Source organism: Neopsephotus bourkii, unplaced genomic scaffold, assembly GCF_033783945.1.
Source record: "Neopsephotus bourkii isolate Nb327-2 ecotype Australia unplaced genomic scaffold, CSIRO-AGI_Nbou_v1 NB_1292, whole genome shotgun sequence".
Classification (NCBI taxonomy): Eukaryota; Metazoa; Chordata; class Aves; order Psittaciformes; family Psittacidae; genus Neopsephotus; species Neopsephotus bourkii.
The window spans coordinates 4,090,272-4,378,629 of NW_026901776.1; the positions used below are offsets into that span (position 1 = coordinate 4,090,272).

General features: G+C 40.3%; 2 protein-coding genes and 1 long non-coding RNA gene across 16 annotated transcripts; 2 read left to right on the forward strand and 1 right to left on the reverse strand.

Annotated features, from left to right (window-relative positions):
- Positions 1–422: 422 nt before the first annotated feature.
- AKT3 (AKT serine/threonine kinase 3) lies at positions 423–148,611 on the reverse strand. 6 transcript variants are annotated; one of them, XM_061365774.1, is made up of 14 exons: positions 148,475–148,611; positions 136,149–136,303; positions 69,968–70,093; positions 58,320–58,431; positions 56,692–56,836; positions 49,625–49,756; positions 46,810–46,875; positions 45,126–45,194; positions 37,655–37,777; positions 35,669–35,797; positions 20,200–20,414; positions 17,473–17,560; positions 6,886–6,988; positions 423–4,101 (listed from the first exon to the last, which is right to left on the reverse strand). In XM_061365774.1, the coding sequence occupies exons 2-14, from the start codon at positions 136,192–136,194 to the stop codon at positions 4,016–4,018; spliced, it is 1,440 nt and encodes a 479-aa protein (XP_061221758.1). In that variant the 5' UTR covers positions 136,195–136,303; positions 148,475–148,611; the 3' UTR covers positions 423–4,015. The 6 variants fall into 6 exon arrangements, with proteins under 6 accessions (XP_061221758.1, XP_061221756.1, XP_061221759.1 ...); XM_061365772.1 differs by having other exon boundaries at positions 148,164–148,565; XM_061365775.1 differs by lacking the exon at positions 148,475–148,611 and adding an exon at positions 147,685–147,800.
- A 75,646-nt stretch (positions 148,612–224,257) lies between these two features.
- ZBTB18 (zinc finger and BTB domain containing 18) lies at positions 224,258–231,697 on the forward strand. 7 transcript variants are annotated; one of them, XM_061365780.1, is made up of 3 exons: positions 224,258–224,394; positions 225,763–225,846; positions 227,923–231,697. In XM_061365780.1, exons 2-3 carry the CDS (start codon positions 225,834–225,836, stop codon positions 229,503–229,505), a joined length of 1,596 nt encoding a protein of 531 aa, XP_061221764.1. In that variant the 5' UTR covers positions 224,258–224,394; positions 225,763–225,833; the 3' UTR covers positions 229,506–231,697. The 7 variants fall into 7 exon arrangements, with proteins under 7 accessions (XP_061221764.1, XP_061221765.1, XP_061221768.1 ...); XM_061365784.1 differs by lacking the exon at positions 225,763–225,846 and adding an exon at positions 227,294–227,424 and having other exon boundaries at positions 224,272–224,394; XM_061365782.1 differs by lacking the exon at positions 224,258–224,394 and adding an exon at positions 227,294–227,424 and having other exon boundaries at positions 224,785–225,846.
- A 41,636-nt stretch (positions 231,698–273,333) lies between these two features.
- On the forward strand, positions 273,334–277,227 carry LOC133219015 (uncharacterized). 3 transcript variants are annotated; one of them, XR_009727332.1, is made up of 2 exons: positions 273,334–273,993; positions 275,681–277,227. It is a non-coding gene; the product is annotated as an uncharacterized LOC133219015 (long non-coding RNA). The 3 variants fall into 3 exon arrangements; XR_009727331.1 differs by having other exon boundaries at positions 273,334–273,740; XR_009727330.1 differs by lacking the exon at positions 273,334–273,993 and adding an exon at positions 274,008–275,418.
- The last annotated feature ends 11,131 nt before the right edge of the window (positions 277,228–288,358 follow it).

The window sequence follows — 288,358 nt, forward strand, 5'->3', positions numbered from 1 at the left end:
TACGTCACAGCAAGTTACAGTTATCACTAGGACTTCACAGCAAATCAAACTTGTAACTAAACATGCACAGGTCATTATATACACAGTGATAAAAAAATAACGATGTACATTTTCTTGTAAGAAGAAATTAAGTAAATTCTTTGTGCATTTCAGGATTGAAATGTCTAACCTATATAAAATTACTTTAAAATATGAAGTAAATATTTAACCCAAAACTCGAGAAATCTTTTGTAATCTGCAATATAGCCTTCTCATTTCAGTTTTTCTTTCTCTGACACAGAACAACTTAGGAATTTTATCCTCTAAGATATTTAATAGTAATGTGCAGATATAAAAAAATACGTCCTTTGTGGCAAGCTTGAACATATATATATATATATTTACAAACCTCCGGAACAAATTAGCATTAAAAAACACAGAAGTAGCAGATTGACATAGTGCTTTATTTAAGCTGTCTGTACGAAGGAAAATAATGTGCATCCCTATCATATACGTGTAAAAATACTAAGGATGTACAGTGTACAAAAACAGTTTCTTGTAGTTATTTCACATCCTTGTGGGTCATATACTTAAGGAAATAAACAGTTTAAGTATGACCTACAGTAATACGGTTCCTTGGGTTCATAGTCGTGTCTGCTTAATATCCTTAACCATATGACTAGATCTTGCATGGATCTAATGAAAGAACTAGCAAGGTCAAGAAATGTCACAAACTCTAAAGCTACAGGGAGGTAATTCAATTACCAATTTAGAGGTTTTTATTTAAATAAATACTTTACATTTCATGCTTGCCTGTAATGCACTACCAGGAGCAAGATAAGGAAATTCTACTGTAGACAGTACAAACAGTAGCAGCAAAGTGTGTACATTGAGGTGTAATATATAGACCCTGCAGTTAGTAAGGAAAGACCTTACTTTTGTACTCTAGGAGAAGCACATGGCCCCTGCAAGAACAGTCAGCTTGAAGAAGCCGCAAGTAAAGATGGAAAAAGAAAACGGAAACCAACACTGGAATAAATGTTCTTTAAGCGACAGGAATGTACTGGAAGATGGATTAGTGTGGAAAGCGAAGCTGTGTGCAAAACTGCCAAAACCCAAACAGAAATTACCTACTTCCTCCGAGATGGCTGCAGTACAAGGAGGGCACACTCTAGGTCATGGAAGTCAGTACAAGCTGGAGTCAAAGTCTGAAACATACTGTGCTCCAAAGGCTCCCCAAGGTAACTGCCACCACCTCCACCCAAATCCAACACAACAGCAAACAGCAAAAGAAGAGCTTCAAGAGTTTCTTGCGGCACCGCCTTTCTTTCATCCCTTTCTAACACTGGTAAGAGAGAGAATTCCCTAACCCTGGGCAGCATGAAGTGGCCACTGAATCTCTCTCTGTAGCATAAACTTTCTCAATGATGTTCTGGAAGGCAGACAACCCAATGCAAAGTGAAGTCTCCAAAGGGTTTTGAAATAGCTCACTGACAGGTATTTACTGCAAACCGCACTCTACCTCACTATGCAATGGTGCACTAACCATAGGGCTGCTTCTGCACACGAGGAGCGGTTGGCCAGAGGCACGGCACTGGCTGGGCATTAGCTACAGGAGCCCTGTGTCAAGAAACTTATTGCTATTACAAGCTGACAACACAGGGGGAAAAACACAGGCATGTAACAGATTCTGAATCACCATAGTTTCAGTCTGTAAGCACGAGGCCTTTGCAGAAAACTGATTAATGCCCATCTGATTGATAAGTACTCAGTTACTTCAGTCAGTCACTCACTGCATCAGTGCAGACACCTCTATGCCACCAGTGCCAAACAGACCTGCAATGCATGTGCTGTGCTCCTCTCTCTGCAGAGGGATAATCTAATCCCTAGGCATGTTTAGTGTTACAAGGTGACAGGAGGAGATCTTATGTAGTTAGAATATACATCATGATATATTTCTGACTGATTATCCATCCATTACTAAAGAGAAAACACAAAACATGAATAACTCTAAATTAGTCTGTGTCTTTAGCTGCCTTGCTAAATGCCCGTCTACCCCTTGACCGTCCCAGCACATGCACTGCCAGCAGTGGGCTTCATGCTAGGGCACGCAACCTTCCGCATCAAGAGGCTAAGGCATCTGCACAGGAGTATCTCTCTTCACAGACTCGTCTACTCATTCACACAACACAACCAGCGATACTCTGCACTATCACAGTCTTCGTGGGACCTAACACAATCCGAACGCAGAGATACTTCGAATGATAATCCCACAGAGTCAGGGGGTTTGGGTGTCGTTAGCAAGGACACGTGCGCGCTATCACCGCACTGCCTAACGTCCCGACTCCTAGCACCAACGGGTTTATTATTAAGATTATCATTGCTGAAGATCAAAGCTGAAGTTTATGCACATGTTTTTTTAGAGACAGATCTTCAGAAACAAAAAGACCTTTTCCTATCAGTGGAGTGTTTCTCGTGATGCTTTAAATTCAGTCAATCAGGTACCACAGTTACACGTAACATGATGGGTTTCGGGACTCTTTCGGTTGAGGGCAAACCCTCCTTGAGAATGGCTGATCCCAGAAATTTACTATTTTAATCATTAAAATAAAGTGCTTTTCTTGTAATCACGGTGATCTTGTTCAAATGCAATTCCTTCATACAGAACAGAAATTTGCTATTGTGCCATCAGCCTCTTACATCACATTTATGGAGCACAAGATGTAGTTTTTTGTCTGCTTCCTTTTAACCCTTTGGCACATGAAGTTGGAATTCCTCACCTCCACTGCCAAATGATTAAACGACAGTATTTCTTTCATAAAAATCTGATTCTACGCAGTGTGTACAATTTCAGAGCCTTGTTAAAATTTCCACATGGGAGAAAAGTGCATTATTCCCTTCAGCTTGTACAGTCCTTCCATATAGTACAAGATTAACTGCTCTAAGCCTGTTCTATCGAAGACGTAGCAGCATTTGCAAACATGACACATACAATCCTTATCTCTAAAAATAAATACTACCGCAGTATAACCAAAAAAACAACCAAAATAAAAAGACTGTTCAGAGTTAAACACCTGGAGAAAAAGCTAATTCACAACCTCAAAAGAAAAACGAGTTAGGCAAACACCTGTTTACCTTGGTGCACACATTTTGGTGAAAAGCAATACCATTATGCCTGTCTACATTCTTCAGCAATCAGAGGTGATGTATATCATGAAAGAAAAAGAAAAGCATGAGAAAGATGTTATCTGGTGCAAATTATAAGACCCCTTAAACTGCTGCTTTTATGCCTTCATTTCTTGCATGTATAATGTTCGATTCTCCATGATTGCACGTGAACCTGGAAGTTCTAAGTGGCAGGCTGGGTGAGCCCAGCCCTTCTGCTTCTTCTGTAGTATCCAACAGTAATTAAAAAATAATATATGTATATATATTTATATATATCAACAGTTTAAGTCCTTCTCGCAAACATTCCCCAAACAAATTCCAGCCAGATGTTAATGACAGAGACCTGCTTCAAGTAATGATATGCCTAACAAAAACCTTGCATATGTACATCACCACCCCTATGTTGCCTTGTTCTAACCAGCACAAACAGATGCAAGGAAAGGTTATAGACTAGTCTCTTTAGACTATTACATTTTTGATACATCTTCTCGAAGAAGATAAGCTGGACCAACATGTTTTTTGTTTAGCTTCCACTGTGAGGAAAAATAGATGACTACTTGTGCACAAGGTGTACATTGCTGAAGCCAAGTCATCTACCATCAGAGAAACCGTTAGTAACTTCTTGACGTTGCTATTATACTGAGACTGTGGGCAGCAGCAACAGCGGGAGAGCGTAGTAGAGAAATTCTCCTATTTCATGCAAACCAAAATGAATTTTAGGTAGGTTTGGGAAAGCAACTTGTTCAATTTGGAATGGTCTCTGAAAGTGCCCCTGCTATCTTAAATAGTCTCTAGTACTGGTGGTGATGTTCAGGAATCATTTTCAGTGATAAACCTAAGATGACAGTGAAGCAGCAGAACAAAAAAGTTATTCTCGTCCACTTGCAGAGTAGGAAAACTGGGGGAAATGCGGCCGCCTCTCATTGTCCATGCAGTCCATACCATCCTCGTCATCTGTATTAAGGGAGAAGTTCAAAATGTCATTCTTTTTGCAACAAAGTTTTATTATTCACCTGATACTCAGCACATTCTTTCAGGGTTCAATGCCGAGGTTAAAGGCTCAAGTTGAAGCCAGACTTTAGTCATGTAAGCTTATGCTTACACGGTAGAGTGATGCTCACTGGAAGGACATCCTTTGAGTAAGTCACCATCTATTTCAGGCTTGGTGGGTTGGTTGGACTGGTTTATTATGGCTATCACCTGAGAACTTCAATTATTACTACCCCTTCTAGGCTATTCAGAACATGCCAGCACATCTAGTTTCTGGTAGCACAAAAGCTGATGGCTGATCAAAGCAGCCAGCTTCATTGTTTCGTAGGATGAGTTCAGGAAATTATAAATCTTATTTCAATATTCCTCCATTTTGAAGGGAGTTAAAAGGAAAAACAGCTACAGAATGAACAGTTCATGCAGGTTCTATGGGTTTCAATTCTTACATATTATTTCTTAGTAAACTGTTTTTACAGTATTTACTGGGATCAGAGGAAACATGGACTAAGCCAAATTCATAAATATTTTTATTTACATAATTCCTGCGGTGCCAATGGAAACCAGGCACCAGATGTTGTCTAACTCTGAGAATTTGGATCTACATTCTCACACGGATTTTTGTGCTTATCCTTAAAGACTCCTAATGAAACTGTTATTCTAACAATGTATTTATATGCAACCCTTCAGAATTATGTATCTTTCGTATCTTTATACATTCTACATATAAAAACCTAGAGTTAATGCAGGTTGGAGAAATTGCTCTGATTAGGCCACCTGACTTCAACAATGCCTCCCAGATCTGTAACTTCAAGTACAATCTCCCTTTCACACTGTCAATTTAAATGAGGTTAATGAACAGAGCCTGTTTTGTTACCAGTTTGATTGCTGTAGATATAGTTTCAATATTCACTGAGCATGATTTCTAAAGCTTTGCTATCTGAATAACTGTTCTGAATGTTATAAAAATTATTTCTGTAACTATAAAAGATCTTTAGTTCAGCAGTAACTTTAACTTTCTGATACACAGGAACCAACCCGACCTAGAACACATTTCAATCCCCTCTTGCATAATCACAGCAGGCAGATATAATGCCATATTGTACTTAATACATTTACTTGTAGATTTTAAAAGAAAATACTTTAAAACCATTTCCTGTTGCAGTACTCAGAAAATGGAAACCCCTGTGGTCCTTGAGACACTGCAGCTCACTGAAAGTGGCGGCAGTGTTCCAGATCTACCTGGCACAAGAGAACTTCCACCTCTGTGCTGCCACTGATGCTACTTACCACAGCCTTGGGCAGTGCAGTGCTGCCAGCTCTCTGGGAGGGCTTCCCCCAGCAGCAGCGCTGCAGCTGATCTCTGCACTGCTGCTGGGCATCACCCCGCATTGTATTACTCTCAGGACTTGGGTGAGGTTGCAGCCCATGCCATGGTTCCTTCTGCAGCAGTCAGACCACCACCAGAAGCCAGGGTTGGTACTTTAGGGAGGTCGGTCACTTCCCTGCATGGGTACCGATCACCTGCTCTGGATTCAGCAAATGTAAAGCTGAAGTCTTGGCAGCCTATCACATATTTCCTATTGCTTCAGCCTTCGAGGGATGAATAGCCATTCTCATTGCACATGGGACGTTTCAAGAGATCAGGACTTTATGATATGGAGTCAACAGACTCCAAGTTAATCCAAATTTTAAAAAAGTTTGTTCAAATTACAAATATGACCGAATTCTTATCAAGATGAATGGGAGAAGAAAGGTGTATTTTTGTCACAGCAGGGAGACTTAAAATCACTTCAATGACTCTGTTTAAACACTGAAATGCAAAACCCAGAAAATACTCCAGATCTGTACACCAACAGAAAACTGCAGCTAAACCTGGGGATCCTAAAACACCAAAAGATAAGCCAGCTCTATGAAAGGGTAAACAACTTTAACTACAGCCTTTATTGTCCACCTTTGTGATCCTCCTTCCCCAGCCTCCAATAAAAAAAATAATAATAATAAAAAAAATCACTTATAAAGGAAATTCATCCAAGAAGTCAGCAGCGAGATTTTAACTGCTCTGCCTTGGTAAGGAACGATGTTAAGCTCCGGCTTAGCCGACTGGATCATGATTCTTGTGTATGTAGCAGAAGATGACAAAAATATAAACTATGGTGACATTACACTCACTCCAACAAGGAAACCGCAAGGCCCAGCGGAGCAGTTACATCTCTATTGGGAACATCTTTAAAAGCTCTGCTGAAGCACACGACCTTGACAGGAAATTCCATTTTCAGGTAACTGACACCTCCACTTTTTTATTTTACCCCTTTTGTCTTCTAAGCATTTTAAAACATGTCCAACTCACTGAACCTAGAACCCCCTGAAGCCACCAGCAGTGGCCAATGTCCTTAAAGCAGGGCCCATGCTCCAAGTACTTTGCTGAACTGGGACCTTGATGCCACCCAGCAAACATTTGAAGCTGGTGTTTTCTTTCATTTAAAATGACAACAAAACAAAAGAAAAACAAAACCACACCAAAAAAATGCCCCCCAAACTCAACCCAGAGTGATCTAATATTCTAACCTTTGTAATTACTCCATCTTTAAAAGAGCACTGTCACTGAGAGTTACTCTTACACGCTTCCATACAAAGATTTTTATTAGTAACAGTGAGGAGCTTTTCCATTCAAACAGAAAAACCCTTATGCAGTGCTTTATTAGGAGTTTATTATTTTTAAATGATGCTTATGTGTAATTTCTGACTTACATTTTTCAGGCGGTGTTATTGTAATAGTCTGAGCTGTAAATTCTTCATCAAAATACCTGGTGTCTGTCTCCGATGTCACTTGAGGTTTAAAAGGAGGTACAAGCTGAAAGGGACCAAGAAACAAAATTCAATTACTATACCTGAAACTAGCCAAATTAGTACCAGAAAAACGAGTTTGTTCTTTTTCCCTACACCCAGATCAAACAAGTAGAGTGGCTGTCGATAGGCAGCTAGTCTGTAACTTCTAGTAAGAGAAAGAAGCCATTAGAGTCAATCCCAAAAATACTAGTTCAAAATCTAACTAATAGCACAATATGACTGAATTCCAAGTATCACTTTCATGTGACTTGCAGATAAATTCAGCTGCATAGAGATAATTACCTAGAAACTCTTCAGGCCATCCTATTTACCTGCATAAGTGTCAGAGACAGGCACTTCTAGGTACTTCATCACAACTGGGTAGTATAAACAGCTAAGGCAAAAAGGACTACATAGTATAGAAAGCATGATACCTTCTCTTGTTCTTATTTAAGAGTTAAGGTCTAGATCTGAACTTGCCTTTAGAAGAAATTATGAATGTGAAAATAAGCTGTATATTTGAAAAAAGGCCAGTTCATGCTTCAGTGGATCAAATCCTGCCCACTGCTTGCACCGTACAGCGTGGTATTTCCCAACACCACATCACTAGTATTTCCTCACAGTTTGACTTCCTTGCCTCTCTTCTGAATCAGACTGGTTATATCCACCTTCTCCTCCAGAACAACCACCTACAGGCCAAAGATTTTAATGGGAAGGCATATTCAGTAGGGAATATCACACTGCCTTGTGCCAGTCCACCCCAATGCAGCAGTTTAGTATGTATGGTATTGCAAGTGGGGCGGGAGGGAAGAGGGGTATAGGAGGGGACAATGTTTTGGTTTGTACCTTGAGCCCTTTGGTGTTACCTCCTCACACGCAATTTAAAATACAAATACACACCCTGAAGATGGTGTATCAACTTCCCTTTCTGTGTAACAGGTTACATTATGGCTCACTGATATTATCAGAGCTTGCCTGTGGTTTACACGGGTTTCATGTTATCTCTCTCTGCTCCAAAACACTAACACCAAACAATTCGTGCATTTTCCCACAGCAGAGGAAGCGAAACTGCTGTTCCACCCCCTTCTGTCCCTAGCTCAGTGCACCAGACACAACTTACAATACACAATGCACGCTGCAGAAACTCTTCTTTTTGATGATAATTTTTTACAACAGTAAGAATTTTCCTTATTTTACTATGCTTAATGCACAAGATTTGTTGGGGTTTTGGTTTGGGGGTTTCTGACAGGCTGGAGAGATCTGCATGAACTGGTGAGTGTTAGAAGCAGCTCTGGATCACAGTGATAATCAAAGGAGGCTACACAATACACAAGTAGAGCCATTCAAACAGAAAACCCTCTAGCCTGCCCTAGGAGGACTAGACTGTCTAAGTATGTAGTGCTGCACAACCAGCCAAAGAAAGAAGGTTTTAATCAAGATGCTCTTCACAGCATATCTCTATCCAGAAAATTATTCATATTAATTCCTAATGCTTCATGGATTGGATGAGACATAAAAGATTAAAATGCAGTAAACTGCATAAACAGGGTACTTAAACAGCAAGATAAAAGGAAAATAAACAAAAGCTTGTGTAGGTGCATACACTCATAAAATCTCCCCATTTCTTTTCACCATTACAAATGCACCCACAAACTCCCATCGTTCCCAAATCCAGGGTTGAAAACTGCCACCCAGTTCTTCTCGTATTTTCATCTCACCCAGGTTGTACTACACTGACAGCTGGTATTGTGAAAGCCTCCTTAGCTGGAGAAAGATGCCTTCACTGTACTCTGCAATATGAGAACCACACCAGAACACCAGTGGTTCTTTGGACATGGGACCAGATTCTGTCACCATTTCTCCCAGGATACACCTACAAGTCCTTCAGCATTACCCTTCATTCAACAGTTTGACTCTCTTCTCCCTTTCAGTACATACTAAGACATTGAGTACATACTCTATTTCATCTGATCCAAACTTTCAGTAACAGTCCAAGCAATTATTAAGCAAAGATAAATCTATCACTTGCGTATACTTAACAGCACAATAAATATGATTAATACTTTTACAAAACTAAATTCAGTTTTTCCTTACATACTCCTGAATGGGAAAGATACCACAGCGGAGGGTGTTTTGAGCACTGTAGGATAAATTGCTTAAGGAGCTAACATACATAAACTCAACATCAGAATAATCTTCCAGGCATAAATCCAGTTACATTTAGCATCCGGAAACAAGTTGTTCTGGTTTAATGTACAAATTCCTGCACTTCTATGAAAACGATTTCTGTAAGTATTCGGCCATCCCATCAGTTCTGCACTATTAAAACAGATTTTCAGTGTCGTGCATCCCCCCAGCAAAGTGGCCACACAGTTCCTGCACACAAAGTTACTCCTGGGGAACATCCCACGCTGCTGTTTTTGTCACTTTTCTCTCTCAGAAAACACTCAGAAAGCCACAAGAAAAAGTATTACATGAAGCCAGGCAACGTACTCTACTCAAGGCCACGTGCCCACCACTACACATCCTTTTAAGAGACACTTTCACAGTTCTCAGCAACGAAAGTAAATATTAGATAAACTCAGTATGAAAGAAACCCAAGCCACCAAGTAACAGGTTCATGACAATTTTAGTGCCTCCTTGACTGCGACTGTTTTTCCAGATCAGAAAGGGGAAATGCCATTTCACAAGAATTAAAACTTTCATGTGAAAATAAAAGCTTAAGAAAAATGTGCTTGTTTTTCAAGTCAAGAACAAGGAGCGATGCCTTTCCAATAGCGCGACACAGAAGAAAGTAGAACAAACCACTCTTGCTCTGAAGTAAACCCAGAGACCTTTCATGCTACAACTACTACGTGAAGAAAGGGAGAAAACACGCACTCTGCAGTCTTTAATAACTGTAATTTAGGTCAAAGAAGTTAATTAAAAACAAATGCAAAGGCAGGGTAAGACCATAATATACAGCAACTTATGAATCTGCAATTGGGGAGAAGAAAGGCAAGGCACTAGATGGCAAGTTTCTCCCTCAAAAACTTACTGGCTAATTACTGGTATTCTCAGTAATAAACCACGGAACCCTGTGGTTTGATTTTTGTTTTGTTGGTTTGCTTGTGGAGTTTCTTGTCCACTGAAACAATGGGTCTCACTATGGGTTTAGATCACCTCCCTTGTGATTATGAAAATACTTCAAAAACTTTATTTTAGAAAGAGAAACACAGCTCTAAATGACTCTTAATAATTACAGTAATAATTTCACATATGAAAAGCACTATTAAAAGAAAATTCACCAATCACAGGTGATGGGATGAAATTGGTGCTCCAATTCGATGCTCAGTAACTAGGCTTAATAGAAAACTGTTTATTGATAACATCCAGGAAGTAAGTCAGCTGATGAAACTTCCAGCTATGGCAGAAGTTTGGCTGTCTGGGGCACTTAAGCAGGTAAAACACAGAACTCCAGGCTATAACCCAAGAAGGAGCCAGATGCAAATTTATGTCACTGGTGTTTTAGGATTCATCCATCTTACAGCAGTAACTTTCATATCCCAGACACTGAAGGCAGTGGGAAACTTCAGTGACTGTGGTAACAAACCATGCAGCCCTGTGGCTCCCCACAACAACTTACACTGGTGTTTATACAAGCTATAACCTCACATACACCAACCATCCCCTGCAGCCTATGGGAAAGAGGAAATGGTAGCTGAGATCAAGACACACAGATACAACTCAACAGAGAGCTGCTGAAGAGTGAGCTTAATTCTTTCCATATACTTTGCCTCCTTCCCTCACAGTATCATTTCCAACAGCCCAGCCATCAGGATAGCCAGAACAGGGGATTGTCCCTTTCTATCTGCTCTACCCCAGCTACACCAAACCAACTGTGGCTGTAGTCTTGTGGACATGCCACTCCAGACTCCTCATCTGCCACCTCATCCCTCTCCTTCAAGGAAATTCATTCTCTGACCTTCATATAATTGTTGGGACACTTGCAAGGCACACTCCCAGTTCTAATGGGAGAATCTCCAAGATAATTCTTGTCAAGGAACTGGCACACAGAGCTTGGGCATCACCTCCAGAAGAAAATTAGATAAATGCACTAACCAACCCTTTTCTAACAACCTTTCAGGCAAAGCAGAGCACAGAGTATGCAAGTGTACACAGAGGGATATGGTACTTCAACACCACATTCAGAAGACTGGGGACAGAACCATTCAAGACAGATTTTGTAAACCATGTCACCAACACACAAGGCCATGATAAAGAAACTTGGCAATCATCTTGCTGGAGGAGTGGCACCTTTGTTCATTAATTGTCAGGTTATATTGAAAAACAGAAAGTAAAATCTCCACAAATTTCATTTGTAATAAAACAGAAAGACAAATAAGGTAAAACTGCTGCAAACAGCCACTTAGACTGATACAAAACCTGAGTTTCCCTATACATCCCCAGGGTCATTTGAACTTTAATTACAAAGAACAAAACACCCAACATTAACTATAGCTCTGATGATCACAACATGAAGATGCCAGTGCCATTTCATGTTTGGTGCCACAAGGAAATGGCATCCAGCCACTACAGCCACAGCTTTTCTCCACTTCTGTCCTGAGAAGTGAGAAAGTCCAAGAGGAATGTCAGCATTGCAAGGCACACCCAATAACCTGCTCCAGAAGGAGCAAGATGAGCTTTTGCTAAGCACAGACCTTGTCTGTCTGTGAGAGAAGCATTGCTGCTCAGTCCCAGCTGCCGAGCCTTAGTATGGGACGATTTCCCTCCTCTAGTGGTCTGTGCAAATTCAGCCGGACCACTCTAGAATCAGACAGGGGACTGCACCTCCAGCACACATGATTTACTCAAAAGCACCAGAAATACAGATTTTCTGCATTCATATATTACACACACACATATACATGGATATGTATGTGTGCATACAAATAAAGAAATAAAAGTCTAAATTCTGTGTGAGTTAAGAGTTGATGTTCAAGACAAAAAGCATTTCACACCCATCTGTCAAGCTGAATCTGCCCCAGCCATTTCCAAGGCTTGATGTTAGAAATGACAGCAGAAGCAATATCGAATTCTTAGTGTCTTTATTATTTCTAGTGAATGGCATTTCCATTTGGAATCCATCATGAGCAGCATGTGAGAAACACCGCTGGTTTTCTACAGCTTAGGATCTGGGAAACCTGCCACCCATCTCTCTGGAGAAGGAAAGGGGCAGGTACAATACCTGACTGTTACCATCATACAGAGATGAACAGACAGGCTCTGTCCTGCACCTTGAGCTTTCTCACATTTACTGAACAACTGCACAAATACTTCAGTATGAGAGAAAATATGTTACATTATTTGCTCAGAGATAATCTAACAGGAATCATTTGTCTTGGTGTTGTATAGGAAGTGGCTGAAGCTACTTCAAACTAACTGTGATGCACTTGATCTTTCAAATGAAAAATATGATGCTTAAGAACATCAATCTGATCTTCCTTTTCCTTTTAATGTAAAGAGAATTTTCCTTCCAACAAACTCAGAATTAACACTGCCATAAGAATCTCATCCACCAACAGACTGCAGCTGCATAGTATTCTGAGATAAAGTGTGAAAGGAAGAGGAGCAGCTATACACCACCCCCACTGAATGATGCATTTAAATAAACAAGATAACTAGATTATAATCTCAAAACTCCCAAACACACTAATTCTTTATGTGTCATATAAATATAAAAGAGTGAGCACTGTTGTTCAATTTCAGGCTTCATTCTGGAGGAGTACCTGTTTGAATCTTACTTATGGTTCAACTTCAGTATGACATTCCAAGTTGTCTGATTTAAAAAACAATCTCTGCTGCATCCCAACTGATATGCCTCTTCTTTACTAATAAATTACAATGTATTAGATGAATTCTGCTTTTCTTACATGTATTTTGAAAATCTGTTATAAAAATAACTACAACACAGGTATTTCAGTAAAGCCTTGTACTGTCATTGTATGCTATATTTAAACAATTTCCATCCAGTTTATTATTCAAGGCTGATGTATGTTAAAAACAGTGTCAAATCTTGCAGTTCTTTCTGGCTATGAAAGTTAATGATTTGATGTCCAGACATCAAACTTTCATCTACCTTAATCTTTTCTGAAGAACCAAACCTGCAAAGTTGTTATTTTCTAGAATTAAATAGAAGAGACAGATCAGCCAAATCAGAATGGTGGGAAAAATAAAGTATACTGTGAGAAGAGAATGGGGTTACATCAGTGAAATACACTTTCATATTTACACACATGCATGCTCAGCTGGAAGTGCTAAAAACACGTCACAGTTCACAGGTAGACTTCCAAACTCAAATAAAAAGAAAAGTATTTGTATCAACAAACCAGCTAACTTACTAAATGATGTTCCAAGTAAACAGTCTATTCGCACATAAGCTGAAATCCAGTAACTTACAAAGCATGCTGCTAGGACACTGCATGTGGTTGTCCTAGGCAGGGGAAGAGGAAAGGCTGGGATTTCAGTGGTGGAATGACTCATGGCACAAATGCACAGCAAGGCAGCCCTCAGCAGGGGGTTTTGCCCATGGACAAACTGTTTTCCAAGTGATAACATGCTAGTACCACGGACAGAAAGAAACCACATTCTCAGGACTATAGCAACAATTTAAGAATCAGACACCATTATGTATATTTTCCTCCCTGTAAATTTAAGCAGCTGGGGGAAAGGGTGGTAATCAACCACTAGGTCTGCCCCATATAGTTTGAAGTATCACTGGAAACACAATGAAAAGATCAGACTGGTTAGCAGTCCTCTGATCTTTTTACTACTTCGCATGGCAACAACACAAAAGCAAGTAATGAGGGTCATTTCTGCAGGCTTTGTTGCACTGCAGGTATTTGTACAAAAATAGTAAGACTCGAATAGTAACAGCCTAAAACCAGATGCTGGTATTTTCCTATTTCCCTCATTTTCTCTCCTTCCAATATGAAAGTACCTCAACATGCATTTCAGGTTATAGTTATATTGCAGATTTTGCCAGGCCTGAACCCAGGCTTCAACCAGGGGATTTCATCATCTGCTGTTGTTCTGTCTTAAGTAAAGCAAAGGCAAGGAAGGTAAGGAACAGCTTCTTGCAGCTGTCAGACTCCATGCTGAAAGTCGCAGCCTCCACACTGAGGAGTGTGCCTGCAGCTAAGTCAGACAACCCAGCTTTAACCATAACCAATGCTTGTCCCTACTCCCTTCCCAGTGCTAACTAATAAATATGTTAGCACTCCCTAATTTGCTTCAGAAACAATCAGAAATCAAAAGGAGATTATCTGTATCTCAGCCCAAATTCCCATACGGTTTCTTTCTTCTTTCATCCATATTACATGCAGAAGGAAACCCAGGCTTCACTACAAGGGCTGGATCTCCTTTGCCATGAGGCTACCTAAGTGCTTCAAGCTGCAATCCTGAAGGCATACCCAAATTGCTATCTTTACACTAATGCCCATGTGTTTTTTGCTCAGAGAAAGACCCTAGACAGAACATCCAACTACCTAAGAAAATTTCTGCAACCGAAATAAAAATAAGCTAAAACAATTCCTAAATGAGTAACAGAGAAATTATTAAAGCTCCTGATCCTAGCTAAAAATAAAGCAAATATTTTATTTAGCAGTATATGGGGTTTTGAAGTCTTCAGAGTTTGCCAAACTATTCAATTTCTCATACCCAGGCACAGAGCTAAAAACTCATCAGGGCTGAGATGATCACAGGAAGAACCTGGCACAGGCTGCTCTCTTTCATATGCCCTCATGGTTTTTCTGCCAAAAATAAATATATCTGATCACAAATGCTAAGTACTATACATTTTTCATTTAAAGGCAACGACCTTCTCTGCTCCACTGTGCCCATACAATGTTTTATTGTCATTGTGTAGTACCAGATTAGTTTAACTCGTTAGCAGTATCTGGGAGCTAATAATTCCATTTGACCATTTGGATCATTTACCCTACAGAGCTACTGTTTATTGCATGAAATACTCTTAAGTTTACACATCTATAATTGTGTCTCTAATCACACCAGTAAGGCGATAACCTAGTAAGTACAGAGATGTACTAACCCTAATCTCTAGCGAAAATGCTACAATTAGTGGCACAGGAGCAGAGTGTGCCCATGTACTAAACCATCTCCCAGCAACTACTTGGAACACACATGATTTTTTGGTTTCCATTACTCTGAATATGAACTTCAGTTCTTTCATTGCTAACAGCAACACACTCCTGAAATGCAGCCAGAAAATTAGGGTTTCATGGTGCATAAACCTCAGGCAAGAATGCTGTGAAATATTTTTACTATGCAAATAATTATACCGACTATCAATTTCATCAAGTGACCCTACTGCTGAAGACTATACTACTAATAATAAACAGCAACAGAAGCAAGCATAGAATAAATCTATTTGAAAATCAAATTTTTTGGATGCACATTCCTCACGAGTTATTTTAGAATACCAAAACCTCAAAAATATTCATATAAGCATTCTAATAAACATACTCAGTGAAAGTTCATTAACCTTATTATTATGTTTCAAGTTTGTGTTTCAGAGCAGTTTTACTCTTTGCATACTTCAGAACTGGTAAGACTGTGTGTGCAGAAAGAACAATTGGGTATTTTAACCAACCAGACAAATGGCTTTGTAATAGGAACAAAACTATTTCTTAATTAAACAGAAAAGCATACTGTCAGAAGACATCTTCATGAGCTGTTTTTCCATAAAGAATACATGGTATGCCAGTACTGCAGAAAAACAGTTCTATGATCCTTGAAGTTAACTGTTCAAATTCAACTGATTTTTTACTGGCAAATTCAGTTTCTCAAAGGAACAACAGACTGAGTAAACAACGAATGGTTACAATTTCTCCCGTTATAATACTCTAATAACCCCTATCCACCTGCATGAGTATAAAAGCAAAATACCTGCAATTACATATATTGATATAAATTTTAATATATATTTTAATGCCTGCAATATACCGCCTTTGATTTTAATAGCTCAGAATAAGTTCTTGACTGAAAGACATTTGCCATGGTTGTATGGAAAGACTCAAAATACATGTTTAAAAATTAAGAGTATCTGTATTTTCCTAATTAAACACAATGTTGAGTGTAGAGTTGAGAATTCTATTTCTAATGTAGAATAATTAAGAAATCTTTCTCAACAGAGCAAGAGTAATGTAACAGCTTTTTCTTTCTCACCCACTCCTAGCACACTGCAATCCGATTGATTTTAGTGGGGTTTTTTCAAACTCCAAAGGTCCTCAACTTGTATTTTTAGATTCTATCCTCAATGTGCTTTCCTCCAATGTCCTTAAATAACCAGCCAGTGGTTGAGCTCATAAAGAACCTGATTATTTTACTTGCTCTGATTATTTATTTTAGAGTTCCCTGAAACCTCATGATACTGCCAGGGAAAAATCACACTTGTACCAAGTAACTTCAGAGTACCATATTTTGTATCATCATATCCAGGCTCCTATTTCAATTCCGGTATTTGTCAGAGAAGTACCACACCAACAACCACACATTTTCAAATTTCCAGTTCAACAACAACTGAAAAAACAGTTTGTATCATTGACGTTGTAGCATAAACATATTCTGCTCATTCGTATGTCTTCCATTTTCCTTTCATTTGAACAAAGCAAAAAAAGGAGAAAAATCTATCTTTTAAAATTACACAAACTCAACTGACAGATTAACAATGTAAAACAGTTGGGGTATATAAAAAAAAGACTTTATCAAAATAGAAGGGGTTTATAGCAACAAGTAAATTCTTACACAAGTACTGAGATAAAATCGGCTTCTGTATATAAAACAACTTAAGTCAAATTGAGTTTCACTACTGAGTAAGATAAATTCATTTTCTAAAATCATCCCCAAAGTGTTGATCATTACAGGAACAGGACCAGGTTTAGAGAAAACTGTTCCAATTGAATCCCCAGTACTTGCTTTCTCCACAAGCTGTTTTGGCTCATTTTTTAATGCTATTTTAATTTTCTTAGATATCGCTTTAAAAATCAGTTTGAAAAAGATTTCTTCTTAAACACAAACAATCAGAAACCAGGGTTTTGCTATGAGTGCCTTCCAATCACTTAATTTTCCTATTTCCATAAAACAGCTTTTAAATAAAAAGACAATTCAGGACAAACTTCAATTCCATATTCTGCCATTATCTTGAGACACTTACTTTTCTCATGAAGGCCCAAGAAGAAAAAAGGAAAAAATTTGGACATTTACATAATAAAATAAAAAAATCTTTGCTGAGTTTAAGTAGGGTTTCAAAACTTATTTTTGTTCCACTGGAAAATTGTTACTAAAACCCAAAAGATTAAGTAAGCACACCCAGTTCAGAACAATTACTCATTTCTATTAACACAAAAAGTTGCAAAGAAAAACACTGACTTCAGAGAGCAGCAGTCCTATGACTATTCATGGAAACCACTTTGCAGAAGCCAGATTATTCAATGTCATGTAAAGACATACCTTTTTATCATACACATCTTGCCAGTTTACTCCAGCAAAGAAACTATGACGCATGATTTCTTTTGCATCATCTGGGCCTCCACCAAGTCTGAAGAGAGTGGAGAAGAGACCATATTAAACAAGCATTACTCCAAAGGAAGATTAGTTATAGTAATGGTTGGAAAAGTGACCATTTGTTTTTGACTACCTGGGAACAATTCTCACCCTCTTAATATGTAATTCTCACCTGTTTAAAACGAATTCAGGGGATCTAGAGATAAAATGTGATAGCAGAAGTATCTATGCCATGGTCTATTCCATTTGATTATTCCAACTACAGTGTTCATTACCATCCATGATAAGCTTTTTTAATAATTCATTCATTTTAAAAACATACTTAAGTTTAGTTTTCTTGAAAGACCAACTGATTTCCTGGCACTACTAAAAACCAAAACCAACCCAACAATGCTGACATAAAATTTTGCCAAGGAGGTGCCAGGCACTGAATCAGTAATGACTCACACATCATTTTTATACAGTGTTCACTGCTGTTGCATCTGGGTGCTGTAACAATTAACCAATTACCATAAAATAGTCTCAATCTGAGTCAATTAGTATAAATTAATAAATTGTAGGCCTGCTGAGAAGGTTATTTAAAGGCCATTGTAAATAACCACAATACTCACCGTGGCCCACAGCTTGCCGAAGCCAGACTGCCTGGTAAATCATCTTAGGAACTGAATTTCATCTACTTTGGGTGAACTTGCCCAAGGTGATCTGAGCTCGACAAAGTGGCCACTGCTGCCAAAAGAGGGTCCCACCTCTGCCTATACCTCTCCCTTCTCACTTGCATCCACAGCATCATTCCCACTGATGACTCTGAGCTGAATCAGCTCACTTACTTAGAAGAAAACTAACCCAGCAATGAGAAAACAAGACAGAAGTGTCAGGTTTTTGTTTCATTCGCAAGTTAAATTTGATTAAACAAGTTTAGTGAGCATTCCTGAGCTGCTGGTGGTGGCCAAGAAAGAAACACACATCCGGTAAAGGGAATCTCTGCCCCTTTTAACAGCACGTCGACTCTCAGCTCTCAATTTAACTTCTTCCTGAGACTGGCTATCCTACCGGACTAACAGAAAGAAACTGCAACAGGAAAAAAAGCTAATCTTAACTGAATAAGCAGCCCATGTAAGCAATCTGACCTTCATTAAAAGGCACTGCTAAAGACATAAAGAGAAATTTTTGAAGCAACCTTTTAAGTAAGACAGACTTCTCTCTAAAGCATTTATTGCAAGAAGCAGTAATTCCCACAACTAAGGAAAAAAATGAATTCGTGTTGGTACTACCCTGCTGCCAAATTACAAGTATTCTGGAATACTCAGTCCTGCAGAGACTGAGTGTAAAGTTATTTCCAAGCTGTATTCCTCTTTGTTTATCAATTACTTATTGTAAAATTCGCTGCATCTCCACAAAGTATTCCAGTTAGTCTGCAGTCTCCAGACTTGTCTCATTATCTTCCCATCCAGCTGCTCAGAGAAAAGCTCAGTTTCAGTTAACCTCTGGGCTCCCACCCTATTTAGCATCAGCTAGAATAAGAACTTGAATGTGGATAAGCTTGTAAATGTAAGTCTCTAATAAACATTACTGTCTGCAAAGATTAATTACAAATGACTATCTTTTAAATTCTAAAGGTTGATATATTTGATGGGTCAGATCGTTTAGAGGTTAAAAATGCATTAGGAGTTGCTACAGGAGCAAATTTTTACCTTACTCTCCATGTATTGGGCTGGTTGGTCACAGTTTGCTTTTAGTGCACATGGTAAATTCAGTTAAACTGTCATTGCTGGGCAGCAGCAGGAAGGCTGACCACTTGCATTGTCCTTCCTGCCTGCTGCACTTGGCTGCATTCAGGCAGATCCCTTGGGAGTGACACAGCAACATGCCCGCTACTAAAAACTTGTTGAGAACAAACTGAGGATACAAGAGGACTAAAGAAGAGACAGACAGACAGAAGAATACCTGCAGCCTTAAAACATGCCAAGAGACTTGAAAACACAACAGAAGGACTGGGGAATAAAGGGGACCTACACACAAATCCTACCAATTTACAAAGACAGAGATTTAGTTCAGAACCACAAGGGACTAGATGCTGCTGGTCCAGTGCAGGAGCCACTGGAAAATGGTTCTCCTAGGCAACAATCCCAGAGGGGAAAGCCCAACACAAAAGGGCACAGGCAGGAGCTGTGTGATACTTGCTTTCAAACCACTATATTTAAATTCCACTCAGATGTGGTTTTTTAATGTTACTAGTTTACGTGGTCTAATATACGATTTATGTGCCCTGATGAAATTTAAGTTTATACATCTCTTGTAGCATGATCACTTAAAAAAAAAGCACTGCAGTCCCCATGAGATGCTACAGAGAACTCAGGGTTAAATCACACTGCAAAATGTTTGAGAGCTCTCCCTTTGTTCCAGTACATAATCTAAACCTGAGAAGATCCCTGTGAATGACTAAGAAAGTGTTCTTTTCCACGTGATTTTTCCCCTTTTGCTCATTAAACTCACTTAGTATATTTTTGCTGTACTGAAAAAGTGGAAAGCTGAGACTGTATGGATGCATATGGCCTCTTCCTGTGACTGAGAGGTCCCTCAGTCAGGAGGGCCAGGATTCATGGGCCTACTTTTACATTACCCAGTATAACTAGAGTATTTATGGTGCCAGTATACCCAAATAATTTCACTTACCGCTTATTTGGATCCTTTATCAGTAGGCCTGATAGTAATGATTTTGCATCTGCAGACAGAGTTCGAGGAAATTTTATGTCCTCCATTAGTATCAGTTCAAATAGTTTCTCATGATCTTGGTTGTAGAACGGTAGTCTTCCACACATCATCTCATACATGACAACTCCTAATCCCCACCAGTCCACTGCACGACCATAGTCATTATCTTCCAACACCTAAGACAGAAACCGAAACCAGCTGTAAGACATGCACTATTTCAGACATGATCATTTCTGTCTATTTGATACATCTCATTATGAATGTGTTTCCAAGAGTTTATTTTCACAGTGTGCTACACGGACTCCCAGAACCAGGCTCAATACATGCAATTGCAGTACTGACACACCTGAGCTCTATGAAATTCCAGGCATATTACTAAAAGCAAAATAAAAAATTTAGGATGACCTGCTCAAAATGATCATGACTGCATTTTCCCCTTTCTTATGTCCTCTATCATCCCCTTTATAGTATGCACAACTTTAGGAAGAGACACTATCTATGTGTACTACTGCCTCAGTCAGAATTCTTCTGGGAGAAGAAGTGAATCATCTCCTTGTCAGTCGCTTCTTTTCTCTTTACCCCACCTGTAAGAAAATAAAGCCTCAAATTTAGAAATGCTTTAATCTTACTAAGACAAGCTTAGCTTCTTTATGATCTTTGTTTATATTAAAAGTCCTCAATGTGTTTCTCCTGACAGTTTCATTATATTCCATGAAATAGACCAAACAGCTGGCCTGCTTTAATGCAAAGAAATATGACAATGTTTCCTACAATATTATGTTTATACGATAGTATATGATTACAGAAATGTGGGAATGTTTATATCATTTGTTAACATAGTGCCTCCAATGCTGTGTATCTAAAAACAACATACTCCACAGACCTCCTTCCAGCAACCCCAGAGAATTGGAAGAAGGAATCTAGAGAGTGTGTCTTAACCTTAATACACCTCCATATTAAATTGTAGAAATGGAGACAACAGCAGCATACACCCATAATGAAACCATAAGCAATAAGGAAACTGGAGGCTACTGGATATATACATATATAATACCAATTTCTTGAATTTCTAGCAGATCATACCTTTTAATTTTGAAAAGAACCAAGTTAGAAGTTCATAAATGGTAACACAGAAGGCAAGACAATTGTACGTGCTAAATAGCCAGTATCTGCTGCAGAAATATCTACTAAAGAGGCAAAAATCTTAAACAAGAAATCAGACTTAAATAATAAACAGTAAGAAAGAGAAAAGAAACACGACTAATAGGGTTGGACTATCCTTATAAAGAATTAAACAATTCTGCATAAAGAATTATTTCTACATCACTAAAAGACAGCTTCTGAAAGGCAGCACATAACTGATTTAAAAATAAATCTAAGAAAGCAACAACAATCTAATCCTTAGAAAACAAAATCCTTTTTGCAACATACAGACACACGCCATCACCACCACAAAGAGCTCACCAGATACAAACTGTAAGCAGACACATACAAACAGTCATTTAGATATATAGTATTGAAAATCTGGCAATGTGTAGCAAAGTCTTCAGGATTTAATGAACAAGGCCACCTCTAACAGATCAGAAACCTTTTGCTACGAGCAAACCTTTTGCTACAATCTTGTGATTGTCTAAAAAGTGTAAGATGACCGCCAGTAATTTCCTTTGAAGCAAGGACAGACAAAGCCTTTGCCCATCTGGGGACATTAAGAGGCTGTGACCACACCATAGGACACACGCACTATTCTCACCAGTCCTAATGAGGGTATCGAGCCCATTTCTCTGCCTTCCCATTTTCTCCCCCAGTAAATCCAAGCCTCCTCTGAAGTATCTGGTACATGCTACTAGCAGAAACAAAATGCTATGTGGTCCAGTATGGCAATTTTGACAATCCCACAACAATTAATGCATTCATGTTCTTAGTCTTCCCTGTCCTTAAGGATCAGTAGTAGGAATACGATGAAAAGAAGTATTAAAAATCCCTCTTGTGTATATAAGTCTAAAAAATCATAAATATTAACATATTAACACATACTATTTACAACTGTGCCAAAACAGACTCGTTACATCATTCATATTTTCAAATAGAGGGTGAAATTTTGGAAAGTGTAAAATACAACAAATTATCTGAATAAGTACATATGACAAAACTAAATGCATTTTAAAATTAATTAAATGTTTTATGAGCTTGAACATATTGCAAGCTATTTGCTGAAAAACTGTATATGGAATCTGTGACACTTGTCTTTAAATCACCGTTTCTTCTGCCACAGAATAAAAGCATTCTATATTTTTCTCCTACACCTATTAGCACTGTTACTATTTCTCCTACCTATACACTTAGCTACTCTTTGCAGCTAGTAAAATAGATAAAATTGAAGGCAGTGGTAGATTCTTTTAACAAGTAAGTTGAGGTGTGGTTTCCATGTGCGATTTACAATGGGAAGATAAAACGTAACATTTTCTGAGCAAGGCAAATCACATGGCTAGTAGCTAAAGCAAACTGTATTTGCGGCTTTACCTAATTTATGCAGGACTTTACCTAATAATAATAAAAAGTATGAGCAACCTTTTGCTGCATTCCCATAACAGCAACAAAACAGTGGTACAAAGAAAGAGCCAAATGTGATTTTTAACCTCTTTTTACATAAAATCATAAAAAAGCATAAAAGCTGGATTAACTGCCTCCCGAACCCACATAGCACCAGCCGGGTTCTCATCCCCAGCTGGCAAAACTGGCAACTCTTTATTTTTGTTTAAATACCTGGTTTACAGCCAGCCAGACAAGCAAGAGCATCAAAAGGGTTTCATTTAGGCAAAAGGAAAACAGTCTGAAAATAGTGTAAATAAAGCAAAAGGCATCTCAACTTATTTTAATATAAATGTAATAAAATTGTACGTAATGCATTCACAATAAATACACACTGGTATTTTCTTTAAGTAATTTCTACATCTCATGGTGTTAAGAAACTACAGGATTTGTAGACCGTGACAAATCAATGGAACTGCTGGAGTCCAGCAGCTCCTATAACCAAATCCATACAGTTAGGGCAGGCATGAGAACATGACAATACACACTGCCCTAGCATTACAGAATCCTTTCCAAACAGATCTTGGATTTGAGGGATTTGTTTTTAATTACAAAGAACATAGGTCAAGAAAGCTCAAACTCAGTGCTAAAATGAACATGACACACAGTTTCAGGCTTTGTACCTATGAATAATTCAGGGTTTTGCTTACCATGAAGTGGATGCTTGCTTTTAGAAATACCCTTTTTGTCTGTGAGGACCAAAAGAAAACTGGATGTCCCTCCAGCATTTGTGCAGTATTCTTCTATATAAGGGGTAGCAACTTAAGCACCTGGCCAGGCACAGACATCAGTGGAAAGTCTCATGTCCTGTACTTTGTATGCTGCCCTTAAAACCTGCCTCCATCATTTCCAGCCAATTCTTGTCCCCCCCCGTAAGATTCCACAAATCTGTGTTTAAGCAAATACACTGTCCTAACAACTCAGTCCCTTCAAAATCACAGCAGGAAAGGCAGCAAGCCCACCAAAACCATCATAAAAGGCAGAAGTACAACCCCTCTGGAATCTACAGAAAGAGCAGCTACACCAAGTACATACTCCAGCCAGGTGAGTTTTCATGAAGTAAAGATGAAGTTACCTGCTTTCTTTCACAGAATTTGTTTAGTCACGTCATTCAGATATATGACTTCTTTTTCTTCATCTGCTTCACACACCTGGGGTGCCAAAATCCCAAGGCACCTCGTCAAGATCTAGGGGAGGTTTTAGGACCTGAGAGCTCCAGCACAATGTGACATCAGCGTGTGGATAACATCACTCATCCCTGTTTTACATCTCACATCATCACTGTACCCAAGTGACTTTCCAATGTTGAGTAAAGCAGGAGGTGCGCTGATTGCAGTTCAGTCTGGATGATACCATAGTATATGGGCAATAAAATTCAAAAGATTACCATAATTTTTATTACTTGAGGGAATCTTACTCCATTTGGGTTTAGGGCTCTAGTGCAAGAACTGGTTCTTTCAGAGGCAGTGTCAGCCTAACTCACATTCTTGTTTCCTTTCCCTTAAGATATCTTCCCTTACCTTAACAAAACTATGCAACAGGCATCTGCTTCCAGGCATATGCAGGTATTTCAGTGTTTTTGTGGATGTCTTAGAGGTGTTAGACATTAGTTTCAGCTGCGGGAAAACTATTTATTTACCTTAAAACTTTCATCTATATCTTGGTCAAAAGGCAACTCAACTTTATGCAGTTTACTGAGACAGCACAAATAGCCAGCTGTAACAAGGGATAACAAAGTATTCCCTAATGACTCCACTGCCTGCACACTTTGAGGTTTCTGAGAAGTATCACTGGCAATGACCATGTATATGATGGGATAGTGCTTCGCAGAGCAAAGACCCTCAGGCCCTACATATTCAGTTCACAGCCTGAACTTTGCCTTTCATACAACTAGATAAAACACACACACTGCAGAGCTGCTAAGATCACAGCAATTCAGCTGAATTTACCCCTCACATGTAACAATTCATTTTGCTAACAAGTAACTATAGATCAGAAAAATACCCTCGTATTTGCATTTATTGACAAAAAAAAAGCTATCTTCTAATGCTACTCCCCACTGCTGAAAATTGCAATGTCTTGGACTTAAAAATATTAACAAAAATCATCAGTACCACTGGAAATCTGCCCCTTCCTAGAAAACAAAAATCCATTCAACAGACTTTCTCCACTACTTCACCAGTGGTTGTAGATTTTAATCTTCAGGTTTACCAGTCAGTACATGTCCGGGTTTCCTTTGCTTTACATATGTCACTGCTCTAAGAGCCTAACATACAGTCCACAGAATTTGATGTAGATTTAATTTTTATGATGAAAACCAATGAAAAGATAACTTTCATCTCTTTATTTGGTACCTAGAGCTGAAGTTGTTTTGAGAGGCAGCAGCCTGAGACATACCTGCAAACTCTTACTTACAAGGGCTTGAGGCACTTACGAAGCATGCAAATAAATCAGCCAGCAAAAGAGAAGTTGATATAAGCACACAGAATCAGGTTGGAAGGGATCTCAAGGATCATCTGGGCCAACCTTTCTTGGCAAAGCATGACCTAGACTAGATGGCCCAGCACCCTGTCCATGCAAGCTTTTTACAAGATCCTGTGAAAGTAAGAGGTTAAGAGGTTAGCCAGCAGTGTAACAGGTGAAGCCTGTGACCAGCAGCCTCTGGAAGATGTTTGGTCACACAGCAGTAATTCACACAACCGAGAAAGGTACTTCCCACAGACCTCTAAATGGTGGTTAGTTGCTGTAACTTCTGGAGTCTGCACAGACAAATTCAGCAATACCCTTGAGCATGAAAGGCTTCATAAAATTCACTGTCAAACTTCCACAAAGGGTTGTCAGCACTTGGTTTTATCTTCAAAAGAACAATACCAAAACACTGGCTTCATACTTTGTTTTAGACAACTAGGCAACTTCTTGGGAAAACAGTTACATTTTTTACCTAATTACGGTTTCTCTTAATAGTGTTAGATACAGACTTTCTGATAGGACATTACAAGTAGCTTGTTGCTCAATCAATAATTTTGACAGAACAGATGGAAAAATACTGAAACATCTAAACAAACTGTCTGTACACCTATGTTGTGAAAGAAAACTGAGAACTTGGATACACCAATGTACTGTTAATTTAAGGGGAAAAAGCTGTTTTCAATTAACCTTACAGTTCAGGTGGAATCTATGTTCCTTAGGCATTCCTGGTAACCCTTCACGCATTTTTATTGCTACAGTTGTTGGTTTGCTAACAAATAGTCACCCATATATTATTCAACAAAAGTTGAAAAGCATACTTGCTAGAACTTTCTATCAATTGTGATAACGACTACAACAATGAGAACATTTATAATTAACACTAATGAACCAAAGAAATACATATTTCTTTATAGAAACAGATTTTTATCCAAATGTCTGAAAACACTTCCTGCAAAAAGGTATGTTTGCCAAGTCTTATACAAGTTTAGTTACTACAACTGTAACTGGAATGAACTGGTATAATTGGTACGACCGGTGAAAGTATTGCTGCAACAATGGTAAAAAAAAAAGACTTGAATAAATACTCATTGCTTTTATTATACAGAGCTGAAAATACAAAACATTAAGGTTATAGATACCCTGGGAAATGGATACCCAAGAAGTCAAGGAAGAAAGTTTTCTATTACTGCTCTAATTTGTGTGGTAGTTTTTCTCCATTTTCTATGTGGCTTATACCTCTGGTTTACTCCTGGTCCCAGTGCAGACCATCTTCCTAATATAATTTTGTACTAGAGATGTCCCCCATCTTACCCAGCTTTTTGTTATGTAACCTTAAAAAAAAAAAAAAAAGGCAAACTGATTTTTTTTTCATTAGCTGGCACATGTTGTGCTGCACCAGAGATGAAACATTCTGGTACAAAAAACCTCCTAGAGTAAAGAGTGTGCACTACTAGTTAAGGTGTCTAACCTCCTACATCGGACTCTGCCTTCAGCAGAATTTGAAATATTAAAAAGACAAAAAGACCCAAACAAAACAAACAAACAAAAAAAACCCAAACCAGAAATACAAGCTATTGCAAATGAAAAAGGTATTCTAACCAATGAGTGCAAATCAATGGCAACCCTGGTGATCAAAACAAAGAAAACAAAACAAACCAACAAACAAACAAACAACCCCAGCAACAGCAAAACCACCAAAACCAACAAGAAAAACCCACCAAACAGAACCAAAGCAAACCAAAAGACCAAGAAAATAAACTCATATTAAAAGGACACCTCAAAAACAAAACCTATTCAATGGATAAAACCAAACCAAAGCCCTGAAAGTGAAAATAACTCTGTTGTAGAATAAGCAGACACCTTTCATAGAAGGCAGCAAGTAAAAGAAAAGGATGATTTCCATCTACAGAAAGATGGCACTTACCTCTCATAACTCTACCACTCTACTACTGGAAAAAAACTGCAGAGCTGTTCATATCTGTATTAATTATCACTGCAGTAGTCTCTAGAACATACACTGCCATAAGATGTAAGATGTGTAAGAAGTAATAAATAATGATAATACTGTGATATTTCTTTCTGGTTGCTCATTCTTCCTGAAATGATTTTGAATTCTTACTGATGTTAAACAGCATTTGTTCAGCTTTTATTTATGCTTCATTACTTTTGGAAAAACTAAAGGCTTTTGCTGAGATGGAAATAATGTTTGCATTGATTAAATGAAAATTAATGAAAAAAAGCTGCAAGCATGTTATCAAGACAGTCTTTGTAAGAACTGTCACGCTTACCCTTGTTTTACCAAAAAAACCCAGTGGGGTTTATTAGAAAATTGCTCTCTGCTTTAAAGTTCTGGCATGCACAGCACAGTTTATTGACAGGCAGTGTGGAGCTAATCTGTTTTTTAGTCTTTTGTTTGTTTTATTATTTTTTCATATTTGTTACATCTCTCCCCTTGAGAAGTCTGATACTGCTTGTGGACAACTAGATGTTGTGTCTGGTAAGATTAACCAGATTGCATGAAAATTCAAATTCTTATTACCTTATTGGTTATGTGGCTTCAGGAGAAAGTCTAACTCTTGTGCCAATTTATCTATTGTTGCAGCAACTCTTCCACATGTGTAACTGAGCAATGTTTTCATCCCCTATGCAAGTGCTCCCATCTTTTGATCTTGATACTGGTTATTGCCAATAAATGATGTTCTGCTCTGGATACCCTGCCTTGTCCACATTCCATCACATTCATCTCAGGGGCCCACTGGCAATGTCAAGCTGACAAACATGCCCAAATTCAAATCACCAGCATTTTTGATGATTTAGGAGCATAAGATGACACAGCATGGTACACTAAAATATAGGAGGTGATAACAAAACGGAAAAAAGACCACATTTAAATTTTCATGAGGTGTTAGCATTTCAGGATAAAACAACTTTTGAATTTCCATTTCCTTTTAATGCTAATAAAATAATAAATTTTATACTTGCAAAGAGAAAATTCCATACTGTGAATCTCCCATAAATCAGATGGGAAAATATTTTCGGACACAGAAGCTACTCCTCTTCACACCCCCACTGGTCCTCACCCAGAAATAAAATGTAGCCAAATATACAACAGACAGCTGTTCAAGAGAACATGCCAACACTAAACCACACCTCCACAGGTAAAATACATTCTATTGTGCCTCTGTTAAGAATCAGATTATGTATGAAGCATCTAGGTAAACACAGAGTACATGAACTATCCTTTTGAAGCCAAAGGAAAATTAGTTAAGCAAAGCACAACATAACTACAGTGTCTGGGTACTGAGCACACTAACTATACTTTCAGGAAAATTAGTACAAGTTATCAGAGCCTGAAGCTCTTTGATTTTCAGCAAAAGCCAGCAACCAAAAGCAACGCATTCTGCCTCACCTCATACTGTAGGCACTGTCTCATACTATAGGTAAAGACACTCAAATATCAAAAGAAAAAATAATTATGGCATCAGTGTCGCTAGAGGACTTAGCAATTAAATATTCATCATATTAGATACTTTCGATTTTATGGAATAAAATAGATCTCACCACTGAAAATTTTTTTAAGGAATCCTTTTTTGTTTATATAAATAGATATGAACATTTAGACTCCATTAAACTAATGTAAAGGAATAAGCAAAAATTCAATCCACACAGTAGGTCCTTTGGTGTGATGGTTCACACATAAAAGATGATTTTTTTTTGTTGATTACACCTTCTCTCCTTACTCAGCTTTACATTTGCCCCTATGACAAAGAGGTAATGCTGCCTGTTACACATTACTTCTAGTCATAATGGTATACCCATCACACATATTTTATTTTTTTTTTACCATGAAAATTGGAAGGTTAAAATCTTTCTTGTGACATCAGAAGAAAAATATTATCACAACCTGCAACATTACCAATATGTGACATTAAAGAATTACCCTTTAGACAGCATTATTTGAGCATGGAACACAATGATTTGAATGCATCATTTTAAAAGGAAGAAAGAATACAATTACCACCTTTATCAGTCTCTGGCTGATAAAAACTAATGTTGTGTCCTTGGACAAAGCAACAATTCATAACGTACTTTCCTAAATGTACATTGAACACTCGTAGGTTCCATTTCTTTTTATCATAAAGTTTTTGGGAGTGGGGTAGGTTTGCTGAGGGTTTGGGGTTTTTTTGGGGGGGCACTCTATTTTGTTCATTCTAACTTGGCGATCAAAGAATTTTTATTTTTACACTATTACAGAAGTGCATTTTTCTAGGTTTCCAAAACCACCTTATTCAACCTTCCCCATCTGTCACCATCTGCTTCTTTTTAGCATGTACTTTTTGTGTGATCACATAAGCATGTGAAAAATAACTAACATTCAGATGATTGTCTGCTGGTACATTTGAGGACTGGGCATAATAAAAGTGAACTGCCAAAACGTACTTAACACTTCTAATTTTGTTGGGTCTTGCATGTAAGCTACATTTGATTTTCAAACTGTTTTACAGTTGGAAAGTTGATCAGGTACTCTAGCTCAACAGTAAAACTGAGACTACATAATTAGCTAAGCACTAAGATTATATTCAAAGAGAGGAACAAAACCCAGAAATACATCCACACGAATTCACACATCCATCTTGACTGAGTCTGTCTGCACAATGTTGCCTGAGGCACAGGATAAGATGCTACAAGCAGCCTACTTCTGGACAGTCACAGCCTGTGTCTTCCCCATTCCTTGTTCCACAGGACAAGCAATAAAGGACTCATAATTACAAGGGTGCATGAATCAACACAGACAATTTGGTGGCATGTCTCATTATCCTTTTTTCTAGAAAAAAAAAAAAATTCACAGAAGTGAAGAAAATAAAAAGAAGGAAAATAACAACACGAACCACCCATTCCCTGAAATAAAACCCAAAAGCCACTGACAATAAATTTCCATTGATGCTCACCAGAGGTAACCAAATATGAGTGAGAACTTGCTCTCCAGAGCATGATGGAAGACCTAGCCTAACAAAGTTTCTCTTCCACTGTCTTTTATAGTATTGTTCCAACTCCTAGAAGTTCATACCAGTCAAAGCCTTGTGAATGTACATTCCATCTGGCAATATCTTAACAGCTGCTTTTCCTTAATTTATGCCATTTTCCACAGATTCCCTTTTCCCCTATTTACCTTTTCTATCCAGTAGTTCTAGAGGTGGAAAATAATGACACACACCTACTATTTATATAAAAGTTGCATAGAATTTCAGAAAGCACATTACTTAGATGTCTCAATTATCTTTAAGTCCAAATGAAATTTAAACGAAAAGAAGACAAAAAGGAAACTGTATAAGCTATGACAAAAATTATTCTGGCCCTCAGTTCCTCTATATTCATAACCAAACAGCTCTCTAGCAAGCTCCTCTTCAGTTGCTCATCAATTCCTCCTGCCTTTTGTGTCTCTCTGCAAAACATTCTATTAGTTTCTACTAAAAGAAAATTAAGAAAAAAAAACCAACATATTTTTTTCTTAGTTCAAACTCTGTTTCCTGACTACAATCACATTTTTCCCTGTAAGAAAAACCTTCACATCTCTAAGCTGTGTTTTCTGCACTATCTCAATCTACCTTTGAGATACTTAGATTCACAAATTTCTTTTATTTCCTGTTCACCTCCCTTGCTATCTTCCTATTTTACTCAATTCTTTATGAAACTTCCTTTTCCCTGTAATATAACATGCTGCTCTTTTTACATTCAAATCTTGGCTAATCTCTCTCAATTGTCCTGCCTTAGTTTATCCATGATGTTGGCTGTTTTCAACAAGTTCTTTGCAAACAAGCACTTTCATGCTTTTCCCAACACCTGAATCAGCTCTTCTGCAAAATTCACATTGCAGCTTCTATCTGCATTAAAATCCCTGTTTGAAACAGTGCTTTGCTATGAGACATGTATATATGTGCCTGCAAAACCTGAAAACTTCCAATTTCCGTGCTAGCCTGTCTCAGCGTATGTCAGTGGTTCCCTCTCTCTCTGTGTATCACTTAGTTTCAACTTGTATCAGACCAGCTATGTGGCAGATCATCATATTCTCAGTCCAAAAATTTACCATGCTGCCCCTGTAAATATCCTGATCCAATATGTTAAAAGAATGAAATAAATTTATAGCTGCACCAGTGACAAAACATTTTTCTGCTTCTACTATAACTTTTTATAATCTGCATATGCCACATCATGCTTAGAAAATTCAACTTCAAATCCTGTAAACGGGAGAAAAGTGCTTTTTCTTGCTATAACCATGCCTACAGTACAGGGTACTATGCTTACCCTTGCTGAAATTTTGCCACTGAACTTCAGTGGCCAAGCCCTAGATTTTGGATCACCTCTATATCAAAGCCATACCCTTCCCAAAAAGAAAAGTTGTAAGGAAGAAATTAAGTGCAAAGTGAGGAAAGACAACAGTTGCCTCTTGACAAAAGAGTTTTTACCTTTCATTCCTCTGAGGTAAAACAGAGAAATAACTGATTACACGTGATATCTCTCACTGCCATTTCAGAAAGAAAGAGCACCAAAAAAACATACTGGACAAACAAGCTTGTGTAATGGATCTTAGTATTTCCTTCATCTCAGCTGGTCTCATTTTAAAATTATTTGTAAGACATGCAAGCCTTCCCATGCCTATGGACAAAGGCTACTGTGGTCTTACTTACTGTCACATTTTGTTAAGTGATAGTTTCTGCATAAACTAGCACAGCCAGTCTTAGGTCCTGTATGAAAAGTCAGGCCCCATCAATGTGAGATGGAAGAGCCTTTTAAACAGTGGGTGGGAAGGACTACACTGATATCAGCAACATAAGGTTTTGTGGGGAAAATGCAGCAACAGGAAAACTTATTTTTTGATTAAGAGTAATCCTGTAATCACCGTAGGAAATAATTCTGTATGGATCCACAAGGACACCTTCACCTTAAAGAATGTCATGCACAGAGGAAATCCATCTTACCCTCGGTTAGCTACTTCCCCGTTTTCTTGTTGGAAGCAACTGCAATCCAATTTTTGCAAAAAGATGTAATACCAAGCAGGACTTTTCTGTCTCAAACAACAGTCCAAAAAACATTTGAAGAACCAAGCTCAAGTTTGGAACTGAGTCTGTAACACTGAATTAACACCAAAAAAAGGCTAGGTATAGATTTCTGCCAGTGCAAGGCTCCTGGGTCAACTGCTTCCTGGCTAGGACTGCAGCCTCAGGCTACCCCTATATGTTACACAGTACACTGTCCTAGTGTCCTCTACCACCAGCCAGTAAGTACATGGGAAAGTGAACCAAAAGGCCTGCAGAAGGGATGCACTCATAACAACTGACCTCGATGAAAGAGAATGAGCAAGGGTATTATTGAAAGGACAGATGCTGAATGGAGTTCTCCACATAGATGGAGAATACTTTGTTTTTAAAGGAAGGCTAAAAGGTATCTGCCTTTACACTTACCATAACCAAACAAAGAATGAGTATATGCTGCCATTTGACTTGGGATAAACAAGCAGGAATTCAATGTGGTAACAGAATTAAAAGTCCAGCTGTAACATGAGGTTCTCATGACCTGCATTTGTCGAAAGGTAGTAAGTCTTTGGCCTCTGGTAATGATTTCTACGCCCTGAACTGCAACAAGAAATCATTTTTGTATATTCATTTTCTGACGCATGCACATGAATAGACTGGAGGACCCAGTTTCTTGATGGTCCCTTTATGAGTCAGCTGTCCCAGGTATAAGAATAGATATAATTGTCTTAGGTAAGCAACTATCTAGTCAATGCACTGATAAACACTATTGCAGTAGCAGAGTACGAAGGAAGTTTATTTTTTGCAATGGTGTCTGTGTACCGCTAACTTCACCCTTTTACATAAGAATGTGTGGATAAAGGTGTTGAGTCATCTTACACCATATCAGTAACCTGTCTAGGGTTGCCTTAAACCCTTCACATCTCAGGTAAAAGGGAGCGAGTTCTATGGTACGCAGGGTTAATGAAGAGTCATTTCCTTCAAGACAGACCTGTAGAGCCTGGGTGTCTGAAAATACTCATAATGGGAGGAGAAGGACTTCTAGAAAACAGGCAAACTGGATCAAGTAACCTGTGCTAAGTGTCTAAAATCCCAAATGACCCCTTGCCAAGTCCAACAGAAGAGAGCTTACATGTTTCCAAAAGTGAGAGATGGAGATGGAGACGAAAGCAACTGAATGGGATATTTGCACTCTTTGAGAATGTTTTCAAGACTGCTGACAAGAGACAATGAGCGGGTAAGAGCTGGCAATGACACCTGTAGTCTATGGCAGTGATGACAGTATCATCCCTTGTGTTCTTGTTGCTGGGATAGATTATGGGTGTGGAACACAAGAAAAGTGGACCCTCTACTAAGCCAAACAGGCACATCTGCAACTTCTAAATAGCCATTAAAAAAAATCAAAAGAGGCTAAGAATAGTTCTGAAATCCTTAAATGTAGATAGCTTCTGAGTGTCCCTAAACACAAAGGAGATGTCAGAAACTGACAAACAGAACAGCAATAATCTGTAACTAAATCTTCCTTGGAATCTATGGGATAGGATTCTGCAAAGGACAGAAGCTATCAAGTGAGTTTGTCTCATAACTAGAGCAGCTGGTCAATCACCAAACATGAAATGAACATACTCAATCAACCAAAATTATCTAGGTACTTCAAACCTGCAGTGTGAGAGCACGACCGCTCAGATTTCTATTCTCTGCTGAAAGAAAGATGGAAGATCGAACCAGATGGATGAAGAGAAAGTTAGTGGCTCCTAGGAATTCTGATATTTCCTTTATAGTTGGAGAAAAAGAATGCATCAAAAGGTCTTCCTATGATTCAAACTGGTTTTAACTCTACATACTGTATTAACTTATAACCCATTACTGGCAGTTTGAACTTCCTCCAAGTGCAAATTGGAGAAGACTTAATTTGCTTTAAGAGACTTTGAAAGACTCACAAACTCACAAACCTGACCATCCTAAAACCTTCATTTCCAGCCAGCAGTACGCAAAAGGTGATGTGTACCAGCTTCCATGACATCCCTCAATTGTAAGGTTCAGAATAAAAATGAAGCGCAATCTAAACTCGCTTGTTGAAATAGGTTCCAGGGCTTGTTGCCACTACTCACAATTCAATACTTTTGAAAATAAAGAGGGTAAAGGGCTATGCTGAAACAGTGCATCCTCACCTCTTCCCTCCAAACTAAGGCACATTCTTCTTCAAAGACAATATATAGTAGAGACTTTTTGGTGGTGCTGAGTTGCTGCAAGAGGTGGGGAATCCCTTAAAGAATCACTACTAAAAGAAATGGTGGGACTGCAGGGTCTCATAAAGCCCTTCAGGTTGACAAGAAAGTTATCTCAGTGTCAGGTGTGTATCATGTTAATTAGCAATCGAATGCTGACAAGAACAAAAATAAGGGCTAATCCAGCTTCCACAGAATCCTTGGCATTAAGTAAAAAAAATGATGCTGACTTTCATGTTAATACAGGAGTTGTGCTTGTCATCCCCAGGAGAGAGGCAGAACATCATTTCCCAACACCGCAATTAGTACTGTTGACTGAAGACAGACAGGACAAAAGCACAAGTTTGAGAGTGCTTCTCTTGTTTTTTCTCAGTAAGCATCAGTGGAAGAGCTGTCAGCACTTATCATTTGGGTGACTTGAGCTTCTACACAGACTCTGCAATAGCCAAACCAGAGCTGTTTTCAACATCCTACCCATTTCTTTTATCAGTCCTCGAGAAGTGTGACATTTGGCACTCCAAGTCCTAGCTAATGGTAAAGACGGGGAGGCATACTCGGGGATGCCACTTCTGCTTAATACTAGGAAATAGCTAAGTTTTGGTGCCCACCTCAACCAGTTCTGAGGTTGATACACTCAACTGTTTCAGCAGAAATATCTGAAATGCCAACTCCCTCTCTCTGCAACTGGGAAGTTCGAATAAAACCCAAAAAACTCAGTACTTTCCTATCCCCCTCGCCTCCACTGAGGCTATATAAATGCTAGTTATACAGCTCAGTCAAGCAGGATCATATGTTCCAAGTGACAGACAGATGGAAGATTATTTTTGAAGAAATCATTGGAAGATAAATCTTTAACAGACGAAGGCAAACATGAAAAGGAAAATGCATGTTAGAGGCCTTTTTAAACACTAAGAAGTGCAGCACTGATATGCAATCACCACAAAGAATAGTAGCACATACAATTCTGAGTAACAACTGCATAATATTAACCAGGCAGACTGTCAATTCTTTACTACAATGAACAGTTTTCAGTATACAAACATCATGGTCTAAAATTGATTGAAAAAAATAAACATTTTATACTGTATTACAAGAATATGTTCTAAATCATACCTCGGGTGCCAGGTATTCTGGAGTACCACAGAATGTTTTCATAGTTGCTGCGTCTGTGATTCCTTCTTTGCAAAGTCCAAAATCTGTAATTTTTATGTGTCCATCTTTATCCAACATTAGATTTTCTAACTGTGTGTTGGGGAAAAAAATGATCCCTTAGTACTTTTTAACAGGACAGGCTGACGCATTGTATCAGTTTTGTCAAAAAGATGCAGTATAATTGCTTGCAATAGAATTTGTTTGTGATTTGTTTAAAAAAAAATTCAGCATCTCTTATTTTACAGCACTCAACGGTGTTTACTGTTATACAATTTAAATATTTATTTAATGATTCAATACAGCTTACAATAGTAAATCCCAGGTCAATCAAAGTGCGACCCTTCATTCTGAAGTTCTACAAGTTTGGGGCATCTTCCATAGAACAAAAGCTAAATATCTTTTTTAATATTCTCAAGACAAAGTCAAGTAATTCAAGGTTGCAGTCATGGCGGTCATTTGGCAAGAATTCATAGGTTTCCTTTGCTGTAACATGACCTTCATTTATTAAGATGCATTTTACTTACTATGTCACAAAACAGTATATATCCAGAGATCCTTTAATCTTGCACAATCTTTTCAATAACAGACAAGCTACTGATAAAAACAAAACCCTGAGGTAAACTCCTTGTATACTTGCAAAGGACACTGTCCTTGAATTGTGTATGCGTACCTCTGCATGCTCTGCATGCTTTTGAAATACACCATTCTTGCTTTGAAATGTGAAAACAGAATACAGTCAATTATGAAGTATCTAAACAACAGGAATAAAAAATGCTGCAGTGTTTACTGTGGACCATCTCAAAAGCATGGCTAACATTGTTTTCCCAAAAGCTTTTTATTAGCAGTATTCTAAATACAGATAGAAGTAAAACCAAGTAAAACATACTTCTGAAAAACTTTTTGCAACAGAAAAAGCTTTTTCCCCCTAATTATAAGGTGTGTAGTGAAATTACTAACAAAGAACAATTATAGCCCTGTCCTCTTATTATCATTCCTTGACTAGACAATTCCGTATTTTTCCAAGATGTCACAGTATTTCATATTATTACAACAGATTCTGCTACAAACAGGAAACCCTCTGTTTTGTTTTCTGTCTGCCTCCCTGAGCAGAGCTTGCCTACCACTGCCTCCTTCTCCCTGGTTTCTGTACAAGGAGTCCATGAATGAACTCCACTAGGCATACATGTACAATGTGAAAGCACAATTTCTCATGCAAGAAATGAAAGGTTCAGCACAAAAATAAAATAGTCTTGTTGTGGAATTTAAAAATTCCTCCCACATAGGTCTGAAAATGTTCCTGCTGAAAGCAGAGGTTACTTTCCATAGAATTTGGTCATACTGTGCCACAGAATACTTAGAGCTTCAGGCAACAACAGAGGATACACAACTGTATACACAGGCAAATCTAAGACAAACTATATTCCACTATTACGAAACTTTGCCAAGATACAAAAGACAAAATAATTGTTTAATTGACTGAAATTCTTTTCCAATTGAAGTATTGTTAATTGTTTAAAATGTTTTCAAATCATACACGAACATAACCCTTTGGTGAGATAAACAGAATGTAGTCGCATTGCCCCAGTTCCCCATTTCCCTTCTTTGTGGACATTGAGAACTACATTTAAGATTTATGTTGAAATCCAATTTAAGTTATAAGTAATGGACTAAAAAATAAAAATAAAACTACCAGAAATTTAAACCTTCCTCAGTGCTATTACTAAGATACGGTGTTTCCGGTTTTTAATCAAGTTAAAGTCAAGTAATGTAGCCGTCTAGAGATTACTGTATCAAACGACTTCCTTCAGCACAAACAGAACTTTCAACTGAACACAGATTTTTTTCCCCATTAACTCTGAATAGTGCAACTTTATAATTACTTTGTGTTTGTCCCAATAGTCTCTGCAAAAACAAAAATTTGATTACTTTTTTTCTCCTTTTTTTTACCTTGAGATCACGGTACACAATCTTCCCAGAATGCAGATAGTCCAGGGCAGAGACAATTTCTGCACCATAGAAGCGTGTGCGGTCCTCTGAGAACACCCGCTCTCTCGACAAATGGAAAAACAGCTGCAGGGTAAACAGCAGGGACAGGATTGTAATAATTACTGATTTAGTGGGGGAAATTAACACAAACATAAAACACCTCTCATCACCATATTGTGATGATAGATAGTGTACTCTCAGTGGACACTCAGCACTCTTAGACAGCAGCTGGCTTATCTTTTCCAGGTTTCCAAAGGGAGAAAGCGAGCTGTTAAATCAGCGTTTTAATCAATATACCAATCTTGTTTAAGGCATTCTGCTTGCTACTCATTTAACCTTCAGTTACCAGAGGAAAAAAAAAAAGTAGGCAGAAGAAGCATCATTCTGTACTTCTCCCACCAGCACTTCTCAGATGTTTATTTTAAGCCACTGAGAAATATCACTAAAACAACCAGATTCGGGCTCTGCCTTAAGTTTTCCAGTAATTTATTAACTTTCCCTTGAACTGACAAAAGTCTAGCTCCTCTGTGGACTTCAACTGAACAGGAGAACAGACATTTTACAAAGCCAGCATATTCGTATTGGTAGGAATATTCATAGCCACTATAAAAAACAATACAACAACAGCTTATAAAAACATGTCTATGTATTTAGTGCATTCATTTATTAGGGGGAGTTGGAGGGGTGGGGGTTGTCTCTTCTTTAGTACTTTATAAGTAACAGACCTTTGCAGATACTTTTTCAACTAAAGTCTTTCAGTATAAAATACTAGTCATTAAATGTTGCCAGTATATTCAGCTGCAGCGAAAAGGCGTAAAGTCAAGCTCTGTAAGGCTGTCAGCATCTTATTGGATAAAACGGCACCCTCAGAACCTGGAACAACACCTAAAAAAGCAGATTTTTTCTATTTAAATGCTCTCTAAAATGCCTGGTTTTATTTACTATGTCAAGAAAACCTGGGAAAGTCCTCAAGCAAAGAAGAGTGGATACGTCTCTGTATTCTGCTTAAGACCAAATGGATTACCTGCCTTACCCCTTCAAGTTACAATGGTTTTGATTTTACCACAACAGCTAACAATCAATAAAAAAGAAATACACAAATGTGATCATCTATAAATTAAAGAGAGACAAGGAAATCCATATCAATAAAAATAACAATAATGTGCTTAATTTGTCATAATCACATCCTACTTTACACCAGTAGTAAACCTACACGGCTGACACGGCACAGAACAGTGTAAGAAATTCTGCAGCTCTTTTCAGAATGTGGATTTCTCAAAGTCTAATTAAAAAGTCAATCCTATGAGCAAACAGAAGTCAACTTTTTTCCTGAGATTTTTATTTCAAAAAATGTGTATTCCTTTCTTCTGGACTTAAAGTTCCCACTAAAGTGAACCTTTTGGCAGTATATACTTGTATAAGCAAAGACTTAACAGAAACTACAGTATGGTTCAAAGAGAATATTTCATTTCTGTTCTTTGTACCTGAATTCCCCTTTCAATTTCTTTTTGAATTCTCAAGATGCCCTGTACAAAAATGGAATACCTGCATGACAAGGAGGATCATTACTCTGTAGGTATTTCAATAGCTCCTGCTGCTCATTTCCCTGTTTAAGCACCCATCCCTGGTGGCAACATCAACCCTCCCTATAGTAACCTGCTGTCTGTACTGAGGACTTCCTAATTGACGGTGCAAACACAAGACCACTACAGACTAAGTCTGCCTTCATGAAGTGCCTCACATATAAATTTGAGAAAATAATAAATAATTTTCTCAATTTTGTGGGTCTTTTCCATACATTTCTGCAAGATTTCAGTAGAAAACAAACACCACTAAGTAGGTCTTCATCCAAGTAAAGCACATTACAAAATTTGTGTCATTTATGACCATTCAGTGATCTCTTTCATAAAAAATGAGCTAATATTAGTAATCTTTAAGAGTTTTGCTTATTTTGACGGACTCAAAGTAGTATAAAAAATCCAACTTTCAGATCACTTTTTAATGTCTAGAAATAGCAAACACTTTCCAAAAATTTATAATATAACCTCCAGTTAGCCCTATATTTATATCTATGCAAAAGGACTATTGCAATTTTCTGTATGAAAGAGACAAATCCAGTAGCTGAGCAGCAAAGTCTCAGAAATTTCTAAAACCTCAGGATACTTGCCAGTAACAGATGTATTAGTTTCCATTAAAAAAAAAAAGAGTTCCAATTTGAATCTGAGAGTTGACAAGCTGAAAAGCCAGCATAACAAAATTTTATTTTCTTTAGTGTTTATTTCTAACAAAATATTCTTGACATTTGTAACTTCAAAGTAAAATGACCAGCTAGAAACAGCTAGCAAAGTTCTCTGTTTGCAAGAGACCATGAGTTCCCAAGACAGGTTATTTTAACATTACATATGACATAACAGTCACTCTTCAGAAGTATTTTTCTTATTATTATAGTAACAGTACTATACATATATACCAGTTTCAAACAAAAAAAATATTTAGATGTAAAAATGCACATTAAAAGTGAATTCATACATTCATACACTATATGCTAAAGATATTAAGGCAAATTTTAAAATTATAATAAAAAATCTAATTCAGTGAGATCACAGCGTTATTTTCAGCTAGTTATTTATTTGGTTCACTATTTTGGAATAACTATGCCACCAGGATTTATTTACGATTGTCAGAATAAGGATTAGATTTATCAGGTCAGAGAAGGAAAAAATAAATCTGATGAAAGGATATGAAAAAAGCTACCAACATTTGCACTATTTATTGATTTACAGTTATTAAATATATGCTATAAAGTCACTGGAATTGCAATAGAAATAGCTTTGGCACAAAGAAAGCCATTTTGCACGTAACATTTTGATGGCATACATGAGGGTGCTATAGTTACAGTGAGGACTGGAGCTATAAATTTCCTGGTATGCCTTTATTTAAAAACTGAACAACAATGTTGCCATGGGTTTTTTTCCTAATAAAAAGTCTTAATGGAAAGATTTGAACACATAAAACCAAAGATCGAACATAAAGGTATAGCCAAGTGCAGAACCAAGCACGTCAAATAGATAAATACGTTGTATCAATTGATACCTTAAACTTCTACAACGCTAGTGACCTATTTAGCATGTTAGAAGTTGTATGACTAGCTCCTGCTGTTGTATATTGGGTTTGCTCAGCTCTGCAGTTAAACACATTTTATATTTGTCTGCTGCTTTGACTCTTTAGCAAAGCATTTTCCGTAGCAGCCTTGAAAGAAATAAATAGACTAGCATAACTTTATGCTAAGAAACAGCCATTTACTTAAGTGTTTAGGAAAACAAAACAGGATACAAGTAAGATAAAAATGATAAAGCTTACAACAAAACTCAGTTATTTTTCATTAGGTAGGTTGCAAATTCTCTTTTTTCTAGACAGCAATAGCACTTGTTCAATTACAACAAACCATTTAGTTCTCTCTTGCCTAATGAACTGAAGTAAGAACCACGGAAAATAAAAAATGCCAAGTGGAACAGAGATTCAGAATTCCAGTGTGCAAAAACTATCTGAACAAATTTTAGAGACTCATTTATTATACAGATAATTACCAACTCAGTTTCTTACAAAGTATGGAATTTGGAATTATCCTGAAAGAGCAAAGCACGGAAGTTAATCAACTTATTAGTCAGCTGAATCAGTGTACTCTGCAGAGAAATGTAAGTAACAGGTTACATTCCTAAAGCTTTTCAATCTCTAAAGCAAAATACTGGAAATAAAAAGTGGGAAAAAGACAGTCCAAAAGTATTCCAACAATGAAGATCCATTCTTAGAATATAATTTTTTATAGCACAGTTTATACTATTCTGTGGCCTAGAAGTTGGGGGAACACTATCATATACTACTAACATACTGCAGTCACATAGTACTGAAAATTATAGGGGTTACAAAAGGAAGAGGAAGCAAATCAGGAAAGCCATCATCAATACATCCTTACACTTTCTTTTTTCCCCAATAAATGTTGATAGGACAGAGACAGCAAAAAACGTATAAAACCTAATGGGGCTTCTTTTCTTTAAAGCAGGCCTGTGTTCATCTGTAAGTATTAATAAGTTTTACTTTTTAAAAATATGTACATGAATATTCTATATTTTGAACCAAAGTGAAGAACACAGTTTACCATGCAATACTGTATGCATTTTTCCACCACGCACTCATAAAATATGCCATTTCAAAGTCTTTATAATAGAACATGGTCACCTCAACTAAGCCAGATGAGAATTATTTTCCTAAAATCAAATTTCAATGTCTTAACATTACTTTAATGTAATTCCTTCACTATAACAATGCCACTGATAAGTAACCACAATGTTAGAAGTATCCTTCAGCTCCATACTGTAACATAGTTTACGATCAACAGACACTGCTAAGCATTTCATCAGGAGTCCAACAGCAACACCAGAAGAAGTAAAAGTTTTCAGTCCAAAACAAAGATTTCATGATTGGGCCCTTAAAGAGCATAAAATTAACTGTATGATTCTTGTTTATAACCATTTTAACACAATCTCTTCTCCTCCATAATGAAATTCAGTGACACCCTTTCATCAATTGTTTCCTTCCTAATCACAGGAACTGAAGACTCCTAGTACCAACCACACTTTTTATTAGTATACTAGGGCAGAAGCCTAAATTGTGTCATTTTCTTGCTTTCACCTGGGTGAGAGTCAAGAATGCAAATGTAAAGCTCAACAAGTCTTCCATTTGGAGGACTTTTCAATGGGCTCCTGAAAGACATGATACATGAAAATTCCCAAGGGAACTGACTCAGGCACAACTGTTTAAAAAACAAATTCTAAAGGATTTTTAAACAGAAACCCACTGAAGGTAGTACAGCTCTGGAGAGAGAAACATGGTACTACTACAGTCAATTTTCCGCTAGAAGGGTATAATTAAAAGATGAACTTTCAAAATCTTCAACAGTGAGAAACCATTGCAAGGAAATGAAACTTTCTTGGAACAGAGGGAATGGTAGAGGGAAGCAGCAAAAGAAAAAATCTGTGTACCATATAGAAGATATGCTCAGAAATGGCTAAAATGCTGGCTAGCGTTTATGTAACTTTTATTCAGTAGTTCCAAGTAAATAACCAGGCTGTTTTTACAAATATGAAGTCCTTCGTACTTTTTAGCAGTGAGTGACTAAAGTCTGCAATTCACAGAAAAAAAAATGGTAAGATTAAAGATTTTCCTATTAAGAAGAACAGTCTGTCCAACTTACTATTCCAAATCTTTAGCCAAAAAGAAGCACATAAGTGAATCAGAAGAGTTTCTTCAAAGAAAATTGCCTACTTAGTTAGGGAATGGTCATTATTTTCCACTGTGGCAAAAATTTATGGTTAGATTCACTGAATTAGGGAACCAGTAGCAAAGAAGGTGAGCAACTCTAACAAACAAGAGCATCACACCTGAAAGAAGTGACACACCGCTGGCAAAGTACATTGCAAACCAAGAGACCCATGACACAAGATGTCTGCAGCAGTTAACACAAAGGTGCCCTACCCAATGCAGAGGAATGCAAGATACACACCTGATCAAAACATAGTGTCAGAGTATTCAATCATAAGAAAGGAGCTGAAAACATCCTCTCTGGGCTCTGCTCTGCATTCAGATATGGCAGAAAAATACCTTGCAAAAAGGTAAGTGTCTGAACGATAGGCTGATATTCAAAATACTCTCAAAGTACATCCCCTGAGATTACAGAAATACAGTAAGATCTTACACAGACAAAACTTAAGAAGAACTAGCTAATTCATTAAGGTGCCACTTTTAAAACTCATTGTAAATAGCACTGACTTAATATTGCTGACACAAGTTCGATGTTAAATAAGCCAGCTGAGTGTCCAAGAGAAGGCAGTTATACCATTACTGCTGAGAAAGATTTTTGTGTCTAGTCCAACTAGCCAAAATGGTTAAAAGCCTGTGATGTCCAGAAATGGGTTTACACATTCTGAGTCAAAAAGTCATCCTCCCATTCAAGAACCCTATAGCACCACCTTTAGTCATGGCTGGGAGAAGGCCATGAACAAGTTAGGATGTAAATGGGCCTCAGACTGAGCACTGAAAACACCAAAGCAACAAACGCAAGTCAGGCACTCTGGGGGTGCTCAGGCATTAGGGTTATAGCTGAAGACAGTTTCATTGTAGGAGAACACAGCAGAAGGATAATGAAAAACATGGTACCATGCTGCAGCAATTCCTGAATGAAGGAAGTTTTCTAATAAAAAAAGCTAGTGGAAACACTTAGTACTTTAGTGTTATCATGCAGCACATAGTAGACAAAATACGAAAAACCCCCTAGTTAATGTTGTAATCTGACACATTCTGAATAGCAAACAGCACTTAAAAGGGAGACTGGAGCACCTCCCCATATGAAGATCGGCTGAGAAAGCTGGGACTGTTCAGCCTGGAGAAGAGAAGGCTGCATGGAAACCTCATAGCAGCCTTCCAGTATCTGAAGGGGGCCTATAGGGATGCTGGGGATGGACTCTTCATTAGGGACTGTAGTGGTAGGACAAGGAGTAATGGGTTAAAACTTAAACAGGGGAAGTTTAGATTGGACATAAGGAGGAAATTCTTTCCTGTTAGGGTGGTGAGGCACCGGAATGGGTTGCCCAGGGAGGTTGTGAATGCTCCATCCCTGGCAGTGTTCAAGGCCAGGCTGGACAAGGCCTTGGGTGATCTGGTTTAGAGCGAGGTGTCCCTGCCCATGGCAGGGGGGTTGGAACTTGATGATCTTACGGTCCTTTCCAACCCTAACTATTCTATTCTATTCTATTTTCTTTGGGAGATGAAAGCCCTCTTCTTAGATTGCAATTCTCTTTAAATCCACTTGACAGATATAGTTTTTGATATTACATTCTTCAGGAAATAGCTGGAGGACAGCAATGACTTAAAGGCTAACTACACTAATAAGTTTAACACTTAACTTCAAATTTCCAAAGTACACAGCAAGTGAAGAGGAAGAAGTAACGAAAAATATGAACACTTTTCTCATACATATTTGAAATGGCTACAACAAAGAAGAAAGCACATATTTCACATTAGGACAAAAATAAGACTAGTCAACAATATTTTTGCTTGTTTGCACTACATTATGACCATTTCATGCCAGAACATGCTACAATATGCTTGAAGAAAAAACAGTAAGATATTTGTGTCTTTCAAAAATCTAATTTTTCCAGAAGAACTGCTTTTGACCAAAAAAAAACTTTTTTTTTGACAGCACAGTTGTAAAACACATCCACATTTTTTTAAATAACAGTTTTAAAAAAAATACAAAGAAAAAAGACAACTTTCAAAGATACTAGAAAGCAAAAAAGGCAAGAAAATATTATCTTTTAAAGTGTAACCCAGTGACAGTATTACTATTAAAAGTGCAGAACATCTTTTTTCTACTTACCTCTCCTCCATTAACATACTCCATCACAAAACACAAACGATCCTTTGTCTGGAAGGAATATTTCAAGGACTTGCAAAGAAAACAGCAAAACCAAACAATTATCATCTTGTATTAACCCAATTTCTTGCACTTAAACTGGAACAAAATTTAATTTAATCCTCTTAAGCAAACAATTCTGATTTGGTGAGCATTTTCGGAGTAATTAAAAGTGTGAATTCCTATCTGGAGCTTGTGATGAATTAACAAAAACCTTCATGTCTTCCTTCATCTCTGCCACATACCCACTGATATGAAAACATTATGCTTGTTATAATAGAATTCTACATAGTTGATAAAATTGCACAATTCTATACAGGTTTCTTACTGCCATATATGGAACCAGCTATTCTCACTCATTTTATGATGTCCACTTCCATGATGCCCATGAAGAGAGATATTACAATATTCTTTCTCATTTCTCTCATATAAAAACTTACAAGTGATCTAAACCTCCAGCCTGCTTTCATATCCAAAAGGAGTCTCTAGTTTCACATACCATACAATGTTAAAAACACTGACAAATGAATATATTTATTTACATATCATTTAAAAACTGTAACCAATGTTAGTACCTTAATTAGAATTTTTGACTTTTCATGCTGATTTGATTTTGCTTGGAAAAATTATACCAAAGCAAATCTACAGATACAGTTCTAAAGAAACAAAACACAGTAGAACTACACATAACAAAATCATCAGGCAACTCATTTGAGTTAAAATACTGCATGTGTCCTTAAAATATTTGCTTAAGAATATCAGAGACATTTAAAGATACAACTGCAGTAATTTGCAAAATTTGGCTGCAATTAACGCCTACTCCTGCTTACCTTCACACTCTAAATTAAATAACTTTAGGGGATCTCATTTCTTTTCACTGAATTTCCAAGAATATTTTGGCCAAGCAATGTGAATGCAATCCTCTGCTTTCTAAAGGGTTTGGTTCATGATTTTCTAAATAGGAAAGCTTCCATGCTATACTCTGGTATTTTAATACAAAAAAGAAAATAATTTTTCCCTACCTTAAAATACATGTTAATCATCTTTTGGAATCAATGAAAAGCCTTTCTAATACATTCTCAAACCAGAGGAATCAGAATTACTTCTACATAAGTCAGCTGTAAAATTAAAGCTATTAATCATGACTTGTCATGAATCTCAAAATTTTCATCTTATTTTCAATAGCTTCAATACCTTCTATTAAATCTAAACCATATTAAGACAATGACACTGAGGTAGTGGGGTTTCAGCTTTGTTGCTCCACGGGCTACTTATGTTGAACAAATAGTATTTTTTATCGTTTTATTGAACTCAATTGAGTTTTCTTGATAAAAATTACTTGATATTATGTGATAGCAATAACTTTTATTAAGAAAATGTTCAACTTGTGATTTCTGTATATGAGCAACAGTTACATTCTACAGTTAAACTGAAGTGCAGTTGAGCTTCACAAAACCGTTAGAAACAGACTTTCTGAACTCTTAAATACATATTCTGATAAAGGATATGAGAAGCACTAGATAGCCACTACTTGTTTACAAATAAACACAAGAAAGACTTCAAAATTTGTAAATACTGTTCATAATGAAACTCCCATCACGTTGAAAACCACCTGCTAATGCACTTAAAACTAATTCTTGATACTTACTGTTAAAAAAGGGTGTCTCGTATTTTTCAACACTCTGCTTTCTGTAAGCGTATGAGCTACTTCATCCTGAGAAATAAAGAGTAGAAGAAGTAAGTCTGAATTAACATATAAAATTGTCATTGAATTAATTAGGAGGAAAAGGTCAACACTTTCAAAAAGAATAAGCTGCAGTACAGTTTTGGAAAATGATCGAACCTGAGAGAGACATGAAAAATAATTCATGTTTTCTGAGAAAAGATTTTAAAGTAAATTTAAGTTTGGCAAAATACAATTAATGAGTTTCACTTTAGTTTTTTATTTTCTTGCTTTAAATGAAATCTTTAATTTTATATCCAGTGTGGGGAAGTAATAGCTTATAATATTGGATTTGATAGTTTGAAAATACAGATATCACAACTTCACATTTCTGGTATGAATCATCTGAACAACATATCTACAGAGAGACTGAAGCAATTTACAAGAAATGTACACATAATAACTCAGAGGCATCTATAAAACCTAGTCTAATCTAGTCTAATGTTAAGTAAATAAAGTTTTGCTGGCTTTAAACATTCACTTGTTCAGGTATTTTTTTATTTTTCTTTAACTTTCTTTTATTTTTAACTTTTCTTTTATATGTAGCCATCCAAAACTCACTCCTTCCCTCCATCCCTCATCCACTTTGGCTGTCCTTAAGAGCCAAGTGAGCAGTGCTATCCTGACTGGGAGCAACGCCCTTCCTCAAGGGCAAACACCTTGCCCATGGGAGGTGGGAAGATGTTCCTACAACCTCACCCCCTTTCCAGAAAGATTTCGAGAAAGAGGCCCTCTCAGTAACCCCCCTGCCAGGCGGGATACCAGAAGAGGGACACATGGGAGGCGAGCAACAGCCTGGAGGGGTGACAGGGAGCCCCCAGTGGCAGGGCTAAGGCCCCTTCATGCCACTAGGTTTGCAACGAACGGGCGATGAAGGGGCAAGGGGGAGAGGGATGGCAGGAAGAGGGCTCACCCTGCACTACATTTTCTGCAGTGTTAAGCTACCACTATTATATTATGCAGAATTGAAGACTAACTTAGTGTGACTCAAATTTCAACAATAGCCCTGCAGAAGTAAATATATTTAGTCAGAGTATACTTTATTATCGCTACAACTAATACCAATATAACATCATTGTACTACATGCTTAGCAGACAGTGCTCTGCAGATAAGGTATTACTAAACTAGAAAGTAAACACAGATGTCAGGAGCTTTAAATTAGACTTAAAAATTGTCAAAATAGGAAGTTCAACAACAACAGAGTTACTGGTAAGAAATTATGATGCCATTTAGCTGAATAGCAGTGCAACACTGAGCCTATACACTATAACCTCATACTGGGGTTAAACCAAAAAACTCTTCAAGGAGATAAGCAAACCTAAAGTTAGCTTTATTTATTTATTTTTCAACCTCAGTGGTTCACCAGAAACGGGGCATAAAAAGCTGGCAATGGCCAGTTTTTCTGGAATTGCTTCAGAAGTCTGTGATACTGGTAGCAATTTCCTGGTAACTATAATATTAATCTGTCATGAAAATTTAGGATCAACAGATTTAGTCTGAACTGAGCAGATGCTATATAACCTTCTAGACAGAGCTGTCAATGCATCACTTTTCTGCTTTATGTTAACTGTTAGGGTATGACCTTCTGTAGTGCACATTATAGGTTGGGTGGGGACTGCAGATCTCTACCTACTGACCATACCCTTAGCACTGATCTCCAGGGTTAAACGCTATTGATAAATCCCCATGGCATACTTACACACCCACTAGATCAGGCAGCTAAATTCATGCCCAAGTCTGCTTATGTTTTCAGTTTGGGAAGAAGTGGGAAAAACTGGTATTTGGTGACTGTAGGTAAAAATACACGATCCCTTCACTTGTGAAGATCTAAGCATAGTCTATTTTTTATTTTTTCATCAGTTTCTTATCAATATACAGCCCTACTATGATAAACTTAGAGGGACTCCCTCCAAAACAAAATTCCAGTTTTGAGGAAGTCAAATTTAGAAGACTGAGGTGCTCCTATTTTCATCACAGGATGAAAGGTGTCTTTCCTTACACACTTAATCTTCTCACTGGTCAACAAAGAGGGAGAAAAATGACCCTGGGATTGGTTTTACTTGCGTCTCCTGGTGATAAGAGCATGTAGGTTTCTTGCTCTCAACTTGTTCTATGGAAGTGGGATTCAAAACTATAATTGCTACAAACAAAGCTTAGACTAGATGATCTTCAAGTTTAAACTTCTTAACATTACAACCAAGCAAAAGAGCTAGTAACACTGCACTGATCAAGCTTAATTGACTGGACAATGCAGTTTAAATTACTTCAACAGACATCAGTTTCAGACTTCTCTTGCTCCTCAAAAACTGAAAATAATAGAATTTTAGTCCCATGCACAGCAAACTTATCTAACTTAGCAGAACAGAGCACAGGTCCATTAAATTAGTTTTATTTATTAAAAAAAAAAAACCCAACGCAGTTCACTTAGAACTTTTTTCTTAATTCTTAAGTATGTAATATACCCTACAATGCATTTTTTTCTGGTTTTAAACTTGAATTGCACTTTCTTTCTACCCAGTGAACTCTCTCAAAATGTTGGCATATTCTACATTGCAAGATGCTGGAAAAAAGCATGCAAAATGGGTACACATTCTAGTTTTTGTATTCTTGTTTTCTGAAGATACATAAATATTTCTATCAATTTCAGTTACCATCAAAAATAAAATGCAACTTACATATTAGATATTGATCATAGTATTTGAAAATATTACACAACATTAAAACTATGATCTTCCTTACCTTTGCAATAATGACTTCTTTTTTCAAAATCTTCATAGCATAGTATTTCCCACTAGCTTTCTCTCGGACAAGGATAACTTTGCCAAACGTGCCTTTGCCCAGTAGTTTTAAATAGTCAAAATCATTCATTGTCTGTAAGAGGCAAAGAACAAGGATTAGCAAGACTTATGTTACCCATTTCCAACGTGTACGAGTGTGTTCACACGTAATCAAATGCTGCTACCAAAATAGTAACACTTCACAAAAACAGGTACATTTCTACGATCAAGTTCATAATCATAAAATCATAGAATACTTTATATTGGAAAAGACCTTTGAGATGATCAAGTCCAACCAGTAACCTAGCACTGTCAAGTTCACCACTAAACTATGTCCCTAAGTGTCACATCTACATGTCTGGGTCTTTTTTTTCAAATACCTCCAGAGATGGTGACTCAAACCACTTCCCTTGACAACCCTTTCAGGGAAGGATTTCTTCCTAATATCCAATCTAAACCTTCCCCAGTGCAACTTGAGTCCTTTTTCTCTTGTGCTTGATTGTTTGTTATCTGGAAGAAGTGACCAAAACCCACCTCACTACAATCTCCTTTCAGGTAGTTGTAGAGAGTGTTAAGGTCCCCCCCGAGCCTTCTCCAGACTAAACCTCAGCCATTTCTCATAAGACTTGTGCTCTAGAACCTTCATCAGCTTTGTTGCCCTTCTTTAGACATGCTCCAGCAACTCACTGGCCTTGGCTGCCTGGGCACAAGCTGGCTCATGTTCAGCTGGCTGTTGATCAACAGTCCCAGGTCCTTTGGAATTGTTGTGACCCAAATGCAGGATCGCCACTTTTGACTTGTTGAACTTCACACAATTAGCCTCAGCCCATAGATCCAGCCTGTCCAGATCCCTCTGTAGAAACTTCCAGCCTGTCCAGATCCCTCTGTAGAAACTTCCTACCCTCAAGCAGATCTTATTTTTACAAAGCACACATAGAACAAGGCATTTCATGAACGCTCTACATCTAAGAAAGCCTATCAACACTTGCACTACCAGGGACATAAGAATGTATCAGCAAGTTTTGCATAACACCAATCACTGTACTGACTGTTTTTCTAAAACATACATGAGCCTTACTGCAGTATTATACCAGTAAGACTACTGAAGTCATTGTATTAGAAGTGGACTTTTAAAAATTTGAGTACAGATTATGATTATACGGTTTTTACATTAATCAACCTGGCTCTGAAAGGAAAAGGTATCAAATTATTCCCTCTCATATGACTTCATTATAGTGACCATTCAAGCATCTAGTACTGCCCTAGTTTTGCAGGCTAAACACAGCACATCCAAGAGCTGGTTCCACTATACAATTTGAGCCTAGTAGGCTTATCAGCTCAACTGGAGTGGCACACACTGAAAGCGTATGACCAGATGATCTCAGATCCCCAAGCAGTTTAGTCACTTTCATAAGCACAAAGCCTGAGTCAATAATCATCTTAATTCTGCAAGTTCATTTCACGGCCAGTTCAGAAGCACCAATCATACAGTCTATGCATTAGATGCAAAGATGAGGATATTGGAAAAAACCAGCACAATACTGAGATGCAGTGACTGGAGAGGGTCACCTTGGAATGACAACTGGGTTATTTTGGCTAACTCAGGGCCAAATACTGGTTTCCACCATGTGCTTCCAAAGCCCATCTTTCAGCGCGCTGTGTTACTGGCTTCACTGCAGCACCACATCACACAGGCACCCAGGAACCTTGAGGAAATCAGTTAAAAGCTCTGAAAGACAACACGCTCACTTATTCTTGTTATAGTACTGTCCTGCAGTGTCAATAATCTTCCTTCTTTTGTGAATAATACACCATGAAACATTTATGAAGAGTAATTATGCTCCAAGTCTCAGTTTTGCTAAATTACATATAGTTAATCCTTTTATGTGTGAGGAAAAGATCGTGCCTTATCTTTCACCTTCCTAGAGTCCCTCTCTACCACTAGTTGCTGCCTCAGTCAGTTCTCTTGAATACTGGCATTCCAGATAAACTTCTACTTGTGCCTTCCACAATGCAATTAATAATTTCCTTATTTCTAGCAGGAACACTTTTACAGTGCCTACATGTCTCACACACATTCTAACTGTAGAGCTATTGGGCATATCCCCACTGTGCAATCACAAGCAATGGTAAGAAAATATATTCTCTTGTGTGAAAAAATTAAGGCAAAAATTTCCTTCTGAAATTTATTCCTTTAAAATTGAGTCCATAATACTATTATTGTGGATCTGAAGTTGCTATCGGCAAATGCAATGCTGTGAAAATAATGCATGCAATGGCTCACTCACAGTCAGTTTGAAATCTGCTCACATAAGGGGTACAACTGAAGTTTCACCAAACACATGAATGCTGTAATACCTTAGCTTTTACACATTCAACCTACAACTTAAAAGCTGCAAAAAATCTTCAACAGACTACTTAAGGTAACATCTGGATATTTCAAAGCTTTATTTAAGAGAAGATGCTTTCCATATATCAATTTTCTAGCTACATCAGCAGGAATTAAACCTTTTTCCAACGCAATGGTTGATGGGTAGCTCCTAAGCAATCTTGGTGAACTCCATTCTTTGCTCACACTTAAACATTCTGCAGTGACAGACCCCACTTTGCTGCCAAAACCACCTTAATCAAGAAGAACAAAACCATGTTTATCCCAGTAAGAAATAGGAGTAACAGATATCTCAAAGGCTTAGTATACTTTCTACTTAAAACAAACTCACTTTACAGTTTGTCAGTGTAAAATAAAAAAATTATGACCACAAATCCTTCAACGGTCACCTTTTCCAAAAACTAGCATAATGTGTTAAAACCAGTGATGCATGGTGCAGTATACAAAGTTGTGATCCAAACACTCTGTGACTGCTAGTACTCAATCAGCTAAAGCTAAGACTTCACAAATATCACAGTCAGTACTTTGGAAAGTTAGGTTATCTACTTCAATAGTTCTATAACAACCATAAAGCAAACACAACTGCCTTTGCGCTGAAGGAGTGAAAACTGACAAAACCACATGAAAAATCCACAATGCATTCAAAAAGTAATTTAGGCATTGGATGAGTAACTCAGAGCAGAATCCCCCGTATCTTCAGTCATAACTTAACACATTCCTTGATGAAGAATGACCAACAGTTTTATTGATAAAGAATACTGAGTTACTGACTGTAACAACTTATAATAGGCAAATATTCATTGTATCACAAGCAGTCTCAAAGGCCTTCTTCCCACACTTCTGATCTTTGAGAGGCTGAACTTAGAGATGGACCAGAATCTGAATAAAACCATCTCAAAAGCAGCCCTCTGCCCACACACAGAAGGAGGATCTTGGCTCAGCTGATCACAGACATGGGTTTGATGCTAAGGGCAGCAAGCCAGTCAAATTGAAAGACTCATTTGCCTAAAATTTGCTTACATAATGTTAATCAAAGCAGTCATAAATCTAGCTGTAAGCTCTGTAAAAACAAGTTAAAAATATATGTGTATTTATAAGAGGAAGGTAATAGGTTTGCAAGATTTTGATCCGTGGCTTAACAGCAGGCTATGGCGGTAGTCCTACTTCTAAGAATAAAGTCTCCTGATGTTCTCATTCTTAGGAAGCTCAGCAGAATGCTTAGAGATGATACACAGTGCAGGGTAACTCAAAAAGTCTGCCAAAGAACACAAGACCTTGGGAGATAAAAACACAGATGCCATAGCGAAGGGTGTATTGAAAACTGGTGGAAAAATGGAAATACTTCCTAAACCTGAGGGATGTTGGTAAACAACTTTGGAGGCTCCCATAAGACTAGATTCTTTCTCCTTGATGATTTTCCCACCTTTTTCACCCTTACCAAACTCTAAGAATTTAATCTTTTTCCTCATTACGTCACTTTTTTGTTTCCTCTGAAAAATCTATTATTTACTTATCCTGCACCCTGCAAAACGAATTTGAGAACAAAGGGAAAACAATAAAGCTACAGGAACCTGCACTAACCAAAGAACTGCATGGTGTTCAGCCTTCTCTAAAGCCTATTTACTTCCCTATGGATGACCTGTTCAAAAGAATACACCCTACTACTGGTGTTGAAAATTCCTACCAAGGAACTATTTTTAAAAAAATTCCTGATTTGCATAAAGATGATACCACTTGGAGTTTTCATCTGATTTCATGAGGAAGAAACGAAGAAACTCTACTTACAAGGAATAGTACAGCAAGAAACGAAACCAGTTTGCTAAGAATTTCTAGTGCTCTGAATTTTAGAGATGCTACTACTGTAAAACTTAAGTGGTACACCGACACCATTGAAAAAATGAGGGGGGAGAAAAAAGAAAAGAAAAGGAAAAAAAAAAAGGCTTTTGGCTCTTCAGCTAATCTGGTCAGGGACATTGCTGTCAGGTCAGTTCAAATCAAGTTCCACATCCTAAAGACCGTGTTCTTTGTAAACCTTTTGCTACCTTTTTAAAGAAGAACAGGCCCACTCCTCTCTGTCTTGTTTCTTATTTCTTAATCTGATTATGCTCTTCTACTCATATGTATACCATCTGGTGCACGCACAAGCAAAATTCACTGGGCTCAGATGTAAAAATCAGGTGACAAAACCAGCTTGTAGGACACATTGCACAAAAAATCCCTGAAATGAAAAGAAATCCAATACCCACCCCCCCAAAAAAAAGCAGTAAAATGCATTAAGTCATTATAACAGAAATGGTTCCGATTACATTAACAGCTACAAAGGTTAAACAGAAGCTTTTCAGAAACATTTTGACAAAACAGAAACAGTTCTAAAAAAATACATTTTTTCCCAATTTCAATTAACACAGAAGGAGTGACAACTCTGCATCATTACGTTATTTGTGATTCCAAGAACTTTTGAGAACCTTTCACTAAAGTCTTCCAATCGTCAGAAATCTGCAGTGGGATTTGGGCGTTCTGGAAGAAAGAAAATCCTTGTGGACACTAGCATGCTCTTCACCAGCTAAAGAAACTCCATTCTGCTCTATTACAAGGTGTTGAATATCACCATTTTTCATTTCACCTTTCTCTCACAGAGTTTGCTCTTGGCTTGTTGCCAAAGCTGTTAAATACTCTGCAGTACTGCACACACACTGTCCCAATCACTTATTTCAACATTTCTTAAAGCATCAGTGCCAAGGCAAAAACAAAACTGATCTTCCTCCTCCTTTTCCTGTTTCACTTCCACAGCCCCTTTTGTTTTAAGGGAAAATGCACTGCACTGTGAACAAGGAAGACATACACACAAAATAAACTTCTTATATTAGAAAGCATTCATTTTGACACCTTGAAAATGCTTGCTGTTATGCAGTGGTTTTGTACTCCACTAAGAGGATACACAGGCTTGGAACCATGCTCTGATATTTAATAGAGCAAACTCAAATCCCTTCCACATAATCACACTGCTTCTCAGAAGACTGACACATCTTGAACGCTGCCTCTGCCTTGCTGTCACTTATCATATTGTACCCTGCAGCACAAACATTAAATATCTATGTCACAAGGCTAAAAGTTCAATGTCAGCCTGACAATGTATGATAGTATTGTTACAGCTGTATATAAATACCTTTCACCTTTCTCTACAGCAGAAAAAGGTTAGAAAATTGCATACAATGAAACAACATGAAAGAACTGTTTACTCTGCAAACTTCTCAGAAGTTAGGACGTGACAGCATTAAACTAACACCTTTATTATATTTGTTATATTCATAAGAGTATAGTTTTCAGCCACTGACATTTCTATGATTCTTGCTTCATACATTGTAACAAACAAAACATGCTTTATAAGTAAAGGAACACATCCGCTATTTCTTTTCATTGTTCATCATTCAAAAGCATTCAGTTACATTAGCTATAAGACTATTTTGCCCTGTCAGCAGACTTCCTCTTCATTTTTTCCATGTTTCACACTTCTACCTAAAAAGAACAAAACCAGTCCTATACAGATTATTTTTCTCATGCAATTTCAATGCATTTCTTGAGTCAGGTCAACCCTGTATAGTAAATGAGAGACATCCATTTCAATGATCCATTCTTCAAGAGTAGTTCGTACTTACAGAACCACAGGACAAAATGGAAACACAAAATAATAATAAGCAAATTTCTCTGTGGCACTGAAGCTTTAAAACATGCTCTTAGTTGTATGCTTGTCATGGTGACTCTGAAGACGCAACTACTAGTATGTTATAGCTAACAAGACACATATTCCTACTTAATACCAAAAGCTGTGGAGGATTTAAAAAAAATAAAACATTGTTTTCCCTTACTTCATTGAAAACTAAAGCAGAGTCATTTTCCCAGTTAGCAAAAAACAAGGTCATTAAACCCCAAATCCTGCTAGCCTTTTTCATGTAAATTATCTAATTTGTACTGGGTATCATTTGCATGAGAAAGGGTGCAAATCTACTTGTCTAAAGAAAATATTTTATTACCATACTTCTAGAAGAGTAAACAAAAAAGAAAATATGAAAGTAATACTAAAACAATAAGCAGAACATTAACATGTGCCTGAACAGCTGAACTTTGTTTTTCAGAAGTGCTGTATCAGAGAGCATAACAAATAAATAAAACTAGAGCAGTTCACCTTTACTGAAAAGAGTAAAGATGAACTTTTTAACAAGGGTAGGCAGTAACAAGACAAAGGGGAATGGCTTTAAGCTGAAACAGAGTAGATGTAGGTTATACATTAGGAAGAAATTCTTCACTATGAGGGTGGTGAGACACTGGAACAGGTTGCCCAGAGAACTTGTGATGCCCATCCCTGGAAGTGTTCAAGGCCACGTTGGACAGGGCTTTGAGCAACCTGCTGGTTGAGCCAGTGGCAGGTGGACTGGATCTAGATAATCTTTAAGGTCCCATCCAATCAAACCATTCTGTGATTCTAGGATTCTATAAAATAAACACATATGTATTTTTCTGCTTATAATACATTGAAATGTATGTAGAAATACTAGTCCCTGTATATTGTTTTACCCAACTAGATCATTCTACAGATGTTATTTTATGTATCAGTCTTGTCAGTTCTTTTTTAATGTCATTACCTTTCTTTTATGATGGGTTGTTGAAGCATCCATCTCTTCTTCTCCTATGTTGTCTATCTGTGAAGTTGGACTACAGTTCATCCTCTCCTCTTCTTGCCTCTGAAGTCTGTCTGCTACAGCCTGGATTGCTTCTGTCCATTCTTCCCTACCATGAACAAGCCAAAATCCCTATTAGAACTCATAAATCCCAATAAATGATTTATAAGGTTTTTCACATGCTACATTGCTTTAATGTTCAATTCTTATGTTACACAGCAAGAGATTAATATAAAACCATCACTTCAATTTCTTTCCAAATTCTGCATTATGTTAAAGATGGTGAAGTTCAGCAGCATCAAAAAGGATTGCTGCATGGTTAATTTCAAAAATTACCAGTGTCTGATTTTATAAATACATTAACAGTGAAAACTTGAAAACACTTGCTCCAGGTATAACATAGCTCAGAGCATAGAATGTTACCTCCTATCCAATACTATGATAACAACTTGCTGTTTTAAAAGACTTTTTATGAAATTCTCCCTCTATGTGAGACATTTTCACAGAAAAAAAAAAAAAAAAAGGTTTATTAAACCATGTTGTGTGTTCAACTCTTTGTCTGCCTTCACTTAAAACTCAACTTGTTGGCTAATTTCAAATTCCCCCAAGAAAGAGGTCCTCAAAGATAACCGAATTCCTACAAGCATTATAAAAAACAGCTGCACAAAGAGGCAGGCCTAGGTGAGGGTTTCTGTGGAGGCACTAGCCAGGGCAGCTGAGTTCATGGCTATTCTGTGCACTGGCTAACCAGCACAGATACACCAGCCCTACACCAAGTGCAGCACCTGCTGTTACTGCTCAGCCAGCAAGGGATAGAGGAGGACTCTGGTGCTACTGCTGAAAGCTGTCAGATGTGCTACGTTGCATACACAGAAGAAAGATAGGGTGCAGAAAAGTCTAAGGTAGAATAAAAAAAATTCTAAGTGAATATACTAATGACAGGGAAACAACAGCAAAAGCAAAGTCACCGGGGTCTTTTATTGTTACGAACAACATGAATAAAACCAATTAATAATATTAATCTCAACAGGACAGATGCCCACAGTGGGAAGACTCAGTGCATCTAACCAGAGACACCATATAAAACATTTTAGCAAGATACACCATCCTGTATCTCCTACATTCTTTTGGTGCATTAAATAACCTCATTCTTATGAGTTTGTGTATGTTTAATGAAAGAAGAAAAACTAATAAGCAAACATAAAATAAATTATATCAAGCATGCTGCTTTCTGTGCCAAAAAAACCCCGAGCATATTAGGATGAGAAAAAGGAAAATTTAAGATAGCAAGCCTGGAAAATCCTCTAATGCAGGCTTTGACTGTTCAAAATTTAACACTTCAGAGACATATCATGACATAGTTTTGGCTTATTTGAACACACTCATCCCACCTACTCACAGGCAACTGAACACTAGCTATGAGCTCAGATAATATATTACAGAAGCTGACTTACAAATTCTTCAACTAACTGTTCAGATGTGCTCAGAATGTCACAGTTCCAAGTGCTGATCACTGTGCCATCCCAGTAGAGACTGTACTGAGGCTTTTGAGTGAAGAATATGGAAAGCAAAGCAAAAAATAAAACCCTCACCGTTCCTCTGGCGTGTCTACGTGGAACGTCCTCTCTATGACAGTGGTCCACTGAAGACATCTGATAATGAATGTGTTTGGCTTTGGTCGCTCTGTTTTCATTAGCTGACATTCTAGAGAAATACATGACATTGGCACTTTTAGACATTGCCAGTTAATGGGTGAAGAGCAAATGAAATTACTTAGATGAAATACAGACAGCTTATGTATACCAATCCAGCATGTATCCACTACACATAAGGAAATACAGTATGGTAATATAACCATAGGCTTCAATAAAAGGTAGAAGGTAACAACCGTAAGGTGAAGAAAGCAGTCAGAGGACTTGATGAAATGTGTATCATTGCCCGTATGAACAGTGCAATCTTCATTTGCAAACTAGGTCTGTGTTATAAGGGTAAGAAAAGTATTAGAGCCCGGATTGCTCCAGTATGCCAAGGTAACAGCAGTAGCCACAGGCATATTTTTCCATCTGTACCTGGCAGGAGGAATATGACATTTTCCCTTCAATGGTAACCATGCCACAATTACCCATGCTACTGTCACTTTAGGATTAGATTTATTGTAAAATACCCTATTTGAGAAAGTTCAGATGTTGAAACTAGCTTGATTATTAAATACAGAATAACCATACACACACAGGGGGACTGTCCCAGGAAACTGTTCAGTTCTGTTGGTGCCCCAGAGCAGAATCAGGTATTGAATCTATGCTATTTCTCCTAAGTATTTCCCTACACTCTTTCTACAGTCCCCAAAAAGTAGTAATTTCAAATCCTCTGTAAGCAAACTATTCCATCCAGCTATAAATAAATTAATTATTTTTATAGTTGGATTTTTTTCCTAGTATTTAATGTTCCTGTAATTTAAGCATATTGTTTCTTGCCCTATTGACTAATTTGTCTTTTCAGTAGCTATCCCTTTTAGATATTCAAACACTATCTCTCTTCAGTCTTCCCTGGCTTAAATCAATTCAACCAACTTAACCTCACAGATTGTGCTTTCAGATCCAAGATCTTCCATGCCACACAAATCTAGACATACAGCAGACTGCCTATTACTCCTCTCTCACAAGACCACAACACTGGTGATTCAGGCAACGGTTCAATTAAACTGTGTGTTAGATTTTACAGTGTATCACAATGCACTAAATATTACATCTGCAAAACACTGACCTACTTAACTCTTTATTCATGCAAATATATTTAAACATTTTTGTGACATTAAGGTTACTCTGTCAAAAGTGCAGTTTGTTTTCCTGCAGCTACCATGGAACAGACACAAACACTGCATCTCATGTTCTGGAATACTATCACTTCTTCAAAGCTGATCCAGACCAAACGTGCGATCTAAAATGATTCAACAGGTTCACAAATCAATCAATAATGAATATGTCAACAGACTTCTTGTTCATTTACAATGGGCTGTAACTTCCTTTTGGTAGAGCTATCACCTACCAGCTGACCCACACCCTTTTACTGATGTGGCTGACTACACTTTAGCATGAAACCTTACATTTACTCTTAGTGAATTACATTTTATTTATTCCAGCTAATGTCAGTGCTTTAAAAAGGCACGTGATATGACATGTACCACTTCACAAGGCATGCTATTCTCTCAGATATGAATTATATGTTTGATGTATTTTTTCTTCACAAATTCAGGGTCCTGAAACCTCAACCATCACCCACAATTTTACAGGAATGCATTTTAAATATTCTCCAAGGAGCTTTGTAAGACCCAGAAAACTTCCAGCCACCCAACATACCTAGGTACTGCCTCCCTCGGTTTTGCTTTCTTATGCCTTTGTTGTTGTTAATTGTACACAAGACACATACTCGTAGCTGACCTATACTGCATATGCAGCTGCATACTGAAAATACATTAAAGCAGTTCGCTTTTAATATTACTAGCTCATAATAAGCTTAAAGCCTTAGTTCAAGGCATTGATTTGTATATACAAAAATCTAAACAATTTGTGACGCCATTATGTAAGAAATGACCTCTGCCTCCATGATATAAAGCCACACTAAGTATCATCACACTTACTTGTACTGGACCATCCTTAATACAGGCACGAAAGAACTGATGTTAAGGTAGTCTTTGTAAGCACACCTTGATTTAAGAGCTTCCATGCATACTGCAATTTTTAAATTTGAAATTTGAAAAAGCAAAGAAGAGTGGAAGTGGATATGTCTGTCAATATGATGGGTTTTCTGCAGCTTAGCAGGACATCTCAGAAGCTTTACAGACATGTGAGAGAGAAACAAAGGAAATATTGCACTGCAAAGGTGTATTTTTTGAGGCGAAATCTGTTCATTTACCATATACTTATGTAAGTCAGACTTCTCACCGCTCAGGGGGGTGGCATTACATTTAACAAACCTGCATACACTGTGGAGACTCAAAAGAGGAACAGCAATCCAACCACACTGCTTTTATAAACTCAGGTAGGTCTTGGGTGGGATGAGAGGCATCCTCAAAATTTAGAAGAAAGAGCTACAGCAGGATGGACACAGGAAGAGGGAATTTAACACAGAAGCTGGAAGAGAAACAAGGAGGATAGAAGCAGATGACAGGAACTTGTGGCATGATGAGATAGAGCTGTTTAGGATACATAACCAGGCTTGCAGCTGAATGCAAATATTACTCATGAGATCAAAGAAACCCCATCTTCAGGAATATGACTGAAGTTCAAGTTATGAACGTGATGATGGTGAGGCTAGGGTTAACAGGCTATTTGTTTTCTTAACTCAACTGTAGCTCTACGGAATGTGTTGAGCTACCTTCGTAACAGAAGAGACTAGAAGCATTGTCTACTCTAAGATTATCTCATCTTACTCCTGACAAAACCATCCTCTCAGCTTTAATCCTATCACACTTCAATCATGCAGGCTGAAATTGTCTTTGCTGGGTGTCTGCCTAAAGCTGCACACTGCTGGAAAATACTACTTTTTGGAGACAAGACTTAAAACTTGGCAAACCAAGACCTTTGATATCCTTTTAGTATTCCAGTGAAAAGGCAAGGCATCTGGACACACTACATGTGGGAGGTATAAGAGTGGAGTGGGAGGAGGGTAAAAAATTATAATAACAATTGCTAAAGCGTAAAATCATTGAAAACCCATGCACTGAAGTATAATCCAGAGGTTACAAATATCTCCTGAGGTTACAGATATCTACACCTGCTAAATGGAAAGGTCTTTCTCCTATATTTATAATGCCTCATCCTATTCTATAGGCAATAGTAAAAAGAAACTGCCTTGCTGAGGCAAAATCCAATACAGAAAAATAAACTACAGTAACTTATTTACAGAAGAGAAGTTGGGAACAAAAGACTAGAGAATGTACTAAGGGAGAAGAATAGAAATGGGGCAGGAAAAAGACTGTAACCTGTGCAAGAAAAAAAATATTGGGGTTAGCTAGAATATAGCTAAACTGGAGTAGCTAGTTTAGGAGAAAGAAGGTAAGAGAAGTTGTCAGGGACAGAAAAGTGAGGTGACTATGTTAGGTACAGTCAAACCTGCAGAAAAGGCTATACCAGTTGAAAAGTATCCTTTCCAGTGCCTGTAATGGAACTTTAGATTTCACCATTTTTTGACTGCAAATACATACAAAAATACATACATTAAAATCGCATTAATGTAAGTTTGCCAACTCAAGCACACAAAATTGGAACTAACAGAATTAAGCCTGCCTGTGTCCAAATGCTATCTATAATATGGTCTTTATCTATACATTTAGTATAGTATATATAGTATAGTAATTAATATATATATTAGCATGTAATTATGTAAATTTGTATCTAATATATTATATATGTAGCTATATTACTGGTACTACCTATATTTTTTTTTTCAGGCAGTCCTCAAAGTGAAGATGCACATTATTAACAAGAACAAAACATATGGATGCATATACTAAGCTCTGTAACTACCAGGGTATTTACTCTCTGAGTTTTCATCACAGATGATTAACTAAATCAATTAAAGGTAATAAAAAATACCTTAGCAATTGAAAATGGCACTGAGAATATATATATAAAGCCATTCCACTGAAGAATGCTATTAAAAAAAAGAAATCTAACAAAACTCAAGAAGCGTTTTTAATATTCTGTTAAAAGCAGCTAAAGGTTAAATTTCTTTGTGGAAGGCTGAAATTAAATATGTATTAAATACGTTTGTATCCTTAGAGTCTGAAGCAAAAGAGTTTCAGAAAGAAGTGGAGGGCTACCTGTCTTTCTCAACTAGATGAAAGTGACTGAAGTCTGCTGATATTTAGTACACCCACATGCTTCATGTGCTGCTGTATACAAATGGTATACAAGATTCCTGTCAGGACTGCAACATGAATAAAAACTTGTTTGTGAATGTCTTTCACCTACAGCTAGAGGGAAGGAAAAAAAAAAAAAAGAAAAAAAAAAGAACTATTAAGATGAATAAGTGCTGTAATACACAGTTACTGCTAATTATCAAAATATTTTTCTATTAATTACTGGAAAAAAACATAGTAGTTTAAGACAGAGAGAATAGTTTGGAAACTACAAAAGAACAGAAGAATGAGTGAAACTGGCTACTGAGAGCTGGCTCTGAACACTCGAGTGATAGTTGGGTCATTACCAAGAGTAGAGAACACTCTAACATAATGTCTTCAAGTTTGCTACTATACATAAACATATGTAATTAAAGGGCTGAATCTCAACTCAAAACAGTTGGAAGTCTAAATTATCATTCAAAAAGATGAGTAAGCCAGTAAACAGACAGACTCAACTTCATATTCTTGTATGCTAGCCATCTCCAATTTGGAATTACACGTTTTAATCCTAAAGCTTTTTGTCTTGCTGAGATTAAACATCAGTCATGAGAATTTTGCCCTTTAACATTAGAGGGGATGAAAAAGCTTGGGGGAGAATACTTGCTCAAAGGAGCAAAATACAAAGTCAGTAACAGAAACTGACAACTTTGTTCCAACAAGTCTGTAGCATTTGTTTGGCCTTTTAGGATCTATACAGAAAATTACAAAACTGAAACAAAACCAGTATAAAGAAGTGGAATGGAGGTTTATCAAGTATTGAACTTCTCTTTTTAAAATAAATAAAGAATAAAAAAAAGTCAGGTACCTAGCAGCGGTTAATTCCATCTCTGTATCCATACAATATCTGACAATTCTAAAATGCTAGGCTACCTTTTTCCAATAACTGCTACTATCTAAATTAAGTAGTTATGATAGTTAAACTCTCCTAAGCAACTCTAACTACAAACTGTATTTCAAAACGTTCTGTTTACTTTACACCATTCTGAACCACAGATGACAAAGTTTGCTTGAAGCTGTAATTACTCTGCAAAGCTGGGAAGCCAATTAGAGGGCCTGAAACCTGCCAGTTCCAAAAAAAAAAAAAAAAGAAAAAAAAAAAAAGCACAGATCATCTGTTCAGATTTTATTAAAAAGTTTAAAGTTTGAATTCTATAACTTTAACCATATAATCACCAGTGCTCTTTTCCTAAATACATTCATCCAGCATAAAAAATACACTAATGCCATTTTATTATTTCATACATGGAAGCTTTCAACTTCAGCAGTTTGTTGATGTGGCTAGACAAGCATACTAAACATACAAGCAGCCATAAAAAACTGCACTAAAAAAATGAACAGAAGGCTGCATATCTGAGAAATTATTTCTAATACAAACTGCGGGTAAGCACAAAAGGTAACTTCCTCTGACTATCATATGATATAAATAGTATTAAACCACTGTTTGTATTGTTTAGAATATATGCACTTTTAAATACACAGAGTGCTACCTATATACAGATATGCGTATCTACCCATGTGTGTATCTGTTTGCGTTACAATTTAACCTTGATTTCTTATTCTTCTCTTAGTATTTCCTTTAAAATATAAAACACTTGTGTCCCAACCTTTACCTTCAGTTGCTACTGCCATTTTTTCTTTCTTATGTCAAAATTTAATGAACACACTGCTACAAACACCTTTTTCCATTACTGCTCCTCTGCACCTCAAATCCTCACTTTTCCCTGATGACCTTTTTTGTTAGACAAGTAGTAGAGCTACTACACCATTTTCATAACATTGAGACAGATACATGTGCTTTTGCTCATAGACATATAAAAAGCCATGGCTTTTATATATTTGTATGCACACCCACACACATCCCCTTTGCTTGGTCCTCTCTCTATTCTCCCACTTGTTTACCAACTCCCTAATGGAAAACTACTTTTTCGATGCTTCTCAAAATGCTTTCTCCTTTCCCACTACATTTTGTCTATGGGGAGTATGACCCTAAAAGGAAATTTCGTGACATGGAGACGACAGAAGAGAGAACAACTTAATAGCCCTTTCTTTGGTCCCAAGGAATGCAGGCTTCCCCTAAAAATGTCATCCCCAAAACTGTCTTCATTGTCCCTTTTATCATATCACTCTTCTCTTTGCATTCCATATGTCTTACCCAGCTCTATCACATCAAATATAGGTAGCTTTTCAGCATGGTCTGTCTCCACAGCCTCCCCTAATCCTTGGTACCACTCTTTATCCAGTACAAAATGCCACCCATCCTTCTACTGCTCCAATTTCAACACCACTTCTCAAAAGCATTTTTAATTTCTGTTTGCCATACTGGTTCTCTTTTAAATTCTACTTAAAGCCCACCTTCAGCATGTATTAAAAAACGGGAGGGAGTGAAGGAAGGACAGAGAAAAGAAGGGAGGGTAAAAACCTAACCTTGACAATGGATTAGTTGTTGATGTGCTGAGACCACTGCCTGTACTACAGGCTAATACTGTCTCATTGTTTTCTCATACTCCCCCCATCTGTTTACATCCATCTGCTGTCCCTTGTTTTATATTTGGAATTTTAGTGTTTTGGAGCAGGGACTGACTTTTTGTTCTGTGCGGGGAGAAATCCCGCTTCTGTGGGGCTTGGCTCAAGACAAATACTTATACATGCTACAATGATACAGCAACATATATAACTGATAACAATATAGATAAAAAACACAAAAAAAATAATTATATTCTGTGAAGCTGAAAAAGATGATCCTTAATGCTTCAGCATGATGGCAAGTCTTTTATTTACAATACTCTGAATTAAGTCTTTTTGCCATTACAACTAGTTTGCACTTTGTCCCCACATGCAAAGCAGGAGAACGAAAATAGATTTCTGCACTTCATTGTTGGGGCTTGTATGGGGTTTAGCTTGTTTTCACAGAAAAATCATACATCCTTCTCTGTCTTTCATGCAAACACCCCAAGTTTATTATGCAACTGAGTGTATCACATCAGCATAAAATCTCTCAGACCTGGCTATAAACTTCAACCTGCCTTGCTCATACCAGGCCCTATTGAAAGATAACTGGAAATTGCAGTATGCTATATTGGTGTCTAAGAAAGCACTGCCCATTAAAATGGAATGATGAAACCACGGAACTGATTTTCATTCATGACCCAAGCCGATAACTGCATCCAAACTTTGAAGTCGTGGCAAAATATCAACTATACCACCTAGAAATCCTTCATGAAGTAATATGAAAGTCTCCTAAAGAAAACTACTGGTCTAGTTTTCCAAAACTCCAAAACATTTCCCCATCCAACACAGACAGTAATATTGGTTATACACATTAGAGTTCAAATTTCCATAGATGCATTTGCATATGCAATGTGTTACACAGATTGCCATTTTTTCCCCATAAGTATTTTCAGTGTTTAATGAATATTATTCAATTGTACCGCAATTATTTTGGCATGAAATCTACGCTGTAATTGTAAGTATCTACAGTTACATGCTTATCTCTGGGTTCATGTCATCCAGTGTTGTGACAATTAAAAAAACCTGGGACCTTAAACTTAAATCTCATTGAAAAGTTAATTATGGAGTCACACACAAGGTCCTATCTAATGCCGAAGTATTCTGATGCCTAATTTAATCTCACTTAAAACATACATATCTATTTTCCCACCCATTTCTTTAGAAAGTGCCTTCAGAATTCCTTATAGCCCTAACATCACTCCCCTGAAACCTTTCAATATTCATGTTTTGAAGATTTTTAAATCCTCAAAATAATAAAACCTTGTCTGCTGCCCACTGAAATATTAAGACTGGAATCCTCAACTGAGAATAGCCAAGGTGCATTGATAAGCATTTCTGCAGAGAAGAAAAAAAAAGGGTGGGTTATAAGAGGTCACCTTTTCACAGTAACTAAAATTTGTTTTCTCTTTTCAAAGACAAGAAAAAGGGTATCTGTAGCACAGAGTGCTTAGAAAGCACTATCTTTCAAGACAGGAAAGAAATTCCAGGTGACATCATTTCTGGCCAAAGCTCAAAGGCTACTGTGAAGGGATACAGCTCTTCCCAATTATTCCCCACGTAAAGATCAAAATGAAGGCAAAGGGCCAATTCTTCTTCCTCATCCCAAATGTGCTATGTGATTACCTACATACTCACTGCATATGTGAGAAGTATTTTTTACCAGTAAAGCCACAAATGCTCCTTAAATAGAACTGAAGTAGAATTCTTCCCCACTCTGCTTCCCCTAATAATGATGATAATCAAAGACTGAAGTGGTTCACACAAAGCAACACTGGACAAGACAAAAACAGTGTTGTGAGACCATGTTGATGGGGGGGTGTGGGGGGGGTGTGGGTGTGTCACTGAGGGTATACCTCCTGTCACCCAGAGTACTAGTTTTGTTCCAAAGAAGTATAATGGAGTTTTAAAAGCCAGATATTTTTTTTTCCCCAGGCCTGTTCCTATACAGATAAGTTATACCAGCAGAATCCAGATTTTTAAACTGGTTCTGGCTGCATAAATGCCTAAGCAAAAGCAATTTACATTAACATATTTTCTTTTGCAGCTGAAGTGGGCTAGGAATGCACACCCACTCAGTTACCGTGACTCAATCAGGACATCTCTTTAAGCTACAATAGCTTGATTACTTGCAACTGCTTGTCTCTACCTGAAAAGAGCTGAACTGATTTTGAACCAGCCAGTTCAAGAAAGCTCACATTTCTAAATTTACCTCTGCAAACCAGTATCAATAAGTTTTAAGCTTCTGCAGTAAATTTCCCACCATTATATCACCTTCTTTTACCTTTAAAAGACATATTTATATCTTTAAAGATATATATAGCACTGGAAGCACTGTTAGATGCATTTAAAATAATTTCTTTCTCTCTGGCCTTCCTGTCATTCATGATGGAGTAAGCAAACAACACAAGACCAGGGAGAGAGTAATGCTCAGGTGTGGGACTTTAACTAGTTTGACAGAGCTGGATATAAAAGTTTTAAACTACAGAACAAATATCAAACAAAGCAGAGCTGTGCAAACTTTCCAGTGTTCAACTCCATCAGTACTACAAAAATAATGCCACAGCCTTGGCCTTTTCTGCTTAAATAACAAGCTGCAAGCAAGAGCCAAAGATGTCTATCATTTGGAGAACAGAAAGTAGACTGAGACCACACTCTCACTTTACAGATAGCTACAAAGATTACATGAAGATAGGACTGTAAAGACATATCTTTAAGTCCCTGCCAACCTAATCAAGATGGTATTAACAGTGATCTCACACTCCATCTGCCTGGCTAGTAATTTATGAAAAATGTACTTCACTATTACAGGAAAAATATGTTGCACTGCTTGTGGCCACAAACCTACTGCAGCAGCTCAGGAACTCTTGGATCAGAGGCCATGTGACCAGTTCTTGACATTTACCAGGTACTGCCCATGATATCCGATTCATTCACAGTGATTTTGTTTGCCCTACTCATGACCTCAACTTCAGACAGACAAAATATATGACAAAATACTTACAGTCCCTTGCAATTTACAGTGCAATATCATACTGTTTTTGTTTTACATCTTGTGCATTCTACATAGGTACCTCACTTATCTTCATGGGATTCTTTTTATGAGTGAAAAATCTCCTTATTCTTGCACTATTCAGCAATTATTTCTGTTTCAATTACTCCTTTTCTTGCCAGGAAACCTCATCTTGCTTACCAAAAGTGTATTTCTTCAATTAATATTACATGACTGTTCCTTTAGCTTGTATTGCCTAAGAATCAGACCTATGGCACTTGCTAGTTGCAGAAAGGATTTTTTCATTTGTTCAGCTGGGTGGAGGAATGGGTGGGTAATGGTGGTGATGGTGTCATTGTGGAAAACAATATGAATCCTCCAATTTCCATCAAGGCAAAGTTTAGGGGCAGCATTTTAATACCAGAATTACATAAAATGACCTTTGGGTATCAAAATAACAAGAGTGATAAAACAAACAAACACACACACCAGTATCAACACACTCTAATTGTTAATTACTCATTTCTTCACTTAGCAGAACTACCATTTGGATCAGCTTCCTAGCTGCTGCAGCAAAGAAATAAATGATATGCAACGAAGAACATGGTAAAACAGGACAAAAAAAAAAAAGCCTGCTGTAGTTCTACAGTAGTTCTTTCTGCTGCACACTGGAGAAAAAGTATCTAGGAAAACACTAACTGCAATAAATTAGTAGGTTAAGATATTCAGAGCAATAACTAAGGAGTTACAACCCATGATCTAGTCAATTCCTACTCATATGAGCAACCTAAAGATATCACTGCTTTTTATGCTGAATAGCAAAAAAGGCGAATGAGCATCTATTATTATTAGAAGACTTGCATGCTCAACATCATTTGCAAGACTTCTGTCACAATCAGAATATGCAGTTTTCCTCCTCTAGCTGTGGGAGAAGACATGGGCTTGGAGCATGAGATTATTTTCTTAACAAATAAAATACACTGATTACTTTGTATACCCCTCTACAAAACTAAACACCCTCATTTATTATACTGCAGTATACTAATGCAATTTTGAAAGAAACTGCGTAAATCTTCCAGTGTTCCTTTGAAAGTTTCTAGCTATAATATCCACAACTCATATACAGGAGGATTTTTTGCACTGTTTTATGCCCCCCCCCCCCAATCATTCCCTTCATTTCTGTGCAGAAACACTTATCTACTAATCTCACTTTGCCAGATCAAAAAAAGCCCTACAGATTTATCTTCCAGAAACATTCTTGGAAAACAAGAAATCAAAATGTCTTCACTTTATCCAACAGATACACACTTTGTAGCTTTGCTAATATATGCAAATTGTCTGATTGCTTGAAATTACTGATTAACCAGGCTGGAGAGCTGATTACCTGATTATCCAAGAGAAAAATAATTTAGCATGATTTTGTGTCATTTGACAGTCTAGATAATTTTCTAATTAATTTGAGTTTTCAAGTGAATTCAGAGATACTACTGAAAAGAGAAAAGAGGTCAATGATCAGGATAAAAGTAAGCTTTCCAGGAATTTTCTTCTTACAGTAATAGTTTGTCAAGTGTTATTGTTAGTTACAGACACTTCAGACACATACATGGACAAAAATGAGAACTCAGACTTAAAAAAATATTCAAAATCTAACCCTGAGCAAAATCTTCAGTGCTCTGGTAAAGATATCTTGTATAGCTGGACATAAGATTAGTGGTGCACTAGTCTGACACATGGCATCAAACTTGCAGTGTTACCAATAAATTCTGAGCTACACATGAAGCAATATGTAGCAGATATTTTGTCAATATGCTGAGAGAATAATAAATACTGGAAATACGTACTTGCCACTGAAAAGTTGTTGAGTGGATATGGCAGATCCACATCCTGGGGCTTCTCCTTATAGCCTATGAAAGAGCCATCTGTCTTTAGCAGGAAATATCTTGGCCGCCAGTTTTTTATATATTCTCCTAAAGGAGAAAAAAAATATTCATTAATATTGTAGAAAAAAACCCACTTTGATATTAAAAAACATAACATATTATCAGTGTCTAATATTAATTACACCAAAATCTCTTCAGACATTTTCAATTTACAGAAATTTTAACTCCCTACAAAATGGAACTGCAATGGTTAGCCTGGACTACACAATAATGCCTCTGGAATAAGAAGCTAGAAGTACTGTACTGTAATATTCTGTAATTCTAAATTTTATCACACTATCCTCTTCAAAATCCTACATCTTCACACGTATAAACACTTTGAAATTTGCTGCAGGCAAAAATAAGTACTACAGCTTGATTTTTAATGGCAAAATGAAATCAAAACTATGACAAGGCAGAACATTTATCCTGCTGAGCCACAGCAAAACCTATTAATTTCCTCAAATCATACACTAAACAAATACAAGAAAATTTTGGTTAGTAGGAGAACCTACACAAAATATACTTAACAAATATATCTGAAAGCAGAAATAAAAAAGAAAAGGCATATTGAATTACCTTCTAAGAGGTAAGTCCCCCAACAAACTCACCACCTCCGCCTTACCCCTACCCCAGTCTGAGCAGAAGATTCTGCAAGCCATGAAGTATTCAGGCAGAAAGAAACATACATAACAGACCAGCAAAGATGTAATAGCTTCATTATTGCCACTTATTTGCTATTTAAGGTGGAAAAAAATGATCTCTTTAATAGCATTATACTTTACAATGCCACACCAAATTCACAACAATTTCATTTATATAGCTCAATTACTCAGTTAAGTACAGGTGAGTTCATATCTGTTCGACTTTCTCTCTCTTTGATTTCCATCAACTATGCAGAGTAAATAACCTATGCACAAGTACTTACTAAGACTTTAAATAAGCCAGTTTCATCATTATACAATTGAACATACTAAGAAAAAAAGTGTATTAACAATGCAGAATTTGCAACCGTGCCAAGGACTTCTCACCGTTTGCAAAACACTTAGAACAGACCACTCCAGCACCCCGTTAGCTGTAGCTACTTAGCCTGTATACAGTTCAAAGGTCAGAAAGAAGTTTACATCCATCTGACACAAAGATTACTCCATTGAAGGCTAATCTAAAAATTCATTAATCCCATATTTACCTTTCTATGAGACGAATCAATTAATTGACACTGAAGTTCAACATGGGAATTGTTAATACGGCCTAGCTGAACTCGATCACAACCTGTAAAGATTTTAACGCTGCCCATGGGTTAAAAAATCTAACTAAAGCCATTTACACTTCTGATTTCCAACATGTATTTATGCAGAGAAGTGGGGTAGGGAGTAGCAGAAGAGGAAAAAGAAAAATTAATACCAGGTTATTCATGCTGAAATGTATCTCTTGCCCCTCAGAAGCCAAACTCTTCCTATTTAGTCCTGCTTCTAGATAGCAGGATATTTACTTCAGGGTTTTTTTGGTTGTTGTTTTTTTTTTTTAATCTATTCATGGAAGTAGAAAGAAAATTGAAAATGTTACTTAATTTGACCACAAAATTTATAGAGCAAATATAACACCTGTTACATTTGTATTGACTCAGAGTTGTCTATCTCAGTTCTCTGGGGCTAGTTCAGCTGGAAACATCCCTACCGACACTGTCAACCTGAACTGATTTCACAATGGGAAATCCCAGCTAACATAAATGCAAACAAAACAAACAAACAAACAAACAAAAAGCCACCACCAAAAAAAAACAAAATGAACAAACAAGCAGAAAAAACAGGCATGACAGTTTGTAAGTTGGAGAACAAATACAAGTGCAGTATGGGAGAACAAATACAAGTGCAGTATGGGAAAACAAATGTGTAACTTTAATACCAACAGGGAAAAACACATGATCATTACATGAAAAAGACATTTTTTGAATTAAGTTTGCCAAAAACTTGAAAATGAAATAATCATAGGCTTAAGCAAAGGTATGACTCATAGTAAAGAATATTTAAAAAATGCCCTATGACAAATTTGCTGAAATCTGCATGAACTCTAAAGTTGAAGCCAAAACAAAACCTTATGTATGAGATCACCCAATGTAAGTTTTAAAAATATTAACATCCTTGTTACTTTCTTGAACAGACCATAAAGAGACTCTTCTGTACAATTCTAATAAATTATATCTTACTTAGTTGGAACAGTAAGAGAAAGTGCCTGTTCCTAGGTTTAAAATCTACCAAGATCTCAGGATTCTCTCGAAGGTGAATTAAATGGTAGGCAGGCATCTAAGACTACTGAAGAGTTCAAGGACAGCATGGAGAGAATACCAACATGACTAAAACAGGTCAGCCATCCAACAGTTGAGGTGTCAAAAACAGTGCTCCTTTCTGTAAGGAATAAACTGTACAGGCTCTGTTCTAAAAATCAGGGCTGATAGGGTAAATACACTTCTTAGTCAGTTCAAGAAAGAACATAACACTTCATTTACTCACATACACACTCTTCAGAACTAAACCTGTAGAAAAGGAGACGCTTCTAGCAGGTGCTGTTAGAGACCCACACCAGTGGACATTTCCCTGATCACTCAATCCCTCTTCTCTTAGGACAACATTTAGATTGTATTTGGCTTCTACTAGGTACTCAAAGACTCTTAATCAGAAAAGGGAACAGATTTTTTATCATCTACTAAGTTATGTAGCTGATGATCTGCCTGGAGAAAAAACATTAGAAGAGTATGACTAGCACTTCCAAGCTTCTCTGAAGGGAGCTGGTGACTTTGGAAAAAAGCTAATCACAAGAAGATATAAATATTGAATGACATATGAGTACCAGTTTTCCCGTGCGCACAGCTGTACCTCTGTCTTCACCCTGCAAATCACAGCCAGGCAGAGGAGATGTAATTTAAAAGCAATTGCAAAATACTATGTCTTCATAAGGATCTAAATATTTCTTTCACAGATTTATTTCTTTGAAGAATGTTTCTCCTAAGCACTTCCCCAACACGAATCACAGTCAGACTTTTTCAAGACATCTGTACAAACACACACATACACCAAACCCCTAGTTTTGTCTTGAAATGACCGATATTCCAATATCTCCTGATGGCCTATATGCATGAATATTTATCATTTGCTCTTTATTTATTTTGTAATTTAATTAACAAATGGGAGAACACTTTCGAAGACTAAAGTAAACAGTTATATCAGTGAACAGTTCACTTAGCTGCTCAAGTGGTTTAATGGCTCTCAAGATGCACTCTAGGTGCTCTCATACAACTGCATTCCTTCTACAGATCTCCTTAAAGACAGAATAACATTTTAGCCCATACTTCTTAATAGACATCTGGTTATGGAACTGCTCTGAAAGAGAAATCCTCCATACAAAAAAAAATTTTAAAACACAGCAGAGTATTGGAAAAAGAAGAAACTTCCACGTCTTCTAACTTTCCAACCCCTCATTAAAGAAAGTGTATTTTACAGTTGCACAATATTAAATTACTTTAAAGATACTTGGAGTGGATGTTTATCAAGTACCTTAATTCATTAATTCAAGTGAAAAGAAATTCTATGCAAAAACAGAAGTCTAGGCAGGCTAACCAAACCACAAGATATCCTGACAATTTAATGAACAAGCTCCAGCGCTTAAAAAAGCAGTGGATCTGCCATAGACAATCCATCAGTTTGTACCCTGCTTCCTGCTGAGTTAATGTGAGCTAAATTAGTATTTTGCTTAAATTTACACTCTTCTAAGTTGAAAAACATGTTCTTTTAGGATGTGTTTACTAGACAGCAAGAAGAGGTCTCCAACCACTGCAGCAAAGAAAGCCAAGCAATTCCTACATGATTTTAATTCTTGTAAAAGCTTTTCAAGCTACTTGAGAAAAGGGACACTAGAATATATACCTCACAAATATATACAAATAATAAATACATACACACAGAAAACAGATTTGGAATCAGTTTTAGATTGTTAGTGGCTGCTTTTTTAATAATTACCAAGAGAATACCCCCAAAAGATGAAATAAGGCATGAAATACATGAAAATGCAATCTGATCTTCATGCAAAATGCACCCTTATAACATGCAACTCTTTAATTAATTTTGTATTTAATAATACACTGGCTAACAACACTAAGAAACAATGCTTAATGGAAGTTTATTTGGAACATGACCTTTGTGGCTGGCTCTGTATTAGCCTCTGTTCTGCAAGTTTAATGATTTTTCTTTTCTACATGTGACAGCTAGTAACAAGAATCCTGCCTTCAGGACATTTCACAAAATATGTTTGCTCTAGTGATGCAATGCTTGTAGTTTTGATACTGCTGAGGAGCTTCACAAAGAAGAGCTTTCTAAGAAACCATATGAGCAGTCAACAAATCTGTGTTAGTCAAATGTAACGCTCAGAGTTCATAATTTTTTTTTACTTCGTTTCAGAACTCAAACTCTCTCTTCAAACATACATTTCACCTCAGATTCAATGGTTGCTATTGTTAGTCTCACCACTTCTCATCCTAAGCATATGGAGATTTAGCAATTCTTGAAAAATTATTCAGTAATTTAAAATTAATCTCATTATTTAAAAAAAGTTGGGGTTTTTTTCAAAATCACTTCTGCAAAACATCTACATTTTTCAATATGTAAATGGCTCTAGAGGTGTGAAGGAAATGTCTTTAATATACAGTGCTGATAAGCAACAGAAACCTGAGTTCAAAAACTTGCTTCCTTAAAAGAAGCAACAGCTGCCACACAGACATAAGTGAGATTTAAGGGAAAGAGAAGGGGAAAAAAAAAAAAAAGAAAAAACAGGAAGAAAGAAAAAGGGGAAAATATTCCTCTTGTCTGTGTCATCAATTTACTAAAATGGATTAGTAGAAATAATATTGTTTGCTCTTTTTTTCTTTTTCTTTTTCTTTTTTTTATGGCACATTTTGTTAAATCAAAACTCCAGTTCCCCTACACTAATATTTAATACCAAGGAGAGGTGGGGAGGAATGAATTTATTTAAGCATGTTAAAAAAAAATTACATAAAAGTAAATAAAACAACTTAAAAACAAGCCGTTTTTCTTTAAAAGAAACAACTGTAATTCATGTCAGGTCAAGTAAAATATCAGAAGTAATGCCAGTGGTTTTGAGATTGAATTTACTCACCTTGGCCCTCTGAGGGCAGTGTTACCTAACACACGATTAGAAGCATCAGCAGACTATTTGATTAAGTCAGCAGACACCAGTAAATGTAAAGCACTTCTGTTAAATAATTACTTATGTCTGATTTAATGATAACAAACTTGCAAGACAGTTCAAAGCTACTGTAAAAACAAATGTTTTTAAAAAACTAAAAAAGTATACCTGTGCTCATGACCCAATCTAATATGAATGTGCAATTATAGAGCATACAAAAGAGTTGACAAAATCTTAATGCACACCAAAAAATTAATTTAAGCTGGTATTTTTCCTACTGCGCCTTAGCATTTCAAAAGCTATTTTTATTATACACCCCCTCCCAAATATTTGCCAGCTGTTCAAAGAGAAGCAGAATTTGGAACTAACATTTTCTGATTCTGTCTTTTCTACTGTGAGACAGTGATTATTTATTTATACTAACTGTTTTCCCACAGATCCCAGTAATGCTAAATGACATTTTCAGCACATCCGTACTTAACATTAGACAAATTAATTTTTCCACTCATAACTGGGAAATAGGAAACATTTCATGCGAGGTGTGTGCATCGGCTTATGCCACAGCTAAAATTCCATTAAGTTTCCTGAAAAATGGGGAATTAAGGTGAGAAAGTTCAAGCACCTTTCACTGCTCACCACATCACAACAATCCAGTGCAGATATAAAGACTGGTCAATTTATGTTCAGCAATTCACAGCTGTGTGGTCAGACATCAGTGAAAACTGCACAGATGTTAAGATTCTGCAGAAGGCAGCAAACAGCTTGGGGAAAAAGATCTAGAAGTTCCTCAGCTGATCAAGAGGAGGGGGAGGAAAGCAGGGACAGCATTCTCTTCTCCATGCCAGCCAAGATACACTGAAGCAGTAGTAAGTAATGAGCAGATATGTGGGCTCCTAGTACTAAAACAACGTACTTCCAAGTGGAGAGGGGGAGCCACCAGGCAGCGCAAAGCCAGAGTAGTTCTCCATGTTCTCAGCACGCTCCTCTGCAGGTAAAGTGATGGAAGGACCACTCTCTTCAATGGAAAGTTTTTCCCTACTCTTACTGTGAAGTTTCTTCCCCCTAGGTTCTATATGCAACCTATGTGTCCCAGCTCAGTAGGGTTCAAAGCACCAGTCCCCCAATTTTTCATCAGGACTACTTGTGTGAGTCACTGCACTGCCTTGTGCAAATGCATCAGTACTTCAGCTCCTGCTGTTTATTCAATGCTTTCCTGTTGCATTAATAATCTTTTCTCTAAAATATAAAAAAAAATCTAGAGGAAAATATTCAATAACAGAGAGACATGCCACTATTCAAACGTAAATGCAGTTTTCAAACTGGTCATCTACAATATCCACACAGAATTACTGATATTTTTTGCCATCTCATGGAAAATAAATGTTCACAGCACATACTTGATTTCCATATGCAGAGAATTTTGTTCTTTTAAAAAATCATACCAGAAATACTGAGTTACCTGACATCCTGCTAAATTGAGAATTGACCTTTACCATGCCCATTTCAAGCAAACAGGAAGAAAACCTTGCCAGTTTCAACATCACTCTCACTTCCCCTTCATTCTTTAAAGATAAGAATTAGAACAATAAATAAATTTAATAGAAGTTGGTATTAGCACACGCTGCCTGGAACAACAGAGTTCTGTATTGCATCAGCATCCCTGAACAACAAAGGAGATCAATATTTTCTAAATATGCCTGCTATTCAGGAATTGAAAACCAAGGTCTCTATCTCCTGGAAATACTTAGGGACACTGCTCACATTTTCTAAATTTCTCTCTTGCATAAGGCTTTATCGGATCAAAATTCAAAACACTATTTAGCAGCTTCTCAAAGCAGTTCTGTAGTGATATATATGTGCTGAATGCAAAAAAACCTGTAGAATATTGTCTCCTATCATTTTTTTATGGCTAAAAACCTCCACATTCTCAGTACCTTTAAATATTTGTAATTTTTTATACAGGACTATGAGCATCAAGTGGTACTTTGCGTAACAGAAAAAATATGACTTTCTTCTGTTTTTAATGAAGTGCTAGTAGACCAAAGATGTTTTTCAGATTTTGAAAATATCCTAAGAGTAGGACAAGAACACAAATATTCATTTGTAAATTGCACTAAGACAGCTACAGCAGCAATGACTTAAATTCATGTACTTGGTACAAATGTATACATTAAATCAGACAATTGAAATGTGAACGCTTTTTACATGCAGTTAAGTTTAATTAAACATCTTAATATTCTCTACTTACGACATTTTGTAAAACAGCCAACTCTAGTTTACACAAGAAATCTCGAACTTTCCATTGTTTGCAAAAGAGTATGATAAGTTTGACAACAGCATTATCATTCAGCTGAGTTTCTTTGACAGATTAATGTGATGTCAAAAATTATGTGACTTTTCCCTCTTAAAATTGGTATACTTGCTAGTATGTTTTCACAAAGCAAGCCGTCTCACTTTAAAACTCAGCACATTGCAATAATTTTAAGATAGCTCCTCTGAACTTTCTCCTTGTCACTAGGTGTGCTCCCAGCCTCATACCTTGGCAGCTACCAAAAAGCTAGCACCAACATTGTTCACCTATGTCTCTGACTCAAGCACATTGCTGCAGTCAACCTTTTTGCTTTATCATTTAGCCAGCATTATTTGCAAAGAATCAGTCTAAGATACACAGAAGCGTTCCTCAAACTGCTTGAGTTGAAACAACAGCTCCACTGCTGCTGTACACATCACGAGAACTCTTCGGTTGCATGAAATGCTTCACGATAAACAGCAATGCAGCACTACCCAAGTAACTGGGCTGCACACCAGCAATGACAGAACAGAGAAAATGGCGAAATTTGATGGAGAAGAACTGACAACCCAACTAACAGGCAAAAAGCAATTCTCCACTAGCAGCGCTGGTTGACCTCTGCCTAGGCTCAGATGTGGAAATCAGCTTTTGGGTAGGAGGCAGCCACACCTGAATTTTCAGTCAAAAATAAGTTGACATAACCCTAAACTGACTTCTGCCACCCTGTCACAGTGATAATAAAAGGGTACATCAAATGCTCCCATCAGTAGTTACTGTTATCAATAACTTACAGACTTGGTGCTTCTTGGACCTAAGACAGAAAAGGGGTTCTTCTTCTTTCAGTGGGAGCTTGGTGGAAAGAGGTGCTTAGGTTCATTCAGACAGTACTGAAGTCATGCTGTGATTGACCAAAAAACCCTGATATATACTGATAAGTGGAAGAAATGCCTGCAATCCACAGCAACAGTGCACCTCAACCACTATTTCATTTTCCATTTTTCAGTTCAATATAGGTATCAGAATGTTGAATTTCACATAATATTACAGAAGAAAATTCAGTATTTCAAAGTTTCTGGTTTTATCTTTGAAGTAAGACATCAGCTGGATAAGACAATTAGCCCTTCTGGGCTAATTTATTCTCCCTCCATGACTGTATCCTTTTTCACATTTCTTTCACATTATCCTAGAAACTCGGCAGCACCAGAAATTACCAAACAAGAAATTAAAAATGATTTTAGTGGAAGAAAGAAAACTGTATTCCTATAGAGTCATCCAAATTTATTTTATGTGCAACTGTCAAACAGGATAATGTAAGTTATGCCTGACCAGCTCCTTGCTTTGGAGAAAGAACTGAAAATAAGATCAAGTGAAAGAGAAAATTAGTTGCTAATCTCATTCTAACCTCTAGCATTTACTTGTCTGCTACATAATACTAGACAATCACCGATTGGCACTTTCTGCATAAGAAAAGCTCAGGATGCAGTAGCAGGGGTATGCAACACATCAGTCTTGAGGTAGACAGACAAAGATATGTGAAAACTTGTAATAGCACCTGTCCACCAAATATCTGAGACTGAAATAACTGCATCACTCTTTCTACTTCCACAATACCAAATTTATTAAGCTGTTAGGTTTTCTTTTCTTTTCTTTTTTTTTTTAATGCACCACATGGAGAAATCAGAAGTTTTCTTCCCTACAAGAAAAGGCTCTTTTTAGGAATAAACAACAGAGGGAGGGAAGATATTAAACTCCTGAACTAATTAACAGAAGTAAAGGAGGCGGTGGGGGACAATGATAATTAATATGTACCCTCCTCCTAACCAAATCTCCACATACATTCATTCTGTATATGCACACACAACAGCAGCATCATAAACCGTCTCAAGTTCTTGCCATTATTCAGTTCGACATCTGCACATGTTTATGCGTCTCTCCAAACAACCTCTTGAACACCCTGCTGGAGCTGTCATTTTTTTCTTCTCCCTATCTGGCAGATGGCAAGTCAACAATCGGCATCAACAGCAGCCGAATATCTCCCCCCTCTATCCGACCCCCCTAAACAGACACAATAATAACTTCTTTGTGCTTCCCCACAATGCAGCTGCTTAAACCATTTCGCTACAAGGCTGCTTTGCCTTAATAAAAAAAAAAAAAAAAAAAGAAAAAAAAATCCCTTCTGTCAAGTCTAAAAAGCAGCATAATGTTAAGCAAGCTAAAGCCACAGCACAGCTGCAAACGGGCAGACACATTGACAGCTCCTCCCTTAACAAAGCCCTGTGAATTGAAGGGGGTTCATCTGAGGCTCACACAGTAATTAGTATAAAAAAGTCCGACAGCCTCTATTATGCTAGGAAAAAAAAACTGGACAGAACTGGGCTGCTGTTTTGCGTCAAGAGTTCTGCTGCAGAGTAGATAAATCATGTTGGGTTTTTTTCCTCTCTTTTTAAAGACAGTAATAAGGAGGATGAGAGAAGCTAATTTGAAAACTTGGACACAGTAATTGTACCATATGGTGAGCATTTATCCCTTCTGAAATACACGCTAACAGTCACTTACATGCACAGTGCTTTGTTTTACAGTTGTTATTCTCTCTACCATATTCATAAAATGGATCTGAATATCCGATACTCCAGAGAAGTTGTGTGTAATTAGCAGCAAAACTGCCTGAGCTTAATATATTGGCCTACCATAGCAATCTAGTTAATTGCAGAAAATCCCATGCCCCCAAATTTAAATAGTGTCCACTTCAAGGATTTTTTTATTTCCCTCACACTGGCTAAATATCACATATAATAAAGTTCAGAGAAGTAATTTATTGACACTAATGCTCCTTGAATCTGTTGGCTTCAAAATGCATGAGCAGGAGGTATTTTCCTTTTCATCTATGCAGTACAGAGGAATTAATTCAAGAACTATATAACAGTCATCACAAAATATTTCAGCTAGACTGTACTTGGGTAAGCAATTGCTTCGGAAACTTTAAGGTGAAATTAAACTTCAGAATGGGGCACAGGAGGGAGACAAAGACTTCTAATCCACTCCCCTACTTCGACCTCCATTTTCTTCCTTGGTTTGGCCTTGTAGTATTTTTATTAGCAACCCAAGCAGTTCATTCATAAGGACCATCAAAATTTGGAAAATATACCATCCAGCTCTCAGGGTCTGCTTGCTCTTTACCACATAATTCCAGCTTTTCAGCCTGTTCATTCCACCAAATCATTCTGGAATCACAGAAGGTAAGGAACCAGTTGGGTGGAGCTGAGAAAATGTAGGCTTCTTTAAAGAAAGGAATCACTGTAGTTAAAACATCACAATTAATAAAACCTTAGAAGTACTGCTTACAGAAAATAAGATGTAGGGAACTTCCAAGCAAGGGAAATACAAAGCTTACACAAAATAAGAGATGAAAATTTGGTGAAAAATTAACAAGATATAAAATGAAGTCTGCAACTGAGGCAATGGTATTTGGAAAGAACCAGAATGGTTTCTTCTACTGGTTTTCACAACAACAGAAATCTGCTTCAGGGAAGAGACAAATACTTTCAACTCTCCAGATCAAAAAGGAAGTATTGGAGCAGAGTGCTAGGTACTAAGGAGTTCCAGAACTAGGCAGAATACATCCACAGTTACTAAGAAATTGTGAGGTGAAAACCACTGGCAAAAACCAGCTACCCTTCAATGATGACAGTTAAGATGAAGGACTATAAACAGAGAATTACACCCCACACCCCCAAGAAGAACAAAAAAAAAAGAAGGTTAAAAAAGAAAACTTGAAAATTTCAAGTAGATTACTTGGATGTCAATCAAAGAAAACTAATTCTATTTATAATCATACACTTAAATAATGCAAACTGACATAAAATAAATAGAGCAGCACTGTGTTTGAGTAGAAAAATCATGCTCAAGATACACATGGGATTTCCTTAAGAATATCAATTAAAAAAAAATTGGTAAGACTAACACAATTTATTTAAACTTTTTATAAGCTTTTAATAAGTTTAAGGGAGAGGTAGTTGTGTGGATGAAAAAAACTGTGTGATGGAACAAAACAGAAATAGGAAACTGAGTAAAAGAAAGAGAGCAAAATAGGATTACAGAGTCAAATTTCCACCCATGAGGCTCTACAGTTCTCTGTTAGGAACACTTTAGCGAAAATATATAATAATGATCTGGGATCAACACTGCATATACTGCAAGACAGTGAAACTATTCAAGTTTATTAAGAATGTGAAGGATTTCAGAGTGGCATTTCACCAGATGAAACACAGTGAAGAATTACTTAAACTAATAAACAGTTATAGGAATAACCTGAAATACTCATACACCATGTTTAGTTTTAAATTAACCACTAAAGAACAATTAATGTAACCTTTGCTCAACTATGTAGTACTGAGATGAAAGAAGAATATTATAATTTGTAAAGGTACACAATATTAGGAACAGTGCAAATGTTATTATTCCCTGATAAATAAATTACAGTTTTGCTAACTATATTTTTTAAAATGACAAAAGAACAGAAAGGCTTCAGAGACAAAACACACACACACAAAAACAGAGAGAAGCAGAGTGAAGAGAGAAAGACGGGATTAGTCTTCAGTTTCAAAGGATGGACTCCGACAAAAGGATTTAACAACACAAATGGCCAATAGTAGAATAATCAATCATCTCATAGCAGCACGTTTTCAGAAGAGTTCAAGAACAGATTTTCAAACATTCAGCATCTAAAGTTCTAGCTGGATCCTGTAACATTACCACGTAACTAGCTGTTTGCACCATGGCAATGCCAGCCACTCTCCCACCAATCCAGCACCCACCACCTACTAGCACCTTCAGAAAAAGCCAGCCTCTCCTTTAACGCTGTGAGGCATCTCCAAATGTGTGTGAGCACTTATTCTTAAAAAATTACAATTTGGCATTCAGGAAATTGGAGTACACATTCAATACAGGAAGGTTCTTCTTTTAACTGCTATGTGGTTTTGTCCTGTACTAGCCAAGGTGTACTGATGGTGAATGAAAGTTCCAGTCCTTGGCCATTGTAGTTCACCTTAAATACAATCTACTACCAGCACAGTGCATGTGGCAAGGTGAAGAACACTTGTGAAGGAAGTGTGCAGTGCATCCCATGTCCCACTCTATGATGTCAGCACTGGGATCCGTGCAGCTGAGGCAGATCTACAAAATGATCTAACCAAAAGTACACCCCAAGAAAATAGGATTTGACCACATCACGACAATTTCAGTTCACTCTACAGCTAGTACCAGCACCAGGGAGAAATGACTAGCTAGGGGGAAGAAAGAAGCAAGGGAGAAGGGGTATCACAGAATGAACCTAGGCAAGATTAACTAATGATTAACTAGACTGATGGTCTGCCTTGTGACTGCAATTCTTGTTTTCCAATTAAGTCATAAAATCAGATTCAAGTGATTCAAATTTCTAATATCAACTGCATCTCTAGGCAACGATGCCACGATTGTTCTGACACAATATTAAACCAAGAATTTCCTAACACAAATTTGCCTAATACAGATTCGCCTAATACAAATTCATATTCTGTGTAAGCAAAAAATACTCTGGCATATGTCTTTGTATAGAAATTGCAGACTAAAAAATATGTCACCTATAAGGAATAGGTACAAATCTAGGCACTGTGGCAAATAACTGAAAAATCACTTAGAATTTACAATTTGAAAAAAGCTAGAAATACAATACCTTGACATGCATTTCTGAAGTGGCTATTATGATTTAGTGATATTAACAAAATCTTAGCAACACAGAGATCTCAATATAAATTGACATTTTGAGTAAGCCATGTAATACTTCCCATAATAGAAGCAGTGCCAAGAGGATAAAAACTATTTGGTCAGTATTTTCTTAAATTTGCAGCCTACAATTAAAGTAACGAAGCTAAACAAACAAACAAACTAACAAAAAAAAAAAACCTCAGGTTTTTAATCTCAGTATTCTACATATTTCTAAAACATTTCACTGCCTTAAATTGAACAAAACTGTTCATAACACCCACACAAGAATCATAATAGAGTTCAATTTTAATTTACATATTTTCCAGTATTTCCTATTGTATTATTTCATTATATTACAATCGCAATAAATATTCAGCCAAGTGAAGTGTTCTTTTGCTTCAAGTTTTTCCAGTCCTCTGAATTAAAAGAAAGCTTGACTAATAAGTAGAAATGTAAAATTCCTATGTAAAATTCCTATGCACAAGTAAAATTTACTAGCACACAATTTGTGCCTCATTTTCAGTCACTTAAAAACTTCTAAAACAGAGCTATGAATTATGAACCCCAAAATTCCAAGTTACAAGACAGAATGGAAAGATGAGTGACCTAGATAAGACATGAATTTATCTAGCCAGTATCAGGATGAGGTTTGTTACCGGTTTTCTGCTAACAAACATGCATTTCATGGGTTTTGTGCTATGAGCACATATTTTTTTCCTAATCTGAATTAGTGAAAAGTTTTTAATGACAGCCTCCAAAATAGCTTTGATGCAAAAGTCACTCTAATAACTTATAGGATGACCTTAAATAGATCTCAGCAAACTCTACAATTACATTATTTAATGCAAAAGTCAAATTTCATAGAAGACGAAACACTGATTAACTCCTCCTACACCTGGCCTTTCTGAAATTCTGATTATACATACAATAATTAACTGGCACCAAATATTTAACATTTGTTACACCAAAATACTAGGGACCAATAGGAACTGTAATTTTCAAAAAGTGTATTTGCACTATTTTTTAATTAACTAAACAGATTGATATGGTTTTAGTGGATGCTTTTTCCTCTAGAAAGTAAACAGCACAATTTTCTAATTAACAAAAACAAAATGGAAACTGACTTACAACACTGACTTCAAAATCCTTGTGAAAGTCTGTACTGGTGATGTCACAAATGCTGTCACATCTGAGCGGGTATTGTCTGTAGAAGGTTCAGAAATGTCCATTTTAATCAAAACATTTATTAGAGGTAGTTGTGTCTTTTGTTTTTTCATTTAATGAACTACAGAATCCCTTAAGAATCATGGTTGCAACTCCCTTTAAAAATAATAAATTAGGTAAAATCTAAATAGCTGAAATATAAAGATCTCATCCATAATGGATATAGAAACTGATGTAAGAGCGAGGGGAAATCCACACTTTATGCTTCCATCAGCCTTTAATAATGATGTTTGCATAACACTGATGTAACACTCACATTTCCCAACTTGCTTAAAATGACCTACAGATTATTCCTTCAGAGTGCTAAAATGCCAGTGATGGACTACTAGAAGACAGTACACGCCATTTCTCCAAGCTTCCAGTCATTTTTAAATTTTCAGCTTCATGATACTTCAAAGACACATACTAACTTCTGTTTCTCTGCACTGCAAAACACTAACTATTAAACAACTACTTTTCTTATGGCAAGGAATCGTCACATTGCTGGTCTAAATCCCAGAGACAAAGCTGGGGACACTTGTTCAATTAGATGCAAGTTGTAAGTGTCTGAAAAAAGCCTCTTCCTTCTCTCCTTTTTCCCTGTGCAATTTGGGAGCATGGCACTGCCAAAAGGACCATGCTGCACTATGAGAAGGGATTTGAGCTGTGTAGGTGGCTGAAGAACTCTTAACATTCATCCTCCTATTTAAAGCATTTAAAGTATAACTATTTATATACCTAAGTTTCTTTTGATGCAAGTCATCTATGTTCTATAATCGTTTCTGTATGTCCTCAGTACAGACAAGCAAACAAAGAAAGAAGCTTTCCCAGTAATGACTTACTGTGAGAAAAATAAACTTGGGTACAGATATTCTTAAAACATCTTTTAAAATTTCATGTCTGTGTTATAAGAACTGTAACAAATGACAATGGAATAAAGCTATGCTTTTATTTTAAATTCCAAAGGGGGAGGGGGGGGAATCTCATGCCAGAATGAGGTAGAGGACATATGGGCAGTCTATCACCTGACTACCAAACAGCAGTACTAAAGCTGACACATGTTTGCTAATCCCGAGAGGTAAAATGCTGCTTTGTCTTCCGGGGGTCATGCTGCAGATGAGTGTCGGTTATGATGCTGATGCATTTTTCCATGCTGATGCTCCCCAGGGAATCTGAGCTCCCCATCACAAAGAAGCAACACAAATTTTTCATCTCCTCTAAAGAGACTTCCATATTTTTGTTTACCAAGTGTGCACATAAGAATAGCAAGCATCAGCAGCACAGCTGAAACACTTTTAACAAAAGCTCTTCTTCTGGATGACTACAGTTTAATTCAGTTCAATTTTATACCAAGACTATTTAGTTTTCAGTGACAGCTTGATCTTGTACTAACAGATCACACACAGTTTGATGGGAAATGACTGAAATTTAGTCACATGATTATTGGTTACAGACAGCAAACCCTCTTCAGACAATCTGAGATGATTAAGGGGAGGAGCACCTCCCAGAGATCTGGTCATTCTCTAATACACTTTTAATCTCCATATGGGGCAGAATAAGGTGAGGTCAAGGGATCAATGACCACTAAGATAAATGCTCTAGTTCTCTACAAGTTTCTAATTCTCCTGAAATAAATCTGTTTTCAGACTCCTCTAGTCCCAACAAAACTCCTCAGAGAATTCCAGGTGCAATTTTTCATTATACCTCAGCTAATGTGGCTGAGGAAAAACCGTCCTCTTTCTTCTCCCAGTCCTGCAGTCCAGTGGTCGTCTTTGTCTGATGTGCCACTTGTGCAGCTCACTAGTCCAACAGGAAGAAAAAAGGCAGTGGGAGGGAGTTGAGGAGGTGGCAAAGTGGTTATGTTCCTGCCAGAGTCTAGCTGAACCTCTTCCTTCATTAGCAGCATACCATTAGATCTGATATGGTATAAAAAGAAAACATCTTCTGCATATTGCCTTCAAAACTTCCCTCTCTCCCTGCCACACTGGGCATCTGTTGAAAGGATCTGGTTATGTGAGTAACACGTGGGAGGGCTGTATGTGTATCTATTGTTGATTGTACAAGCACCAGCACAGACAACATACACTTTTTGTCGCAGCCTCTTTTTGTGAAAGGATGGTTGTGCTGCCTGGCTGCATCCTTCATGTGTGTTTGCTCCTTAGGTCAAAGTGCAGAAAGAGTAACACTCCTGCCTCATTTCAGGAGGAAAATTAACGCTGACTTGCACAACACTTCTATACCATTCTCTACACCTGTATTTGTACCACCACAAGCAGAACATTTTTATTCGCAACCCAGCAACAAACCATGCGCTAGAGAAAGTGCCTTTGCAGTGTCTTTAAACAACTCCATTTACTTAACATATCAAAACAATAAGAAGAAATTACTTGATTGCCACGAATCAGTACCTTCACACATTAAAGTGTAAAGGACTAATAGGCTTTACGTGGTATAATGAGAAAACAAAAATACAGTAAGAGAGCTCTAACTGTCCATGATAATGAATATGAAAATGCCAAACTGATGGCACAGCAGTACCCAGCTAAGAAAGACTATGAAACACACAAGGAACTACAGTAATCTTATCTTTTTAAATTGATACAGTGTTTTCCAAACAGCATGTCAGCAGGGAGCTCAGCAAAGAGCAACTGTATTTTTGCTGTTTCATTTGAATAACACTCTGAGAAAGCCTTAGACAAATTCTCAACAAGTTTACATTTCATTGCTAATCTGAGTACCTCGTGCTAATCTGTATAGGATATTTTGTGATTTTTATTCATGGTATCATGTATTTTAAGACAAAAACAAAAACTCATCATTTCAGTATGACCTCTTCAAGAAACGAGTCCACATAATTCTCCCCTGTTATGCATATACTGGTAAAAAAACTACCTGATTTTTTATCACTTATTTTCCAAAATGTACTCTGTTTTGGTTTGAGGGTATCAAGGTGTAGTTTTCAATCTCAGTCACCCTCATTTTGGTTCTGAATAAATGTGGATTCAAGATTCAGTCAGAGAGCTCCATCACTCCTTTTGATGCTCTATTAAAGAGCTCTCTACATTTCCCCATTAAAGGTTCTTTCTCATGGCAAGACAATTCCATACTGCTCAATACTCACAGAGGTTCTCAGCACCTCATGTTCTAAAGTCATTCTCTCTAACCCAAAACCATTATAATTTTTCTTCTCTCCTATTTCTCCAGGATGATAATATTCATTTTAATATTCAATATTAAAAGAAAAACTGGACTGGAGCTCATAATTCCCCTCCCCCAGTACTAATTTACTTCTCTGTATTCTTACTGTGCATCTTGAGAAGCTGCAAGGAAACCATTTTCTACAGAACTTGACTATGAATTCTGAAGAATTACAAGCACTAAAGAACGCAAAGACTTTATTTAACACAATGGAACTTAAAATTTCTCAGTTCATGGAACCCTAACATTTTCCAGCATGTGTCCCACACCCTGGACATGCTGGCTGGGTGTTGCTTCGGTAACCTTTTGTAGACTCCTACAAAACACTCCAAAGATCTCCCTAGATCTGCAAATAGGATGGAAACTACTATTATTACTTTTAACTACCATTAACTTATATTTAAAACAATACTGCTTCTGTAGTGGAAGATTTTTCCATCTCCCAGGAATATATCTTACTATTTCATGAGTAGGTTTAAAACTGGTGTGGAAGAAAGATGAACAAGTAAATCAAATATCCAAATATTGTACATCAACAGAAAAATATAGGTAAAAGTAAGAAAGAAAGGAAAAAGAAGTGGAGCAAAGGACCACATGAAAAGATCTTACAAACAGGCAGCAGACTACTGAAAATACTGTAAGGGCAGAAAAAATGGCTGCCACAATTCAAAAAGAATAAAGTAGTTCTCTCTTTCTTCCCTCCCAACCCTCCAAAATCCACCTGGATGTCTTAATGGAAGTCAAAAGGTGATTACAGGGAAAAGGTCAGTATTAAGAATAAAAAGCTTGCCCAAATAAGAAGGAAACAGTAAAACAATAAAATATGCCAGGACAATGTAAATACACAACTGAGACAGATAGAAAAAGAATTTGATGAGCTTCTTGCAAAACATGCTCATCGTCAAAAACAGGAAGCCAGGCAAGAAATCAGTGGAACTGCTCAACAACAGAAGTATATAAAGGGAACTCAAGGATGATAAAGCCATAGCAGAGAAGCACTACAAATTACTTGCCTGGTTTTTACAGCTAAGCATGCTGGAAAGATACCCAAACACAGACCCTTTTCCTGTAGTAGACGAGTGAAAGCTAGATGATTTAATTTAAATATGTAGGAATTACCAGATGTCAGCAAGTCACCAAAAGTGGACTCCAGGAGTGCTGAAGGAACGGAAATGTGAAACCACAGAGATTGCTGGCCAAGAAGTGTAACTCATAACTACAAATGGCCACACGCCCGGAAGATGGATTGCAAACACAACCTCAATCAAAAAGAAACTCTAGAAAGGATCCCAGAAACTGCAAGTCTGACTCCTGCTTCTGGTAAGTAACTAGAGTCTATAATAAATAAGATCACACAGCACATGAGACAATGCAGATCTGTTGGGAAAGAGCCATCATGGCTGCTTTGAAAGGAAAGCCTGCATCACTAACCTGATGGAGTAATACAAGAGAGGCAATAAATATGAGGGAAAGGGCACCCAGGAGGCATGATGACTTTGTCAAGATTCCTCCCCAAATATCAGTACAGAAATTAAGTTGCCACAGGATTGGAGAAGAGGTTCTTATGCAGTCTGAATGTTGGATGAGTAAGAGGAAATAAAAGATCATAGAATCACAGAATCATAGAAGAGTTAGGGCTGGAAAGGACCTTAAGATCATCAAGTTCCAACCCCCCTGCCATGGGCAGGGACACCTCACACTAAACTGTGTCACCCAAGGCTCTGTTCAACCTGGCCTTGAACACCACCAAGGATAGAGCATTCACAGCTTCCCTGGGCAACCCATTCCAGTGCCTCACCACCCTAACAGGAAAGAACTTCTTCCTTATATCCAATCTAAACTTTCCCTGTTTAAGTTTTAAACCAATGCTCCTTGTCCTACCTCTACAGGCCTTAATGAAGAGTCCCACTCCAGCATCCTTATAGGCCCCCTTCAGATACTGGAAGGCTGCTATGAGGTCTCCATGCAGCCTTCTCTTCTCCAGGCTGAACAGCCCCAACTTTCTCAGCCTATCTTCATATGGGAGGTGCTCCAGTCCCCTGATCATCCTCGTGGCCCTCCGCTGGACTTTTTCCAACAGTTCTGTGTCCTTTTTATGTTGAGGACACCAGAACTGCACACAATACTCCAAGTGACGTCCCACAACAGCAGAATAAAGGGGCAGGATCACCTCCTTTGACCTGCTGGTCATGCTCCTTTTGATGCAGCCCAGGATACGGTTGGCTTTCTGGGCTGTGAGTGCACACTGAAGCTGGCTCATGTTCATTTTCTCATCGACCAGCACCCCCAAGTCCTTCTCCGCAGGGCTGCTCTGAATCTCTTCTCTGCCCAGCCTGTAGCTGTGCCTGGGATTGCTCCGACCCAGGTGTAGGACCTTGCACTTGGCATGGTTAAACTTCATGAGGTTGGCATCAGCCCACCTCACAAGCGTGTCAAGGTCCCTCTGGATGGCATTCCTTTCCTCCAGCGTATCAACCGAACCACACAGCTTGGTGTCATCGGCAGACTTGCTGAGGGCGCACTCAATCCCACTGTCCATGTCAGCGATGAAGATGTTGAACAATACTGGTCCCAACACCCATCCCTGAGGGACACCACTCATTACTGGTCTCCAGTTGGACATCCAGCCATTGACCACACCTCTTTGCATGCAGCCATTCAGCCAGTTCTTTATCCACCGAGTGGTCCGCCTATCAAATTGATGTCTCCCCAATTTAGAGACGAGGATGTTGTGTGGGACAATGTTGAACACTTTGCACAAGTCCAGGTAGTTGACATCAACTGCTCTACCCCTGTCTATCAGTTCCATAGCCCCATCATAGAAGGCCACCAAATGGGTCAGATAAGGGTTAATTAATAAGGTCAATAAGGTCATTGGTCAAGATAAGGGTTAATGGCCACTTTTAAGCATAAGAGAGTCAGGAAGTCTCCCAGTGGTTCCATGCTGGCATCATTTTTATATGACATCTTCATCAAAGACTTGGATAGTGCTGTGACCCATGAAATCTTACAGCTTAAGGATGATACTACACTGTAGTGGATAGTCAAAGATGACAAATGAATACAGAGTACATAAACGTTAGGTAATGTGGCTAGGAAAAAAAAATAATCTAAACTATGCCTCACAATGTTTACCTTAGAACCACAAATTATAGTTCAGTTGAGTACTAGATTCAACACTCACAGCTCTAAGAAATAGTAAGTTCATGTACAGCAGCAGCCAAAAAAAACTGTTGGGCACATCAGAAAGGATATGTAGACAAGATAAAGAAAACTGCTGTGCCCACATCTTCATTACCCTGCACAGTCTTGTCTCCACATCTCAGCAAGAAGGTAGTGGAATTATGAGGAAACACAGAGAAGGGCAACCAAAATGGTCCAGGGGATGGAGAAACTGCCTTTTCTAAGAGAGGATGAAAAGACCTCTCTCTTTAGTTCAGAGAGGAGAGAGGGCTGAGGTTTAGAAATCATGAAGGCAGCTGGTAAAGCAGAACTACTGTTCACCAGATACCACAATACAATAGTTAGGGCACTTGGTGAAACAGGTCCATAAACAGATACAAGATCATACAGAGACATACCATCTAACTTTACTAATGCAACGGTTCTGGGCTCTGGGAAAATGCAAGGAAAATGAAAAGCAAGAAAACAGCCAAGCTCACAAGCTCTCCCTAAACAGCATCTCCTCTGCCACTGCAGACAGAATACTGGGCTAGGTGGGTCACTGATAGGACCCAGTAGGCTATTTGTTACATTATGCATACTTAAAGAGAAGCTTCCCTGGTTTGTAAGGCAACTGTCTTACAACATAAACGCTTAATTTCTTCTCCTCTGTGCTGTACACATGAAGAACAGATTATATTATCACTTCTCTTATTCGGCCTCAGTAATTGCAACTCATGCAATTCAGGTCACACCCCCTAAATTGCTGATCACTATCATTGCTGGTCTTGAAATGCACCAGCCAGAAATGGATGCAATTGTTCAGCTAGGAACTTAAGTGCTCAATGGAGCAAAAAGATGCATCTTACAGGCTCTATTGCTGTTTATGCATGCCTGTGTTTGCCTTCTTCACAACCCTGAGATATAATTAATACCCGGTTTGTCATCCACAGTACGCACTGGACTTTTTCTTTAGGGCTACTTACCTAGCCATTTTCTCATTCATTTCTTTGCAAAGTAGGTGATTCTAGAGTGCATGTCAAACTTGCTCCCCCTGAACAGCTTCCAGCTACTCACACACCACATCTTCATATTACCAATACCATTCTGAATTCTAATCCCATCCTCCAGCACACCTGCAGTCCCTTTCATTTTGGAGAAACCTCAAAACATGAATAAACATTCTGTTTTCCATTACTTACCTCATCAATGAGAGTACTGCCTAGGCAGAAGTCAGGTAGCAGCCTAATAAAATTCTATTCCACTTTTACTTCCATTTGATAGTGAACCTTTAATAATTACTCATCAGGTTTCAAACAGTTTCTCTCTTACAAACAAACTCACAGTTATTTCACCTAATATATGAGTCCTTGTCAGTAAAAGGAAAATTTAAGAGTTTGATACAAGTTAACTTTGCAAAATTCAGTGACTCACCTCATTTTTTAGATGTTCATAAACAATTTACTTGTTCTAGTATTTTCCCTAAGTTAAACTGGTGATAAGCATTTGCCATATTAAACCACATTTTCTTTGAATATAAAAAGCTTCAAAAGTAATCCATGTAATTTTCTCATTGTTATCTATTACATTACAGTCTATATTACCTGTACATTGTATCATCGAAGATCTTGTGTTTTCTAAAGTACAGAACCTGACAAACAGATCCAGTCATAAAACTGATCACTGCAGAATACAAGGAGTGATTATGTATCATCACATGCATTCATATTCCAAATTCTTATATATACCTTCCAGTTTGACTTTGGGTTATATATAAATAGGAAAGAAGAAAAGATCCAGCTTAGTCTCAGAAAATTATGAAGGAAGAAAAAAAAAATCTAGCTTTCATCTCAGAAGAAGCAAATGATTTGCTAAAGGTCTTATTCCTTTGTGTACAACAGGCCACATGACCAATCTTTAACTCTGACATTAACACAACATAGTAAGAGTGTTCCAGAATAATGGTGCAATTAACTCAAAATGCCTACTGCAAATATAAAAGAAAAACACCTTCAAATATTCAACAAATAGCACCTTGCCACGACTATTGTTATCTGCTGCTGCCAATCAGTATTGTTATGGTTGTACAAAGACTCCAGTGCACCAGACTGTCGCTAATTATGTATATTCAAGTGATTAGCAAGCACTTGTTGCCTCGTTCACACCACCCTCCAAACAGCAGCCTTTGAGAGGAGAATAGACTGCAAATTTATTGAGAGAACACTGTTAATCCTTTGGGGAGAATGTAAATGTAAACAGGACTACTCTACATCAAGGTGCTTTGACAACAAAAATCATCTGCATAAACACATGCTCAACAACAAACAGGTGTTCTATTTCACAACTAGCGCCCATTTGATGCTTTCAAGTAAGCATTATGCACAAACTGTTAGAAGTACTTTGAAACCAGCTGCAATTACTATAATTAGCTGTTTTTCCTACACTTTGGTGTGGTTTTTTTCCCTGTACCTGTTCAGTATTGTGTTAGTTGCAATCTGTAAACTCAACTGAAGTGAAGGTTATAGCCACCTATTTAAAGTTTACCATCCTCTCAGTTCAGCATGCACTATGGAAAAGTCATATTTTATCGTTAAAGTGCCACCAGTTATAAGATGATGTTTGCATTAAATAACAGCCCTACAAATGTCAGGTCACTCATCTAACACTCATCATGAATAGGAAAACAAGGACAATTGCCAAAATAGCACCATAAAAACAGCAAGCCTTCAGTGTTCAGGATTTCCCTTTTTTTTTTACAGAAATGTCCCCAGGAACTAACAAGACTTATTTTTAATAACACGAACTTTATTTCTAGTTTTACCAGACAATGGGTGGTGAAAAGTCTTGCCTGTAGCTACTTGTTCTAGTATGCTTCAAGTAAATGTTTTTAAAATTATTTGATCAGAATGCAAATGCTTCCTTCCATTTAATGAATACAAAATACAGGCAAACCACCCCTATGTTATTTTTTATTCTTATTAAAATGATGTATTCAAGTGTCTTCCTGTTTTTACTCAGCCCTTCATGGCCTCTACACACCTCTTGGTTTTCAGCAGTTTCAAATCCTCCACCACAGTGATGCGTTCATGTAGGCGAGTTCAACATGAGCAATGAACAATTTTAGTGGCCTTTTCTCCAAAGTCAAACCTTAATATGCTAATTTTGTAAGCCTGGCAATGCCACCTACAGATAGCTAAAATACAATTCTCCTATCTTATGATTTGCCAGATTTTAACCACTGAACTGAATAATTCTGTATTCAGCACCTGCTGAGAGAAGTTTGTTTGGGGTTTGGTTTGGTTTTTTTTTTTTTCCCACAAATGAAAAGCTTAATAAGCAAAGACTGGCACTGCCCAGGGAGTAAGAAGACAGCTGGGAGGAAGGGCTAAAGATGACACTAGAAGGACAGGACACAGATGACAAAAGAAGGAGGCTCTTCTACCTCAGGCAAAACAGGCAGGAAAATCTATGATCAGCACAGGAAAATCTATGATACAGTACTTTTACCAAGACTAGGAGACAGCCTACTATTGGCAGCATAATTTGACATGCTCCACCAATATCAAAATGTACCTGAGGTCCCTCTAATGCTTTTTCCATCTGTAACTGAAAAGTCCTACTTTGATGGACATCTACTATGGATGATTTATAAACTGTGTATTTTTAACAACAGCCACTATCCCAACCAACTTCTGCTCAGCTGGAAATGACACAAAAGCCTTAGTTCTGCTGGACCAGCCAGGCAGTACACACTATATTCATAGCAGTTATTCCCTAAGAGACCAAAAGAATGACCAAAAATTTTAATAAACAATTGTAATATTACAAAACTTTCCACACAAATGCAGGGAGCGGCATATGTCTAGAAAAATCCAAGCAAAGCTGACTTCTGGGCTTCTTCCAGGAAGATACCATCCTTTGAGAAGCCCAAACGGGGGCTGATAAACCAATAGTTACTCTCATTTTCTCTACTAGCTCTTGTGGCAAAGTATGTAAAATGTAGTTAACTCAGCAGTTCCAATTGTACAAACAATCCCCACGATGACATGGACATTTCTTTTTCTCTTTTTTTTCTTCACAGACAGAAAAATCTGTCTTGTTAACAATAAAAAAAGTATCTACAGCTTGTATATTCAAATATGCAGAAACATCAGATTCAGAGTTACCTTAAGCTTTCAACGTACACTAACAGCTGCAAGTTAGAGAATGTCTTGCATCAGAGTCATCTTTCATTTGCATTCCTAGCTCTCACACTGTAATCCCAAATCAAATTTCCCAATACAGTAGCACACAGCCACTGTAAAAATGCAAACTCTGCCTAGCACCAACACTACCATTCATGTGACCTGCAGTAAGGCAATTCAAGGATCTAGACTCTTCTTTGGGGTACAGAGTATTCTTTTATGTTGGTCTAACTCCCTGAACCAACTCTGCTCACTTAGATGAACACTGCTGCTTAAACCAAAACGTGTACCATATGTAAAGGCTGAAGTTAGCAGCCCCTTCCTCCCCCTGATAGAAAGACACAGGCATTAGTTTCGCTAATCTGAGTATATCATAATCTCTCTGTTTGGCACATGAACAGATATGTAATGTCTTAAAGCGAACCTTTCTGATTCTGTAGTAAAATAGTCTAAGCGTTAGTAATTTGTTACAGAATTTCTGATGGGAACGGTTACTTCCGTTGTCACCACATGAAGGGGTTGGAAGGGGGGAACAAACAGCTGCGAAATGATTAAACAACTCCAGGTAGATATACAAATATGGCTTAGTTACTTTATTGTCAAATAAGTCAGCTATATGCTAAACAGAAAATAGGGCTATATGGATATTTTCTCCTCATTCACCTCATTACCATACATAAACTTACATGCAGACACTTCCACTCTCTGTTTATTTAGTTAAGACTCTTTGTGAGAATCAAAGGCAACTAATTAGGAGAAATACTATATTGCATTCCAACATAAGGAGGAGTTTAGAGCCTGGTATCCCATTTACACACACAACCATGTACTGTTCTTGTGTTTCAAGTAAAAGCTATGAGATAGAGTACATAATAAGGTCACTATAAGCACTTGCAAAAAAAAAACAAAACCAACACATTATTTGATAAAAGCATTAAAGCTTTATAAACTCACAGTATCCTGAAAAATCCACGCATATGTTTATATTCACTTTATTACAGGGCGCATATTTAAGCATGCATAAGAGATTGATCTAAATAAATGCTCTGACATTGCAAGTCTTAAGTGCATCAGTCAAAGAAAAAAAAAAAACACAACAACCCACTAGTCAGATATGGGTTCCAGAGAAGAAACATAATTTTAACATGAGACCGTTCTGAGCCTTATAATATTACAGTTACCTCTGATTTAACGCGTTTCACTATACTCTTCTCCTAAAAAAAACTTTTCCTTGTATGCTGCATCCAGATTTTTCATTTTTTTCATGTGTTCTGATGAAAGCTGAGCTTTTCCTAAAAACAGAGCTGGGCAAATGAATAATAAGCTTGCATCAAGCTAATGTTCTTAAGCTAATGCTCCCAGCGAGTCTCATACCATACTATTGTTTTAAGACTGCATTCTTCCTTCAAGGCTATATATAGCGGTTACACATGAATTACATCTGAGGTGTTCAGATCTGGCTGATGGATTTCCTCAAGAAGAATGAGGATCTTTAGGATGGACCACCTGGCTCCTTCCTCAGGTAAGCAAGCAGGGTTTAGCCTGAAGAAGACAAGTAGCACTTCTTTCAGGGATCAAAAGAGTAATTTGCTAGCTAGCATCCATCAGGAATGAAACAGTGACTAGATGAGCCAAAGCATCACACCTACACAGACCTTGCGTATATGTCTTGTGTTATTTTGGAAGTCTTCCTGGTTAAGGAGAACTAACTTCCAGTGCCAGAGAAATGATGGATTTTATTACTATGCTGAAGAACGCACAAGCAATCTAACTGTGTTCAGTATTCTCCAAATGAAGTAATGTAGCTCACAGTTGTAGCCTGTAAGCTTTGGTGACTAAACTTCAGCCAAAGGTTTCAATGAGGTGAAAGTTTGTTCAACTGTTGGTAAGGAAATGAAAATGTTTTTTCAGCAAGTCCTCCTTTTGTGACAAGGCCCCTGTAGAGGTTGTGTACAAGACTATCTACTGCAAAAATGAGACACTTAGGGCTGCTACAAGAGGAAATCCAAAGCAATATAAGAGTTGCAGCTAACAGACTTGGTGACAGAGGCATAGCTAATGGGAGCAGTTAGACAGCACCCCAGTTTCTGAAACAACCAGCAGTGAACAAAGATAGCAGGAGCAATTAAAAAGGCTGTCAGAAACAACTTGGTATGAATAATGCAGTCTTCAAATCAAACACTTCAGAGCACTAATGCCTACACAAGAGTGACCACCTAAAGCAGGAACTGTTCATACAGGCCTGGCAACTGGGGACCAATGAACTACCCTGCCCTAGAGGCAGGACTGCTCCTCCAACAAACCAAATGAAATGCAACTTCAAGGAATGGGATTAGTGGCAGGCTACTTTGGCAAGGCCTCAGAGCTGTAGGAGATCTGGACTACAGCCAACATGTTTTGGGCATGATTACTGATACTGTCACGATATTATCAATGGTTCAGACTTCCAAAACTGATCTTTCATTGTCTTTTACTACTTTTAATGATATGCTGCAATGGGGAAAATACTGCTTTCAGACCAGCTAAAAAATATAATTTAGTGTCTTGGTTTTCTAGGTAAGAAACAAAGTTGTCAAAGTTTAAATGTTTCTGTAAAGACCCCTAAGACACTTAACGACAGGATTTTGGCAGAACAGCATTCTTCCTCACAGACCAAACTTCTGGAAAGAGAGCACTCCCCTCACAAGAACGTATGCTGCAAATTGTGCTCTCTGGCTGCCTACTCCATTCCTCCTAATTTCCTGCAAAGAGAAAAACCCAAAACAAACAAGATCACATCCTTACAGCAAACATACATAGTCTGAAACCCTTCTTCAGCAGCTTGGGTGTAAGCACTCTTCTGGTTTGTTGTTTAACAAATAAGCAACGTCTAGTGGTTGGAACAGTATTTAAAAGGGGAGAGACAGCAGTATTTGTACAAATATTTAAAATAAGTACACTTTCAAAACAGGGCCATATTGTAACTAAAACACCATAATGCATTTACAACTAAGGCTGACTAAATGAAATTTGCTTACACCACACCATCCATGGCACAGCCAGCACATTGTGATGGAGATTAGAGCCACCACCACCACCACCACCACTCTAACCACAGTATACTCTTTCTAAGTAGCCTTTGTGGTGCTCACTTTCACAACCCCAGTGCAGTGCAAAGCAGTTGCTCCTCTTACATCCTGTTCCCAGAGCGGGCAGGGGCTGTAAGAGGATTTCTTTCGGAGCAGTGCCCGGGATGATGTCACTCTGGTTCTGCAAGGGGAGGAACAGTACCAGGAAGCGTCAAACCCTCGCATTGTTCGGGGGGATCAGCACATGGGGGCAGGTTGCAAGCCTGGCTGTGGACCAGCAAGACTTTAGATCAGGATTTCACTCAAGGAGGCAGCTGTAGCAATAAACACAACGTTCGCTTCTGTTCCACAGGATGCTTCAAATGTAAACATTCACTCTATAGCTGAATTCCCAGTTTACATTACACTAAGCACAAAGGAGAAGAAATGCAAATAGCTGACCTCTAGCAAAAGTAATAAATCTCTAAGTGTTGATTCCCAAATACTTTCAGATAATTCCCTTCTCCTCTTCCACAAAATACCTCTGGAGTGACATCACTACGGTTTTAAACAGCAAACTACATTTATGACCCTGAGAAGTTAAACAGAACGAGGAAACAATGAATGAGATCATCTGGGAAGGTGGGGGACGCTTCTTTTCACAAATTACTGCCACTTTCTTTTTCTCTTTTTTTAATTTTTACTTTAAAAAAATTTGCATCCTAAAGCTTTTCTCAGTCTCTCCATTATGTAACAGTTCTTTAGGAAACAGCCAGCTACCCTGACAACTGGGATGTTTTGCCAGAGTGGCTTTGTCTAAATCCTAAAGCAGTCCTTGGCTATGCGCTGAGCCCAGTGGCTGCCTGTGATCTGAATGCCAATGAAGAGTGCTGCCCCTCTTGTCTGACAAGTCAGAGACTTAAAGGTCTATCTCAGGTCAGCAAACTGTCTGGGCTACTTTTGTGAGCTTAAGAGACTGAGAAACACAGCCAGCAACACAGTCCTCTCCTTTTAAGTGTCACGCTGGGCAAAGAGCGTTTCATGTCCAATTGTCATTGCGTTTTATTTCATGTTTGTCTTCCATGTTTTGCTTCTGTTTGCTTCCAAGTCTTACTTTCATTCCCCACATCACTACTTAACGTTCAACCTCCTAGTAGACGGGTAGGGATAAAGATTACTTGCACTTCAAAATCAATTATATAAACATACATATCCAAAATCCAATTAAGATTACCAAAAATTAATAGTGAAATACATAATGTGTCCAGTTTGGCATATGGTCTCCCAGTCTGGTGTACTGGCTATATACTATTTTGACTCTTCAGCTTTTCTTTGAGTTTCATTCAAAGAAGCCCTATATCCTGTACCTATTCTTTTTTGCTGTTGTTGCAAATCATGAGAAATACTGCAGCAGGCCAAAAAGCGGTCAATGATGTTTGCCAAGATTTGTTATAAACACCTGGGAATTCTCTTTTTTTGACACTTACAAGAAATCTCTTAAGATGGCAATGGATATATAATCCATCACTATCAGTAGTTATAAGGAAACAGTAACTTCCTTTCTATTCTTTCATATCATTTCTACTTTTGGAGGCAGGGATATAATTATCTGCTAGCTACACAAAATGTTAACTTATTTTCTTTCTTACTATTGCTTTTTATATAAACTGTGGAATCTTACTTTGTTTTATGAGCTCTACAATGCATGCCAACTTTTTTTTTAATATTTAGCTGAACTCTGAGCTATTTTCTAATCTAAGAAATCATACTGTTTACATTCCCAGTTTTACCACCTTTCCATTGTAACTGGCAATTTAAGCTTCAGTTCTTTTCATGGGAAGCTTCAGTTTAAACACTGAATTCTTACACAGGAGCATCTTTAATTAACCCCAAAAAGGAAAGGATACCTTGCTTTCCAGAATGAAGACTGAAGACAACTAGATTTTTCATGAGCTATTACTCTACTCTTTTCATGAAGGCTTAGTGAAAACCTGCTTTACTCATATTTACCACACAGAATTCCAGGAAATGGGATGAAGAAAAATTGTAATGTATCTATTGATTTTTAGAAGGCATTTCAATATTAGACATTAAAGCTCAAAAATTAATGAAAAAACCCAAAGTTGGTCATTGACTTGTCAGATAAAATCAAGAAATAAAGACAGAGTTAAGAGAACAGCTTTGAAACCACAGCTAAATCTCCCACTAAGAAAGGCTGCTAATTATGTTTTTGAACTTGCAAACTACTCCTTGCACAGCTACGTGAAGAAAAGAACTTTCAGTGATATATTTTTGGCATATGATCTTGAGGAGGAGGTTGCTTTTTTACTTTATTTTACCTACAGTAACTCATTCATTCTGAATGTTACTGTGGGCAAGAGGGAGAACTGCTTTGGAGTAACAGTTATGTAACTGATAAAACGAAATTCTGTGTGATATTTATAAATACATAGATGCATTTTTAAATCTGCATTAAAAATATTGAAATGAGAACTAAGTTATAGAGCTGTATCTTTTTAAGGAAATAGTTTAATAAAGCATATCTTCTGGGGTTTTTTCAATCTATCACCTTCATTATAATACCTTAATTTTCCTCATTTCTCAAACTGTTCACCCTAATTCCTAGCCAGAAGGAGCATTTCAGAGATATATCCCTACACAGAACTTCCACAAATCTTACTGAAAATATTCACAAATCTTCCTCCCAACTTTTAAGCCAGACCCCCAGCACTTCTGCCACAGATGTCTACAAAACACAGTATGCACATTTTGCATCAGTGAGGTCCTTTCTGAACCCTCTTGGCTTGGTAAGACACATCTCCAGGTTCCATTCGTTCTCCCATGCCTACTGGTTGTTGAGGTTTTGTAGAGTTCTTTTTCTCTCCTAATGAAGTGCTGAACAAAATGCTTCTTAAGTCATCACTGTACAAGAAACTTTAGATCTCACAGAACAGCAACTGAAATTGCATCATCATTAACATCAATAATGGCTTAGGGCCAAAATATCAAATTTCCATTACGTAAAACTGAGGCATTTTCTATCCCAAAGTATTATGACCTTCCAAAGTGATCAAAAAGGCCTTGTGTGACCATGGGAAAATAACCCTTTATCTGATGACTTTCACAACCTTGCAAAGAGTGGGAATAAGCTACTGAAAAAAAGTATAAAATCAATAAATCCTTCACCAATTTGTAACCGCAGTATTCAAAGTCTTCAGCCATGCTTTCAGTACTGATGAAAGGCACATGTCTGACACTAACAACACGTACCTCCAGGCTTGCAGTCAACTGATGACTTATTGACTGATGGTACTGAAAGACAAACTCCCAGAAAACAAAATTCAAGCTTCCTCCACAGTTTGAGGTAATCACTTCAGTGCCCTGGTGCTCTTGTCTTGGAATGAATTCCCCAGGATTTTCAGGATTCTCAAAGTTTTGCAGCCTCTGTGTTAGACCAGGACGGCACTACTAATTTATCTTAACAGCCACTTGATTGCTGGCTGGCAGTATATTACATGAAACCTAGTAAGAAGAATAGTATGACAAAATTAACTGCTTGTTTTCATTTCCCTCCTTTGTCTTGTCTCCCAATATCCATGCAGCACCACAGCAGTCTCAGGAGAAAAAGTGTTACATGTTGACATCACTTACAATACTAAATACATGGCCACAACCTCCACCATATAAGCTAACAGACAAAATCACTATGCTCAGCACTATGCAGCAGTTGGAACACAAAAATTTCAAGGGCTGCTGACCAGCAAAATATCAGCTGATACCTGAAATACAGAGAGCCAAGCAGGTTTGACAAAGTCTCGCAGTTACAGTACAATTCACTTAATAAGGAAAAAAAAAGAAAGAAAGGAAACCATACTTTTATATATTTGGGATACCTATTGTGATAAATATTTATGTATTGAGCATAGCAGTTTGCTATGTGCAATATAATTGTGCAAGCAAGCCACATTATGTCGGCAACTTCATCTGGACTCACTCTTTTAGAAAGTAAGATACAAAATATATTTCCTCAAACTGCTTTTTCCTTCCTCAGTCAAGAGAACATCCTTGACACAATGTATGCCTTATGTATGAGAGCACAATCATCCCCTCAGATTTTGGGTTCGCAACTGAATCATGTTCCAAAATTGGCTAAAATTTTGGATATAAAAAAAAAAAAAACCCACACAAAAAACAAACAAACAAACAAAAAAAACAACACAAACCAAACAAACCAAGAGAATGCACCAAGAAAAAAAAAGATTTTTCCAAAGACGTGTTTCAGCTGAGAACATCTGACATATCTCGAGAAGCAAAATTCCATAACTGTTCACTACTGATTATCACTATTCCTTTCTGATAACTTCAGACCTTCTTGCAGTAACTCCTCAAGCAAGTAAAAAAACAAATATATATATATACTACAGATTTACAAGTTTGATCACATTTTTGAGAATTTTCACCCAAGTGGCTGTGCCATAAAAGCACGGCTCCAAACTTCTTTAGGTTCATATACTGATACAAGAAATTAGATCAAGTGCTTTATAGAGTCTCTTCTTGCTAAAGATGAATGAGTTAAGCAGTGTAAACGGTAAGAGCTCTCCTTCAAAGCAAATACTCTTTGGTGTCCTGAGCATTCTTTCTAACCTTTGACCTTTGTGAAAGGATGTTCTGCCTTAGCATTAGTTTACAGGTGTTGATAATTCCAGAAGTGCTACTTAGGCAGATTTTCCTGAGCAATTCTGATTTCCTCTGCACTTTTCCAATTGTAATATAGCTTAAAGAAATTCTAATTTGAGTTCCAAAAGAGATTCAGAAAAACTACAAACCAAGAATCTCAACATCTGAATTGAGCAAATTTGAATAAACTATTCTTAAGAACAGAATTAGTGGGCAGACAAAGCAGTATGTAAAAACTATCAGTACAATCTCTGTAAAAAGAAATTATACCTCAGAAATCTGAGGGCTCTTTTTAAAGACTTGATAAGCATTTAGATCAGGAAAAAAAATCCAATTGATATAGACTGTGCAGGTTTCCAAACAACATTGGACAATACCCTTAACCTAAAAAACCTAAACTTCCACAGGAGAAAGGGGATGTATACTGTATCGTGTATACCTGCCAAACGTGCTTAGTAAGGAAGTATCATTTTCAGAACAGAATATGTCAAGATTGTTCAACCTGTCTACCTTCCTCCTTACCAGTGTAACCACCATCAATTTCTGGAATAAAATCCGAGAGTGCTGAAGGGCTACATCACCATATCCAAAGCATTAAAGAGCAGACAGAAGCGCACAGCTGTCACCACCTCCTTGAATAGGAGTAACCTCAGCAGCCTGAGCCAATTCCCACATTACCTGGAGGTAGTCTTTCCACTCATTCAGCTGAAGCTGCATACAAGTTGTTATTTCCCAGGGAATTAGGGGAAGCTACAATGTCATGCTACTGTGTAAAAACATTATAGTAAACCTTCTGTCAAAAACCTTTATAGTAAATAGACTTTGAAATTTAACTTGGAACTTGCAGTGTGGCAGGGGATTCACCTGATGTCAGATGCCTGCAGAAAGAGCCACCCAAATGTGATGATTATTAAAAAATAATTAAAATATATATATCACTTCACACCTGCTAAGCTAAGACTTGTTGAGTCTGGCAGCCCAATTCTCCAAAGGCTTGTTATGCAGACCGTTTTCTCTCCCTGATGCAGGGGCTGACCAGGTCATTTCCTGCAATTTCTCCTTCTGACAATCAATTTTCTGCAACAGTGCCAGAAAACTGAATGAGAGCAGAGAGGCTCTTTCTTGCACTGCAAATATTACATTTACCTATCGTCAGGTAGTGTGGAGATTAAGGAAGCAGTTCACATGAAATAATTCAGGTTGGGACAAATGAATTGTAGAATTCTGAATAGGCAACGGGGCAGCATGGGAATAAAAAGCACAAGATGGCCAGAGGGGGCAAGTGGATGGCCAGAAAGTTTAGGAGTTGAGAGAAATCCAAAATAGTCACAGAAATTATTTGGGAGTACAGAGCAAGAGCTGTAATTCAGGATGGTCCAAGAAGACAAAGAGAAAGAAGGTGGTGAGATCTGGAAGGTGTAAATGCAAATGAGTAGCAGCAGGGCAAGAAAAAGAGGAGAATACAAATACAGAAGGAAAGATAAAGTGGGATTAAGGAGAAGGGTAAAGAAAAGTGAGTGGCAAGGTCAGAAAGTACATTTCCCAGAAAGATCTGAACTTACCGGTCCAGCATTGTTACATCCTTCTGGCAGCATACAGCTGTGAAAACCTCTGGAAGTAGTGTTTCATTCCCCCCAGTAGCTAATTCTCATTATGATAAGAGTTGCAGCTACCAGTTACATTTTTCAAGTGCAACTATCTGTTCTAACCCAAACTGAGAGAGAACTCCATGTGATATAATTACTTTTCAGTTGACTCTTCAATAGCTTCCAAGGCAAACTCCTTTAAAAGCCTGACTAGTTAGCTACTACATGAAGTATTGAAAAAGTTTTTAAAATGCCAGCAGTAAAGCTGACTACAAAGACTTAATTTCACGTATATACACATTGCTCCTGGCACTGATCAAGAAGCTATTCAGTATTTCCTTTATTCTTTAGTTAGGTGTTAGCTCTAACTGTTTCATATTGTCTGTTCAAATTCTCCAGCAGATACACTGAACCCTCACACAGTTACTTATTAGAAAACCTACCTTGCATGCATATTAAATATAGTCTTAATTTTATGTGTATGTATTTGACAGTGAATTCTCAATGTTAAATTATTATATACCTACATTTTAATTCATGTTTTTAGTTCAGAGTAACTGTTGATGAACTGTTTTTCCTTGCAATTCTGTACCTAAGCTCTCCCCAGGGAAAAACAAAACACACACAACCACCCCCAAAAAAGACCCAAAACAAACAAAAAAATAAATCAGTGGCAACTGCAATAACAGAATTCACTCACAGTATTAAATAACGGAGAACTGAACAACAACAGAAATTGCTCCAGCTCATACATCATCTAAAATACATGAGTGTATCTTTCATAGTGTTGAACTGCTGAGGTAAACCTAAAAAGAAACAGGACAATTTCCCTTCATTATTTTCCACAACTGCAAGCTTTCTCAGAAGGTGGCATAGAGCTGGAATATAACTATTCCTGTAGATTTTTCAAAAATGCAGTACAAAACTTGCAAACGGTTATCACATTCCACCCCCAGCCCCAAGAAAAACCCCAAACCACAGAAAATGATAAACACAGATCTGTTCCTCGATGAGAAATGTCATATGCCAAATGTGATATTTTAGCATTTGAATGTTTGGAATTGTTTCAATGCTGAAAGACTGTTTTAAAGAGAAAACAAACAAATGAATATAAAATTCATGCTTTCTTAATGACTGCTATTCACAATTCCTTTAAAGCAAAAAATCATTATGGGGCTTGTATCAGGCAAATGAAGTTTATGCTGTGATCTAACACCTCTAACAAAGTGATCAGCAACAGAACAGGAATTTACTCTAAATTATGTCAGTCTCCCATAGGAAACTATGAGGATTTTTCTTTCATGTCTCTTTTCACAAACTACTGCTTCCTCTGTAGGTTATAGAGCCTAACTGGTCTGATATACATTCACTTTATCTTCCTAAGCAAATGCAGAGAGCAGATTTGTTTCTTCTAAGAGCTGACCTTTTATACCTCTCTCTATTTTTTTCCTTTTTTTTCATTAGTTTCCTAACTTAGGAAGACAAAATAATGCTAAACTGAACAGTCAAAGTTTTAAGTAGAAAGCCGTATTTTGTCAACATTCCTTTTACAATGTTTCAACTCAGAAGAGAAGGTGCCGGAAAAGCACACCAACACTGGCACGAAGGGGGTCTGGTGGTGACTCATTTTAAATGTGATTCATCAAGATTTTCCTCCCTCCTATGATTTATATAGCTATCAGAAACCACTAAGAGAAACTCAACCTTTCACTGTAGAATATATTTTGTGTTGTCTATAGAGTATACTTATATTACCACTCCTTTTAAAAAATTGGATTCCTCATTTGATCAAGATACCACAGTATTTTACAGTAAAATGGTATCTGGTGAAGAAAGAAATGTATCAGCATGATCTCTTTTATCTGGCTGATGCATAATCAATGATCCTCCCTCTACAGATGGCTATGAAAGCATCCAAAAATGCTTAGATGTGAGAGTTCATCATGTGCCACAAGATGCTTTTTTTTTTCCCCTGTCTTATATTTTAATTAGATTTTTAAACCTACACCCTCCTCCCTGATCACCAGTCCTTTCAGGGCTTCAGCAATTTTTAACAATACTAACTAAATATGTGAATAGCTGGAGTCCTGACCTCATCACATCTGGCACTACAACTTACGCGCAGTAAGTATGCTGTTGATTTCAGGTGTGAACAGCTGACACTCAAGCACACCTACTTGTAGGCAAACAGGATAAATTAAAATCATACAAATATGCCATGTAATACAGCAGGAAGCTTATCAGGATTGAACAGAACTGCTTTAAGTCTTCCTCCTCACACATATCCCTCTACTTGAATTGTCAACAGGTACTTTCTGCTACTGAGTCATTTACAAAATTGAATTTTAGACAAACTTGTCCATTAAGGATTACAGAAATATTTCTAATATAACAAAAAGCAGAATCAAGTGTTAAAAGAAGTAAGACTTCTAGACTTTAAACTTCCTCCACTTATTTTTATCTGTGATCATGCTCTTAAAGCATTAGCAATATGCATAAATAAATATTTCAGTAAAAAAAGAGCTGGATCAGCTGGACTGTTTAGGTGGGAGGTAGGCTGTGAGAAACTTAACTCTAACTGAAATTTACTATGCCCATTAAAAATATTTTCATGAGTAATTCTTAGTACATGTTGTAAGTGCCAGGCATAACTAAAGGAGAGCAAACAGCAAAACACAATTTCATTGGTAAAAATCATGATTTGGTTTTCTTCTCTAGCCAAGCAGCCTGCCAGAAAATATCATCTGAGCATCTTATACAAAAACAAAGCAAGAAAAATACTGAAGCTTCCTTTTTACAAAAATTACCTAAAGGAAAAATGACATGTAATCAGTGTGAAAGTCCAAATGACACTGTACATAGTGCTAGATATCTTGGCTGCATGAAAATGGCACTCCCAGTCTTATGTTTCTCGGATTGTTTTCCTCTCCATTAATACCATAGCTACCAGGGCACAATTCTCCATTTGCTCCTTCCAAGCAATGTGAGCTTTTTTCTCTCTCTCTTTCTGTAAGCATGAGCTCAGATTTTTCACTCTCCTATAAGAAAATGATGGCCACATTCAAGTAATAATTGCTACCATGCTTCTTGTAATAGTTAAAACCCCTTCTCCATTCTCTATGAGAAGGCTTCAAAAGTGAAATTGCAGCTACAGAATTCAGATTCTGTGATAACCCAGCATCATCTCCAGCAATGCAAAACTGATGAGCAATAGAGTTCCTTTAGAACCAAATTAGCTGTCATTTTAAAGCAATAAAACCCCCACATCTTTCATCTCATTTGATACTGAAACACAGACAAAAGCATGACTTGCAAAAAAAATTCTTATTCAACTCAGAACACAACTCCCATACATACTTAGCCCCCATCAACTGCAGTCTTCACCTTTTTCCACCACAAAGAGCAGCTTTCTCACACATCCTTTGATTTTTCCAACCCCTCTCTCTCAATAAACCTTTCATTTTGTTCATTTTCATTCAAAACATTTCAATTTCCTTCCTCATTTGTGTGTCACTATCACTGAATAATTTGTTGCTCATTCCACTTGTTGATATTGAAATAATGTTTAAAATTTGCTCTAAACTATAGGAAGTGATAAATGAAATTTAATACTAGGTAAAGCTTCTGATTACTTTTCTTACAAAAGAAAACATTTGCTTATTCTAATCCTAAGGAACAGCAGAAGATGAAACATGACACAGTTTATTATGGCTTTGTAAACTGAATGACAAAGTGCTCCAAAAATACCTCTGTCCTCCTTTTGATAACATAGTCAATTACCATAGCTTTTTAAAGTAAGTTTTAACATACTACACATAGGGGGAACAGTATGCATTTTCAACCAATCTTTCAAAAATGTTCTCAATCCTACTTTTGAGGACACACACCTAAGGCATTCCAGCAGCAAGTTTCCCGCTTTACAAAATACAGGTCAAAATGTACATAGCCTCGAGTAACGCTACCAAAATCAGGCGGCTTTGACAAAGAGCGATTAATTGACTGGCTCAGTAAATTCCAGCAAGGCACAGCACTGTGGTAGTAACATTTTAAAAATTTCTTACAAACATATAAAGAAACCTGTTTCGTGCACAACAGAAAATAAGAGGACTTTAAATCATAGTAACAAAGAACCACTAATAGAAGAAGTGAAAAACTGGGAAGTCTATATTTAACTTGGTGCTCAGTCATTAGAAAGGTGCCCCATAACGACCATATGTTACTCAAATATGTTATCACACCTACAATTTCATCATATGTCTCCCAAGAAATTAATTAGCTCTAACTTTTTCAACTTTGACAAAAATGTCTGCACTAAGTCAGATTACTCGCTGTTGCAAATGCTTCAAAATTCAAAGCTTGCCTCAGCTTTTATTTAACCTTTTAATTACAATCACTGAATAACATTTGGAAGGCAGATGTTCCTTTTTTTGCATATGCAGTTAATAATAAAAAGACCATTTATTTAAATTATCATGACTTTTTCAACTACAAAAATGCTACAAAGACAGTCATAATTTTATACAGCAAAGAATGGATACATTAGCAACATCAAAATACCAGTTACCTTAACTGGATGTGGAGTAACCTGAAGAGAATGAATTGCAACAAAAAAAAAATCACATAGTGTGATACACTTACACAAAAGACTGGGAGCAGATCAGGACTCTCAGCTGATCCAAATATATTGAGGCAATACAGAAGAGCTCAACTTTCAGCTGCCACCTTAGTTCACAAAAAACAGTGAGAATTGTATTGAAGATTAACACAGGCATGACGGGAATCGATTCAAGTTTTGGAACAACATAAAATAAAGGGAAAAGTCACAAGGGCACGGCACCAAAAAGCAACGATATATAACCTAATCTAACAGTACACACTTAACTACCACCCCAGCGGTGGAAACCAAGCCTATCTCACAACAAACTGTTAACAGTCCTGGTAGCTGTCATTCACATATCTGATTTATTTTGCTGTGATAGTTCATGAACATGTGAAAAAGTTATTCCCATAACTTTTTAAGTCTAAAAATTATCCAATGAAACATTACCTATGGAAGGGACACTTACAAAGTTATTTTAACACAGGCATAGAGACAAATTCTAAATGTTTTTACCATAAAACACTCTGAAATTTCAATCTCAATAACTGATATTAATAAAAACAAAATTAATTTTACAATCTATGATTCCTCAATTCTTAAAAACATATTAGGCACACCAGTATAGAGCTCTTTGAATAAAATTAGTACTTCACCGTAAAACTGTCAAACAGGAAAATAAAGAGGTTACATCACTGTTGACATCTAGAGTTTCTTGAGGAATTATTCTATAAAGTTATTAAGCTTGCAAAGAATTAACAACTGAAAGTTCAATGAAAACCCAACACTTTCACTTAAAAGGGTGAAACAATAAAGTCTTGACCAACCTTTTCTTAAGAGAGCATGATGTATCATGTCACCATAGAAATAAAACAAGTAATTTAATGCTTCATTATTTTCTCCAAGCTTCATCCACCCTTTACTATGAGAATGTAAATCTAACCATGCACATATATACAAGAGCACACATACAGAAACACTGAATTTTTTTTTTTTTTAACATGTGAAAAAAGCCATATTATTCATGTGACTGTCTACAAGTCTTATAAACCTAAGCCATAAAAGTCAACCCAAAGCTTAAGATAAACACAGTCATTTTAAATTATGGAAGGAAAAAAAAGAAATAAATGAAAAAAATGAATGAAAGAACAAAAAAGTGTCTCCCAAAAAGAAAATCAATTTGAAAGCTCATTTGGGTCTGCACATTTTCAAATACTTTAATCCAGCAGTTACAGCTATTGGAAAGCATTCATTCAAAATACTTTGTATAGCTTTATGCTTATTTCATTGTAACTTTCCGCAAGATTTTCTGTATGCTGGAGTTGCTGGAAACATAAATTTTTCATGTAGATGCTGAACTCTGATTCCATCTTCCTCTTTTTCTCTAGAAATGTCAATATTCTTACCTAAAGAATAAGCTGACGCTATGCAGTATTTCTAGTTAAATCTGCTACTTTATAGTTGGGTATACCAAATAAAATGGGCCAATTATAGTAAAATATGATTGCATCCAAATACAATTTCTGGAGAGTCAAACATACAGGGACAATATGAGACTACCAAATTGACTTTAAAATAAATATTACAAAATTTACAACATTAAGAGAAAAATTCATGAGTGAAAATTCATGAGTACAGCAGTATTATAAATAAAACACAAAAAAATCATACATTAAAAATGAAAAGCAAAAAAATACTGTCTAGACAAGCTCTCTAAAACCAGCAAACCATTACTATCGCCCACCTCATAACTCACTCAATGCTACATTATAATTCCAAGTGGCTTTTCTACATGTCTCCTGCACTGAAACTAAATCAAAATGCAAGTTTTATCTTCACCTAAAAGAAATCGAGAAAATATTGAATTTAGAAATGTTGCTGTGGTGTCTCAGGGATATTAAAGTTCAGCCAACACATGCTCCAATTTCCTCTTTGAGATAGCTTCTGCAGAAGAATTACGTTTCATAAGGCAGCGCAATGGATGAGCAAAAGAGGTGAATGAAGTGAATTACAGGAAACACTGTTTTACCAGAAAGCCTGGCCAACAACAGAGACCAAGAAAATTAGATGCTCAAATAGCAACTCTTTCTTTCCCCTATACCTTTTAAAATCAGCAGCTGATACCATCTAAGTGTGACAAAAAGCAGCCACATCAGAAACATTCCGGTAAACCTTGTGAAAGTGGACACCCATGTTAAAGGGAGGGAAGGAGAGATGTGTAACCAGTTGGGCAGGAGAAAAGTCCTCAGTAAAAGATATAACATTAACGGGCAACAGAAAACTCTGCATAGGAGAGATCAAACACAGGCACAAGTGCAGGAGCAACCTTTAAACCAGCTTTCACTGACAGTGGCACACAAGCCTGCAGGGAGCCAAGCCCCATCCACTGCAGCCCCCAGGGGTTCAGCAGGCCACCCTAACCCACTCCCTCCAGAGGCTGAAGACACTTAGAGCTCACAATGATCTGGACGCGCTGTCCTCAACACCAATGGCCAAACTAACCAGACCATCTGTCAGCACTGCTTCAGCATAAACAGACTACTAATTTTTAAAAGTGGTCATCCTATGCATTGCACTTAGGAAGAAAAAAATTCTTTCCAATCTGAAAAAAAAACCTGGGGTATAAAAATTATGCACCTGTGCAGGTGTCTATTTAAAATATAAAACTGAGTTCACAATAACTAATAACCAGTCTCCGAACACTTCAGTACAGATATAAACACACGGAGGTTGCTTTCCTGTCCTCAGTGGACACACAGGTGTTCATTCATGTCTCCATAGGAATGTTCTAAAGAAGCAGATGACACCTCATTCTGACAGAAATCATACCTACTTTCAAAAGTAATCTTTAAACAGACACTTTTTACATCCTTAAAGTGCTCTGAAGGTAACACAGAAATAGCTTTGTTATGCTAAAAAAAAAAAAAAAAAAAAAAAAAGATAACCTTTTAACAAACTTATTTTTAAAATAAATTTTGTGTGCTAGGAATATCTATGTATTTTAAAAAAAGCAAATGCTAATGTTTACCCCCAGCACCTAGCTCCCTTTTTTTGAGGTCAGCCATACAACGCAGTGCAACAGAAACCAAAGAAAATCAATGATGATTCAGACTACTGTAAATGTATGAACATGCAAATCAAAGTTGGTGTGCAAGCCATGTGTTTTAAATGGTAGCACAAAATTTTGTTTGGTATTCTCAAGCAACAGGCCTTACAATTCTGCATCAGTGAACTTACGGCAACCACTAGTAAATATTGCCCAGCTTTTTAGTAGCCAAAGACCTTTTCCATATTAGTAATTTTAATTAACCATTTTTATATTTCTAATGAGTATCTGTTAAAAATCTATTTTTATTAAGATACAGAATATATTTTTATATTATATGCAACCTCTCCAATGTCTTCACATGTTTTCTGATTTTATTAAAAAAAAAAAAACCAAAAACAAAGCAAAACAAAAAACCACAACAAAAAACTACAAATGCCAATGCATCATCCACCCATGTGGCACTGTGGATGTGGATTCATCCACACTGAAAGGAAAATGCCAGTTCATTAAACGAAACATTTTCAAGAAACATTTTTCACCTCACACTGGAAACCAAGATTCTGAGCACAAAGTTCAGTAGAAATTATCTGTCTCTCAACCCCAACCTACAAAATCTGAGAAAACCCCCACAAGATACCATGTCATAATCAGCATAGCAAAAAGATGCCTACAAGAGGAGGAAACAAATCCAGGAACATGCATGCTGCTCAACAAGTACCAAGCACCTTATGCACCTATCCGAGTGGCTAGTCCCCTTTTCCACAGGGAAGGCACCATTCTTCCAGTGTCTCTGAATACAGCGCAGTAACACCCAACAAACACAGAGCACCAAGAAAATTCCACTCTGCTTGAAGGCCAAGTGAATATGGGTATTACCAGGAGTTTTGCTAAAGAAACCCAGAGTTCTCCTAAGAGTGGGGGCAAAATGACACATTTCACAAAAAGTTTCTTCAACTGCCCCAGTTAAACTCTCCAGATGTAATTCCTTTTGTAGCAATCAGACTTTACTTGTTATTTCATATCCTAATCAAAACAACACAGACAAAAATAATTTGCTTACTGACGACACTTTTTTTCTTTAAAACTGTCTTTTTCATGCTCTTCCTCTCCCACTTTCGTTGCATTGAAATAGCGACTGACATCAGAAAGCAGCTGTGCTACACACACCCCGCCACAGCACCACAACTGCACGAGAGCCTCCCAGCCTCCTGCTGAAAAGCTGAAACCTAATTAGGATGCTTAAGATAGCATTATGGATATGGCAAATGATAAATAACTAACCCAAACATATAAGCTATCACAAACGCAATGGATAATTTTTTAATCTTTTTTCATCTAAAAATATTCTGGTGTTCCTACATGTTGCAGAGAAAACAATCAATGCCACTTGAAAAAATGCTTGCTTTTCTATTTGGCACCTGCACTCTTTTGCTGTGAAAGCACGTTTCACACCAAGATTTTTAGTACCGGCTCTTGAGGTGGGTTGAATGACAGTAACAATATTTGTGTAAAACAGACCACCAATATACTGCAAGATTCCTGTGCAGATATAAGTGAGCAATAAAATATCATCTTCACATTTTTAAGAGTATTTTATGGTTTGTCTGTATTAGATGAGTTTGCAATTATGTGAAAAACAGACATAAAAACATTTTTCCACTTTTAGCATTAAAGAAATCAGGCATATAAATATTCACATGAGTTTGTAATTTCGTGAGTAAGCTACATAAGCATTATATTGTTTGAAGACAGACCCTAACTCCTTATTTAGGCACTTCAATGTTTAGAGACATTCTAAGGTGTCTCAGGCTCCACAAAAGTTAATACATGCAGCAGCGGAGCAGTATCTTCAGAAAAACAGAGAGCCCTACTCTTCGGGATGTAAAATTCTGATACTGATGTTTCAACATCCTGGTGACCAAAGAGAGGGGAAAAAGAGTGAGAGAGAACACAGAACACATTCTTGATCAAAGACTTTACTCATTCAAGTAAAATGGTAGCAGAAGCCTGGTAAAAACAATAGACATGCCTTATCCATCACACTTACCTCATTTTAAGGTTCTCTGATTAGCCACCAGCACAGGTCACCTCAGCAGAGCTCAAGCAAAGCTCTGCCACGGTGCAGAGACCTACACGGCTCCAGCCACAGGCAGAAGTCAGGTGTAAGAAGCCCCAAGGAAGGCAGTACCAATCTGAAGACACAGGCTATGCTTGTTTTGCAAGGTCAGGCCCTTTGTTCAGTGTTCTATTATTATGTTTCACCTAAAATCTTAGGGTTTGTCTATGATTCTAAAACCAATCTTAAAGTATGTGTACTTAAAACACAGTGCCATATTAGCTTGGAATCTATTATTTTAAGCAGTTAGTCTCTAAACAGTCCAGAGCAATACAGTGGCAGTGATTCAAATTCATCTCAATAGAGCTCATCACAGCCAGCAAAAGACCCATATAGGCAAAAACTCCTGCAGAACATAAGCATTCAATTACAAGATATAGTAACATTACAGAATTCGATTTAACTGGTACAGGCTTTCATGTTTTTATCTATGCAATGCTTCACTGTACCTGCAAAATGTTAAGATACGCTCAGAGTTTCATGTATAACAATACAACAAATTTCTACACGAACTCTCATAATTCCTATCCATCTTAGAAGCCTCATTTCAATGTCTGAAGCCTGATAATGGACTTCTTAAATGTATTCACTAGTAAATTTTTATTATTACAGATACATTAAATATTTAATAGTTACATCCCATTTCCTTTACACTCCCTTAATGCAGTACAAGTCATAATTTGCATTGCTGATGTGAACTAATATTATTTTATTCAAATGTCTTCATTCAGGTCGTTCCTCCCCACCCCAGACATGGATAGCTGGAAGTGTAAGCACTACCTTCCCCCCTCCCTTATCTGTGTCCACCACACTTCTTTCAGGTTTAAAATAAATCTTTCAAATCTAATGGCAGCAAAGCAGCAAGTCAAGGTACTACGTAACCATGCAAATACTTCTCTGTACAAGGACCGTATTCATAGTTCAGACATTTGTACCAAAACACAAAGGATCTTCAGGATATGAAGAAACAAGTAAATATTTGAAAATGTAATTCACTTTCCAATTTGTAATTTGTGCAAGTGTACTAGTTTACAAAAACATCCCTCATATTCCATTACTTTATAGAAGGTAATGACAAAATACAGCTCTTCCTGTATTATTTCTTGTGAAAACGTACCTGTCAAAATGAGCTCTTAAAGTAGAAAAGGAAAAATTTGCTATTGCAATGTTAAAGTGAATTAAGCCAGGATGCAAAACGGTTCCAATATCACCACCTTATGCTACTTCAGTATAAGATGAAGTCATTACTTGCGTATCAAAGGAAAAAAAAAGTATGATGTTAAACTGCAAGAAAAGACTTTTCAAGTAAGATTCAGGTTAGGTTTTTTTCATCCAGAAAAGTTATTTACATAATGTAAAGTCAAACCACACATTATAAAGAGGTATCCATATAATCATCTAGATTGCTGAAAACAATGCCAACTGGGTCAATGGACACTCATATCCAATAAAAACAATTTGATTCTGAAATAAGTTTATGAAAATTTAAAAATACAGTATGACCAAAGTTTGCAGCCCTTTGTCGTCCATTCCTGTGTTCCATACTTATTGGAGGAGGGACTTCAAAATTCAGAAGGGGGTTTTAGAAAGCTGATTCACACTCCCAAATCATTTTACCCATTTGGAAAAGCATAATTTAGCCGATTATCGAGTCCTTATTGTGTCTGGCTCCACAAACACAGCAACCAACTACATCCACAGGTAAGAATAAAACAAACTTTTTCACACTACTTGCAACAACCAAAACCAGATTTCTATGCATGTAAGAGCTGAAAGAACAAAGAATGGAAAAGGAATTGACTATTTTACACAGAACAAATAAAATAAAACACTCTGCTGGCTCGCTTTCTCAGATTAAAAAAAAAAATAAAAAAAATAAAAAAAGGGAGAAATAATCATCAGCTGTTGGAAAAATAGCTTTAATGAGCACTTGTAGCATCACATTAAAACACCCAATTTGCTTAATAAGTAGGGAATGTGAGTCTAATACTACAAAAGGAGTGTGAAATGCCATGCTACAACAAAAATGCATGAGGACAGAGTGCACTGGATTTAAGTAGAATTCTACACAGAAATGTACAGTAACTTCCCAGGAAAAGTATATCAAACTTCCTACCTGCAACTAGCACTACATGGCACTTCCTATTTCCAAAATAATCTAAGCCCCCAAAAGTAACTGCTTATCAGTGTTTCATGTCAGAAGTCCCAGCTGATGGAGATCAGGGAAAGCTGGGGGCTGGGAGCAGGGGGGGAACAAGAAGAGAAATCAGTACAAACATCTATCAGAAACAGTGTTTACTGATGGCTACACCTTCCTAGGAACTGATGTACTGGGGCAGCTGTGACATGCAAGTTAAACCTGACTGCCCTATCTGAGGGTTTTGGAGCTTCTCTTGTTGACAACTAGAAGGCTAGAAAAGGAAAAAGAATATTAAGAGGTACAGGCCATCCCTATTGGGGCTGGAATCCCAAACATTTCTGTAGATACCCAAAGCTAAACGTGTGAATGGCAAACAATACTGCTTTATGGGAACAAAACTGTTTTTAAAAAAAATAAATAAAAAATAATTAAATAAGAAAAATAAAATGCCCATGTAAAGGTTTCATCTGTTGTGAAAATTCCTACTGATACAGTTGTCCTGTTGGAGAAATGCCTACCACCGCAGGAAACCCCCCATGTTTTACTAGGGCAGATCCTGAAGGAATCCTCTTTCACTGAGGGATTCATTCTGGGCTGTAAGAAGATTATCTCCTCAGGTACTATGGATGATCCGTCACTGACTGCTAAATGGAGCAAGGTGAACTACTTGCTACAGCAGTCACATGTGACTGCTCTCATAGGAATTACTTTGCTCAAGCTCTAAAATAAAGCGTCTGACAGAGAGATGTCAGCGAGAAGACTCTCTGCAAGTATCCCAAAAAAGGGAAATGTATCTGCTAAACGTTCAGGATTCATGCAGGAAACTTCAATCACACTAACATTTAGCAACACGGACATACTGGGAGCTCCCGACTCTATTTTGATCGAGGCAAGATAAAGGAAATGAGGGAAACACTTCAGAAACTTTCCTGTATAACCACATTTACAAGCTGCTGGTACAAAAGGAACAGCCAAGGAGATTACAGCATCAGAAAGAGTCTCCTAGATTATCAAGTCCACTTCCAAGCTGATCACAGCACTGAAGCACAGAGCCCTTATTTACAAACACACAAAAGAAAAAAAAAAAAAGCAAGATGCCCACACAAAAAATAAACATCCCCTTCCAAAAGAAAAAAAAAAAAAGAAGAAGATAAATTGCCATTTTCTGTTAAAAATTAGCACTAGAACAAACCTGGAAGGCACCCTCAAAGAGAAGTAAATGCACTGAAATAACATCCCACTTAAGGACAGCCCCACTTTCAAAGAGATTTTGTAAGCCTCGTGCAATGTATAAATCTATTAAAAATACCTCATAGTAGGGGTCACAAGTAAGCAGCATCTAATTTTTCATCAAAACAAGAGCTCTACAGGGATGGTTGGCCACGGATTTTGTACAACACTGCTCATGGTATCTCCGCCACCTTTGACAATCGAGATTATCACTGCATTTATTTTCCTCAGGTGAAATCGGTATGCTTCCTATGAGCAAATTTTGTACCAGAAATTGGTATTTTTTTCCAGGTCATCTCTTTCTTTATAAAAGATTAAAGATTACTAAAGTATCCCAAACTGAAACAGAAGATTAAAGAAAAACCACAAATAGTTAAACAGTGTTCCTTTCTTTACAATACATTAAAACAAGCAAACATAAAAAATCCTTAGCAAAAAAAGCCCATGGCAAATTTAAATGTAATAGGATGTGTTAGTAAAAGATAAAATTAAAATAACATTAATACAGTTGATGGAAATAACAGATTTTATAAAGTATTTGAACATTGTTCATCCAACTTCCCAGAATAAACAAAATTCTCTGATCACTCTGGTGTCACCTTCCATCAAAAGCCAACCTAACTAATCCTGTCTCAATTTTCACACACCCCTCCCCAACATTTTAAATGATGGAAGGAAGAATAATTCACCACTTCTTATTTCTCAGAATTCTGTATTTACTGACCAGTGAATTGAATGTCACAGATACACTGAAGAGATCATTTATTTTGGGGCAGAATAAAGAAAAGCTATTTAGCTTTAGCATAAAAAATAAAAAAATACATACCAGTTAAGTACATATTAAAATAATAATAATAATAATAATAATAATAATAATAATAATAATAATAGAACAAACAATTTTGGAGCAAAACAGGTGCAGAACAATAAAAAGCAAGACAAATATTCCAAAAGGGAAAAAAAAAATAATAATCCAGGTACGAATCAGTCATGTTTGGAGACACCCAGACAGCAAGAGTTCTTTAGAAAAGTAGTCCAGATTTAGAAATTTTATTATCTTTGAAAAAATCTGGGATGAACAAACAATGCAATGATGCTACAAAAGAGACAAATATCGTAAGAGACAAATATCATTACGCTACATATTAACAAACATTTTGTATGTAAATCAAGGGAACAAATAAACCAAGAATTTATTCCTCTCTATTAGGCAAAGATAAAAGCTCCAAAATATCACCATTTACAAATTTTGAACGCTAACAAATTAAAGGGAACAAAAATAAAGCTAAACTGAGAAAAGTTCTGAGAGAGCAACAAGTCTATAAAGTTTTTTCTTTGCTTATAAAATACCAAGTTTGAAGTACAGCTAAAATAACTGGCTAGGCTTAGCCTAGAACAGAGAATATGGTAGTGAATAAGGGTGAAGCGGATTATAAAACTCTCACAATATGAGAGTCTCATAAGGAGGACTGATTAATTGTGCTGCACATCTACAGATGGCAGTACAAAAAGTGATCAGCAGGGAAATTTAGATTACATATTGTTAGAAAGTTGGTCCAAATAAAGTTTGTAAAGTTGCAGAACAACTTTGTGTTGGAAGGATGCTAGAGCTTTCAAGAACAACCACAAACATCATGCAAGGCCATTTTCTGGTTTTGCCTAAGCATCAGAAGCGGGAAGGGTGGGGAGAGGGGAAGCAGAGGGAGGGTGCAAACAACTAACACTCAAAACTTCTTCCAACACTACATTTTTACGTCAAATAAAAAACAAATATCAATACATAATCTAAACCAGCAGCCTTACTGAAAACACAGGCCAATATGTTTGAAGTTAACTAGTTATTTGGTAGGTCAATAAGGACAGCTACCCTAGTTCACCTAGCTTAGTGAGGTTAATGAGGAAGTGATACACTTTTCCATTTCCTTAATAAGACTCACATAGCGACACTGCAACTGAACTGCAACTGTCCATTTGTTCAACATATGTTTTATACAAAGGAAGCACCATAAGTACCACCTTGACAATAGTCATGAGTCACCTTCAAGCATTATATAGAATTAAGGATCATCTAGATTTTAGGAAAAGTGAGTTTGAAGGGGGATTTCTATTTTGTTTTTAATTAGACATGAGTTACAGTCCTCACTTCACTCAGCCTTACTGGGGAAAAATATGGAGCACCTCTCAATTGGAACCATTCACAAAGGAAGCATCAGAGGCACATCTTCTCCAGCCTGGATACAAAAACAGCTATGGGAAGCGGCAAGCTCTCACTGAGCTTCATCCACAGCCCTTAACTGAATCAAAACAAAAAGGTGACTTTATCCATACATCTCCTCTCATATTCCAACCCAGTGCTCCAGTTACTCATCTTGGGAAGAAGTCAGCTCTCTGTATTTGCTTCTTGCTGCGCACCATTGTTATCTATAGTAACCTTAACTATAGGTAAAATTTTCTGGGGAGAGGGAGTGACAACGTTCAGCAGTACACCCAAACAGAAAGTGGAAGGAAATGCCTGTCTTCCTTCACAGGCAGCTCCCAAAACATCATCTCAAACCAGCTACAAAAGGAATAAAGTCGAGTCAGGGACAACGACAAAATAATGCACATGTGCTAACCCTACAAAGCAGAAAGAGAAAGACTGAAACAGTTTGATTTTATTACAGAACTGATTTAGTAAAATCTGGCATAAACTCAGCAGAGCTGTACTCTGGGAACCTACACACTCTCATCCATGCAAACCAGATTTCTATATTAAAGAATCACTCATTCAAGACCATCAACCTGGCAACCCCTCTTGAGCTGTAACTACTACCTGGAATGTCTAGTTTGATTTTTGACTCCACAGCAAAATGCGGAGACGAAACCTTCCCTCAGTCTTTGGCAAAATTCAACCAAGGGTCTCCCTTGATCCTACTGAAGATCCTCTTTGTGGAGTGATCTCTCTTTTAGAGATCAAGATTCTGTTAAATTAACATTTTGTAGTAAACTATGTCAAAACACTGCAAGGAAAATGCACAGAAAAAAAAACCCGACATTTTCCACAAGCAACCACTTCCTCAATAACTAAGATTCAATACTTTTCAAATTAAGATTTATACAATGTTTTCTTTGTGTTCCTCCTTTGTTTAATGCGATCCAACTGAATTCTAACCAAAAAAAAAAACACCACAAAACAAGCCAAAACAAAAAACCTCTTTCTTCAAGGTGTGTTTTTAATCCTCTGCTCCTGAAAAATAGTATATCAATATTTTAATGATCATCCTATAATTGTTCTCTTCAAACAAACCTTGAACAAACAATACAAGGCTATTCCTGCCAAGTCACTGACCACAGGTCAAAGCATGTAGTAATCCTGTATTTTTAGCTCTTGAATATTTTTTAGTGTTACATACTGTTCAGCAAATATCTTTCCGAGTGAGCACAGGACAACTGTATTTCAAAGTACTAGTCAACATGTAACCTGAAGTAATATACCACACAGTATCTTTTCACTTCTTTTCTTTCCAGAGACATAACTTGTAAGCCTGTCTTCCATACTACTCAAAGTACTTTATTACAAAAGGAATACACACAAATTTCAGTTGCCAACCACACAAAAGAGCAAATGGTCATGGAAATCAAAGGAAAAAAATACTCAGGGATGTGCTAGGTTTATTTTTCTGTATCATATAACCAAAGGCTGTTCTGAATTTGGCAGAACGGACAACCTCTAACAAAATTTTGTTAACCAAAGTTTTTCCTACAGCCCTAATTGAACCTAATTACACAATAAATCAGAAGCAGAATCTGTCCAAGTAAAAAAATCATGACCATGTAGGCTCTGAAGGACAGACAATAGCTAGGGACCTTACCTCCCATTCATGGAAAGAAGGGAACCAAGTTCCATCAATAACCAAAAGTGTAAAAGGGATAAAAATATCTCAAAATATTTTTAAAGACAAGTAAAAACAAACTATGTTTCCTGAATGCTGAGCCTTTAAACGCAGCCAAATTGCATTTGAAAGCTTTTCTCACCTTTTTGAGGCATTAGGAAATAATCACTATAACACTCAGCATACTGTAAGTGGAAGAAACAGAAAAGCTGTAGCTACCAATACACCTTTGAAATGTTTGAGGAGTTAGTTGCTTTGCCTGAACTTGTTACCCTGCTGAGTGGAGCTAACACTCTTGTTTCACTACTTGGACTCATAAAATGCATTTAGAAGTTGAATGGGTTGTTCAAACTTCTCATCAGAAGCCTTCATTTGTACATGTTAGTTTGGGTGTCAGTGAGATGATCCAACATGGGAAAAACGCAAGCAACTCAAATTAGAAAGCTGTATTACACACTTGTCTCCATGTTACAAGGTGAAGTCTGAGGAAATAAAAGAACACAAAACAGTGCTACTCACCAAGTCTAAGACATTTCTTAATACTTTGGACAAACTTGATTCAGATTGCTGTATATCAAGTGATAAACTGATGTAATCTTTTGAAAGCTTACATTTGAACTGGAAGTCTTTTCTGAAATTTAAATTCTGCTACGGTCTTTTTAACACAGACCTCTGGAACATGAGGCTAATACCAGGGCAAGTTAAAAGACACTATAGAGCAAAGACCTGCTAGTTCAGAAACTCCAGAAAGTAGAAAAATACAAAAGCAAGTGTTTCCAAGGGAAAATTAAATCCATAGTACTGTCACTAACTACAGGTTACTTGGATAACGTAATTCTGGATTTTTATCCAAGTAATCCTGAATGCTTTATTACAGATTTAGCAAATCAGTGGGAATACATCTGAAGATTTGTTTAATTACATCTTCTTTCTCTTTTCATAGCTGAAGAAATTATATACAAATTCTGAAAGAAATTAAAATGCATGACAGATACTGTACTTAATTGCACTTTTTAATTGACCTTCAACTTTTAATCATCCTTTAATATTTGCAACTTTAGCAGAAAACAACCCAAAACCTTCAGTTTACACACACTGAAAGCAAAAAAATAAACTCCAAAAAGCCCTGTGTAGTTTTTGTCTACTCCAACCCACTCCTTGTGCATCCAGTGTGATGTCCCACAATTTTACTTTTTTTTTTACTTTAGGCATTGTTCAATGGAGAGACTCTTTCAGTTGGTGCTTTTTGAGTGTTCCTCCAGCTGCCCAGTGGCATGCTTTCCATGACAGATGCTCTGGCTTCATTCTTAACATATGTTCCAGATGATAATTCCATCTTCTTTTCTGGATAACTTTAGAGCCAAGGGGTTTCTGAGCTGTCTAATGAATCTTGGCATCTGTTATAAATTCATTCCATTTAATATATAGTATTTTTCTAAGACATTTGCTTTAAAAGGCATTTAGATGTCTGTACCTTTGTTGCATTTCCAGCTTTCACATCCATATGTTGAGATGGAAAGAAATATCTGAGTTGAAATTTCACACCCTGATCTTTAAAACATGGATTTTTATGACCACATCTTATTTAGTTGGTAAATTAAACTGTTGCCTTGCCTATTTGTAATGCTGAAATCCCCAGATGATGGGCACCTTGCTACCAATATACATAAATTTATTCCCTTGTATTCCTTTACTTTCCAGTATAGTATTTGAGCAGGGACATTCCAGAGATTAATTATATTTGTGGAGATTTTCCCTTTATAATTACATAATAGCACTGTTTTTGAAGCAAAACAAACAAAATTAAAAAAAAAAAAAAGAAAAAAAGCTTTTCATTTCACTTCAACTTCTAATCACTGAAGTACAAGGACACATTGCAGCATCTCAGAAGCCACCGCAATTACCACGGATTTTTAATTTGCTCCAGAAACTTTGATTTTTCAAGTAATTAAAAATTACCAGTTTCCCCAATGTAACCTTTCAGTATTTTTTTCCTGAAACTCTACCCTCACATTAAACTTCCTCAATTTTCTTTCTTTTGATGCTACTGTATCCAGCAATAGTTACTTCATTCCCAGCCTATCCAACCCCTCTTTTAAATGACTGCAATCTCTGTATTATCCTTTCCATTTTATCAATCACTCTCTACCCTGGAAAAGCCCACAAGCTCCTTAGAACTATGCAAAACCAGTAGCATTTACCAGTAACTCTTTCAAACAAGGACGGAGAATAACTGCGGCCAGGGGAAAGGTGTAGCAGAACTAATGACAGACTTTTATGCCAGGAAGTAACCAACAGCAGTTACAGTATGAACCAAAAGGAAAATATCTGTAAAGCACTCAAATTCTTCCATTTTTACACTTTCAAGCCAGGAACAGAATCTCTAACTACAGTAGAAGCTGAAACTATCACTGCATGTTTCTCTTTGAGAAACAGAAGTGCTCTTCAGCACAGCATTTTAAAGGCTATTTTTCCTTGGACACTCCTCACAACAGACTCTGAGAAGCTTCTGATCTTTACTGCACTCAGTACCTGGCCGATACCCCAGCCTCCACAGCAGCTCACACCATTCCAGAGGTAAAAAGGCACATCAATGTAGTTAAAATTGAAAAAGGTATCTCCCTCTTTCTCACCATGAGGACTTAAGGAAACTGCTATCTTCACATGCTTTGTTAAGTCCTATCTTTCTGATTTTAAGCCTCTGTAATGCTTTATGTACACTAAAAGCATTTGTATTTAAGACAGTGCATTTTTAAACACCATTCTCTTCCTATATGCCATGTTCTAAATAACATTTAATAATGTGTTCTTCAAGCATTAGTTAAATCATGATGCATTGAATTTCTTGGTAGAGAGTAATTGTTAATATTTATCTACTCTGAGGAAAGATTAAATGTTAATGAATGGATTCATTTCTTGCTTTATGTATTAAAAAATAAAATATGCATACTCCAAGTGAAGAAATACAAACATATTGTCAAGGAAATCCAAAGGTGACAAGATATTTGGAGCATTTTTAAACATGCTGATTGGAAAAAGACAAAGATTGTGGTAAGCCACAATTTTTGTAAACTGTGCATCTAATCAGTCGTCGTGGTTTAAGCCCAGCCGGTAACTCAGAACCATGCAGCCACTCACTCGCTCCCCTCCCCTTCTTCCCCCTGCTCCCAGAGGAATGGGAAGGAGAATCAAAGGAATGCAACTCCCACGGGTTGAGATAAGAGCAGTCCAGTAACTAAGGTATAACACAAACCACTACTGCTACCACCAGTAATAATAATGGTAAGGGAAATAACAAGGGAAGAGAATACAACTGCTCACCACCCGCCAACTGATTCCCAGCCCAATCCGAGCAGCGGCCTAAGCCCTTCCAGGTAACTGCCCCCAGTTTATATACTGGGCATGATGTGCTGTGATATGGAATACCCCTTTGACTAGTTTGGGTCAGGTGTCCTGTCTCTGCTTCCTCCTGGCTTCCCCTCCTCCCTGGCAGAGCATGAGACTCAGAAAGTTCTTGGTCAGAGTAAACATTACTGAGCAACAACTAAAAACATTGGTGTTATCAGTGCTGTTCCCAGGGTGAAAGTCAAAAACACAGCACTGCACCAGCTACTAAGAAGGAGAAAGATGACTGCTGCTGCTGAACTCAGGACATCAGTATAAAACTTTCCTCTGCACTACAGCTACAAACATATTGACATCAAGATCTACCAAACACCGATGGCTTTTAGGGAATAAAGTGGATTGCAAGAAAGGAAAGGCTGTTAATATGCTAAGGCTCTCACACAGGATCATATTTACTACAAAAAATACAAACACCTATTATAAGGCAATTTACCAGTCACAATGATTTCACTGAGTACAAAGACCTGCAACTTTTGATCCACTTTATTATAGAGATATTTTCCTTTTGTAAAGAAAGGTCAGACACACTATGGGCAGCCAGAGAGTAATGCTTTGGCACTCGTGTTGCTTCTCAGTAAAAAGACCTTTTTTCTTCCCTTTATTTTACCCAGCTTTGGAGTAGTAACTTGTTACATCTTTTGCAGGAAAATTCATCACAGGAAGCCAACACAAATTCGTATTTCATGTTCTTAGGTAAGAATAAGTCTAATTATTGAAATATGTTCCTTAAAAACACTTAAAATACCTACTAATATTAGAATTTTTTAGAATACAACCTTGTTTGAGTGGGTCAAGCTTTTATTATCAAAGTTAATATTTATTATTATTTGCCTATCTACAGCAGATTATTTAATCTCTCACTATCAATACACTAAACATTTGTGGTATTATCTGTAAATTACTATACTGACACTCGGGAGGCTGGCACAAAAACAAAATACGTCACTTGAGCTTTTAAGTAAGTGCGTATTACACACCTATTATATACCACAAATAATGCGCCTTGACCATAACTGCTTCCCTAACTCTTTCTTGGTAGACTAAAAAATACTTACAGCTATCTTCTTGGAGAGGTTGCTGTAGAAAAGTGTTAGAAAGGATTCCAAAGAAAAGCTGGATTTGTTTGGTTTGTTTTTTTGACTTTTTGTCTGTTTGTTATTTTTATTAGAAAAGAGAGCTAGCATTGTGGCTGTGGCAAATGAGAAACTACAAGATGCCTGAGAACATGGGACTCATTCACCATGCAATTTATCTACCTGGCCTAGTAGCAGCATGGCTGCCCACACTGCTGCACATAACAGCGATTCCGTGTCTCCTTTGGAGCAAGGATGGTTGGATCAAGTGAGGGAGAAGTTCATCAGCCTACATAAGCTTCTTTGTGCCAACAGCAGTTCCACATAAAATCCTATGCACACGGTGTAAATGAAATGTGCAAGATCTTGGCTGTGACTGAAAACCATCCCAAGGGATCCCAATTACAAATGTTTACAACAAAAGTTCATTTCAAATATTCATCGTGCAAGTTGAAATCATAAAGAGCTTGATCATTCTCCAAATTCTGGTATATAACCAAACAAACCCAGAAGTAGGCTTCCAAAGAACGAATTTCAGCCAAAATCTACCCTTACAGGAATTCTATCAAATGTAGCAGAAGCTCCACAGAAAACTCAAGAGGCTTAAAAATTAACATCATCTGAAGTTTCATTGATCGTCCACCAACACAGTATATATATTCTAAACTCTGAGAGCACTAAGTATAAATTTGACCTCCAGTAATACCCAGAAACCAGCAATTCACTAGCCTCAGAGTGTATCACAAGCTATGGGTGGGGTCTTTTTCTTTGTTAAAATACTCTTTTTAAACAGCTTTTGAAGTCTATATCCAAGAGGATTACAAAGCAACTGTATGATTTAGATTAAAGAAATACTCAGTGTTTCAGACATTAGCCATGTCATTAGTGCGTTAAAAATTAATGTCTGTTTAAAAACTATAAACACACAGGAATAGGAACTAGCTAACCTCCTGGTGGCATTTTCTAATTCAGTCACATTTAGGACTAGCACAGAGAGTAAATCAGTGGCCCTTTTCTGAACATGAACTTCAAAGAAAACCATCCTGAAATACAAACTAGTTCTGCTGCAGTCTGGTCATAGTGTTAAAGTAAGTTTTAGGTTCAATTCTATAACCGATTTAGTCTTGCAAAGGTGGGCGCTGCCCCTAGGAGGAAGCTGTCCTGCCCCTCCACGCTGCTGCTCATGCATCCCAGCGTGTGCCGGCACTACTGTTTGTGCAGCTACACCATGAGTCAGGTCAGGGAAATGATCCATCTGAAAGTTAGCTACAAAAATAAAAATAGATTCATTTTCAGCCAAATAAATTTCCTGCTATGATTCACCATGTCACCAGTACAAGCACAAGTGCCAACACAACCAAGCAAGAAGAGGACATGACACTTCCCCCATTTCAGCAACAGCTTCCACTTAACACAAGTTTCAAGTAAACATGGAACTGAATCTATCGGGGGCAAGTTCACAAGCTCCTAATTAAAATACAGTAGTTGCTGCTGTTCCTTAAGATAAGAATAAACTTGTTCAGAAAAGTTTCCAATGTATTAGTCAGCATGCATAAACTGGCATGATATTATAAAAGCCAGCACAGTTCAAAACAAAGTGAGTGAATACTAGCTTTGAAGTAAAGCTATCAATGCTGTATGAAAGCATGCTATTTTGTAAGTCTTGTCATATGTGTAAAAGGTATACCACTAATCCATCTGCACGGTTTCGCTGGGTCAAAGAGTATAAGCGGAAGTAGAAATGTTGTCATGTTCCTATGAATTGCTCTCCCAGTGATGGCTGCTCAGGTGTTTCCTCCAGTCTCTGGAAGACATCTAGCAAAAAACCCTAACTTTAAGAACTGATAAAGAACAACTGGGTTTTTGCAACTTATTAATAACTCCTCCCTTTTTTCACCCTAAGAGATTTCCCCTCTTCCTCTGAAGCATGTCAGGGAGATAATCAAAACCAAAGAAATCACCATCAGGCTGAACCTCAACTGCCATCAGTGTCATTCTGCTTCCCATATAAACAGCTGCATTTTAAAAAGCATGAATATTGAAACGTAAGGCACTCAAAAGTTTCACAAGGATGAACAGACATTCAGGAAGCCTCTGACGTGAAGTAGCACGCTATTTCCATTTTACCTGAGAGAAACTGTGACTTAGACAAATTCCAGTAAAAATCCACAATACTGACTGCCAAATTTAAGATACTGTTCGCCCAATTGTTTACATAATTTACCATCTTACACGTCTGTCTTTATTACATAGTTGTCTGTGAGTTTATCGCAACCAAAAACACAGCACTTGTACAGAGTAGCAATTGGATCTCTCTATGGTGGCATGGTTCTCATTATCTAGGCCTAGTTAGCAGCTATCTGTGAAGACTTCTGGTTTCAGTAACTTTCTTAGCATGACAATGTTGATAAAAGACCAGCACAAAGCTATCCCCAGTGAAATTTTCACACTTCAACTGTTCAAATGTGAATAACTGAGGATTACACAGCTTGAAATTTTTCTGCAAAAATGGTGACAATTAATGAAGGTGGGAACTTTCTAATTTTACACGGTTAATATGCTACCATATTGAAATTAACTATTTTTGGGAAGACTGGCCCCAAAGGCAAGACAGACAACATTCTGAAAGTGACCTGAATCTATCTTGAAAAGGGGAATGTGTTTTCTTATCAGTATACTGGCATCTGACACATCCATTTCCTATCTTCCTATCAGTTTTAAGAAAGCACACCTTAAGAAAGCAAACTGTAAATTCAGAACTCACTAGAAACAAGATGTCAGTTGCAATAATCTGATTACAAAGAAATTTACTTAGGTTTATAAAAGTAAGCAAACACTGCCCTGATCTGCAAAGACAAGTAAACAATAATAACAAAGACTAGCTAGGACACACAGATGCTTCTGAAGAGGACGGGTAAAAAATCAGAGGTACATCTACATTACAGGGTAAGAATTTACATCTGAAGTATATCTCAATTATCAACCATGACAAACTTTGGCTTACACTGTGACTGCACCTCACACATTCCCACTGTCAAGAGGCTCTCAGTTCATAGAAACACATGACAGTGTGTCCAAAGCAAAGCTCTAAAAACATGCACAGATAGTACAGACACCAAAATCTAAGCACCTCTTGAAAGATTTGCTCTGACTGCATTACATTATGTGCTAATGGAAACTTAAGAAATCCTCCCAGCACAAGTCAAGGTCTATGCTGCTGGAACTGAGCAATACTGTTTTATCTGCAATTTAGGAAAGATCAAACTGCTCCCAGTAAGCTGAACACTGAATAAATCTCAACTCCTAACACCATCTTTCCATGTTTTGCTGGGAAAACAGCTCTCATCAACAATCAACAGATTGCAGAGATGCTCATGAAGGGTTAACAGTTCCTCCAAGAAAACAGAAAGCAACCAAGAGAGCACTTGAATGGCTACAAAGCATTCTTCCCTTTTCCTCCAGCTTCTATCCTATTCATTCCCTAAACCACCATTAGCCTCACCTCTTCCCAAACCTTTTTTTTTTTTTTTTGATATCTCAATTTGCAGTCTTAATTGCCTCTTTGACATTCGTGCCCTAAAACTTTGACTTCTCAGTCCAGTGAAACTCCTTCAGGACCTAGTTTCAAGTTACAGCTGTTGACCTTAATAATGTTTTTGAGGATTACAGCAGGGATAGTATAAAAAGTGAGTCCCACAGAGGCATAAACTGACTGACCTAGCAGGTATGTTGATTGGCTTTGAAATAAAAGAAAGCACAAAGACTTCGGAGGTTTGCTGAACTGGCATGAAGGTATATTGAGGGAAGATGATTTTTTAATAAGATATCAAAAGCCCTGGTGCTGCAAGCAAGTTATCCTTACACTAATATCATTTTCAACGTGAAAGTGACATAAGCACAAATGAATTTAATCAATGGACTGCAGTATGGCAAAGTTATTACACAGTGCAACTATTTAAACTTTAAATAAAAATAAAAAGCATGAATTTTACTTAATAGAAAACATGTATTCGGAAACAGTTCCTCAAAACTGTTCCCCAACAGCAAACTTTTTTGACATCTGCTGGTCACGCAGTATGTCAAAAAAAATTGCATCTGCCAGGCCATAAGGATTATGAGCAAGAAAGGGACAATGAATTGTTAACACCTTGCTTCCCTAATCCCTGCAACACAGAACTGTAACCGTGCTTCTTTAGAAGTATTGCCCTAAGGGGTAACAAAGTGATGTGAATAAGAGAAGCCAGCATGAATGGGGAAACCCTTCAGAACCTGAGCAATCAGGCAGCATTCATTACATAGGAAATGGAAAGGAGATAGAAGCATATGTAACATCAGATTGTTCAGAACACTCAAAAAACCCAATTGCCTAGGCGTTCTCCTGTGTAACAAACAACTTGTTGTCAGGAATAGTAAAAGCACTTTTCTACCACAAAACTCAGGACACCTGAAAGCCCAAGGCCCAGGGTGACAAGTACCAGAAACATACCTTACAAGCCACTGAAAGAATGATATTAAACAGAGATGATGTTTAGATATTAGAGAGCTTGTACTGTCATTTTTTCTCTCTTTGATCATCATGGAGCTGCCTCTTTTAAATTCACGTATTTTACTGGAACTTAACAGTAATTCACATTTCCCATTAGATAGAATTAGAGTAGAAAGATTACAATAAGAAAGGTTTATTTAGTTTCAAGTGGTTCATCAATGAAAACTTTACCTTAAGCTACTATTTGCTAAGACAATTAGAAAAAAATAGTTTACATTTCTTCTATTTTATGTAGCAGATGTTCCAAGACAGTCTATTTAAATTTGTCTGTCTTTGAGGTGTGTTAAACTCCTCAAATAATTCAGACAATCTGCAAACAAGATTTCTGACAGGTTGTGAATAACACTCAATTAGTTCCATAACTTCTGAGATTAATTTTTCAATCAAGGCATTCCTGTCCCCACCAAAAAAAAAGAAAAGAAAAGGAAAAAAACCCCACAAACATGTGAACTCAGTCTCCAGTGTGCATTTCCAAAATTAACATCTGTTTGGTCTCAGTTCAACTGCAAAACCCAATGTCCGTTAAATACTTGGTTCTTTTTCTAGATGGGGGAGAAGGGGAAGGACATGCTACCCAAAGACTGTAATTTGTATTTTAAATAACAACTCTATTGCTACTTGGAACAACAGATACATTCCACTACACCATTTATTATTCTTGTTTAGTAGATATAACAACAATAAATATTTTCCACGTGGTCATTTCTTAAAATCCCATGATACCTGCATCATGTCCTGAATTGCAAAAATGAAAACAGACCAGCAAGCAGTTGAGTGAGTCTCATCACAGTAAGTCAAACAAATTCTATAAACTCCGCGAGTTTAGAAACACTAACACCACTTCAGGTAATTCAGTTCTGGATACTAAAAGAATATAAAAGGCTGTATTTCGGGGGGGGGGGGGGGGGAACACCAAACTTTGAGTGAAAAATGGTATTACAGTACGTCAGTGATACACTGCGTAGAGGACAATCTCATTATAGGAAAGCTTCACGACACCTGTTTTTTAGCACCATTTCATTACATCAAACTTCTTCTTAAGTCACCACGGTTAAGCCAGAGCAATTTTATACTTCAGTTTCCTCTCTATAAAAGTAGCACAGTAGTACTTCTACACTTCAGGTGAATGTTGTGAGGAAATGAGGACGGGAAAAATTGTGAGATTATATCAAAGTCGCCTCCATAAGCAAGTCAGATACACTGTTTATTCAATATAATTTGGGTAAAAATGTATTATCTAAGACATGTAAAGACTGCCATAACAAACAGCATCATCTAATGCAACACACTAAAATGCAGAAGCCCAAACAGAGGTACAGTAACTGAAGTATGAGGACAGAAGCACTGCCTTAAACGGGCAACATTTTGCTTTGTCTTTAATGATTTAGCCATCTTGCTCTGCAGTACACATTAGGTATACTCTGCCAGATTTAAAAATAAATAAATAAATAAAATACTCAAAGAAAAAGTGGTTGACATGATAAATTTAAAACTGGGTCCTTTAAAATTTACCATCTGTGTCAATTTTTCCTTGGTCCCAAATGATCCTTTAATAGCATGGTAACAAAGATTCTTAAAGCTTTTCATATGTTTAAACTAATTGAAATCTTGTGCACAGGTTATATATAAAGAAATTAGGTTGCAATTAAGCATAGTTATTACTAATTCTTAAATCTAATCTTTGTGACTATTATAGACCACAGACAAGGTCAACTCTACAACTCGGGAAACTTTAGCTTTAAAGAAAAAAAAAATGCCACCTGAATTATATGCACGAAACCCACTTTTGTAATGACAGCTCTAATCAGAAAAAATATGTTCATCCATTTAAAAAAACAGCTGTTTCCAAACTGATCAATTAAAAACATATCCCCCCTCAATAAAACATAATGTAGTAAAAACACATTAAGTAAAATTAAAAATACTCTTACAATAATTTAAACAACATTCTGCAAAACATCATGCTTATAAGCAAATCTAAAATTTAAAAGTCATTTCAGCAGTTACTGCAGAGTCCTTACACTAAATGCATAAAAGTCAAATATGTGCTTTAACTTCTGCATATCAGCAGCAACGTTCAGATTACTGTATTCCAGATTTTTAGTCACGATCACTTCCCTTTCACCTGTATGCATTAGAATGAGAAACACTGGTGTCATCTAAAAAGGAAACTCATAAAGGAAGACAACACATCTCTCTCCTAATATGGCTACAGGAATAACTCGAAAGCAGAAAGAAGGAAAAATTATTATCCTCTCTGAAACAAAACACTGAGCCAGTGAACTGCAAGAGTACCTTTGCAGCAGCACAGGGACACAAAGCCATGAGGTGATTGGTTCTTATCGTTAGATGCAAGACAGTAAGTCACAGACAACCATACAACCATCTGTACAATACAATCCCACTCCTCTCTGAGCATCCTGTGCAAAAACCTTGCTCTAAGAGGACTGCTCCACTGGCTCCTCGCTTGTACAAGTTCCGATATCTCACAGGGTGCATCTGCATTAATAATTTAATTCAGACAAGGAGAGCATTTTTGCAACCAATCTTCCCATCATCCTAGTTAATACACTTCCATTTGCTGCCGCATGAAGCAGCCCCGCGCTTCACAAACCTGGTTCACAAGATGTACTCCAGGAGCACCAACAAAGGGCATAGGACCAAAGAGCAGCCAGTCCAACATAACATCCACTTCACTTTGCAAACACCCTGAGTAGACAGCTATCAGGTCTTCACCAGTTATTTCATTCTCTGAATCTGCTCTCACTGAACTGCATTACTTGTTCAGACAGGCCCAGACACTGTGCTTCAAGGTCTCCTTTCACCTGGAAGATGAGACCTGACTGCACCTGAGGTTCACTGAGCTTCTCAGCTTTGCTTCCTCTTGGCTTGTGTTTTCTGTTCTTCAAAGTTCTCACCTTTCTGCCTATCATCTCTGCCTGTTTGATCATTCACATATAACAGCTCATTTTTCCTCAGTATCATCTAGTCTCTCACCACATTGAAACTTCTCCTAAAGATTATTCAAAGCCCAAGCATGATCATTCTTAATTAAATAAACTTAATTCTGCATTTTCTTAACTTTGAGTGCTGGCCAATTTTAAAATAATAATACTTTAATGGGTTCATCTTTTAAGCACACAGAAAAACAGAGCATTGAAGCCAACTGTGTAGCATCACATCAGTTCTTCAGTGTTCGACAACAAAGTTAAAAGCTTATGCACAGCCCTCAGGCCTCTATTACTGACATGGATACAGCACTAGGGGTAATAAAGTAAACATTTTATCAGTGCATTTCACAGCCATTAAGAATTGTATCACTGTGCCTTAACAGACCTTGTTTTCCCCAGCCTTCCTCTATCAGAGCCTCACTCAGAAAGATCGTCATCTCAACCTCCAGTGCTTTCCTCTTATTCCTACATTCAGTTCACTCAACCCGCTCTTGTAACAGCCTATAATCTCAGTCAACTGAATGTAGCTGCTGCCCAGGCTCCTTCTCTCCAGCATGTAGGGTTTACAAGTTTTATTCCAAGTTAAATTCAGCCTGGAGCCTCAGACTGAACACTGCACCACACACATGGTTCAGGGCTGTCCAAAGGACCAATCACTGGGGCTTGAGTTCAGTAGGTGTCTGCCTAAAGAACTGATCCCATGCTAAGCTGCCTCCAGCAGGAACCTCATTTGTACCTACCAGAACCCTGTGAAGTGAGCCAATGAGTATCAACTGGGGATGATCAGAGAATTCACCTTAAAACTGTAATAGCATGATAACTTGCAGAAGTAGGGCAGGTTTACCCAATCCCACAATGCTTCTGTATACAGAGAGAAATTATTTAACCTCAAAAATAAGAAGTGTCTACTGAGCATATTTCAACTTTCAGAATTTAGATTAAGGTTGGATACTTTTTCTTGGCAACAATGAGGAAAAAAAAAAAGTGCTTGACAATTTCGATCCTCTTGCTTCCAAGCAAGGTCAGGGTAGAAGGTGCAATTAGATGAAATGTGTAATCACTGAATTAAATGCTTACAAAGTCTTGGCACTGGAAAACAATACTGCACTTTTCCTTTTGTTTTCAGAAATAAACAAAACAAATGCTTTAATCCACCACCAACAAGTCAGACACAGAAAGATAACGACACTATTAAATCCAATGAGAAAAAAAAAATCCTACTTAAGCCTACACAGTTACCTATACCAAGAAGGAAAAAAAATATACATTCATCCAAAGTTAATTAAAATAAGAAAAACAAATGTCATTAAAATGTCTTTACTAAGCAAACAGTTACTAGCAAAGCTGACATTGAGGAGGCTTTTCTTCAATTAATATATGGAAAAAAATCATGGAGGAAAACCTTTATTTAAGGTTCAGAATTCCAAATATTCAGTAAGACATCGACTTTCATTGTACATTGTCCTATTCTGGACCCCAGTGATTAAAGCATGCATGTCCAGTGCTCACTGAGTTGGTATCAGGGTGTAGCAAGAATGAGCGACATTACATAAAGGAACTGATGTCAAGAAAATTATTCAGATCATCCTAATCATTCTAATACATTTGAAAGAAATTTATATGAAATAATAATAAAAAAAGGAAATCAGACACCCAAACTGAGTAAACAGCAAAAGGATGGGAAGGAAAAATAATATAATATTTTAAATAGTTCCTGTAATGTAAAATTTGATTTGTTATAAGTATATACTGCAAAATAGGAAGCAGGCCTTAAGCTTCACACAGTTTAGTCCGTTTTTATCTATAAAGCCCATAACGCATCCTGAAATACAATTTATGCAGGAATAATAAACTTTTTCTCTCATCCTCTTGGCTTCTTTGACATTTAATGTCAATCTGCAATAATGATCTTTGTCTTCACACACTGCTGTTGAAACAAAGCATTTCTTTGTAAATTAAAGGGTAATTTTGTTCCCACTATTCCAGTATAAATCTCTCTGGGCTAGAATCAAAGAAGCTCATGGCATAAATCACCCTGTAATCCAGATCACCTTCTTTCTGCAAGAGAGATGTTCTTTAGGAAATAATCATGTGCGCAACCACAATCCAAAGCAGAACAGCATGAAGTATGGAAGATTTCATCCAAACTTCATTACATGATACAAATGCCAGATAGTTCTAGAGGTTTCCCTCTCAAAGCTTAACATACAGCAATCTTCCCAAATTTGCAAATCACACGCTGACGCATTATAAAGCAACATCTCAAGAATTCACAGGAATTCAAATGTAACAGAAAATCGTATTTTAGACTGGCTTGTAATAAGGAACACATTCTCTTATTATATGGCATCCGTGTCTGCAAAGTAATTAGGTGCATGCCTAGCTTTATGCAAGCATTACGTTGATTTTATGGGGACTATTTGCATCTGCAATACAAGCTGAGCCACAGACTATAATTTTGGCATCTAGGAAGTTTCACACAAAGTATCACGTCCACAACAGCTTCCAGGCAACCTTCTATTTGCACCTCTATTGCTACCTCTTCCAGCTACCCCAACAGCCAACTTAGTCTGATACACGGGTGACAACAGCAACAACAGCAGGTAATTAATGAGTTCAACTTCCTCTTTACTGTCAGTCACCCCTATAAAGAGAGGTACTGCTAAGGGTTAAGTATTAACCAGACCAAGGCCTTTATGGCCATTAATTCCATATGGTCAGATTAGTTTGCTGCAGAGCTGAAGATAAATCAAGAATGCTCATATGTGTAGCCGTGGAATGCCATTGAGCACAGCATATGGTATGTCAGAAGAACTTTCCATTGAAAGGTAAAACTTACCCCTCTTCTGAACCCAGCCTTCTTTCACAATGGTAACATCGCTCATGATGGCTCCACTCTGAACCCCCAACTCAAAAAAGTACTTCTTTGAGCTCTCAGCTTGTCTGTTTGGCTTCTCTTCTGCAGCTCTTCTCAATTTCTACTGATGAGTCAGCCTGGAAGGAAATATTAGAGAAAGAATTTAAGTCTTTTCTTTCTTTCTCATTTGACAGCCAACAAAAAAGTCTTTGTTGATGTCTTCCACCGACTGAGCTCATATTAAAAATCTGGCTTTTTTTAATTAACCATATAACAGAATCATCATGTTTCTAGTCTTACAGCACATTTTCCATTGATATTGTAATACTTAAGCAGAATGTGTTAAATTTTAAGTCATATGCCACTTCCATAAAATGCACACAACAGAATTCTCTCATACTAATGCATAGGATGCTGATAAATGATATGATGCTGGTACTCCTTCACAGGTCCAACTCAGACCTGTGTCGCTACAGGAGCTTTAACCACTCCGTATTTGTCAGAATCCATACAACGGACAAGTGGTTCCTCTAGTATGGCTACACTGACCATGTCAAAAGTACAAGAAAATTGAAGGTTCTGTAAAGGAACTTAAAACCAAAGCCTTAAGTATTATGGACACAGTTATCCTTGTAACTGCTAAAATCTGCAGTAATCAGTTTACTAGCTATGCAATTAGGTTTTTTAATTGAATTAAATAAAAAAAAAGTAAAGGCTACAGAAATATAATATTCTTCCTAATTCCACTATAACTGCATTATACCCAATATAAATTCTTAATTTATAGAAGTTTCTAAAAGAGAGCATGATGTGTGAGTACATGAAGTAACCACTTCTTACGAGTACAGTTTAACCAAAAAAGCCAATGTTTCATTTATGAAAAAGAGAGTTCATTCTAGCAAGACTTTAAGCCAGGCAGTGACAAGAGTGCTCTTTTCCCTACAAAGCTCAGCTTGCGGCAGACAGATGGGAAGTTAGCCCTGGAACAGGACATGCCACTCTCAGAAGCCACAACCCCCTCTTCTGACCACCTCACTCCCAGAGTATTTAACAGCTGTGAAGAAGAGATAAATAGCACTACAATCAAGTAGGAAGAGAAGCCAGAGGTAGGAGAGGTTTCCTTTTGCCAGCAGACTGCCTTTCCCCTTCATCCTTCAAAATAAAGAGGAGCATTCAAATAATACTTATCTAGAAAAGGGTGGGAAGTGAGGAAAAGGGGTTTCTCTGGTGGTGGAGGAACACCCTTCTATCGCTGTACAGACAGAAGCATGTGTGTATACCCTGCTAGCACAGAACAGAAACCTGCACACCAGTTTAGTACTACTGAATGCACCACATACGTATCCATTTAGAAGACTGACCAACAAATGTAAACATGATAGAAACAAATAGGACTGTGCCGGAAGCAATCTGTGCAATGAATGAATTGAGAAAGAACTGGGGAATAAACTGTTTTAATCCAACCAAGTACAGGGCGAAAATTTAGCCATTACACACATGCACGTTATTTTTACTATCATTTGAAAAAAACATGTATTTGCAGCACACAGCAGCTAGATGGAAGGCTACTTCTGTATGGATACTGTGCTGTGCAAAACAAAACTTGGTATGAGTAGTTTTTTCAAGTGGTATGCAACAAAAATTGCAGTACAACCTGATTTTTCAGAAACCCTGAAGAGTGTCCATTTTACGGCTTTGCCTTCACCGAACTATTTTTTCAAAAAACATGCAATAGTTCAGCTGCATAAAACTAAAAACCACAGTGCTAAATTAATTAATACTGCAAAGTTTAAGTAATATTGAATACTTTGTCCCTGAGACACTGCTACAGCACTGGCAGGTATGACCTATGCAGGTGATGCACAGCATCTTGCACGGATATCATACCCTGGTGGGTCTAAAAGGACACCAGACACCTGTGTATATGCTACTGAACCCTGCCTTAAGACTTATATATTGTTCAAGCTTTCATAAGAGTTAAAATGTTAGATGCAAGGTTTTGGAAGGGTGTGAGTGCTTCATTACTGTTAACTGATCTCACTAGCTGTTTACACTTTGTGCTACTTAAGTCAGAATAGCAGAAGTAACCAGAACATGCATTTCCACATCCTTCACCTTAGCAGTGTGAGAGTTATTTTCTGGGTCATACATTATCAGAACCTTTATCTGCACACTTCAAACTAGAGATAAGCAAGTATCAGATGTGAATGGAAACAGACCCCAGCATATTGACATGACCGAAAGCTGGCTGCAGTCTTGCCATTCTGGATCACCACAGCTCTTAGTACAAACACACAAATCTTTACAAAACTATAGGTGAGGGTCAGACAGCTGTGACTTAAAAGCAGCTGTTCTGTGAAGGAAGTGTAAGCACATCAGTACCCAAATATCAGACTTAAGTTTGATTTCCCTACAAGACTTTCACTGCATTCTTTAAGAAGTGTTCACAGGTGGATTTTTTATTTCCAACTATAAAGACAAAAGCAGCAATGTAACACACAGTACTTGACTTGGACTGGCATATGCTGCAGTATGTTTTGGCCTTTTGGAAAATTTAAGTGCACTAATTTATTCTTATTGGTAGAGACTAAGCTGCAATAAATAAAATTCCATACTTGGTAGCAATAACCTTGTCTGCTCACATACCGATCATTAAGACCACAATTTCAGTAGACCCCCAGTTTTAATGAATGAATTTATGCTTAAAGCTCCCTATTTACCCACTGATTACAAAATCTGATCTATGACTGATTTTCATGTCAGTGTTCTAACAACCTTAGCCCACCCATCACTTGTATTACTCTACTGAATTTTGAACAAACTCCCTAAAGTACAAAAATCAGAAAAATATGGTGACAAAACTGAATTACCTCCAGTTTAGCTTCACAATATTAAGAAGAACAATTCTAGAATTATCAGCAGTTGTATGGTTATATTGATTGCTCTCTTAATGAGTAATTAAAAGTCAAAATGAATTATACAGGAAACTGAAGGAGATAAAATTGAAACATTAAAAGACTAATGAAAATAAAGTTTATATGTTCACACTACACTTTCAAGAGCCATTATAAGCATCTGTAGTATTATCCCTTATTAAATTCCTCTGAGGCTTTCTAAAAGCTATATTCCTTTACCCTGAAAGCCACTCTCAGAAAGAGATTTTGGAGAATTACTTCTTATTATGACAAAAATTGACTTTCGTGAAAAACAGTCAGACAGAAACCTTCTTCCCTAAAGATAAAGCATTGTCTATAGATGTAAAGGAGTTGCCTGAAACATGCGGAACAAGAACTCTCACATGAAAAACAGCATTTCATCTATAGTTCAACCATTTCCAGAAAAGCTAGAGATATGTTTATTCTGCACAGCTGGCACAGAACTTAAGTACTTGTTAGCAGTCAACTCTGCTCTCCCGAGGTGCTTCAAGATTCAGCAGCTGGTATATAATTTTTACAGTTTCCCTTATTGCTATAATATGAACCCACAGAAGTATGGAAAAAATGTGTAAGAACTGAAGATTACTTCACATTCCAGCTGCTTCCTACAGGGAAAAACTTGATTTTTATATATGTTCCAGGAACAGAAGAACAGGTTGGATTGCCCTTTTCCCCCTTGTTATCAAACAGAACTTTGAAGATACTTTTCCAAAAGCGTATAGTGTGTATTCTGGAGACAGTATCAGAAAGTCATACCTACACATAATATATACAAGAACCTATTGTCTATGTGCTTTATGGTGCAAATGTAAAAATTTACTCCATTACATCCAGTCATGTGAAGAAAACACCTGGGGTTTTCTGGATCTGGTAAAAAGCAGTAACACTCCTTTCTTCTTTGGAAAGCTATTAAGCCACATTTATAGTGTTAGACGAAACAATTCAGCACACTTCTAAAGAGCTGGTATTACACCTCTAAGTTCCTAGCTCTAGAGGTTGCAAAGGCATCTTTTTGAACAAAGATTAAGCAGAAACTATTAGATGCAAAAGAGTTATAGATCCCTCTGCCAAGGGTCACAGTTTTCCCAAGCCATGGTGAAAACTAGCTAGCTCCTTTGCAGTTTTCATCTTGAACTTTAACAGTGACAGAAATATAGAGAAGAACCAGCTCACTTCACAATGAGGAACTGTAAGACCAACCATAAGCTGAGTAATGGACCATTCGGTAGGAAGACACCTTTTCCTTGACTAGTATTTTTAAATTAAAGGAGGCTCTCATGCCCATCACAGCAGTTAGATACCTCCACAGACCCAGTGGATATGGAGAAGCAAAGAAATCCCATCTAAGCAGAAGGACTAAAAACAGTGGTTCAGGTCTACACTTAACCACTAGGTGCAAGTGAATAATCATCAAGATTCCTAAGAACAGACAACACTCCCTTGGAATCTGGGCATCCTCCCATTTCCCTTGTGACAAGAGACAGCTGAGTAAAGAAGACAGTGCCCATAAATTCAGTGTAAATTGTATGATTCAGGTCCCTGTTGTAAGAACTTTCATAAACACAGGCTCCTACTTTCAACAATTCTGGAGTTGAGGAAAAACAGATAACTCACATTTACCAATTCAAGTTATCAGAAAGAATACCAACAGTATCAGTTTCAGTGCTTCCAAAAACTATACCTATAGCTTCTTGTAGAATTATCAACCTAGTGATTCACCCAACCTTATTCTCTCAATATGTAAGGGAACCACCCTCTTCCCTTTTTACAAGTAATCATTTGTTTAAAAAATGTTTGGGGAAAAAACCAAACAAAAAAAACAAACAAAAAAACAAACCAGCAAGTGAATTTTTGTGATTCACTTTGCCTGACTCACTGAGATTCTTTGGTCCTCAACGTAAGCAGAGCCAAATCTCATCATCTCCATCTCCTTATTTCTCAGAAAGGTAACTGAAAAATGTTGGGTATGCACACAAAACACACACTACCAAAAAAAACAGCTCTCAGTCATCCTCTAGACGCTTCCATCACACACTTTTGCTTCCCTGCTTTGGGGGCTTTTTGTTTTTTTCCTTTTTTTTTTGTAGCAGATCAAGCTTTTAAGAGGTTTTCTCAAATCTGAGCTTGAGTCCTCCAAGACAACCGAACAGGCTGCAACTGTCTCCAGTGCCAGCTGCAATCACGGAGCAAGGAATTCAAAAGACTCTAAACTAAAAACAGAGTTGTCTTTAGAATTGGAAGCTGAGATCCAAGTTTTATTTATATGAAAAACGCATGCATATCCTCTTCCCCTACCCAAGTTGTTATCTGAAGTCTGGTCAAACAATTAGAGGATATATTGCACATCATCAAAAATTACACAAAAGGCTACAATGTAGAACAGAGATTGCTACCAAACCCACTAAATCAAATTAGCCCGTAAAGCTAATGGAAGAATCACGTTTAGTTGAATGCTTTATCTAAAACGTATAGAGTATTCACACAGCCTTTTACAAACTCTCTATTTTGACTATTCTTGAAATAGAGCAGAATGGATCATATCCATTTTTACAATCTTAGGACCGACTGATTCTGACTGATTTCAATACTACCGCTCCATAGATTGAGAAAAGGGAACCTTGGAGCAGAGAGCATCTGTTCAACATCACAATCAACAAAAAAATAAATAAAAAAAATAAAGAAACCCACCCCAAAAACAAACAAACAAACAACCCACACTCAACACAAAACAAAACGTGAACTGGCTTGACAAAACAAAGGACTCAAAAAAACAGGAATATTAAAAGAGAATAGATTCTAAGTTTGTAAAATGGTAATCTTTATGTATGCACAAGTAAGACACTTAAAGGTACCCCTAAATAGTACATAGAAATGTTCATACTTTAGAAATTTTAAAACAAATGCAAAAATTCCAAAAAAAATCTCCAAGATAGGCATTGCAAATAATTTTTTATTTATATTTTGTACTAAAATCCTCAATGTCTTCAAGAATATCGGTATCAAAAGTTTAGTAACAACTTTATTTCTTAACCCTTGACTTGGAATAATGAGGGGAATAAGGGAAATGGCACTGCCTACACCCTGTGGTAAGAAAAAACAACATACTTCGGAAAAGATAAACAGCTTTTTAAAGCACGCTTACGTGTATGCTTTGTGCCTTAATATTTTCAGTGTTCTATTTTCATTTTCAGCATGTCAAAGAGCTGCACATAACTAAAATATGCTTAAATAAGAGACCACAGGCACGCTGTATTAATATACATATGAGATGTTTTATTTAGAGTCTGCAAAACTGAAGAAGTTTATCAGGAAAGAAACCATCATTTCGTATTTCTTTTCCTATTATAATGACAAAGCAAGTTATTTTAAGGGACAAAGGTATAATTAAAGGTGAACAAAGCCACCCCTGCCTTTGTTTACCAAGGTATAAAGGAAGTTTCTAAATGTAACTAAATTGTTCCTTCAGAATCCCAGGTGAAACATTAACAACCCATTGTTTTGCATTGTGTTTATTGACAAAAATGCTTCAAATCCTTTTTGTCCCCCTCCCAACCACATAAAACAATAGCTGAAAATCAGACAGAAGCAGAGTGGTAAAACATGTACAGTATAGGTCTGAAATTTAACCAAAGAATACATTTAAAGTAGAAAAGGTGAAGGGAGGGCTAGAGTTACACATAAAAAATAAAAGTTACTGAGAAAATGAACTTGGGAGAGTTTTGAGACTTAAAGCAAGTCAAATCAAGGATTAGCTGAGCTGAGTATCACAACTATGATGTTATTCCCCTCAACACTTCAAAAATACATGTAAAAACTTTAGCTGAGAATTAATGTAGAAATACTAATTATTGCCTTTTCAAGACAAAGTCCCTTTTCCCTTTATTACTAAATTACTAGATTTTTTTAAAGTTTAGTAATGACTCAAAAAACCAAGCAGAATTAAACCCAAGTTCCATATTTTCAAAACAAATGAAAATTGGCTTTCTGTGTCTAGAATAATCCATATAAAAGGAAATCTGGGTTTTAAAAGTTTAAACGCCCTAGAAATTCCTATTCATTCTGAAATTAGGGATTTTAATAGGTACCTTCAAGAGACGCAAAATAAAAGTTTCATTGAGTTCTTACATTTAATTATGTATGGCAGTAACTTTTCTACAGCACAACATCATATTATGCATAAAACACAAAGCACTGTTGGAGGTAATAAAAAACAGAAGTATGTGAAGTGCTCTGAGTAACAAGAAAAGTAAAGCATGGAGATAAAAATGTGTTCTCAAACTATTAAAATGAAAGATGGAAAAAGTTCAATGACATGTCTACCAAGTAGCTTTCTTTATAGTAATTTTTTTATTGTCTGGATTTGAAACAAATAAAATTCTGAATTGCCTTGCAACAATAGGAACGAACTTTGTGCTTCTTTCCTACAAAGGAGTCAAACATTTCTGAACTTACTAATTGCCACATACTGACGCTGCAATATATTACTAGAACATAGTCAACTTCTAACCTAAAACCTTTGGATCTTCTTGTTCACCCTCAACAGGCATCACTGTCATCAACTTGCAGTCTGAATTTCCTTAGAATGGAAGGAATTCTCTACAACCTTAAATGAAGAGTGTGTATTTTTCAAAGGTATACTACTGCTTACACACATTTAAAGCTAGATGCAAAGCTCACAAGATGAAGGTCTTTGACTACTGCTTACACACATTTAAAGCTAGATGCAAAGCTCACCAGATGAAGGTCTTTGACAAATGTTACGCGAAAAATCAGATTACATGAAACATGTGTGCAACTTTATGCCTCAACGTGTATCAATACAATTAGAAAAAGATGCAATTTTAATAAAACTTCCCAAGGCAGGCTGCACCATCATCTCAAGAAGCACATTAAATCCTTAGGGGACAAAAAAAAACCTTATGTGTGTTGGCAGAAATTGTTTTGCAAGACTTAGGGACTCAACTGAGAAACACTGTATTAATTCTGTGGTGCTAAATCAGCTGTATAAGTATTTTTTGACTGTTGGGCACTGCTGCTATTCCACACCTACAAAAAGGCAAGACCACTGATCTCAGTGAAGCTGAAGCAAGCTCTTCATCTCTGCTCCTGCTACAGGAGGCACTTGAATAACTTTAGCGCATGGACAACACAGGGAAGTCTGACAAACATGCTGTCAATATATTCAGACATCTATATGAAATACTAAGGTCACAGTTGCATTTGTAAGGGAATTTAAAATTTACTAGTGTTCTTTTGTCAGGATATTACAGTGGAAAAAAATCACAGAGCAACAACTTGTTCTTAATGCTATTTTTGATCAGGATGACTCATATCTAGACACATAGAAATACATGGAGAAAGAGGACTGGTTAAGATGGACTCAATATATATTTTGATATTTAAGCTAAACATAGCAAGGTTTGACAAAAGTAGTATCAAAAAATCAAATAAACATTTAAAGTGACCAGAAGTATGCATCTCCATATACAGAAGCCAAAAATGCTTACTCTCTTTGACAGTAACGTTTAATCAATCGGGGGAAGGGGGGGGGGGGGCAGGTCCTGATGATTTTTCCTTTTTAAGTATTATCTTTGCCACAGCTTTCCACTAGAGCTGAACAAGATCTTTACATTAAAAAAAAAAACCAACAAAAACAAAAAGAATCTGTTTGAAACCCATGTCATGCATCAAAACTACATGAATATCCATACTTAACACTGATCTAGAGCTGTAGAACAAGGACAAAATGCCAACTAAATGGCTACTACACCCTTGCATTTTCTGCAATCTGTTTCTTAGTATGTATTAGTGATTTGTCTAAATAAGCTTCATTTATAAACTCTTCAGATAGGTAGTCCAGAATCTTGTCCATGCAGTTAGTCAAGATGAAAATATAAACCAAAACTTTAAAGACTACTTTTAATACTAGGTGAAACACTAGAAAGTTAACTTTCACAGTCAATGTTTTATTATTTGACAGTTAGGTTTTGGTTTCTCTGACTTTCTCTTAAAAAAAAAAAAATACACACCTTTGAATCAGAGTTTCCATTTACTATGTAACTTATCTTTAGAAAATAATCTCTTCTACACTGCACCAACTTGTTACAAAGAAGAGTAACTAGTGCAACACATTTACCAAGGAGACCTTGTGATTCTGGGGAAGTCTCTTCTGGACAAGAGGAAAGCTAGTGATGGACCAGAGAGGTTCTCACAGAAAACACACCTTTCCTCACAAGCAATGCAGAGCTCCCTGAAGCACAGGCTGTGCTAGTAAGTGTCACCTGCCCCCTCCACAGCTCCTTACAAAACAATTGAGTATTTAAAAATCATTCAGCAAGAACTGCTTCCTGGATACAGAAATGATTATTCAACAGGTCTCTTCAAATTGGGAAAATGTGCATGCAAAAAGTGGATGAACACCCAATGAATCAGTGCTAGACAAATTCCTAGCATGAAGGATCCTTTAGTTATTATACAAACTTCAGACACATGCTGTTTCAAACTGTAGTCAGAAGTCAAGATATGGTTTATGGTAACATCTTGCAATCAGAAGCCTGGGTTACAAACAATAGCAGAGCCCTAGTAAGTGATTTTGCATTAAGCTTAAAGAAAAAAAGAAAAAAAAAAGAAAAAAAAACAAAAACAAAAACAAAAAAAAACCACCAAGACATTTTCCCTTTCACAAAGCATTTCTTACAGTGTCAAAATGTCAACATTTTCTAGTGCAAATTAATGCCATTCAATCCTTAAAACTGCACCTACTTCAACTGGGGCAAAGTGCAAACTAGTACCTCTTTGAATTCTCAACAGCTTCCTACAAAACAGCTGCTTTTTCTTAAAAACATAATCTTCCCCCAAAACACAGAACAAATGTGGGAATAAACCACTGAAACACTGCTTTCCATGAACCTCTTTATGAAACTAAGGTGACTACTGAATTCATTCAAACCTAGTCAAAGTAAGTAGGAATACACTGTAGAATAAACTGTCAAAAACCAAGACAGTCTTGTTAATATTACCTGTGTACATGCACGTACTATGCACTTCTATTACATCAGAAAATGTGTTATTCAAATGTTATGTGTAGCCTTCTAGGAAACAGATATTTTCTTATCTCTCCAGTTTTTTGTTGGCCCTTACTTGAACTTGACTTACTGGCTGCATCCAAGCAAAATATATCCACATGAACTATAAAATTAGCAACCCAATCCAATTAAAGATATTGGGGTCAACGTAAATGCTCCTGCCAAAAAGGCAAAGAACCAAACAGTCCTACAAACAGAATCTTCTTAAGCAGCGCACTTACTTTAAAAGTCAAAATAAACTTTCTTCCCTATCTCATGTACACTCTTTCCACATTCCAGTGCAGAACAGCCAGAACCAGCCTTTGCTGAAGCTGGCAGAAACAAGAGATCATGCATAAATGTTACTTGTCAAAAGTGTAGATCTACTGATTTGCATGCCTCTTGCCTTGAGAAATAAAGACCTCTGTATGCAAAACAGAGGGAACTGTGTTTGCCTATTAGCAAAGTTTTAGGGAAAGCAGAAGAGACTGCTGCATGTTTCTCCAGTACTGAAAAAAAATCTGGCAAAGTAGGTATCAGGTCCACCATAACAAAACTCTTGAACAGAGGCCAAGTGAATCAAGTCAGAGATATGTTTTCATAAAAACAATGAGATGATGCAGATATATACAAGTAGCCAGCCAATTATTAAAGAAAAATATTTAGAATAAAGGCCAAGATATTCTTTCTTCTAAATTCTATATTCTCAAATTATTCTTTAAATTCCTTATTCCTTTACAACTGTAAGAAAGAAAGTTTGGAGGAAGGAGCTTGGGGTTTTTTTACATACACCATTGAAATAACACATAATGGGAGAACGTGAACTGGCTTTTTCACGCCTCTCAGATTCCCATCCCAAAGTAAACTCATCAGCACAGCTCATGTAAAGCAACCGACCAGCCTACAAGCCTGTCACTGCTCGTTACATCACGACCATTTGCATTGAAACTACGGTATATAACGGTGGGATCCAGTAACTTTTTGCTCAGCTGCGCTGTGCTGACCCGTCGGAGCAGCCCCGCACCACGTGTTCCCGGCATTCCTGACCGTGTCCCTGCACACCGGGGCACCCCGGGGCAACCATGTGCTCCGCCCCGCAGCAGCACCTGCGGACCCCGCACCGCGCTTCCCCTCGCCTCTCGGCAAGGCAGAGCAAGGCAGGGCAAGGCAGGGCAAGGCAGGGCAGGCCTCGCCTCGGGGCAGGCCCCGCCGCAGGCCCGGCCCCCGCTCCGCACGGCAGAGCTGCCGGTAGCCGTTAGCTGCCGGCCGCGCATCAACTTTAACATGTGGGCCGCGGCTTCCATGATGGCCGGGGTGGGCGGGGGGGCCGGTTTGTTTACTTGCAGCCAGAGCCGCCGCCGGCGGCAGCAACAGCAGCAGCGGCGGCAGCGGCGGCAGTAGCAGCATCACTTGAGGGAGGGAGGCGCTGCCATCAGCGGCCCGCCGGCCGCGCTGCTATTCTTAGCGCAGGGGAGCGGGCACACACACACACACACACACACTCACTGGCGCACGCACCGAAGTTCCCAGCGGATAACACCGCTCTCAGCACCGCCATCCCGCCCCGCGGACACGCACCGCACACGCTTGGCCGCGGCAGGCTGGGGGTAGGGGGGTGGCAGAAGGGGGTACAGGTTGGCGCGCGCCCGGCTGGGAGGGGCCGCCGCGTGGGAACCGACGGCCCCGCGCAGGCAGCGCCCCCGGGCGCGCGCCCTGCCCTGCCCCTGTTCCCCCCCCCCACCGCCCCGTTACATAACCGCTCCCCGCCCCGCCCTTCCCCACCTCAGCCCCGCGCCGCCGGCACGGCGACCCCCTCCCACCCCCAGCTCCGGTCCCCTCCCTCCGCTCCCGCCCCGCCGGCAGCGCTAGGCCACGGGCGCCCGCGCCCCCGCCCCGCGCTCCCCGCCGCCCCCGGCCGCGCCGCGCCACCGCCCCGCATCCCCTGGCGCGCCGCCGCCCAAGCGCCCCTCCGCCGCCCGGCCCCTCCCGCCCCGTACCTGCAGAGGCGGCGGCGCCGCGGGCGCTGCTGCGGGGCCGGAGGGGCGGCGGCGGCTTCGGGGGGAGAAGGGGAGGGAGGGCGCCGCTGCCTCCTCCCCTGTCCCCCCGCCGGGCTCGGCGGTCCCTGGCGGCCGGTGTCTCCGCGGGGGCGGGAGGAGGCGGCTCCGGCCCCAGGGCGCTGGCGGCGGCGGCCGCTACATGGAGCTGCGCGCCCCGCTACGCAGGGAGGCGCCCGGGCGGGCAGCGCGGCCGCAGCATCGATGCGCGGGGTCAGGAGGGCGGCGGCGGCGGCTCCCCCCAGCGCACTCACCCCGGAGCCGCCCGGGCCCCGCTCTCGGCTCCTCCCGCCGCCTCCGCCGGGCTCGTTATTGACTTTCAGGAAAACTCCCGACGTCACTGGCTCCCCCCGAGTGTCTCCCCCTTCGTGGCGGCGGCGACGGCGGCGGCATCCCCAGCTCTCGCGAGAAGCGCGGCGGGGACGGGGGGGCCGCCAGACAGAGCGGGGGGAGCCAGACAGAGGGGGGCGGCTGAGGTGAGGGTGGGGGAGGCGGGGGGCCGGCGGCTGCAGGCAGGGAGGGAGTGGGGAGGGCGAGGAGAGGCGGCCCACCCGGCAGGCAGGGGCGGGAGCCGAATGGGGCAGCGTGTCCCGTCCCGCCGCCAAGCCGCGGGTGGGAGCAGAAGGATGGATGCTGGCGGCGGCCGGCACCGCACCGGGGTCTTATCTTTGGGCTGCCTTCGCTCGGGCGGTGCCTGCCAGGCCGGGAGACCGCCCGCCTGAGGCCGGCCAGCAGCCGCCGGGGGTCCTGCCCCTGGCCGGGGGCCGCCGTGACAGAGCTGCCTCCGTCCCTCTCAGGACCAGAAGCGCGGCCACTGGCCCGCTTCCCGCTGCGGCTGGGACGAGCTGCGGCACGTCTGCTGCGCAGACCCGCGCGTTCGGCCCGGGGGTTATGTCTTTTGTTCTCGCACTCATGCATGTACACACTCCCTTGCCTTTACGGCGTACCCGAAGCCGTCCACTTGGCTCTGCAAACTCTTCCAAGAATAAAACTACCAGTTACACCGCGGGAAGCTATACGCATCCCTCACTGAAGCGTGCAGCCGATGCACCAGCCTCGGTGCTGGTAAACGATCTCCAGACTTCGAGTTATCCCAGTGGGTAAATAAACACCTAGAGAAACCGTGTATCACCGTTCATCAGCCCGGGGCTCTCTGACGTTGCGGCGAGCCATACAGAAATTTGAAACATCAGTCCTCCTTTTCCCTGAGCCGCTACAGGGCTTCAGAGAGACTTTTTAGAGCATCTAAATAATCATACGAGTTGGCACAGGACTGGAAAGTTGCCTCCGGGGGCAGTGAATCCTTTCCCTGCTGCGGCAGGCAACCACACCAATAATCCCATTCATAAATATGCTGAGTTTCCTCTCAGAAGTTTGCCGCACTGTTCTGACTAGCAGGCTGCAGCCTAAGCTCGCCGTACCCCTAATTCTGAAGAAAAGCAAGACTTATTTATTATTTGATTAACACATCTTCTTGAAAAAGCAATTAAAAAGGACCTTGCCAAGTGTTACTTCCTTTCCCAGAATTTACGGCTTGGTCTTCCTCTTTCTCAGAAACACTTTACTAAAGTGAGTATCTTATCAACTATCAATATTTACAGAGAGCCACAGTGTCAACTATTAAAATACGTTTATTCACTAATGTCTCCTTTGATCGTTGTGTCTATACTGCTGCTGAAAAACTAAAGGTGTAGTTCTTGGAACGTGCCTTCTGTTTGCTGCAATCCCTCCAAAGGACCCGGAACCTGAGGCAGGGTGAAATCTGTATGGGCAGTAGCTGATAGAGTGCCAATCAACCGTTTGGGTGCCAAATGCTGAGTGTAAAATCTGGGCCCACCAAAAGCCGTGGTGTTTGGTATCTGTCAGATTGGGAACTTACACTGAATTCCTGCTATATTAATTCCTGCCACTAACAGTCACAAATTTCTTTTTAGTAAAGTATATTTGTATAGCTGATCATCCTAGTTTATTTCTCGTAATTTGCAAAAGCCACCCGTGATATAATTCTTTTCTGATGACAATAAGTTTGCTTACGGTTATAAACAGATACTTGGTGTAAATTGTCTTGGAAACTCTGACATAAAACCACATTTGGTTACATTGTAATAAAAATGTAACCTTTGGTTACATTCTAAGAGGGAAAAAAATAAACACTTGCACCTGGTAAAAATGTTTTTGTTAGCAAGGACAACATTTACCTACAAGGAAAGATAGACTTTGACATTTTATTTTGTTGCAAATAGCTGAAAATGAAACAGTGGGCTGAAATCTGTCCTACTGACCTGGAGACTAAACATGCATTTTTCATCAATACTTGGTTAGGATAATTTTGATTTCTCTCTACAGTATGGACAACTATTTATGGGCAAGTCATTTTTTTTGCTCAGTGTGAGTTTAAAATCTGATTCACCATCATCTTCCTCCTTAGAACTCAAATATCACTGCTCTGTTTGGCAGTTCATGGTGACTAGCTACTCCTAAGTTTTTTATCCTGCTTAGCCTTATATATTTATCCCAGTGTTCTGAATATTTTTTTTCTCTTTTTCTTTTTTTTATTTGTATGGATTATTAAATATGCTCTATAAATAAACACTACCATGCAGAAGTGTCTTTCTCTTTTTAAAGCATATAATAACTTTACTGCTTAGTATCTTGCTCCAAGGCTTCAGAATGATTTCTTCTAAGGAGTTAATTGCTGTAAATTGGGCAGAAATGACCCCCTGATTAATAACCAAATAGAAGCATACCTCTTTCAGAAATAACATGGCTGTGATGTACATACTGTGAACATAATGAGGTTGTAGGTTCTGCAGAAATAACATCATTTTGAGATTAATTACAATGTGACATGAATTTAATGAACATATTAACAGCATATGCTAATGAAGAAAGTATTGCAGTTCACGTGAGGACAATACGGCTGCATGCAAATTGCAGGAGAAATAGGAACCTCTGATGTTACATGTTCTAAATGCAGAATCATGAAACAAAGGAGATAAAACTCGTTCATTGTCATCTATACTGGCACCACCAAGAAGGCTGATAAACTTTTACACAATCACTTGTAATCAGGGTTTCAATGGGAGCTAAAGGGACAACCTGCAGATAATCTCTCTAAATCATGTGCCTTCTAAGGCAAAAAAGGGTGTACCTCTTGTTTCACTTAACATGTTTATGTTAAGCATTATCCCTACCAGAGTGATAGGGTCTAAGACTACAGAGATATACCTCATGAAAATAAATAGTTGAATAGTATAGAAGATTCTGCCTGCAGAACACTAGTTCTCTCCTCCTCTATGAATTGCATTGCCTTCTGCTTAATTTCATTCCTTATTCTTCCCATCAGCTAATAAACTTGCTTACATGTAAGAATACTTTCAAAAATATATATGTGTGCACATAACTTGAAGTAGAAGAATTAAAAAAAAAAAAAAGGAAGAAAAAAGAACAGCAGATCAGATGACAGTAAATGGTTTTAAACCCCTATTACTGTCTGCCGTGTTGTTCTTCAAAAACCACGCACATTATCAGTGGAAGCTAAGTGACAGGAGATCAATTAAATTTGCTCCCCATAAATTGATGCTTAAAAATATATTACAGTCTGTTACAATGAAGTTAGGGTGCTGCCTGCAAAAGTTGTGGTTTAAGTATTGCATATATGCATCGCTCTTTAAAAGCTGAAACTTATCTATTAGTGAGCTTATGTTCAACTACTGCAAGGTGTGTACATGTTCAGGTAATACTGATCTGTGACTGGATTCTCTATACTGTCATAGGCACACAGACACTTCAGGACTTTCGACACTGCCATTCAAATTATAACCGTTTCTTGTGACAACTGGATTCCTCACAACAAGAAAGTGTTTATTGTAAAGCTGCAGAATTCAGATAAGACATTTAAGAAAAACATGGGCAGGGGATGTTGAAATCCACTGGATACTGGGAGGAAACAGAATTTACTGTTGTCAGTTCTTTTTTTCTTTTTCCTTTCTATTAGGTTCACTCCTAAAAAACCTCATTGCTGTAATCTCTTTCTCCTTTGTCTTTCTTTGAGTCTCAGTTAATTTATTTTTGGCATTTCTGCCTCTTTGAGGCTGTCTTAGAGGGCAATATCCCACTCCACATCCCTGGATATGTGGGATATGCTTAGATAAAAAACATTAGAGAGTCATTTATACATTTCTTGTATACAAAGAGTTGAGGGTAAAAAAAATGAACTCTAGATTTTGCATCTACAGGCTGTGTTTTGCTATATATACCATCATTTACATGAAACTGCGTGAACATAGATGTCAGTGGCTGCTGGTCTGACCCTTGTTGCTGGGTGGATCCTATGTATACTGTAAAAATTGTCTGGACACAACGTTCTCCCTTCTGCAGATGATCACAGTTCCTTCATGCTTACAGAAGGTACTAATATATAAACTCATATTATTATTATTTTAGACCTGCAGAGTGTAGGTTAACTGTGAATATGCAGTAAAGCAAGATAGCAATAAAGGAATTGCTGTTCTGTCCACCTATATTTTACTGAGCAGCACTATAATTATGCTGAACACAGTAGAGACTTTAGATAAAAGACTGTGTAAATATCCATTGATAGCATTTATTTTAAAGCATATTATTATTGCTTTTGTATTTATTCTCTGAAGATCTAAAGAAGTGTTTTCCTTTCCCCTCTTTCGTGTACTCCCACACACTGGAGCTCTACAAACACAGAAGGCACGTGCCGTGCCCCAGTGACCTTACCCTGCTTTGAAACCAGATATGACAGTAAGGATGACAAACAACTGGAGGGAAGGATGGGAAGAGGGCAGTAAGATTACACAGTTGCACAGTTTAGCTATATGCTTAACTTGATGTATAGGCCTTCAGCTGAACTTGGAAATTTTTCCTCAGTGAGAAAATAGTTTCCATGGTGCACAGATTTATCTGAGGGAGGTCAATCTACTACTGAAGCAACCTGAAAAAAAAAATTAAAATGCCAGCCTTTCTGCCTGAGCCTTTTTCTCCCCCTCTTTCCTATCCTATTTTAATTTCAAAAACACAGATAAAATATGTCTTTGAATAAGATTCTGCAATTACCAGCATACAGTGATTTCTCACACAGAACCTTATCTGTGTCCTGGTCTCACTTAATTGAGGTCAATGAGAAAATGCCAGTTGAGGCTACTTAGGAGGATCAAGTTTGTAATGCATGAGCAAAATCAAAGGGTATAAAGCTTAGAGAGAGAGACAGATTTTTAAACAAATGTCTTCTCTTTGGAGGTTTTGTGAGTAGGGAAATTTTCCCCATGTGGTGTTGAGAGGGTCATGGCTGCCAGAAGAGTTGGAAACAAACAGCTGAGGAGAAAGCTGGCTGCTTTTGTAAAGCTGTCTATTGTCAGGTTTAGCCCAGATCTTTGCCTGTATTTAGAACATTCCTCTGTCTCTGGCAAATAATCAGGTTATCAGTGGTACAGTGCACCTTACACTTTGGGTGTGTTACTTGGAGCACCTTTCATGCCCCCTGCTACCATGCAGACTTCACAGTGTGATTTGCTGGATAGCTTCCCTACTGCATCAATCACTTGATTTGTAGCTGAGATAGACCTCTGTCTTTCCAATCTGTAAGAGAGTGGTTGAAGTACAAGGAAATTGTTTTAGTGTCAAAAATAGAAGGATTCCACTAGACTAGACTGTTTGCTACCCTCATTGCCAAATGCTACCCTTGATCCATTACATGTCAGAAAGTACCTGCATTTTCTGGAAACTAAGTTGTGACATAAAATCAAAGAATTAGCATGAAAGTTTAGAAAATGAAGACAGATTTGGGTTGTGATAACAAGGACATCCTCAGTTCTGATAAGTATGTTCTTGATAATAATAAAATATAATGAGGTACTAAAATATTAACTGAGCATTCACTGATAATCTTCAGAACTGAAGGACAGATTGACTTGAAGACTTCAGTTACCTTACACTAGTTTGCCTGGTTTAACTGGATACAGAACTGCTATCCAAAAGGCAAAGCTAACAAAAGAAAATGATGTATCTATCCCTTAATACATACCTATTGTATACAGGAATCTGGTATGAAATAAGAGAAATGGCTACAGTAAGAATTTTCTGCTACATTTGTTAGCAGTCTGTTTAGTAAAACTTCATGATAACAGAAATATGATCAATTATTGACCTCTGTTTAACTTTCTTTACCATGAGCTGAAGGAAGAAAAAAAAACTTGCATTAGCAAAGAATGGCAAGTTGTGACTAAGTGCAAGAGACAAAAGTATTCATCCATCCTCTCCTAATGCCAAGATTTGAACAGGGTGCTCCTGAGCAGATGGTTTAACAGACTAAAGCATTAGTTTGCTGATCCTCCATGCTTGCTAATTAATTCTTCAGTTTACTAGGATTTAAGATGATTGTTAAAAACAAGGCTTCTCTTAAAATAAACTTTAGGTAAATGTTATAAAATGGTGGTTAAGATTATAATGTCTGTAATAAGAATGTTGTGTATTTTCTAGAAAACACGTTCATTATCTTAATATCCTAAGTACTATTCGTAACAATTCTGCCTCTGAAATCTTCTTCTTACAAGAATTTGCTTTTGTTTTCCTAGCTAATTAATCCTCTGACTTCCTGTTGACACTCTTGGGTCGAGATTATGTCCTTGACTTCTCTGAGAATGGTATATACACAACCATGGGAAGGATTTAATCTTTTGTGACAAAGTTATTCCCTCACCCTGAATTGTTTTAAGCCTGTTATCATGCAAAATGTAAAACTGAAATATCTCCTTCTTTGTTTTTAAAGTCATTGTCATTCTAAACAGTTAAGATTTCATGTAGTAATTTATTTCAGGTTAACAAACTGATGAATTCTCATTGAATACATTAAAATGCAGTATTTAAATGTAGCTTGCTGTCTCTTAGATTTAGACTGTGTGCAAATAATTTATTTCAGATTTGATTTTAATAGCAATTTTACAAACTGGACACTAATCTGAAGACAGAATTCCACCCAATGGAAATTATGGAATTTTTACCACAGAAATGAAAAAAGAATCAAGGAAAAATTATTATGATAATATAACATTTTAAAACAAAGTAGGAAGAAAGAAAAACACTAGGAAAATCAAGATCTTTAGTTATTAAAGCTAAAGCATAAATTTTGAAGCCTCCATCTGTTGCTTGCAAAGGGCTGATCCATGCTGATAGTAGTGGATTTGAACATTGTGAGTGGACTCTGAGAATGTCTCTCCAGTTGATTCATGATGGCTTAAAAGAAGCTTCTCATCTTCCACAGTCTTGCTTTGCCACAGGAGGCACTGTGAAACTCTGCAGTTGATTTTCATGTCCGGTTTTGCTACATATGTGTTTGTGTGCATTTTGTGATATCTTCCTCCAGGTAGAGGTTTGGATTTACTGGTGAGAATTCAGAGTTTTATGCTATCCCTGTAACTGTTCTTTTTGTCGAAAACATTACTGGTTGTTTGTTATGTTAAAACCTGTTGGCAGTTCCCCTTTCAGAACAACAGATAAGAATTCTTATTACTATTGTAAGGAATTCATTACTTGCCTCAGTCTATAATCTATTCATCTTGTAAACCAAGAAAAAGCTATTATTATAGATGATTCAAGGGTTAGCTTTTTAGTAAGCTGTCAGTATATTGTCTTCATAGAACCAGTCTTCACCTTCTCTCAAAAAGTAATTTTCTTGTTCAAAATAACTGCAAGGAATTTGGAAATAGTTTTTAACATATCCTGAACAGGGAAGCTACACTGAGGCCATTGAGAATATAATGTATTTATTTACATGACATCTGGATTAAAATGAAAGTAACACAATAAGCTGCTTGAGGTGAATTAATGCTAGTAAACTTGAAGTGTTAATTTTAATAATTTCAAATAGGTGGGTTATTACCATCTTCATTAAAGAAACACTGGGATATATGTCCAGCCAGTGCTCACATTTTAAAAGCTACTGGATTAAATAGAATTTAAAAATTGCTGATCTGACATTGAAGTCTTACTTTATAGTGAAAGATTACAGTATGATCTCTTTAAGAAAGGAAGAATTAAGTCTTGTAACATGTGAAATGTTTTTTTTGTGTAACGAATTACAGTAGAGTCATCAGAGTACTCTGCAGAGTACTCCACAATTGAACAAATAAAGGCAAATATCTTTATTGTGGGTCTTTGGGAAGATTTGGTGAATAAAATTGAGAGCAGACAGACTCGAAATGGAAGTGTAGCTTTATCAGTAAGCAGTATTAAAATTCAGAGCAATATTATATTGGAACAATTTATGTAGTGTGTGCTACATTCTCTGTTACTTTAGATCACAATTAAATAGCCTTGTTCAGCTCACCTGAAATTATAAACCTGATCAAGAAATTAGGAAAATGCTGAGATTTGGATTAACTTGGCAGTCCAGATCTTCTCACGGACTTGTGAGCCATTGGTATTTAACTTTGAACCCAAATACCGGCTGCTCTATGTAGACAAATATAAGTCAAATTATGTCTTGCAAATAGTGGAACTGAAGAAGCTGGGACTCTATATAGATTAATTCTGTCCTATTTCCCACATTATTACACTTCTTGATTCCAGCTGCTTTCCAGATCCCTAAAATCTCAGCTCTTCAAGAATACACTACGTCTTCCCTATGTGCCCAAGACCACTACGATTCCTTCTGTTAATATTTCAGACTTTGCCATATAGAAAACACTAACAGCAGGAGCTCCTCCACTCAGTGGCCAGTTTCCATGAGAATTTTAGAAATTTACTCTCTCTGAGACTTTCACCTCTTTTTGAAACTTGTTTGGAGGAGGGAACATAAATTAAAAGCTATTGTGAGAGTAAGGACAGGTAGGTGGGCATAAACAGCACACGAATTTCCTTAGTTACCAAGCTGAAAGTGATCAGAGAAGTTGGCCTTATATATTTACTTGACTTACCATAAATTTTAGTAAAAACTTCAAGAGGCTCAGGTGCTTAAATAAGCATCAATTCTAGGAAAGATCCTATGCTTCTACCCTATGTCTTATACTAGCACATGACAATACTGGAGTATTAAATGTCATTTTACTCACAAACCATATCTAGTCTTTTCTGTTTTAAACAAGACAGCTCACTTAACTGCACATAGCAATGCTACACAACAGTTTGGGAGGGGAGGGAGAATAGGAAAAGGTTATATTTAGAATTCTGAGCATATTTAGGGAGACGAAATCTTATTACAAACTCTGTTACTTGATATACAAATCTGAAATGCATACATGGGTGATATTTTTCTATTACATAGCATTTATTTCTGGAAGTCTTTTCACTTTTGTCCCTTTTTTGTCTGAAAAAAAACATTTCTGGCATGGCATTAAGCTGAAATTTCAAATGAATATGAAACATTCAAACTCCCTTCACTTGCCAGTAGGGACAGCTATCAGTAGGTGCTCCAACTATAATTTCTCTTTATAAATCATTGGTATGGGATTGCAGTTACAACAAAATCTTTTTACTTTTTAACACACAAAACAGAAAGATATTGTCAGTTGTGAAAGTTATTTGTACTATATTTTTCATTGGGGTTATCTATTTGACAGTGACTTTTTAATCATAGCTAATTAATTATATATGATTCATTATAATGTTTAAAACCCTACAGAAACATCTAAAAAACTAATGGCTATTAATGCACAGTAATAATTTAAAATATACACTCATCTTAAAACAAAAGAGTAAATGCACTTTATTTACACTGTTCTTGCCTTCTTGAAGTAAGTTATAAACTGATTCCTTCAAATTATCTTGATCATCTACAAAATGTAGCATTACTAATAAACTTCACCTGGGCTGTAGCTTCATAGAATTTTTATTATTCATCTTGTTTTCAGCTTATTTATTCCTCACTATCCCTCATTTGTGCAAATCAGTTCTATATAAATGAGCCTGCCGCATCCACAGCTTTTTCTTTTCCACTTGCCAGTTGTGAACAAAGCTAGAAAAACTTCCAAATCATACTAAAGGACTGGGCTTACTTCTGCATAGGTTATACATGACATTTTAATACGTTTTTCCACCGTCCCAGTCTTTGTACCCATCAGCAGGTTTACTTGTTTCAAAAAGCTTGTAATTAAGAATTCCTATAATAACTTTTCAGCCTGGCTATAGGGTTACAGATAATCAAGGGAATAAGATGAAAATGGATTTCAGATCTCCATTCTTGATTAAACTTCCCAACTGCACCTTTAGAAGTCTAACCATATTAGTTAGAAGGCAAATTGCCTGAGGGGTTTGGGGTCGTTAATGGAGTCCTGCCCTGAATCACCTTATAGAAGAACCTGCCTGTCACCATTTGCTTGGGGTGTGGGCTCAGCAGATTTGCTTTTTAATTCAAAAATGTAATTTTGGTGTCTAAAGTTACACAAGGTGAATATTATCTTGCTTCTACTTGTCAATTCCACAGCAATGTCTTTAATTTAGATAAATAATTTCATAGTAAAGAATGCTGATACAGAAGGAAAGAATTTTTAGTGCTAGGCTAATTGTCAGCTTGATTTGGTTCTTAGATTATATGACACCCAAATAAACATTTTCTATTTCTTGTAGTGTGAAAGAAAAAGTTGATTGTTAAAGAAGATCCCTATCCTGACAATAAACCATTGTCACTTTAGGTTAGAAGAAATTATAAACCCTTTATTCTTCACCCTTTTCAGTATTTCTTACTGTGTGTGAGATGCTTCAGAAATGTTTAATAAATGTTGTCTCTAAAGAAATTCAAATATTGCAGCAATGAATGAGAAGAAGTCAGAAATCTAGGAATGATTGTCAACAATGTCTTTCCAGGTCCACAGGACAGAAGGCAGGTTTTCCTAAGACTTAAATTTGAACTAAACTGGACTTTAGATGAGTTTGTGCAAGTTGTAAAGTTGATACAGAAATATCTTCAGCTCCCAAACAGAATGTGACAGATAATTACTGAATTCAATATATAGGGGTTTTTTTTTCCTTTAGAGGGGTTGAGGAAGCATTTATTTGTTTCTCCTCTTTGCCTAGCTACAAATTTTCACAATGTTTGTAGAAACATAATGCTTTTGAGATTTCTATATCCCTGCCAAATTTGACTGGAATTGGATAATGATTCAAAAGTTATTAGGTAGAACTGGAAAAAGAACAGAAAAAAACAATAACATAAGACAACAAGATAACCTTATGAAACCAAGCTAAAACCTATGAAATTTTAATGACATTAAGTTTAGAGGGCAGTAGAGAAGCAGAGCTCTTTGGAGTGACACTTTATACTTGTAAGCATCATTGTCTTCACTGTGTATTGCTTCTCAAATGGTAAATGAAGTGTAGACATAAGTTTCCTCAGCTTCAGCACATGGGACTATGTGGAACATCTGGTAACAATATTTTTAATTTCCTAGGAGTGCAGCAGCACAAGCTTTATGAGTAACGTTCAGTGTCCTTTTATCTTCTAGTGGAAATCTGTTTTATTTTATAATCAAGGAAGTATATCATAACCTAAGAGATTTCTCCAGGAAACAACAAAAAAGTAGATTTAGCTGTTGCTGCTGGGACTAAAAAAGTACAGATGCAAACACCTGAGCTTTGTTTTACCAATCTGAAACAATACTTCCTTTAATCTTTATCTTGCAAGTCAGAAAGATAAGTCTTCATCTCAGTGTAATCTGTGAGCAGAATTTCTCAGTCTTCAAAAACTAAGTCTAAGTCTTAATTATCTGGGATAGCAGACTCATTGAGAAAGTCAAACAAGTAAATCTGCAATGAGTTTTCATCACCTCTCTGTGGTGATTTTGCAATTATTTCATTTCATCTCTCCCTTTCACAGTTAAGCAGCTAACGAACATGCTGATTGCCATTCCTTTTCTACAGCTATGGGAAAGTTGTCCCTGGCTGAAAGTGACCAGTTCTTTAGTGGGTTCATCTCCTGTCCATGAGCTGTGCTCCTGAAGCTACTAATGGTCCCCAGAAAGCATAATGTTTTGTTTTGTTCACTTTTGAAGCTCCAGTTGAACCTCTAGGCATTTGCAAAACTGCATTTCGTGTGCGGTAGCAAATTCAGTAGTCCTTCACAAGGATCATCAAAATATGCAGTGGAGAAAGTGATTTCAGAACTACCCACAAAAGCAGTAAAATCTTTTGGAACTGCTGAAATCAGTGAGAAGAATATTCTTAAAGTTTAGTTTCAAGCTCACATGCTTGGTATAAGCATGCCTCCAAGAAAGTCTTTGGTGTAGTCCTCATTAGTATTTAAGGCACAATTCTTCAAATAGATCATGTAAGTTTGTTTCACTGCTTTCTGAAAATATTTTAATTTGTGTTTCCTGTGTTTCCAATTATAATGAACATTCTTTTAATTGCGCTTTGGTCTGATTATTCTTACTCTCATAAAGAACTCCTGTGTCTTCCAGTCCAGAGATATCTTTCCACTTTGTTAACTGCTCTTTGTGATAAAGTACCTAGAGAATTCCTTGTTGATTAAATTTGTCCTTCCTTTATACAGCCTCTTGAATCAGGTGTCCAAAACAGTAATTAAATGAGAAAGAACTTCTGAAGAAATATTTTTAGTAATATTTTTTGCTCCTATAACTTAATTCCTTTGGGTGACAATTCTGACACTATTTTGTGATTATAATATATGCATGTTTTCTCTTAAACTGTAATACTGGTAAAAGTGTCTTCATATTACTTTGCAATTTAAAGTATTTCCTGACATTTTAGTGTTGATATACTGCATTGTGTTCAGTAGGCCTGATTTTCACTGGTTCAAGAACTATGCCATGTCTTTTGTATGGGAACTTAATATAATTTAGGAAACACAGTAAGCGTTTGACACGGTCTCCCACAGCATCCTTGCGGCTAAATTGAGGAAGTGTGGTCTGGATGATAGGGTAGTGAGGTGGACTGTGAACTGGCTGAAGGAGAGAAGCCAGAGAGTTGTAGTCTATGGGGCGGAGTCTAGTTGGAGGCCTGTATCTAGTGGAGTGCCTCAAGGGTCGGTACTGGGACCAGTATTATTTAATATATTCATCAACGATTTAGATGAGGGAATTGAGTGTACTATCAGCAAGTTTGCTGATGACACTAAGCTGGGAGGGGTGGCCGACACGCCAGAAGGCTGTGCTGCCATCCAGCGAGACCTGGACAGGCTGGAGAGTTGGGCGGGGAATAACTTGATGAAATATAACAAGGGAAAGTGTAGAGTCCTGCATCTGGGCAGGAACAACCCCAGGTTCCAGTATAGGCTGGGGAACGACCTGTTAGAGAGCAGTGTAGGGGAGAGGGACCTGGGGGTCCTGGTGGACGACAGGGTGACCATGAGCCGACACTGTGCCCTTGTGGCCAAGAAGGCCAATGGCATCCTGGGGTGTATTAGAAGGGGGGTGGTTAGTAGGTCGAGAGAGGTCCTCCTTCCCCTCTACTCTGCCCTGGTGAGACCTCATCTGGAATATTGTGTCCAGTTCTGGGCCCCTCAGTTTAAAAAGGACAGGGACCTGCTGGAGAGAGTCCAGCGCAGGGCAACTAAGATGATTAAGGGAGTGGAGCATCTCCCTTATGAGGAAAGACTGAGGGAGCTGGGTCTCTATAGTTTGGAGAAGAGGAGATTAAGGGGTGACCTTATTAGTGTATATAAATATATAAAGGGGGAGTGTCACGAGGATGGAGCCAGGCTCTTCTCAGTGGCAAACAATGAAAGGACAAGGGGTAATGGGTACAAATTGGAGCACAAGAGGTTCCACTTAAACCTGAGAAGAAACTTCTTCTCAGTGAGGGTGACGGAACACTGGAACAGGCTGCCCAGGGAGGTTGTGGAATCTCCTTCTTTGGAGACATTCAAGACCCGCCTGGACACGTTCCTGTGTAACCTTATCTAGGTGTTCCTGCTCCAGCAGGGGGATTGGACTAGATGATCTTTTGAGGTCCCTTCCAATCTCTAACATACTGTGATACTGTGATACTGTGAAGTGAAGAAAGCATTCTAAATAAATTACCTCTCAGAGGTTGTGTTAGGGAGACTTCGTGAATGCTCCATCCCTGGCAGTGTTCAAGGCCAGGCTGGACAAGGCCTTGGGTGATATGGTTTAGTGTGAGGTGTCCCTGCCCATGGCAAGGGGGTTGAAACTTGATGATCTTAAGGTCCTTTCCAACCCTAATCATTCTATGATTCTATGATTCTATAAATGCTCCCTGAAATTTGAGATAGTGGGGTAGTACAAGTGTAATTTATACCATGTTATTTGTTTTAATTATGTTAGTGGACAAGAAAAATCAAATTAAAGGTAGGTTTAAAATAAAAAAAAAAAGCACCATGTAGTTACCCATGGAAAAGACATCAATGGCAAACAGAGCAAGTTCTTCTAATATGACCGTTATTCCTAAGCTGTGATTCAGAAAACGGCATGAAAGTGGGGACTGACAGCTTAGTCAACGTTCACGTTCACTCCTTAGAATCTTCATTAAAGCTCCTTAAACTCTTCATTAAGGCTGCAAGACTGCCAGCTGGTTAGATGCTTAGATGCATATTTCCACAATAAAAACACCATAACTTTTCGGAAATATGCATCATATGTTAAGGAACTTGGACAGTCTGTTCAAAGCTTGAACTGGTGTTTCACGGTATCAGCTCATAGAATCATAGAATAGTTAGGGTTGGAAAGGACCTTAAGGTCAAAAGGTCATCAAGTTCCAATCCCCCTGCCATGGGCAGGGACACCTCGCCCTAAACCATATTACCCAAGGCCTCGTCCAACCTTGCCTTGGACACTGCCAGGGATGAAGCATTCACAACCTCCCTGGACAACCTATTCCAGTGCCTCACTACCCTAACAGGAAAGAATTTACTCCTTATATCCAATCTAAACTTCCCCTGTTTAAGTTTTAACCCATTACCCCTTGTCCTACCACTACAGTCCCTAATGAAGATTCCACCCCCGCATTCCTATATGCCCCCTTCAGATACTGGAAGGCTGCTATGAGGTCTCCACGCAGCCTTCTCTTCTCCAGGCTGAACAGCCCCAACTTTCTCAGCTGATCTTCATGTGGGAGGTGCTCCAGTCCCCTGATGCAGCTCAGAACCCTTATATAGAAATATACATATAATCTATGTTATCCTGATCTGATGTTATGCTAGAACTTTGGACAATAAATCTGAAAAGAAAAAAAAATCACCTCACCATCCTTTCATATAAAAAGTTAGTATTAAAATGGAATGGAAAATGAGTGCAACACCTCAATCTTCAGCACAAATGCTCATGAAATGTTTTTGTTACATTTCTTCAGAGTACAAAAGCCACTGCCAAGTTAAAAAATGTTAGGGGACATATGCAAAGAAAGAACAGCAATGTTTATTAATAATGAACATGCTGATAGCTAAGGGCTCAGTGAGAACTTTCCATTATTCAGCTTGTCTGGCAAATCTCATTGGTCTTGTTTTCCAGGAATTGAACATCCATGAAAAATCCTTCCCAAATATTCTAAATCACAAAGATGATATTTTATATTTCTGAGGTTGCTTAGTTCCATTTTGCTTACTTTCTCATTTGTACTCTGTAGAATATGAATGTGATCAAAATATATATTTAAATCAAGGTTCTCTTCCAAGACCCATCCTACTCATTTGGATTTAAAATCTTTAGCTTTTAAATAAATACCTTTTCACCCATAGTCGATGGAAGATTTTAATTCAAAACATTAATATTTTTAATCAGTAATAATACATTCCAAAGTCCAGCCCCATGGTTCAGTACCTTGGATAGCACCCATGGTTCTTCCAAACTCTTATGATGGTGCTCCCCAAAGCAAAAACAATACAAAGACAAGAAGACTGCAAAGTGATTAATTTTTAGCTGAGAACGTTAATAATCTTTGGAGTCTTGAAATACATTGAGATCCATCTCTTGAAAGAAAAACTGTTAAATTACTTTGAGAATATCATACATGAAATCATATTTGCATGCTTTGGATAATCTGCTGGCTTCATCTGTTTGGTCAGTTGAAAGAAGTCTAAAATAATTTTCTCATAATAAGAATTTATTCATGTTTCCCAGGTTGGGGTGAGGACCACTGACTATGACTTGCTCCAATTGTGAGAGAAATATGGGACAAACCTTATTCTGATAATACCACAGCACAGGAAGATTCTGTTTCACTAAAGAAAAGATACAGCAGAAATGAAGTAATAGCTCTGCTTATTGAGACAGATCTGGGTTAATTTGGCCTTCATCTCAGAAACGGCCAAGAAGACATTCGTATTTATATGTGCACACTATTTTACATCCATAGCAGTCTGTCTTTTCATTCTCATGCAATAACTGCTTTTCTAAATGAACAACAGGAGAATTTTCAAACAACACTAGCTGCAGTCGAGACTTTTCTGTTTGTTTCTACTATTCTAAAGCTTGTTTCAGACTGAAAATAGGCTGGCATAGTGGGAAAGCAGCAGCCTCCATTCTGTGGCAAAGAGGTCAAGCAGTTTGTCTTGATACTAACTTCAGCATGGGATACCGCTGGTTATAGTCTCTAGGTATCCAGCATCCATAAGATTTCTGAGATTGATGTGGAACCTGCAGAAGTCCTCTGCTTTTCTACAGTGGCAGCACACCAGGGGCATCTAAACCACCATATATACCTATGGTTTCTGAACACCATCCTTGAAGGTTAATGGCAAATAAACACTCTTTTTCAGAAATAAAGGGGGGGGGGGGGGGAAGAAATGCATTTGTAGACAATCAAGAATCTGTGTTACTTTGAAAATATTCCATTTATTACTCATTTAGGGCTTGCAAACTTTGTATGTTGCAATAAACCACTGTTTATTTAAAACATTGCAGCTATAGCAGATATGTCATACCTAACCCATATTTCAGAATGAGTGGATTTCCCCCCTCTTCGTTTCTGTCACATTAGAAGACTCTAATCCCAAAACACCATTTTTCCTTTTATTTTAATCTGTGTTAAGGTAAGAAGTAGTTTGACTATATTACCTTAACTGATGAAACCCCTATACATGAATCCTTAGATTTCTGGGGTTTTCCTGAGACAGTGGGAAACGTCTTGTGGTTTCATCCAGGACCTCAAACTCATGATCATGGCCAGATCAGAATCAGAGTTCAAGACAGGTTCAAACAGCTCAGTCAGAAAGCCCGAGATCATACCAAGTTCATGAAGCAAAGATCAGTAAGCTAACAACAAGGAAACTATAGGTCATGCCATAGTTTAGTCAGAGAGAAACTGATATCAAAGCCCAAAGCAGGATGTAAGCAATAAAAGCTGATGATCTGAAAGATGGCTCTTGATAGTCTATAACCTGATGGGGTTGGGGGCTTTCATAGACTATAGACTGTGAGCAGTATTTGCACCTCTCACATGGAATCAGTGACAAAATTTTCAGGTATTTTTCCTGGGTGTTTGAAAAGTATCCTCCAAGAACATGAGAAAGCATCAAAAGGATAGAGAAATTGGGCTGGAAGACTTTCAGACTGAAAACTGGTATTTTTTGCCATTTGTTTTCTGTTCAATTAATGGTCGCAGTAACAAGCCAAGCAAAATCCTAATGTAGACAAACTGCTATCTATGATACAGTGTTTGTGTCTGCAAAGGCAGCAGCCAATGGCTGCCTGCTTGAAGAATGATTCAGTCCCAGGTGCTGAGGGGATGATTCATCTTCAGTTGGGCAATGACTCACTACAACTTTCTGCACTGGTTTAAGTCTAGCCCTTGAACATGTGTACGTAGATGTTTGACATCACACATTGATACTACGTGTAACAAAATTCTCTGAAAGACAACAAATGATCATCAAATGTAAAAAATTCCCAGGCAATTTCCTTTAACTTGAATCCAGAAAAGGGTGCTACATTAAGATGTGGAACTGCAGAAATACAGTGAAATAATTATCTCATATCAGGATAATAATAGAAAAGAAAAGTAAATAAAGTTCTGCTTGCTTTCAACCAAATTTAAAGCATTTTCACCATTTCTACCAGAAGTTAAAATTGCATAAACATGAAACGTTAGATGGAGTCTGAAATTCATCATACCTAGAAGCTTTAAGGCCCTTTTGACTCTCTGAAGATACGCTTGGAGTTTATTCTCATGTGATAAGATTTCAATTAAAGGTATACTGGAAATAACAAGCAAAGGCATCTAAAAGAACTGTCATGTCTATATGTTAATTATTATTCTTGTCCTTGTTATCTAGCAACCCAAAATAATGAGGTGCTCTTACCCAGTAGCCACTGGTTTTAAATGTCACCCTTCCCATTTTCCTGTAACTCAAGGGAAGATAGTCAAAAGTAAGTAGACAGATTTGGTTTCATGTTTCTGTTAGTGATTAGATGTCAATCTCTTTTGTAAGCAGTGTAACGTCTCTTGATTTCTCTTGTGGCCTTTCTCCGATGTATTTCTTTTCTTCACCTTTTTTTGTTAGTTCAACATGAACTAGTTATTTTTACACATTTTCTTTTACCGCATGTACATCTCTATGTTTAGAACCGCAAAAAATATATATTAATATGAACAGCTTCACAGCTGTATATTTACAAAATATAAGTGTATATTTACAAATACCCTTAAATTCTTACACAAAAATTAATCAGTGTATAAAGTGATGTGCATGTGCATATACATTGTACAGGGATATACATATACGGGAGTAGAAGAGCAAAGCTGAGATCTTCAACTTCAACTTCAACAGTCACATTTGTTGACAAAACTTTAGGTATGTTTTATGGCAGTCCTATCTGGAGCTATAGGAGAGAACTGAGGAGAAACTGACACATTCAGACCCAGCTAATATGAAATTGGGGTAAGGGAGAAACTCAGCAAACCTTTAAGTTAAACTGCAAAAGAAAGCGTTAATTTTATTAACTACACCTTGCCTTTTGGTCAGCATCTTTTACATGACCAAATGACAGTATAAATTCCTTTGTGAACATTTGTGAATTTCAAATTACTCTAATAACTTACATATCTGCTTAAAGTTTCTGTAGGCTTACCTGCATGGATAAAATGTTGGTGAAAAAGAGTTGCTTTCACTATATTTTGTAAGTCTGGGAAAAAAATCAGACTCATAGTTCTCAATATCATTCAAATAAAACTCCACTTTTCCAAGTTACCTGCTTATGGACTTGCTGGTATTAAGAGTGCCCTCCTCCAGTCAGAAACGTATCTGTAAAAACTTTATCTGTCAATAGAGGCAAAGGCACAACCCTGTGAAGGATGACTACTGGCGCTCACTTCATCCCTGAGGTGGAGGCAATGCTCTGGACACCCATCCCCGTGAGCCACAAGATGATCTTCCTGCAGCTCTCTTCAGTCCACCCATCACCCAGGTCTTGCCTAGAGGTTGCTGGCCCCTGACTCATTTTGGTTATTGCCTCCAAACTTGCCCGTGGCTTGCCGAAAAGCAAAAGCAGTTTGGCATGGGGTGCAGGGCCTCCCCAGGCACCTATCCCTGAGTGTTCCCCTCCTGCCCAGCCTGTGCCTCAGCCACTCACAATGCACATCCTCCTCAGCTTGCCCCAAATAGCCCTTCTGTTGTTATTCCCCACCCTCTGAATCCTATCACCTCTCACATGTCCAGTCGTGTGTAAATAATTATCTTTAAGAAAATAGTTTTAATGCCTCTGCTTTATCTAATATATCCAGATGACTTTCCTCCTAAATATCCCGTCCCTCAGGGGAGGGACTCAGCCCTATTGTGCTGAAGCAGCAACTCCATCTCCAGAACTTTGTCCAGCATCTGTCAAGAGAAGGTTGTGCTTGGTTTATACAGTGGTCCTGGATATCTTGCAGAATTTATCAGAGAGCCTGACTTCCCTCCTCCCCACCCCTCCTCTCCCTCCGCTATAATGTCTTATTCAATATTGCATTTCCAATGAGACTCTTTAGTATGTGTATAAATGGGCCTGAAGCCTGATATACCAGTAGAAAATAGACATTTTCAGAATATTTTTATTTAAAGGCACTGCCCCTCCTACCATGTAGGCTCCATCTGAATCCCTATCTCTCAGGGCACATTCCCATGAGGCACCCTACATTTTGTGGCATCCAACCTAGCCATACATACTTTATATTGCTTAGAAATTCCTCCATGTTACTTATAGCAGTTCTATGGCCTTGGGCAAAGTAGGAACTTTGACACCATCCTTGCTGGTGCAAGAAATACGCCTGAAATAAAATAACAGTGCCAAGTTGTAAACAACTCTCATAAAAGATAAACAAAAAGCATGTTGTCCTTGGATTAACAAAGCATGTAAATACTGATGCACTAAATTTCTTGTAAACTGTCAGTTGCTCGCTGTGATATTAACCCTGCCTCAAATGGAAAATCTTGAGAAATCTTATCAAATACTGTAAAAGTCATTCAGTGACAACAAAATTGCTGTCCAGCAGGTAAAAACTGGGATGCTAGTCACAGCCTGCAAGCACACTGTGTAAACGGAGTTGGTACTTATGCACTCTCATTCATAGGTCGGCTATGCTTTCTGTGAGCTACAAAAGAAATCTTTACATCTCAGACATTTGTCATTTAGGAGGAGGTCTGCTCAAGATTCATTGTCCAGATCCTGTTCTGGGACTGCTCCAATCCTTTGAGACCAGTGGCCCTTGTCATCCATCATGTTTACACTACAAATGCACAGGCAGTGCAGCCTGAGCTGCGTTAGCAGACATGCGTTGATGTCAGGCAGTCACAGGTTTGGAAATGAGAAGAGTGCTCTTTTGGTCTGAACCTGGTTGGTTCCAGTGGCCTTCAGTGGCTAACTTGCAGGCTGCAAAATGCAAAAATGCTCAAACACAGACCTAAGCATTTTTAGCAATTCAGTCCTCACTATCCCATTTCTTGTATGAGTAGCCCCACCTCGAAGCAAAATAATTGCATACCTTAAATATGTAAATGAGAAAGGGTTTTGCTGTTCTTTGATGATGTGTATTTTAAGCCCTGTGAATGTATTTGGGGGGTTTTGCTTCATTTGAGTTCTTAATTGACTTTTTAATCTGCATGGGAATTTTACTATTTCCATCTTTTTCACTAACTATTTAGTACTCCTCTGCTGCTACTTTTCACTGTAGCTAAAGAAAAACAACTGTAAACAGAAAATCATTAAAGGAATATTACGTTTAGATAGAGGAAGATATAGTGATAAAGATACAAAAGTCATAAAAGAAAGTTTGCTATGGGAAATCAATTATAAATATCCAAAGATTGCTCTATAAAAATTATTTATTAGGGCACTGCATTTTTTCCCCACTTTTATACTGATCCTGCTTCCTTTAGAATTTAAAAAAAAGAGACTGTCTGTAATCTAACTAGAAAAAACCAACACTGCATCCTGGGGTTAGGTATGAGTTCAGAACATGAAATTCAGGCTCTGAATAATACTTGTGCAGCTACAGCCTTCATGAGTCTGAGCCAAATTGCACAAAGTAAACGAAAAGAAGGTGTTTCAGCAAGATTCAGATCAGGCCACAAGAGTTCTGAAAATCTGGCAATAAATACGATCAATCAAAACTGAGGAAACTGATCTATTCACCACCACATTGCTGCAATCTGAACACAAGCAAACAGTATTGATGTTGTTGTGTTTAAGGCAAACATGTGGCTGACTACAAACTGCTGTGCAAAAAGCTACCATTTTCCAGCACTGATTTTTATTGTAGTGTCATACTTAGAAACAAATTTTTCCCAGTCTGTCTGTACTGGCTTCAGATCTCTTGAGGATTATTTTCTCTTTTTCTTACTGACTTTAGCACATGCAGGTTTCCCTTACGAGAAACTTCTGAGTTCACCAATGAAAAAAAGTAAATAAAGAGGAGAGAGAAAATGATCCTAACACAGGACTAACTTACATGCGTTTCAGCAGGAAGCCAAACTACTGAGCCATTCAGCTGATTACACCCTTATCAGCAGAAGGGCTGGGCTCACTGTTCAGGATGACACTTTTCAAGGTGATGCTAATGGGAGTGACTTCCAGCCCAGTCTCGGAGGGGCCCCCTGCCATGGCCCCACATGTGGAGTTCAGGTGCATCCATAATCTGCATGCGTGGCGGGAGCCTGACGCCAAGGTATCCCTATTAAATATTCACAAGTGCTATGTAAACCTGTGTGTGTATCTGCAGCGATGGATGCATATTTACATGCTTGTACAAAGCCTCTCCTTTCATTCTCTTGTAGACTTTCCTTTTGTTCCATTCACTCTTTATCCCTATTTATTTTCCATTTGTATTCTTTTCTTCCTCATTTTCTCCTTCAGAGATTTTTTTCCCTTTTGTAGGTTCAGTACCTACTGCCTTTATCTTTATAAAATACAGCCCTTATGGTCTTTTTCCCCATGCTGGTAGTTATGGGAGCACTGCAAAACTAATGTTAGCAAGGTCGCTTCAGTTCCACTATGCCCTACGTACTGTAGCTACAAACTCAGGAGAAAGGAGTTCTATCCCTTCTTATGAAATGCTTTGGGATCTATGAATGAAAAAGTGCTGCATATGTCCTGAGCAGTACTATCTCACAATTTTTACTTTATTTTCCAGTTTCACCTATTAAATATTTGAAGTCAGCCTGCTTTCTGTCCCCGTCAGGACTGATTTACAGTTCCTGCCAATTTGTGCTATTTTCTTTCTATGATAGCTGTGTCCGTCCTCTTACCTTTGGGAAGGTAATGACTTTTCTGGCCTTGTTCATTTTATATACCACCTAATTCTAACAATTTATGGCTTTTTTCAAGGAAATGGATCCATGTGGAAGGATCCATTTCACTAGATAGGGCTTTTTGATTTCTTTTGGATTATGTGGATGCAAATATTCACATACGTGTTTCCACCTGCAGACCTTTGCCTCAACCTGGCTGCAATTATTTGCTGATATTGATCTTAATGCACACTGATATTTTGATGTTATAGACAAGTTCTGCAATTCTGCACAGACTATATGTACATTTTATCTGTGCTGGTACACTGAGGAGATGGGAGTTTGCATGCCACTATGATAAAAGACTGATTCTCTAGCTCGTACTCACAGGACCTTTTTAGCCCTGAGGTTGTGGATTTGTTTCCCATTGTATCAGCCAAGAGGTGCTTGAACTGCGCATTGACATAACATTGTGAGCAGGCATTCAATTAGCAGGTTACTCTGGTACAACTTATGCTATAAATGTAAAATTCAGAAAAGCCACTTGTTCTAGGCTTTTTGTGTATTTTCTTTTTCAGTTATGTTGGGGTAAGGCTGATCTAACTCACCATTAACAGACTAACTCAGATTTCAGGAGTTCAGGTGAGAGAAGTTGCACCAGATTCTCTGAGGTATCTACAGAAAATTGTTCCTTTAACTTGATATTTTTTAGTTCTCTACCTTGCTGTCGGAAGATGTGTACTGTTTCAGGTATTTCGGAGTACAAATTCTCATGGAATAGAGAGCCTCTACAAGAGTAAAACACCTCAGCAGACCTTTGGGAGTCTGGGCCTTCGCTCTGTATCTCCTTCATCATACCCCTTACTGCTGTGCAGAAAAGTTCAAGAGTTTACTTGGACTGAGGTTATCATTTCTGGCCAGGAGTCCTTTGTGAACACAGATGGGCACTGCTCATCACGTTAGTAAGAAGGCTAATATTTTTGGTCTTCAGCTGTTAATGGTAGTGTATCTGCAGTAATTCTAACTTCAGGTATCAAATCTGTTTCTCCTGTCTTTTTATACCCAACAATTTATAAGAATATGCTGGGTTTAGGAACATAAGGTATAACACAAAGCGTAATTGTAGATGTTCTTGCTTTAGCATGTGAAAGGAATGAAGAAGGCACTACAAATCATCAGATTTTATTAAGATAAACAGTCAAGAATTATGTCTCTTCAACAAAGCATGATATCTCTGAAAAAATTTTTGATGAGACAAGGGAGTTACCAGTAGATATTTTAATTATATTTCAAGGTTTAGAAAATAACTTTTTTCTTGTTTATTGCAGGTTATTTCTTAACACGTTTGTAAAATCAGTGGTGTCTTTTATTTCCATCTTTTCATCAAAAGACAAAAGAAATTGCTGCCCCTTTAATTTGTGGCACAACCTTTCAAATTTGTGCATAATTGTTTGTAATTCTGACAAGCTCTAAAACACTTCTGCACAAGTAGCTTGAGACAATAAGCCTCACCCTGTTCAATCTGCTCTTGAACATCAACAAGAGCAGCTCAGCAAAGTGCAATAGTTAGCATTTAGTCCAAGAGAAAGCAACATGCTTACCCTGTCTTCTGGTGACAGCTCACGGAAACCATTTTAATATGCTAAAATGAAGTTTTGGGAAGAAATTAAAATGAAGGATCTGTTAACAAGTGGAAATTTACGTGATGCCATTAGATTGCCATGAGCCCACCAAGGGCTTTATAATGTTCTTCAGGCTTTACAATGTTCTTTTTTAGTGCATTCCTGCTCATTTCTGCTTGTTATACACATAAGCAAATGTCTTGCCAAGTTATTTTGGGTATCGTCTGTGTTTTTCTATTGCAGGTTGTGCAGAAGTGAAAGAAAATTACGAACTACTTTGTGCATGCTGGCTGCAGATTACTGGTGCTCACAAAGAGAGGATTATTACTTTAAGTGGAGAATGGGGGTTATTCTGTTGATACTGCACTACAGTAACCTCTGTTCATTCTTTTCATTCCTTTGAAGAAGCTCAAAATATGATCGCACACCATCACAACCCCTGCCAAGCCACATCGACTATAGCAGCCACAGGCATCCCACACCTGCTGCCTGCTAAGCCTCTCACTGAACAGCAGCGTTGAGTGGCCCTTACAAGCAAAGGCTCAGACAATCCCTCTCCTGGCTCAACCATGTTCTGGAAGTTCACCAAATCTCTCTTCATTTTAGCCCTTTAAGGCTGTTCTGTCACTCGAAGCAGTGTCTTCAGCGTATCAAAGTGCTGAAGGCTCTACTCTGTGATTTCCCTGCCTGTAAGACTCAGGCCAAAGTGGTAAACATTCACATACTTTCCTCAATTAAGGGAGAGCAGATGAGATGGATTTCTGAAATGAAGAGACACTTTTAAATACTAGAACAAGTACAGCAACAGATACTTCCTCTATGGTGGATGGTGCTTATTTCAACCACTGATGTACCAAGTCACAGTGTTCACATTTCTTTGATAGATAATTCTTTGACCTTACAAATAATAGATGTCTCAGTACCATAACTTGCGACCACCCTGAGTTCTATTTACAGCTCTTTTTAATCACACAAAAACCTCTCAGTGATTCATCCTGGGTGTTTGTTTTCCCTTTAGGATTTTTACTTAAGTTCCTAGGAAAAAAATTGGAAGCTGAGTTTTGGAGACCTTGATAATCAGTGATTAGACATTGTATCTGTCCAACAAAATTATAACAGGGGAAGCCTTCAGCAGATACAGGGCAGTGCAGCTCCGCTGAAATCAGTGGTGGGTTTTTAAGGTGTTAAAGGTATGTTATAGCTGCAAAGGCAAATAATCACGGTTAGGAAGGAGGAACTGTACTATTGTCCATGAAACTTTAAGTTGCCCCCACTTGCAGGGTGTGAATCAAACTCTGCACCAAATATCAAATCATTATTCTCATCATTTTCTCATCCTATCTCTAACTATGAATTCTGATCACTGTCCTTCACAACACTCTTATGACAACAAGCGCTTGGGTTATACTCATGTTATAGAGAGGGACCTGAGACAAGGCAATTCTGGCCAGCATCTTTCACTATCCATTTGTTTAGAGCTCCCATCAGCCCTAAGTGAGGCATTCAGCTCTGGTTTCCAAAGACAAACAGAATTCTAGGATTTCCCCAGTTTTTGACATCCTTCTTATATGTTCTCTGCAGGGGCTGTGCAGACACCAAGCTGATACACAGAAAGCCAGTCTCTCCTGCAGCACCTGGACACCCTATACACTGAGAAGAGCCCTGCTGCCAAACACAGTGTCATCCAGCACTCAGAGGTTGCACAAGCCACTGAAATGCTAATGTTGATCATAGATTTGCAGAATGTAAGGCTTAATATTTACATAGCATCCAAAACACTGTCTGTGTCTACACTGTACCTGAAGCACTGTGACTAAGGACCCTCTTGAAGGTAAGGGCACCCTGATGGCAAGACCTGGCACTGCTGTGGACTGGACTGAAGGTCCTCTGAACCCAATTCAGCCTCCAGCAGATCTCATCTGCCTTATGGGTCAGCTGGTGGAGCATGATTGCACCCCAGAAACCACCACAGAGCAAGGTGGGATTCTCAAGGTTTTCCTCAGCATAAGATGAGTACAGCCTGGTAGGTGCTAGGCATTTCAGTTCTGCAGGTGGCCCAGCTTGCCCCCCAGGGAACAGCACAGAAACCAGATACAGGAGAGTCTATTCTGCCTGCCTGCAATGATTCTTCAAATCACTGATAATAAGCAAAATGATCAATACCAAGTTAAAGAAATTGCTGCACTTCCCAAAAAGCCTATTGTTTCCAAGGATGTAATTGTGATAGTAATTTTCCTCTAGCAGAGCTATGCAAAGGCAGATTATATTTGTTTGGCATCTGCTAAATTTCTAGCAAATTGAGTCTGAACTTGGAGCTACTAAAAGAAGTGTTTGCATCATTACCTCTTCCTCTGCACCTGCGCTACAATAACATCTCCTGCTACAGCCAACAAGTCCCTTTAAACAGAGGTCCGCAGAAGTCAAGGCAGAAAATGTATGTTGCCTCCACTGCAACAAGAGATGTGGCAGCAGTATTTCTGCAAAGGAAAGTCAAATGATGAGCTAGTAATCCAGTCTATAAATACTAAAATGGTACCTGTGATCATGTCTTTTAAGGCCATTTCCCTGTGGAGAAATGAGGAACTCTCTCCAGTTTACTGACACAGTCAGTCCTGTAAAACCTCCTTTCTTATGTCCCCTTCTTGACTCTTCCATGTTCTCTTTACCTTCTCATCAGATGACAAGCTGTGAGCTTTGCTGGTCAAACCCTGAGCCTCTAAAGACACAAGAATTCTGCCAGCATTTCTCCATACCTCGCTCTTTGTCACTTTATTGTCTTCTTTCTTGCCATCCCAGTCCACTCAGGCTCTCTTTTTCTTAAAGATCGTTTGATTAGATATCACTCCTGACGTGAGCTTTTCGAACACAATATGGAGTACCATCTAGTGGTCCCTATGGGGGAGAAGAAGAAGCATTCAACACAAATTACAGGGTATTTCCTATGGTAGAGAACAGTATAATTTATGTTAAGCTTCCAAGAGGATCATGATTATTGGTAAATGACAACATCTCTGAAATTTCATAGGAAACAGCACAGTGTATGTCAAGCAACATTTCAAGGAAACTCCTATTTGTAAAACCCAGGTGACACAGCTGGGCTTCCAAACACAGCCACTGCAATTATTTTCCTTTATTTGCTGTTCAAATTACAAGTTTTATGGAAACTGGTGCTTGCACATTAAAACACTTTTTAAAAACAGTGGAAATCTGAAGAACAAAATATAATATTTTAAATGCATATGACAAAAATAGAACAAATGTGATGTATTTTTAAAAAACTGGCATATTAAATATAATCATAAATACGCACTTCTGACCCAATCTTTCTTTCATTTCAGAAAATATCATCCTTATATAATATGAACAGCGTGATTCCTATGTACCACGACAACCCCACTAATAAAGTGATCAAGGACTTTAAACTCCATTTGACTTGCGCTGGTCTTCTGCATGGGGATAGCTTTCTTTTGACATTACATAATTATATACAGCTTCAGTGTTTCAGCCTTCAGAAATGTCTTTGGTGATGAATAGTTTTGATGTCAGAATCTTTCTTGATCTTCCATGAGCTTTTTATCACAAAGCCAACATTTAATTCAGGAGATAAAGTCTCTTCTCTAGAACTGTACAAAAGCATGTATTTGAATGGATTAACGAATTCAGTAACTATCTCTGGTTATACCCTTATTAGGCAAACACACCTTTGATTCTCTTCTTACTTGGAGAGGACCCAACACTAGCACTGAATGTGCGTTGCCATGTACCTTACTTTATTTAAGTGAAGAACTCAAAATTATTCCATATTTGCACCCTTAGAGATGCTGCCCATCCTCACGGTTAAAATACTTCAAAGAAATGATTTGGATGTGGCTAGAAATTGGTGCTTTGAATGTTGACAGTCCTCTCCTCTCACCACCACACTTGTTCTTCTATTATCAGTCACCTCCTCTCACAGGTTGACACGGGGTTATGAAGGGCAAAACACAACAATCAGAATAACTCAAGTTGCACAGGAGCTTCTAATGACCCACTTAGCACTGACAGACATTATACTGAACCAAATGCGAATAAAAAGCAACAGGGTGAAAACAAATACAGGCATTTTTATGATTTATTATTTTCATGATTTTTATTCATAGTTCTGGCATATGATATACCTTTTAAAATAATGACCTTTTAGAAGAGCATTTTCCAAACCACCTTTTCTTTCTATTTCATCCTGCAGTGAACCTATACTTCTGTTTTTACGTGACCTATCGGGATGATAAAATTCAAGAGTAGCTGGTTTATCATCATGATCTAATTGTGAAGTCAAACAGAAAACAAAGGATGAGAGTCCTTAGTTTCACACAAAACAGCTGTAGTGCTTTGTAAAGAAGAGGGATAATCAGGCAAGGCGCATTAATAATCTGCCAAAGGCAGTAAAAGCTTTGTCACCAATTTGTAAGGGTACAGAAAATACTTGACCCTGAATTCAATATACCTGTGACCATGCTCCACTGATCTCTAAATAGTAAAAACCTTCAGCTATCACACTACAAAGAGATCTGTTGGTTTTACACTTACTTATTGTTTTTCATTTCAGTTTATAGGAGCTTCAAGTGTTGAAAGTATAGAAAAATAAATAAATGCACATGAATTTAAGCAGACATCTCGTACAAAAAATGAATTATGCTCATAAATTGAGTTATGCTGGTATCTAAAACATAAAATAAATTGGATGTCCAAAGGGAGCTCACGGGTCTTGGGAGGGACTGAATCATGCACAGCTTAGAAAATCCAAGCCCTAATAAGTATATATTAAACACAAATGAGCTATTGGATTGGCATTTATTGAGTACTGAGAAAGATAAATAAGAACAGATTTGTCTGAGTTCTCATGTAAGACACATTATAATTGTCCACAGTGAAAAACTTTAAGACAGTTTTTAAAGCTTCCCCAAATTGAAAATAACAAAATCTAAAATCAGAGAATAAAGCAGCTGGGAAAGCATACTTTGAGGTGGCCATTATCTGTAAATGAATGTATATTTACATGAACAAATAAATAGGACATGCACAGATAAATACAACATAAAAGAAATAAAAGAAACCATATATGAGTTTAATTTTATTGTTCTGTGTAGTTTGAACTGGAAGTCATAATGACTGCAGCCAAAATGAACAAAAAATCATGTTATATACTTTCTAGTTCTTGAAATCTAAGACACCGTATCTGAGAATGCTGTAAGTTTACAGAGACATGTGAAGAGCACAGGGAAACTTTCACTTGGCTTGTTTCTACTCTGAGAAATTTCACTTTATTTACATACAAAGGAATGACAAAATAAATATTATCAGTCACAGTTTTAATGAAATGCATCTAATTTAGGTAACATTAATGCACCAACAGTCTCTCTAAATATTGGCAAAAGCAGTGAAATTAAATGAAAACAGTTAGAAGGATTTTTCTCTTCACCGTGACATCACATAAGACAATTAGGGAAAGAAGATAAACTTTTTATTAGAAATACAGAGCAGATGCTTGCAGAGTGTGAGCCTTCTTGCACTGTCCTTTTAGGGATTTTATTTTTCATTGCTTTATTGGACTACCAATAAAGTAAGAATGGAATAAATCTTCTTGATTTTAACCAGGCCTTATCATTCCTTGTCAACCTCTGCCATGGTGTCCAATGAGCGTAGCTTTGAAGTATTCTTCTAGCATAAAAAACTTTTCAGGGATAAATGTGCATTTGAAACATGTAAGAAACCAGTGGAAGCTAAAAGTTGACTACTGGAGGAATGAGAGATCCAACCAGTATTTGTGAGCTTACCACCTCAAAGAACTGGGAGATTCAGTCAGGATTACTGAAGCACAAGTGGCTGTGTACAAAACACAGGCAACCCTGCCTGACCCGTGGCCTGAAAGAGGGAGGACACATTGCTCAAGGCTCCACTTCTTTCCAGTGACCTTCTAACAACAGTTCTGTTCTGAAATCATTTCTATCTCTTGCGATTTTGTGCTTTAGCTGTATTTGACACAAAATGCCAAGTACCGTGACTGAGATTTACTCATGCTTGCAAACATTGCTTTTATTTGCGTTGACCGAATCCCCTTGGGCATCTCTTATTTTGTCTGTAACAGGACAAAGTACAGTCATAAATATTCATGCTGCTGAAAGGTATTCCAAGATGGAAAGAGTAGTACATAAGACCCCAAACAGCCCCATCCACGTTTTCCAATTGCCTTTGGTTGTGCCATCTCTCACATTGAAAAGATAATGCAATCTTTTGCTCCTTGGTTCCTGCCTAATGAGACTGCCAACAGGAGCATGCCAGTGATGGTGATTTGCTTTAACATGTGGACACTTGTCCAATGGAAATGCCATGAAATCACCAGCACATTTTACATAAGCCACTGAACAGTCATCAGCGAGTAGGAAAAGGATGCTGCGACATGATCAGTAAATAAGTAGGTGAAATTCTGTCTTGTCTGTAGAGATGTTGGAAGTGAAATCTGCTGCACAGCTTGCGGGTTTATATGAACAGTTTGCTAATTAGAGTTGTATAAAATGACAATTTTTCAAGAAAATTTCCACCCTTCATAGCAGCCCAGTGTGAAATCTGATATTTTTTGAAAACCCAACAAATGAGCTATTCTCATATTTTTTAAAAAGTTTCTACAGGCAATCCAATACCACTGCTGAATGCTGCAAATTTTCAGTACCACCTAAATGGGGTTTTTTGCTGCATAGATATTCGCCGGTTTTTGGCACCCTTCAGCTTCTTTCCTCCTCTTTCCCCTGCCTATTTCTGTTGCCCACCAGGATAATAAGAAAAGTGTCAGGAGAGCTCACACAAACTCACTGTCATTTTTAAAGCAGCAAGTAATGACATTTGTTAAATGAATGCAATAAAAACTAAATATAACAAATTGGGTTCATTCTTTTCAAAAGCCTGGGTGTTTGCTGCTGCTGCAAAAAAAGAATCCTTTCCAGGCACACCCATTGGGCTTTTCATGTGCAGAGTTTCCTGTGGAAATTCCTTTTTTAAGGAATTCTTATGGAGGATTTTAAAGAAGATCCTTCTGTCTTTGTTACCATCACCCAGATGAAACCAGAAAGATGCAAAAAAGCTGAGAAAGAACAGGAGCCGTACAAAATTCTTCAACTGAATCTCAGTTCCGACTGCATTCCTTTTCCATCGCTCTGTTGAGCTCTGCTGAGAATTTCCCTGTGGGGGCACCCAGTAGGAGTTTCTCTTGATGAAGCATCCCTCTTTAGAGGCAGAGCTGCCAAGAGTGGATGAGGACCATTTTTGACCTTTGGCCAGATCCAAGATCAGGCCAGCCAGAAAAGCTAATTGGGATGAAGTACACTGTTTTTGCCAGTGTGCAAACCCCCCCTCTAAGTGAATCTGGATAACCTCTCTGTTGAAAGAATGGAAAAGAAAATATTTTTAATGTTTTAATTCTTCATACTTTCAATTCTTTTGTTTATTTAAAAAATGATATTAAAAAAAAAAGGAAAAAGATATCTGAATATGATTTATACCCAGTGAACTCAAGACCTGGACTTTAATGGACTCTGGCTTGTGCTGTCTACAAACACAGTAGTAAAGAGACAATCATCTGGGGGTGTGTGAAAGTGTGCACATTCATGTTAGTGTTATTGGCAGCAGTGGCAAGGAGCAAAGGGAGTGTTTTTAAATAGCTAGTGTTCCACAATGCCAGCTTTTAAGACACAGACCTCTCAGCCATGTTCTTCTTCCTTTTTAAGCATACAAGCTAACCTCAAGCTAAACTGGGAGCTGTTCTGTATTTCTAGTCCTGTTTGGGGGTTTTGGTTTGGGTTTTTTTTTGGTGGGGGGAGAGTTTGTTTGGTGGATTTTGGTGATTTTCTTTGTTGGTGGTGGTGTTTTTTGGGGGAGGGTTGTTTTGTTGCTTTTTTTTTTTTTGTTTTCTTTTAATAAATGAAAGTGACCTACATTTGCCAGCTAGGTGTCAAACAGAGTTATCAAAGGGTCAGCTGTGCTGCCTGGGATAAAAAGAGGGAGATCCATTTAATTCAAGAAGTCTTGAAAAGGGAAGAAGGAATGGCATTAGGGGAAAAAAAGAGTATAAATCTCGTCAGGACACAACAGAAAGCGGATAATATCCTTCAGGGCTCACTACAATTCCTTCTCTTAAAAGAAAGGCTGGTTCTCCATCTCCCTGGCCTCCAAAACTTCTTTCTTTTTAAAGTGAAACATGGAAAGAACCCTATATGTGACCCGTCATCAAGGGCAGTGTGAATCAATGGGGGTAACAAGCTCTTCTTCATGTTCCTGCCATTAGGAAACAGGTCAAAGGGGCCAGTGAAGATGCCACCTGAGACACCCAGTGGGATGGTGCTGCTGGCAAGGACTACCTGTGCTGCTGAAGCCAACAGTGGGAACCGGTAAGGAGATAATCACCTCCTGCCACCACACAGCTGCCATCACCAACACAACCAGTGCCATACAGCAAACCTGCAATAGCCACTGAAAAGCCAGTGGAAGACCAATGGAGCAGGAGAGAGAAGTTACTTCACCTTCTGGGCTGTGAGGTAATCTCCTGGATGGCTGCAAAAAGCAGAAGGTGTAACAGAAAGAGGCAAAACATGTCCCAAAGTTCCTAGCTAACCTGACTTGGAGGAAAAAAGATCCTTTATGTCTGGGACAAAATCTTCTCATCTCAGCTGTTGAGGAAGACAACCTCAGAGATGTTTTCCAAGGGCTCCTCTATAGGTCCTGCTAAGGAGACAGGGGTGGGCTGATGCCTATGCATTGTTTCACAGCAGCGCAGTGAGGGGGTAGCTTACGCAGATGACCATGAAGCAGAGAAAGGATTATTTGGTTATTACTGTCAGATGGTGTTTTGCAGCAGTCAGAGTGAAGCCCAGGGACACACTATTGTAAACACCATAGAAATAAATAGTTCCCATCTCAAGGCATTTGCTGTATGAGTAAAGACAACGCCTGGCAGGTGGCCGCCAACCACAATGGCAGAGCTCACAGAGCAGGGGACGAGGTGTCCTCCAGTTGCACGGTTTGGAAACCCAAGGAATTTCTGAAGTAATGAATCACAGATTTCAGCCAGAGTTTTGCCTGAGAAGCTGCAGGAGCTTTCTTAATTAGAAATCTGTCCCTCTCATTGGCTGCCAATTCAGTTACCCAAAGCAGAAGCACAAAACCTTTCTTATTTGCTCCCTCTGTTTTCTCTCCCATGGAAGAAAGGGATAGCTCAGACAGGACTACACTTTGGAACCCTTGCATGCAGTAACCTCCTGGAGCTCAAGGAGTTTTTAAGATGAGATTCATTGTGACAGCTGCAGGACAAGACCGAAGTTGTCTGCAACATCACTGGAATCCTCTCCCTCATGGGTCTCTGCTGACAATGGAACAGATCCCTGACATGCACTTCTCTGGGGCACTGCTGGACCTCCAGCCTCCTTCTGTGCCTCCCACCTTCCTCTCCATTAAATGCCTCTTTTGCCTCAGTCCCCTTTCCAAAATTAACTGAGTCACTACTTTTTAATCTGTACCTTCCTTTGACACGGAGCTGTCAGCTCTACTCACTTCAGTAGCTCGGAGTGGCAGACTGAGTTTATGCAAAACCATTTTCTGGCTCCCCACATGGCAGAGCTGCATCTCCCCGATGCCACACTGCTGTCTGAGGTGGGGGGGAGTAATTCTGCCATCGTGAGGGTGTGAATGGGACCACGGTGACACCTCCAACACTGCAGGTCCAGGATGCCAGGATGTCACTTATGGCTCCCAAGCTGTTGAGCATGCTTCCGCCTATATGGGCCATAGGTGCTGACAGCCCAGTTCACTGCACGCATCAACTCACAGGTTGGACCATGGTGTCAAGAGTTCATGCTGGAGCTATTGAATCAGAGCTGGGATCCACAGGGATCAGGTCTGGGCTTGTCACTTGTGCTGAGCAAGCACCTGCAGACCTCAGGCCAGCACAGTACTCCATCTATGTCCTACTTACATTTTATTGTGAAACCTATTTTGAGCGGTATTAGACAGGGATGCAAACCCTGGGCTTGCTCTCTTATGCAGCAACAAACTTTATTTTGTGATACTTAGCAGTGGCAAATGTTGACTTTCCCTACTGACCCAAGAGCATCATATCCCAGAGGATGTGATACACACACAAGTCCCATCACCTTCAGTGAACACAGATGTGGCCAAGGACACAAAGTGGGACAGTCTTTTGAGTAAACAATGAATCCAAATAGTGACTCACGGATTTGGCTTTCCAATATGATGTCATTAGTGAAGCGCAGAAAAGGCAGACATAACCCATATCAGTACAGGTTAGACTTGCCAGTAGAAAAGCTATCTAGACAGGTGGTTGCGCAGGGCCAGTGGCAGCACAACAGCTCCCTCTCTCCTGAGCAGGACAGTTGTGGGGAGAACAGATATTTAGCAGAGCCCTGGTAAACATGCCCATGGTCAATACGTATCTACAGCTTTGCTTTCCTCTGTCCCTTGCAGCTTATCGTACTCACTACAGCTAAACTGACATCAGATGGGTTTCTCCTGGTGAACACTAGTGGACTTGGGCTCTCCCTATCAGTATATCAATGTGTGGACAGTTTTCACTGTAAACATGGGGATTATTTACAGCCTGAATAGCATGACCCTTACCTTTTTCTGTTAATTTCTCTGCAACTACAGCCTCTACAGGAAAAAAACAATCTTGTCATGAAGACAGAATTTGTATCATTGTTCACAATTCAATAAAATCAGACTCATTTTGACCAAGCACGGGATGACAAAGTTCTGTTTATGGCGAGATAGATGTGAAGCAGTTGTAGTGGTGATTTAGAATTGATTCGATCTAAGTGCATCTCAAAAAATTGTGAAATAGAATCTACCAGCTAAAACTAATGAGCACAAAACTACATTGATTTGGCCCAGGGTGGACAAATAGAACATCTGGCATATTTGGCACCGATGACACAGCTGGCATTGTTGGACCCGTTTCTGCAGAAGGTACAGATGCAGAAATGGGAGAATTGGTACAAACAGTGCAGATGGAACAGTTGGAACAGATGACAGTGGGCAGAGCTGGCGATGCTGGCACAGGTGTCATAACCTCAACAGCTGGCACAAGTTGTGACAATCCTGGGATTTCTTAGTGCAAGGCACATGTTCATTTTGGCTTTGGCTGCAGAGAGATAAGAGCATTTTATAATTAGTAAATGTGCCATTTAAAAAAGAACTTTTTTTCCCATCCTTAAGGACATCCACCTCCAACTGTTACAGCCTGGAATGTGGAGCATTTCTGCAAATTACAATTTCCCAGAGAAAGCTACAATTGATAAATACAGATTTAATATAAGGTAATTAGACATTTTTATTCTCATATAGATAATAATCATGAATAGGATTTCTTCATAAGAGATTTGTTAAAAAACATGGTCAGATCTGTAGCCTGATCATGGAGATTAAAACAAGCTTTGTCTTAAAGCCAAGGCTTGTTTACCACCAAATTGGTGGCTATATTTTCCAAAAGTCCAATGCTTCACAATAAAACAGAGTTAGATAGAAGCCACCAGGAAGAGCAGGGTACCGGGTAAGCACTGCAGAAATGGTTAACTGGCCGAAAAATGAACCATAACTAGGGCAATAGTGAAAAAAATGGAGAAGCCATGATATTGCCTTTTCTTTAGCAATGTGGCTTTGTTAACTGTTACTGAAAATACCACCGGTCAGAATCTGATTTTCATCTGAGAGAGCAAATACCTTGTTCTCCTTCGAGTCCTTACTCCATGAGTAGCTGTAACAAGGCAGAATCCTTTGATTCCCATGTAAGATACACAATGAGATGAAGCTGCTTGCCAAGAATTTAAAACAGAAATTAATTCCTTGTTGTATTTTAGCTGTTAAATGCTGTGGAGAGCAGACAGGAAATAAATCATGCCGAACTCTGGGGCCTGATCCTGCAAAACCTTATTCATGGTTGTCTTCAATAGCAGCACAAGCCCGCAATGGAAGGGCTTGCAGGATTCGGCTTCCCTTTTCAGAAGACTTACACCCTGCAGAGAGCTTACTTGTTGGATGTATTTCTGAACGCACCTTTTATCATGCTGCTTGCCCAAAACCACTTTTCACCAACCTGATTTCACTGCACAAAGAGACCGTTAGTTGGTATTTTTAGTACAGTGAATTCACAGGGAAGAGAATTAAAAAACCCAAACCCAAAAGGACAAAACCCAGGACAAACTAATAAAAACACTGAATTGAAAAATATTTAACAGCTCAAAAAAACCCTCAAATGAGTACGTACTGGTGCGGCTGGAGAGGTTTTTAGTACTCAGCCATTTTAAGCAATTCTTTGTCCTCTGTTTAGTCACGTACTCCCCTACCTTGTACTGTACGGTGCAAGCCCACTAGTTAGTCAGCTACATTTGATATTAAGTAGTAACTATAATTTAAACCCTCATAAAACAAAAAAGGAAATAGTTTGGAGCAGAGGAAATCGAAGGTGTGTTGCTCAGCTGCAGTCACAGATATGCCACAAGGAATGGTGGTATTCAAAGCAAAACTCTAATTTCTTGACCCTACATTTCAAGCATGGATAGGTATCAGTCTTGGTGGATTGCTACAAATCCCAGCCTGTAAACATCCATAAAATTAGGAGTAGGTCCTTTATACTGGTGTAGCTGCAGTAACTTTTCCAGGCTGCCCATCTGAAGAGCCGACCCTGGCAATTTAAAACAGGTCCATTTCCTTCAAGCCAGTTTCCCCTGGCTTCCTGGACATGGCCACACCGGCAGCATCACTGCCTGATCCTGGAGGGGATGAAGAGCACCCTACAGCTGATCAATAGCCATCCCTTCATCAATGTCAGCTAGCACTGGCCAGTTACTGCCATGCACTGCCATGCATGAGCAGTGGATCCACAGCAGGAGCCAACCTGAATGCTTGCCACGAGAGGAGGAGGACAAGGGACTTTGCCTGGGATGCTGCCTTTCTGCTCTCTTGGCTTCTTGAGAAGAAATGAACATGTGGTTTCCTGTGTTTTGTGAGAGCTTTGCTCTCTGACTTGTATTTAATAGCTGTCTGCACACCCAGCACTTCATAACCTATGGATGCCTCATGAAAACATTCCTGTCTTGCTTCTGGCTGCAAGCTTTTATGACCTGCTTTAATCCCCCCTTCAAACAGTTGTTGCACATGCTGGCTTGCTGCTGTCCCCCGAGAGCTACTGCCGGGGTGTGATATTCCAGCTGGGGTGGCAACTGGGGGAGGGAGGCAGCCATCCCCCTTTGTAAGCTGGCAGACACATCCCAAAGGAAATTTCTATCAACCTCGGGGTGAGCTTCCTGCTCCTGGTGTGTCCTGCAGTAAAATGCTGCCATTTGCTCAGGGAAACAAGGTAATGATGCACATCTTTTTTTCCTCTGCTTCGTATATGCAGTGGGTGTCCCTTCATGTTACACAGCAACCTTTTACTTTTGTGTTAGCTATTGCATTTTTATTCAGTCTTCCCAAATTTCCGACTTGAGTCCACCATGTTCTAAACAGATCAAAGCCTACCAATAAAATTAACTCCTATGCATTCTTTTTATTCCACTTACAACTTCAAAACAAAGGTCACGTGGGATTTAATTACTGTTTATGATGGGTGCCGCCTCTCTGCACATAGACTGTATTTCACCCATCCCCCCGGAAAGGAAACCTGTTAATCATTCTCAAGATGCTGCTCAGTCATCAGAGCTCAACATTTTCTCTTATCTCGACGTTCTGTGATTGAGGATCAGCTCCCCCGCAGATATGAACCATTGCATCTTCTCCGAAGTCAACACAACTCTGCTGATTGCCGTATTGAGGATCTGGCCTTGTGTATTATGGAAGCAACATCTACATGAAATTGATTTTGGAAGCATAAGTGCAATTTTTATAATATGATTAAAGCACACGCTGTTGCAAAAGCAGGTACAGGTTGGACATTGAGTTAGTGAATAATGAGTAATGGCTCTTTGTGCGCACACTCACTGGCTGATCATTCCCTCCTCTGCCTTATCCACATCCTGCCCACTGTGAATGGTGTATTCTCCCAGTACCATGTAAAACTGGGTGTCCAGGTACTGGTTTAGGAGCAAGCCTACTCCACCACAGACTTCTTGTGTAACCTGGAGCAAGACTTTCGTGTCCCTGATATTCCTGGTGTGAACCTGGGAAAACATCCAAATTCCCAGAGCTTGCTAGGTACCTCAACCCACTGGGACCCACCAATACCCACTCATCCTCTCATCTTTGCTGCACTTCTGCAAAACAGAAGCCCAGGTGTGGGGGACACAGGGAGCTGTGGTGTGCCCTGGCAAGGTGGCTGACCCTGCCTGTCTCAACGGCCATGGAGACCAGCTTTCCAATGGCAAAAAAACCCCACAAACAGCTTTTATTGAACCATCAAAATAGCTCCACTGGGTAACACTGTCACCTTATTACTTTCTATCTCTTCCTCATACCTTTGCAACACTAACACCTGGAACAAAAGGAATAGTGTCTCATTTACTGCCATGAAGTGCCCAGGGCCTTGGAGTCACTGTAGTTGCAGTAAGCATAGCAGACACCAACTAATCATGATCAGAGTGGCACTAGTTTTTGCTGTCATTCTATACCTTACCTTGAATCGATTCCTATATTGATGGCATTAATCCAACTTTCTAAATGATTTTTTAACCTGATTTCTGTTTATTGAAATGATGAGCACTCTTTCATTTAGCAGTGAAACTTCTTTGTCACTATATCAGAAGATTTTCTATTTCCCCCCACCACCACTATTTTATGCAGATCTTAAACTCAAATCTGGACAAGGCTGTTGCAGGCTCTGATCCAAAACTCAATTAGGTCAATGGAATTCTCTCCTTGGGCTCCAAATCAGGGTATTTTCAAGATTACCTGCTCCCCACATCATTTTCCCAGGACTGGTCAAGGGGCTTAGGCTGCATGCTGGGGTTCTTCTTGGGGGCCTGGAGGGAGGAATGTGGCTCACTTAGTCCAACATTAATCTAGAGTATTCACACTTCCACCCAGAGGTGCCTCTGGCTTCCTGTATGAACAGTTTATGGACTTAAATAATCAGGAATTGTCAGCCCGTGTCCCAGAACGCACTCTCCTGGCCTACAGGGCAGGTGTGATTTTGCAGTAAATCCCCAAATTCTGGAAGTCCCTTGCTGACCTTGCTTTCAGTGCAGTCTTCAAGTGTGAGTCAGAGAGGTAGGTTTGCCTCTTTCCTTGCCTTGGGTACTCAGTGAGGTCTATTATCAAAGCACACGCACACACAAATAACTTCCAGCAGCGAGTTGCATCACTGGAGTTAGCACTACGCAAATGCTCAGGAAACAAATGCTGATGCCTTTATACTGCGCAAATCTGACTCCAGAAATTGCCTCAAAGACTTCACTGGTGCTGTTTGCTGAGCAAAGGACTGTTCTTCTGCATGCTATCAAAATACTGCCCTAAGTGCTTTCCTGGACGAGGGCCCGATACCTGTACATTTGTCTTGGAAGATAAAGTAAGTAATGATACATAGGGCTGGGTGAGAGTCATCTCATTACATTGACTGCTTTTTCTTGGCTACTGCAGATTTTCTGATGTGGTTGTGGCTGAGGGAGGACAAATGTCTCTGCAGGTTCTGTCTATGGGATTTACTGGGCTTTGCACACTCAAGAACTGCACAGTATTTTTTCCAGTCTAGACTGGATCTTCCTTTCCCATCAAATATGAAATTTCAGCATTGGATCTGCCCAAAAGAACCACATGTCCTGACTCTTCAGAGGTCTAGTTCTGTCGTGAGACACTATATGCAATCACTGTGGGAAAGACAGCCTCATTTTTGTCTCAGTGTTGGAACATCTTTGCCATCTTAAGCCTGTGAGACCAGCCTCCACTTTCATTCTAGGTGGCCCTTTTCACTTGTAACCTGAGAACACAAACTTGCAAAGTGCAAAGCCAGCTCCAGCACTCTCTCACTCTTTTCAGATCCAAGGCACTGTATTTCATTTCAGTTGATGAGCCTGGCAGGGTTAGCACAGCCTTGCCTCCCCAGACCCCGCAGAGGAACCTCATCCAATGGGGAAATGCACTCACTGTTACAAACGCCAGTGTAGTGCATGATAAAAGCTGATGATGCTTGTTTTGCCTCCCTGGGATATCCTTTTCTTCACTTTCTGGTACCCAGCGTACCAGGATCTTGGTTGAAGCACAGTTTATTGTGATTTCTGGCATTGATACGGCTGAATTATGCTTAATTCAGCTCTACAGCCACAAACCCTCAGTGCTGCAGGGTCGCACGTGCCTTCTTTTCGCTGCCTTCCAGTAAGTTTCTGTATTCTTTGGTCTTTTCATCTGCAATGCTCACTTAAAAGAAGCTGATGTTCAGCATGCAAATTATTAGAACAATCTCTTTGGGGCTACTCATCATTGGCATTTTGTTACATGTCCCTGCAGTAGAGTTGCGTCTTACTTGTGTTTTCATATGTTCCTGTATTTTTAAGCATTTCTAGCCTGAAGTGGGGTCCTGATTTTGGGCCCAGTACTTGTGCAATGCATGTTGCATAGCTACTACTAAGAATACTAACAGTAATGCTAATAGCATGCTGCTGAAGGGGAAACGAGTTCCACGCACACCATCAAGATTAGAAAATGGGACCTCTCGTTTCCTGTACCTGCGGTGATTTTGTAGCCATAACAAGCATAGAAGAGTAGGATTCCTGGAAGGGAAAAGTAAGAAAAAAATAAGTGGGGCACACAGAGGGTCTAGAATTTACCGGAAGAATCTAGGGGGAAGCCTCATGTGGTCTGACGGAAAATACCTGGCAACCACTTCTGTTTTGAGGGAGAGGGAGATGGAGGAGAAGAGGGAGAGAGATAAGAAAAAGGAAAAAAAGGGAACAGAAAGGGAAAGTGAAAAGGGAAAAACAGGAAAAGCAGCTTGCTCCCAAAGCGATGTTTTACACCAGCTTTTGCAGGGTTACTCTTTGAAACCAATGAGATAGACTGATCAAGGAGACAGCTGTCCATTTCCCAGGACTGCAATCCAGAAGCTGGCAGTTTAAGAAATCAAAGGTTAAAGGGAAGCAAGCACTTGGATAAGGAGGAGAAGGAACAGCTGTCTCCTATGTGGGAGGTGATCAGCACATAAAAATGTTCTGCGAAGAGGCACAACACCAGCACCTGGCAGGGGCAGATCAGCCTAATCCCCGCCAGCAGCTGGCCGCACGCACGCATCGCCCCGTGCCCTGGGGAGGACCTGCTGCGGTTGGGGTGTCCCTGTGCTGCTCACCGCGAAACTTAAAAGGCACTTGTGGCCCTCTCAATGGGCCCATAGACACATTTGCGCCTGCAGCCTGAAGCCCTGCAGTTTCCCTGTCTCCATGAGCTATTCCTACCATCTTTCACTGTGTGAGTAGAGATCACAGCACTCAGCTTTATCATACCTTTGGGTAATTATGTAAATAGACCATCTAGTTCACTTTTGTCATAACCACCCACTAATCAGTACGTGTGCCAGTCTTGGAGATAAAATTTGTGAGACTGGAGGACAAATGAAGGGACAAGGCTGCGCTCACTATCCAAGTGTCTCATTCTTCCACACATGCCGGTTGTGCATCATTTGCTTGTGGTATGGGACATACACTTACGTCCACTGCCTTGGCGACAGTTTTGATTTGCACCACCACTGAATCTGCATGAGAAATACGTAATTATGTGGTCTGATATCTTCAGATACCTTATCAGCCAAGGTTTTAAGGTTCCTAAACACCAGGAGACAAGAATTGCACTGAAAAGGCATTTTGTGCCAATTAATACTTGCTCTTTCCTACCATCCCTGCCTGTTTTCACAGGACAGGAGCTTTCTTCCAAGCTTCCACGTATGATCATATCCAGTACTGTACCTTGACTCTGTATTCAGCAAACCTGACAAAAACCTGTGCACCAATCCCAGACTTTCATAGCAGTCTGTGCATATTACACATACACACACAATCTCCAGAGCCCTCACTGAGTTTATGTAATGCTTTCCTTCATCACACACTGAAACCACAGAGGTGTCTCCTATGAGACACCTTCCCTCATGGAGGATAATGAGGATAAGATTTTGTAGGGAAAAGTAAGGGGTTTCCATTGATCCAGCTGCAGTACCCAGGGCAGTCATCCACTAGGCAGCAAAAAACAATAATTAACAAATTGGTGTCTGTGCAGTTTCTGCTACTTGCAATATATAGGAAAAAAATATAATCAAAACCTGATTTTCTTTTCTAGGCCTGGTTGAGCTTAAAGTGTAATAAGTAGCTGGAGAAAAGCTCAGCAAGTCTGATATGGCTGTTATTGAAGAAAAGCCAGTACAGAACCTCGTGATTTGTCGAGGCAATTCTGTATCCATAACCAATGCCATCATGCTGGCAGGCATGTTTTTTTGTTAGGCTGTCACATCTACGTCAGTTCAGAAGTGGTGTCAGATATTGCCACAACAAATTCTCTTGTTATAAAAAATCGGGGTGCATATTTTTATAACATTAATATATAATACATAAAATGGTTGGAATTCATAGCAGTTGGCACTCGGTATAAGAGCCTTGTTTTGGCTGATATATACAGCATATTGGGAGAGGAGGAAATTTGCTTTCTTTGCAAACACGATGACTTTCCACAAATCAGAATTCTTCCCCTCCTGTTGAATATTGCGGGGGCTTTTCACAATTGAGCGGAACAAATTTAGGGCTGTAAGTAATTGAGAGTTGGCTGCTTGCACACAGGAAAAAAAGAAGACAAACAAAATGTCACAGTGATTATTTTTATCTCTGTAAAGTGTGTGAAATTAATTTATGAAAGCAACATTTTTGCCCTTTTGAAAGTATACGTGCACAAGTTAGAAGTCTGGGTGGTTCTCTCCAGGCTACCAGGGAAGCAAAACATGTACTGTATATCTGCCCTTTAATCTAGCAGATCTTTATTTGAAGATCTGGCTGCGCATCATGTTTCTGTATCTGTGCTCCTGCCAAGTGCAGAACCAGATTTGGTTCTTAGATATACTGGTTCAAAGCTGGAGGAATCTCACTGGCTTCAGCATACACTGCTGAAGGAGAAGTGGGCATCCTCTCCATTTTACCCCAACCTTTTCTGTCCAAAGGGATGTCCCTGCCTACATGCAGTTTTCCTTCTTAGGTATTAATTATTTTAGGTATTATTAGGTATCGTGTCTGTGGTTGGGCAGATAGGAAGAAATGAGGTGATGCTCATGGAAGTTGAAGCCCATGAGCTTTACCTCTTGAGCCCCTGTCAGCTCATTCCTGGTGTAAGATGATTCAGTTTACCTGGTCACTCCACTTTGATAAAGCTGTGAAAGCAGAATTGTTGCCCAATAATATGTCAGCGCATTATATTGCCAGTCATCTTGTTAAACCGTCTTAGCCAAGGTCATTAGGAGGATTCAGGGATCAAACTAAGCAAAACAGCCCAAAGTAGCAGATAGGTCAGTCTACATGAGCTTGGTCTGTGTAAGCTGACACTGGTTATCTGGGGAAGGAAGTGTTCTAAAAGGCAGTTCTTGCAGCATGAAACCCAGAAACTACGGACAAGGGTGAGGAGGCAAGGAAGCTGCTTGCTGGGACCACTGAGCTTCCTTCTGTCCTCCTCGGAGAATGCCCCAAGCTGCTGCCAGCTTTAAATGCTCCTTCAGGGGTTACCCTCATAATAATGTAGCCTTTTAAGGTCAAACACAAGTAGAACTGTTAGTGGAGAGATTGTAGTTCGGCTTTTTAAATGGCAGATTCTCTGTGACAGGGGAGGGTGGGAGAAGGGATTGCATTTTTAGGCGGAGCTCAAACAGTTCACCTCACAGAGAGAATGCCAGATGTGCTCCTCTGGGGAAGACAAACTAAACCACAGTGATCCAGCATTATACCCCTCTTCTTCCTCTTTCTCCTACCCCATCTGCTCCTCAGGTTTGCTCAGTTATTTTCTCTTGTCCTTAAAGTTTCCTGCAGTTACTTGTCTTTCGCTAGACCTATTCAGGGGTTTAACCTTGTTCGACCCCTTGGAAAATCTCCTTTTTTAATTATTCCTACCCTGCCCCTAATGATACCAGCTACTCATTCACATCACTCACTTGTAAAAGAGTACCCCAAACTCTGCAGAAACCCTGTCGTGTGTTTTGATGTACAGGTACAGATACTGGCGGCTCTAATGCTTTTTTAGCTGGTGGGGAATCTCAACAGAAAATTTTGTAATAGACTTGGGTATGTAAGTGTGTGTGTGTGTGTGTGTGTGTGTTTGTACATACATCACCTAAGGTTTAAGACAGTAATGCCATACAAACCAAGAAGAGCACAGAGTATTTATTGTCTATAAAATGCTATCAAGCTGAGAATGTTTAGTTATTGTATGATGGAAAACAGCAAAGTGGGCATTATTTTGTAAAGGACCCTGTAGCTTCCTCCTGCTTGCCCCTTCTGAGGCTCAGCCTGTCACTGTGGTGTGAGCTCAGCAATAGTAAGGGAAACCTCCAATAAGAGCTACTATCCAGGCATTCTGTGCCTTCTCTGCCAGGGTGTAATGGCCTTTCCATGGTGACCTATGGGTCACCATGCTGGCCTTGCCTCTAGCATGGGCAACGCTTGCACTTTGTGCGTAAGGGAAATGAGACTCAAAGATTTCACCAAAGGCTGTGAAGTTCTGGTAGGGATGAACCAACTGTCCCATGCTAAGAGCATAGTCTGTTCGAACAGTGGGGTAAGGAGCATAAGATGGACCCAAAGGCAGCATCAGCTGCAGGCAAGCAAAGGCAATGATGGCCACCAAGGTGCTAGAGAACAACCTTAATTCCTTGCAAGTTCCATGAGCCACAGTTGCCAGCAGAGTTAGAAACTCAGAGGGATGGGGATGGGGTGGGGACAGATAAGAACTGCCAAGCCTGCATCCTCCAGATGACAAAGAAACATTGCTCTGCACGGTGACTTTCAGATGCCCTCCCTCACTCAAGCTTTCTCCATGACTAACTCTACCAAGATCAAGTCACTGACCAAGCTGTTATTCCAAGTGATTCAGAGTACCAGAAACCAGGCCACTGGGAGGTCAGTATTACCATTTATTCATGCTTGTGTCAGAAAGCTTTCTTGCCCTCGATATTTTAAGAAAGCATGAGGGCATCTTTACAGGAGTATTGCTCATCTTTCAGGGCTGCTGGTTGGAGAACTGTTCCTGTACCAGCACTGTCACTGACTTGGTTACTTTTCCTAAGCCTTTTGCATGCTCATTCCACCACTGGTAAAGTGAAAACACCAATACTTGCCCATCTGCTCTATCAATAGCACAAGAAACAGTAAAAACATGAGAACTGTAACATAAATCCAAGTCTTCATGTGAAAGCTTTGTAAACATTAGCTATTACTGTCTAAAAAGATTAACCAAAGAAATGCAATCCAAGTGCTAACAGGGCCAAATCGATCTAGGCATGGAGATTATTCAAAGTTTCCTAAGATTTTCTAAATATGGCCAAAATGTGGAGTTTTGTTACCAGCTTGCTGTCTTAACTAAAAGTCTATTGAGCAATAAAATGCACAAAGGTCTTGCCAGGAATACTTTGGGGAATCAGATGAGGAAGTGGGTGCCCTGGAAGCACTCCTGCATGCCATGGCGTTGGATCAAAGCAGGTTCTAACTGTTCTGCTTGAACAAAATGACAGCTTCCACAGAAAGCAGTCAACACAGCAGAAGAGACAACCAGTATAGATTTCTGTATTTGTTATTTCTTTTTCATATTTGTTATTTCTTTCTTGTTTATTTTTGAAAGCAAGGGGTTGAGAAAGCCTTTAAAATAAAATGGACTTGGTGGTGTGGTTTCTGAACTGTAGTTTAGATTTTGGCTTCTTGTTTCCCAAGTATACCAGTGAATTCTCTCTTCACCCTTCCTTCAGCTAAAGGCATCTCCAAAACATACCAGGAAAAGAGATGCTCCTGAAATAAGGTAACCCAATGCTAGTAACATGTTTCCAAATATAATACTTCTATTGTCTTAATTATGTTATTATGGTGGCCAATTTGGAATGCAATGGGAAAGCTTTTGGAGGCTTTCCATGCCAGATTCCCTGCCTTGAGCATAGAGCAAGCTTACTTTGCTCATTATAACTTGGGCCCTTCCAGACATCATGCAGCTTCCAGCCAGCATGGGTGTGATATCGGTGTTCCAATGGGCATGACCTCATCTCACCTAATGCCACATGTTTCTTCCAAGGTGAACCAAACTTCCCGTTTCGGGACGTGAGCAGCATGTGAACCAGTTTATGCCAATGCCATGGATGGTCTAACAGGGCAAATATAGGAGAATAAATAATTATGAGTCATCTCATTCTTAATAATAATTGAAGTTATATACACAACATGTAGTTATATACACAACATGAGCCTATGTATGATTTGGGGTTGTTTGGTTTGCTTGTTGGGTTTTTTCCCCCCCATAAAAAATGCAATTTAACTTGCCCTTCACAAATGTGCCTATTACACTCTTTCAGAGCCCAAACCCTGCCATCCTTACTTACAAGACCTCTGTCTGGTTCTAAGTTTCCACCTAACCCAAGCTGCCAGTTGTTCTCCACAGGTATTTTTGTGCTCCACACAAACTGGGGTTATAACACAGAGTAATATATGGACTGATACTTTATTTTGGGTCTGGCTACCGCTTTGAAGAATTAAACTGAGAGGAAAAGTTAGGCCACAGACCTTAATTTTGCAAACATTGTGCACCTAAAGCCATTACTACCTCTTGGCTGCTTGCCACCACTGACAGCCTTGGGATCACCCCAAGTCGGCTCTATGCAGAGTTAGTCACATCGACTGAAATCACATTTACCACTGATTTGTGCTCACTTAATGCCTGGGGAGGAGTACCAGCTTTCCCATGCCATGCAAAAGAAAGGTGGAAGCAACCAGCAAGAACTGGTGATACTTCTGACCTTTTCTGAGGTAAATGAATGTCTGTGGTCTCCTCACTGTTGGTAACCTCATCTTTAATAGGCACACAGCTTTCCACAAGTGGAAGGTTAGTCTCCAACTGAAAACAGTAGGGAAGATTAGGGCTTCATTTGATATGTTCAATTTGTCACCATTATTAAGACCTCTCTCAAAAGAATCTGAAGAGTTTGGCCCCAAGGTAATAATCCTAATAGACACACTTAAAAATGTCCACAACCACTGAAAGTACTTTTAAATGAAACAGGGGATTTTTACTGCAGAAAATAAGGATAATGGTATGAAAGCTGCTGCAGAATATATAAAATGTATGATGACGTTTGTTGGGGTTTTTTTGAAGTGGTGTTTGTCTACCTACAGTTGCAACTATGTCCTTCAGAATACACAATGTAATGTGTTGTTGCAGGAGCCCTGATACTTCAATTATTTTAGAGCAGTTATGTCAGAATGAAAGGAAAAAAAAAAACCTTCTCAGTGCTTTACATTTAAAAACTACTGGCATGACATGTGCTAATTCATTAAAAAAATCTCATTCATCAAAACAATTCATTTTTTGTTTGAACAGGCTGAATAAACAATTTCTTACAGATTTAATCCTGGCAGCCTTTCTAGCGACAAGTGGCTCCAGTTCATGTACAAGCACCACAGTGTCCTTAAGTATCGAGCACAAATTGGTTATATAAAGGACATTTAGTGATCACCTCTGCATAACTGCCCACCATTCCCACCCGCTTTTTTCTCCCCCTTTTTTCATTATTCTTCTGTTGGGGCAAATGCCATTAAAATCTTGAGTTTATCAGAACATTCTCAGTAACATCTGGGTTGGATCCTTTCTTTTCTTTCTCCTGCCAATGATGGGCTGACATGGCACCAAACGTTGTCCTGAATCAGCAGTAGACTGTGTACTTTCAAAAAAGGTCACAGAATAGTGCTGGAACAGTGAACAGCCGCTTGGAAATGTGCTTACTGTAGAGTTCACTCTTGTGAAAATAGACAAAAACTTACAATATTTTCAATACTTTGAAATGTATACATTTATTTTCATTATTATTTCCTTTTTCAATCACGCAGAAGCCATAAAGGCAAAATCTTCATACACTGCAGCCTTCAACAGCTACACAGTAGTACGGCAGAAAAAGATAGTACATTAAAAGTAGGAGAACATCTAGTCCGCTTGCCCTGAAGTGGTCAGGCAGTTGGAAGAGATGATCATTGCAGGTTCTTTCCACCTGAACTACTCTAGCTCTGTTTTAAGTCACTTGGTTCATCTCTGAGCCTGGTCCACTCAATCCAAGAAGAGCCACTTCTCACACTAAGTGGCTGTTTCCATACTCTGAACTTCTGAATGGGTTCCTCAGTTCGGCACTGTTTGGCTACTCACTGCACCATCTTTCAGGACAATTTTGCCTTGAAACTGCTATGAATAAATGGCAAGCTCTTACCCATGCAATCTGTTTCTTTGCTGTTATAGTCATGCTACCGTTTTAGTAACAAACATAAATTTTTCCTGGGTTTTGTGGGAGCAAGTTCTGAAGAGCAATAGCTTTCATGCAGTGGGCACCTGGGCTGTCTTCCTGTTGTTGCACTAGACATAGCCTCATTAACCCTCAAATTCCCAATACCCAATTCCAGCTGCGAAAAACAGACTATTCCATGGTAACTCAGGGCCAACACAGGGAGAATCAAGGAGACCTGGTCTACTTGATTAGTAGTATCCACAATGAAATGGGAGCCAGCAAAGGCCAAAATAGAAAGTCAGCTTATTTAATCTAACTAGAGCCAGGAAAAAAAAATAAATCCCTTCTTTCATATTGCAGTCTGCTTTTTTGTCCATTAACAGTGATCCTTTTTTATCTTGTCAGATACATTTTCTTACCATGGGAAAATACAAGAGTTCTTCATATCCATCTTAATACTCAGTTTTCCTCAGAAGATTCCATGTAGCACCTTATGATAACACTGATAAATAAAAATGTAAACCTTTCAGTGTTATCCTTCACTTAATTTTCCCCTCACAGACCAGGATTCAAGGCTTTTCCAATTAGAAAAACATCAGCTTAAATATGGGCTTGCCAACAGCAGCAAAAATTAGGTTACAATTTCAATTAAAATTAAAATAATTACAGATTAAAATTAAAATTAAAATAATTTTCCTACAAAACCACATGCATAAGTAAGATTTTCTTCTAAACTTCCCCATATGTCCTCACTGCACATGTCCCTAAAGCTGTATCACCTTGAGCTGAGCAGCTGATGCTTGTATTAATCAGTACTTCCAACTATAATTCTCATCTTTAAGAAGAAATCTCACCCTGTTTTAATGGGAATAGGTTGAAAACACAAGTAACAACAAAAGAAAGAAAACCCTTGAAAAAGCTCAGCTCTGCCCCTCCTGGGTATGCTTTAAGCTTAGATACCCTCCTCTCCTCCTCTTCCAAGTGCACACAAGGAAAGAAGGGATCTGGCAGTTACCAGGTGATTTACAGAAAATAAACTCAACACATGAGAGTTTCAACAGGCTCATAAAAACACGCAGTTGCATATGTTCAAATGCAAGCCCACGTGGGGTTTTTCGGTTGGGCTGATTGGTTTTTCCATGAAAGTCATTTAAAGCTGATGGTTGGAGCCACTTTTATTTTTTAATTAAAGCTTAATGCTGGTAGAAGGCAGGGAGGACTCTGCCAGCCTGATAAAAGTAGTACGGATGAGTCTGTCTGAAAGACACTCATCCCAACACGCAAGCTGTGTGCACCACACAGTCTGTGCACACGTCGGGTAGTTGTCACCATTACATTGCCATTAATCACACACAGGGAAAACCTTCAGGACTGATTTTGATGTTAGTCTCCAACAGTCTTCAGACAGGAAATTAACCAGGGGAAAAGAGAACAGCAAAGTGGCCAAGGCAGAGAGGGGAATGGAGACAAGCAGTCCAAGTTCTTACACCTGGGAAGAAAAGGCATAAGCTTTAGATATCATGCTTTACAAACTCATGGCACAAAAAACATACTTTCAGAGAGTACTGATGAGTGACTGGCTGCAGCACAAGAGCACAACTCTTGGGGAAAGCAAATGTTAGAAGAGAGACTTGACCTTTTCATGGTCCCCAGTAGGAGGATATACACATGTCACATCTTCTAGCGGATCTGCAAACAGAAGGTAAGGAAGGCTTTGGAGGTTTGTTTTCACTGAGTATTAGAAGGACATTTACATTGCATTCGTCCACTTCTTCCATCAGTGGAGCTCTTCCACCATTTCAGAATTAAAAATGGGTCCTGCATCCAGATGGGTAAGTTTTGCATTCCTGTGTTTCCTCACCTCTTTTGTCTCTGACATTTCTCCTCAGAGCAGGCTCAATTCCTTCTTATCTCTCTCATAGCTAGCTTTACACACAACATTTCTTCTTCCACTTTGCATCTTTTTGTCCTCCTCCTCTTTTACTCTCAAGCTTCCCCTTCAACCCCAGCTTCCTTTCTGTCTCACCTCTCCTTCCCCCATCTCCCACATCCTCTGCACAGTCCCCAGCTCCTGCTGCTGCTGTAAGATCAAGTGGTGCTGGAAAACACCCTCCTCTGCCATGGGAGGAGGTGGCAGGTTTAGAATGGCTGGTGGGCCCTGGAGGGATTTGAAGCAGTGACTCCTGCACGGCTGCCTGCAGGTGCAGAGAGACCCAGCACCATGGATCTGTACTCCCTTTGCGTTTGGAAGATTTTGGGGAGGAATAGTGGGAGGAATTAATTCCTTAGGAAACATCTGTTGCCATATAATATTGGAATAGAGCAGCAAAAGGGAAGTTGCTCACCTCAAATTGTGTCACTTTAAAAGCTGCCACTCCCAGTTTTTGCAGCAAAACAAAGAAGGTCTTGTTGGGGTAGTGGGCACCACTTCCCCTGCAGCTGGTGCTGGAGGTGGAATAGCTTTCCTTGCCAGTTGTGGGCTACTTCACAGATGTCCTTTTGTTCCCCTTTCACACTAGCCACAATTTCCTCTTAAACTTTAATCCTCTCTCCGTTTCTAATGTATGCAAATATATGCCAAAAAATCAAGTCAGGGATACAAGACAGAGCAAGTTATTGGGGTGGGGGTGGGAGGGAGGGAGACGAGGAGGCAGTGGAATTTCTTTGTTAGTGCAAACGTTTCCAGGATCAAAACTGTTTAGAAAAATATCTGAAAGAAAAGAGTGAAGCGCCTTTATTATCCATGCTAACCTGGGGAAACAGCTGAATTTTCTATACTGCAGAGTTTACATGAAAAGCGCTCTCACAGCAAGGAAGAAAACCTCTGCTTGTCCTCCGCATATGTCTGGTTTCAGCCAATGTGCCTATGGAGGAGAGACTTTCCCCTCCTGGGATTCCGCAGGATTCCCATTTTGGCTCCTCCTTGTCCCAGGCCAGTGGCATGCCTCATGTCCCATGGCTGCTCAAGTCACACGAGCAGCTGCTTGGAGGAACTAGCTCTCTAAGGACACAGATACACATGGTCATCTCCACAAACAGATGAAGAGCATGGATAAATGCCTGAAACATAAGTTAAAAAAAAAAATCCAAATAAGTAAAAATCCAAAATAAGTAAAAAATCCAAAGGAAAAAAAAATCCAAATAAATAAAAAAAAAAAAATCCAAAGCAAAAACTAAACAAACAAATGAAAAAAGAAGCATGAATTGCTACTCAAGTGGGAAAATCTTTCTGGTGGTGTGTCTGAAAGCCATGTCAGTGATGTAGGAGCAGGTCAAGAGATGAGAGACTGGTTCCATCACTGACCGCCACTACCTTGAGTAGTTCATGTACCTCCTAACTTCCCAGAATGTAGACCAAAAAATTGGGCACTGGAAACTGTGAAGTACTTGAAGATTTATTCAGCAAAATTAGGAGATTTTTGTTTTATCAACCCTGAGGGAACTAAAAGGAAAACAATTCTGTTGGATGCCCGTAACTTCCAGCTTTCCACCTTCTGAATGGAAACAGTTTCCTAATGCCCCCAGCATCCCAGCCAAAATTGCTGCCACCCTAAGCTGGGGGCAAACCAGGTGCACTGGAAGAATTTCTGTCTCCTCATCTTTCTGCAGTGCTTAGTTTTCCTCATAAACCAGAAATCTAAGGTAACTGCTGAGATGTGAGGCTCTTGGAAAGGAAACTTCCTGTCCAGTTCACACACATCTACTATGTTCTTAGTCTCCTCATTTCTTTTCAATGACTCACACTTCCTTCTGTCCTCTTCACCTTTCTCTCACCTCCCTCAGTTCCTTTGGTTGACCTCACCTTCATTTCTGCCAATATCTTCTACTGTTTTATTACCTACTAAAGTCTTCCTCTTCCCCTCAGTCCCTTAAGTCCTCCACATTTGTGAATATCACATAGAAGAAAAACCCTGTGCAACCTAAGTTGTAATTTTGGAAACCTCTGTAGTAACCTTTGGCTAGAAAGGGATCTTTTGGCCCCAGAAACACTGGGTTATACTAAAGAATATGGAAGAAGAGGGGGAGGTGAAAAGCCTGGTTTAAATTGGTTGCTTATTGGTTAAAACTGGAAAACATACATCAGAACATCTCTCTGATTCCCTTGTGCAGAATTTTGCATAGCGGAGGAGTTCTGTATGAAATGATGCACACCTATATGGAGAAATGCATGTATCCAAACACGAAACAATGCTGTTGTGGTCTCACTGGGTGGTAGGTGTTACCCACTAGCTCCATCACATATCTTAGACAAAAGGCACAGACATACCTTGTGGATACAACACTAAAATGATGCTTTAAAAAAAACTACAGATATAAAGTATGCTTCAGAAAATGATAACCAAGGGAAAGGGTCCAAGTCTGACAGTGAACGCCAGATTTGGGGGGAAAACTGCCAGGAATTAAAAACATAAGACCAAGACTGGTAATCTATTTCAAGTACATGTGTCTGTAAGCATTGATTTGCTGGCGTTTAAGACCTCTTCAATATCACACACTGTGTAACTTCTGATTTTGGGTCACTCACTTGTTCTGAGTGACCTGTTTGTCAGAAAACGTTTTTGAGGTAGACCAGAGTAGTAAGACAGGCACGGTTGCTGTTCCTAACTCCTGCTCTGATGTTCTCCTAACACTTCTAGGCACTAATGGCAGTCTGAAGAACTGTAATATTACCTCGTCTTACAGAAACCATCTTCACTCTATTCAGGGAGGAAAACTATGGATCCAAGACTTCCATAAAGAAGCCCAAAAAAGGCTTGGTAGCTGCAAGGTCCAACTGAGCTGCATTCACATAAAACCACCATAAATAAAGCCAAAACCCAGCAAATAGATGTCCTGACAGACTTCAAAATCTTAAGTGAGATTTCTAGTGCTTGGTCAAAAATCTCCGTGCCCAATTCTTCTTTGGAAGACCAACTCCAGACCCCTGTCTTAAACCCAGGAAACATCTCTGAAGAAACGAAGGTACATGGAGTAGATACTGATGCTATTCTTGAAGGGCAGATGAGTAGTTTCTAAGGCAGCTGTTGCATGAAGTTTATGATCAGCTAACTTCATTCATTAGTGGTGCTCCTTGTTAGCCATGGATATGTTCTGCAGACCAGAGAGAGATGACTGCAGAGGGACTTATGCAGACACATAGAGCAAGGTGTAGATTTCAAGCTAAATGCACAGTTACACACGTGTGCCTGCTCTTCCAAAACTTCTGCCACTTGACCCACGCAGAATATTTTTAAACTTTATTTTTTGGCTGATAAGTATTTCAATTTTGTTTTTTGCTGAGAGAACCTCTTTTTTTATTTTATTTTTCAGCAGGAAGGCAAATCATCTTTGAATACTGCCAAATATAACAAACATCTACAGATGGGTTGGTCTGCAGCTGGAGGCTTTAACTTTGTAGTATTTATTTGAAATATCAAAGCCAGCAGAGCAAGGCTAAAACATAGTGGGCACAATTCACAGTGTTTTGGCTCTTGAGCAAATAGCGGTTGAACTTAGAGGTTGGCTTTTTTCTTTCCTGCTGAAATGGAATTTATGCAGATGTGCTTTGCACTAAATTCATTAACAATTACATCCTGGTGCGGTTTTCACATTTTTGTAAGGGATCTGCATAAGCACTAATTAGATCTAAAACAATGTTACTGTGCAAATTACAGTGCTGATTGTTCAAGTCGCCTTACATTCTGCATCTGCTTTGCGATGATGATAACATAGGTGCATGCAGTACAAATGCCAGCTTTTTATATTTAGTGGGACGATTTATTTAAAAGATAGCATTGAACAGATAATGCTGCAGTTTAAATTTCTCAGAGCTGCTTTTAGGTAATATTGTAAAATAAAATAAATACTAATGCTAATAAGTTGCACAAACTAATTGCCATTTCATTAGTCAAGAGTGATCTTCTCTGAGGCACATCCACATTCCATTTGGCAACAAGTACCATTTGGGTATAGCTAAATGAAAGCAGCGCTTTGCAAAGATTGCATTCTCACTTGAATGAGGAAAGGAGGAAAGAGAATCTCTCAAATCTATTGCTTCAAACCGTGGAAATTAAATCATTGACTCACTTATTCAACTTCGGTTCCAAATAACGCGCAGTGGTGGAAGGTCACTGGGAATGTAATCTATTTTTAAGGAAACACTAGTACTTGAGTATCTTGGTTCCCACTCTGTTTTTAATGCCCCAAAGTGTGATAAGACAGCATCAAGCTTTAAAACCACTTTAAAGACCAATTCAGTCATAGTACTGGTCTCCTTATTAATTTTAATGCAAGTTGAAAAAGTGGTATGATAGGATGGGGTCCAAGATGTCACGATGGCATTCATATATGCAATGAATGATACTGTCAGCCCAAATTCACTTTCAGGAGGACTCATCCATAAAGATGTTCTTGCCTCCCAACGAGTCATACCTTCACTCAGGATACTAACCAAGCACATAGACATGCTGGCGGTGTCGTGGTATGCACATCTCCCCCAGCCTTCTCATGGGTGGAAGTAGTGCCAAGAGATCAGTGCATGTGCATGAATGCAAGGCCACCTTACTCACACTGAGTGCTTTAATCATCATTTTCAGGGAAAGCGACTGTCCTCCCCTGATCAGCGGAAGCCTTTGGGAAGGGCAGGATAACCTGCAAGAAATTTTCCAGTTTAGCTCCCTTACAAAAGAGGCCAGGAGGAAACTATGTTTTAGGGGAAGAAAGGTTTTCTCAGCACAGCTACTAGAGCACAAAGGACGTCTCCTCTCACTGGGCTCTCTACAGCTGTGAACGGAAAATAGGGTAAATGGAAAACAAAAGGTCTTAGTTTTTGTGGTAAATACTGGAGGAATATCGGCAGCCCAAGAGAACCACCTGCAGGGACTGAGACAGGAGTTAAGCTGTCTTTCCCTGGGAAAGCCACATGCTAGAAGTAGCACGTCTACTAAAGCCTAACCATTTTCCTGGTTCCCTATTTACTTCTGCTTAAGCATTTCTGTTCATCAATCCACTCTAGCTCTTCTTGAACAGAACAACTTAATTTTGATCTAATGCGTAGTTTCATGCACATTCTATAAGGAATGACAAAGGACATGAGGACTCTTCTGCCTAGAAAAGAAGGGGAGATTACAAGAATCTAAAAAAATGAGTTGCATAAAGAGGGTGAGTAGGGATGGATTTTTTATTGAGTCTTCTGAGACAAGAACTACACTGTCAGATGTCAAATCCAAAATATGTGAGAGAAAATTCACCACCTTGACACAGGATGTGGTTTAGCTAGAGATGGTCGGCCACAGGAGGCTGAAAGTTTATGTAGGCTGAAGAAGCAACTGCAAAAATTGGCTGAAGAAAAGAAAATCCACCGAGGACAGTTAAACACCAAGACACCACCTCTGGTTCAGGTCACTGAGCTGCAGAGAGCTGGAGGCTGGGAGACTGTTGTGGGGGGATGTATCACTACGTGCTTCTCTTGCTCTTACAGTCTTCCCACAACATATTTTGCTCACTGCTGAGTGCAGAATATGTGACTAGATGGACACTTGATCAGACACAGCATGGCTCTTCTCATGTCCTTCATACCCTCTGTTCATACCATTGAACTTGCACTGCGGAACTTCAGCTACTGAACTTCAAACACTTACTGCACATAGTGACTTCTGTCTCACCTCTACAGAAGAATACTTGATGCATAAAAAGCAACACTACCCTGTTCCAAACACTTCTGTTAGATACACTGCTCAGCAGCTATTCTCTGCTATGTTTCCCTTATGGAGATGGAGAGAGGGAAGGTCCTGTTCTGGAACACCAAGTTGGGCAGGGTTCTGGAGTGCAGATCTAATGAACAGACCTCAGGGGAGTACCTCCCTCTTCATTGATCAGAAAGTCTTGGGAGCCTGTCCTTATCAAATTAAAGTTAACGTTCATGAATAGCTTTCTGTTTTATAATCACATCTCTCTTAAATGCCTAAATCCTGCAGACTTTCGTGAGCAGGGCTATCAACATGCCTAATCTCTTTCAGTTTAATCTCTGCAGTCACTCACATGCGAATCTTATAAGAGTGTTTGAAATAAAAAAGGAAGTTGCAATAATATTTAAAATAAAATTAAATATAGTAGCATACTTCAACAGTAGGCACTTTTCTGCTTTTATAAATGCACATTAATCTCCCAAATCTAATTAAGCCAATCTGAGGACATGATGAAAGGGTTCTTTAGCATAAAATTCCTTGAAGTTTCTAGAAAAGAGTGAGGTATATAACTCTGAATAAGGGAATCCCACAAGATTTCTCTGTGCTGAAATTAAAGTGCAAGCGCTTACCTCAAGGATGCTATTTCCATCATCTCCGGGGTATTATTAGCTTCTGCAGCACATGCCGCTATGGGTTACACTGCATTGCCCACACAGGCCGAAAGGACAGAGAAAGAGAGAGGAGCCAAATAAGCTATGGGAATCTGTTGAAGTAAAGGCTGGGGGTATGTGCATCGTTGTCTCTCTCTACCCATGCACTGGAGGACGTTTTTACTGTGTGGTCTCACCTCCTACCTTAAACACAAGCCAGCTATTCTTTCCTTCTTTTCACAATTTACACCAGGTCAGCTCTAGCAGAGGTGGGAGCCAAATCCTGGTTTCTCACATGGCACATTTAGCCACTTTTTCTAGCTCTGAGACTCCAGCAGCTGCTTTCCTTTAATCAAGAAGAGACTCGGGAGTCTGGTTCTCCAGAACGTTATTGATGCATTGCCAAATACTTGCGGAATCTATCACTTAATTCTGTCAGATCCTCTTCAGTAGCTGGCCTACATAAGATACATTAGTTGCTTCCCTAAGTAGTATTTATCTGATAAGATAACTGAAAGTTTGTGTTTTAAATCTGCATGATGACATGAGCTCTTGTCTTCTTTCTGGTTTTCCTTTTTTTAAACCCTCCTGCTTGCATAATGAAATAGCATCCTTCACACCATTTTTGCCACTAACCCCATGCAAATCTATGAATTGGCTAGGTGGGGAGAACTGAAGCCGGTTGCAGTTTGGTCTTTTGTCATGTGTTTCGACTGCTGGTGTCACACTTTGACAAACCTGAAAGGTGAGAAGCAGATTCCTTCCTGCTACATGGGGCACGTTTATGCTCAGAGTCTCCTGCCATTACTCCTGACTGGTGTAGGTAAAATATGCCGATTTCTGGAGGATTATCCTAGCTCAGAAAATCTTCTTGAGACCTAATTGTTGTAACGGCATTGGGGTGCTTTCACCAGCTCCCTGGAAAAATCCAGTTATTACCATCAAGCAGCGACAGTGTGCACATATTGCGAGGTGGCAGAACTCTTGTGTCATGAATGTAATACAGAAACATTTGCCTCCAGCTCAGACACATTCTGTCAGAGCATCCTCGATGCATCTCTCCCGAGGAGTCAGATCTGACACTTGGGATGGCTGGCTGTCTACTCATCCACCCACTTCTTCTCAGGGTTTCTCCTTGCCTAGCAGGAGTGGGTACAGGGTTCACCGAGAACCCTGAAAGTAGGCTATTAAGTGACCTAGATTATTGCAGGGGGGGTTCTATTTCTGTGCTTCTCGGCCTATGTGCTTATGTTAGTTGCTTTGTCTCTAGAGCAGCCTCTACCCAGCAGGAAATCTGGTAGGGGGAGTGGAAGATGTATTAGGGAGAGCAGCAGGCTGTCTAGAGAGAGGAGAGATGATGATGGTGAATAAAAATAATGGACCTGAGGAATAACTGGAATACAAAAAATGCAGTTGAAATCCTTTCTTATGTTTGTGGCTTAACATGTGTCAGTTGGCACATTAACAGTAGCATATGGGTTGCTCTGATGTGAGTTACTGCATACAGTATGTTATGTTCAGGCCTTAAATGTGTAATTCTTTTGGATTAGTGTTGGCAGATTTCAGTGTGCAGCGTACAGTAAATGTTCATAAATTTAATATATTTATAAGCTTTTCCATGGAGCTCATTGTCGTCTGATCCGAGATCCTCCCAAGTAGCTTTGCAGAGCACAACACGGGTAACTGGAAACTCATTTATAGAGGTAGAGGATGCCACAGGGAGTCTGCTGGAGGGCTGAGGGCACAGCCCACACCCTCTCCCAAGTCCTAGCCAGGTGACCTAAACAACTTGATCTCTCTTCTTGAGGTTCCTACAGGAAAACCCCCATCTCACTGAAGAAAACATAGATTTGCTGGTAAGCTGGTAGCAGGTAATGTAGATTTAGTGCTTTCCACCATGCCCTTCCTCTGGATACTATAGTTGAAACCAAGCACCTTCCAGATAACTTCCTTGCAGTTCATCTTGCTATTCCTACAAAACCCAGTCTGATCACAGAGGATGATGTCTGAGAGTCCCATTTGTTTATGGAGCACATCAACAAATAAGCAGCCTCCACACAAGCTCTGTCCTACAAGACAGGAGTCTGTTTCTCCAGAAGTGTCCAGGTTAGATCTTGCTTCCTGGCTCCCACCCCACTGAGGGGTGGTGAGGGGCAGGGCGAGGGTGCAATCACCTGCCCCAACCCACCCTGAAGCCGAGTAAGGTCTCACAGAAAGAAACAGCAATGTTCCAGTATCTAATGCTTTTGAAATAAAGGCAAATAATGTATCTCTTTAAAGCTGATTTCAGTGGAATCTCTCTGTTCACAGCTTTCCCTGATACTATTGCTAGCCCCATACTTTCGGTGAAGTGGGAAAGCCCTGTCTGTGGCCATTTCCCAGAGGTCTTCGTCACATCAGCAGAAGGCTTAAGTATCAACAGGAGAACAAAATCCTTGTCAGGGAATATCTTGAAAGCATAACTCTATTGCTCAGCGTTGCAAAATGTTTGTTCATTTGGCTGGGGCAAGGAATATTTCCTAGAGATGTGCATAATGTTTTTTCAGGCTCTTGGTACATTGGTCAAATTGACTTCTGTGCTTGGAAAAACTATATGATTCCACATTGAACTGGCTACTAGTAGGAACTGATACAAGAAACTTTTTCTTGTTTCAATGTGTACCATTGCATCATGGCACTTCCAACATTTTATGATAACTAGACACGAAATAAGACCAACCAGTAGAAAAAAGGCTGGAAATAATTTTTGTGAATAAGAAAATGTAACCTAACAATGAAAAGCAGCCACACAAATCTCCATGAAAATCTAAAATCAAGTGCTCTGTCCTGGCTTCAAGCCATAGTCCAGCCTCCCCACTAAGCGCTGCCTTAACGGATTTGGGCTCCCTGTGTCACATGAGAGACCTGGAAGGTTTCCCCAGCCTGCCCTGGTGCCAGGCACCTAAGTCCAGAACAGCTGGAGACTGAGGAGCATAAGCAGAGGGAAATGAATGGCAAATCTGCAGAGGCATCTCTCCACATCATCTCCACTGCGGGGGACCCTCACACACAGGGGCTGCAACTGGCACCCACCCCCTGAGGGTGGCCCAGGTTAGGCTGGATGTTGATCTGCCCATTGGGCATCTGCCCATTTTCAAGATCCCCAGGACTAAGAGCAGGCCAACACACAGCATCTGCAGCTGCACCTATGGAGCAAGCACAGCCCTGAGGCAGTGCGGTAAGTATACAAGACAAAAAGAAACCCAAAGCAAATCAGCTTCTGAAAACTGGGGAGAAAATGCTGTGTGAGATCCATATTTTCAGTACTGATTTGAATCCTGTACATCAGATATGAAGATGTCACTGGAGAAGGTTCTGCAGCCTGACAGCCTGCTTGCTTTCCCCAGTGCTTTGGGGTTCTGCACTTTGCTTATTTTTCTTTACAGTGATGAAATGCATACTTTACCATTTTTCCTTCCTGAAGCCCACTTGTACCTGTTCATCCTCAAAGCCTCACTGTGACTGCCTCAACAGCTCTAAAGACAGATTTCTCAGTTTTGGTTGTTATCTTTGCCTTTGTTTTAGGGTTTGTTGGGTTTGGATTGCTTTGTTTTGTTTTTTTGTTTGTTTGGTTTTTTTTTAAGTACTGGCAATGAGATTTTAACAATGAAAACTCAGGTTTTCTTGTTTGTTTTTTTTTTTAAGAAGGAAAAAGGGTGGGGTTTTTTTGTTTTGTTTTTTATTACTAGTAGGAAATTAAACCTACTTATCCATAACAAGACAGGCAAACATGCAGCCAATAACTGACATAAATTGTGTTGACAAGGACCAGTTTTAAGTCCATGGCCCTCCAGCTAGGTCTTACTCCCCTTCAAGCATGAACCAAACTACAGTATCTCCAAGGAAGTGGGTGCTGGCAGAGTGAGATGGAAGAGAAGAAACATTACCCCAAAACAGTCAAGTGCTACTGAAAGAATAAGGTGTTCCTGCGGAGCATGCTCTGCATAACAAGGCATAAGATGGCTTTATTAAGCAGGGAGCAAACTCCAGCTTTCCTCCTTCCTTGAGGGAAGGGAGAGGCAGGGCATAGTGAAGGTGAATGGGGAAACCAGGGAAGCATGTCTGTGGGGCAGCTCATCCCTGCCTGGATGCAGAAACGACATTAACCCCCCCTAGGCTGAGGAAGCCCTTTTTTTCCATATTCTTTTTGATTGCTTTGCCTAGTTTGGTTCTTCCCCAGGCAAATATACCTTTCTGCCTGTTGACGTGATTTGTTCCTGCTTGGTTATGTCCTCATCCAACACCCACAGTATCCTTAGGAGTGGGTGAAATCTGCTGGGAATGGAGGAACCAGTTCCAGCACCCTTTTGGGAGCCAAGATGCACACAGCTACCTGGAAATGGCCAGCCCTTGCTTTCTGATAGTTAGTCTTGCTGCTGTTCATCCCTTTGTGGATTTAAATAATGCTAACTAGTTCCTGACAGTCACCCAAAGCAGCATGGCGTATCTGCAGTGAAACTGCAAGCATAATGAGTTGGCACCTATTCTCATTACCTAGTTTTCACCTTACCTCCAGCATGCGGCTTCACTTGCTTCCCTCTGATGGCATTTGCTAAGCTCACCTCTTCCATCACAGAATCATGGAATCATAAAATGCTTTGGATTGGAAGGGATCTTGAAGATCATCCAGTTCCAAGGCCCCTGCAATGGGCAGGGACACCTTCCACTAGACCAGGTTGCTCAAAGCCCCATCCAACCTGGCCTTGAACACTGCCAGGGATGGGGCAGCCACAGCTTCTCTAGGCAACCTGTTCTCACTGGATTAGAAAATGAAACCTATCCAAGCATGGACTGAGCTCACTAGGCACAGGGCTGGCACATGCTGCCACACTGAAGCTACAGCATTAGACACCCTTTCACTGGACCCCTTTAGCTCTAGGAGGAAGCTGTGAAGATGGCACCCAAAAGCCTCTGCACACCTACAAACCCACTCTTCAAGAGGTGTTAGGTAAAAGAATGACATGCAATGCTAACAACTGCGGTCTACTCTCACATTCACCCAAGTGTCCTGGAAGGGCTCTTCTCGTTTCTTGTAGTTGCATCACTTCCTCGGTCTTACATAGGAGTTCACAATGTGACATAGGAGGAAAGCACTAAAGTGACACCAAACCAAGAACAGACCAGATAAACTGCTGGTGGCTCTGCAGTACACTCCAGTAACCATACATACGCAACTGAGGCTAAACATCAAAGAGTTGATAAACCTGAGAAGAATCTACAACTGCTCACAGGCTTTGAAGGCCTAATTTTGGGGGGAAATACTAAAGAGAAAAGTGGAAAACAGCTATGTGTCAATCAAATTTAGGGCATAAACCTGCTAATGCTTGAAAACTATATGGGTAAGAGAAAAAGGAAATGGGAAGCTTGACTCAGCAACCTAGATTGGGCAAAACACTCAAAATGGAATAATCAGCCACTTGCAGTAGGAGGGATGGAAAGGGATGAGAGGATTTGATACATCTTTCTGGCTCTATCTTATTACTCAAATAGTAGAAAATCAAATTAAGTTATTGCTAAAGTAGTTATTTGAATATGTTCTGTTCCCATTACTTCTGGATTTTCAGAAGTTTTCTCTCTGGACTGAAACTTGTGCTGAGCATTAAACCAAAGAAATGTGTTTGTTTGAAAAATTGAGCAAGTCCTCCTTTTTTTTCGGTCAAGAGAATGGAGTAAAATGGGCACTTTTGCTGGTACATATATACATGCACCCATTCTGAAAGCAGTTGAAATGGCAAGTAAAAAGGTCTTCTGATGTGCAAACATAGCAGCATTTTCATGTGTGTCTATAGAGAAAAGAAAGCGCTGTGTGCCTGCTTAAAGATCCCAGGTGTCGCACCAGGTATACTTGCAGGGCATTAAAACGTTGCCAGGAGATGTGTGTGGATATATTGTGGAAGAAAGAGTAACCATTTTTACGGGATGATTTCCCATATGTAGGGGAATGGGTAGCACTGGCACAGAAGACTTGAGTGTCAGATGAGGCTCATGAAGCGCATGTATGTTCAGAGGCATATGGGCACATTCACAGAGCAGAGTTAAGTGTTTGTGGATGAGGATGCAGAATGTACAGCTATTGCTTATGGTATCGTGGTCTCAGGATTTTAGCCTTTAAGAACTTAGGCAGGGCTTTTTTGTCTTTGTTTTCCCCTTCCCTTAAGAGAAGGGAAGAAACTTGGGTCAATTTGTGATGAGGTAAGGGAACAGATTAAGTTTGCAGTGGGTTGTCTCTCCCCTCCTTTTCTCCTGAGTGGCATAAAAAGGAGCCTCCATATTCCTCTCCCACATGCTGTCCTGAATTTCTCTCCTTTCCTCAACACTTAACTTTTTCTTGGAATGCCTTTACGTGCCAGATGACAGCGAGTTACTGTGCTAATTGCTTTATTCTTCAATAAGGACATTTACTATACCAAACTCCTACAATACTTATGTGTAAATTAGAATTTGGCCTTGGAACAGCCCTCTTTCAACAATTTAAAAGCTTTCTTGAATGGATAGGTTTATAGATTTAAAAGGCTTTGCCTTGGATAGATTTATTTTTCCCCTCTTCCTTCTTCTCTTCAGCATTACTGGCCTTATGTGCCCTTAGCAGCCAAAAGAAGACTAATAAGTCTCACCAAACTGCTTTTGTTTATTAATAAATGTGCAGTCAGATCTATTCCACAACACAGAATTATGGAGCCCCGTGAACAAATTCCCTTCTCTAAATAACAGGGGTCTCCAAATGCATAAGCTGAAATTTTAGGCTCATGTTTATCAACCTGTGAGCTATGCTGAACAGGGTTGCAGCTGCATGGCGAGCACTGAGAGCCATGGGGAGTAAAAGAGGAACTTACCACTTAGTTCTTTTTGCCCAGAGAAGAAATGATAATTTTAGTTATACTTTGCTCGCTTGCAACAATAAAAACAAAACGAAGCCACAGAAGAAAACTGTCATGTTACACCCCTTCCATCTGGCCTGTGCTACACACCCACATATCCCGTCATTCTACAAATTAATCTTTCACACATTTTTTAACAAAAAAAAAGTGTTAATGTTATAGAAGAGAAAATAAGGTAAACAGAGAGCTGTGTAAAAATACATTAACATTAAAATATGGTGGCAGTTATGGATTTTCTTAATTGAATAGGAGAGTAAATATTCACATCAAATCAATGCCAATGGCATGCAAATTAAAGCTACATTAGGGCAGCCTTGATATAGGCATTACCATTTTTGACACTTCTGTGATTTAAAATAATGTGCAGACTTTGTTCGTTAATTTTTTCCTCCCTTCTTTATGTTATTTTTGAGTGGGTAATTTGCCATTACAGAGCAAAATCCTTCTCCTGTGCCCTCTTATGTTACACTACCTTGTTTTCCTCTCCTGCCACGAAGGCTTTGTGAGCGCTGGCTCAGTTTAATCTAAGGTTAATACTGAAGCCTCCCATTTGTGGCAGGACAGATCTCTGTGAGCAGCTGCCTTCAGGTTGTACCTGGCCCCAGCACACAGCCAAACAACCTGTTGAAAGAGTGTGAGGAAAGGTGCCTGGTTCACCACACCTGGTCCTACAGGCATCCCCCTCTCCTGTTTCATACCTGCATCTCTTTCTTCCACCTCCCATTCAAAAAATGCCTTAAAAAAAGAAGAGAACAAAAGGGAGAGCCCCAGCACCCCAAGGAGGAGAAACCTGGCAGGGGTTCTTAGAAGCTTTATGGCTCCAGAGGTGAAAGTAGGAGGTATGAAACTCACTGCTTGGCATAGAAAAGAACTCCACTGTGTAGGAAAGTGGGACTGATGGAGGTATATGGGACAGAGAGGAAGGAGTACGCAGTCGATGTGATGCCAGCAGCTGCTGAGTAGAAGTTGTACCGTGGTGTGGTTTATGCAGATATTTCTTCCTGGACGACCAGACGGAAGTTCAACCCCTACCCTGTGTGGCAGCAGCACTGTCATACGTGTGCAGCCTGTGCTCCCATAGCACTTTGTTTTCTTTGGAAGCATTTTTCAATCCTGGCACTTTTTCAGTCCTCATCAATCACTAATGCTTCTGCATGCTGTCTCCAGATTTGATGAAGATGGTCCACAATTACACCAGCATGCCCCCAAGAAGAAGCTGAATGCACAGACAAGCTAATACAGTGAGAGCTAGCTCGCGCCTTGAAGTCCTCTCCTCACAGGACCGAAGAGTGGTCAGATGGCCTGGAGAAAGCAATTGTAGGAAAAAAACAAAGAGCAACACTATATCCCCAATTTCACTGTTCACCCCCTTTCATACAGACTAAGGAGGTGACTCTAGCTTCTTCTATAGCGCACATACACAGCTAAAAGCTCTAAAGCTTAACAAAGAGTTGATGGAAAGAAAACTTTGAATTTTTCTAGATACAAAGTCCCAATAAAAAGGTCTGTACTGGAACTCGTGCATCTGAAACCTATATAAAGCTAAGAGCCAGCATTCAGATTTTCTTTCTGCTGTTCAATGCATTTCAGGAAAATCAGGTACAAACTAATTGCAGGGTCACACTACAAGTGTTAGCTGGAGGTTGTCTCCTACATTGGAGATATTCAAGGCCCGCCTGGACAAGTTCCTGTGTGATGTACTCTAGGTTACCCTGGTCATGCAGGGGGGTTGGACCAGATGATCTTTTGAGGTCACTTCCAACCCCTGGGATTCTGTGATTCTGTGATCAGGGTCTACACAAAAGGCAAGAAGGACTCCTGGCTGCAGCAAGGACAGAAAAACTGCCACTGCTTAGCAGGTTCTAGCAAAAAAGAGAGTCTGTGAACCTCTGCTTCAGAAGGTGTTATGCTAAATTGGGTGACCAGCAAGATTAGGACAGATGAGTCTGTAAGAAGCCTTTTCTGCTTTGGTCTGGTGAGCCTTGTCTCATTCACCAAGGCTGATGTGACTGGGAAGAGGGGGGATAGGGGTTGTAGAGGGCTGTGAATATACATTTTCAGTTTCAGTGAGCACCTTGCACCAAAGCAGGGAGTTCAGAACATGCTCTCGAGGTTTCTCTGGGCACTGAAGACTATGTTTCTATACATTAACTGATTTCTTTCCCTTTACTGCTCAATTTCCTCTAGTCTTAGCTTTATCTCAGACTCCCATTCTCCTTTTCTTTCTCCTCAGGTCTTCTTTCCACCTCTTTCCCTTGGCTATTTCTCCCTGTTTTGTATTTTTTTCTAATTCCCCATGCATTCCCAGGTGGGCGGAGGTGCTGTTTTGGGGCTTTTCTTTCCCTATTACAGAGAAATGAGGGGATTTCAGAGTTAGGAAGCCAGGATACTGAGTTGTTATAGCTGCCTGACACCTATTTACTGGCTGGGAAAAAAAATCACCTCACAGCGCATCTCTGCTTTTTAATCTTAAGAGCTGAGATGTTAAATGCCAACTGCAAAGGCGGTTGGCTGTAATAGTTAATGTTTGTGCAACACTTCACATATCTAACCATTGTATCCGATCTTCACCACCAGAAACATGCAGAGCTGCTGCCGCTGCCACCCAGACGGTCTCTGAGCGTGATGATTAATGAGCTCACAGCCCTATTTTGCTGTTGAAGTTAATGTTGCTTCCTGAGGGCAACACGCCTGATGAGAGAATTTGCAGCAGTCCATACGCTATATTGATTCAAAATGCCACTGTATGTTTTAATTAGCTTTTAACCATTAAAAAGTGGAGCTGGAAATGAAAATGGCACATATGCTTATGCAGCACGTATCTGCACCAGGAAGGTGAGCATTAGACCCAGTTATCGACCTGTATGCTGAACCGCCACTGGCAGTTAAAACCCATCTTTGTGGCAGTTAATACATTTCCATGGCTTTTCCTTTTGTTAGCTTTATGACAAATATCCACTTACATCTATTTTCAAGCCTTGAGGAATGTATTTTTTCACCCACCCACGCTATCTTTTGAGAGTTCTAACATGCTAGAAACTTTAATTTTGCAGAGTTGTGATTTAGGAGCTAACGTGAGGGAGCGGGCTCTGTTGAGAAAGTGGTGTGCTGGGATGAAAGGCTGCACCATGACCCCTCCTTTGCACCACCAAACAGTTTCTATCAAGTCATTGATACAGCGCTCATTATTTCCTAACCTGTATTGTAGTTATCTGTCAGCATCTGAATTGCAAAGGTCTGGCTGAAGCGATCTCCTGATCAGTAGCAGTCATTTTTGAGAACTCATGGAGGACAAGGTGGGTATTTTATCCTTCAAAGAGGATGAAAAAAGAAATATGGGCCAGTTATCAAACTTGATTTCTCAGAAAATACAGGAACAAATAATTAAACACTTCAAAAGTAATAGAAGACAACGAGGAGATGGACATCAGTCCACACTGATTTATCACAAATGAAGCCTTATGTAGTGTTGGGAAGGATTGCCTTTGTAGACGGTGAGGTATCTTTCACTGGAGATTTCCGAGAACAGGACAGATCAGTGTTTCTCAGAAACAGCCCAGATACAGATGATCCTGACAGCGATCCAGGCAGGGAGATGAACTAAGTGATCTCTTGAAATTCGTTCAATCCTTCTTGGTTTTAATTTCTATGTTACCCACGGGAGGTACAGAACTACTTTGTGCCTCAACTCCACTATGAAACTCCAACTTCTGTGAAACAGAAGTAACAGGGGCCAAATTAAACAAATCAGTGAAAATGACTTGCATTGAGCTTGGCTGTCTCAAACTGGTTAATCACTTGGGGTTTGCGACTCATACAATTTATCATCTGTGCCTGCTTTATCACCAAAAGCAGATATTCACCAATTACAGTGTGGAGAAAATCAGATATTGTTGTCATGACTGAATGCTCTTAAATGCATTTAAAGCTTTACAGACTACTTATAATGTATATTTAAAGTTCTTGAAACCAGCAAAAGATCAGATTGAGGAAAGAGAGAAAGATGGTAGAACAGTGACACTGTGCAAGTTAGTTTAAATAAAGAATCTTATCAAATCCACTGACTAGTTGTTCACATCTGTCCAAATATAACTTATGCCATATGTCCTACTATATAAGTCAGCTTGGAGGCAGGACACTTCCCTAAGCAATTCACTTCCTGAGTCTGCTCTATCTTCTGGAGAATAGAGAGGGGGGAAAAAATGATACATCTCAGAAAAATCTGAGAAACAAACAAAATAACCTTCTAAAAGCCTCTGGGAAATGAAAATCTTTTCTCTACCTTAACCGTATGGTTAGCTGAGTCTTTTGTCTTTTTGTGTATTAGGAAGAGTAATCACAGAGATGCTGTTCTTACCATAAGCTGTGTTTGAGGAAACCTGATGCCTCAGTTTTACTTCACCTTTTCAGCCTGCCAAAGTGGTAAATACTCACCTCACTAACCATCCTCCCATCATGAACCCCATCTTACAGCTGCAGCCTCTCTGGTCAGACTCCCAGGTATGGCCAGTCAAGCCCTCTACCGTTTACAGGTCTGCAGGGGCTTTGGTGTTACCCTCAGCAGCAGGCAGGGGAGGAGGACCAGCCCTGCCCAGACATGGTGCTTCCCAGTGAAATTCATCCCAGTTGGAGCTTTCAGCTGGTAGTGTCGGATAAAAATATCGGCATCAAAATCCCGTTTCAGATATCAGAAGCCTCCTTATGGCTCTGAAAGTTTAATTTTCATTTAAACATCAATAAATAGAGGCATAAGGGTTTAAGATGAATTATGTAAGCCCGTTAGCCATAGCCATTACACTCTGCCACAAAAATGAGCTGCTGTTCTCACTTTGTTTTATGGGCTCACTGTAGCCTGTTGTTATTGTAGCTGACAAATAAAAACCAGCAAACCATGCAAATGAAAATATAATCTTTTATGCTTTTTCATAGTCTTAGGATAAACTGGTATGTGCAGTTTTAGAGGAGGGGTTTTTCTGCAGTCTGTAGTGTTATGCCCCTGTCCTGGGAGGCTCTAAAAGTGGAGAGCAGCAGAGGCTTCTTCGTGAAGACCCGTCTGTCAACTGCTCTCTCATCTCCAGCTGCAGCACTCTCACAAGCTCACAGGCAAGGAAATACACAATAGCCTCCTGAAGGTATGAAGAAAGGGTGGATTACGGGTTCTTTCACGGAACTGGAAAGTTCCCTTGCTTCAAGAATAATAGACTTTCCACCTAACTTGTCTGTAGCCCCCCCATTCCCTGACAGGAGCACACATCCCATCATTTGCTCTGAGATGTGTGTTTCCTGAGGGTCTGTCACCCAGCAAACATGCCAAGACAGAAAGCCACGCGAAGTAATCGTGACAGGGAACAGCAGCTGAAGCTGAGTGGTAAAAGCATATGACTCTGCACAGAAATACCTGGAACAAAATGTAAACCAGTACATGGAGGGAGGGAAAAAGAAGAGCCAAGAGGGAACCAAGTCGGGAATAGGGTCTTATCCATGCAATGTAAAAAACGGGACTGCACGCATGGATTAATGCACTTTCAAGCTAATTACAGCAGAGCACCGCAACTGTATTGATGGCAGAATACTGAGAATATGAGCCTGTGGACTAACATGTAGCATTTAGCCCATAACTTTTCCACCCAGAACTGAGATTCAAAGATTGTCTTCTTCACCTTTGCAATGTCTTGTCTCTTTTGTCTGTCTCGGTTTATTTTCGTAGTCACATTCACTGGTGATAACATTTTATATTTTGTGCTTCATAGTGGGAGCTATGCTGGATGCTGACACCCACTCTTGTGCAGAGTTTTGCATATTTTTTTTCTTCCACCCGTTTTACACAAGATGGTAACATATGGCCTGGGGTGATTAAATGATTTAGTGAATGAACTGAGCAGAAAGAGCAGGCTGATTGGAAGAAGACAGCTTCTGTTTAGGCATAAATGTCTTTGTAATCTGTAATGATAGGAAAAAAATTACAGAAAAAGGATAAGAATTTAATTGGGTTTTGGTTAAATATTTTATTTTTCAGGTCTGCTTTAAATATAGTAAAATAATAGTATAGCAGCAGCTAATACTTATTTTGTTTCTACAGCATATCCTTGTAGAAGGGGCACCCCCTAAATGTACAGAGATGCGTACACCCACACACAGCATGTAAAGAGAGAAAAATTCAGCAAATGGTTTTGTAAAACTAAGTTGGCACTTTATTCCTTCATTTCTGAGCACGGCAGAGCTTGGTGCTGGCCACCACACTGCCTGAAAAGGCTTCACACCTCCCAGCTTTCTCAGAATTACTCTGACTGCAACACCCAGTCACAACAATGAGATCTCAGCAGGACCCAGAGAAGGTTTTGTGGAAGGAAGGTCATTTGGGTATCTTCTGAGCAGTCCCACCCAATACACCTTTGCCACTGCAGGGGCTCAGGGCACAAATTAACAACCACTCTGGCTCTCTTCCTTTAGGGGCATCATGACTTGTGTCTCTTATCTTTTTGAAATCTAGGTTTTGCATTTGTAATATGTGTTTAGGGATATACTTGTGTGATCTCGTGCACACAGTGTATGTCATGGTAGTCCAGGGTTGAGGAAGACCAGATTCCAGCAGGCAGGTGTTCCTAGGCTAGAAATTAGAAGCCAATTCCTCTGTATCTAAAACAAGCAATCTTTCAACAGAAAACATTTCTATTCTACTTTCAGTGACAGTGTGCACATCATTAATACTCAAACAAATCCAACTGGATTCTGTTTCACATCTCCACCCATGAGGCCAGTTCCATTCTTTATCATCAAATTTTTACACAGAGCCTTGAAATTGTCTTGGGACATCACAAAGAAATCACTGATCTCAGTAACTATCCCTGTGTGAAGCAGAAAATGTAGCTTAAAGCTGGAAAAATCTCTGTTCCGGAAAAGGACAGCTGTACCCAAACAGAGTGTATCAGTGGTGCCTGTCCTCAGCTTGCAGCATGAATGCTAGCAGCCACCTTGGTGATAAACCTTGGGGCCTGGAGCTCCTTCTCCTTTATGTGATAGTATTTGAGAGGAGAAAGAAAATTTTGGCCCATGTGCTAAGAAAACCTCTTCACTGAGCACATCCTGGTGGCTTACCCAGCATAGCTTGGGCTGATAAGAATTACTGATCCAGTCAGACTCTGGCACAATAAGATGCACATTTAGCCAATTCATGCAAAGGCTGTATTATATTACCTTGGCACTTCCTCAGCACTGGCTCCCCAGAGACAAAACTCAGTTCCATGGTGACATCAGCTGAAGCTCAAGTGTGATGGCAGCTCCAGAAACTATTTATCTTTTAATTTTTCTTAAAACCAGACTGCCATTAATTAAACTTCACTGCAATTAGGAGAAAATATATCAAAATTTTAAAAAGTAAAGAAAAAAATCAAGAGTGCCATGATCACAAGTCCTGATTTTCACATCTCTGGGACACATAACCCTGGAGGTATTTACTGTTGTACCTCCAGTCCTGTGAGTCAAAGCATTCTGGGAGAATGTTAATTTACCAAGGGGGTACCCACTTTCCATTGTCCTACCAAAGAAAACAGTGTGACAGTATCTGGTCCAAAATAACCTGTTGAGCATAAACCTGGGATATTTGATGAGCAGTTCTGTTGTCTATTTCTTTTTTTCTATGGAGAACAACAGATGGTATGTATGGTAGTCATTACAGCACTGCTCTACAATTTGAAGAAAATGTAGAAAATTGGGTTATAGCAGGTGTAAAAAGTATTAAAGGACAAAGTTTCAGCTGATTCCATGGCATAGCTGTGTCGTGCTAACAATCTAAACCTATGGCTCTGGACATTACACAGGCACTTCTGACCTTTGTCAGCTCAGGCATTTATGCAGGACAGTCCTCAAGAAGACTTTCCAAGAGCATATAGCACCATTCAAGCTCCAGAAACAAATGCACCAAATAGATTTTGAGGCTTGCAGGCAAAGCTGGCATCTGTAAAGCAGCTTGCTATGTATTAATCAATCTTGAGCAGCACCAACCAACACCGGAGATTCACCACACAAACCATTTTAGAGAAGTTGCCAAGAAGCCTCAACGTTCTCAGATCAGAAGCGAGCAGAGAGGCTCTACCAGAGCTGCAGGCGTTCCTGTAGCACCACACTGCAACGTCAGCATTGGTTATGAGCCAAAGGCCTTCAGGCTTGCTTGTTGCCTGGAGGATATAAATGAAAGTCAGCAGGTGCAAAGGTGCAAGAAGTGCAAAATTGCATCATGTCTTTCCAAACTGTGTTTGTGCAGTAAATGAGACTCATTTCTTTCCACGCTATATAGAGAACATTTTTATTTTCTTTGGCTTATGAATGTTTAGTTCAATTTTCATGTGTGTTCTCTGCGGTACCTTGGGATGCCCCAGGTGATTTATAAATATGTGTAGAGACCAGGTGTATTGCCAGATGTTATGTCCCTTTACAACAAGGCTTCACCATCCCTTCCAATGGAATGCTAGTCTTACATTATTTTTTTCTAACAGATGATCAACTGGACTACAGGGTATTTGTGAGTTTTCCCCATGAGGGATTTTTTTCTTAGTTCACTATTCTATCATCTTGTTTCTATATTTAAAATAATGCTAATTCCTTAAACCTCTCTCCGTACTCTTAAAAAAATTAGAGCTACTTTCATATTAAAAAAAAATACCACAGACAAATGTCAACAGCTCCAGGTTTAAATCAATGAAGTCAGACTCACTGCCAAAAAAGATTTTTAATCTTAAAGCGTTACCTACACTCACTTTTTTTCTGTTTCACTCCATCTCCTATTTAGAAGTAGTAAAAAAAATATGTTTTATTGTAATAGCTGTATAAACTGTAATTGTAGATCACTCTCTTAAATATAACTGTAATAAGAAATAATCTGTATCTCTGAGGGCAAACCAGTCTGAAGAGGCAAAAAGAACTAAGTGATTTGGCCAAGGTCATATAGTCAAATGATAGTATGGAAAAGAAGATACAACCTGATCTAAATAGCAGTCACAGCCCTGTAAAGACTAGGTGAGGGGCTGTAAGATTATTCTCAGTGTATCTTATGAGGAAAAGTGTATGTGCATGAGGGGGAAATAATAAGTGAACAGAACATACAGTAATGCCCCATGAAATTTTATTTTAAGATTATTTTAAAATTCCAGGTCCTGTAAAAGTCTATAGGGTACTGAGAAAGTCCACTTGCTACATGTCTTCTGTAGCAAATAAATTCTTTGCATTATTCCACATTAAGCAGCTTCATTTTTCACAGAGTTTTGTATCATGGGAATGACTAAACTGCCTCCCTCGGTAAAGCTGCACTTGTATAAGTAAGTATTGACAAACTGAGGTCTTAGTAACCGACCCCGAGCAGTTGGTGAGATGGCTTATACTAGGAAGCATGAGGCAGGATGCAGTTTAGAGATCTAGGACAACACAGTTAATGTAATATATGAAGGCACATTCACTGGCAGTTCAAATATATATATAACTGCATAAGTCATTTGTACATTTTAAATTAAAAAAACCAAACTTCAGAACTATTTTCAACAGTATTTCATATCAAAATGCTTTCAACATTCATTTTTGCAATTGAAAGAAAAAGCAGTTTAGCAGTTATACAGAAGATACTCAAGAAGTGATGGGCAGCAGGGAAGAGGGTACTGATTTTTCTCAGATGAAGTGATTATTAGCACTGAGGAGACAGGAAATATGAGGAGTCAGCATCTTAGCTGCTCTGTCTTGAAGACAAGGACAAAACCCCATCGTGTTCCAGGTGTAATGGAATATGGAACATGATGCCAATGGGAAAAAAAAAAAAGGAAAAAATGCAACTTACAGATGGAATTGTATCAGTATCAAAGAAGTACTGAAATACTTTGAGGTTAATAATTAAAAGATCCCACAGCAGGTCTGTATGAACAATCAGTTTACCAAAGGATGGAGAGAAAGTGGTTTCTTTTGTATATATGTATTTTTGTATATATATGTATGTAATGCTTGAAGCATATGGACACCTATAGCTAGATGCTAGCTGCTGTGTGATATACATAGCAGTGCTCTCAGATAAATTCGGCACAACTAGAATTCAGTATGTTTCTTTATAACGGTTTCATATTGCTGAAGGAGAATAAGTATGTGCCTTCAGCTTTTATGTCTACTCAGTTATTAAAACATAACTGAGCTCCTTAAACTCCTGAGTCTCTGCTGGTGAGAACTGTCCTTCAAGACACTTCTCTTTGTTGACTGTTCACCTGGAACTGAAGGGGAGATGGGGAAACACCCAACTCCTTGGATTAGTCTTTTCCTGAGGAAGACCTTAGCTTTTCAGGCCCAGCTCCCACTGCCCCACCCTGACCCATCACTAAGCCGTGACATTCTCTAGAGGTGCTGACCTCAAATCTGTGAACAACCATGAGGTCTGGAGAGCTCTTTGTATGCTCAGGTGCTGCCCTTCCCACCGCCACCCAGGAGCGGGCAGGCCTGGGCACTTACATCCCAAAGGTTGCTGGTCTCCTGGCACTGCTCCCGGTAACCTGCCTGGCTGCTGCGGGAAGCACAAAGAAACGCAATACTAGGCCTGGAAACTCTAACCCGGGGCAGGGCAATTCATTAAGAGAAGCCAGAGCACGCTCTCATCACACTCCTGTTACAAATTCACAACTGGCTTGCGCCAACCAGGGAAAGAAGCTACGACACTAACTACAAGATCACAAAGGTGAATTTATTCACCGTGCATGAGGTGCCCCAGCCAAACTGAGCGCACCCCAGGGATTTTTCTTCAGGGGTTTTGTACAAAGGTATGATATAAATCACCCACCTACCTCCTAATGTGCATTTCCAATTGCCCAATCGTAACTGTGGCAGGGCAAAGCAACAATGGGTTTATGTATCTTACAACAGCAGCATCTATCAGTATTCTGGTGGCTTATCTGTTAATCCAGATGTTTCTGCTGTCAACTTCTGCAAAGTTATCAGGCATCAGCAACTTGTGTTTCTCCTAGATACAGATCCCTCAGTGAATTTTGTTGCTTTACCTTAGTCCATCACTTGCTCCTCTTAGTAGGGGCAGGTGATGGATCTTAGGTCTTGAGATAGCAACACAGCTATTATACGCTAATGATGTTCTTGACTCCTAATGAATGCCTGGTCTCAGCCATTTAATTCACACTCCCCATCCCAAACTGCCGGAGGTAGCGCAGCAATTGCCAGCTGCCCGGGCGTGTGGCAGGACGCGGCTCGGCAGTTTCCCAAGGGTGGGCAGGCCGGCTGCCCCAGCCAGGCCGGACACAGTCACACACTACTGCACCTCTCACAGCCTGTCCCGGCACAGCTGGCCCCACTACCGGCACGGCCAGGCATGGGAGCAGGGGCACACCAAAGGCTTGAGGCCCCACACCCAGGACAGCACAGCCCCACCCGCCCGCCCGCCCGCCGCCGCACCTGCCGCCCGCCACCCTCCGCCGTCCCACCATGCACTGCGCCAACTCCCTTCCCCCCCCCACCCCCCCCGCCACCCTCCGGCAACCGGCGCGAGGCCCCAACCCTCGCGCGCCCTCGGCAGCAAAGCTCCGCCCCCTCCGGGCCCGCCCTCTCCATTCGCCCCACCCTCGGCCCCGCCCCTTCCCCGGGCTCGCCGGGGCCCCGCCCCCTTCCGTCTCTGCCCCCCCACTGGGTCACGCCCCCTTGCCTCGCCGCGCGCTGCGATTGGTCTTCCCAGGCCGGCCTCCTCCACTCAGCGCCAGCCGTTGCCCGTCACTCATCGGCGGGGCTCCGCTCCGGTTGGCGGTGGCGGCGGCGCGGGCGGGCCGGGCTGTCAGTCAGGGAGCGGAGTCCGAAGTGGGGAGCGGGGAGGGGGTGAACATCTGTCTGCCGCAGCCCGGGCCCGGCTGTGCCGCCGCCGCCGCCGTGCGTGCGCCCGCCCGTGCTGCGTGCGCCCGGCGCCCCCGCCCGCCCGCTCTCCCCTCGGCCCCCGCCCCTCCCCCCTCCCGCCCGGCCCCGGGCTCTGCGCCGTCTCCGGCCGTAGGTGCCATGGGGAACCGCTGAGCTCGGGGCCCGCTTAGCTCCGCCGGCTGCCCCGCTCGCTCCTCAGCTGCCGGCAGGGGGGAGGCCGGGGGGCGGCGGCAAGCGGGCGCGGGGGGCGGGCGGGGGGAGGGCGGGAGGGGGGTGAGACGCGATCCCGGAGCGGCAAGTGAGCGAAGAGGAGGCGGCGGGCGGCGGCGGGAGCGCGGGGACTTCGGGCCGCCGGGGAGTGTGAGTCCCGCAGTCCCCATCCCCACACACCCGCCGGGACGGGGCCGGGGCCGGGGCCGGTGCGGCCCCGCGGGGCGGGCGGAGTTGTCGGCGGGTCCGGCGGGGGGTGGGCGCGGGGGGGCGGGGGCAGCCCTCCCCGGGTGGCGAGACCGGCCGCCCCGGCGCCGCTCCCGGTTACTTTTCTTTTGTTGCCGCTGTGACCCGGGGGCGGCTTTTCCTGCGCGCCGGGCAGCTGCTTCCTTCCCCGCGGGGTGGCCGCCGGCGCGCCCGGCCACGGCCACGGGAGGGGGTGGTGGCGGCGCTGCCCGGCAGGACCAGGCCCCCCTGAGCGGCGGGGGGCGGCCGGCCCCGGTCCGAGGTGCCGTGCAGAGGTGGGGGTGGCCCCGGCGGAAAGTTGCCGTTGCCCGGTGGGGATGGGGGGGGGCCGGGCCCGCAGGGAACTTGCTGTGCGCCGCGGGGCCGCGCCTCCCCTCACGGTCCGGCTCGGCTCGGCCTGGCCCGGCGCGTCCTGGGGGACGGCGGCAGGTTAACCATACGGCTCGGTAGACGCGAGTGTCACCGGAGGGGCCGGGAAGGCCGAGGGGCACGGCGAGTCCCGGGCGGCTGGCGGTGGGGGAGACGGGGCTGCCGGAACCCTCGGGGCTGGGGCCGGCGTCCCGGCACCACTGCAGGCAAGTAAATGACAACCCGACTCGAGCCGGAGAAGAGCAATTTTGGGGTGAGCTGAAGGCGGGGAATAGAGCCTCGGGCAGGTTAGCCGCCTCGCTGCTGTGGCTGAGCCGGAGTTGGAGAGCTCGGTGTCACTTACGGTGTCTAAACGTAGAAACTGAAAGGACCGGCGGCGCGGCAGGGAGCTGTGGCTGGAATACATCGGTTCGGCTAATGCGTGCTTTTGGTTGAACCCCCGGGCTCAGTAAAACCGAGCTTTTTTGGTTTCTCGGTAACCCCGTGGCTGGGGTATGCTGTCAGCGTAGAAAGCGGTCCTCCAACTTAAGGCAGAAGTGTTGCTATGCTGCAAATACAGTAGAGCCCCATATGTTTAGGATTTTCTTTTTTTTTTTTCCTCCCTGTTAGAAAGTTTGAAAAAAAGAGACTTTGAAGTATTTTGTTTATACTAACAGAAGAGAAAAGTTCTCCTAAGAAAAAGCTGGTGGCAGGAGTGTAGAGGAGTAGCATATGGCATTAAAAGGAGCACAGCTGGAGGTAGCATTTCCATCTGAACATGATGTCAGAGCAGCTGACAGCCTGCCATCCCTCAGCCTTTTATTCTAACACACAGACAGGGAGTTAGTGTGTGCAGATCTGTGTGTGGAGAAGGTATCTCATTCCTCTCTAACATCATCTCCACTTTGCATCTGTCTCTCCTAGTCTGCTTTTTTTCCACCGATCTAACAGACCTGGAGCCAGCAAGACTCAGAGGAAAGGACTTAATCAGGTTTATGTGTACTAAAGGTAGGAGTAGCAATAGATTAGATACAGCATATTTCTGTTTTGGTGTGTTGTTTATTGAATTTCAGAAAAAAATCACATTACTTTTCTAACCAAGTACAGGGGTAATATATGAAATTGAGTATTAAATAGATGAGTGGACCTAGTCAAAAGGCTTGGACTGCAGTTGCAGAGTATCAGTTCTTGGGCATGTTGTTAGCATTAACTTTAATGCATATTGTGAGAATGTCTTGGTTTGGAAGAAGGAGAGAGCAGGTTCATTCTTCATTTCTGAGACCAAAACTGCACTGGATTTAGGGGCAAACCTAAAGAGAGTTCTGCTTTATGATCTTGTGTTGCAGCTTTTAAATGACTTTACGGGGGTTTTAGTGAAATACACAAAAATGTGGGGTTTTTTTTAAACAGGACTGTTCTGACTGAAATGTGTTTGTGGGGAACTCTTTCATTAAACTTCACGGTTAAATATCCTGCAGCTCAGAGCCGTGGTAGTGTACAGCTGTAGTGCTTCTGAAAGATAGAAATCACTTATGTGTTTAGAAACTTTTGTACCCAGGAGAATGGCTTGACTGGTTTCCTCTTTTCTCTCTCGCGTGTAGCACTTGCAATCTTTTATTCCAGCATAACAATAATTATTTGAAGGAGTTTTTGTATTTGCGACTAATTTAGAACTTGTAGATTTGAGCTGCCTGAATTGGCCAGACAGCTGTAATCGCACTCCTCTATTCTTAATCTCTTTATCTGGGCAGCAGCTGCCATATGGCCACAGTCAGCTGGATCAGATGTTTATAAGCTTCCTTCTTCGTCCCTCTCTGTCCTTTCAGCCTCCTAATTTGATCACAGCTACCTTGTGAGCTGCCCTCCAATCTTTATTTTTAGCCCTCTTAAGGATTAGGATTGATGTTGGCTGTGGGGCACTTAAAGTGATTGTATTGTAAATCTTCGTGCTTTACTCTAGCAATGGTATTTTACAGAAGATAGTAGGGGTTGTGTTGTAAGTTTTAGTACATCTTGGTTTGTGAGGGAAGAGGATTTTTCAATAATATCTGCCAGCCTAGAGAGCCAGGATCTGCTTAAGGTGGTTTGGGAGACCATTGCTATCAATCACAGAAGAATAGATTAGGCAGGTTTTTAAGAGATTTTACTTTCCATTTGAGTTTTGACTTCTCTGCTTCCTGTTTAAGTTTATTTTTTTCTTTCTCATCAAGGAAGGTGAATAGAAAAAAGCTTGGGTAAGGACAGTTCTTGGGATACTGATTGTAAATATGCACACAGGCTCATGTTGAATGACTTTTTTTTTTAAGTTTGATACTGCAGACTCTGCCTGGTGTGGGAGGGGAGGGAGATTTCTGTCCTTCTGCACAGGGAAGCGGTGCTAGCTGGCTCGCTGGATGTTAGTTTTCTGTTGTAAATTCTGCGTGTTGGCAAAACCTGTTCGTGTTCTATTGTACAGTGTGGAGAAGGCTCAAAACCTGAAACTGGGCTTACTGCAAGAAGAAAACCATGCAAACTGAATTTCTAAAAACCTCAATTTTGCTGTTACTATATACTGGCACCCATAAATAATTTTTATACTTCGTGAATGTTAGACCTTCAGATTTGGGTATATTGGCATTTCCTCACGTGCAAACTTCTCTTTTTGCTACAATTTGACTTCAAAAAGAAGGCTGATGATCTGATTTTATGTTTTGTTTCTTTTCTTTGCCCTCTGTGATCTCTCAAACTTAATGTTAAAAAAAAAATACGGATTTTTTGGGGGGTCTCCCTCCTAGGGATGCAGTCTGGAGGAAGTTCCCTAAAAAAAATAATAATTGAACAGATTTTATGAACACCCATGATACTTTAAAAAAAAATACAAATGTTGTACCTATGCGCTTATTTACCACGAAAGGGGAGTCCGAACTTCAGTGGTTGATCAGGGAAAGAGTTGCCATTGTACATGCGTGTTAAATAATCTTTGCATGGTGTCAGTACCAGAATTCTGGCAATTTAAAGGCGAGGTTTTTGAAGTGGAATAACTTGGATTCATAAGTTCCATGATTCCGACCTACGTTTAATTTTTAAAAATCTCATTGCTTATAGGTTATGAAGACAGTATGGAGTTTCCTGACCACAGTAGACATTTGCTACAGTGTCTGAGTGAGCAGAGACATCAGGGTTTTCTTTGTGATTGCACTGTTCTGGTAGGAGATGCCCAGTTCCGAGCGCACAGAGCTGTACTGGCTTCATGCAGCATGTATTTCCACCTCTTTTACAAGGACCAGCTGGACAAAAGGGACATTGTTCATCTGAACAGCGACATTGTTACAGCCCCAGCTTTCGCTCTCCTGCTTGAATTCATGTACGAAGGAAAGCTCCAGTTCAAAGACTTGCCCATTGAAGACGTGCTAGCAGCTGCCAGTTATCTCCACATGTATGACATTGTCAAAGTCTGCAAAAAGAAGCTGAAAGAGAAAGCAACCACGGAGGCAGACAGTACAAAAAAGGAGGAAGACGCTTCAAGTTGTTCAGACAAAGTGGAGAGCCTCTCTGACGGCAGCAGCCACATGCCAGGAGACTTGCCCAGCGATGAAGACGATGGAGAAGATGAAAAATTGAACATCCTGCCTAGCAAAAGGGACTTGGCGGCGGAGCCTGGGAACATGTGGATGAGATTGCCCTCAGACTCAGCAGGCATTCCCCAGACTGGCGGAGAGGCAGAGACGCACGCAGCAGCAGCTGGAAAAACAGTAGCCAGCCCCTGCAGCTCAACAGAGTCTTTGTCCCAGAGGTCTGTCACCTCCGTGAGGGATTCAGCAGATGTTGACTGTGTGCTGGACCTGTCTGTCAAGTCCAGCCTTTCAGGAGTTGAAAACTTGAACAGTTCTTATTTCTCTTCACAGGACATGCTTAGAAGCAGCCTGGTTCAGGTGAAGGTGGAGAAAGAGGCTTCCTGTGATGAGAGTGATGTTGGCACTAATGACTATGATATGGAACATAGCACTGTGAAAGAAAGTGTGAGCACTAATAACAGGGTACAGTACGAGCCAGCCCACCTGGCTCCGATGAGGGAAGATTCGGTCTTGAGGGAGCTAGATAGAGAGGACAAGGCGAGCGATGACGAAATGATAACTCCAGAGAATGAAAGAGTCCAGGTGGAAGGCAACATGGACAGCAGCTTGCTCCCTTACGTGTCAAACATACTTAGCCCCGCTGGCCAAATTTTCATGTGTCCTCTCTGCAACAAGGTCTTTCCTAGCCCCCACATCCTGCAGATCCATTTAAGCACGCACTTTCGAGAGCAGGACGGGATCCGCAGCAAGCCTGCTACCGATGTCAATGTCCCGACCTGCTCGTTGTGTGGTAAGACTTTTTCTTGCATGTACACCTTGAAACGTCATGAGAGGACTCATTCAGGTGAAAAGCCCTACACTTGCACCCAGTGTGGGAAGAGCTTCCAGTACTCCCACAACCTGAGCCGCCACGCAGTGGTTCACACGCGGGAGAAGCCTCATGCTTGTAAATGGTGTGAACGCAGGTTCACGCAGTCCGGAGACCTTTACAGACACATTCGGAAGTTTCACTGTGAGTTGGTGAACTCATTGTCTGTCAAAAGCGAAGCACTGAGCTTACCTACTGTCAGAGACTGGACCTTAGAAGATAGCTCACAAGAACTTTGGAAATAAAATTTTTATATATATAAATAATATATATATAAATCTATATAGTTGTGGTACAGTCTAAAAGCAATCTTGTTTCCTTGAACTGAAAGTTTGGCTATTAGCTTGTTTTTTGCACTTTAAGGCAGCATGAATATTTCGCTAATTTAGCACTCCAGTAAAAATGAACTGTAGAGGTAATCCGACAAAGTCACAAATTACAGAGCGTATTTTTCCCCCTTTTTGGAATAGAAGCCAGCGGATACTTTACTTCTAAGGAATCTCCAATTCAGAAAATTTGGACGTGGCTTTATTCTCCCCAAAACATTGCATTCTTTTATCAGCTCTCGATCTTTCTCCTCTTTAAAATCTGAATGTAGAAATCCTCTCCCAATTTTGTCAGTTCCTTTACATTTCTATAATTGCATGAGTCCTTTCTAGCTGTTGGAAACCTGAATGCTTTTAGACCCAAATGGAAAATTTCTGAAATGCTGGATTATCTATTTTTAAACAAGCGGTTGACTTAAAAACTTATTATGGCAACTTCTGGATTTCTGACAGTTCCCACTGGAAAAAAAAAAAAAAAAGAAAAAAAAAGAAAAAAAACCACAAACAAACAGAAAAACAAAAAATGACAAAACAAAAAAAGGCAACAAAAACATAAAACAAAAACCCTGAGAGTACACTGGGATCACTGGGACTCTGTCTTACGTGAAGGTTTGCTTGGGATGAAAAAGGATATTGCAGCTTCAGCAGTGATGAACTGTGTGTTTAAAAAATGTGAATTACTGTTATTGTATACTGTAATTGATTACATGGGCCGGGGGGAGGTATCAAAGAACTTGGCAGGTTGTGTTGATGCTCTTAGTTGAGTCTTGAAAAGTAAATATTAACGCTACAGAAATGCATGATTTTCAGTATATTTTTGTCTTTGTTTGCATTGTATAACTTTAACGAGTGAGTTGAAAATTATTTAATTTCCTTAGGAAAAAAACCCGACACCGTTGAAAATGCCAGTGTTACGAAGAAGAGAAATGCACTGTTTTTATTTTATCTAATTTAAATTTACTTTCCCACTGTTTTTAAGTTGAGAAGAACTTAAGCTGCGAGTCGCCGATTTAGCTACTTTAACAAGGAAAAAAAAAACCCACAAAAAACCCCACAAAAATACTGAATGTTTACAACCAGGCTTCGAGATTTGCATGTGTGGTGTGCATTTACTAACCCCAGCCCCTCCTAATTGCACAGACCCCACGCCAGCTCCAGCTGAGGTGCATCCATTTCCCCAGATGAGCATTTGTAGGATTCCTGCTGCACCGCTCCACCACAATAGGTCGTTCTTCCCCCCCCCCCCGCGTTGAAAAGAGGCTGTGGACTGAAAAAAGGAAAAAAATAAAAATTAAAAAAAAAATAAATAAAAGAAAGAAAGAAAAAAGAAGAAAAAGCCCTGGGCTGAAAGGCCTGGGCAGGCCTGAGTGACAGGGGGGCCGGGGGAGGGCAGGGGAAGGACTATGCGTATCCAAGCAGCAGAGACTGCAGCCTGACGTGTGGTTTTAATGACCAACACGCAGGTCAAAAGCATTTTGCACAGTGTTTGTTTTCCTGTCTTGCACTTACAAATAAGGTCTATGGGAGTAGCATGGAAAACGTTTGCTGTTTTTCCCTTTCTTTTTTTTTTTTTTCCCCTTTTCTTTTTTTCTCTGCTTTTGTTTAAAATTTGATCGCCTTAACTACTGTAAACATAGCCTATTTTTGTGCTTAAGATACTGAATGGAAAACTCCATTGTGTATTGCTGGACTGTTTTGGAAATATTTGGTCAAATGTGTGTTAATTTGGCTGTAATGGCATTTAAAACAAAACAAAAAAAAGCTGTGAAAATGGCCTTGGAGCGTTATCTTTAGTTACTTGAATAGTTTCTACGTTTTAAAACTACATTCTTTTCTTAAGTTAGAGAAGACAATCAGTGTCTGAGGAAAATGGACTTTCTCTTGGATTTTTTTGTGGTCCTCGTGAGTGATTGCTTTTTTCCTTTCCTTAGTTTCACATTCTTCTTTTGTTCTAAAACTTAGACTGACATCTAGCTTTGACAATCATAGTATGTTTTATTTTCCTGAGGGGGGAATAACTTATAATGCTGTTTAGTTTTGTACTATTGGTGTGTTGGTGAATTTTTAAACTGTGTGCTAACTGCAATAAATTATATGAACTGAGAAATCAATTCCCTTGTCTTTTTTCCCTCTTTTAAATTATAGTCACGGAGTATTTTTTATAATGTGTAACTTTATTACTTTTGTACAGACTTCTATTGCTAACTGTGTATGGAATATGTTTTCAGTATGCTTTTGAGCACTTTGTTGCTAACGTACATATTTACATCTCACTTAACATTTAAAAAAAAATTAAATGCTTGTGTTTTGAAAGCATTTCTGTGTGTGCAGCTCTCGATCTTTCTGTAGAGGTATTTTTTTGTTAGTTTTTTCTTCCCCAAAGACTTTTGCAGAGGCAGTCTATTAAAATCCAGACAGTTTGCTACCATGCAAATATCTAGGCAGACACACAATTCCTTTTCTGGGCTTAATTTCACCCTAAGGATCTCTCTTGGGCTCACTCTTTTGTTTTCAGTCTCTATCAGAACAGCAGAGCAGAAGGCAACAACTTAATCTGAAGCACTGGCCAGGTGCTGACTGGCCATCAGTGTCAGAGTAGGCAGTGAAAATGGCCAAAATACCAGTAATACATCAAAACTCTCTGGCCTACAGAGGGAAATTGAAATAATCCTGAGTCTGTTTGGGGATTTCTCTTACAGCCTAAAGGTTTCTTTAAAAAAATAAAATGAAGCTTGCCGAAACCTTTGAAAAAGACCTGGGTTAGTTGCTTGCTGGAGTATATACCCAGAATTCTTGTTTGAGGCTGCTCTATCCTAGGAACAAGCACTGCAGAGCCCAATGGGAATATGAAAGTAGAGCTAAATTAGAAGTCTGGAACAGAGACAGCAGGACTAATTTGAAAGGGAAAAAATATCTTAATTTAAACATTTCATTACGTTTGTCATCTGCTGAGGTACAACTGAAGTTGTGCCTTGACCAAGTGAATCTCGGTGCCTAATGTTATTCTGCTGATCTTCCTGCCTTTACAGTAACTTGTACTTAGCCAACATTTTCTTTTTTACTGTTTTATTATTTATAACAATTTTCAGTCATCATTTGCTGTGTTTGGGGTTGGGGGTTTTTTGCATTATTAGAGATACTTTGGAAACATTTCCTTTTGTCAACCCTAGCGTCTTCCACCGCATAGATTTCTCTTTTTGTAGCAGCAGACCTTTTCTGCGGGCTTTCATATGGTAGAATATTATGTGTAGTTAAGATGTTTTAAAGTATCGTCAAGACTGTGAAACGGCTAATACTGCAGTTCTGCAATCCGTGCAGCTGATGAGCGCTGGATGTGGCTCTAGGCAGATTCACCATTTGTTCTCCAACATTAAGATTTTCAAGGACTGTAGATTACCAAATGAAACTAGACTTAGAAGAAGCCCTTCTTCAGAAGGGTAACAGAAAACATAACTTAGCCATTAACGACATTAAAGGACAATTCAAAATATCCTTTATACTTTTGGGTTATATCTAGATGGTCTGTACATGTGCAGCACATACTTGCTCATGGCTATCAAAGTGTTTCTTCAATGAAAAGATGAAACATACTCCTGTGTGTTGCTTCTCTCCATAAGGTTTAATGTACTTACATATCTAACTATATCTAGCTGTAACTTTTTTTTTCTTAATACAGTCCCTCGATAACAGAGCATGAGAAAACATCTTATTTGTCTTTTTTGTGATAACAAAATCCTCACCGTTCATGTTTCCATGATGGTTGAAGGCAAATTGCGGGACTGGAAACGGTGTGCTCTAAATACAGGTTCAGAAGACTTTCTCTGACCAGTCATCACGTTTTAGCTGTGGGTCCTTCTAGCCCAAGACTCACAGGGAGCATGCTAAATACATCATTCAGCATTTTTTCTAACCTCTTATTAATAGCTTAATATTCTTTAATTATGAATTATTTCTCTAAACTCAATCTTAGGGTGTTTGGTCTAACAGAGACTTTTGGATCTGGTATAGCGTTATACAGACCGCCTACTTACCGAGACCTTTGTGTGCTTTAGGTGCAATTTGAAAAAGAACTTGGTAGGAGTTTAAACTTTCTGGCAAAGGAAGGGAAAGGTTCCTCACTGCTTTTCCTGCTTTCCTACTCTCCTGCATGAGGGTAAAAGCGAATACCAAACAATCCTATATAGTTTTGCTAAACCTAAGTGGAACCAGCATATCCCTTCAGAACCCTCACTGCCTTGCAGGAAGCCTAAATAAAAATTGAAAATCAATTTGCAAAGGGCCAGATTCCCTTTTCCCCCTGTGTTACCACACTCCAGCAGCCCCGTGGACTCACCTCCTCGGGAAGGACACCACTGTTTGCTCTCCCTGCCAAAGCGTACCCTCTGCTTTCCTTCTGCGAATAATGGATCAAGTGAACTGTTGGTGGTGGTCTGATTTCCCCCCTCCCCTCAATTAACTCTACAATAATCAAATGTTCTAACTTTTTAATAGACCCCTAATGTATAACTTCTAAAATGCGTTTTTCCAGCCTACTTCCAAAAACAAAACCCTGAGCCGCCCATTTTATGATCAATGATAGCACAGCAATCGATAGCTGAGGAGAATTTGGAGAGAAAAAATTCTACCTACTCCCTTCCCTCACTTTGGAGCAATACAGATTTCCTCAGAAATAAGGTGAACTATGTGTCAAGTCTGCAAAAATACCCCCAAATTAGAAACCATATTCTGGAGTGTTGTCATGTAGTCTTCTGTAGCAGGGTTCTCAAACTTGTATGTTATTAACACTATTTGTCCATGTGATTTCCAAACTGAAGTATTTCCAGAGAGCATGGTCTTTTATTCAAGAAACCGAATCAAAGCCTGAATGTTTTTTTTTTACTGGGATGGTAAACTTGAATTTTAACAGAACTGTTTCATATTTTTAAAGGTAGGAAAAAGTGATGCACAAATATTCCGCGCTCTTTTAAAATAATCTAGTTCAGGAGTCCTTGCTTAAATCTATTGTGCCTCGCTCATATTTTAATCATGTCATTAAATGTGGTGAGTTTCACAATAAAGAATATTTTCTAGATGGTAAGAGAGGAGTTTCTTTATTTGTATAAATGCTTTTAGGCAGAAGGTGGAAATGTTCCCTTTTGCCGGCAAGTGAAGATAATCACAGGAAGAAGAACCCTGCTTATTAGAACCTACAGCCAGCAGCTCCTGCTAGTGTGATAAAATTCAGCTAAACCTGTTAATGGGTCTTACAGATGAGAGATTATGTCCTTTTTAGAAAGATTATCCATTTTAGTCTCGTAGGCTAAAAAAGAAGCATTACTTTTAACCAGTTGTCAAACCAAAACGCTCGTGGTGCAAATAACACACAGCTTGCCCAGCTCTGCCAGAGCAGAAGAGGGGTGAGTCTTATGCACAGTGAGACAGCTCTAACGCCCAAGGTGGTGCAGGCTTCACTGCGAGAGTGACAGCAGACGCTGCAGAGGTTTGGGGTGAAAATCATGTTTGTTTGTAAAAAAAACAAACTTCAGGGATTAAAAAAAAAATAAAAATAAAAATCTGTGTTTGACCTGGAGTATTTCTCTTACATTGGAGTTTCTTGGGTGAGTTGATTTTCTTAGGCTAGCAGACCTTGCCTAGGTTGCCTGCTTATAATCTTCAGGTTCATTTTGCTTTCTTCCTTTCATTTTTCTTTCTTTAGAAGACTGTCAGTGCTCTACTACACCATCGTCTTCATGCAGAGCACACACAGGTTTCATTCTTGATAACTCCTTAACATTAACTATTTGTAGCAGGGGCCACAAGTGCTCACCCTTGTGCAAATACACTGCCCTGTCTGGGACAGACCTGGTGCCTCTCCTCTACCATGGCTGTTATCTTGGGGCCAACTTTTCTTTGCTTTCTGAGGTTTCACAGCCTAGCTCTAACAAGCTTTTGCTTGGGGCTACAAGGGAGAATGTGTGCATTCTAGCCTTGGAGCTGAAATTTCCATGTGATTGGGGCTTTTGGGATTGCAGGAAACAAATAAATGATTAATTGCAAAATACAGTTGGTGATTATTTTTTAGGATGTTTTAATGTGCAGCACTTTGGTATTTCTTACACTCGGTGTTGCACTTTAAAATACATATCGTGTATGAACATATGTGAGTGCATGTGAGGAAGTAGTTTAAAATAACTTGCTAATTTTTATTTAGGTGTGCATCGGAACCACAGCCTCACTCATTCCTTAAGGATCTCTAGAAGACGCGTTTAGTGTTCGTATGTAGCAGCCAACATGACGTGGTCTTGTGCAACCTATTGCTTGTGATTCCTGCAGTTATCAGTGCTAATCTGAGCACCAAGAAGGATTTTTTTCATGCCAGATAGGGATTTACACAGCGCATCCCCAGCCATTACAACCCAGTGCATGAAACCCAGCTTTAAATTAGAGAAAATATTTAGAGAGCAAGTTCTACGTACATCATGACTTCCGAAAGGATTCAACTGGCAAAGCAATATGTTACTGCCTCAGTACTACGGGAGGTATATTAAAAGGCTTAACTGTCTCAAAACAGCTCTATGGCATGGTATATGCTGTATCTGGATGTAAATCTAGATAGGGATTTAAATATTTCTTTCACAACCTTCCTGAAATACATTTTGGTTAAGCCTTATTTACAGCTATTAGGAAAATAAAAACTAGCCTCGATGGTACATTTTAGGCTTTTGTCAAATTGTCTTCAATTTTAGCATTAAAGCTACTTTTTATAAACTTTTGGATGTGTTCCCAATATACATTTTACGATTTAAAAAATGTACTTTATCTATAAATAAAACCCCTTGAAACTGATAGAGGTTTATCATACAAGATATGATTTATTTTCAACTGCATTTGCCACGTACTCACACTTAGTAAGGAAGGATTCATGTCGAGATAATTTTGGAAATTCATACCAAGATAAAATATAGTTAAAATCTTAATGAACCATATCCTATCTTCATAGGCTATAGCTACCAGGTCTTCATTTTCTGTAGCTTATTCTCTCTTTTTAAAGAAGTTTGACTGGCACTGTCTATCCAGAATCTGATTTCTGTTCGTAGATGATTTTCAGGCTTATATATATGACAGCTTGAAAACACTATAAATACCAGTATTTCATTATTTTGAGATGACTGAGTGACTTCTACGAAAGATCTGTGTCATAGCGAGCTGAGGCTAGCTAGGCAGTTCTTACATTTTGGAGAATAGGAGAGCCGTACATCTCTTCATTAATTATGGGGATGTAATTTAATGAACACGTGAATGCTGGGCTCCCTGTCGACAGGCTGACCAACGTACCTCTGCAAGTGCTGGATAGCTCACTGCGACTCACTTCCAGGGATTCCTTAAGACTGCTACTTTATTCTCAAAAGGCTCCCGAGACACAAGGTGAATGCAGAGTTGCATTTGGCTCAGTTCAGTGTGATAAACATAAACGTGTTTCTTTTTCGTTAATGATTGGGAAGTCTCACAGACAGAATGCTTTCCAAAAACTGAGGACGAAAAATGGCATAAAGCAGTATTTCACTTAGGAAGTTTGTTATTCTTAGCCGAAATTTGCATCAAGAAACCCATGCATTTTAAAATCTCATCGAGAAGACCTCTTGAAGCCCATAGCCAGCAGTTAAAGAATTAGAGTAGATCAAGCTTTTTTCTTTTGTCGTTTGGGTTTTTTTTTTTCAACAAAGTGGTAAGTTTATTGTGCTCTTTCATTCTCTCTAATATATAAAATGAAGTTTGCAGCTTGGAGGAAAAAGTGGGATTCCTGCCGAGCAGAGAAAATACAGCAGAGCCATATCCACTTTCCAGCCTGAGGGCATTGTGTCAGGGTGAGGGTACGAGGAAACACTGGGCCATCTGTAGGGCCAAGCTGGATGGTTCCCCGCTCTTTGGCCATCAGCCTTGCTGGAGGTGAGCACCTTGTGGCAAACACAACTTTGATCCCCAGGGAACAGCAGGTTTGTAGGCACGCTGCTGCGGGAGGGGTTGGAAATGACTGAAGTGCTGCTTCTGGAAAGATGTTGGATAACGCGGAGTGATTCAAACAAGGCACTAAAATACCAGCAGGGAATGGAGATGGGAGCACTCGTGGCCTGCCCTGGGTCAAGGGATGCGCACGTCACAGAAGTACCCGATGATGTGAGCTGATTTTAAAGCGTTATGCTCTGAAATAACATTGTCACTGAATGGTCTGGAGCTGGGTGTTTGGATGCTGTATTGCAATGCTATTTTTAAAATATATATAATGAATGTAAAGGTCTGATCTCTCAGCCATTCTTTGTGGAATATGAGCCTGAGTGCTTGAGGGGATGTTAACATTTGGGACCTACCTGGCGTGAGTCACTCTCAAGAGAGTGAGTAGATGACTAGCACCCGTCCTAATGTTAGCCGTCTATTTTAGGTTGATGCTCTTCAGATTCAGGGCTCCCCCACACAAAAGCACAACCATTTCATGTGTTGGGTTTCTTTTTAACAAGAGTCCTTATAGGTCCTACAGTCACTCGTGGCTGAGCCAGATTCCTCTGGTCCAAAACCGCCCTTTAATTAAGGGCAGGCAAAATTTTGCTATTGGAAATACCCAGCTCCTTTGGGTGGCTGTTGTTACTTCCAGAACAGGGTAGGAGTATGTCTGGAGCGGAAAAAAACTATTTACAAAGACATCAGCTCAGCATGTATTGCTAAAATGTAATATCAGTGCTCACCTTTTGAAACGATCTTATCTCCGGTCTTATCTCCTTTTATTTAGAAGGAGGAGGAGGAGGAGCCTGTGCTTTGGGCTGTGGTGAGGAGAGGGAACATCTGTACATGATGGCTTTCTTCTTTTTTTTTTTTAGGAGAGGGATAAGCACATTGTTAAAAGAATGAAGGAAATTACAGAAAAATGAGGTTTAAGGGAAAGCACATGTTGAAAGACAGAGCGCATTAATCAGGCTGTGGGACTGGGAGGTATAAAGCCTCTTTTCTACACCACTTTGATTCTTATTAAGGACAAAAAGCATTATGAGTTTTTTTCCTTTTCTTTGCTGGCTCTTAGGAAGGAAGCAATATAGCACGGCAAGGTTGTGAGCCTCACTCCTGGTGCAGCTCTGGAGGATGGAGCATTTTTCATTCATCTCAAGGTCTGCTTTTCTTTCTTTTTCTTCTTTTTTTGAACAAAGAAAGTCTCCTCCTCATGACTTTACAGATGGCAGAACCCCAGTTTTGAAGCCCACGCTTGAAGTCTCATGATTGGGTCAGTGTGAGACCCCATCCATGGAGCAGAGGTCCCCGGCTTTCCCCTGCTCCCCTCCTGAATGCGGCAAAGGGGATGGGGAGCCCGTGGCTTGGTAGACTGATGTGGCTCATTCAAAGTCACTGAACTCATTGAAGAAGGATGAAGAAACAAAAAAGAAGTTTAAGTGAAAGTCATGTTTATCCTGGGGCTGGATGTAGGGTTTGATATTTCAGAGTGTTTTCACCACATTTTCTGTGCTACCTCTCCAGCCCCTTTGTACACCATGTTTGATGCCTGATGTTAAGCTTGGCTCTGTGCCTTTCTGCTGTCGGCTGATCTGAGCTGCACGTGTTCTCCCAGAGATATTTGTTGGTGAGAGAAAACAATTTTCAAGTCCTCTGGAGAACACTGGAGGTGTATGGTTAAATAAAAGTTCATCCCTGGGTTCTGGGCAGGAGTTAAACTAATTATGGAAGTCTTCACTCGACCACAAATCCTCCTGAGGTACTTGCTGGTCTTCAGTGGGCTCTTGCTGGAACCCCTGGTTTGCATCCATGCTATTTATGTAGAAAAATAGGAAGGGGCTAATGACTCCATCTGTAGCATTTCCCAGGTTATATGGATACTCCTGTGACTGCCATACTTCATTCCCACCTCCCCAGCCCCATTTTCCCTAGGAGACCATTTTACCATCCTGGGCTCACACCGCGGATGAGGCTTTCGCCCGTCGCACCGCTCGGAAGTGGGCTGTGAATTTCGGCAGTCGGCGCAGGCTGGTGCCTGTCAAGCATCTTGTTAGCACAGCATCCGCAAGACAACTACTCTGAGAAGTACAGCCGGGGGGCTGGAAATCACTGCAACCCCCCCACATGTTTTTAAACACAGCTCTTGTGTGTGGCTGGTGGTGGGGTGAGGAGAAGGAGGGAACAGAGAGGGAAGTGGAGCCTCCTAAAAATGGGGTTTGCTTTCTGTTGCAGCGCTGTGGGAAGCCTTGCTGCTGCCTGAGCCCGTAGCAGCTGTGCAGGGCAGGGGTTGTCATGGCTCGGCAGAAAGAGGCTGGTGGCATCTTCATGACCCTGTCACTCTCCCACAGGCAGGGAGAGGGAAGTGCTCTCTACCCCATGGGGTGGCAGCAGCACGGGGAGGTTCCTTCGCCCCTCCCAGCCCTTTGGTGCAGGATAGGCATGCTGCAGTGCAGGTGCTGGGTGGTTCAGCCCATGGTACCGCTGGGCTTTGCTGCACCACAACCACGTGGAGTATTCCTCTGGGCCATGTGCTGCTCCTGGGCAAAGGCTCCCTCTCCACATCCAAACACCAGGTCCTAACCTACACCGTGGTCAAAGAGAAGGACACAGCAGCCTTCATCTTGTTCTTTTCTTGGGTTTTGTGGCATACTCTAATATTTTGGAAGCTCTTGCCTGCTGATGGTCTCCGAGCGATTTTGGGCTCCCATCGTCCATCCTCCTGGGGCCTCGGCTTAGGCACATTTGCAAGGCAACCAACACCACAAAAACATCCGAGTGCGATCTATTTTTCCTTCTCCTTTGTTGCTTAATGGATGACTCAACTTTCTTTTGTGACTGGATAGCTTTAATTTATAGTTTTTAGGCGAGCGATCGTTCCTCTCATTATTTCGGGTTAAATATTCTTATTTGTTGATTATTTAATAGCTTGTTTGGATAAAGATGGAAAAAAAAAAAACCAGCTTGGTGCCATAGACTGAGTCCAAAAGAAATTAACTGCTCTGCTGCACATATTGGAGCAGGGAGTTTGTGGAGAATGCAGCCCCACTAATGGACTGGCAAACTGATAAAGGCTTTAAAGATTCCATATAACCCCACGCTGCCTCGTTTTATTAATTAACTCTCCTTGCTTTGTAGCAAGGTTCTCCTGGCTATGCAATAAATGAGCGAAAGGGCTGGCCAGTATACGTTAGGCATCATTTTACTCTTACCTTTGTGGAGCGTTAGGGTTTGCGGGGGTTTTGGGGTGGGGTTTTTATTTCCACACATCCTTCCTCTGCTGGGGTTTTTCTCTGGGTGGGAGTGGGGAACAAGTTGAGGGATTGCATCCATGGTCCCTCGGTGGCAATGCTGTGGCCAGGGCACTGGGACGTTTGAGCTCCCGCGCCTGGGGTTGGCACATAACCCATGGGCAGAGGGGAAAACAGGGGGCTTGGGGTACCCGTGAGGCAACTGCAGTTGTTATAGGGAGGGCAGGGGAAAGAGCTGCAAAATCCAAGGCTCCGCACTCAGCCGCGGTAAGCGATCGTTCGCAAACAATGATTGACTTCTCAGTTCTGCGTCCTGGAGAACAGGCGCTGTTTTGATGGACTGCTTTATTTAATCACTGTTTAGCTGGAGAACGGCTCCGCTAAGGCATTAAATATTTCCATGAGATAAAGGTCATTGGGATTTAAGTTTCTAAATGATTCACTAAATATTAAAGCTGATTTTATTTTTGCTGCATTAATTTTCTAATATTGCCTCTGTATGTTTTCCTTTCTAGGACGTACAGATTATTGCAAAGCCTGTCAACCAGAAAGGGGCAATAGCTGAGACAGAAATGATTTGTTTCTTTATTTCTGTAAATGTCTGTGATTTGTGGGACAAAGTTCAGCGATGTATCACACCATCCACTCTCTGTCTGGACCGATGCAGGGTTTTTTGTGGTGTTTTTTTATGGTGTGGGTTTTTTTTTTTCTAAAACATTACTTCTTGGCAAACTAGATATGCAAATGCCAGAATACACTAAAACCACATTTAATTGGACCCACTTGCCAACTTCTTGAACACAGCTTGGATTATTTCACTGGAGGCTGCTTCTGTTAAAAGATGGGGGAGGAGGAAGTGGCATATTGACAGGGCTTCAGATAATTTCTTTTCCACTAGAAGTACAACGATGCCATGAGCCAAGTTTGGAAGTATTTTACTATGTTTAATAATAATTATTATTAAAGGATATTGTAAACATATGCATTTAAGTGGAACGTAATGGGAATACAATCATGTCACTGATTTAGCTTTGGATTAACTTTCAACTTTTTTCTTGAGGGGTAACCAGCTCCCACAGTAACTGGAACCTGCGTGGCGCTGTGAAATGCTGCTTTAGCAAGAGGACGTGTATCTTTCTCCCTGCCTAAATGAGCTGATTAAAAATACTCATTCTTTTAGAAGATCTGTGAAATTTTCATCTCTGATTTGCAATTAATTAAATATAAACTGTAGAATAGGATTAAAACGACAAGGTTTACGGAGTTCCCAGAAATGTCAAATTTATGTGTGGATGCACATGTTATACTTCGGTATTTCAAAGAGAAATAGGAAACCTCAATAAATTATTGCCCTAATAACATTGATGCTGTGAAAAACTAATAAAATGGGGTTGGAATCTCTTTCTGGGGCCCATTTTGTATGCTGATGGCCACCTGCAAATGTGGGCGAGCTGCGGGGCCACAATAACTGTGTTACTGGTGCTGGTGGAAGCCAGGAGCCTGGATAAGGGGAAGAGACACAAACGCTTTTGGGGGCTCAGTGCAAACTTTGCCCTGAGGTGACGGGAGCGGCCCTGGGGTGCTGAGGCCGTGCTGCTGACAGCAATTTAATGGGTGCCCTTCTGGCCTCTGTGACTAATTACGCCTGCACCCAGGCAAGAAAGGCGCTTTGTTTCCACCTTTATCCCTACGGGAAGGAAAGCCTCCGGCACAGGCAGGCTGCTGCCCTGCCGGCCCTGCCCGCTGCCGTGGCTGGGCAGGGATGCTCTCAGCCTCCCTTGTGCCGAACTTCTCACGGCGACGGCACAGCTCCCGGTTTTCCCCAGCCGGGAAACTACAATGCCGGCCGGCGGTCGGGAGCTGCGGGCGCTCCCCCTCCGGCGCGGTGCCCTGTCCCGCTGGGACGTGCGGCTGGGCCTTGGCACCGCACCAGGGCTGCATGAACAGGAGGGAGCGGGAGGCGAGACAAACAAACATTTCTCCGTGCCTGCAAGTTGTCGGAGATGTCGGTCCCGGCTGCTGTTTCCCGGGGCAGCCGCAGCTTCTTTCTGCAGAACCATCTCCCTTTTAAGGGGGTTTGTGCTCCTTTTCATTCCCATTTGGGATTTGGGGCAGCAGATTGGATGTGGCGGGGTGAAGCGAGGACAGGAGCAGAGTGGTCCTGGCAGCACGGCACAGGCAGCATCGGGGGGTGACCCCCATCTATCCCCTTTAGCAAATGCTACCTCTCCAAGCAGAGCTCACTCCCGAGTATAAAATGTGGTTTTACCATCTACACGGGTTTGGGGGGAAAAAAATTAACCTCACATAATGGTGGCACTGCAATTAGGGAAGAGGCGTCACTTCAGATAATGAGCATCTTTTTAAGGTACTTATGCAATCTGAAAAATCCTGGCTGGGCTGGATGTTCTTTAATCTTGCCATCCACCCAAAGAGGGGCTTTATTGTCATTAGAGGAATTCTTTCAGCTATCAGAGGAGAGAACAATTTCTTTGTCATTAGAAAATCCCTGTCTTTCCTTCGGCACATAAACAGTTTACAAGATGCGGTTTTAAAATGTGCTTTTCTGTAAGCCTTCGCAGGAGTCTGAATTGTGAACATTTCAGCGTTTGGATGTAAAATCTGGGATCTCAATTTAGCCTTCTGTAAATGCAAGGATGAAGGGCAAAGCACAGATCTGGGCATGAATTTTTAAATTAAGGGTATTCAGTTTCACAGTTTTAGGATGGCACCTATATGCAGTCGACAACCAAGATGTCTGAGCAGCTCACAGTCTGGAGTTTATTCTTAAATAGTCTGTGAGGCCTGGATTGCCTATTGTCCCTCGTACATAAGGTTCGGAGATGCATTGGCCCAGGCTACACCAGCAAAACTTCTCCACGCAAACCTGGCAAGCGGTGGCAGCAAAAAAGGACTGAAATAGTTCATGTCCCTCCTCACCATACCCAGGCTAATCACAGCCTAATGGGGCTGCCTTTAGAGGGGTAAAACGTTCTTCCCCTGGGTTAGAGCACCACACTTGGGGAGCAGGGGTTTTAAGGATGTCCGAGAAAAAGCTGTCGCCTGCTGCATGGGCTGTGATTGTGTTTGGGTGGTGGAGCTGTGCTGGCAAGCCCTTTCTGGGGCACGCAGAGCCAAAAAGACCAAGTGACCATTCCAAGCCTTTGCGGGAAACTGGTGCCAGGAAAGAAATTGCATCATGGCCCCTTGTGCTCATGCTCAGTGTCCCAGGCACTGAACCGTCCCCTCTTTTGCCCTAACTCTGCTTAAAAAACAGCAAAGAGTTGGTGTTCAAGCAGAGACTTGTGCTAGAGCTCAATGATCAGCCCCCAGAGAAGAAATCAAAACCTTTCAACACAATACAAATCAGTTGCCCAAACACAAAGGTGAACCTAAACCAGTGACTGTGGCAATCTGTGGCCAGTAAAAGTGAATGCAATTTATTTTCATTAATAGAGAAGTCTTGTTTTGAAAAGAGCAAATGTGTTTATAAGATGGTTCTGGAGGACTGGTGTGTGAGGAAGGTGGAGATACCCAGTATGAGTTGCAGGAGGGGCTAAGAGAAGTGGGAAATAAATCCACTGGTGTGTGATATGTAAAAAGAGCCAGGTAGAGGCTCTCACGGAGATGAAATGATACCAGGGACATTTTATACTGGAGCTGCAGGGAAGGCAGGATGGGTTACACTGTGCAGCAGCTGGAGGACAGGCATGCAGGAAACCTCCTGGATTTGGATGAATTTGGTCAGATACCAATCTGAACATTAGGGTCATGAGGAACAACCAGAGGGTGATGAATGTGCTGCCTCAGTGCAGGGGGGCACAACCCCTCATGGTTGTCTTTAGAAGTAAAGGGGGCGAGATGTGAACTTTTTCAGGAACTGCGTGATGGAAAAGACCAGGAGGGCCTCCAGGACAGGCCCCTCAGCATCTCCAATGTTCAGACTGGGCCAGGGAGAGTCGGTACCATGAGCTGGGAGGGGTCAGTGAAGCACTGCTGGAGGCCTGATACAATCGAAGTCTGACCACAGTGCTGTGGTGCGTGTCCAGGTAAAGTCACATTCACAACAGCTTTACTTTTCTACCTGTGTGTAACGCTGAAACCCATCAGGTTCAGCAGTAGCTGTTGAGCAGCTGAGGATGTGACTGATGACTCGTTTCTTTCTGGCCCAGGCGTGCTGACCTGCTGCAAATCTTGTGGGGCAGGAGGTGCTCTCCCCCGCCCCACAGGAGACCTGCTGTCCCAGCAGCCCCACAGCGCCGTGACTGGGGCACAACCTGTGCCCAAGGCAGGACCCAGGGCACTGCACTCCCCCCTGCAGTGAGCCTGAGCTGCAGACCCAGGCCAGCTCTGCAGCACACACGGTCCTCAGCACCGGTTGCTAATTAGGCTGCTGTGAGCAGCGGAGTTGTGGAGGCAGATGTGCTATCACGGAGCCACAGATCACAGAAGGGTTCCGGTTGGAAGCGACCTCTGGAAGTCACCTGGTCCAACCCGCTGCTCAGGCAGGGACACCTGAGCAGGCTGCTCAGGACCACCTCCAGACAGCTTTTGAGTCTCTCAAATTGCAAACATTACTCAAGACCGATGTCATTCTGCTTGGCCAGCTTTCTGTCTCTACAGAGGTGAGTTTTTGCATGGGACCAGAAATGAGTTACCCCCACCTGCATTGAACCCTGAGTTAGTGGAAGTCCAGCACCAGCAGGGACCAGCTGCCCGCCTTCACACCACCATATCTCCTGCACTGCTTATGAGGGGCTGTCGATGGCTCTTCTAACACCATGAGGCAATAGCTTTGCACTGCAGACACCTAACATCTGCAGGGCTGAAGCAGTTTTGGAAACATCTGAAGGCACAGCAGCTCTTGGATATGAAGGCGATATTTCAGAAGGGGCAGTGGCCAGTTTGCCTTCTTTTAAATGAGCTGTGATCCAGGGTAATGGCAGGACACCTCCAAGTTGCAAACACGGCTGGGGAATGTTATCTGCCTTTTAAAGAGCTGAACCAAGTTGCTGTTTTCAATAAACTTGAGTTTGAACCAAACGTGAAAGCTGGAGGTCAAATCTGACTTGAAAGCAACACTCGCAACCCCTGATTAAGAAAGGTGGTCAGATAACATTTGAGAAGTCAAAATCTGAGCCAGATTTCTTAAACTGCAGGCAGATTTCAAAGGCTGGGTCATTACAGAACGTGAGATTTCTGTGAATCAGCATGTTACATGGTCTGATGTATTGAGACTCAAACAAATGTTAGACATATGGGAAGACCTCTATATAACGAGAGATGTGAAAAACAGGATGACTGTTTAATTTAGAAATAGGATAAGGAAGAGGGGCACATTAGAGGTATCTAAGACAGTGAATAGCACAGCAGAGATAAGCTTGTGCTTCTGTTCATTCTGTATGAGACTGTAATTTCTGTTCACTTACACATGATCGGCACTAGAAATCTTTTTCCAAGAATGGGTAACATACCACCGGAATTCTATGCCACAAGGTACCCATCCTTGGAAGAGCATGAAAAGGTTACAGAAAGAAAAAAAGAAAAAAAGTATGTTTTTATGGATGTTAAGCTATAAATCATGCTTTAGGAAGGAAGCCAACCAAAGGTTGGAAAGAAATATCCCCCGTGGGCCACATGTTTCCCAAACTGCCCAATATGGGATTCTTGTACCTTGCTCTCCAGGACCTGTGGCTGTCAGCAAGAGCAGAAGGTGAGGTAGGCTATTGATCTGCCCGGTGGTCTGAAAAATCATTATGCTTTTTCAGTAATAACTGCATCCCAGATGTCCTTCTGCACTTGGGAAAGAGGCGCTAAACGCTTGGCCCAAGGGGACCAGACATGCAAGCCCCAGGGCCCCAGCAAACATGGAGCAACCAGTGGCTAGAACAACCCTCCTGCCCTGGAGGCTGTATTTGGTGTGGCTTGAAAAGAGACTAGGGACTGCCAAGTGTGTGCTGGCACTTAAAGTGGTGGCCACCTGATGGCTTTTCCCATTTCCTGGTTTGGCTGGTCCGACTGCATCATGGTGGCACCTGCTGAGGGGCTTAGGTGGGTCTCACCCACAACCTGAGAGTTTTGGTGGGTTTTGGACAATGCTACTCTAATTCTTAGCATCCTTTGCAAAGCTGGTAAGGACCAGCTCTCTCACTCACAAGTGGGAACACATTTGGCCTCCTCCTTGCTGGATGGGAACTGTGTTAGGAGCCAGGCTGGCTCCATGAGACTGGTTTTCTGGGAGAAAAAGCAATGTGGCAAGAAATGTATGCGCTCGGACCAAATGGCAGCAAACTTATGGTAAAGCCCCTGCATATAATCTATATTCTAATTAATACTCTGCATCGTCTAATCAACAGAAATCTTCTGGCACACACAGTCCAGTTTGCAAACTACTCATCAGAGAGGCTTTTCTAGCCTCTCCACAGATCAGGGTAATTAAGCAAAGCTGCTGGAGGGGCTTCCCTCTGCAGCTCCTTGAATACTGGGAAGGGGGAACAGCGCTTGAAAAACCCAGGCAACCTCTGGCAACCTTCCTCAGCCCTGGAAGGCTCTCTGGAACAGAAAGGGGGGGAAATTGCCTTCCTTTGCTGCTGCTGTTGAGCTGGTCTCGCTCCCATTGTCCCAGTGCCAGCGCTGAAAGCCCATCCTGCTTCCCTCGCGTCGAGCGTACTGTCCGTCCTAGAGCAGATGCAAAGGCGGCAGCAGGACCGCTCAACTTCAGAGCCTCTCCAGCAGCCTCCAAAGTGGAAGAGCACAGCTCTCCTCACAATATGCTGTGGGGGAGGAGGAAGGAAGGACTTTGGCCCTGTTTGCTTGTGCTAATTGATGGCTTCTGTTGCAGCTATTCACACTTTTAAAAAATGGTAACAAGTCTACTGATTTAGAAGCAAAGAATAACAACCCAGCAGCCTCCCCAGCGGGCTGGGTGCAGACAAAGCTGTGCTCAAGTGGTGCAGCGAGCGGCTGGGCAGCAGCAGTGACCCACCTGCAGGTGCTGAGCTCCACACAGATGTGCTAAAATCCCCCAATACAGTTTTGCTGGGATATGCAGAGACAACATCCTCTGCAGTGGTGGGCTCGCGAGTCGGGGCTCAGCCTCAGTGCTGGCCTGATTTGTGGCTTCACCTCTGCCTCATCTTGCTCAGCTGCTCCTTTGTGAAATGAGTTTTGTGCCTTCAGACTTTAGTGCTTTCTGGGTGAGCAACATCTTTCTTGATGCAGCCTTCTCCCCGTATGCTGGGTCTCTGTGCTGGCACGGACAGGGGCCTGGGAGCCATTTGGAGAAGGGCTCTCTATCCCCACATTCTTTTCCTTGCAGGCAGACATTGTCTTCTCCTGCTGGGAGAGCACTGTACCTTGCTTAGCAGTTTACATGGTAAGTCTATATTGCAAGTTGGAGGTGTGATCACAACATGCCTGGGTGAAACCCTGCTTGCTTTAATTTAGCTAGCTGAGATATTAATTTTGGAGGAAGAGGCAGCAGTATGCACTTTGGAGCCTATGGTCTGGGTGGGCTTGCAGAGCCTGCGGTGTTTCAGCTTCCCTGGCATCGGTACTCAGGCAGCTAGACAGAGCGAGCTGGGATGTGTGAATAAGCAGCTCAGCAAGAGACAACGGCACTGAGTGGAGAGAGCTGGGCTCCAGCCACGCATCAGGGATGCAGCAGGCTGAGCGGGGCGAAGCCTGGATGTTCAGCAGGGCGCTGCCGCCCACAGCTCCCCTCCTTCGTGGGCAGCCACTACATCCCAGGGAACTGCTACCTGCTAGTTCCTATCAGGAGCTACCAGGTCCCTGGCTGCCAAGGTCAGTAATGCTGCTTTAAAGAAGGCAGAGGTGGTTCTCATGAGGAATTTATCTCTGTCAGAGAGGCCCCCAGAACCTTGCTGAGGTGAGTGAGCTGCTGCCAGCTGTGTGGTGGGTGCCCCTGCAGAGGCTGGGGAAGAAGACAAGCAGCATCCTCCCGCCTTGCTTCCCTAGACACAGCCCTCAGCAGCATCCGCAAAGCGGCCTTCGCCTCTTCTCACAGCCCTCCGCACACTCCTGGTGATTCACATCTGGGTGTACTCAGCCTGGTAATTCCTTTTTCTGAGAAGGTCACCCGAAATACGTGTTTAACAGAAGCGTTCTCTATTTTTAACATAGAGAAACCTCATAAAAAATCAGAAGACTAATGCAAAATAATAAATGAGATATTTAGTCATAGGTCTCCATCATATTCACATTATAAAAAGCTCAGAAATGATTTCTACTTGTGAGATAAGACTTAATTGTAAATCATGGGAAATGGTGAGATATATATTGCCTGGAGCGGGGTGGTAAACATATTTCTGGGTCTGAAGGGAGAAAATAAAGCAAAGTGTGTGCTGAAACCAGGGTGGGCCCTGAGCACATTTAAACCAAACTGCATTTCAGCTCAGGCAGTGGCTGCCGTTCTCTAGAAGAGGACCACCAGCTTTCTGCTGGAGGGTCTTTCTTCTTAGCTATATTGAGGGGTATTTTTCCACTGTGATTTCATGGTACCCAAAGCTTTGTTACCGGTTTCTTCTGAGGAAGCTTCTTTATTCCAGCTGAAGCTGTTCCTTAAGCAGCATGAGACCAGCTCACAACTTAAATGGCAAATGCACGGCAGTAACTTTCCTAGCTGCAGAAGGTGATATAGACAAATCTGTTGCTGATACCAGCAAGCACTGAGCTGAGCCCCTGTTTCTCATTTGGAGTGCATTGCTGTGTCTCCTCTGACATGTTTCTTCATAGCACTGAAAAAGAGGCACTTGGAGAAACAGCTTTTCTACTCGGAGAAAGCTTTGACTCCAGGGTTGTAAATCAAGTGCTGTAGTAAGTAATCGGCAGAACTCGAAAAGCTTACATGTTTTTCCAATGCAGAAAGAGGAAAGATCAATTTATTTAAAGTAGCAGAAACTGATTTTTCACTTGGCTAACCTGTTAGCCCACTCCTATAGGATGACACCTGGGTAGGACAAACTCTTGCATTTCTTGTGCATTTATTTTGTGGGTTTCAACCATCCATTCAAGTCAGGACTGCTGGTGGAGTGGCCATCGGTGGTACTGCTTGAGCTTCTCCTGCCAGCTGTCCACCCTGAAACTCAGCCACCAGGGCTCAGCAAATCATGCTGTGACCATGGCTCCCCTTCTGTGTGATGGCTGGAGTGAGGAAACAGTCCACTTCAGTTCGTCCCCTGCTCACCCGGTGGTTCAAACAAGGAGGAAACAGCAACAGCTTGGAAAGGGGGGAAGCCCCATCCCAGGAGAAAACAGCTCTCCTGGTGCTGAAAGCAAATAGGATGAGGAGAAGAGAAAGAAGCTGTTGGGTTGTGCCTAGCCACAGAGAGGCTCGAGAGTCTGCCTGATTGAAAGCTTTAAAGGTGGTAAAAAGTAGGCACTTCTCAGACCTTTTACCCTACTTTTCCAGGGTAGTTTGCTGTTCTTCACACGCTGCTTCATGCTGCAGTTTTCAGCGGGTTCACATATATAATATTTCACAACTGAAAGAGTACATCATAGTTTAGGGCACGTTTAAAGCTCCATGTTTATGATACAATCTGTCTGCCTTCCAACATTTGGGAAATTTTAACACTGGAATGGCTCTAACCTAGCCATGTCCACCTGAACACCTAAGCAGTGCTGCAGAACTGCATCCCCCCTCGCCACCCTCCTGCTTCCCTTCTCCCGGGCTTACCCGGCTCCAGACAACGTTGCCTTGTGATGCACATAACTTTTTCACTAACTGGAAACAGGAATCTTGCTCTATCCATTAGTTACTGTATATGCAGTTTGTATATATAATATTTATATTTTTTCCCCAAAGTTGTGAAATATATAAAATATAATTCCTCTAGCTGAGAGCTCATCATTCCCATGACAAGGTGCAATCAATAAATTATGCACCACTTGTGGTTATTCTGCATGTCAACTCATATTTCCATGTCGCTGTCCTGACTGTTACTGAGTGTTTGTGTTGTTGTACCTTTCCACCTCCTCAGTGTTGATTTAGGAGTTATTATTCTGGGCTCATAGTAACTGCAAGAAAATCAAGTTCCAAGTGTTTCTGCCAAAAGAAGGAAATGAAATGAGCAAGTCAACAGAAAATTCCACTTGTCAAACACCATTTGCTTACGACTATGGCTTTGTTAAGGAAACTTGTGTTCGGACAAGTTGTCCAAAGGAACCAACTCGGCTTTGCAGCGGGTAACCCCTATGCCCGGCAAGCACTCTTGGTCGTGACAGCTGTGGTCCTCAAATGAGTGAACAGGAAAAAAACCAAAGCCACTTCTGACACTTACAAATTATATCTCCTGAATAATGCATGACGCATCCAGATTGGCTACAGGAGGGGGAACGGGGGGGATGCTTTTTCAATGGACAACCAGACGGATAAGGATTGTATTATAAGAAGAGTTTGACATACCAAGAAGGGGGAAAAAAAGCAGAAAAAGAGCCCAAGTACTCGCACACACTTTGAGATTGACTGTCAAATCATTTCACATCTGTACCTAAAGCAAACAGACATAATGCTAACAGCTTGCTGGAGCTCAGAAATGCCACCCACTAATCAGTCCACCTGTGGAATTCTCAGTCCATCTTGCAAGTCGTGTACCCGATTGCCAAGACGCCTGACAAGAAAATGTATATTAAAACGTTGAGTAAGACTGGAAATACAATGTGGTGTAGTATAAACAGAATGCACTTGCTGGGCCGGGAAGCAGAGATGCCTTTCAATTCCTCTTGCTGTGACCCGGTGCCGCTCGCTCTTGCCTTTGATAGTGCTGAGTGGTGGGGACGGCTCACCAACCGAAAGGCACTTTCACCTCCCGTGCAAAACTGTGTCTCCCTCTGCTTTTGTGCAAAATCAAATCAATCAATAAATACATAAACACCCCCAAACTCCCCAAAGCCTCCGTCCCTCTTGTCCCTCTTAATTACTTCTCCTTTTTTTTTGCACATGAGTATAATTACCAATTGCTTAAATATAAGGCGTTGGTGAGATAAGTCTCAGCAAAAAAAAAAAATTAGTGGGAAATAATCTCTCCTGCATAATGAATGCGCCCTTCGGGGTAAGACAAAGAGGTAATTCAAAGGAATGGTTTGTTGAGATGGTGCGTTGCGGGAGCACAATTCTTGCAGGCTAAATTACATCAAGGATTACAGCGCCGGATTGCCAGTCGCTATTTAACATGCTGGCAAAATGATCATTTTGCTCTTTTCATCTCCAAAAGGAATATAAAGGAATGAAAGGAGAAAGTTTACTGGGATTGTAAGAGGAGGCAAGAAGGGCTGGGGGAATGCCCCGGGGAGGATAATTATTCTGTACAAGGCGCTATCAGAAGGTTACGGGGTTTGTGGTGTAGCGGGAGGCAGCGTGGCACAATTAGATGCTTTAGATACTCTTTTCTATACATCCCGAGCTTTTACATTTGCACAGTAGCCGTTTTCTGTCGTTGAGTACAAAATGCTATTTTAACATCTGTTCTTTTAAGGCTATTTACTCTGGGAAGGCAGTGTGTTTTGCCGTAAATTTAGGTCATTAATTTGTATCTGTTCTTTGTTTATTTAAGAAACAGGACAAAAGGGCAGCTGCCGAAACATTTGGCTGTGCCGAGGGGTAGTGGGCTCGGCACGCTGGAGTTGTGCGCATAACCAGCTTGAGTCTGTATCCGCAGCTAGAGGACAGAACTTTATGGGAAGCCTTTGCCAAGGCATGTGGTGCTCCCCGCTCCACCGCAGCACTGCTTTCCTCATTACCTGCTTTTGGAGGGGTGGCGCGTGGGGGGACACGGATGGGGGCCACATGGTGAGGGCAAAGCAAAAACCTAGAGAGCTGTATGGGAACACTGGTGTTGCTACTGTTTTTAGGAGAGGCTTTTACTGCCTTGAGTCAGAGGGATGCAGTTGGCTACCGAAGGTAACACACTACAAGCAAGTCTGACCTATTTAATTAGACAATTATAAACAGAAGCACAATAATACCTAGTCAATTGATTGGTAACAGCATTTTATGCTCTTAAATTGGTCATTAAGTGCTGAATAATTTCTGGGGTATTATTGATATTATGAAGCATTAAGAGAGAGTTTATTTATTCTTGTAAGCCTAATGGACTCAAACAATGTGTTTGAAAAGGTCATTTTTTGCTTGTTGATTCTGTGACATCTTCTAATCAGTTTAATCAGATCAAACAGAAACAACCACACATGTATCTTGAAGCACCTTCTGTTTCCAGCTTCCCATTAGAAACAAATGGGTGTATCTCTGAGAGCCTGAAATTACCAGTTAAGCATGAAAAGCCCAAGCTCACAGTTAAAGTCAAAGGCTGATGAAGAAGTGCTGGTGTGCACACTGACTTGCACACAGCACCTGCAGGCTAGCTGGGATCCAACTGTCTGCTGTTCAGTGGGCATGGTGTTTTACTTCTCCCCTGAGCCCATGGGAACCAGGGAAGATATACATTAAATAAGGTCCAATTCAACAGGAGAAATATCACTACAATGTGGCACTGAGTACGTCGTTTAGGTCTGGTCTGGCTTCTGCTGCAGATGAAAGTTGGTCTCATGGCAGCAGCATCAGACCCAATTTGCAGAACTGGTCCCCAAACCCAGACTCAGTATATTCTTCATTGACACTGATCTTTAGAAAAGAAAATTAAAGGCAGTACTTCTGACAGTTCAAAGTATGTCTCGTTGCCATTTGTGTTTGGTGAAGAATTTCTCTGATCTTCACTGGGTCTTTAGATGCAGTAAATCTTCAAGTGCTTCGGGTGCCCAGACACACATGGCAGCTCCCAAGGGCAGATTTTTAAACCAGTTTAGGCTTTTACTTCTTTAATCAGTGGGAAGGAGCACCTAAATGTCTTTATAAATCTGACTCTGAATCATGCACCACTGAGGAACATAGTATTTAGCAAAATCCCAGTGTAACTATTATAAAAGGGATGAAACCAAAAGTGCCTTACAGAAGTGTTTGGAGTTAATCCAGCAGTTTGCAGCAGATCCACCATTTTAAATGAGACTGAGCAACACTTTTTAGTTTGCTCATCTTAAAACCTTATTCTTACCACGGTTTGACTACCAGCCTCTAATACCAAGGTGCTTCTGATTGCCACCAGACTCATGCCTCTTTTCTGCTCTTCCTGATCACACTACAGCCCAGCTTTTAGAAGATCTTTCTTCCCATACGCCCATAGGGCAGGTCCTTCTGGCTTCTTTAGCTACTACATCTTTTCAAGGCTCCAGCCATGTTCATTCCAGACGTGGAAGTCACTCAGGAGAAGTGCAGTGGGAGACAAAAGGAAGCAGACCTGACTGGGGGAAGAAGCCTGGAAAGCAAGCTGGCAGCTGTGAAGAGTAAGTGGTGGAGGACTCTGCTTAAAAGCAAACTACAGGGGTGAGCAGCCCAGGTGAAGCCTATAGAAGCAAATAGCAGAGGAAGGGACAAGTTGGAGGGCTGAAGCCTCTGGGCTCAGGGAAGCTGATACCTTAGTTTGGTCCTTAGTAGACCTTGACGTCCACCACAGACTTTAGTGTGTGCTCCTGCCCTGCCCCAGCCACCCCAACCAGGAAGGAAGTGAAGCTCAGGGCAGGCCTGGAGCCCAAAGCAGTGACTCCTCAGATCCAGGAGCTGGGGTGCTGATGGCACTGGCTGTGAGCAGTAGCTTGTCCAGCACAGAAATCTGCAGCAGCATGGGCTTTACAATGTGATGAAGAAACAGTGAAAATTAAATTCATCCAAGACCATTTCTGGTGTGAAAGAGGAAGAAGGAAGAGGGAGATGGGAGCTTCTGCTAGGGTTTTACACTCTAAAGCAAAGGCAGCCCATATGGGTAGTGGAAAAGCGTTCTATTGTTCCCCAGCCATTGCTGGCAGAGACTGTGCAAACTTGTGTCATAAAATCAAGACTCCTCAGCAGACCACTGGGCAGATCAGTCATATGAAATTGTACAGATTTCAAGATATAAAAGTTTGTGGTGGAGGTGCCAGCTCTGCAGTCTTGGTATTTTGGAGGGGTTCTTGCCACACACGTGCTCCAGAATAGACCATCTATGTGGGACAGCTCATTTTTATCTATCTGGGTAATCTGATAAAACAGAGAAAGACACAAAACAGATCAGAGAGAGAAGAATAAATGAATAGTCCAAGGAATCAAACAAAAATTGTCCAACCTTTGTGAAATCGGGACCCTCAGGAGCATGCAAGTGTTCTGTGAAAGATGTAGACTATTGTAGTCATATGTTTTGAATTTAATTTTCACAAAGAAAAATTATTTCCCTATTTCGAATAATACAACATATTGCAAGCGTAAGCTATTCCATCGCTATAATTTAAAGGGTAAAGCCTACAGCTCTTGCTCATTCCTTACTCAAGCACTCCTACTTACTTGTGGATAAAGAAGAGTTTTAGAAAGTGAATTAAATGGTGCACGGGTGAGAAGAGGACTTAGGTCCAGATCTGGGAAACAAATGGCATGTACTATGTGAGGTTTTGCCCTTGTTGTTTTTTAAAGAATAGGCTGCTCCATTTGAAACATGTCAAAAGTTCCTTGTGTCTCTCCATGCTTTCTTCAGGTACAGTGAAAACCAGCAGCTGGAATGGGAAGATGAAATGCCTGGACAAAACTGTCTAATTCTCCATTCAAAAGCAACAGGTGGTTTGCTGAAGATGGCAGAGGCAGTTCTTCTGCTAGCTGGGAGCTCATTCCCTGGTTATTATATTCAAGAAAGCAATGTGCTTTGCACATGTAACCTCTCTGCACTTTAACATCCCCATCTGTAAAGTAGGAGCAGCAAAATGCAATACTCAACTTTCTGAAGCATTATGGGGTCTGCAGATGAAAATGTGGTACATCTGTGTGTGCACACTGAAATATACACGTGTATGTGCAAATACACACACGAGATTTTTTCTGAATGACAACATGCATTACATTCTTTATCTTCATCTTTAATACAATTGTATTTATATTCCAGCTCCTGGTTTACTCACGTCATCCCCATATAAATACTCCTTTCTGCCTAGGTCCCTTTCCAACCCTAACTATTCTATGATTCTGTTTCTATGATTCTATATCTCACCATCTTTTCTAGATCATTTTAAAGGACTGAAATGTCTGAGTAGATCATTCATTACATTCACAAGTCATTGTCTCTTTAATTGCAAAACTTAAAAATGCCTGGTTGGAAAATGCTTTAAGGAAGAAAGATTATAGAACAGCAAGAAATACCAATTTTATTAATTTCTGTGTCATTCTGATTACAAATCACTGTTACAGAAGAGATACACGAGCAGGAAGCAACCTGCCCTTTTTCTTTCCTGCTAACACTGAACTTTTTCACAGGAGCATCAGGAGATTATTCTGTAGCAGCTATTTCATGTTTTCTTACCATTTTAAATTGATTTAATCATATTTGAAGAAGGGTCCCCTCCTCTATTTACATACCCAGCTCCCTCTGAAACAAGAGTAAATTTGGCTAGCTGCTTTGGGAATAGGTCATGCTCCTACGTAATTTTTTTTTCCCTTCAAACTAGTATATTTTTCATCAACAACACTTCACAACAGGGAAGAACGGGTGTCAGGTTTCAGTCTCATATGTTCTGTAATTTTACATTCTGTGGCAATGCCCACGGTGCTGGAATAATTTGAAACAGAACTACAATCTTTCCAAGTTTTGTAGAATAAATGTTTAGAATTGGTAAGAGTTTTGAAATGCAAATGTCAAGATTTTTTTTCAAACAGCATGTGATTAATTCTTAAAGTACTAACAATGCTTGTCTGTGGATGGGATTAGGGATGGGGATGGAGATAAGATACCTGCAGGTAAAGGGAATGTGGGTGCTATTTTGGCCAGTGAACCTGCAGTGCCCATTATTTAAAAGCAAAGACCCAGCCCTCTGAGAGAGGGATGTTGAGTCTTGCTAGTTAAGGAATGTCCCCATGCTCCTGAGCTTCCCAGCAATATGCTTCCCGGGACCATCACTATAAACCCAGCTCTGCCTGACTCCATGGGTTGAATCCTACAGGTGGGGAGTCCACAGACACCAGCATGGCATGGGTCTGCCCAGGAGGACAGAGACCCAGAGACCATCTTACTGCTAAATTGCAAGTCAAATGGGGCTGTTGCCAGCAGAACCACAATGGTACCACCTTCAGCCAGGGCTCTGGAAGGAAGGGGAGGCATAGGACACCTTGTTAAGAGCTGTGACTCACCCCATTGCAGGTTATCTCAGTGATGGGTGAATTGCTATTTAGGGTCTTCAATCATATGAAGAGTAGAGAGGCCCCAACCTTCCCCCCTTCCTCAATTAGTAGCACTGCTGATACTTGCAAACTGCCTCACATGGTCTGGCAGTAATGGTCTGGGCAAAGAGCACCCAGCATTGAACTAAAGATGACTTTCCTACTTGTTAGACTTGAGGAGAATCACCACGTAGGCAGGGAGCTTCATAGCCCTTGCCCTGCCTGCAGTGGCCTGCAATTCACTCCCTGGTACCACCTGGATTTGCTTACCAAGACTCGATGAAAAGGAGTCCCCTGGCCCTAGCTGCCTTGTGGGTGGACAGGAAAGCAAGATAAGGACTGGTGACACACAAACTGCACACAGTAGAAAGAGGGGAGATGACATATGAAAGGCAATAAGACTTCCTGGGTATGAAACACTGGAGGCGAAACCCCTACTATCAGTGTGTTGTGCCAGGTCCAACTGCAGGACTGGAAGGCCATGTTCTAACACAGAGAACACCCAGCAAGTTCAGAGCTGAAAGCCTGAGGAGCAACCAAAACTGGTGCCAGGGATCACAAGAGGCTTCAAGCCCCTTTTTAGCCAGACTGCTGCCATCAGTCTTTATAGGATGCGAGGAGTCATGGACATGGCATTCATGCCTGCACTCCATTTGACTTTACTTCCTTCTCCTTCCTTTTACTACAACAAAAGAAAGTCTTTCTCCCACTGTTGTTCAAATACTCCCACTATGGTTTTGGGAGCAGCTGCCACTCTAAAGACTACCCTGTTACATCTTCTTGACAAGAGTCTCCAAACGCTCTCCAAACACCATTTGCTTGTGACACCCAAGTAACCCTGAGCAGTTGTGCTCTTTAGAGACACTGCTGGGAAGCTTGCTCTCCTGAGAGACCACAGCAGGCTGTTAGACAGAAAGAGTGGGGAACCCTCTAGTTCCTCCACCATGCCAAAACTTCTTCCCATTCCTGTCCGCTCTCCCATCCCTCACATTTGGGGATCAGGCTTAAAACAGGGACAAGCTGGAGTTTGAAAACTTGCACCTGGCCCTCCCATTTGGGTTTGCAGAAATTTGCATATGAATTTCCACCAGGTGTTGTGGGATTTAGAATTTATTTTAATACTAATTCTATTTTAGCCTGACAGTTTCTCCACTTAATACTTGCTACGGCTGTAAGAAAAGGAAAAGTCTATGGGGGCAAGCAGAAATGTGACTTTTTCTGCTTTCTCCCTAATGTTTAAATAAAAATATCCCATCATGTCAATGCAGACTGCAAGCTAGGGATAGGTCTTGCTAATCCACCCAGTTGTACTGGCTGATCAGAGTATTGACTCCCAAGGTTAGGGCTGGAGTCCCTTCTTTGTAATTGACCTGCTACATAACAGTAAGCTTGGCTCTGCCTAAACATCTCTGCTTGGAGATGATGCCAGTTAACGCAGCTTTTAAATACAGACATCACCATCTGTAAATATAACATTTGTCATCTAAAGACTTCAAAAAACCTTTTTATTTCTTGTGAAGAGTGTTCAGTGTAAGGATAAAGAGATATATTACAGCTAATTTGGTATTATTATCCACAAGCACTAGCTTAAATGAATAACCTTATAAACTGCCAGCAGTTTACTTAATTGAAATCCACTGCAAATGTGCTTCAACCCATGATACCTAATACAATTTATTTTTTTCCCATTATTAAGTCGGAAATGGTAAACATCGTACTTTGAGGTCTTTCAATTTGTTATACGGGGATTTTTCTTGCTTACTTTCTTGGTATTTGCAAGGGCTTTTCAGGAGTAAAGAGTCTGTCTTTCTGATTGTAAAAAGAAAACAGTTCATGTGACATGAAGCTCTGTCAAATGCATGAAAAAGCTGCCTGGATTAATTACTTTGCTTTTGCTCACATTGAAAGCAAAATCAGTGATTTCAACTGTTTCTTTAAAGTACAAAGGGGGGGGGAGGGGTTTCAAATATAATAATACTGTAATTCTATGACATTCTATGACTACAATGTCATAGAACAGGATTTAACCAAAACAAGGAGGTGTTCTAGCTGTAACTACAGACATTACTTCAATGGAGACATTTTCAGCAGTACAGATTATTTCCACCATAATGTAAGTGCAGCGTAATTTAAATTAATATAAAAGATCCTTTGGGGAGTTATATTTTTTAATTGCAATTACACAATGAATATTTGATACCTATATTTGGCATATAATGAGGATTAAAATTATATTCCCCAAACAGAGGTTTAATAACAACGTAAACTACCAAGAACTTCATTAAAGGGGCTAAGGGATTAGAAATGAGATTTAAAGGTGGCCAAGGGGAAATTCAGAAACTTCAAACACCTCTCCTAATATAAATTGCAATATTTAATATAAAACATGAAGAATTGATGCTGCCTCAATCAAAGTGCTAAAACTCTGCCTTTGAAGCGGAGCTGTCTCCAACTGAAACCCCCATAGCTAAAGATGCTGCCCTCACCCTAAGGACTGGTGTGCTAAAAGCCCAGCTCTGGTCTCTGCCCCGTGCAGCTAGGCTCCTGCCTGCAGCTTGGGAGTACACAGGGAGGATCGTGGTGGCATTGGTGCTGCCAGGCATCCCTGCCAAGGCTGGGGATTGCACTGCAGACCTTCATGGCATAAGCCTCTACAGCTTTCGCTAAAGAGCATGTCTCTTGGGTTGAGAACAGGAGCAGACTTGTACTTTGCGGCGCAGCCGTAGAGCAGGATGCGCAATGCTCACTGACCTGTGGGGTATTATGTTTTATCCAGTGCATTTGCATTTGCTCCTTCTCCCTGAGCCAGCTGTGAGCTGAAAGCCTGCTCTGACCCAACAGCAATGCTACCTGCCCAGGGTAGAAAGCCCAGCCACGACCTCTTTATCTCCAAGAGAGCCCTGTGTACATTAGACTGTGCAAAGGTGCAAAACACTCTCGAGGATAGGAAAGCACAACATACATTCTGCCTCACCCTATTTTACAGAGGTAGTTGTAATGCTTATGGCACCGGTGCTGAGGTTGGGGCAGGTAGCTGGAAGGTCCTCATGTTTTATTCAAGTATTTCAGCCATTCATAATGAAGAGCCAAGGTTTTCAAAAACAATCCTCACACAAGGCTCCTCGGTCAGTCTTTGGGCATCTATACAGGTACTGGAAAGCACACAATAATTGGCAAACTCTCTTAAGGTTCAGCAGCCTCTCCAGACTCAGGATACATATTCTTATAAATACATCTGCACACAAAAGCCCAGTGTCAGGCGCCTTCTTCTGCCCGTCTCAGGTAAAACAGACGGGGCAGCTCACCTCCTTCCAACACAAAAAGCCTTTCCCAGCACACACTGGGGACTCCTGCACAGCACCGTGAGGCCATGGCGCACACGTTCCCACCTGCCTAAATCCCATCCTGCAGCAGGAGTTCCCCCTCCAGGTATTTCATGCCACGAGCAGTCTTACAGTAAATAATTACTCCCAGACCCAAATGCAGCCAAGGTGTCTCACAGATTGCTCCCTTCTCTTCTGACAAAGGCTTTGAGGCAGCTCACATCCCTTGAACACATTTCCTACCACATAAATAAGTCTAAATACATGCCTGTCTTTTCATGAGCAGACAGTGTTATTTCCAGCTGCAGCAGTTTGCGTCACTTGACTACGATATATATACACATCTATACATCTATATGTATAGATGTGTGTATGCATGTGAGTGCATACACATGCTGTCTATAGATGCACATAGACCTGAGTGCGTGTGAATTTATGTATATATGTTATCTGTGTGCATTCACCTGGCATGTTCGGCAGAGGAGGCAATTCAGAGTGTGCATCCGTACTAGCTTGGCAAACAGCATCATCTGGGTGCTGTCTGTAATGTTTCACATCTAGAAATGAATGATATACCTGCAAAGTGCAAAGTAGTGCCTCCTCAGCTTCAATTGCTTTTGTTTTTACTTCTTCATTAATCATATCCCACAGATATGTGGGAGGAGATTCTGATGATGAATATGTGTTAAATAATTTGCAAGCATTCATTTTCTTGTCCTGGTTTTCCAACGTAGCAAACTGGCATAAATATTGGCAAAATTTCCTTCAATCCTCCAAGGGATCCATGCCTTGCTCTCCATCCTGAGTCCTAATCTCTCTAATATGTTGTTGGGTCAGCTATCTAAGATGGAGGGCGTACATCCATTCTGGACTCATTTTCATTCTCTTTCTCTTTTACTAACATTGGCTTTGACAGGAGAATTGCCCCTTCCCTCTCTGCTCATCAGATAAATCTGCATCCCCACTCTACACAGAGGGGAGAATGAATGGAGTAGCTAGATTTTTTGGACACAAAGTGGTACCTTTGCAGGTCCCTAATTCACCCTTCCAAGTCTCATAATTGCCAACAGAGGTCTTTTTTCTTTCTCATAATGTACAAAATGATCTGCCCTTTTATGATTGCCTTGAGAATATCCCACAAAGCTGACGGTGAGGGAGCAGATGCCTCATTCAATTCCAAATAGAAGGAAATCTGTTGTCTCAAATAATCCCTAAATTCAGACACTTTCAGCCAGCTATTACCAAGAGACCACATTTTAAGAGCAGATGTGTTATTAAGGCTGAGAAATGTTATGAGTACTTCGTGATCTGACAAATGAATTCAGGCTATCCAGCATTCCAACATTTGATCTTTTAATAATTCAAAAAATGAAATGGAAACCGCTGGGAGAGGAGGGGGGTCCCTTCCACAAGATACTGACCTGGAATTTTAGGGTTCGTTTGCATTTTCTAGAGAATATTGCCAGTGCAGATTTGGGCACCTGCTACCTACACCAATACCTGCATGTCTTCCCTGGGACAGCTAGACCTCTGCCTTACAAGTTAATCTCATGTTTTTGCTGCCCAGTGCTGTACATCCCCCAGAGTGAAAAGGTTCATTTGGATACAGCAGCATTTAGAGGCTACTAAAAAGGCGAGTCTGGTTCTCATCTCACTTAGGCCTGTGTGACTGCACTGCCTGCCACGAAGCACTTCTGCTTCACACATGTGTAAGCGAGGTTTGACATGGGGCCGGGGTCGTGCCCAAGGGGCATGAACAGTCCGTAGGTTTGCCTTGCCAATGTAGCAGCTAACTCGTGTCTCAACCAGCAGTGCATGAAAATTGCTGTAACCACCTTTAAGTGGGGGTCTGTGGAAACTGCTCATTTTCTCTCCTGCTATCAAGTTTCTCCCTCCAGCTGATGTTTGAGCTGGTGTCCTCAGGGGCAAATGGAGCATAAGTGGGTAGCAGGCAAGGAGCAAGCAGCGCTCAGCCCTTCACAATGTGGAAGTTGGGGAGCAAACGTGTAGAAGAGGGGCAGGAAGGCACAGCAGTAGGAGATGCTGGGACACTGCTGTCTAGACAGCAACCAAATGAGCAGTCTGGGTGTGCATAGAAGCCTACCTGGTTGTTTACCTGGCTGCAGTAACGTAGCTTGCTTGCTACTGGTGCTGCCCACGGGACAGCTTGCTGTGGGTTGCTTGGCTCCAGGCTGTCACCAGGACTGCTTTGTCCTACTCCCAGACACAAAGGTGAGGAAGTCTCCCTCACCACCACCCAGCTGCTGGGTTTCATGGCGTTGACTTCATAGGTTCCCCCTTCCCCTCTTGTGTCATTTGAGCTTCCAGTGCTGTATAGCTTCTATCTGAGGAAACAAGCAAGCTGTGACATACTGAGCCTTCCCAGCACCCACAAGCTCTCTTCTCCTATCTGTGCATCTCCAAGACAATGAAAAACTCTGCTGCTTTTGAAATTTTCTCCAACTCTGCTGGGGTCACTCTACAGAGGAGGGCAAGTACATGGCACCACTCACAGTGTGCAGTCCAGGACACTGAGAGGGTTAGTCATTTCTCCAAGAAAGAAGTACCAGAGTCAGAAGTCAGAGGCACTGTTGCATCACCTGGATTATTACACTCATGCTCCACAAAACCCCCAAATACGCAGAGCCCTTTCCCATCACATGTCCTGGGCTACATGCACCTCTAGATACTTGCAATGAGAAATCCTAGGAGATAAAGACAGAGAAATCCCTGCAAAAAAGAATTCCAGTTAGATACTGCATTGCCAGGGACCAGCCCTAGAGCAGGAAAACTACAGATAAAGCTTTCAAAGATGCCTAAGGGACACAGGTGCTCAGACTGAAAACTCTTTGGTGCACTTCTGGGATTCCTGCTCAGCATTCCCACAGAAAACCTTTCCGGTTTTCCTCAATAACCCCTTCAGTGTTTGCTATTAGCTTTGACACATGGCAGATTTGGGGTTGGAGAAGGGGCCACATGACCCAAAGGAGGCAATACTCCCAGGGAGACTTTAGGAGTGTCTTGCAGCACCCCCATCTCTAGTAAGCTGGATTTGCCACTACCGGCAGCAAGAACATGCTGCATTGGTCCAGGAACCAAAGCCAAACGCTGCTCAGACATGCCATCTGTAAAAAATAATGATACCCTCCTCCCCACCATTCTGGGATTTTTACTCCAATTCGGTCATTCTGACCTTTTCCGATGAGTAGAGAAAGCCTCCTGCCTCTAAGGAGGTTTGCTCAGAAAGCATATTTTGACATCTTTTACTTCTGAGCAGAAAAAGAAGCAGCCTGCATAGAAACCTAGTTTTCCTCACTCAGATGTACCACATTTTAAATTCAGAAACAAAGAGATGCACATGGGTAAGTGAAAGCACATCTTGCAGAGATCATCCGAGAGCTCCTACATCTTTCAGGCTACTACCATCAGCACAACTTGCCGACCACTCCATCTGAGGGAAGAAATGAGAAATTACGAGGGTCACCGAGCACTCCGTGTACCTCCAAGTGCTGCAGTTATTTAACGAGCCGGCTATTGTAGCGGTGACACCAGGAGCAGGGCTGTGCTCCGCAGTGGGCTCCACACGCTCCGCTGCCTGCACACTGAGGTGGCTCGGCCACCACAGGGAGGACGAGTTAGCAAACCCCCCCAAACCAAGACTGTTTCCCGACAGCCGGGGCTGGGGTGTTATCTTCATGTTTGTGATTCTTTTTCACAGGAAGATTGCAATGTGTGGGGTTTTTTTCTTTCTTTTTAAATGCACATTTAGTCTGAGCAGTAATGCAGGAGATCTGAGGTGCTAATATATGATGTGAGGAAGGACTGAAGTCTCCTGGAGGGGGGGGGCGGGGGTCTTTTTGGCAATGACTTGCCTCAGTGAGAGATTTGAATGAGGAATGCTACGTGCACTGAAAATCACTCACAGGACACATGAACACAGAGGTGAAAGCTTGGGGGGGGTGGAGGTGGGAGCTTCCCCTCCTCATGAGGGTGCTCCCTTCATGCCCCTTTTTCCCCATCCCTAGCATACTCATCCCATCTGGATTTCTCCATTTCCCTCTTTCCAGCAGCCATGCGATGCTTCCCCAGCAAATTCTTGTGTGGGTCAGACCTGCTGGTACACATGGTGCTGCAGGAGCAGGACTGGCACGTTTCCAGGTCATATCTAAAACGAATGAGGTTTAATGTGTGCATGAGAGGCTGGATTTGTGGGTAGAGGTTAGAAAAGCTATGATTTTCCAAACTGGATTCCTTACTCCTCAGGACAAGCAGTGATGCCAGGTTTTCTGCTGCAGACATAACCATCATGCCGTTGGCACAAGCAGCCCCACCAGGTTGCACCAGCTGTAAATCAGTTACTAAAATAAATAGCAGTACTAGTTAAATTAGTTACTTCTGGTCAGAAAATGAAGATGAATTAGCAAAACCAGATCAAATACTGAAAAACCCTGACATTTCAAATTAAGATTTCAAATCAAGATTTTCTTTTAAGTCAAGATTTTGAAGTGGAAAGTAAAGGTTTTAAAAAAGCAAGCAGTACACATTTAAAAAAATGAGTGAGCCCCCACATGCTAACTCACCTATATTGTACCATAATAAAATACATCTCTGTGATCACAGATGATTCCATCAGGAGTGTTACGATAGGTGTCCTTATAGCATGCATATACTCTGTTTACAACATGAAAGATCCAAATCTGTCTAATTGTTTTGGTGTTTATAAATGCTAGACTGCTTGCTCATAATTTGTTTAAAAGGTAAAATCAGGACAGTGGTTTAATTGCAAGATAGTATATTTGATAAAGGGAAGTTGCTTTTGGTGTGGTACACACTGCTCAGAGGTATCTGGATAGGCCTGAGAAAGGGATCTGGGGAAAGGACTAGTCAGTAGGCTTAAATTTGCTGCTCAGTACATTCAATAGTATCACAGAATCACAAAATGCTTGAATCAGAGGAGATCTCTGGAGGTGATCGTATCCAACCCCCACTGGCTCAAGCAGCCCAGGACAATGTCCAGACAGCTTTTGAGTATCTCTAAGGATGAAGGAAGGCTTCACCACCTCGCTGTGCAACCTGTGCCAGTGCTTAAGGGTCACCTCCATAGTGAAAAAGTGCTTCCTGATGTTCAGACAGAACCTCCACAGTTCCAGTTTGTGCCCACTGCCTGTGTTCCTGTCACTGGACACCACACTGAAAATAGCCTGGCTCCATCTTTTTTACACCCTCCCTTCACATTCTTATACACATTGATGAGAAACCCCTCTGAGCCTTCTGTTCTCCAGGCCGAACTGCCCTAGCTCTTTCAGGCTTTTCTCATAAGAGAGAGATAGGAGAGCTGCTCCCAATCTTTAATCATCTTTATGGCCATTTACTTGACTGTCTCCAGTAACTCCATCTTATTACAATGAGGACCTGAACACAGCACTCCAGGTGTGGCCTTACAGGCACTGAGTAGAAAGGAAGGATCACCTCTCCTGACCTCACGGCAGCACTTCTTATGATATCCTCAGCCGCCTTTGCAGCAGGGGCATGCCGATAGCTCATGTTCAACTTGGTGTCAACCAGATACCCCAGGTCCTTTTCTGCAAAGCTACTTTCCTGCTGATCGGCCCACGTATGACACATGAGGCATGTTGTAGACTGCAAATCTAGGAGGCAGTTCGCTGTAATTAGAAGGGTTTTCTAGCCAAAATGTACCATGGTATCTTGAACTGGTAGTGTCCTCAGCACTAGGTACACGGGGTTCACTGCTCTCTGTAGTGATATATGGGGCATACTGCCATCAGCAGTGAGCAGAGTTCAGGTTCAGAGAGTTCTGAGGCTGAATCTTTTGAGTATAATTTGAAATATCTTGAAAACTTTGTCTTAGCTTAGAATTCCCAAACTGAATATGAAATAGACTCAACATAGGAGACTTTTTTTTTCCCTTATAGTACATATCTGCGTTTACAGCCCAAGTGTGTTAATGAAGCATTTGATATACAATTTTTTAGGGATTCCTTCCTCTACATTTTCTTCAAAAATCTCTTGGTAAATCTTGCCTGTGAAGGGAGAACGTCATTACTCTGAGCAAAAAAAAAAAGGGAAAAAAGTCTGTTCTGTGCATAGCTTATGTGCTCTGCAGGAGTTTATTTGTGTCGGTTGCGATCACAGAAGGAGTTCTGGGTGATAAATATGTCCAAGCCTTCAGTGGCTGATATTTATCAGTGCTGTAATGCTATACAGCACTAATGCTGTATTGTTAAAGCATCTGGGTTTTCCCATGGACAGTGTTCCTTCATCTGCGAACTCCAAGTTACACAAACCCCATGGCCACTTGTTTCCATGTGTAGCAAGATTTGTCTACTTTAAGGTACACTTAAGGTATATATTCTCCTGACATTTCAGATTTCAGTGTCACTACAGTACCATGAAAATTCAGAGTGGCAGTCACTGCCAAAAGTCAGTGGGTAAGAAGGCCAGTGTAAATAAGGTTTCTAACTCTTAGGGCAACAAAAAATTTAGATAAGGTATCAGAAAAAAGCGTAGCCTTACTTTAAAACGTTCATGTTGTCAGGAAGGCAGGTTTTCTTGACACTATTTTTAAAAGCACAGCAAAACACCTAGGAAAAGAGTAAATCTATAAACCCATAAACCTATGATTATTCAGGTCAGTCATTTTAGGTTAGATGATGCCAGGGGGATAGAAATTGCTTTTTACCAGCAATCTAAGTACTTTGTCATCTACAGAGAATTTACTGTCTCTCCATAATAATATCCCATTTCTAGAAATACACTTATCTCTTCAAAACAATCAGTTGCAAATTTGAATATAACCAAATTCGGTAGGGAAGCATTTTAGCTATGCATATTTCCCAGTATTGCTCCCTTCTCTCTTTCTCTTCATTGCTGTTGGTGATGGGTGATTTGGTGTAAAACCATACCAGGCAGCAGGACCTTTCCGCACTTTACCGCAGCCTTCCTATTACGCTGGCTCTGCACCTTTTTTGTGTGAAGAGGAGAACTTGCCTTCGCAGCCTTGCATGCAGAAAGGCCTGTCTACAGCAAATCAAGTTACAATTTGGAGCCACATTCTGCTTTCCATGTTTGCATAAAACTCCCACTGACATGAATAAGAGTTCTGTGTATATCATGCTGTGTAATAAATAGCATTCAAAACAGAACCTATGCAAAGCTTTCTCACTGTTTTGGGCTACCGATTTATCCTTGTATTTACAGAATATTGATGTAAGCAGATGCCCAAACTGCCTGTCATTTTTAAAATATGCAGAGATGACTGGTGCAGTGGCTACTGACTACGAAACCACCGCAAACTCTCTGCGGCTGTGGTGGTGCTGGCCCCTCTGCTCCACTCCTCCAGGCCACAGCAAAAGATGCCCTCGCACTGACTCAGCTCCATGCACGCAGGCACAGTCACCCACTTGGCAAATGATGTGCGGCTGAGCTCACCCTTGCCTTTACTGGTAGATCAACGTCCTCGCAGCTATGTTGTCTCTAGGTTGGGGACGGGGGAGGAGAAAGAAACACAACTCCTGATCCAGCAGGTTTTATGTGGAGAGGCTTTGTACAGCTCTATCCGCCTGTTGAAAGGTGCAGATCGTTTCTGATCCTTCGGGCTGTGAACCTAGAGGAGAGCAGCAGCTTCCACAGGGATCAGAGACACAGCAGAGCAGTTCTGTCATCCACAACCTGTAGACTTCTGACTTCCTTATTTCCAGCATCAGAGGGAATACTTTCCTTTTTTCCATCTACCACATCCTCTCAAAGTTTCTAGGCTTTAATAAAGCAATTGACAAATAACATCAACACTGCATAAATCAAACACTAAATATTTATGTGCCATTTAAATCTCAGGGAATTCTGTCATCTTTTGTCTACCTGTTTCCGTGCCTCAGCGTGCTCATTACTCGTGCTAAGGGGGCTGGGGAGGAAATGAGTAACTAAGCTGGTTACAACTGCAACTTTCCTCAGTGAAGGTCTAATACAAACATAATGAGAAGTGAGTGGGGCATACCAGATTTATCTATGGAGACTGTCATCAGCAAGCACTGCACTTGGGATGTCTCTGTTCAGTATGATACCCCGTTTCCTGAATTTTTGTGAATATTATTCTTTGATTAAAGCTCTCCCCAGTGGGTTTTGCCCTGGGGCATGAGCTCATTCCAGTCACTGCTTTCCCCTCCAGGAGGCCAGCATAATCTCCACCTCATTGCTGGCACAGTGCAGTGTCTCCCATGGGGGATGCTGGTCCTGGCCGTTGTGGTCCTGCCTGCCCTGCTGGGCAGTGGCAGGGGAGCAGAGGACAGAGCAGGACTGCTCTTCCTGGCTGTGACCCACCCCTGGAACAGAAGAACTGAGAAACATTATTCAGCTCAGCATCAGGCAGCAGCTTATTGACTAGTGTCCTCCAACACTTGACTTCTCCCAAGCCAGCAAAATAGCTCTGTGCCTGCAACCCATGTGTTTCTGTGTGTGTGCTTGCATGTCTGGGTGCATGCAAATACGCTTTCCAAAAGCACCCTGTCCTTACTGAGTGTGCTTTGGAGGCGTGCCACTCCACAAATATTGGAAAAGCCCTGTGGAGCTATTTTATTTTATTTTTGAGCGTTGCTAATAGATGACGACACCGTTTCCACCCTTCGCAATTTTCCACAGATGATTTCTACATTATTTCGTGTTGCTTCTAAAACCATTTAATAGGGTTTCCACAGAGCTCGGCCATCTTGCGAAGGAAAATAAGTGGTTCTGCTGCACTGGGGAAGCCAGAGGAGACGAGTCTCAGAAAGGTATCTGAATGCATGCTTTGTATTGAGGAGAAAAGTCACTGAGAGAAGAGTAAAAAATGCAGTTAGTAAATCAGAAATTATAATTCAGTTCTCTGCCCAGGAAATGCCACTTCCAAGTCAATGAAGTCCTGGCTGTACAATGTCCACGGCAAGGCACCAAGTGGTAACACCCTGCATCATGAGAGGCCAGATACAGCAACACGGTTGTAATGCTGTCATTGGTGGCACTTGTTTTAAGAGCGGGACCCTTTCAGTTAGTGACTGCTGAGTGATAACGGGCCCGTAGGTGTCTGCACAAAACTGGTTCCCATAAAACTTCTCCATTTTTGAAATTTCTCTTTTTTAGCTGTCTTGGATGTGGCAATCCGTTCTGGAGCCAAGGAGACACTCCTGTGCATTTCCATGAAAATAAGTCACTGTTTGGATGTTTACTCAGAACAGGATGAAAAATATTTAGTGATTTTCTACACCTCACTTATTGATCGTACAGCAAAGAAGTCTGACATTTGTGAGGTGTGCTTGTGGAATGAAAAACAGCACATTCCCAGTGTTCTTTTTTGGTTTGTAACTTTGATTTTGGTTTTTGAAAGTAAGAGCATGGTATCTATTTCCATTGTGTATTTTAATGTGAAGTGTTAACCTTACAAGGTCTTTAAGGATGCGTGAAAATCCGGTTTAACTTGTAAACAACAGGGAAAGACAGACACATACCAAAACCGAAAGGGAATGATAATAATGTTAGAAGTGATTTGGGGTTGCTGTTCATTATAAAAACTGCCCACAGCTTTGTATTACAAGACCATGGTTGTGGCAGCTTACAGCTGTGCCAAACGTTAATGATTAAGTTTACCATATCGTTCAGGTTGATTGATTGGTTTTTTTTTGTTGGGTTTGGGGTTTTTGGGTTGGGGTTTTTATTTGGGGTTTGTGGGGTTTTTAGTTTGTTTTGTTTTTTGTTTTTGTTGTTGTTGTTGTTTTAATTTCTGATTGATCAGCTTTAGCCTTTCCAAGAATGAGGTTTGGAAAAATATGTTGTTTTGCCCAAATTTAAATGTTCTGACAACTTTTTCTTAGAATCATTGTAGCATTCCCATGCTTTGAAGCAAGGCTTGAAATCTGGCAGGGGATTGGCCTCAACTTCAGCAATATGCCTTGTACCATCTTTCTGAAAGTCCACCTAATTTGGCCAACACATGCTTGGGGGGGGGGGGGGGAATCTCACTTGATAGGTGCTCAGTGGAAACCCTATAGATGTTAACAGATAAAGCCCCCAAGAATGCCACTGTCATGGAGCACGCTCCATCTCATCAGTAACTCCAAGAGACAATGGAGACTGAACATGTACCTGTACCTGAAATAATAGCACACCTAAGGCCAGCATTGTGGGATAGAAGCCAGTGTTTCACTGTAATAGCTACTCTAGGTAGAGTTAGAGCCAGCACTGAGAAGAGGGGCCATATCTGTAGTCTACGGGGCTATACCTGTATGATACTCTCAGGTTATGTTATTTCTGTGGACCTGCAAACATGTCCAAGATCTTGTATTGGTTATTGACCAGGTTGCCACTCACCCAGCTTCCAGAGGGGTGGGCAGAGGCTCTGTCAAGGTCTCTGATAAATCAGGACTGCAGATCACAAAACCTTGAGTAGTTTCTGCTCAGTCAGGGACACTCATGGTAAGGGTTGTTCAAGTTGGAGGCTTCAAATGCAGAGAAGATCACAACTGGAATAAATAGGAAAGGGATGGAAAGACTGAAGCAAGGGGCCTATTAACACTGGAGCTAGGAGAGCAAAACCTATTGGGGTTGGGATTGGCTGGACAAATAGGCTGGGAAAGGGAGCCAGGACAGGAAGCAACAGTAATGGAGTGAACACAGCAGAGATTCTGTGGTCAGACAACGGGATCGTCTGTGGAGCTCGGGCAGGAGGAAGCCTGGATCGCAGGGGATGATCAGACTGGAGGTGGAGAACAGGACTGGGAAAAGGAAGACAAATGTGGTAAGGAAGTGGTTATAGAAGATGGCCTAGGAACAAGAAGTGCCAGAGTGGTGATGAAGACGAGTGCCAGAACTGGACAAAAAGCTCAGGAAAGCTTAACTAGTCCTGTTGGCCAGTGTGAGAAAAAAGGTATAGACCATAAGTCAGAGAGCAAGCTATCAAGGAGGGACTGAGTCTAGTGAGAAAGTCTAGAAGGAAAGAGAAACAGGAAAGCAAGAATAGGGAGCAAAGAGGCTGGGGCATAAATCATTTAGAGGGCAGGAAACAGAACTGGCCAAAGTATGAAGAGGAATGGGCAGACCAACTGTGACCAGCAGAGTGCATTTCTCAATGACTTTCCTACAGCATCTGTAAAGAACTGTACTATTATGGGGCATCCCAATGGATTTCCAATTTGGATAAATGCGTTCACAGGAGAGCACTGTAGATGAGACTCCTTTAACACAAGAGACATGGCAGCCAACATGAAGGAATTCCAGTCTGGACTTCCTTATGATGTGTGAAGATCAATGGACTGGAAGTTGGTGGCTGCTTAGGGACATTTTTTGTGACCTGACTGTACTCAATACACCAAAACCAGTATTCCCTGTGTACTACAGGGACATATACTTGACACTTGAGAAAGGCTAATACATCAGGGTGATAAGAAACGTGAGGAAAACAGGGAGTAAAAGTTTGCAATGACACCAAGAAGGGTGTGTGAGAATACTCAGGTCATTATATGGTCAACAGGTCAAGCCCTCACAATTAGGAAAACGGGCAATTTGTCTGACAACTCATTCTGTGTGTGAGGCAAAAAGGAGCCATCCCTTAGAGGGAAAAGTGCAAATGGAAGGGCAAGAGCAACCAAACAAAAGGCATTATAAATTACCAAGTTATAATGTCTTCCCCACTATTATTTCTGGTAAATATTTGTATACAAAGGAAATCCCATGAGGCTCCAGAAGATCCTACATGGTGTAAGTCAAATCATGGAAAGATTTTCCACAGTGGATAGTAAGATTGCCTACTACAGTCTTTTGTGTAGAAGTCCTGAGCATGAGCTCCACACATGCAGGTGGCATCCCACATGTGGAGCACAGAAAGCCCAGGAGCCCCACAGGGGTCACATCAAAGAACTGGACCCTTCTCACTGTCCTGTGCAATCCAACATCTATAAACAGGAATAATTCCACCTCCACATCTACTTAAGGTGTTGTGAAAACAAAGCCCAGTGGTACAACAGTGGTAAGTACACCGGAACAGCCAGCAGGAAAGTGAATCCTCCATCTTCACATCAGGGTCTGAGCAGTGCTCCGTGAACAAGACACAGGGTCTTGTGCTGAGCACAGACCCAATATAAATAGCTGCTCATTAAGCAAGCACCACCTGCTCCATGAGCTGGAGGAGGCAGGGGTTCTGTGGGACACGCAGTGCAGGATTATGCTCATGTAATTAAAGACTGCCATAATGTGTGTGTGCACAGAGGGGCCAAACTGAGGCTCCACAAGGCAGCCTAGCAGTGGCCTTTTCTAGTTTCTCAGTGCTTGATTTTCCACCCTTAGTAATGAACTTCCACTGCAGTTTGTGCGTGTAACATCATTACGTAGTCTTTGGTAAGGGACCAAAGCTGATGTGGCACTGTGGAACTAAGTGGAACCTCTTTTAATTGCCTCTGAGACATCACTGGTGTGAAGCAAGACAAAATGTGGTAGAGGAAGTAGACAAAAGGAACTACAAGACCCCTCATATTCTACAACACATCCAGTGAGGAAGTGAGAAGAAAAGGAGAAATAAGAAATGACAAATGTGATGTTTATGTGAAAAATGCAAACAAGCCCCTGTTTGTCTCCCTAAGACCCCAAACTTTGTGGAAGTTTGCCTTCTGATCCTGGTTCCAGCTCTGTGACTCAAGCTTCACTCTCTAGATCTGCAGTTTATCTTCCTATTTATCTCCAAGACAATTTCTGAATCCTATATGAGTCATCAGTGGGTTTTATATAGAAACCAAAGAAGGTTCTTCCAGTCTCTCAGTAAGATATGCCGTGCTGCCAGGGAAGCACTTTCGGTTGTTCTGACGAGCAATTGTAACTGCTCTGAATTGCCAGAAATACTGTCTGAAGAGCAAAAGGATCATCCGCCATCTAAATCCAAACGGGTTTATAATGCAATCTTTGTGTCGCCTGAACGCGCTGATCCCACCTTGCAATCACCAATATTAAGCTTTGCAAACTGGCCAGATCCCAGTGGGTATAATTTTCAGGCTGGCTAAGTCGCAGGGTTCGAGTGATGCCACTCGGGGGCTCGGAGCCAGCGGAGGGGAGGGGGCAGCGTGTGACACACGGGAAGGGGTCTGAGTCAGGGCTCCCAAGAGCAAGGAGAACTGCCTCCTCTCTCCTTCCTGCTTCTGGAAGCCACTCCTCGCAAGCAGGGTCCTCTGCTGACAGCCACCTACCCTGCAGTTAGGTCCTGTCCTTTCTCAGCTGAGACAGGAGGGACAGGTGGCCCATGCCGGAAGCAGTGGCTGCGGCACAGGAGCAGGGGGGGATCCTGGTCGAGAGCCCAGAGCTGCCATGTGACAAACAGGAGGCCAGGTATTAACAGGTGGGTGAGAAGACAGGGCCTGGCTGCCTGCTTGGGGAAGCGGCCGTTTTGAAACCAAGGCGGCAAGGATCACAGGGAGAGCGTGCACGGTGGGGAGGGCATATTTTGAAGAGGAGGAGGAAGGAGCTGTTTTGGAATTGGGTGTAAAGCCATTTGTTTGGAGGGATGCCAGGGTAACAGTAGGTGCCCAGAACAAACGCGCACAGACATCCCAGCACTCAGCGCCCGCATGCTCGTCCTTCGCAGTACCTAAGTAGGTCAGCCCATTTCTTCAACCTTTCCTCTTCCCTTTCTCACTTGCTCTCTTTGTGGGAGGTGGCGGTGGCGGTAGCAGAGGGGCTACACCCGTTTTCACTGATTTCCAACACTGTCTACGTGTGAACAAGAGAAGCGGAGAGAAGCTAAAGCTGCTTTCTTATTAACAGCTGGTGACAGTCCCTTTACACAGTGCGTGTTGCATTTCTTAGCCGAGGTAGAAAGGAATGAAAGAGGAAGGCGGTTATTTAAAGTTTAACATTACAGATGAATTACAAGGATATTCTGAGGCTCACAGTCCCCCTCAGCAACTCTGCGAGCCCCGAGGCTGGCCTCGCCACACCTTTGCAAGCAACTATTTTAGGCAAGTGTGCTCATCGGGTTCGGGAGGACGACAGCTCCAAGTAATTCTGGGATGCAGGTTTCGCACCACAGGATGCCAGCGGGATCCAGTGAAGGTTATGGACTGTCTAGCCTGAACTCCATCTGTGCCCTGAAGTTTCCTCTTGGCTGGGCACCACTGAAGGACCAGAAGCAGCCAGTAGGAAGCAGTAGGCACAGGGGCTCATGGGGAATTCAAGCCATCTGAACGTGGCACTCAGTTTTTTAAGATAACGTTTTTTAAACACTGTGAACATATTGCACCCAATTATAATTGTGTTATGTACTCCATGCCGTGCTATGAGTGCATGCCTCCTCCCAGCTACGGAGGGGCAAATACGACATACATACAAGTGCGCTGTGTTCTCCTAGGTAGCTTCTCCCAGCCTGTGTATCGTGGTAGTATTTGCGTGCCTCCCAGTAGGGCACTGAACTGTGTGGCTAACATCTGCCACGTGCTGTTTGTTCTGTCCTCCTCTCCCAAGGAAGGAGGTGAGTGTACTGGAGCATCTTGCTTTTGCGGCACATTTGTTCAGCTTTTGCTCTCCCTGCATGCAGAGCCATGTATTTGCATTAGCGAAAGTAAGGGCACAGAAATGTGTCCTGCAATTGAAAATGCCTTTATTTCAGTAAGGGGAATTACGGGTAATTAAGTCAAATTAAAAAGGGAACGGAGACTTGATTTTCTTTATTCTCAGCATACTCTGTTTGACAAATGGGTCTTAACCACAGATGACAGTATTAGCTTCAGCCTCTCAGACAAGGAAATCTTGGCTGCTATTCCCTCTGCCCATTTATCTACAATAAATTTAAAGACACATGTTCCCCTTCCTGGACAAACACTCTTCAACTCTTTCATTTACCTAACAGTAGAATATGCTTGAAATCTTTTTATCTGTGCCCCTTTTCCCTTTCTTTGAATGGGCAGCTTTCTACACTATACCCTCCATGGACCTTGCCAAACACTACCAGTTTCTGTACACAGCTCTGTTCCGTGGCAGTTTGGGTCTGCAAACTGAAATGTCATTTCTTGAGTCTAGAGGTAATGTCCTATGCACTGGGTGTGTGTTTTTTCAGCTCTTACATTTTGATATTTTTTTATCCAAGTCAACTTTTCAGACATTTTCTCACTATCAGTGTAAAAACAAAACCATATCTGTGTTACTGTTAACAATAAGTTGATTTATACTTTTTTCCGTGTGTGTTTGAGACAACCTTATTCTAAGAGGTTACAGTGAGAATTCCTTCATTTTAAGCTGCAGTAAAATGCTCAGTTTCTTATAATCTTTGCCACTGCCTTCCAGGTGCTCTGTCTCATCCTGCACTTGCTGGTTTGGTGATGTGATAAAAAGGAAACACAGGTTCACAAAATCATTACAGGAAACAAATAATGCCTTTAATCCTGGAAGTGTTCAGCCCAGCGGCAGCAAAGCTGAGACTTTCCTGACCTCCATCATAGCGCTCCAAAGAAGGTCAGGATCCAGCCTGTGCTGATGGAGCCTGGATTTGGAATGCTTTGGAGATGTGCTCTAGTGAGATCTGTTCTACATTTCTGAGGTCCAGCGTGGCATGTAGCCGTTCTGTGCATTCAACAACCATTAAAAGACTCAGTCCCCAAGGTTTGCAAGAATGTAAGACTGAAGTTACTTCTTTATGACTGTTCTTTCAATGTTAAAATGCTTTTAGAGGAGGAAAAATGCAGCAATAATGGGGAATAACCGAACATCAGGACAGGGAAATGCCAAATGCACTCTACAGTTGACCTGGGGCTGATGGAGGAATGTCAGTCGAGCCTGGCTGCAGGCATGCTGCAGGGTGGTGAGAGGGGGCTCCTGAAGTGGCCTCACAGCTCTGGGACAGACCTTCATTGCTGGACACCCCCCTTGCCCTCCATGGCCTCCCAACCTGGCCTCGCACCCTGCTGTGCCCTGCTGCCCATCAGCCTGCCTGCTGCTCCTGCGGAGGGCAGGAGTCAGCACGGCTCTTCCCTGCCTCCCCCTAGACATGTTTGTCTTAAATACAGCGTTTTTTCCCTTGGGCTGCCACAGATTTTCCACCCCTGCAGCCAACCAACGGCTGGTAAGGGACGTTCATTAGCGGCCATGAGGAAGGTCGTGTCTCCCAGTGCCTGGCCTTTCTGGTGAGGGAGGGCAGGCAGCAGCTTCGTGTAAAATGCCAAACAACCTTCCTTGTTTTCCTTGGTTGCCAGGGTAGGAATCGACATTGTCCCCAGCGGAGCACAAGGACTCCCCGTGACATGGTGGGGACAATGGGAAGGTATGTTTTCTTGACCTGCTGCAGGAAATCCTGTGCGTCTTGCCAGGGAACACAGCATTTTCCTGCCTTGTCTGTGGCCGAGCCGCAGCTCCAGGGGCCTGCAGCAGCCTGCTTGAAAATGCTGTGTTTTGAATCTCTCTTAAACTTTAACAGAATCAGCCCCATTTGGTGCCCAGGCAGACTAGGGTGCTGTGAAGCCACGGCTGGTGCACTGCAGCAGTGCTGGGTGCTGGTAGGGAGGCAGCCTCATCCCTCTGGGGTTGAGGGGATGATGCATGCCGAAAACAGCGCTGAGCATCGCTGCTATTACCTGGTGCCAGTTGTAGGGGCGATGCTGTCTCTCCTGCCTGGAGCTGAGCCGATCGTTTCCACTCCGCATTACTGCTGCTGTTGATTAACTGGTTTTGATTTTTTTAAAGGAACAATTCAGAAAGTGACGCATTACTTCTGCCTGTGGACAGAGGGAACAGCTGAAACGTGGGAGTCCAGACTACAGCTGTGTGACTACAGCTTTAAAAAAAAAAAAAACAACCAAAACCACATATTTTAGTGAATAAAAACTACTGATTCCCTCTGCTGGTGTTACCTACTTACCAGGGTTGTGGTGGCTGTAGTCACCACACTGTGAAAGAAAAGGTGAGACAGGTAGGAGAAGCCATGACCTCTTCACAACTGGGGGTGTTTAAACCACAGTGGTCACCCTGCCTCTCCTCCTTCCTCTGCTCCAGCCCTACATCTGTATTTTCTTGTCTTCTCTTGGTCATTACTTAGGGTCCTGTCATGCTAAGCAGCCTAACTGCCACAGATGATTGCATGCATCACGGGAACGGCGTCACTGCTAGAAAATAAATATTCACACAGATCAATTAATCTCAGAAGGGCTTCTGCAGCCATTTGGAACAGCCTCATACTCTACAGACCCATCAAATGTTAGGGAATGTGTGTGGATAATGTCTGAACAGGAAAAAATAGAACAATTTTTTTTTTCCTATGGTGGCCACGCACAGAGACAATGCCATTAAGGCTGGATAACAGACCCGTTAGAGAACATCATTAGCCATGACTCCTAATAACCTGTTTACTGACAAATCTGGGGTAACATTTTTACATGTTTCTCCTTTTTTTGCCCTAATTCCTTGCCAGGCAGGTATGAACAGGGCATGCCGATGAACTTAATGCACCCTGTATGCAAAATTCATGCTGCAAAAAGGATGCATTTGTTGGACAATTTGTTTGCAAAAGCTAATGGGGGTGGCTGGAAGCCTCCTTCTACCTTTCTCGTTTTCCCTTTCAGAAAAAATGCAGGAAGAGCAACATGTTCTGGAAACATTTGTGCCGGAATCGTGTGATTCCTTGCACTTCCAGAATCACCTCCCTTACACAAATGCCTGCGGTGAGTATATGCCATTAGAGCATGAGGGACACCTCCTTCCCTACATGCTGTCTCCTGGCAGCAGTGCAACAGGGCAGCTACTACAAGCATAAGCTTATCATTAATCTGTGGATCAGCGACACAAACAGACACGGGCTGCTCGAGAAGGAGCATGCATGTTAGCAGGACCTCACGTAAACAGCTCCACAAAACAGATGTGATATGCAACGCGCCACTGGACCTCAGCGTGGCCAAGTTTCCTCCTGCCCCAGGTAGGGCTGGCTTCTGGTCCCATGGTCAGTGGACAGGGAAACGTGTGTTGCTTTCCTGGAAGTCAGGCTTTAAACCTAGCAGCTAGAGAGTGAGAGAACACAGGAATTGGGACTTCCCTCAAGCATTTCCACTGGCATGGCGTACAGGGGTATATCCGTTGACATATCAACATCTAACCATCTACTTCTCCAGCTGTCCTTCCTACTGACACTGCACCCATCCCTGTACCCAGGTTACGAAGGGGCTCTGGGAAGAAATGTTTGCACAGGGAACGTACACAGATGTTGGGGTAGAGTTAAAAATGCTGAAAGACTTTGTTACGTGGCTTTTTGCCCTCCATCTGGTGGTTCCTTCCTTCTCTGCATTTTTTCACTTGCTCTCTTTCCTCATCTGTCCTTTGTCTCCCTCTTCACTGTGTCTGTCTTTGTGTCCTGTCCTTCTGGCCCTTGCCCTCCCTTTCCCTTCTCAGCTCTTCTGCCTTCTTCTGAGATCCCATAGCTGCTTCTGAGATCCTGTAGCTTCTTCCTAGTGCTTGGAAAATGAATAAAACCCCTGCAATCCCAACAGGAAAATAATCAAAGCAGTTGCGATAAGCAACTTGCCTCTTTGGGAGCAGTCTGACCAGTGAGTTATTCCCAGGGCTTTTGAAAATAACAACAGGCATCTTGTGTCTTTACTATTGCTGCCGTTGTGTTCTTTGCAGCAATGCTTACCAGCCAGTGGAGAATGGGGCCCCCTTATGCTTGGTGCTGCATAAATCATTTTCTTTAGCCTAGAGAAAAAAGAGAAAAAAAAAAAAACAACAAAAAACACTAAAGAAGGTGAATGTGTGATTCAAGGATTTACTGCTCAGATTGCTTTGGGGGTCTTTTATTACTCACCCTTTCCTGTGTTTCTCTCCCAGGCTACCTCTCCTGCTGGCCTAGCCCTTCACCCCACCCCATCACTCTCATGCCTGGCAGCCCCCGTCTGATTTACCTTCCATTCATTTTGTCCTTTCTTTGTCCACCCTCATGTTTCTTTTGCTGTCACTTACTCCCTCTTCTGTGTGGCCAGAATCCCCTGATTGCCTTCTCCATTCTGCAATACTGGGTAGCTTTTCATCACCTTGCTGGTGGAATCAAGAGATGCAAAATATTCAGTGTGAGGTAGACACTGAATGGTTAAAACTTGGCAAAGTTATAGAAAACTGAAAACAGGCTCTCATAGCAGAAAGTGTCAGGTACCACCAGCTCCAGCTAAATTAAATTCTGTCCCTGTAGTGTGTATGCACAGAGACATTTATATTCATATTTTTAACAGCCTTCTAAACTCTGCAGTTCACTGACAAACCCTTCATGAAGCTATCATTCCTTTTTTAACACCTGAACTTTAAAATGTCACATATAGCATTTAAAAGGACAGGCAAATAACCAAGGAAACATCCTAGCATGCATTTTACTTCCTCTCCTTATGGTTGATCTAAAGTCCGTGGAAATCAATGGCAGCCTTTCCATCTAGTTCAGCAGAGTTTGCATCCAGTAGGTTGGTTCCTCCTAAAATTTCAGATTAAAAAGACCCCACACAAATGTGTTTTTTTTTGAGTTTCCTTTTACTCATGTATCTGGCAAGACTGATGTGCTGTCAAATGATCTTTTCAGTGCTAAATATACACCATTAACTACTAATAAAAAAAAAACAGGCTTTAAGAAATCATCTCTTTTTGGCATCTGTACAGAGCATTCCACTTGATCTCACAAGATGCATGGTTTGCACTAGGATTGCAGTCACAGTTTTCTTGTTAAAGCTGTCAACCATTCCAGTGTCTATCTTTACAATGCAATTCAAACCTTGGTTAGGAAAATAGGCATTTTTGCTTGAACTATGATATAAAGATCCTTTGCCAGCCCTTTTCTGTATCCATTCGCAGGCTACAGCTCCTGTTAAAACTGGGTTGCAGTGTGAAAACACGGGAGGGAAGAGTCTGATCCATTCTGTTTGAGGCACTTCCTCTGAGTGGCAGAGATACTGTGGACATTAAATTCTTCCTTAAACATGCAAATTTTTGGAACAACATTTCATTAGAACCATTTACAAGGCGAGACTTCTCTGTCTTACCTTGTTAAGAGTTACAAAGGTAGCACCAGGGCAGAACATTGCCTTTTGACTCTCTTAAAACCAGCAGAGAAATTCTCCTGAACATTAGGTGGTTTGCCATAGCATTACATTGGTATCCAATTGGAATCGTTAGCAAGATTTGTTAATGGCATGGGAGAGGCGGAATCAAATTGATCATTGTTTTCCTGTGAAAACTCATCATCTTCTAAAGGCAAATGCCTGGAACATTTTTGACAAGCCAGTGTAAACCTTCAGTCAATATTGCATGAATCAACTTTAATGTAATGACATAAAGCAAAGGGAGAATACAGGTACCACACAAACATATGTCTTCTAATGCTTAGGCACAATGGGGAGCCCCCTTATCTGCTTCCATAATGCGCCTTATTATGCTTAAGTAATGAGTATTAGAAGCCAAGCAGTATGTTACATCTCCTCCTACATGGTACATTCCCATACTGCCTAGATACATATGAATCCTGCATGTCACATGTCATTACATTTTCTGAGACTGTATCTCCATCCATGCTAAAAATACACAGAGAGAGAGAGAACTTGAGTGTAAGCAACAGATACTTCTGCACAGACCCTTGGCAATTCCAAAGACTGAGAGATTTATACATGTGTTTATTATTCACCATTGTCTGAAGGAGAGCATTTGTGAAGATAACCTGCCCTAGGGGTTTTCACAGCAAGCACCTGCTGGGTGCCTACACCCATCCATTTCCAAGCTGGATACACTCAAAGCAAAGCCCTCTCCACCTGCCTTTTCATCTACATGGTGGCCTGATTTTCTTCTGAAGTGCTTAGTTACAGAGCCATTCCCATAAAAATAACTCCAGAGCTATCCATAAATACTCTCGCTCAGAAATCCCAAGCAGTGAACAAATCTGTGAAACTCGTGACCTGCTGGTGTCCCGCTCCTCTGCTATCGAAATACAGGGATCGCAGAGCCCAGAGCCTGCTCTGGGGAAGAGCCAGCTTTCAGCAGCCTCTATTCTGCCACCTCTCCCTTCTCCTAGCAAGGGTCCCTGCTGCAGGGCCACCCACCGACAGCACTGGGTGGCCTCCAGGAGCCCATGTTGTGATTGGGATGCAAGGCAGACTTTTTGTACCAGACCCTGCTTCTCTCCCGCTGGAAAACAGGGAAATCATTAGGGGCCTAAAGCCTCTCTCTGGTGACTTCGGCACTCGTGCTCCAGAGTCGGATTTGATCTTAAGTACGAGACAGGGGAGGAGCAGTGGTCCCTGGTGACATGTGTCAGGCAGGAACATGGCACATGCTCGAAGTACCCCGGGTGTCCCGGGCTTTTGCACTTCTGCGTGAACAGCCGAATGGGCAGACCCCTCCTGCTCGGCTGCAGCAGATGGAGCAGCGAGGCAGGCTGCGCGTCTGCAGGGCTGGGCAGTGGAGCTGTGCTCTCAAGCTCCAGCTAATGAAGCTGATTTGATGAGCTGATTATTCTTGTGTATTAGTGCGTTGCTGACATGGTGCTCCACTCTGTACCAGACACAGAAGGAAGGGTACAACATGGGCCCCCTACCGGGCTTTCCACCTAGGCGAATGGACCAGACGATCCAGAAACACAGGGTTCTTGGGTGATGATGAGGAGGAGACGGAGCCCTTCTTTGTAACAGAGTGCTGCAGCTTTCTGAGCTGGAATGTAGCGGCATTCCTAATTTAGATACTCTGGTTGAATTTTAAGTGGAAGGGAACAAAACATTTGAAAAGCTGTCCCTGTTCTCTCAGCAGGAAGACTTCAAGAATTTTCTGGGTTTGGGGAAGAAATGCTGGCACAAAACCAGCCAGAGTTTTCCCAGGTAGAGATGTGGCTCCTGGAAGCAAGCAGGGGTTTTCTAGATGTGATGGATAAAAACAAAGAGGGCTTGGTTATCAGGAGGTGATTCATGATGGGAAGGATAATGATGAATAGGTGTTATGACAACAACTGCTCTGCAGCTGTAGCTCTCTCCTCTGCCACAAACTGCCAAAAATTCGCCAGCTTCCTCCTGGGACCTTCTAATAGCAGTAAACAAGGCTTGACAATGTCCAACACAGAAGGTACACGACTGTTGACCTCCTCATGGCAGGAGAAAATTGGCTAAATAACATCAAGATGTGGAATTGCAGGTACCTGTTAGGTCTCTGGGATTTTGCAGACAGCAAAACGTCCCCCAGACAACATTAGTCCTGGTTCACATAAGCCATTAATTATGTTAATAATGTTTCTACCTGTGCAGTTTCTCCAATTTTAGCTCAATATTCCTCCTTCAAAATGCAGGAAAGTGCCCTTTGGGAGCACAGGAATGGCTTTCTTTACATTTTTGTTCATTTCCCCTACAAGCTGAACAAGAGCAAGCCCCGACAGAGTTTCTTCTCAGGCAGAGTTGCAGTTCTGCTCTCGCTGAATCATCTGTGACAATGATTAGGCAAGAACACAAGAATAAACACTCCTTGGCAGCCAGGCTCCCATCTCCCCTACAAAGTATCAAGCCCACCATTTAGAGATCAGCAGCAGAGTTTGAACAATACTGTGCTAGGTGGCCTGCTCTGTGCTTGGCGCGAAGAATAAGCTGTACCAAACAGGGCGAAGCTCAGCACAGTCCAGAGGAGGAACCAGCTATGCACTAGTGATCAGGTGCTTCAACAGAGTACTCTGTAGTCTCCACTACTGTATCTGGATGCACTGGCTAGAGGGTCCAATGTTAGTCTGAAAGCATACAGAGCTCTCCTGGGAAGCAGGGCTGACATATGATCACATTGCTCATAATATTGATGCATTCGTATATATCTGAATATCTTGTCTAGATTCCCTTACTTCAAATGCCTTATTCATGCAAATCCCACGCTTCACCCGATCCAGGAGGTTTGTACTCGTCAGCTCCTCAGCTCTGTCATTCCTCATTACAACAGTCACCTATGAGAATAGGTAGAGAAACAAAAGGCCAGATGCACAGCTGCACAGATGAGTGAAGCACACTGTAACAAAGGAGAGCAACTCTCTTTGGACATAACTAACATGTGTGAACTTGCTTGGCTGTTTGTAATCCCATTTCTTGCTCCCTGTTCTCACAGCTATGCTGAATTTAAACATACAGTGTTTTCCAGCCACAAGTGTCCTCTTCTTCATATGATAAGGCCTACTGAATATATTGAGGCATTAAGAAGAATGGGGATTCATGGAGAAGGAAGGACAAAGGGGAAGGAGGATGAGGACTTTGAGTCAATGTCACTGAGTTCCTTTGCAGTTCTACCAGAAATTTCTTGCACACTGTTGGCACCTGCAGCATCTCTCAAATGGGGACACTAGGCAGCCCACACCATGAGGTCTTGATGTGTGTCCTTAATGTGTGTTTGTGATTTTCTGAGATTCCACTTAGGCTAGCACCATTACTATAAGCTTTTAACTAACTAGGCAGAAGATGAAGCGGAGGCTCTGAGATCTGGAAACATCAGTCTGAGGATTCATGCCTGGCAAAGAATGTCAATACTATTGCCAAGCATATTCTGCTGAACTTTCTGTGAGGTTACTCTTCTTGTTTCTGCACAACAGCAAACATCCTAAGAGGTATGAAAGACCACTGCCGTATACCTGCACCACATTTCCACTGAAAACCAAAATATTCATTGACTAACATTCCAAAGAAGTCCTGGGATGGGGCAAGGAGTGGGAAGTTCTAGGACCAAAATCAAGGGAAAATTCCAATTTCCAACTCTATTTACAGTCACTTCCGGAGTCATTGCACATCCTGTGGCTTTATAGCTGGAAAGTTGTGTTGCACAGAAAGGCTGAGTTTCCCACACAGAATCTGCAAACCAGCATCTCCTTCATGCCAGAGAGTCACAGGAGACCTTTCCTTGTGCCTTGAAAAGCTGAGATGAGGAGAAACTCAGACAGGAGATGACGCCAGCTGTGCAGGCACCCCTCTGCTCTGTAGTGGGATGGGATTGGTTTGGTCATGCTCCTGGTTGCACAGCTTCACAGTGCAGGCTTTTCTGGCTCTCTTACCTCCAGCAGCATAAGTCTGGATTTCACAGATAGTCCTCCAGCTCAAGAGCTCTGCTGCCAGTCCTGAGCTACTGGCCCAGCACAGGAGTTGTATGGGAGAGCCACAGCTGCAGAGCACGTCTTCTACAGAGCCAAGTTCTCAACATACCTGTGAGCTGCTCCAGGAGCTCCTGCTCTACTCACCTTCCTGCCACAAATTGTGTGATCATCAGTCTCGTGATGATTTTGATAAGATGCTTCGTGAGCCAGGGAAAATGCCTGCCTGCTCCGTATTTGTGCTGTTGTGACTGTAGGGCCCCACATTTTGAGGCTGAGCAGAAAGTGATAGCTCCAGAAGACACTCTTATCTGAGGTTTTTGAAGTGTCTTCTTAAATACTGCTTTACCAGTCTATCTCTCTATTGACTACATAGGTTACCTAAGGTATGTTTCTTGGAAGTGTCTCAAGTCTCCTCCCAAATCTTTGGTAAGATAAAACCAGGCCTGAATGTGCAATAACCTCCACAGTGGTAAATAAACTGGGTGTGCTGGGTCTGCCTCCTTGTTCCTTCAGCTGTGCCTTTCTGTTTGCCATGCATCCCTCTTCCCCTCATTCTCCCTCTCTGGCTCCTTTCTTTTCCCCATCTCTTTTTTTCGGAGATGAATACATAGCTCCCCATCTTTTATGAAGTGGTTATACAACACCTAGAACAGCTCCCAGATGCACCATGCTCTGGTCCATGCTGGAGACCTCTGAGTGCTCCCGCAGTGCCTTAAATCTGACCATACAGAAGCACCTGTTACCAACTGCTTGCTCTGAGTCAGCTTCCTCCACCATCATGTGCATGCAAATTAAACATACTTTTCTGCACAGGCTATGGAGAATAACATGAGTGCTTATTTTCTCATCCATGCTATAGCTGTCTTCTTGGTAAAACACAGAAAGTTAAAAAACATAATAAGCATGCTCACTTTAAAGGACTACTGAAGGAATGGCTAATGGGTAAATGAGGCATTTCTTGGCTGTGAAGGTGACACCTTTCCGTGACTTCCCATGATGAAAGCTTTGGGAGTGATGACCTGGTATGGTGGCACATTAATGTGAACAGCCTCTCTCAGCTGCACATTTTGTGACAGGATCTGAAGAGTGCGGAATTAAAAATATATTCGTTATCGACTGCTTTTTGGATGAGTTTCTTAATACAATAAGACTTAAAGGCAAGCTGTAGGGTGCTGTGAAATCTACAGATATTCATGAAACAGTGAGCAAACCTAAAGGGCTGCATTTTTTTAATGTGACTTAGCAGAGTTACAAACCAGAAAAGATCTGCATTGGTATTATTGCTTTGAAGTCTTGTTGCTTACCTAAATCTCCAGTCAAACTGTTTCTGATGTGGGAGTTGGATGGAAGAAAATTCCCCTACCCCTGTTTGCACCCCCTGTGCCCTGTGCTAGAGCTGAAGTGTTAGTGAGAGTTGCCAAGAAAATGCACAACAGTGTTTTGGGATGGAGGGGCAGAAACTTGAGCCAGGACACTTGGGGGATGTTCTGATCCATCCCATGCACCTCCTTGGCAGGGTGAACCAACATATCAGGAGTGTACTTGTGCCTCATCTTTCCTCCTCTTCTTCATTCCTCCAAACCCCAAGTTTTGTCTTTAGGGCACAACCAAGCTCTAGAAAAGTTTACTCTGACACCCTAATTCTGAATATTGGAGTTTTTCCTAGGAGAAGGGAGTAAACACAATGGAGCATGAAGGAGACTACAGCTCAAGTGGAGCAGAAGCTTGTGTAAGAGAAGATTAACGCTGGAGAGGTGCCTAGGAAGGGGACAGAGTAAATCATTTCCCTTCCTCAGAAAATTAAGCATATGCAAAGAGTAGCAGATAGTGACTATGGGAAAACCTGTCAGAACAAAGTAGCAGTCTTCCATTCTCTCCTACCTACAGGCACAGCCAAGCGCACAAGAATGGGGTTAGGGCTTGTTCATAAATAGTCTGGCTGCTGTTTGTCAGAGGCAACAGTTGAAATGTCCGTGCACAATTCCTACTTTAGCATGTGCTAAAAATGACAATGGCATCCAGTCGCACTGGCCCCGCTGAGAACTGTCGTTCTAAGTCACAGTCATAAAACTACTGGTGGGTGGTCTTCATCTCTGCTTGTCCTCATTATCATTTCATTGTGTTTCTGTGGCCCACTGCACCATGGCACTCCTTGCATTTTAAAGCATTTCATTGATGGGGCAGTTTGACATTCATATTTATATGCCCTTGTTGTATTGCAGTGTTTTTTCCTATTCTTGTGATCAGAGCCTTTTGTGAAATGGTGCGAGGAAGATGTGTATTCAAATCTTGGCCCAATGAATTGGGTATTGTCAGGAAATAAGAGAAAGTATTGAGGATTTAAACATCCTGGACCCTCTCCTGCTGCTGTGGAACATAATGGAGTGGTTTTTCTTGCCAGGGACTGAAAGCAAGTCTGTGGAAGAGGTCAGATGGGCAGCACATACCTGGTTTGGGGTTCAAGAGCAAAGTTACCAGGTTACAATGTTAACAGGAGGCAGTCTGCTCTCCATCCTCCTCCACCAGGAGTGGACAACAAAGCTCCCATTGACTCCAACACGAGAAAGTCCAAGCCCCAATAATATCTCTTTTATTTCTCAATTCTTGATTAATGTGCAAGTCAAAAGCTAAGCAAAGCCTATATACAGCTCAGTGACTGGGCAAAGATTGAGCAGTAAAAGCAAAACGTTGCTTTTACTGCCCAAGTAAAAGCAAAACCTGTGGAAAATAAAAACAAGAGACAGCTTACACAGTAGGAAAGGGCGAAAAAAAAAAACCCAACCCAACAACAAATTACTGAAACCTGAAGATGTACTTCAGCTGTTTTACTTGCACTCTTGGCTAATGGCTCCTCTGCTTCAGGAGCTGGACAAGAGCAGAGGATTTGTTCCTTCTCTCATTCCTGGGGCAGGATGACTGGGGGGCACAGACTTGATGGATGCTGGGCTGCCTTGCTGGAAAGCACAGTAAAATGGGCAGGCACAGGGGGCACGTAGGGCTTCTGCCATTTTGCGGGGCCAACATGTGCATAGCTGGCTTGCTGTGTGGCAAATACCCTGGTTCTGCATACATCAGGCTGCACTACACAGCTCTTCTGACTTTCCAAGTTTTGCTTGTTCCAGGCACATAAAGGAGCAGCTGCTGCTCATGTGTGCATGCGTTGCTGCCCAGTGAGGAGTTGAGAATGTGTCTTGGCAAATGGCAAGAGCCTTAAGTTTGCAGGTAAAATGCCACGAAAGGGAAATTAGAAGATAGGCCCAACTGAAAACATAGGAAAGTGTTTGTTTAAATGCTCCACAGATGACTCTTCAAAGCTGGGCAAAGCACAGCTGGCAAATCCAACTAAAGAATTAATAAAATATATTACATGGGCTTTCTCCAAATTTTCCTTAAAACAATTACTGTGGACAAGAAGTCAAAGGTCTGTCTTTAGCCCAAAGACCAATCTGCTCCAGAAGCGCTCCTTCCTGGAGTATACCTTTCAATCCTGGCCGCTTTCTCAAACCATTAGCGAGAATGCCAATTTGGTAGAGGAACGCGTAGACCCAAGAGATCATAATTCCCTTCTTAGCCCAGAGAACAGGACCATGCAAGGAGGTGTGCAGGCATCTCACATTGCTCTTCCAACATGCCTCAATCCTGATCTGCAAGCTTTCAGAGCAGAATTTGTCCCCTGTGCTCATTCAGTCCTTGGCCTCAGCTAGTAGCGCCAAAAATGAGAGTGATGAGAGCCAAGTGGGATGCTCCTTGGCCCACTAGAAACTGGACAGTGAGACAGCAATAAAGATGCCTTTCTCAACCATTATGCCTAGATCCACAGCAAACCACCAGCAGCAATAACAATCCTGTTCTTTTATGCTTATATAAATGACCTAAGATGGAAGAGGTGGCTCTGGACATGCAGAGTGGGCCAG

What these genes read in the sequence shown, in the direction of transcription:
- AKT3 (XM_061365774.1), bottom strand. Translation starts at nt 136,194, where the DNA reads ATGAGCGATGTTACCATTGTGAAAGAAGGCTGGGTTCAGAAGAGGG. An exon ending in TTGTGTACCGTGATCTCAAG is followed by an intron (nt 35,798 to 37,654) that starts GTAAAAAAAAGG and finishes CCCAACACACAG; the next exon opens with TTAGAAAATCTAATGTTGGA. An exon ending in CAGAATACCTGGCACCCGAG is followed by an intron (nt 20,415 to 35,668) that starts GTATGATTTAGA and finishes TTTCTGTCTTAG; the next exon opens with GTGTTGGAAGATAATGACTA.